Source organism: Achroia grisella, unplaced genomic scaffold, assembly GCF_030625045.1.
Source record: "Achroia grisella isolate CSIRO2021 unplaced genomic scaffold, CSIRO_AGI_Agris_v1 utg900, whole genome shotgun sequence".
Lineage (NCBI taxonomy): Eukaryota > Metazoa > Arthropoda > Insecta > Lepidoptera > Pyralidae > Achroia > Achroia grisella.
The window spans coordinates 4,233,637-4,521,994 of record NW_026713059.1 but is presented as its reverse complement, the minus strand read 5'-3'; the positions used below and the strand labels follow the sequence as shown (position 1 = coordinate 4,521,994).

General features: G+C 32.5%; 19 protein-coding genes across 22 annotated transcripts; 10 read left to right on the top strand and 9 right to left on the bottom strand.

The window, feature by feature from the left end:
• Positions 1 to 20,579: 20,579 nt before the first annotated feature.
• LOC131853365 (protein krueppel-like) lies at positions 20,580 to 26,689 on the bottom strand. Its single transcript, XM_059204232.1, has 2 exons — positions 26,603 to 26,689; positions 20,580 to 21,442 (listed from the first exon to the last, which is right to left on the bottom strand). The coding sequence occupies exons 1-2, from the start codon at positions 26,637 to 26,639 to the stop codon at positions 20,580 to 20,582; spliced, it is 900 nt and encodes a 299-aa protein (XP_059060215.1). The 5' UTR covers positions 26,640 to 26,689.
• A 56,700-nt stretch (positions 26,690 to 83,389) lies between these two features.
• LOC131853380 (SUN domain-containing protein 3-like) lies at positions 83,390 to 86,939 on the bottom strand. Its single transcript, XM_059204247.1, has 4 exons — positions 86,670 to 86,939; positions 85,877 to 86,035; positions 85,004 to 85,290; positions 83,390 to 83,698 (listed from the first exon to the last, which is right to left on the bottom strand). The coding sequence occupies exons 1-4, from the start codon at positions 86,853 to 86,855 to the stop codon at positions 83,410 to 83,412; spliced, it is 921 nt and encodes a 306-aa protein (XP_059060230.1). The 5' UTR covers positions 86,856 to 86,939; the 3' UTR covers positions 83,390 to 83,409.
• A 656-nt stretch (positions 86,940 to 87,595) lies between these two features.
• LOC131853181 (eukaryotic translation initiation factor 3 subunit M) lies at positions 87,596 to 92,959 on the bottom strand. Its single transcript, XM_059204009.1, has 7 exons — positions 92,738 to 92,959; positions 92,164 to 92,343; positions 91,353 to 91,447; positions 90,520 to 90,735; positions 89,638 to 89,903; positions 88,905 to 89,048; positions 87,596 to 88,268 (listed from the first exon to the last, which is right to left on the bottom strand). The coding sequence occupies exons 1-7, from the start codon at positions 92,780 to 92,782 to the stop codon at positions 88,054 to 88,056; spliced, it is 1,161 nt and encodes a 386-aa protein (XP_059059992.1). The 5' UTR covers positions 92,783 to 92,959; the 3' UTR covers positions 87,596 to 88,053.
• A 172-nt stretch (positions 92,960 to 93,131) lies between these two features.
• Positions 93,132 to 98,696, top strand: LOC131853389 (elongator complex protein 4). Its single transcript, XM_059204258.1, has 6 exons — positions 93,132 to 93,408; positions 95,692 to 95,807; positions 96,308 to 96,551; positions 96,966 to 97,240; positions 98,083 to 98,317; positions 98,553 to 98,696. Exons 1-6 carry the CDS (start codon positions 93,297 to 93,299, stop codon positions 98,639 to 98,641), a joined length of 1,071 nt encoding a protein of 356 aa, XP_059060241.1. The 5' UTR covers positions 93,132 to 93,296; the 3' UTR covers positions 98,642 to 98,696.
• Positions 98,697 to 98,722: 26 nt separating this feature from the next.
• Positions 98,723 to 110,431, top strand: LOC131853391 (CD151 antigen). The gene is made up of 5 exons (XM_059204259.1): positions 98,723 to 99,144; positions 105,511 to 105,729; positions 106,854 to 107,036; positions 107,557 to 107,757; positions 107,907 to 110,431. The coding sequence occupies exons 1-5, from the start codon at positions 99,082 to 99,084 to the stop codon at positions 108,228 to 108,230; spliced, it is 990 nt and encodes a 329-aa protein (XP_059060242.1). The 5' UTR covers positions 98,723 to 99,081; the 3' UTR covers positions 108,231 to 110,431.
• Positions 110,432 to 110,433: 2 nt separating this feature from the next.
• Positions 110,434 to 149,804, bottom strand: LOC131853388 (neurogenic protein mastermind-like). Its single transcript, XM_059204255.1, has 9 exons — positions 149,089 to 149,804; positions 136,471 to 136,678; positions 123,717 to 124,457; positions 115,992 to 116,121; positions 113,412 to 113,540; positions 112,493 to 112,840; positions 111,960 to 112,065; positions 111,695 to 111,770; positions 110,434 to 111,415 (listed from the first exon to the last, which is right to left on the bottom strand). Exons 1-9 carry the CDS (start codon positions 149,151 to 149,153, stop codon positions 111,047 to 111,049), a joined length of 2,172 nt encoding a protein of 723 aa, XP_059060238.1. The 5' UTR covers positions 149,154 to 149,804; the 3' UTR covers positions 110,434 to 111,046.
• Positions 149,805 to 150,474: 670 nt separating this feature from the next.
• Positions 150,475 to 157,424, top strand: LOC131853164 (heat shock protein 75 kDa, mitochondrial). The gene is made up of 13 exons (XM_059203988.1): positions 150,475 to 150,734; positions 151,185 to 151,342; positions 151,740 to 151,901; positions 152,197 to 152,432; positions 152,638 to 152,747; positions 153,133 to 153,206; positions 153,755 to 154,031; positions 154,423 to 154,492; positions 154,660 to 154,807; positions 155,181 to 155,308; positions 155,963 to 156,153; positions 156,737 to 156,968; positions 157,207 to 157,424. Exons 1-13 carry the CDS (start codon positions 150,614 to 150,616, stop codon positions 157,379 to 157,381), a joined length of 2,082 nt encoding a protein of 693 aa, XP_059059971.1. The 5' UTR covers positions 150,475 to 150,613; the 3' UTR covers positions 157,382 to 157,424.
• An 882-nt stretch (positions 157,425 to 158,306) lies between these two features.
• On the top strand, positions 158,307 to 164,117 carry LOC131853176 (neurotactin). Its single transcript, XM_059204003.1, has 7 exons — positions 158,307 to 158,453; positions 158,556 to 158,832; positions 158,928 to 159,060; positions 160,095 to 160,258; positions 160,370 to 160,442; positions 160,882 to 161,032; positions 162,004 to 164,117. Exons 2-7 carry the CDS (start codon positions 158,560 to 158,562, stop codon positions 163,439 to 163,441), a joined length of 2,232 nt encoding a protein of 743 aa, XP_059059986.1. The 5' UTR covers positions 158,307 to 158,453; positions 158,556 to 158,559; the 3' UTR covers positions 163,442 to 164,117.
• Positions 164,118 to 166,406: 2,289 nt separating this feature from the next.
• LOC131853265 (repetitive organellar protein-like) lies at positions 166,407 to 170,011 on the bottom strand. Its single transcript, XM_059204110.1, has 6 exons — positions 169,819 to 170,011; positions 169,449 to 169,627; positions 168,730 to 168,863; positions 167,181 to 168,618; positions 166,923 to 167,069; positions 166,407 to 166,775 (listed from the first exon to the last, which is right to left on the bottom strand). Exons 1-6 carry the CDS (start codon positions 169,850 to 169,852, stop codon positions 166,548 to 166,550), a joined length of 2,160 nt encoding a protein of 719 aa, XP_059060093.1. The 5' UTR covers positions 169,853 to 170,011; the 3' UTR covers positions 166,407 to 166,547.
• A 568-nt stretch (positions 170,012 to 170,579) lies between these two features.
• LOC131853278 (splicing factor 3A subunit 2) lies at positions 170,580 to 172,570 on the bottom strand. Its single transcript, XM_059204130.1, has 3 exons — positions 172,255 to 172,570; positions 171,705 to 171,968; positions 170,580 to 170,995 (listed from the first exon to the last, which is right to left on the bottom strand). The coding sequence occupies exons 1-3, from the start codon at positions 172,406 to 172,408 to the stop codon at positions 170,628 to 170,630; spliced, it is 786 nt and encodes a 261-aa protein (XP_059060113.1). The 5' UTR covers positions 172,409 to 172,570; the 3' UTR covers positions 170,580 to 170,627.
• Positions 172,571 to 172,812: 242 nt separating this feature from the next.
• Positions 172,813 to 175,680, top strand: LOC131853205 (small ribosomal subunit protein eS10). Its single transcript, XM_059204038.1, has 4 exons — positions 172,813 to 172,916; positions 173,083 to 173,303; positions 174,881 to 175,130; positions 175,607 to 175,680. Exons 2-4 carry the CDS (start codon positions 173,104 to 173,106, stop codon positions 175,640 to 175,642), a joined length of 486 nt encoding a protein of 161 aa, XP_059060021.1. The 5' UTR covers positions 172,813 to 172,916; positions 173,083 to 173,103; the 3' UTR covers positions 175,643 to 175,680.
• Positions 175,681 to 176,462: 782 nt separating this feature from the next.
• LOC131853230 (NADH dehydrogenase [ubiquinone] 1 alpha subcomplex subunit 9, mitochondrial) lies at positions 176,463 to 182,826 on the bottom strand. Its single transcript, XM_059204069.1, has 7 exons — positions 182,657 to 182,826; positions 182,322 to 182,515; positions 179,473 to 179,696; positions 178,928 to 179,131; positions 178,513 to 178,674; positions 177,570 to 177,756; positions 176,463 to 176,820 (listed from the first exon to the last, which is right to left on the bottom strand). Exons 1-7 carry the CDS (start codon positions 182,700 to 182,702, stop codon positions 176,641 to 176,643), a joined length of 1,197 nt encoding a protein of 398 aa, XP_059060052.1. The 5' UTR covers positions 182,703 to 182,826; the 3' UTR covers positions 176,463 to 176,640.
• A 3,907-nt stretch (positions 182,827 to 186,733) lies between these two features.
• On the top strand, positions 186,734 to 191,696 carry LOC131853256 (synembryn). The gene is made up of 8 exons (XM_059204099.1): positions 186,734 to 187,212; positions 187,305 to 187,444; positions 187,559 to 188,036; positions 188,121 to 188,326; positions 188,739 to 188,877; positions 189,260 to 189,503; positions 190,040 to 190,254; positions 191,464 to 191,696. Exons 1-8 carry the CDS (start codon positions 187,129 to 187,131, stop codon positions 191,617 to 191,619), a joined length of 1,662 nt encoding a protein of 553 aa, XP_059060082.1. The 5' UTR covers positions 186,734 to 187,128; the 3' UTR covers positions 191,620 to 191,696.
• A 2,773-nt stretch (positions 191,697 to 194,469) lies between these two features.
• Positions 194,470 to 216,829, top strand: LOC131853398 (spondin-1-like). The gene is made up of 17 exons (XM_059204278.1): positions 194,470 to 194,645; positions 195,633 to 195,697; positions 196,347 to 196,517; positions 197,024 to 197,253; positions 197,983 to 198,177; positions 199,301 to 199,507; positions 200,080 to 200,346; positions 200,747 to 200,918; positions 201,541 to 201,754; positions 202,273 to 202,485; positions 202,987 to 203,035; positions 203,787 to 203,969; positions 213,156 to 213,303; positions 213,964 to 214,227; positions 215,087 to 215,182; positions 215,382 to 215,479; positions 216,597 to 216,829. Exons 2-17 carry the CDS (start codon positions 195,667 to 195,669, stop codon positions 216,726 to 216,728), a joined length of 2,670 nt encoding a protein of 889 aa, XP_059060261.1. The 5' UTR covers positions 194,470 to 194,645; positions 195,633 to 195,666; the 3' UTR covers positions 216,729 to 216,829.
• A 1,608-nt stretch (positions 216,830 to 218,437) lies between these two features.
• On the bottom strand, positions 218,438 to 232,775 carry LOC131853397 (proton-coupled zinc antiporter SLC30A1). The gene is made up of 8 exons (XM_059204277.1): positions 232,572 to 232,775; positions 227,289 to 227,494; positions 225,872 to 226,124; positions 224,235 to 224,345; positions 222,732 to 222,854; positions 220,857 to 221,032; positions 220,489 to 220,588; positions 218,438 to 219,861 (listed from the first exon to the last, which is right to left on the bottom strand). Exons 2-8 carry the CDS (start codon positions 227,475 to 227,477, stop codon positions 219,734 to 219,736), a joined length of 1,080 nt encoding a protein of 359 aa, XP_059060260.1. The 5' UTR covers positions 227,478 to 227,494; positions 232,572 to 232,775; the 3' UTR covers positions 218,438 to 219,733.
• Positions 232,776 to 247,615: 14,840 nt separating this feature from the next.
• Positions 247,616 to 262,044, top strand: LOC131853396 (uncharacterized). 4 transcript variants are annotated; one of them, XM_059204274.1, is made up of 19 exons: positions 247,616 to 247,767; positions 249,494 to 249,576; positions 250,112 to 250,174; positions 250,560 to 250,671; positions 251,524 to 251,630; positions 252,329 to 252,512; positions 255,811 to 255,959; positions 256,245 to 256,366; positions 256,453 to 256,606; positions 256,839 to 257,057; positions 257,440 to 257,555; positions 257,853 to 257,961; positions 258,355 to 258,505; positions 258,903 to 259,042; positions 259,624 to 259,742; positions 260,162 to 260,279; positions 260,597 to 260,803; positions 261,357 to 261,594; positions 261,967 to 262,044. In XM_059204274.1, the coding sequence occupies exons 1-19, from the start codon at positions 247,728 to 247,730 to the stop codon at positions 261,987 to 261,989; spliced, it is 2,454 nt and encodes an 817-aa protein (XP_059060257.1). In that variant the 5' UTR covers positions 247,616 to 247,727; the 3' UTR covers positions 261,990 to 262,044. The 4 variants fall into 4 exon arrangements, with proteins under 4 accessions (XP_059060257.1, XP_059060259.1, XP_059060258.1 ...); XM_059204276.1 differs by lacking the exon at positions 261,967 to 262,044 and having other exon boundaries at positions 256,839 to 257,021; positions 261,357 to 261,681; XM_059204275.1 differs by lacking the exon at positions 261,967 to 262,044 and having other exon boundaries at positions 257,853 to 257,949; positions 261,357 to 261,681.
• A 120-nt stretch (positions 262,045 to 262,164) lies between these two features.
• Positions 262,165 to 272,198, bottom strand: LOC131853357 (interaptin-like). Its single transcript, XM_059204225.1, has 18 exons — positions 272,097 to 272,198; positions 271,891 to 272,004; positions 271,679 to 271,765; positions 271,131 to 271,187; positions 269,596 to 269,683; positions 269,217 to 269,320; positions 268,811 to 268,979; positions 268,208 to 268,353; positions 267,119 to 267,249; positions 266,873 to 267,023; positions 266,084 to 266,266; positions 265,672 to 265,787; positions 264,854 to 265,101; positions 264,662 to 264,786; positions 264,336 to 264,457; positions 263,860 to 263,971; positions 263,150 to 263,380; positions 262,165 to 262,948 (listed from the first exon to the last, which is right to left on the bottom strand). The coding sequence occupies exons 1-18, from the start codon at positions 272,196 to 272,198 to the stop codon at positions 262,223 to 262,225; spliced, it is 3,012 nt and encodes a 1,003-aa protein (XP_059060208.1). The 3' UTR covers positions 262,165 to 262,222.
• Positions 272,199 to 273,376: 1,178 nt separating this feature from the next.
• Positions 273,377 to 280,813, top strand: LOC131853356 (centromere-associated protein E-like). The gene is made up of 20 exons (XM_059204224.1): positions 273,377 to 273,410; positions 273,927 to 274,072; positions 274,291 to 274,347; positions 274,587 to 274,634; positions 274,715 to 274,835; positions 274,918 to 274,974; positions 275,151 to 275,497; positions 275,685 to 275,901; positions 275,980 to 276,110; positions 276,200 to 276,330; positions 276,663 to 276,816; positions 277,161 to 277,343; positions 277,658 to 277,773; positions 277,984 to 278,219; positions 278,383 to 278,519; positions 279,338 to 279,456; positions 279,557 to 279,674; positions 279,893 to 280,024; positions 280,159 to 280,266; positions 280,592 to 280,813. The coding sequence occupies exons 1-20, from the start codon at positions 273,377 to 273,379 to the stop codon at positions 280,811 to 280,813; spliced, it is 2,814 nt and encodes a 937-aa protein (XP_059060207.1).
• A 670-nt stretch (positions 280,814 to 281,483) lies between these two features.
• On the top strand, positions 281,484 to 286,070 carry LOC131853277 (splicing factor YJU2). The gene is made up of 5 exons (XM_059204129.1): positions 281,484 to 281,643; positions 281,779 to 281,991; positions 282,601 to 282,775; positions 283,599 to 283,776; positions 284,359 to 286,070. The coding sequence occupies exons 1-5, from the start codon at positions 281,620 to 281,622 to the stop codon at positions 284,720 to 284,722; spliced, it is 954 nt and encodes a 317-aa protein (XP_059060112.1). The 5' UTR covers positions 281,484 to 281,619; the 3' UTR covers positions 284,723 to 286,070.
• The last annotated feature ends 2,288 nt before the right edge of the window (positions 286,071 to 288,358 follow it).

Below are 288,358 nucleotides of genomic sequence, written 5' to 3'. Positions count from 1 at the left end.
AATTTATTCTTAGTTATAAGTATAATTATGTATAGAACATTTTTATACTTTAACTACAGTGGAGTAACACCTCCACAGTAATAATGTATCAAAGATTTTTTCAGCATATTAGTAGATGTTTTGTAATAAGGTATAATGATCGTAAACATTTTGTATTACAGGTACTGAGTTAGAGTCTTTCTTGTTTTCTCTATCAGGTAACTAATATTATACATATATTAAATTAAATAGTTAGATATAATTAATAAATATAATCTCACCTGCGCCGGCGCCTGCAAAGAACGCTCGCTCTACTCAACAAAAAACTGCCAACTGACAACCAAACTCTACCGTGACCCACAGTTTTTTAACCGCGCGTGCCCTCGCTTCCCGTCTGTTTTAAAACCCTTGCGTACTCATAACTTGCCAGTGTCCCTAAACTAACAACGTAATATATGCACCGAAACGAAGTCACATTTTTTTAATACACCAAAAAATTTTTCTTATTTAAAATTGTAACGATTTATATGTAATTCCTTGGATACCTACTATAAATGTTAAATTGAAATTAATAATAAGATTGTACCCGGCAGCTAAGTAAAGCAATTAATTCTTTGTTTCATATTTAATTAAATTCTTAATAGCCCTACAAGATGACTCGTTTTGTGAACAGAAAGAAAATATCTTATCGCGAGCTTTAAATTTGCGAACTGGAAATTCGTAATTAATTACTTAGTAGACACATTTTAAATTCTTAATTAAGCAATCCGTACTTTCTCCCGCCTATAAATTAGATCGAGCCGTTTCCATAGAGACTACTCATCCTTTAAAGCGGGCCAGGGGGCGAGGGGGGCTTTACAAAAAATATAACTTAGGGTGAGTAAAAAACCGTGGGGTGACTCAGCCGGCCGCTGCACCCCACGACGAGAAATCTACGATCAATATTAACTCTTTTTTTCAATGGGGAAACGCTGAATTTTTAAGTCGTTTTTATCATTATGACGTAACGAAGAAAATTATGCGTGAGCAAAATGTATTGGTTACGCTGAACTAAGCGGTCAGCGCGTTGCTTAATTCCCCGTGTCGCGCTGCACAACCGTTACACTAATATTGGCACTAGTGCAATACTGCACAGACTATAAATCACATACCACACATTCGTAAATTCTCGTAGACGTTCGCAATTGGTATTTTATAATTTGTCAAGGTTGAACAACAAAAATGCAAAATGTTCGTAACATTTGTTTGTATATAGATACTATTGTTAGTTCTATAAGGCTGTATATCATTGCTGTAAAAGTAAAAGCAGCTTGTTATTGCTTAAGAATGTCTGGGTTCTTAAGCAATAACAGGCTGCTTGTAGATGCAAAAAATATATATTTAAATGTTTTTTTTATTTAGATATTCTCTTCAGTAAATAAAATCGGTAAGTATTAAAAGTAAAGGTAAATTGTATATTATATTCGTAATATCTGCCTACTTTTTTTTTTTTAAATATATATTTACATAGAATCATTATTATAATAATCATAACAACCTATCCGTGGCGTCTTCTCATAAGAGTAGGTAGTAAGATAATGAAATATACTACCTAGATAGTGTCTTAATGTCTTTAACTGTAACATTATACAGAATAAAAAAAATACTCTGTGCATAGATAATTTGAAACAGAGCATTAAAAAAAGCCGTATCTAGGGCCCGGTGTTTGCTGCACGCGTGCGTTAAAAACATTCATTACAAAAAAGCTATTTATGACAGCGACCATTATCGTCCAATAAATCAGCTGCCCGCTCTTCTGTTTTCGATAATGATTCTATTATTATAGAAAAGCGTTATGTAACTGTAACATTTTTGTCTGGCTATGTTAATATGGAACATTACAAAAAAATCATCTGTGAATGAAAATTGATATCAAATGATATGTTGAGTTACTACAATATTCCATATATTCGCTTTTTAAAAACCTATTATTATACTTTTGGCGAACAAACCTCTACCCTTATAGAACATGCGACTATTCAGTTGCCTGTCTAGATTTATGTCTATATTAAGACGGTAAAGCGATTTGTTACAGAATTTTTTCTTGCATCGCACCGATATATGTACGCTTTATATACATAGTTGTATCTCAGGATATCACGGAAAAATAAAAAAGTTATGGTGACATATTAAAAAATAATTTATAAATTAGTGATTAATAAAAATATTAGTGTACTTAAATAGGAGAGAGTTTTTGCAAGTAAACTGAATTAAGTATTAGTTGTCTACGTTATACGACTCACCAATAATATAAATTTTGTATGAAATGGTAACTGTAATTTTAAATAGTTTTTAAATACGTTTTATAGAATAATTTCCATACATTCATAAATTAATCACTGCGTTTATCGGATATTTTTATAATAAAATGCTTACACGGCACTAACAATAATTTAATTAAGGTGTATTTTCTAGTATATTAAATTTGTCGTTTATTTTTAAAACAGAATATAAAGACTTTGTAATTTGTAAGAACATAATAAAAAAAGTATTCTCCATGATACTTAGCATGTCGTAAGTTTTTATGCGTGTCGGGCGGCTCAGCGCGGCGCCCACTGTACGGGTTACAAATTGTGGGGTGAAAGGGGTAGTTTTTTTCTAATCGACTTTCCTAACTGTAATAAACGATATTTATCTTTCTTAATTATAGTTTCACTCCACTATATAGTAGCTTTGTTCGTATTTTTGTTGCGCCTGTTTCTGTTATTATCGAATTACGTGCATTTTTGTAACTATGTTTGTTCTTATTGAGGAGTCGACTTTTTTTTATCAAAATTTGCATTTTACGTTTAAAGGTTATATTTATCGTTAATAACGCATTACTTTTATTTTTTATTACAAAGAAAATGACAATAATGTATAATAGGGAATAGGCTTCCTAACTAAAGATTTCTTTACATTTATTTCCTACTATTTAACTGATATTGAATTGTTGTTTTTAGCTATTCTTTAATTAATTATTTTTTGTTAATCTGCCATATGTTATTGATCAATGCATAGTCTCGGAATACAGGTAAGTAGTATCAGAGTTAAATTACACATCATTTATATTTTCTATTAAACTTAATGTTCCAGTTCTTATTTTCCATATTACTGGAACAATTACATTTAGCAGTGTATTTAATCTCTCAGGTTATAATTATGATTTGTTTTGAAAAATAATAGACGGTGCTATAGAGTTCGTACATATATTTAAAAATGTAAATTAAAATGATTGGAACGCTAGTAAATTTTAAAATGAGAATCGAGGGCACTGATCCCACGGCACGCATGCGTAATAATAACCCTTTTTTTCCCTTTCGTCTCCCTGGGTGTTTTTTGTAAGCGTTTGTAAAGGGTTGTGTGTGGGGTACCTGCCACGCGACGCTGCGGAAGGGTTGAATTTTTTCTCTATGCACTGGCTCATTTTTTGTTGGTGTAGTTTTTTTTCTATGGACCCACGGCGGTCCGAACAATAGAAAGTGCATTGAACTTCTCTCAAACATCAGCTGATCTCATAATAGTGCACTTGTAGCTTTTAGTAGTATCGATTTTTACTATTCAAGGTCAATAGAAAGTTTGCATAGGAACTCGCGACATTGTACTGTTATTTGTAATCGCTTTGATATAGAACTTGATTAATTTAGACTTTAGATATATTTACATTATCTATATGGATATAGGCATACCATATAGATAATGTAAATATATTATACATCACTTCCGCAAAAGCAAGAGTCAGTCTGATAGTTCTGAACTAATTTATACAAAATAATAGAGATAAATGTTTTAAAATACAATTATAAGCACATATAACCGAAGATGTTAGCTATATAATTTCTTATAAACTAAAATTACAACTAGGTATACAAAAAATAATAATAATGCTTACCTAAACTCTTTTTGCACCCGTTCGTTGAAATCATTTAAGAACAGTATCGCAACCGGATGGTGTCAGTTTTCACCAGTGCAACAATCGCTCGCATTTTTAGCAATCGAAGTAAAAAAGCGAGCAGTTTGCAGCAGTTGGCCACAGTTACCTTAATTCTAGTAACCCACATTGATCAAGGTGTTGAGGATGATCAAATTGCATACCCGTTATAACACGGTCGGGTTATCAAGCCTTTGTGGAATTTTTTGTTATAAAAAAATGTTTGCTTTTGTCATCACTGGAGTACCGGTGAAGCTTGTTTTTTGATAAAATTATGCCTTTATTAATTTTAGGTTCTACCAATGTTGAGAAGAATTATTTTAATTTTTTGGAAGAGATTTTTTTAATGATAATTATGTTGATTTTTTTATATTTATATTGTTAAATAAAGAAATTGTTAAACTACAATCTTTCTTTACAAATTCTTAAAAATATCACGCCTATATTCCTTTTCTAAGCTGCTGGACGCTAATGGTCCAAGGTTGGACGCAATTTGGATTTTGTGGACGCAAAGTGGGTAAAACGTCTAATTCTGAAGTTTATCTATTTATAATGAAAATACAAGATGTTTCTAGTAAAACTGAAAGTTAATCTTAAAATAAACTATATAATGATACACATTACACAAATTTGTCATAGAAACTTGCCAATTGCATTAAATGGACGCGAACAGGCGAAACGACCCTACCTACTTACGCTTACCTAGCGTACGCAGTAGGTATTTATGTAATTATTTTAACTTCATGGTGACAGTGTTGTTGTGTAGTTTTTTGGTAGGTACATATTATATGATATTATTAAACAAACTTATGAACAAAGATTTCATTTTCCATATACTTTAGGGTTAAAATCATATTGTTTGATAATACATCGTGTAAAATACATAAATTAGAAATGGTATTTGTACCTAATCAGTTAAGCTAACAAGCAATTTCTTATATATACTTTTTGCGTATGTACATCTAATAAATTTAGAAGACATGGACACAAAATATCTATCACCACGCAGTCATTGCTAATATACCTATACAAAAAAACACGTAATCTTTAATAGTTTACTAATATTATTCACTATTGTTATTCGTTTCATAATTTTGGTCAAAAAATATTTGAATGTCATATAAAAATAGTTTAATTAATGATTGAGGGGTACAGTAAATGCTAACGAAAATTAATATCTACCCATAGTACTATAGTCAAATTAAGAATATTTATTTAAATTAATTTCAAAGTTATAATCAAGAATTGTATGATAGGGACGTTATAATATAGGTGATTAAATAAATTGTAGGTATTTAATTTTATTGTGAATATAATTAAGTTGAGGAATATAATATATAGAAATGAAATGTATGTATATTTTGTTTAAAGACTAAAGAAGATTTAGGTAAAAGTAATTAATTAAAAATACTTGCTCTTCTTCACACCTAAGAAGCCACTTATATGATGAGAAGACAGGTATCAATGATTTAATATAAATTACAATTGCTGTCCATAGAGTACAGGATTCGCGACTCTAAAATTAGCAACAGCTGCCGTTAGTCGTTACGCCCGCGCCCCGCCATATTTATCTGCTTTACTTTTTACTGAGGAAAAGAACAAAAATTCATCGAGCTTTTATACATCGAGCGTCCGGGATCTGATTTCGCAAAGATAGAGTTTCATTAGTAGACAAGATATTTCTAAGACTTCTTTTTAATTATACCTACTTTATTCAATAGCTCTTGAAAAGGTCACGATACGTAATATTATTTGATTCGTTTCGTTTATTTGAGATTAATATTTTTTTAATTCTCTAAAGAAATTAATATGTCTTTGTGAATTTATAGAAAAATCTACTTTAATAGTAGAATATATAAATATGTACATTGTATTTTATATTGCTAAGCTAAAAATAAGGAAGAAATAGAATATATGTGTATATCATTTTGCTATGAACATGTTTATAGTCGTATTTAAAATAACTGTATTGGTCAAACCACAGATAATATTACATAGTGTAACTTAGACTATTTTATATTTAACTATCTATAACTTAGAATCATCACGATCATTCAAGCAAGTCATAGTATATTATATATGTACATAGTATTTATTTACCATTCCGAAACGAATGCAACTTTTGTATAGCTTTATGAAATATATATTATGTATTTCGTTATAATTGTACTGAGAAAATATTTCTATAAATGTTTCTAAGGTATTCGATAATAAGAAAATATTTTGTTGTTTATATCAATTTCACACTAATTATAATTCATAATATAGATTAGGAAACAAATTTATCGAATGTTATCGGATAACGTTTAGTTGTAGCTTCATCTAAAACCTAAGTAGGACTAAAATGAAAGCAGAGGAGCATTTTACTCGGAAAATAAACTACTTATATGAGTTGCCGCTGGTCGCCTTTGTTCCTATTATCAAAACATCAAGAAAGAAGATTACAAACGGATTAAATGCAAACAGAACCAGTAGTCACGGTGTTTTTACACAAACAACTAAATGCAAAGCAGACACAAACAAAGTCTTTTGTTGGGATCGTTTCGGTAGCGCGCGGTCGTCGACGGCGGCCATCATTGAATATTAACGTTCATTGGGCAGTGACAATTACGTATTGTTGAAGCAACGCCGCGCTACTGTACGGTAGTGATACTACAAAGATTAAAGGATTACATTTTTATAATATGCATCTTTAAAAATGGGTTTCAATGGGTTCGTTCTACTATTTCTCAGAGATTTCAGAAGAATCGCTATATATATAGATGCCAAAAGTGCCGACTACATTTTTTTTTACTTTTATTGAACGACAATACGTGTCTTCAAATTCGATACGAAATGCAAAGATATCTCGATATCAGTTAAATATAATTACGGGGAGGGCTGTTTGTAATATATTGTTTTACTTTGTACAGTACCTGCGTACAATAATAATTATTACGGAGAAACAGAAGAAAAAACGAATTGGCGCCACAGATTACAAAGTCCTGGTCATTTTTTTAGAACGCTCAAATGAAGAGAGAAGTCGAGACCACTACATTAATTTCAATTAATCAAATATCCATGAATTTATGTATGATGCAGATAGATATAAATACCTATGGAGTCTTACTGTAATAAATTTAACAATAGTTTATATTTTTTTCTTCCAAAATATATCACGTAAATAAGCTTGTATTGCAGTATTATTGCAGACGTGATTGAAGACTTAGTTATCTATCCCCGGATATCTTAAACTGAGAATGTCGTAACCATTGCATAGAAACACAAACAGCACTATGAAGACAATAAAATAAATAAATAACTCTAGGTAATTAACACAGCGCCATCTAGTCCCACGGTAAGCATAGCTTGTGTTATGGGTACAAGAAAACTAATATAAATACTTACATACTTTTTTTGTACATACATACATATTATACATAAAAAACACCTATACCGAAACAAACAATCATACTCAGGAATATAAATATTTGTACCGTGCGAAGAATCGAACCCATCGGAAGTAAAGCGGTATGCTAAACCGCTAGACCACTGAGGTCTTCGAAAAATACATGAGACTACCTCATTTGTTGTGATGCCTGTTGAAACGAATAACGTGTTACTGACTAAATAATATTACCGCTATATACTTACATATACCATAGGTATAAGTCTTATACTGGTCACTCTCAAACCAGCTTACTAAGTTGTTTTGCAGCAGAAATATTTTAATATATGAGTTAGGTGCCTTTTTGCCAGTTTCCCTTCTATTATACCAGATTTTCTGTGTAATTAGTGAGATAGGTAGCCTTTGTTAACAATTTTGTCATTTTCATGGACTTTTTCCTATGTCATGTATGATAAAAATAAAAATTACTAGACAACTCTTGCATGATGTAGGTAACGTATCTTATAATAAACATTTTGCAATATGGTATTATGTATCTGCTAACAAAAACCCGAATCGCGACAAGTTCTATACGGGTTATTAATGATATTGTGCATCATCTCTTTGTGTGAATTAAATACATCAAAATGTTAAAGGAAATCATGATTGCTATGAATGGGAATTTTGAAGAAGGGAATATTTAGCGTAAAAATCAATAATCAAACTGTGTCGCTCAATGGCCGGCGGTTGCTAGAAGCCACTATCAAAATAATGGCTGATGGGTGACGCGGCGCGGGTGGATTTTTTATTACAACATTTCATCACACTTGAAACCCGTGGGTGAGAAAAATTTTAAGAGTTTTATTTACCTTTAAATTCATTTAGTATTAGTTCCAATGACACTTTGTGTATTGTGCTGACTAAGCTCCATTGACTAAGACAAGAATTAATAAACTACGTAATAGCAAGGAGATAAAATATAAGTCAAACCTTATTTTTATTTATTATTAAGTACTCGTATCTATATAATTAAAATAATTAAAATTGGAAAAGGTATTTTAGTTACTAGCAGTAGTATCTACTGGGAAAATATTGTCGAAATATATAATAAAAACCAGTCATAAAAATACAAGGCAGTTGAAAACTGTTAATGTACTTGAGATTAAATATCTTTATTACACATAATGGCAACCTTGTGGATTTTTTTATCAGTCAACTATGGGTGATGAAGGAATAAGTTATTGGTCGTGAAAATATAATAAATACATATATATATATATATATACATAATGTACCTAAATATCGAATTAGTGACCTACCTATTACAAGTATGTTAGGTATAAGTATAGATATTTATGCGAACTATTTGTATGTAAAAACAGAACATAATATATAATAATATCACATGTAAGAGAATATACGTAGTCGAATACGTATTTCTCTTACTAAAAGTGTAAATGGAGCGCGAAAGTTAATTGTTACAATGCAAGCTTGCATGCTTGCAGTGAAATAATCATAAGAGTAGGTGTAACTACAGAGAAGCTCAGAGAATAACACGTGCAAATACGAGTATGAGCGAACACACAAATAGCAATATCACAATGTGTGTCCAATGCATTCATGTAGGTGCCTATTTGCTTACCTTTACTCCCAAAACCATTGAATCGTAAGATTGTGCTCCATTTTATTGAAAGTCTTTGTTATAAGTTTTTGTACAAGTGTTTTTTATAATAAAGTCAGTCACACTTACATTGTATTTCTTTTCTTAACGAGTTAGAATATACACTCATATATCTACTTTTAGAATGTGTGCATGTTCTAAGGGTGTGTAAATAAATGTATATTAAGAGAAATATTTTTCTAAACGATATTATTATTACAACAAATACATTAATTAAAATTCGAATGCTTTTCAGAAACGATTTAATATCATACTATTTATTTTCCAATTGGTCTAAAATGCATAGATAAACGGGAGTCACAATCAACGGGGCAAACAATTATTTTGCACACTATTTTAGTGTGAAAAATAATTGTTTATGGAATAATCCATTATTATTTAACAAAAAAAAACACTATTTTTATACACAAATCTCTATAAGGTGGGTATTGTTATATTTTATGTTACGAAAGTAAATAATATAAGAAATTATAATCGTTCTGATATTTGTAATTGATAGAAAACTGTTTTAAATAACTAGATTTAAATTAAGCGATGATAAACTTGGATTTCTATAATTACAGATTTATTTTTGTACTTAAAATGACAGTAAGTTTGTTATTAGTTATCTTTTGCGACCCTTGTTTTTGACTTTTGATCTTAAGTAATCAATATAATATCGCGGATGAAATCGTTAGAAAAATAAGGGAAATATTTATTTAAGCGAATTGTTAAATCGGTATTTCTAGTAACGATCATGTTACTAGAGTCTTTATTTAAAGAGAAATATCCCGACCTAATTTAATCATAATTAACGTAACCTTACATATGTATAAAATTAGTGACCGGTCTACCGAATGTCATGTGGACTAGAACATCTATTGTTTCAAGAAACTACAAAAAAATAGGTAAGATAAGAATTTCAAATTAAAATAAATTTAATTGTACTCTAATGAGTAAATCTAATAATTATGATTTATTTAACTGAGTTAATTGTAATAGGCGTATGAATGTACTTAAGTAAATGAACACTAATAAACATTTAGGCTTCTAACAGTAGGACTCTACATACGAATGTCAAGAAACAGACAATTGAAATTAGTGAAAATAATTTAAATCTACCTGTCTTATTTCATTGACTGTATGTTAAAAATTAATGAAATACAATAAAAATCATCTAATATTTTTTATAGTGGTTAGGTTTGTAAAATAGTAGATAACTGAATTACTTACTTGTTCGGAATTACGAATTAAAATTACGTTAATCAAATCGTCTTCATACTATACAGATAGTGAATAAAATAATGAAATGGACCGCACGGTAGAAATATTTTTAGACGTTAATGTTGATTTGATAATAGTATTTAAGAGATGGCGGCGCATTTGTCTCTCGGGACGGGACTCGGGATATTCGTAACAGTTGCGAGCTACTTCAGAATGTGGACAAAAACTCGCTTATATGCTCGTATACATTACTAGTTTTGAGCACATTTGCTTCCTGCTAATCTCCCTATGTCTAAGAAAATGTAGAGTTAAATTAAACTTTTTGCACAAAGGCAACGTATGTAGAACAAAGTTTATAGATATAGATTTGTATTGTTTAATTACGAAATTTTAAAATCGTGAAAAGTTATTTCTTTTAGATATATATTTCATTGTAATCATCAATTACATCTTTTACAATAGCCAAAGCTATGAAAAATGTAAACCATGAGGACGAAATGACGTAACCTCAGTATATAAAATATGATCTATTGAAGTACACTATATTTATTGCAGTCAACTACGTGTCTGAAAATAAGTAGTTACTACAGCAAGTAGAAATGTTTATTGTATGTAAATAGTAATAGTAAATAACACCTGTTATCTCAGCAAGGCACGGAGGCTACTTGGCGGACGTAATCAATAACCCTATTGCATGACTGCATTTCCGCCATTAAATTACAACACAAAAACAAATGAACTACGGCAAGAGAAAAAATAACAAAGCCATTCAAAGAAAGTGTTTCAAGCAGCAGATTATGAGCACGTTCAGTTATTAATTTATACGTAGCATCGCGGTAAAAAACTCAACCCTCACTTAGATAAAAGAAAAAAACGTAGCGCGCGTCGCATCGCAAAAGGGAAAGGGTGTCTCGGTTGGCTCGCGTGCTGCGTTTTGTTTTTTAACCGTATTCTGCGGTTTGTTTTTTCGTGTGATGCGTTCTTGTTTTTTAACAACACAATACCGTTGTTAAGAACTGTTTTTAAGAGCGTCATATTGCCGCAAGTCGCGAGCTGTAGGCGCGATCGCTCGTGTTTTTGTGATGGATCTTATTTTTAAATCTCCACACTTGGGTAAATGGGATATATAGAAACTTTTTGGGCGTTTAGTCACGGATTGGTAAAGGGGAAGATTGTTTTTGTATAACACACTTTATGTAGGTATATTTTTATCGTATAGGGCGGAGAAAGTGGGTAAAGCACGAGCGGACTCGAAACATATGGTTCGTTAAACAAAGACGTTGATGTTTTTCACGGAAGGCAGGTGTTGTGCTCGCTGGTGCCGAGGCAATGTTGTGTGTCTGTCAATTGATTAACACAACTACTTATATGTATCTGTAAACTTGTTACTACTTGTTAGTCCTACAGCAGCTGATTTGCGATATCGTTATTTACTAACTTGAAAAAACAACAACATTAAATCAAAATAAAATTAAGGATGTTTTTTAGTAATATACGACTTATTAAAAAATCATTGGGATATTAATGCCATTCAATTATGAGTACCTAGTAATAGGGAGACGTCCGAAAACAACAACGCCGATAAAAAACGTCAATAATTTTAGGAATTCGTAAGTGCGCTATAAAACACGAGCCATGAAAATGCCATTAAATATTAAAAGTGGAGAAACGGAGAGCTTAACAAGAAATAAAACATCGTTATAAGAGGCTAGGAGAAGACGAAGTCGCCCCCGGCCGGGCCAGCTATCGGCGCGCCTCAGTTAATGCCTACTTATACCTTATTATATAGCAGAGTTTGCGTTGAGGAACAAAATTAATTGGTTAAAACTCCTCTCAGTATCCAGGGCGGGCCACCCCCCGCCTCCCTCTTAATTCCGTCCTCCCCGCGGCCCGCCGCCGCGCCCGCACCCTGCCAGCTCCTTTGAACACAACCTACCTAGAGAAAAAACAGAAAAGTATAAAGTTCAGTACCAAAGCGTTGTAGCTTAATTAATCTATTATAAGTTATTAGATTTTTCAATATTAATTATATTTTTAATGTTCATTTCTACACAAACTGAACACATAAAATAAAAATTATATAGTTCATATTATCTACTACAATATTGTCTTGTCTGTGCTAATACTATTCCAACATATTTTTTTACGTTTTGTTAGAATTACTTCTGTTATATTTTAACACACTTTAAAAATGAAGAACAAATTGTTGTTGTTCATTTATTGTGCGTATGTTATGATAAAATACAGATTTAAAGTTCAGAGATAGAGTACAGATTTGCTAGGGGATAAATGTGACAACAATAATGTGTACTAGTGTATGGAATAGTAAGTTATAAGTCGTAATCAAGTACGTACTATACAGTATACGACATATTTACTGTATATTTACAGTTAATAAAGCTCAAATAAAAACTTATACTTCGTATTAAGAAGTAAATTAGTATATTATTATTTAATGAAGTTGTGAAAATATACAAAATTGAGAGACAAAACCCTGACTAGAAATTTCAATCAATAAGAAAGAAAGAAAGAAAGAAAGAAAGAAAGAAAGAAAGAAAGAAAGAAAGAAAGAAAGAAAAATATTTTATTCAGTGCAATGTAAAAAATACAATATAAACAACAAACGGAAAAAAAGAGCAAATAAAATGTACATATAATTAAACTTAATTTACCATAATTAAAAAATAAACATAAAATGAATAAAATAAACAATAATGAAGCTTATGTAACATTTTCAGTAAAAGCTTCTTAAATATACATATTATTAATTTTAAATGATTCATTAATGCTCAATCATTTTGTAGAAATGACGCACCCAAAGTAAACAAAAGTATAACAGTATTAAAGAATTTTAATGTTAATACATAGTATAACTCTATGTTTTTAGATAAATCCATGTTTTATTAATATGTTAATTAAGCATAATAATATTAATAAAATAATTAATATAGGTATTCAAGTTTTATTACTGACCGCTGCTGATTAATAAAATATTAATTGTTTTTGTTGTGACATACTTTATTCCACCATATATATATCTCGAGTATAAAAAAATATTATTTTAACCAGTTGACCAACATATTGTTAGTTACAACGCTTGGGGAGTGTGTCCGTAACGAAGGGCGAAAGCAAAGGGTAGGTCGGGCGGCAGCGCGAAGCGGCGCGGGAGCGGGCGCGGGCGCGGAGGGCTCGTTGCCACTTCTCCAAATAAATTATAATTCGCCCGTTCTTCCTCGATCGCTACCGAGAGGTGGCACGGCGGTCCTTCGTCCGACCCGAAGCGGGCCGCGACTACTGTTTCTAAGATGCCCATTACCCCGCTATTAGTCTTGATTTAGTTTGAAGATAGGTGGTAAGGTTATGTTTTGATTTAAATGCTCAGTTCGTATAGATAAATAATTTATTGTCAATCTTGTCTTTGTCTTTTTATAACAGAATATAAGTACCTACTCAATCCAAATGAATATGCCTACCTAACACAGGTTTTACTTGTTAGAAAGAGCACTTTTGTGTTAGAGCTATACAATAACAGCCTGCAGGATTTATGACGGTATCCACTTGCCATCAAATCTAAATTTTATGGAACATATGTCATGACCGCACTAGATTAATTTATACTTTTATGTGAATAATTACAATACAGGCCTATTAATATTAGCTATATATTAAATGAATTTTTATTGATGTATATATTACAGATTAGCACTTTCCGCCGAGAACATCTGTGGGCTAATTATGTAACTTCGTTCGCAACGATTTTCGTATGTAACGTAGTGAAATTGACGTCATCTGTCAATAATGCGATCATATAGACGCCATTTGACGCTGTCAACTAGCATTGCAACGTAAACGCAACTTTACATATCGATAAAAATTATTTCTATCGAATGTCGATTTAGTAACCTCGTTGCAACGTCACGTAATCGCTATTTTGCCGAAATGACAGCGTGGAATTGAAACGGTCATAATGTAAAAACCGTTTCAATTCCACGCTGTTAAATGAGAAACAATTTAGAAGGTGTTTCTTTGGTTACAATCTTTAAAATATCAGCATTAGCAGCATTATTTATCTTGTTTTGGTAATTTTCAGTATTACATATATTTTTATTATATTAAATATTACGTAGAAAGTCGTGAAAAGGTTTTAAATTTATTAAAATGGGAAAATTGTCACGACTCACAACACGACATCAGTGTTGCCAATTCGATATTTTATTTTCGTCCCAAATCACATAGAATGTTGTATTAACTAGAGTAAATGTTTAATATAAAATTAGGGTTGATTATGATATTAATATAATTAAAAAACTATTTCAATGAATACGGTGCTCTGTGAACGGAATACAACGTTTATGATGCTCTGTGATTTGTTTAAAGTAAATAAATTTATTTGTTTAAAGTTTTAACAATTATGTACAAATTTAAAAAGATGTGCCCATATCATTTTAAATTTATATGGATACCTACGTACTTACCTAGGTATCTATAGCAGAAAAGAAAATTTAATTTGTAGGTTAGATTAATATTATTAATGATTATAAATAGTTTGTATAAAATATGCTTTTATATTCAAAATTATTAACCTTATTTTTTCATTAGAATAGAATAGACTTTCTTTATTTTATTTTATTAAATGTCTATTAATAAAATTAAAATAAAAGAACAAGTGAACGCTGCAGTATATTTTGTAATTTTTGAACGCAATAAAAATTGTTTCAAATCAACCAACTAGTGTAACAACCCAATAAATTAAAATGTATCCCTCTAAAGGTATAAGCTATCTATTGTACTGACTTTTTAAATTGGTCGGATTAACAATATTCCGCTGCAACTTCATAGTAGTGTTTTATCGATAGAAATGATTTATGTTGCGGTCATTCGACCTTACTTGATCGCATTTTTTAAATTGAAATGATTTCATATTGCATCACATCTTCAACAGAAACAATTTCATATCGTGTTACATAATTAGCCCACTGATAATAATTTTGGATGTCAATGGAAATATGTAGGTACTTTATTATAACAATTACAAATTATTTACACTGACAACTAGCAAATACTCTAGTGACGATTTAAATGAACTAAATATTTAAATTAAAATTGTTAATTTAAATATTTAATGTATTTAAACTAACGCTACTCTATTTCATTCATATCGAATTTAATTATACCTACACAAAGACATGACGAAAATTTTGTTTTGAGATTTTACTTCGGTAGCCTAAAGAATGGTTGTTTATACTCTGTCTTGAAATATACGAACAGACGATTCTATTTTGTTTCTTATTCCCCTTCTTACACAATATAAAGCTAATGTTATTCCGAATGCTACGATCAAAACAAAGCCATAACACTTAGAAAAGGGTTGCGCTGATTAATTAAATCGCCATCATTTATACGGTACACATAGAGGAATTAATCAATGAGAGGGCGTCGGATGGCGGATCTTAGGAGCGAGCGATTAATTTAATAAATACCAACCGGATTCCTGTGCGTTTGTCTCTTCAGCTATGTGATGTCGTGCGCTGCTTCTACAATTACGCCCGTATCGGCACTTGCGTACTTTTGACGTCACCGTATCCACAGGTATTAAGGCAAGTTCCCGACCCATCGCCGTACAAAACATCCTACTTTACTATTCTATAATAATTAATTAGATTAATTTTACTACTACGAGATTGGATGAAATTTTGGTTAATGTTTTACACTAGTCAGATTTTCTTTATACAAGTTTATTTTAGAATTACATGAAATTAAAAAAATCAAACTTCACGAAAAAAATGGATCTATCATTAGCCCATTCATGTTACAGGACAAAGTAAAAATTTGAAAAAATGTGCTACATATTGTTGTCATGGAATGAAATTTGCTTTGTTTTGTCTAACGTGACACTGTAATGATAGAGTAACCCGAGCAGAGCAGAATGTAAATATCTAAAGTAAACTTTCAATTGCAAGTATTGCTATCATGCTTGAGATACGCAAGGTCTCTGAATAGAGAACTAAGAATATTGAAGAATACCTACATCGTAATTTTATTGCGTGGACAAACATCTTTTAACTATAGTGTACACGTTCACTCTAATGTATTAGTCAGTAACGTTATTTTTGTGTTTAAACTTATTCTAACATGTATTTTTAACATTGATAACATTTTAAAAATATACTTCTCTTTAAAACAAGTATAATTTTCTTTTAACAAAGGGTACATCTGATAAGTCAGAACGATAACATGACTAACTTTTAGAAATTTAAAATAGAAATTCTTGCTCAAAGGCATACAAATAATTGTGTTACTTTTTCGTGTCGGTTTATTTTAAACAAGGGTCTATGACCATACGAAATTTAAAAGGCCGCTGATAATTTATACATTTAACGGTAATGAATAAAATATTTTCTGTTTATATATTACGTACTATGTAGTTCCAGCGGAGTATATAGCTGCACTACGGAATTTATCTAACTTAGGTATCACACTAAATCCAAGTCACAAACTGAAACATTTGAAATGTTACTACATTATGCAATTTCAGCTTTTAGAGACTGTGTAGTAGTATCATACCCGTGTTGTATCTATTACATTGCTATACAGGTATATTGCACTGTACACCAGTACGCTTCTATTGTTAATATTCTAAATATTCGTTATGTTATGTTCTCATAACATATTGTCTATGATTTTCAAGACTCTAAAATTACATATGGTTGCGCTTATTTATTAATTTACTTAATTAATTAGCAGCGGTCCTTAAAATAGCCTTTGATTTTGTATCCTTTGGCATTTCTATAATTTGATTTACGACTGCGACACGCTTTGTGCGCATGTACCTAATTACATACATACTCATAGCTACCATGCATCAGTATGTGGTGTTACAACTCATTACTTAGTGCCGATTTTAGATAAATTACTATCTTCTATCTATGGCATTAGGGTTTTTTTTGTAAGATGTACGAATCTTTGGATATTTATTATATGTAGGTATATTTATGTGTATTTAATTAACTGGTGCGGTACTTTAATATTTTTCAGACATATGAATGTTTATGGTCAACGACTTGAAAAACGTTGAGGTTAAATAATATATGAAATGTCATTGTGTGGTCATTTCATACGAAATCATGTCAGTATTAATAAAGTTGTTAGCGTTTAAACTTTCAGTTTAACAAAAATTATTGAAACTCTATTAAATACTTATTGCGAAGTATCTTATAATTATTTAGATCGCCTTTTTATATAAGAAAAGCTACACGTCCTTATTATGCTTAATATGAAAATAAAAATTTATTTATGGCAGTTAAAAAATATAAATGTAGAAGCCAATACAAATATTTCTAAAAGCCAGTAATTATCTTTTAAGATACTTATATTAACTTCTCTAGGTTTTATTAATAGTTGTGAGAGATTCACATGATTTTTTTTTATTTGAGATCCAAATAAAAAATAATCATGTGAATCAATCAATGAATCAATGAAAACACTTAGAGAAAAAGTACTGTTGAGAAATTTTTACTTTATGTAATATAAACTAAAAATTTCTCAAAAGTATTTTCAATTACCAAAAAGAATTTAGGAGAAACCTACAACATAATAATTATTACAAATCCTATTATAATTTAAGTGAAATATTTGTACCTAAAAAATCACTTTACTTGTCTGTTAAAATAATAAAGGATTTTTAGCAATTTGTAAATAAAAGAAATAAAATATTTTAAATAACAAACATCTCTTTATTTTAATATTTATGTACTGGACATTGATAAAGAAATACATATATTCATCGTATCATAATTATGTCACATTTATATCTTATTTATGTATTATAATTTGTAGAAGTTAAACAGTTTTATTTAAGAAATTACATTCTCGTAAGTGAAGACAACACCTGTATTCCGAGCATGAGGTAGATAGGTTCAATGGCAAATCTTTATAATGAGAATATTTAAGATTGGAATACGCTTTATATTATATACATAAAACATCGTACTAATTAATCTAGGAAATAGTCATTGTCAAGTTTACAAAAAAAAAATAAACAACTATGTAAGAAAACAATAAATTTACAAATCTATAATTTATATAGGAACTCAAGTGAATTGCAAACCATGTAGAACTAAATGTGACTTCACAACTGCGCCTGCGATTTTTATTTAGCGCTGTTACGACGATATTCGCCGATTTCAATACTGCAGTCAGCACTTTTGGTATACATATAACCAAGTTAGGTAATTAAATAAAATTAATTAAAAATCAGTCTCGTACAGTAATTGTTATGACTTCATGAGATCCTTGCTTATTAGCTGTCAGGGTCAGGTATAACCCTGCTATTTTGTACGTTATCTCAGCGAAGATAAACAATAGAAAATATTCCAAGAACTTTGGCTCTTTACCCTGGCGCAGTAAACCGTAATCGGATGAGGTAGATAATGGCACCGTTCGTCTTACATTAACTTTACTTTTCTAACTACTATAATTTTACAACATTGCAACATGGAATTACGACTCCTAATTAATAAGTATCATTAAATTTGTACACATTAACTTTTGTACCAATAATTTCTTTGGAAAAAAATATTTCGTATTTTTACTTATCTTTCGTATAATAGAGAGACCCTACACGCCGTCAACTTACATCTAAGAAAAAATAAAATAATAATAATCAACAATCAGTATGTACTGCTTAAATACTTAGATACAATCATCATAAATCATGTGCGCTAAACATTCAGAACAACTATCAAGTTTTTAAATTAGAGATTAAACGAAGAAAATAAACACATTACAACTAGTAGGAAACTAATACCCGTAGAACAAATTGCAGCGATACGCGGCCAGCCTGCGCGCACCGAGTGACCAAGTGGGTCCCGGTGGCGGGATGCCGCGCCGCGTCGCGCACACGTTCGCCTCACACTTAATTTTCCATTAATATTACATACATATAGTTACATAACACTTGGGCAGTGTACAATCAGAAGAGAACTAAGTCAAACTACATATATAATTATATACATTTATCCATATTACTATAAATATTCTGACTGTTTCCTTAAAAACTACAAAGAATATCTACTTAACATATCAATCCTAAGTGTACAAAGCCCGTATTTAAAATAAGTATCAATTACTCATGTCATCTTGACTTCTTTCAAAACTGCACAGCCTGCTGTGATGAAGATGTTTTAATGTCTCCTCATTCTATTCCACTCAATTGATTACATTGGTCTGACATGATCACTAAAAATATATATATACATGTAATATTTAACATTATTAACCGTTTTCTATGTATAGACGCGGTAAACATACCTTCACATCTAGGATACTACTACTTCTAAGTAATAAATAATTTTGTAAGGACAGCATTATATACAGAAGCATGTTGCGCGCGATCGCCAGTCGGCCAGTCCGCCGCCGCTGTTCCATCTCACTTATTTATTTATATCAGATCGGTTTATTATAATCACATCTAATGCCTATAGATTCCAAACAACCATCCCCTATAGGAGTATTAACCCATACTGAATAAGTATCGGTTACGCGTCGGTTGACATTACGAGTACATTGAAATAAGTACAAATCAGTGATATTTTCAAAGGTCTTTGTATAAAAACTTCAGAATTGTGTATTATAAAAAGAACGATAATAAACCGGTTGCGCGAAGGAGCGACGGATCAGGGTGAACACAATGGAGATTGCTTTGTCCATAACGCGGAACTCGTTGCCAAATCAATACTTAATAATTACGGATTGTGAACTAGCTTTTATAAGAAGAATAATAAGTCAATGTCGCGACCTTCTACGTCTCAGCCATAATATTCCGGTTCCCGTTCATCAAGCACGATAGGAGGACGACTACGAACGTGGATCAATAATAACCGTCGGACCTAAGTAAAACATTTTAGTTTGTGTCAAGAGACAATAGACTACGCCAATAAATCAAAAAAATCCTTTTGTGCAATATATTCTCTCTGTTTTGCAAGTTGCAAGACAAAAGAACAAACGGTTACGTTTTTGCGTTACCTAGCATTGCGATTATGCAAATGGTATGACAATAAGTTCTAAACTGTAACACGAATGAAAAAAGTGTTTTTTATGATGAAAATTGCCAATGCGCAATGATAAAAAAGAATAGACGACTACCTAACGAGACTTCGTCAGTAGTTTACTAAGAATATAAAAAAATGCAAGAAAAAATGTCTTTGCAATCTTTAGTAGAGCAAAAATAATTATTGTTAGTTTCAATAAAATACGTCTTTAGAATAAACTGTAAAGGCGAAGGTTCTGGAATCATTACAAAAAGTGAACAAGTGAACATCGGCGACGTCGGCCCGGCAGCAGCGCAGGGTCTACGCGGGAGGAACTCGTATACCGGCTCAGCGGCGCATAGCGCGCAACGACTACGCAGAATGAACGCGCAAGTCGGTGGGCGAGTCCGGCGTGGCCGGTCTCCTAGGTAGCGACAGGTCCTCGGGCTCCGTTTGTTCGGGCCACTCATCCCAACGCCAATCCGGCGCTGATGCCGCCGGTGGACTAGGCATATCAGGTTCACAGCCGGTACCTGAGCATCTGTGTAATGCTGCAGCTTGCCGGCGTCTAAACCTAGCTCCACAGCGGCACGCGAATGGGGCATCTCCTTCATGTACTAAAGCATGAGCTTTCAGCTGGTTTGAATCAGAAAAGCGAGCCGGACATCGCGCACATGCATATGGCCGCTCTCCAGTGTGGACACGTAGATGCCGTCGTAAGTTTGCAACTTGCACGAAGTGACGTGGACAATGTGGGCAACTGTAAGGTTTTTCTCCTGTATGAAGACGTAAATGCGTTTTCAGATGATGATCGCGGGTAAACCTTTTGTGACATTCGCCACATTCAAATGGTTTTTCACCTGTGTGCGTGCGCTCATGATTTTGTAGGACATGTTTGTAGCCGAAAGAGCGGGAGCAAACTTTGCAAGTAAATAATTTATCCCGTGGCGGATCAGTCGCACCTGGAGAGGAGCCCGAAGAAGGTGGAGAAGGTGGAGCTGTAGACGTGGTGTCTTCAAGCTTGGGTGTTCGCCGTCGTTTCCTAGTTCTTTCAAACTCTGGGGGTGGCAACAGTGGTGCCGGTGGTGACGGAGGCCATGCTGCTAGTAATGCGCCAGAGTACAACTCGGCGGGTAATCCTGCGACAAGAGCTGCGGCGCGGGTAGCCAAGAGCCGCTCTGCTAACATCGGCAACGACTCCTGACGCATAGTTGATAGGGGCCTCACTGACACACCTAAACAAAAGAAATAAATATCGTTACTTGTTTTATTTATTACTGATAATTATTATATGAGCATCATAACAATATTATGTAACTTCATTATGTATTGGTATTTCAAATTCGATATGACAAATAAATAGATCAATACAAAAGTAATAAATTTGTTAAGTGTAAAAATAAAATAGAACTTGGTGTTCGTCGCGATCACTTCCGTCATGGGTTAGTTTCGGCCTAAATAAACAACGAAGTCGATGCTATCGATAGCATACTTATCAGCGAGAGAGGGCAAAAAAACACAGCAAAAACCATAAGCCAGACGCTGCGGAGGAAACATTTGGTCGCAATCACGACGCTGCAGGTCGCTTCCGCCCCGACCTGTTGCGCAAATCGCTGTTACGAACCTCCTCTAAACCCATTTCTACCAATTTGACTCGCGTTCATACATAGTTCATACTTCATAGTACGTTAAAATAACAAATTATTCCCTGTAATTGTTAGTTTACACACCAGTGAGCAATCAATCCATTGAGAATTAGGAAGATGAGTTTGTGAAAAGTGTCATACACCGCGAAGGGGTGGCGGGGCAGGGGACGAACGGTCCACTTACCTATATAATGGAATTAATTATTCCTCGAGCGGCAAACTCCGCCCGCCCGCTCCGCCCAAATTATATTCAAATATTAATTTCGACGAAGAAAAGCCTTTTTGAGAGCACTTAATTAAAATTAGACAAAATTATAATTGAAAGTTCTCCTCGAGGCGTGAAGAGGTGGCACGAGGAGGGGGGGTTTTTACATTATCTACTTAGCCCTGGAATTAATTTCGGGACATTCTTTGTTCTGCTTTTAATTGAAAATAGTTTACCTATTGTACTTTCGATGTAATTCATAGGGAATCACAGACGCATTATGACATAAGAATATATGTCATAATGTGTCTGTAAGCAACACGATTTAGAACTTCAGTCTAATACAACAGAAATTATATAGAATAAGTAATAAACTAAACATTACACAGAACCAAAAATTAGGAATCATTACTATAATCGTTTAATGTATAACAAAATTCCCACAAAAAAATGTGTATACATGCAAATAAATATAGCAGATTTCGTTGTCGGACTGAATAAATAATTTTCGCTGGAGTGGATATTATTCAGAGTACGCAACGCAAGATAATTTTAAAGTTTGTGATTAGACGGGGAACGGAGACGTCGGGTTGGTAGAGTCGGGCTCCAAGCTCACAGCCGGCACGTACCACCGGCTTATCCCATAACTTTTTAATAACATTCCTCTCGCTGTTTTGAGAACGAACAATGAACCGCAATCGTGATGTACCAAGAATTATAATGGCCTACTGTACAAGTTGAAACAAGTAAATAAATACATAATGCCCTCATTGTTAAACATAAATTAATGTCAAACAACAGAAAATGCTTTCCTACATAATAGCGCCTTTAGTACATGAAATATAATTTTAAATAACGTGATATATTTATAGCATAATAATTTAATTTGTTAATGTGTAAATGAGTTGTATTCCTTTATGTCGAGTGCGGCGTTAAAGTTATCCTTTTTATTGGTAGGTCGCCCCGTCGGGTGACAATGTTGGTGATAAATTTTTACAGCGTGGCGCACCCTTCCGCGCAACGCTTTTTATGTGCTAAAGAGTTGTAATTATCCCCTCTTTATACGCCATAAATATTTGTCAATAACCCATATTCAATACTTTTATGGACTTGCCTGCGGCTGCCACTCCATAACTCATTATTGCGCAAGGGTTTGCTGATAACCAAAGTGTCAATGACTCACTTATTCTTTTGTAGCTGCTAGTTAATGTTTTATATTATTGAAATATCGATTAAAATTATACTGTATAGATTTTTTTAATTTTTAAATTAAAGTATATCTAACTTTTATGAATTTTATCTAATTATATATAGCAAGCATTAATTATACTTATTTTAAATAATTAAATAATATTAAATCGTTCGCTAATAATGTAGCTTTTCCATAAGTGGCAGAATTATTTAAATACGGTTAATTTTTTTTCTGTTTATCTTTATTTGTGTTAGCATCGGTGATCTATCGATTTAACACACCATCTTACTTGTTTTATTATATTTATGAGTTCAACACACATTATAAAATACAAATTTTATAATATACTATCTTATTTAACAGAAATGACAATAGTAAGGATTATAAAAATAATATAAGGACTCGGTCTATGAAGCCCTATATTGTAACCACCGTGCTTAACCCTAAACCGCCGAAACCGTAGGAGCTCAGTAATCTGAGCGAGTTCGTGCTTACGTTGGCGTCGGTACCATACCTATGCGGCAGGTTAATCCCATTATAATAACGATTATTGAAATTAGGTCATCGTTTGGCAATGTTGCTTGTCCGTAATAGAACTTCTTCGATTATATTGCAAATCAATCTTACCAACGGCTACTACTTACCCATAGCATATGATTAATAAATAATTAAAAGTATAATAAGAATAACTCAGGACTATCTATACGTCGCCATTGTCTCAATCTAAGCAGATCTTGTGCTTTAAATAACCGAGAGAAATATATATTTTTTGTAAATACAAAAACAATACTTATAAAAATTGTATGTATGAAGCCCTATATTATTATATGACCATCGTGCTATCAAATTTAGATCTGTAATAAAAAAAAGTACGCTCCATTACCTAAGTTGAGTTTGATGAGGTTCCTTACAAATTGCTATTTTTTAATTGAATGCATACATTTTTTTAAAACTAACGTAATGTTTTCTAAATATAATATTCTAATTAATTTGTAATTAAAAAACAAAATGTTTTGGAGTTGAAATTTTGGAGGAGTGAGCAGTTTTTTGAACTAACGTAAGTTCAAAAAACTGCTCACTCCTCCAAAATTGCCTATGCTTTGCGAAATCTAAATATAATCAATATCCGAATTACTGAGTACAAGATATAAATAAATTAATATACCTTTTTTAAATGTTAGTAAACAATCTTGGAATGTGAGAGGAAAATATTTTGAATTTAATAAACTGTGTAATTACATACACATTCTCACGATTGTAATCACAGATAGGCTAGTCAGAAACGATGTTAATTGTGGTGAATGTAACATTTGGCAATCCGACGGCGGATATTTAAATCAAATCCGTAGTGGCAGGGGCGAATCTACCGTTATCTCTTGGAGAAATTTGATTTGCAAAAAAACCGAATATTGCCATAGTTAAAAATTGAAACCATAATACTTTTATTTACATATTATATAAATATTTTGGCGTCAATATTGAACGACATATATTTTATTGGAAGATTTAAATTAGTACTTCATTTTAGTATTACTTACACTATAATATGATGTTTTATAGTGAAAATATTTCTATTGGTTTACGTAAACGTAAATGTAAATTTATAAATAGTCTCTTTGAATATTTTCTTGCCGTTAAATAACTTAAAAGTATTTATACATACATACTTGTGTATATTTATCCTTTTTTTATGTGAATTCTTCAATCTAAAAACTTCTCTTTAACGTATTCATTGTTACTTTCAAAACATATTTGAGAACAAATTTAAATACATATACCTATATGTATCATTATTTTCTATTATTCGTATTCAGTTCAAAGTTTTCGTTATAAATTCGGTATTACAAAAGCTATTAAATATTAAAATGAATGTAAATGTTTCTTTTAAAGAAAATATGACTCATTCCTTTTGCGTATCTATACTAGTCGCTAAATTAGGATTCAATAGAAGTAATTAAGTACGTTTTCCTGTGAAGTGATTAATCGAAATAAATTCTTCTGAGTAAAAACTTTCACATTACGTTTATATAAATAACATTAAAATTAAATATAGAAAAAAATCAAATACGCTTTATCCGTTTACCTTGGAATTATTTTTGTGAATATCAAAATGTTTTACTTAAATTTTTAGATATATTTAATATGAGTATATTATTTATCAACAATGGTCTAACGGTTTAGCACACTGCTTTACTTTTGATAGTCGCGGATTCGAATTCACGATGAAAGCATTTGTATTCATGAATATGAGTCTTTGTATCTGTCTGGATGTTTTCTTTGTATATTGTGTATGTATTTGCAAAAAAAGGTATCTATGTATTTATATCAGTTGTCTAGGACACAAACTCTACTTAACATGGGACTCTACCTAACTGATGAGGCTGCGTAAATTGTCCAGGGTTGTTATTATTATTATTATACTAGGAATTGTAAACTGACCACTCAGTTAAAATGTGCTTAGAGTCGCAGAGATTGCATAATAAAATAAAAAGTGAATTAAGTTAATAATTTTAACGAAAACTCATTGATTTGAATATTTATGAAAGCAAATCGAGGTGTATTATTGATATTTATGTATATCAATAATTATAATTAATACATGAAAATGTCCGGTACACCTACGATTCTTAAATTATCATAGGGCATTTCATATGATTCTATAACGTCACACCGTCTATATACAGACTAATTATGTACAAAAATAAACTACATTTAATAAAGTACAATATTTGTAATTACTAGGTATACTAAGTAACTTGATCATAATAAAAATAGATCACAATAGATCACATAGAAATAGTAAAATCAAACTTAGAATAAAACATAATGTGGAAAAAATATTAAGGAATCTATTTAAATCAATTATGTCAACATAAGAGGTAAAGTTTGATAAGAATTATAAAAACAATACTTACTGTATGAAAAAAACAGTGAATTCAAAGGGGCCTAAAATTATTTTCACTATAAAATAACAAACTACAACGTGAACTAGTTCATATTTTCAGTATGTAATTAATACTCTATCATATGTAAATGAATATAATTTGAATTGTCTACGAAAATTATAACAAACGCCGTAGCTTCGTGCTACGGATCAAGTAATATGACATCAGAGCCGTAGCGGGCCGCTACGCTCTCGCTGCCGCCTACGGTTCACTGAATCTGTAAAAGCTCGGTTCAAATGCAAATAAACATGTGTGCTACGCGAGCGGCGCGGTGGCGGCCAATCGCCGCGCTCGTTACACGCATGTCGCGTGCCGCTAACTTTCGAAACTTTTTGCACACATGCACTTCCTTCAGATTCAGCAGATCGAGGAGACAACGAGGCGCACTATATTAAATCTTCACCAACCTCTCGAATTCTGCGTCGACTGCAGCGACAGGGCCATCTCACATCAATTCACGGAAAATGCATTTATTCGCGCCACTCGTTGTTATATTGGGAGATGTCTGGCGATTATTTAATTGTAAACTTTTTTTTCAAATTTTATTATAATAAATTAATGAACGATGCTTTTTGGAAGCCGATGACATGTTATGTCGGCGCGAAGTCGCGATTGTGAATGATCAGAGAGCGTGGTACGAGCACGCTCCGTGTGACCTACCACAACACTGACGGCTAGCGGTGGCGGCGAGCGTGCGGCAGCCGCCCCTCCGCGCTATAAACACACCCCATTGCCCCTCCCCGCGCGGCCACAGCACCCGCACCCCTCGCCGCCCCCGATGCACTCCACGTGTGCACGCAATGCATTCACTTTTTATGGCCGCTACTACATTATGTTCCTTCCTGGCGCAGTTTTTTAGTGCTGCCGCCGCACGGTACAAATGCCACATAAGCGCTTTTTATGTTCATGAGCTCCCGTTTGGGGCGGGCGGTACACTCTCCTACAAGAACTAATTTGAGAACATACTAAGATTTACTATCTGCTGTCGTATCATTACTTATTATTAGTGTAATAGATAATGTTTTGTGTATTATATGTATCAGGCATAAAACTTTAAGCACTTAGGAATTAGATTGCTTTTAAAATAAGTTTGTTTTATTGATTATTATATTTGCAGTACAGAAATAATTGAATAAATCTCATAATTTATTATTTGAAATTAAAGACTCAAGAATCAAAATTGATCCTAGATATCGTATTGAAATTCTAGAACTTGGTTTGTAATTGTGACTTACGTACTGGACCTTATTATTTAAGAACACTCTTGTATCATGTGCAACGTTATAATAATTTAATTAATATGTATGATGCTTAAGTTAAAGGACAAAATTTCCCTCGAAAATGTCAGAAGTCAGTTTGTCATAACAGAAAAAATATCTCATCCACATTACTGACTATGAATAGCTACTTATGAGAATATATGTATGTTATTAGTATATATTAAAATTACAATCACGGATGATGTGCATATTATATTTTCGAGTTAAGTTATAGTTTTCCAAGGGTAAATTGGGAATTAAAATTAATTAAATACGCACTAATGTTGATATACCTACAGGTGAATAGTTAATTGACAAACACATTTTAAACGATTATTTTAGAAGTTGCACTAGATTTTTTAATGGGCTGTTTGTAACTCGATTAGATAAATAGGTCTGCTCTGAAGTCTAATCGATTTTAATCTAATTCAGTTTTATACTGTTTTGAAACGTATTAATCAAGATTAAACCGAACAAATGTATAACAGTGTTAGTTAGTTCTTTCATTGACCACAAAAAAATGTAATTAACACGTTGCTAGTGTATAATTCAAGATTATGATAACGTACGAAACGGCTTAATCTGTGTTGTAATTAGTTTCCAGAGAAACCGACAGGTTCCAATAATTACAAATACAATAATAGAAAAAAAATTGCCGTCAACGAGCGCAGTCAATCGGATGACATGCATACGTTAATTAACTTTTATTTGTTAAGTGACAGCAGCAAATACGCCAATTCAATTATAATGTGATTGATTTGTGAAGGTAAATTTACGATTGTGAATGTAGTAGACAAAGCAACTCTAAGTTCGTAGGCAATACTTGAGCCAACAAGCTGGAGGCAATTACTGGTTCAAAGACAACAAGCATAAAGAGCATAAGTGTCGGAACGCGGCATCGCTTCGCGTAAATTAAGCGTTTTTATTGTGCCCGCTACTGCTACCTATTTTTACCACTTTAACTATTTTTATCATTTTTAGTGGGCACGCGCCGCCCCGAACAACTCGCTTTTTATCCCTCTTTACGTAAAGTAAACGTGTATCTATATGATACTAATAATAGATTCAACATACACTTTTGTGTCTTCTTGTTTTTAATTACATATAAATTACATATGATTTTCATTAATTTTTAATGTAAATTAAGTACTCATACATATTCTATATTACATTTGAATAATATTAGGTTACACACTAGATACTGTTATTATTAGTAGTTATTTTTCTGACTAACTAGATTTAATATTATTTAACACTCACAGTTTTAAATAAGTATGTAATACCTAAGTAAATAATAGTACTGATGCAATTCGAACACTCTTAAATATTTGCGTAGGTATATAGCTAAGTATACAATACGTTAAGTTTACAACAGCCTCTAATGTTTAAAATAATAAATCAAACAAGTGAGGAGCTTATTAAAGATAAAAACATCGCTGTTCTTTACACAATGCACGGTGCAAAAGATTGTTAGTTTTTTAAGAGCATTGCTCCCACCTGCTGCTGTCGCGTGCCTCTTGTATCAACATATAACTTTATACTAAAATACGTAAAGAATAAGGTTCAAAATGGCACTGCAGGATACCAATGCAAGGAAGTGTTTTAGATAAAAAAGTGCGTCGTTGTCTCATTCTGTTATAGTGCATCATCTCTGTTCAGCAGGATGTTTAAGTTCTTTTATCTCGCACACGCCGTCGCACCTTGCCTCAGTTTCGGGAGCAGACCCTCGCAATGTTTCACCGCGATATCTATAAATTAGGCAACAACGAGATATCTGTACCTGTAACATTTGCAGATACACAAGCCAGTTTGGCATTGGAGCAGGTGTCGCTCTATCTAATCTAAAATCAATATTATGACGTTAATTAAGGAAAATAAGTATCGACAAAAGACGCATCGAAACTGCATAGTTGATTTATGTTAGTGTCGAACTAATTAAATTTACAGTAAATTGGGTAGTTATAACTCAAATACGTACTTAAATTATATAGTTGAATAGATATAATTAAAAAAGAAAACACTACATTTTATTGTTCTTTTTATTATTTTCTTGGGTACATTACAAATTAATTAATTAAAGTAAAATGTAACAAATATTTTCGTAATTCGAATTCGTATTTTTATGTAAAGTAATATTGTAAAATAATTAAACTGTATTTTATATCAAACTATGATATAAAATACAGTTTTAGTATGAATACTAATACAGAAGTTTAATATTATAATACTTGTCAGCGAATGCGAGAATTTAGACCCATAGTTCAGTGATAACTATTAAATAAAACCATCCCTGTAGAACGATAATTGGACACATATTTAATGATATAAAATATTATGCCTGATGGGGTCAAACATATACGGCAATGAGTATTTTGATAAAAGGAGTGCTATTAGGAGTGCTGTACTGGAACATCAAAAGTCATCGGCGTGGGTACCTCAGTCTCACCTATTTCAGCCGTCAAGTAACTTGCTTTAGAAGCTGTGTTTCGGCTGAAGGATGGTGTAATATATACTATAGAGAAATAAGATCTTAGTCCTCCTGAATGGCAATCATTAGCATCACATGATAACTGATGGTATTCAGTGATCAAGCGGGTTAACACACCCCTCATTGCCGATGGTTGCGAGTTCGATTCCTCGCATGATGCAAACATTTGTATTCATGAGTACGATTGCGTGTTGTGTGTAATGATCTTTGTATTTTCTATGTATATTATGTATATTTACAAAAATATATCACATCATTTATTCATGTAGGACATTTTAGCCGCTTATGAACTTCAGAACCTTAGTATTTTTTTTTTGTTATGTATTCTTAATTAATAATGTTGCATTTACGTATTTAAATATTTCTATGAGTTGTTTAGTATACAAAATCTTACTTAACTTGTAACTAAACAGCTCAACTAAATTGCCCAGATTATTATTACAACGACGTCATATGATTCTGGTCATGTGTATAAGCAACAGTCACTACTTATCATCAGGATTGCTGTCAACTTCTTTACTTGTTTTAGTTAAATTAAATAAAACTGTTATGTTGCAACTTTGCTTTGTATTATTATTAAAAATTTGAAGCAGAGTTTATAATAGAAATTGTCACATCACCCATTTGTCTCCTTGAATAAGAGCTTAATAATAATATGTAATATTATGTTATCTGTGATAATAATAAATAATTCCTTTTACATAAATCAGTCGCTTAATTTAACAGCGCAAAAGTAACAATTAACCAAATCTAGTAATTTTATGACACTCTATATAAATATTACAGTAGTAGGTAAGTATGTAAGTGCTTATATATATTAGATAACATCTTAAACATAAACTCATATCTCAGAAAGTTGTCTTATAATAAAATCAACCGCCTACGTCTAATGAAAGTGAAAGCTGTATATTTCTTTGTTTTGTGGAGAATGCTCCCCCTGCGTCCCACCCTCCGGCCAACATCTCAAAGGAACCAACTCTTTGAAGACGTGAAACCACAATTAAGCCTTGCCGAAGAGAATTCAAGGACACATCACATTACTTCTCGACTTGAAATGAAAAGAATTCGTAGACTCTATACCATACAACTCTCACTTTCTTTTGCTAGCTCGTGTATTATTTGCAAATGTACTATTGTTTGTTGCTTATTCAGATTTAAGTAGGGAATCCTTTCGCAACGTCATCAATTGTTGTGTTATCATAAAAAAAAACTATGGCTCAGCAGTCAAAATATTAAACCAATCCCAACATATGTATTTTATAAGGTACAGTTTTACCTTAAATCAGTATAAAATATTATACGAATTTCTGGTAACTTCTAAAGTATAATATTCTAATCTTTTTCTTTACAAATTCATAGTGTGGTTTTAGTCTATTATTAACAGGGACTTTGTTATACTTTGGGAATTTGATATTTTTATTTATATTAAATTAACTGAAAAATTATTTATTCGATTTTATAAATACTTTCCTCTTTAAATAGCTATATATAAACGAGTAACATTTTCAAATAATAATATTTACGATACCTTATAATAAAAAAAATATTATTATAATTATTATTATATACTACTTTTGTAATCACGCCAATTTTGTTGTCGAAGTGTCATAAAACTAGAGTCAAAAGCGAAAGTGAACAATGAAAACAAAGTGCGCCGACATGCGCAAGTTATTTTACCTAAAATTGCGTTTTTATCTGAAACAAAGCAAATCTTAGACTATTTTGCAAATTGGGACACAACCCGATTTTACGACCCAGCGTCTAACGTATTGTTTGATAATAGATAGGGCCTTGTTAATGTTTTTGCCAATGTAGTTTACAATAGGTAGCAAATGCTAAGAAAAATCACTAAGGCTGCAGTAAAAAGACAAGGCCATATGGACTCTTATAGCTATCAATGTAGCGCTAAACAAATGGTATATGGCTATATTTTATTTTATGTTTACTGCGAATTGGATCTTCGGACAAGACGTTGCAGCAAGCTACTTGTTAAAGGTATGTAATTCTGGATTGATCCCTTAATCTTGATTAACACCGTCAAACAGAAAATGATAAACCGACGCATATTACATACTTTTTTACATAATGTATAAGTATATATTTAATCGAATTAGGTGTTATTTTGCGGAAATCTAATTTATTTCTTGACAAAAAAATTAAGTGAGTAGTTGGTAAATCAGCAATACCTAATTATTTTGTATAATAGAACTCCGTCCCTTCTGTGTGAGCGACAGATGTGCGTTAGCGCCACCCAAAATCATAAAAATTGTGAATATTTCATTCATATAATCACGCATTTGGCCGTTACAAATCAATCGTACACAAACACAATGAACTTGCTCTTCAGCCAGTTTTTTTATTTGTGTGTAATTTTAATGTAAATTTTGGGTAAACTTGGCACAAATTCTAGTTTTGCTTTGTTATACGGGAAGGGCGGTTATCAAGAATCAATAATAACGTTATTACAATCTTGTGATTGATTACAAACTAGTTTACGCAGATTGACGTTTCTATAATTCGATATAAGTGGCAGTTTTTGTAATTATAACATGTTTTTATCAAAAATTGCAATAGTTATAATTACTGAGACTACAATTAGTTGAATGACGATCGAATGAATTGTGCAATTACCGCTTCAACATAATATTTTTAGAAAGGGATATTTTGTGTCGAATATTCTTTTATAGCGATCAGTTAGTGGAAATAATGTTATGGGGCAATATTTAACAGGTTTTAATGCAAGTTAACAAAATTTGTTATGAAACAAACAATAATTTATTCTCTTAGAATCCGTTACTTTTATAACGGTATATTCATATAAAATTCTTCTACTTTTGGGCGTCTATCGTTCCGCTATATCGAGCAGGTGAGAACTGGCGACAATTGAAGGAGAATAAAGTATAAAATATCGCCTCCAAAGGATTCGCATTGAATATTTATCCCTAGCCGCGTAGCACTGTCCGAACGGCCTTTGTTCTCAGCGGCCGTTTAAACTTTTGATTCTGCAACTGGCAACAGTCAACTGGACCCTAAGAATCGATCAAAGTGTTCAACATGGGTATAAGTACATTACAAAGTAAACTCTACGTAGATAGTAATAAGATACTGTACTGTATCCAAAACTGATGGTAGTTACATCATTCGTGCCGTGATAGATGGCCATTCTATGCTTGCGTCACGGACTCTCCCCTTCCGGGTGTGATGAATAATTCCCTTTTTCTCCGGGAAAGAATTGTCCTTACGAACTATTCCGGCGACTCGATACGCACCGTCGGCGGCCGCTCCGCATAAATGTGAATTATATCCTACACTATCCCACTTACAAAACTCCTCTTTTTATTTCAACGCTAAAGCTAGATTTATGTTTTTCCTCAAGTGAACATTATGACCGGTTATATGTTTATATCCCATAAACTAAACATTTCATTTTACATACAATATTGCAATTATTTGAATTCTTAAAAAAATTAACTTAAATTTTGCCTGCATGTTTTATATTCATTTAATAATATTTTCTACCTTTCTGCAATTATCATTTCAACTCTTGCTTAATTATAACTTTATTAAGTAATCTATACATATAAATAAAATTGGAATGTCTGTTTGTAATATTGAAATAACCGTTTTTTACTACATGCATATGAATATATATACGGTACATATACCAAAATAACATTTTTTATCATTTTTGTCTGTCTGTCTGTCGATCTGTTTGTTCCAGCTAATCTCTGAAATGGCTGACCGATTTTGAAGGGACTTTTTCTGGCAAGTAGCTGATATAATAAGGAGTAACTTAGGAGTAACTTTTATTTTAGATTTTTTTTTATTTTAGAAAAAAAAAGTATAAAAATAAATTCCTCGCAAATGAATACAGAGTAGCTTTTCTATATTCAGTCTTCATAAAGGATTAATGTGTTCGCGTATTATATGTGTATGTAGCTAGGTCCGGCGAACGCGGCGACGACGGGCGAACGGCGAGGCAACGGAACATCAGCTACGGACACAGCTCGATCACTCCTTCTTTCTATTCCCATTCATAACGTCTTTCAAATGTCTAGCGGTCTTTGTGTCACTCCTTCCAGGATCACCGGAGCTGTCATCTATTGTCCGACTACGCGACTCGTCTCGTCCGCTGTCATACGTCTTGCACAAATTCAAAAATAACATCGACATATTACATTTTTTTGTACGGGCCTGTGCAAACTATAGATAGGTAAGTTTAACGTGTTGGACTCTTTGTATGATGCAAACAAGGGACGTGTCCTAGTCCCTTATCTGTTCTATTGATTATCTATGAATGAAAAGGATAAATGTACAAAACAAACAGTACAGTTTTTCTATTCCACTTATCATTTAACCAGATAGATATGGTGCTTATTATATGTATACCAAACTGATCATCAATAACATACACATATGTACCAATGGGATATCAATCAGTGATCCATTTTAGCTAAAGTCACCATTGTTGTACTGTTTATCTCTACTTTTTATCGGCGTAACATGCCTTAGGTACCAGAATTTTCAATCAAAATATACCAAAATATCAAATTGCATACATATCTAATCCAGGCTAAGACTATTTTTGTTTGTTATTTTTATTTTTAGTTTTATTGTTCTCTTTTCTTTAGGTACATTTTAATTCAACATTTTTGTAGACTGACATAATATTGTATAAGTACCGTTATAATATATATATATATAAACTCGAAGGAGGGCGTCGATATTTGCACATCTGTGAATGTCATCGTTCTTCTGTAACTAATAATTACTGAAGAACGATTAATAATTACTAACAATGTACACATGTTTCTATTTTGAATTAAAACAAAAATATAATCAGTAAGTATAACATACTGATGATCCAAATTTGGATAGGTACTAAATTAACTAATAATTCCTCATTTGAACCAATGACTTTTCCTTTTATATATAAATTATAGTTTCATATAATTCTTGTTGTATGGTGACAACAAAGTAACGATGTCTTACAATACAATGAATATCTATCTATGTTTTTAACTTGTTACAATTTTTTAATATATACACTCGTGCCACGTCGCGTTTCCGCGCACCGTGGGTGCCATTGGGATGCAACCAAATGCATAATTTGTCGAGCACGGATTTTTTACTAAAAAAATTATAATAAAAAATGACCTACGGACTCGGATCGACTAAATAACTGCAACCCAAGGGGCGATATGTATAGAGAATTTTTTGACCCATGGACATTGAACAACAAATAATGTCGCGTCCAGGTGTGTCCTCACATAAAAGATATTAAACATAACATGTAGTGGCTACGTATTGTTAAAAGGTTTTAATGCTATTTTTAAGCGAATTCATTTTTAACATTCGTTTTTACCGTGCTTTTTACAGTGCATCCACAATAATATCATTTATGTTTTCATGACTATATCTCTAAACAGATCTTAGCTGTTTGAAAAGAAAATCTACTTCCTTTTATCTAAAAAAATGTAGACGAAGTTGTAGGACATAGCTAGTCGTCTAGAAAAGTTAGGTATATATACCGTTGGCATATTTTTTTGTTCGTTTATATGTGTTACGTCTACGTTACGAATAGCGTCAAGTTATGCCACATCACCATCTTGCCTTCTATTTTTGTGAAGCATAGTTTGATTTTGACATGTAACAGTAAAGGATCTATTTTTTCACTCGTGTAGAACCAATTTGCACCCTGCGGCGCTAAGGTCGCAGTCACACAACTTAATAGAATTATTATCCACAACTAAATAATCATCTTGTTCTTAAAAAGGGCCTTTTAAGATAATTTATATGTGTATAAGACTAGGTATTACTCGTGACCTCGTCTGCTTTTTTAAGGTAAAAGATAGCCTAATTCCGTCCACGTGAGATTGTTATTAGAATTTTGACATTAAATATTGAGATGAGATCTATCTATTCTATATACGGATTACATTCATCCCTGAACTAATCCATTTTAATTAATATATTTTATTTATGACAAGCTTTTTTTTCAAACTATTTAGTCTGTTGCCTATTGTGTTAGCGGTGAAGCTGTAACGAGCTTCACCGGACGAAACTAAAAGTTGCAATAGGACGCCAATTACAATGATGAGCAATGGTAGTCTTCGATGTCTACTCACAAAATTCTATACAGTTGTTACTTATAACAACTTATAGAATAAATAAGAAGACTAGGACCACGGTTCTCGTTAAAATCTGGTCATTTTTGTCCTAACCACATAACCAGTTTTTAACTACTTGCTTAATTGTGACGATTAACCACCTTGATGAGACGATTAAATAATTGCTATTGTACTCTCTACTTATCTTTACATAGTAATTAGAGATATGATTACATAAATGAAAGTATGACATTAATTTAGGTATTATATTTACGTGATTGATTGCGGTTTCATTTTTTACATCCGCAATAATAAACGGATAATTATAGTCATTGAATGTTTATCATATTTTCAAGCTGAGGACCAATTTGATGGTAAGTAATAACTGTCACCTATATACACAACAGTTCATCGAATATCATATATACCTAGATGGATACCTAATATCCTGTAATTTAATTGCCTAAACATAGCTTACATAACAAATTACTTCGCGACTAAAATAGTAAGACAGGACCGACGGACGACTTTTTATAAAATCAGTAATAACAAGAAGTAAGTACATTAAACTTTTTATAGTTCGATTTATTTTAGCATCGCTATGAACACAAGTTAAACTGCTGGACACAGCAAATCCTTTCCGATATGTTGACGCGGCGTGAGTGGCGGGCGGCGCTAGGCGCTTGGACGCCGGCCCGCCTGCCCGCCTGCCCGCCGACCTTTGTAGCCCTCGCCTTCTGCCTCTGACAACACCTTTGACGCAATCTACAGAACAGCCCTTGCGTAACCTCTTACTTCGAACAAACCCTCTTCTGACTTGACGTCGAATTTCGTACACAAATCATTGTACAATCAACTGTTATCGACGGCTCTATTTGCAATTTCTTCAAAGGTTTCTTCAGAAACTTAATATTTATCGATATTTGGCTCGTTCTATTTTTTACATTTTTATATGACATTGTAACAGGAAGATAAAATTGATCTTTATCGAAATGCAGATATCTAAATATGACAAAATCTAGAACGTCAATTCTGATAAACTTTTATAATGTCACAAAACTTAGCATTACTTATGCCAAATATCTTTAAGATATTTCAATCAGTAAGACACCAAGAGATAACAACTGAACGAGGAAAAAATCTTATTACCGTAGACGATAGATAGTTATCTTATACTTCGAAGACAAAAACGCTATTTAAAGTTATTTTTAAATTGATCTTATGTTATGTTCGTATTCCTATTCCGAATTGCATTAAAATAGTGTATAGACGTAAAAAAATGTTTATCGGATTACCGAACTATCATTTGGCAGAGGGACCAGCTGTGGGACAGTCCGCGGACGGCACACTTTTTTGCTCTACTTGCAACAATCTATCACAAATTGCACTATTCAGAAGACTCGCCACACTTCCGATTCTAAAGTGCAAATTCAATACAATTCGGACGTATCTAATTCAAAATTCATTAATCTTACGCCGCTATAGCTACAGGAGATCACATCCCAATATGTACACTTGTATGGTCAGTTGTCGACAGGAAATTGATTACGTTTTTTGTTAATGATAATTTTATGTTATCCTGTGAACTTTTGCACCACCACCACAACCACTTCTATTTCTGTTAGCCTTTCATTGCCACTACAATATTGCTGTATACAGGATAAAATTTGACTACTAGAAATATTACCAGTGTTAGAGCCATTTAGTTGAGGTAATTATTATTAATAATCACCTTTAGTAACTACTTATAACATTAAACTTATTAGGAACTAATATTACAAGAACCGAATTACCAATGATGGTATGTTTTAATTTTATTTCATTTTTTACTTTATATTCTGAAATATTTTATGATGATGTTATTTTTGATAATTATTATTGCAATACATGGAGATGTACTTGTAAATGTCGAGCAATAACTAAATTATTTAGCACACTGTTTTGGAGAACAGTGTTCTAAATAGTAAATAAATTACTGATTGCTAAGCACAATATAAAACTATAACAACAGACAAAAAACGTAAACACTAAATATGTATTGAAAAGCAAACAATAAGAATAATACAAAATTATACATTTTTTTAATTCATCTCGATAAAATCATAAGTATAAGTAAATCGTAACAGTATATAAGTAATCTGATAAACCTATTACACACATGATGACGATGATGTCCTCATTGTCGTAAATGACACACATAATACGTACCTTATAAAAGTGACTATCAGACAAATTCATCGTTTAGGATATAAAAATTTACTATCGCCTTCCATACATTCGTAAGCAGAAACTAAACTCTGAGCTAAATAAATAAATAGTTTTAATGGACTTAGACACAAAATCTGAGATTACACAACTACTAGAATTTAGAGACGCTTAGAGCAATTAGATGCTAACTTTTTTCACAAACAAAGCATTATATATAGTCTAAACAGTATTTTGGAATAAGAATTTATGAAAAAACTAACGCAAAGCGTACAATACTAAGCGTAAAATTGACATCTCGAAACTTTTGGGGTTTTTAATAATACTGTATCCTGTTCAAAGTGACACTAAACCGAAACTTTAGAAAATATTTGTTGAAAAAGAGCATTTAATACAGAATTACATTGTGTGGGCGTACGTCACTCAAATTTATATCAATGCTACATTTTTATAACAAGAAAATATTAAGTAGGACGAATAGGTACATACAAGAAATAAAATTAAGCATGCCTTAAATTGCTCCTTTTTTCTTTGAATATATCTGTTCTCATTCACAATGAGAATAGAGTAATTTGATGGAGTACATGACTATGTTTTACACGCGACATACAAAACCAGACCAATAACCAATTACCATTTTGGGTGTTTCTTATGTATATTACTTACTACATCCTTATACATGTTACAAAATATACCTTCATTTTTAAATAATAATTAGCGAGATTGTAGTGAGTACCAGTATATGCTATTGTATGAAAAAATTATAATAGAAACTAAATGCTGAAACAAAGAGTACTCCGAACTGTAGATAAATATCTATACATTTGAGATATCATGACATATATAATATATTTTAATTATTTAACTTTCAAAATTCATTAATTGGCATTATCACATTTTAAAATGTTGTATTAACTATTTCTTATTATTTTTATAATAATTTCCTATTCTATTATTGGTATTTATTTGAATCTACTTATACCGTAAAAGGTTGTTTTCCATTGGTGTGTGCCAAATTGTACAATTTCATTAAAGTATTGAAACTTTTTACATTGGGTCAACATAAAGCCGCCGAATATTATATTTCTTCGAAAGAAAATATCCCATTTCCGCATCTTCCCACAACAATGAGTGCGCCATCCAACTATTCAAATATAGCATAGGCGTTGGTAAACCCAAACTTTTTTTGCACATCGAGCGAATTAATGGATAACCAAAACCAATGCAAAATAAAAAACGGGCTTATTAAATGTTGGATTCGCGTAATAATATGTTGGTGGTTTTTTCTTTGTTTCCAAGAGCGACGCCGAGATATCCGGTTACGGCCGTTAAATATTTTGCCTCACGATGAAAGGGAAACTTATGGTAGTTTTTTCTGGGAGATTTCGTTTTTGCTCTTGAAATGCGGAAGTCGTGTACGTTTATGCAAAAGCTGGAATATAGGAATCGTTTTCGCTTTTATATTCGAAAACCACGAGTCGCAAATAACATACAATTAAGTGCCAACCAATGTACTTATACAATTTAATTTCGACAATAACTACTTTGAACAATATTGCGCATAAGTAGTGAAACTTTTTTGTCCTTTATGGAAGTTATTAAGTCACCATTTTATTTTATAGTCGCGCAATTATTTTATAGAATGCCAAATTCACATAGAAACTCACTCATAAATTAGCGTATTAACTCAAATATCAACATTTTCGCTGAATTCAAAGAAATTTTGCAAAGGAACATTTATCAAGCCCACAAAGAGAGTGAAACCTCTCTCAAAAGATGCCTGCTCCGGACAGATTTAATTTGTTGCGAAGGCCTTTATAATTGGAACATAAAGATTGCGAGTAATTAATTTTCGCAGCGAGTCAGAAGCAAAGAGCGGCGCATTGAGCCCGAGCGGCAGCACCACCGAGCCTAATTAATATTAATGACCCCGGGAGGCGCCCGCCGCCGCACCGCCACCAACCTGGACGCCTCTCATGATCTCCCTTTATCTAACACCTATTAACTACCTTCTCTATGAAAGTTTTACACATGTTTTCATGTATTTTACATTGTACTCGCTTTATTTCTTTGGTTTGTTGTACGAGCAAATACGAGTACATAATTCGAGAGTAATAGTTTTAGCATTTCCTATGTGAGTATGATGTATGAGTTGAGTCAGTATTACTAAATAAAATCAGTATATAGTTTTATTAAACCGTGAAGAGTAAATGACTGATCAAAGACACCTCTTAGTCATCCTCGTAAACGTAATACGTTACGGGCGTATATACTTATCATTGTGACGTCAGTAATATAGCGACCATATAAACGAAATATGTTATATAAAGTAAAATAAAAATTATTAACATTATAATAATTATATATATTATATTTAAAAACTACATTTAAGAGTCTAAAACTAAACACATTAAAAAGTTGAATTAATGCTGTCATAGGCAAAGATACAGATTAAATTAGAATAATATTCTTCTTTGTAGACATTAATATATCGTACATTTCTACATCGGAGCCCTATAGTGATAGTAGTGGTCATTATATTAAATCAGATCTCTCATAGGTGAAATATATTTAATACATGACAATAATATTTTAGGCTATAATTTATATAATCTATAGGTAGGTACTTACGTGTTAGGATGGCAGGATGAATACATAGCGCAAGGCGTGGGGGTTGGTGGTGACCGATGAGACGGCGCTAAAAGCCGGACGGAAGCGGCGGACACCCGGCTCCGGTTACAGCAACCGTGGGATCTCCAGCAAACATAGCCAGGGCTGATATTACTATATTGGATTTACGGCAATAAATTTTATTTTAAGTTATACAAGAGAAATTAGTTATTAGTTTAAGTTACACTATCCTGAATTACATCCGAGAGGTCGTGACATCAAATCTGGGCGTCACAGAAAAAACCTGTACGTCAAATCCATCTTTAGGTCACCAGTCATAAACGTATGTTTATATATGTTTAAGATATGAAATCATGAGATAACACTGTGCATTATGTTGTACGTATTATCACTAAGAAACTATTTTTATATTTATTCTAGCGTTATAAATATGAAAGTACTTAAATTCGTTCGTTTATTTTCTATTATGTTAGATCTTTTCAACAAATTACAATTAAATTTGCATATGTGTTTAATGTGTTAACTATAGTATGAAGAATTTGTCCTAGTCAATGAATCTGTCCTCATCATGCATGCATAGTTGCAGCTGATAGTCTATGTTAGTGTTATAAGTATAGAATAGGAAATTTATGAGTTTGTTTATTATATAATCTAATTAAAAATGTAATCATTTTAAAAGTATATATTCGAGTAAATGTTTATCTATATATTGTTAGGTAAAGGTAGTTATGATCAAGCCCCTGATAGATAAGCCCCACGGTGAAGTAATATAGAATAGTAAATTTATTCAATAAAATGAAACATTAGCGGCAACCCTGATAGTATTGCACAAAAATGAGTGTGATATTCTGCGAGGCCGAGAGACATCCATATGCGAGACATCTCACTGCTCAGTTCACCCATACCTAGATGGATGTTGGAAATGTAATCATAAACAAAAACCATTTCTCACACTACTTCACATTTTTTGTACGCACTGTTGATTCCGTTCGGTCTGCCGATTTCACGGCGATGCTCAGTAAGATTCTGCCGAGTGATTTTATGAAATAGAATTTACTACATTATTTATATGCATTACATAATCGATATATAATATAAAAAATCATATCGATGTACAACATTAACATTTTTTAACTAATGCTGCATTTAGCATATTATTCCAACAATATTAACCAACAAAAGTTTCCAGACACAAAGTTTGGGTACTAAATATATTTAATGTCTTCATTTGCTTATAACACAGTACAAAAATGACAATTTAAAGATAAGAACATGTATTTTGCCCTGGCAATGAGATATAAAATAGTACAATGGATTATTACATAAATCAATATCCACCATTACACAATTCCATAAAAAAATTGCGAAATAAGTTCTCTCCAGTCGATAATTACACGAGTCTAGTATTATTATTACGGAACTTTTTCACAGCATAAAAATTTTCATTGTTTTAAGAAAATTTTCTCTAAATAAATAACCTTTATTATACACACAACCTATATTCAGGCTCAAATGACATATTTAATCTAATTATGTTGTATAATATATAGTAAATACCTAATTTAAAAAATAAATTTTTAAGCATTGTAATTTAATTAAGTAAATTTAAACATTGAAGAAGTGTAAAAACTGAAATCCTTTCAATACATAAGACATAGGTATTTTATGTCTTCTAAGCCATTAAAAATGTGACCTTATGATTATATCACATGCATCTCTTTTCCTGTGCTCATAGCTATAATTGGTCCGTGCTGTTACTAATTACTAGTCTTATTTATCATATTCTCTTCATTGATAGAAATATATATAGCTATATGATTTCCTATTTGCATACCCAGTAATACAATATTAAGTTAAGTTAATAAAAAACGCTATTGCTGAATAGTTTTGAAATACATGAAACCATTCCGGCGGCTTCACTTGCACAAAGAGCGAAGCAAATGTAGGTAAGAAGGTTATAATCGAGTCTAAAGTGGGTTAAGCAAAAAGCGGCATATGTTTTATTATAAAAAATCCTTTGAAAGACATAATCTGCACGTGTGTTGGCTCTCGAGTGCAGGCGAGCGAAAGTCTTCGCGTGCGGTGCTTGTATGAGCCAGACGTCATGTCTTTTTGCTTTGTTTGCCTTATATTATTAAAGAAAAACTTTTATAGACTATTCTCATACCTACGAAGATTGTTTGATGAATATCAATTAAAACTATTAATATAGTTAAATGGGTTTTGACACGAATAATTTATGGCAAATTTACTTCTCTCGATGTTTCTAGTACCTACTAGGCTATACTAGCCGTGGTCACGAGCGAACAATCTTAAAACTACGAACGGTAGTTGATTAAACTGCTGGCACCTATCTACATTGACATTCATTGTTACTCCAGTCAGCTCGTGATCACGGCAACTAATAATAGTGCACAGCTAGTTAATAATAAAACAATAATAATCCTTAAGAGATAATGTAGCTAAGTGTATTAGCTACATTTTCGTTCGTAGCAACACTAATGTGCTTCTACGACACTGTATCATAGTCCAATATTTGTATAGGGTTTTCAATATTTCAGGTACATATTACTGCGTCCAATTCTCTGCGGTCTCCTAATGCAGTGAAGCGATGGCTTGCTTGCGTTACTCGAAACCACTCGAGTGCAAAATCACCCGTTCATATAATTGTGAAGATTTACTACACGAGTGCCGACAAACGAATACTTATGTAGTTTTAAAGTCGGAGATCGTTGCAGCATTATTGCAGTCAGTATTACATGTAACTACGAATGATTTATCCACTTCAAATCAAACATCAATTAAGTACTTACTTTCAAATATGATCAATAGTAAGATTATAAACAGCGGTAGTGTTTGCGGCTGGACTTTTAAATGTTGTGTTATAGCCTGCAAGTTTACTTGACAATAGACCACCATTAAGAGATGAAACTTAACAATATCACAGTAAGCTAAATAATATTTCTTGCTGACGTAGGTACTGGCCATATAGTTTTATATATAATATTTGCATTGTATTTTCTATTAAGAATTTTATTATATATTTTTGTATACTAACCGATTTTGTCTAATAAAATAATTGTGACAGACAACAACAACAACAACAATAATAATGACAACATCAACTTAGATGAAACGAATGTATAATAATAAAATATAATTTCAATGAAGAAAATATTGTCTGAAAAATCATCATACACCTAAATATCTGTGGTTACAGTGAGAAGGGCATGTCACCAATGACACCTAATCTTATATTATAAACGCGGAAGTTCGGATGAGTATGGATAGGTGGATGTTTGTTATACTTTCACGCAAAAACTACTGAACGGATTTTGATTAAATTTTACAGCAATATAGCTTATACATCATAATAACCCTAAGGCTATGATTTAAAAAGTAATTATGTAAAAATATAATGATAAATATCAAGTAAGTGTAATGCAGACGAAGTTTCGCAGGTCAACTAGTATGAATATTAATCTTGAATACAAACTTAATAAAAATCTTTTCATAAATAATAGAGAAGTAACTAGATCTATAATATAAGACGACATGGACGTTGTTTATATTCTACTGAATACTAATTAATTACTTATCTTTCTACCACTACCTTATAAGTTACAATCTGAAATTAATAACACTAACATGTGGGAGCACTACGCAAGAAAGAAACCGGAGCTAGTGCAATCTGATTCGCGAAGGTCTCGTTGAAAGTGCAAGTGTTACAAAAATGCTTCATTTCCACTCTTCCCGTTTCGCATTCCGATATTTTTTCTATCACTCTGTTTTGTTAGCCCGTCACATGCGAGTTATAAATGATCGAAACTACAGATATCGATTTTCATTACAAAATCGAACTCATAATATTCTCAATTCGTAAATTTAAATTTAGAACGTATTCTCGTAACATTACGATGCATTTTATGTGAGTCAGTAGGTAAATAGTATTCGCCAAATGACAACAAAAAACTTTTCTTACCTGAATACAATAAAATCTTGATTCGAATTTGGTTGCAATAGTACAGTAGGTATGTATTTGAACAATAATAATGATTGAAGTACCTACATCTAGGTATGTGTAGTTTTATGCAATATACTTTATTGCTATAGACAAGAGACCTACTAACCTGTCATTTGTATTTTTAGTAGATATATCTAGAGTATGTGACAATTTTCAATATAATAAAGAAATTGTTTATTACAACTAGTTTCATTTTTATTTATATTTAAGTAATATATATAATTTCCACTTTAAGTCCTGATTTATCGAATATATGTAGTTATGAAGAAAATACAAAGAGCATCAATTTCGACTGACATGTCATCCTTGTACTAGTATAAACAAACGGACAACATTAGTTCTGTCACTACGGAATGATTAAAACGTGAGTTCAATTGTTAATATTGATTTATTTTAGATAGATAGATTTGTAACAATGTATTTATTTGCTATATTTATTCCATAAGATGTTTACTGTTATGCTATAAACAATTTCATCAAAATTTTTTTTGTAAATTTAATCTAGGCAAAGAAATGTCGTTTACTACAGATCAGAATGGAAATTCTTTCTTTATTTCTATTACCAATATACCTAATTTATACAAGCCGTCACTTAGTTTACTTGTACCACCTATTTTATTCATATATATAGCCAATGCCTGTCCTTGTAATACTATGTACCTCTATTTACAAAGTTTAGTTGTGAAACGTAACCAACAGATAAACACTATTTCACATATTAGGTAATTTATATATTTTACGTTTGTTGTTAGTCATTCCAGTTTTATGCAATGTATCAGATTACATAATGTCTTCTAGGCCATTCAACCAAATCGATAGTAACACATTTAAAAATTATCCATCCTTTCATGGAAGCGCTCCAAACAGTAATTAACCCGCTTTTTTGTGACTATCCCATATACGTTTGATTTATTTTAAGGTCCTTTCGTAAAAGAAAAATTTGCGAAATATTGCGGCCCTTTGGTGCAACAGTCAGTGAACCTCAAACTCTAATATGTAAGTCTTAATATGTAATAAACATTCTTAATCAAATTTTTAATACTCTTTCTACTTTTATAAATATAATTCACTATAACGAAATTACAAATAGTAAAACAATAATAACTATACATTTTATAAGACATCAGACATATGAAAACGATGCCTCTCTGATGATTATATTTTATATGTGTCGTAAAATTTTAATTACTTAACGAAATATGCAAATTATAGACTAGCAAATCATATTTTATTTTGTACACTAATAAAAAAAATCTTATTGCTCCGCCTATATAGATATGTATAGGTTCATAACTTTATCTACGTTGAAGTTTGAGAATCTCTGCAAACATTCCCATCCCGAATGGCGATTCTAAGAATAGAGAAAAAGCGCAGGTATACGTCGAGAGTGAAAGGGTCCATGCAATTCGAGAACTAGCCCAGTTTCATTTGGAATCATTTAGTGACCTTCCCTTGAGGTTTTTGTGTATCGGATCAGATGCGCCACTGATTGCCGCGCGGATCCAATAGCTGAATTTAAAGCAGCACCACGTGGGAATTTGCCCTTTCATGACAGATCGACTGCATTATTTGCATTTACAATACAAAATCCATGCCCGTATTGTATTACTTCAATATCTTAAAATGTACAGTCACAATAGGTAAGTTTTATTTACGTATTGATTATAAAGACTTTATTATTAGGTACATGTTTTTATTTTTCAAAAATTACTAAACGGTAATTTATATTTGATAGAACAAATAAAAAGTAATGAATTACATTTTAAATTGTGCATCAAACATAGTATAAAAATAAGTTTCCTTTAATATCAATTGGCATACAAATCCAAAAATATAAGTAAAAGTAGTAAAATAGGTAGTACGAACAATTTGAAATTAGTGCAGAAGATAATTGCTATCTTTAAAAACCAAGGAAATATCTTCTACATTCATAACGTTTCATCTCATGTTACACGGTTGATCAGTGTCGATTCTTTTCAATATGTTGTGATCGTTATCTAAAATCACTTCGAAGAAGCATCCGTGTTTTGTACAAGGCTTTAATTTAATCTCATCTTTTCACATACTGACTATATAAAGCCCTTTAGTTATATGTAGATGTGATGAACCGGAATGTTCTGTTTACAAAGATAAATAAATAGGCTAGTATGTAACATCAATTTATCCAAATTTAATACTAATCGTTATGTATCAACGTATTAAATGCAATCGAATATGATTGATAATGTACTTTTAATTAAATATTACCTATTGGATTACAATTGTCCTGAGCCTTAAAACATGCTAAGAGTATCTAATGTTTATAAAAATATTTTCTTGATCTTTTCTTCATCTATCATCTACATGACAATAGTAATAATCATAAAAAAAATTTAAACGAACTCGTCAACATTTCACTAGGAGTTGCATTCCCACGCAACGTTACGCTTTTATTCAAATCATCATTGATCCCTTTTGAGTGAAATTTTAATGTTTGACAGCAATTTCTATTTGCGCAAACTTTTTTCCACATACACGATGCGTGGTTACACTTTCTACATGGGCGAGGCTATCGTGGGAACGCAGGTGGAGAAGGGTTCAGTCATTCTACCTAAAGCGGTTGCAGCGCCAACCTTTGTCCGAGGCCCAATCGCTCGGATTGCACAAAAGTTAACATTAGCCTTTTGTGGAGACGTCAAGTGATGTTCGACTAATAGATAATTTATGGAGCCGCCGCAAAATATATTAGACATACACCAGACAGACGTTTAAAATATTAGGGTTGTTTGGGACTCTAGATACTACACTGTACGCATGTAGTCGGTCTTTTAGATTTGGCAAGATAATTTGCTTCGGCGCCTTTGTAATTTAGGTAAGCTTGAAAGAAAGAAGCGTCGAGTGACTTTTTGATCTTTATCTTTTAGAAATATTATATTTATTAATATCTACTTTACCTATTATATATGTATATATATCTATTTAACTTATTACTACTTATCTACTACATATTATACCTACTTCATTAATGTAACTTTAATAAGAGCTTTATTGAAATTTACGATATTCATAAAGTGTAAACATAAAACGTCAATGGAGAACTTCTACTTATAATTTCCATATTATCAGCCGTAATCAATTCATATATTATCTATATATTTCGTGGATAACATTCGTCATTATTGTCTACAAATGGATAAACCTTTTCTACTGTACTTATTAGGTGACAGAGAAAATAGTTTTAAAAAATATCTTATTTTAATTTCCATCTTAATTAATATGCATCTAATATTAAAATAATCCTGTGTTACAACTTAACGCCATAACATGGTAAAAATCTCATTATCTCATGTAAATAGGCAACACACTTTGTAGTTTTGGGTGAAAATAGGCAACCACTAAATGTCAACAGTCATGTGATATGTTTACTTTGCAATACCATTGCATTTGTGATACAGTACTAATCCGATGAGATGTAGATGTGTAAAACAGCATTATGATCGCGTTGACAAGCCTTTTAAACCGTAAATTAAACGAGCAAGGTGTCGCCCTGTAATCCCCACATCGTCACTGCAGTCACGCCAGCCAGCGCAGCGCGTTCCTCGCTTTATTACTCGTACAAACCTAAAGCAACAAAAGTTAATTTTAAAAGCCATCAGATTAAAGGATAACTCTCAAATGCATTGTCCAATATTGCATAAATTCGCCATGCACGTATTCGTATAATATAATACCTACATAGTGATGTCACAGAATTATTTATAATTATTTAATATATAATGTTTTTAATTATTGATTAATTTTACATAGTATTTACAGTACTATAGTAAGTATTATGCTAACATCATTAAAATATAGGTACTTCGAATTTTATAACTCAATGCATACTTAGTTTGTATTCAGTATTACTTTACCCATTTTCTTAAAATTAATAGGTGTCTGTGTTACCTGACTAGATCTGAGAGGAACATGTTACCTTGAATTTCCAACCGTAATTTCTGACTGAAGAAATTAATTCCATCCAAGGTTGAGCTTTGGTTTCTGTAACTTACATATGTATGGAGCTCTAAAAAGTAACAGAAGGAGTACCTCATAATTTGAAGGTATAATGAAAATGAAGGAAATCGGAGAAATGAGATGAAAGATACTTATAACAACTGTAGCAAGTGAAACTTAGGCTTAAAAGATCTCTAAATATGATCCTATGAAATATTATAAATTTTCTTTTTATCGATACATTCTTTCAGTATAAGAGCAAATCTCTCAATAAGGTTATAGCTTTTATATTACCAAAGAGACTTACTTATATATTATATTATACTTACTTACTTATATATATTACTAGCTGTTGCCTGCGACTTCGTCTGCGTTTCAGTCCTCACGGTTCAGTGGTTTTGATGTGTTTTCATAAAATTTCCCTTCACTGCTCTGCTCCTATTGATCGTAGCGTGATGAAAAGTATACTATAACCTGCCCAGGAGTATGAAGAATAATTGTACTAAGTTTCGTTAAAATCTGTCCAGTAGTTTTTGTTTCTATAACGAACATACAGACAGAGAAACAAAAATTTTACTGATTGCATTTTTGGCATCAGTATTGATCACCCTCTGATAGTTATTTTGGAAATATATTTAATGTACAGAATTGACCTCTGTACAGATTTATAATAAGTATAGATTATTATACTTATTATTTATACTTACTATGAGATATTTTCAACTTCTATGAAACGGGAAAGAATATCTTAAAATAAAAATTATTTGTTCCAAAAGTTCATATAACCAGAATTATTCAAAAAGCATTGTTTAAGAATTCATATCGCTTGAAATTACTAGCTATTTATAGTTACAAGTACTTAATAAAAAAATATGTAAATAAGATAAACTAGGAAAGTAAGATAGACATATGATATTGATTGATATGACATAATCATTCATAGAAATAATATCGCTCATACCTATATACAATGTAAGTACATACAAATATCTATCTGACCCCAATATTAACCCCTGCCTAAAAAGTATCTAAGCTAACAATTAACCCAACCCTTTCACTCTCGAAAGGGTACCGCCTATTTGGCGCCCGCTTTGATGATGCGACAGATTTTTTTATACGACTAACCCTTTCATCCAATCAAAACTCGCAGTGTGTGTAAGAAAATAAATAAGTGGTAGTAGTAAAAAACGTAAAAAACGTTGAACGAGGCGCGGCGCGATTTTTTTATACGCCGCTCCAATCAAAACTCGCAGTGGTAGTAGTAAAAAACGTAAAAAACGTTGAACGAGGCGCGGCGCGAGCGCCGCTGGTAGGGGCCTAATAATAACCCTTTCTCTGTAGAAGGGTTGACTCAACCAATCCTAAACGAGGCGTGGCTCGTTATTAATAAGAAAGAGATTCTGTATTAATTATGCAAATAAAAAATATGGCCGATAGTCAATGTATGACATTTTCTTCTATAAGATTCTACTCGTATATGTTTTGACTTGTTTACAATTTTATAAGTAATGCCTTGGTTTTTCAAATGTAAATATATAAATATATAAAATATTTTAAAAATTAATATAAAATGTATTAATTTTGAAAAATTATTCAAACCATTTACTTTCAATATATAATAGAAATAGGACTAGTATTAGGTAATTGGATTTTGGGTTATATTTAAAGGGTCTACGTATTCAGTCTACCGTAACAGAATTTTATTATCTAAAGTGAAATAGCAAGCCATTTGGTCTAACGTACTGCCACACCCACTCGTCGTTGTTAAATTATAAAAACGCCACTAGGATTCATTCGTTGTAATGCAACCGTTGCAATACTGAAGTACTGTGGAATAAATATGGTCAGAGATAAAATGGTCCCGCATACGGCCGTCCACTACAAATGAATTAAGTGCAGTCACCCTCTTCTAGTTCAATTGAAGACAACTGCCTATATAAGTATAGTGATATAGAAAAGTTCTTTGAAAAACCTTTGTACAGAGTACCTAATTATTCATTAGATTATCCGATATATTAAAATTACAGATGAGTATACAAATAAACTCAAAGTAATTTCTTTGCTTATATCGAGCTAGACATTGATTGTGCCAATTATTTTTTGCCAACGTTAAATTACATTATAATTACCGATTTTTATTAGTATGGAGCCAATACTAGTTCTTGATATCCTAAGGTATATTTACTTAAAATATATTAATTGTATTTTATATTGTAAGTATTTATAGAGCTCTGCTCTGAACTTACTACATATCAGTTAGTTTTGTCTAGATTTCCATATTGTTTTAGATATTGATAGGTGTAGAATTATTTATGAAACTTGCCTATTAATGTAGTGCTTCAGTAACCGTGCTTATTTTTACTCTATCATTTATGTGAAGAATAAAGAATTAACATAAAGCTAGTGGACTCATATGTACTATCATGTTAACCATAATATATTTACAAATTATCACATTAAACCACTGTTAGCGACCGTGTATGTACCTATTTACGACGTATAGACATGTCAGTTGATATATATTTGTAATAGTCTTTCGGATATTTTAAATTATTTCAATAATATAACAGTAATATTAAGTAGATATTGCTGGCATCATTATTTTTATAATTCTATAAGTAATTTTGGTATCGTTTTAATACTGCATATTTGATTTATTGTGAGCCCATTTGAGACTAAAAAGTACTTATATTTTTTTCTTATTTTTCTTATATAATAATAGCAACTACTTGGTGGTATAAATTCTGGGTTCTAGTCGATTATTTATTAATAATTCAATACATGAATTACATAATCATCACGTGTGATTCTGTAAGTATGAGTATTACAGAGACAACCGTATATTATTACGAAGAGGCTATACCTTCAAATTATTTTAATTCGTTCGAAATTACTAAATTGATTGAAGTAAACTGTTACCGAAAGCTTCACTAACAACGCTAACAATACATTAAATAAGTAACGTAGGAACGACACGTCACGTGGTTCCCAAAACAACAATAACACATTGGCTATGGGAGACATAAAATTGTCCCCTATGAGTGTGGACGAATTACTGCGGACTTTTCCTTTTTTGTAAATAATCGAGACGATAATGAGGTGCCTTTTAAAATATCGTAAAGTGGTGTACAAAAAGCGCGAGTTGTGTTCTGTGATAGGGGCGTATTCACGCGGTGGTCACGACACGATGGGGGCGATTGTTTCACATCTAATTGGTTAAGTAGCGCGACCTAATTGCCTTTGGACACGACACCTCTGTTCCACAGATACACTCTCGCGATAAATACGGATGTCCTTCGTAAAATATATTGACTACACCGCACTCTGTACTTCAATTTATTTCACATAAATAACTCATGCTATGCTGGTGTTAATTTGTCAATTTAAATGAGATACATATACTTTTGAACATTATTATTGAGTAACTATTGGCATGTTGCTAATTTAGAATACGAACGACTCTATATTTCCCTATATAATATTATTAATAGTTACCAGATATATTTTATACATATAATATATTATAAATATATTTCTTCTACTAAAATTTTAAAATTATTTAAGATATGTTAGAGTGACTTAGGGTATATGTTTAAATATGTTTAAGTAAGTTGAATATGTTCAACCCAATTATGATTCTGTAGCAAACATGTGTACCTACATTTATAGGAATTTTTAAATATATAGTAATTAGTGAGATATTTTTTCTTTTTACAAGCTCGAATTATACATATAACAAAATGAGCTTATAGCTAATATGCTTTTCCATACTAAAATATAACGAATTTTTTTTATTATTTGCAATAGAGCAAAACTATTGAATACTCGTAGGTACTCCTTCATTTTACTATGACGTTTTCGTTTTTAAAGATTACTAACTAATACATTGTTTACAAATATAATGATTTCGTTGATGTGATAATCATAATAACCACCGAAGGATTTTATCTTTTTTATGTAGGTACATAAGTACTTGCAGTACGTGTCCTTTCGCGTAAACAAACCAAATTAAGCATAAATGAATGATGGATACATTCGCCGGTTTATGCTCGTGTCGGGCCCGACAGGCCAGTTTATCACGGTGTAATCCGAGACGCATTAGTCAAATTAACACGGCATAAAGTTTGGCGTGCCCACTGATTAGTGGCGGACAGTGGCTCGCTCGCGGGGCGTGGACCAGTGCCTAATTGACCTAAAAGTGCTCAACACGAATCGGTCGAAATTATATTTTACAAGAACCGAGGGCTGTCAGAGCTATTTTTTTATTTTTATTTTTGAGACCCTTTACAGCAGATCGTTAGCGAACCCAAACCGAATTAAAACTAATGCCTACTCTACTAGGTATTGTCACTTACTACCTACGAGGAAGTAACACATAAAAGCAAGTAAACATTATTGTTTCCCATAAAAAAGGGAAGCATTTAATATTATCGTTACGCTTAAAGCGAACAAGTCCTGTCGCTGTGCTATAAAGCTATAAAAATAATCTTATCGGCGAACAACACTTGGAAGGCGTAACCCTGCTATTCCGGTGCAAACTGGACATGGTAATGTGTTGGATTGATAGACCCGCGCCCACTAACCCTAATCAAATTAATGGCGACTGAACTCTGATTAACGCCAGCTCGCAATACATTTCCATAGCGCGGCGCGGGAATCGCGGGTGTGCCCCGATTTATTGCACCTTTTAGCCCATTCGCCTTGCCATCGTTTGTAGTTAGTAGCGCTTTACAGCCGTTGATATTCTATGGTACCTACATATATACAATCCATATTACTGAAATTCAAATTAGTAGATATAATGGTGAAAATATAATAGTTCATTATAATAAATTCGTATATAATGCATGACATTCGTGAGTTCCACATTGAATTATTAGAGCGCAGTAACCACGTGATTTAAAAACAACAATTAAGTCCCTTTAGAGGTAGGTAATTCATGGACTAGCTAATCTAGGAAAGTTTACTAAAATGCTCACATAGGTTTTTTTTAACTGGCTGTAGTTCTTTAGCATAATTTCAATATTAAAATGTGGACATACCTTAACAGTTAAATAATCCTGATAATAGTATTTCTTGCGAATTGTAAACGAGACATCATAAACTCTATATTTTATCGATTCTGATGGACATCCTAAAAAGGCAATATTAAACATTAAGTCCGTACAGCACAGACTTAATGTTCTTCCTTTACTGAGTCAGTCATTAGCGAGTTGTAGTACATAATAAATTTAATTAACATATAATTCTTACATATACGAGTATTATTCTGAGATTTCCCATCGCTGCTCCACGCCCGGCGCCCGGGCCATATGATGAGCGTCGTGCGCCGCGGCGCCGGCTCCAGCCTCTTGCCAACTTTTGCGCTCTCACAACTTTGTTTGACGTAATTAAAATCCATCTCCCCTGAAAGGCACGCAGGCACATCCGACGTGTAATTTTCCTTTCAAAGAGAACTTCCGTTTTAGCTCCTCCCCCCCTAATGAAAGATTACTTTTCTCCGCCTAAAAAGGCTTTTAAGCAACGCCGGCGAAATGACCGAAGTTTTATACTTTAATGACTTAGTGCAAAATTTGCCGATTTTCGAAGAAATTTTAAACTTAGATTAAGATTTCGATGTTTGAAACTGCGAGATGTTTTCGAGAGTTGCCTTACTTTGACTAAAAGTAAGTATGAATTTTAAGCAATCAAGTCTAATTGCTTTTTAATTACTTTTCATGAATAAGAATTTTGTGAAGTATATTCAGAAATGTTTTTATTGTCGGCTAATGGATAGTCACTTAAATGTGACGACGATTTAAATGTAGCTTTACCTAATATTTATATATCGAAAATAATTTGTGTCATTGATATGACATTTTAAATATATTTAAGTACATGGTACAATGACGGTTGCTACTTGTGTTTACGCATACTCTTCTTTTTTGAATTGTATCGGCAAGTTGTGAGAAGTGTAAACGTGGCGCTGCAGTGCCTCACCGCCGCGTCACCGAGCGCACTTATTAATTGCTCTCTCCCTTCTCGTGTATACTGCATAGAGGGCGCAAAAACGTGTCCTCCCAAACCCTGTCAGCGAGGGAAAAAATCAGTGAGCGATCGTCCCCTCGCGGCCGAGTCCATCATATTGATTGAGGGAGGGGCTGCCATTGGTCAGCTTCCCCCGCGCCTGTTCATTTATTATAGACACTACGATGCTGCCCGTGCCGCACTATACTAACCATGAACGTATTTAAAATCTTAAATCCTTAAAATTCTCATACATTATTTTTTTATTGATATTTATGTAGCAAAATTAAATAATTTTGATACGCAGTGGTCATTTTTAATCGTTAAGTTACGTCTCTATATCCTAAACTAAATCATATTACATACATGCATAATTAACAAGGAAACATATCTACTATATATATATATATAGTACAAAAGTAAATTAAAAAAGTAGTGTTATTATTGGCAACACAAATATTTTTTGGAAAACAAATTATGTTAAAATTTGATTGAATTTCAATTGACGTGAATTTTTTAATCTCGTGAAAGGAATTATCTATGGTATAAAAAAGTAAAATTAAAACTGTAGTGTTATTATTAACAGCACAAATATTTTTTTAAGAACAAATTATGTTAAATATTGATTAAATTTAAATTAACGTGATTTAATCTCGTGAAAGGGATTATCTACTTACATGTCAACCAGTATTATTTATTAGAAAAAAAACAGCTGTAAACATAACACAGTGCCATTAAATAGGTACGTACTATTAAAAGTTCGGCAACGTTTCATTTAGATAAGTAAAAGATAAAACAAGAGGTTGCGAGCGTCTGTCGAAAAGTTGACTCCCAGTGGAATTACGATCTTTAAGATAAAAGAAATTTGCATTAGTTCTGTCCAACATTCGAAGTGAGGTCGTCATTGTGAGCGATAACGAGACAACTAAGAATCTGAAAGTGTCTAAAATGTCTTCTAGCGGACAAACTGCGACCGACTCTATTACAACTCCGGCGAGAAAATAAAAGCGATGGGGGCTAAGGGAAAGTTTTATTCTTCTTAAAATATGTAGAGAAAGTGAAAAGTAAGAGAGGGGGGTAGTGTGGGGGCAGCGGTCAGCGGAGGGATGATGGATCACCGTGCGCTCTGTGCCAGGACCTCGCTTTTCTTCTTTTTACAATTATAGCTACAAATATAAAGACTGGTTTTGGTATAAATATAATATTTTTCAGAAGCTTTATAATAACGCACTTTAGTAAACCATTGATTTAGAATTAAACTCGGTTAAACACCAAATTAATTAGGTGAGTCTAATTTTCTTCAGAGTTATTGTAATACGGACTCGTGTATAATTTATTAGATAGGCAATGAAATAACAAAATATTATGAAAATTAGAACAATATTTATTTGAGGACTCAATTATATTATTTATAAGAAATATAAGATTGCGTAAATATTTTGTTATAAAGCGTTTAACTACCTACCCATGTAAACCTGAACCTGAACGAGACATTTGTTTACAGTGTAAAGATTTCATGTTGTTAATAAAAATTATGAAATTGAAAATATAATAATATAAGTTAACTAGTGTAAGTTAGGTGCTTGCATCGCGTTTATCTCGCGCCTCGTGGCTCGTGGCAGACTCGTAGTGTCCCACTCGTGTGTGGGGTTCAGTGATGCGATGCGGTAGCCGGGCGTGTGTGGGCGCCCCCGGCAGCCGCCTCCGCACGTTGCCTGGCAACCGTTTGTTTTCGCCAGCCGGCCGACACTGGGCGGGATAGAAGGGGTAGGCTCCATGATTGATCAGCCTATCCCAAATGCCTACAGCTACGGACAACGCTCTTACAGATAACAAGCTTCTATGTTTATAACTTTGTTATTACAGTAGGTCATTTGAATCTTGAATACAAAATTATTATCAAAACCAACGGTCCTGGTCGTGGTATAGATAAACTTTTTCAATATGTAAGGTACAACTTACATATTGAAAAACTCCATCTGTATGATACCTGTAGAAAGTACTACGACTATAAATAATTATAATTTATGAATCAAATTACTCCAAAAAAATATATTTATCTACGCAACCATGTATTCAACCTTAATTAGTTTTTGCTCAATCGCAAAATTGTATTGCTTCTATAGTGATAATTAAAATTTGCTCGAATGCAGACGAGATCTGTAGATAGTTCTATGAACGTCCGGTAAACGATACTAAGTCAGTTAGATTTATATTTATACTAGCAATAAGTTACGTCAAAATATAAAAATGCATACAAAAGATCTCGTGAATAAAAAAATTGCAACAAATTTATCATTTTAGTTTATCTGGCCTGCTGCTAGACTTCTTAGTAATTTATTTGTGTACAAAACGTCATTGTATATTGTTGCTGTATAAGTTAATGTTACACTTTCGACCACAGTCCATTGTATAAACGAAACCGTACCATTTCCTTATTAGTTTATGACTCTGGCTTTTTATATTTTATGGCAATGACAATTTGTTTATTATTTAATATTTGCTAAAAATATGTAACCTGGCTGTAACACACTTTTTTTTAAGCAAAAGAGCTATTGCTACATTTAATTTTGTGTAAAAACATATTAAATTTTAATACAGTATATAAACAGGATACAAACGAGTAGAAACAAATGCTAGTACCTATATATAGTATATTACTTTTTACTAACATATTTATGGAAATAAAAAAATAGTAATACCTTACCGCATTTTTTTAAACATCAAGAACTGTTGCTACTTTTTAATTATAAATACCAATCAAATTACTATTATTTTGTTTTAAAATATAATGTTATAATAAGTATGCCTATCACGTGTATGATAGCATATTCTATCAACATATTATATCTTAAGCCTAACTTTTATTTAATAAAAGGGATACGAATTGAGGAGCCAACCGTATTAATCAGAGCAAACGAAATAAGTGTTTCAGAACTGTGACTTTAAACTGAAACTTTTTAATCAATTAATACAATCATAAAATTCGAATCACAAATCATTTAAGTGTAAATATCAAATATTTCTTCCCTACAGTACAGTTTAGTATACCGATTTTTATTGAGAAGAATTGGCAACATGCTGAATGTTGTGCCAACTTTTCTCAATGATCTTTTAAAATGTATACATCTCTTGGTTTTTTTAATATTTACTTTCTTAATTAGGTACTTAATAAATGACATGGACTTTTTTACAAAGTTTTGGTAAACTTATTTTTACCCATGTACGTGGGTAAAAATAAACATAAATTCTGAATACATAATTTGGGACAGCTTTTTATATTTTATTTTTTAGTAAGAACCCCAAAAATGGCTACTTTATAATCAATTGCATTGTTTAAAAATTAAAAAGAATAACACAATAATAGAAAATTTGCAAGTGCAATTGTCATAAAGTTTGCAATATAAGTAAATATTATTTGCTCCATTTTCAATGTGTTTTATTTTATTGTGCCCACTGTTTTCAAATTTTATTGGTGCTACAATGGCATTGAATATTTACGCACCTAAGCGTCAATATTCAAATACGGAGAAGGAACGTAATGAGCGTTAATAATAATTTACGTAACCATTTGCGAAACTCATTGTTATTGATTCTAGTATTTTTGTACCTAAATGCTCCCATGGGTCTTTCATATATTTAAATAAATAGATAGATGTAGACATGACGTAAGTTATGGAAAAATATCCTTTAAAACACAGTTGGAAAATTAGATACTGTGTTAATTACGTAGCGTTGAAAAAAATCATGTTATAATATGTAATTATTTTTAAAAGTCAAATTAGAAAATGAGGCTGAAATTAATTTACATTACTCGTCGGACCGCTATAATGCTCAAAAAAGAAGGGAAAACTAACAAGCTATAATTACAAGCTACCTAATTGCGGCAGTTGACATCCTTTCACCGAAAAAAATTACTTCCATAATCGAATTTAATGATAGGGTTAGCTTTAGACAAAAAACACTATCAGGGATCTGACGTAGTTATAAACTTTTTAGGGTTCTTATTTTTTTATATATTTAATCCGTACCCATATGAAATCTACAACTACTTACATTGCTTGTTTGTATATTATAATCCGATGTAAAAATTGTGATATAATAGCTTCATTCCACATTTAATATTGAATTAATTATTTTGTAACATACCGATCTAAAATTATTTAATAATGTGAACCTCCATTGTTCTATTCCAGAAAAAGCATACACCGTCGTTAAAGGTACAAGGGTCAAATATGGGTATTATAATCTAAAATAGAGTCACTTCAAAAAATGTAATAAAGAAGACATATTTCCATGCATATCTTATCAAGAAATTCCTGCGAGATCGGCAGGCCGGGTCGGGCCGGGCGGCGACGCTAAGGACGCGTGCCGGCCCAAATTACTGCTATTATTTTATAATCCCTCCTAGTTACGTTTTGAATATTAATGACATTCCACGGGTATTTCTTGACGGCGATCCATTTCGTGGAGCGAATTTCCGTTACGCTCACATATTTCTAAATCTTTAAAAATTACATACTTAATATGTACTTATTAATTATTTTGTTTCTTGTTTATTCTGTACTTTATGAGTGATAATTATGTTTGAGGCCGATTTTTTTTTCTTCAATATTTCTTTGTTATTGTTTTCTTCTAACTAAATTATTTTAATTGCTATCTATTACTCAAGGCTACATCAACGTGGATTTAACTTTTAATTATTAGATAAAATAAATTTTCTAAAATAACAGTTATGCCTTATAAACTATTAACTACCTAAGAGCGAAAGTCGCTTTTTTTTTTTATACCACTTAGGTGGCAAACAAGCATACGGCCCATCTGATGGTAAACGGCTACCGTAGCCTATGGACGCCTGAAACACCAGGGGTGTCACATGCGCGTTGCCGACTCTTAAGAAACCTTAATATACCCTTCTTGAAAACCCCCATGCTGTAGTTTCTCGAGAAAACCTCGGCAGGTAGTTCATTCCACAATCTAAGTGTACGCGGGAGGAAGCTCCTCTGAAACCGCACTGTACGAGACCACTTAGGTTCCAGCGTGTGGGGATGAATTCCCTGTCGATGGCGAGCGGTGCGATGGTAAAAGGTAGCCGTAGGCATCATGTCAAACAATTCATCAGAACACAGTCCATTGTATATTCGGTAGAACACACAAAGCGATGCGAAGTCTCGCCTCAAGCTAAGTGGTTCGATACCGTTAGAGAGATTGGGATCATCGACAATTCTCATAGCACGTCTCTGAACCGAGTCAAAAGGACCGAGCTGGTATCCAGGTGCTCCTGCCCAAAGATGAGAGCAGTACTCCATGTGCGGCCGAACTTGCGACTTATACAATAGAAGTCTCTGGTTCGCAGTGAAGTACCGCCTCGCTCTATTCAGCACACCGAGCTTCTTGGACGCCAGCTTGACCTTTTCTTCGAGATGACTACGGAACTCAACTGTGCTAGAGATGTCGACACCGAGAATCCCAATGCTCTTAGAGATGGTAATGGACGTGTTCTGGAATTGCGGAGCCACAGCAAAAGGTGTATTCTTAGCTGTGAACGCGCAGGCTTGTGTCTTGGTAGGGTTGAATTGAACTAAGTTCAATCGCCCCCAATCGGAGACTCTGGTGAGAGTACTCTCGATTTCAGACACAAGCTGTTCGCGCTTTGACTCCACAACGGAAAGAGGGATGTTCGCACGGCCCATGTAAGACGCGTCCCCAGTACTGTCATCCGCATAGCAATGAATGTCAACCGTAGTTAACAAATCATTAATATGCAGCAAAAACAGTGTCGGGGAGAGAACAGAGCCTTGCGGGACGCCAGCGTTAATGTCCATGCTATTGGAGCAACTACCGTCGACCACGGTTTTGATGCATCTGCCAGACAAAAAACTAGCGACCCATTTGCATAATCCCTCTGGTATTCCGTATGAGGGCAATTTCGATAGGAGACCTTGATGCCAAACCCGATCGAATGCCTTCGCCATATCAAGGCTGACTGCCAACGCCTCACCCTTGCTCTCGATGGCAAGAGCCCAGCGGTGTGTGAGATACACTAAAAGATCACCAGTTGAGCGATTATGGCGAAAGCCATATTGACGATCGCTCAATAAATCGTAATCTTCTAGGTATCTGAGGAGCTGTGTATTAATTACACCTTGGAGAGCAAAGATGCGATAGGCCTGTAGTTCGATGGGTTTGACCTGTCGCCCTTTTTTGGCACAGGGTGCACAAGGGTGGTCTTCCATGACGACGGAAATTGCCCAGAGGAGTATGAAAGCGCGAAGAGGCGCGTGAGTACGGGACACAACTCAGGAGCACACTTCTTTAGCACCAAAGCCGGTATGCCGTCTGGCCCGTTCGACTTGTTGACGTCGAGAGACAGCAACTCTCGCCGGACACTCCGTTGTGTTACGGATATTTCCGGCATAGAGTTACCACACCATGGGATGGTAGTAGGTATGGTGTTCCCAGCGTCTAAAGTCGAATTTGAGACAAAAAGAGCGCACAACAAATCGGCCTTCTCTTTTGCACTATGTGCCAAGTTATCATCCGGCTTCCGTAGTGGTGGTAAGGACGACTGACTAAAGTTACCTTCGGCAGCCTTAGCAAGGGACCAAAAGGCTCGACTTCCAGAAGGATGACGGGCTAATAACTTTAAAAATGGTAGGCGATTCAGAGATTAGTAAGATAAAACAGACAGATAGACATACAATAATATTTATTATTTTTTTATACCTATATATCTAAGTACTGTATATACTTTTATATCCTGTTAGTGAAAAACTGTTAATTTAAAATTACAAACAGAAACTTCAATTTTATTTATTTGTATAGATAGCTAGCAATAAATAGCTAGGTAACTAATAATTTAAAATACTTATTACACATATATTTGACATTACAAGTGACTTTAAAAAAGAAGGAAAACAGTTCTGCTTTTTGCCAGTTCTGCACTACTAGGGTCGTCTGGACGGATTGGAGTAGAAAATAGTAATATAGATATATAAAAGAACATGTAGAATGTGAATTGGACTTGTACACAGGGAGTTCCAAGCAAATATCGATAGGTTCGAGAGAAGAATGAGTAAATTTATTTATATACAACATTATTATTATCTACGTTACAAGGACATCGCGGTCCTTACGTTAGACATAAATGTAAATTGATAACTAAAAAAATAACTACATAACTAAATTTGTAAAAAGTTGTTGAAGATTTGTCATTTTTTTGTGTCTATACAATTTGCTCACTAGTATATAACTTTCAAATTTTTAATTGAATAGTAAAGTACGGCGCTGTAATAAACAGATAAATTCGCAGCGTATTCTCTTTTACTTTTATGGTTTCTATTCCTAAAATTAATTGATATATTGAGAATCTATAAATATTTTTATAGTGTGAAAATATTTTATAAAATTTCTACTAGAAGAACAGATATCGGTTTCTACACGGGCACCGTCATATCCTTAGAGTATTTGCATAACAAATATAATTAATTATTGCATAACATAAAAAATTACAAGACTTTAAACATCATGATAGTTAATTTAAATTTTTTTTGAGTTATTATTAAAAAAATATTACTTCATATACGTTATTATTCGCTAGATACAGGAAACTAGTCACAACTAGGTTAGTAGTTACATAGAAAAAGAATTATTTAAACTGGAGTGAATAATTTTAAGCAAAGTCATTAGTTAGGCTTCGGTGAATGATCACTCTAAAAATAATGAATGTAAAGCCCTTACGAATGCATTCGATGCAACGATATTATCTACACACCGGCCTCTGTTAAATTATGCTAACAAAGTTATAAATGAACATTCACAATTACTACGCCCTAGAGGTACTACGGGAGGAGAACGATCTAATTAATACATTCACCTACCGCGGTTGGACGGAAACTTATAAAAACGTGACCCCGCAACGGCTGCAATAAGGTGGATTTAACTTTTTATTGAAATGCATAAAAAACTGGGCACACGCGCCTTAGAAATCCGATTAAAAAAGGGGTAGACGCGACTTAAGAAAAAACTTTTAGATATCGTATAACCCTAATTCGATGGGATACTGATAGAGCTATTTGTGTGCTGTTAAGTTTGGGAGATCAGATTGTTTCCCTATCGATTAATTGGATCATACGGTAATCGATAACCATTCCTCGTTTTTGCATCTGCCGTTCGAAAACTTGTTATTTTGAAATATTTTAGGTTATTAATACAAATTACAGTTTGTATATAATATAATTAGATAATTATCAAGGATAAGAAAAATGTCATAATTGGACAAAGATCCAAGATTAAATTTTCCCAAAGTCAAATAATTCAAAATGTGTGAAATACTCAATGCCCGTAATATAAATATGGAAAATACAGAAACATACATATATAATAGGTAGGTATGAATTGAATACATTCAACACTATAAATGTATGTTTATTGAGTTGCATTTAATTTTATTACCTACCTATATACCTACTAATAGCTGATACTTAATTAAAAACTCAGGTACCGAAACATCCGTTCCTCTAACATGATCTTTTGGCTTTGAGCAGGATATTGCGAAATAGTTATACGTTTATTTTAAAATGTCAAATTAATCGGATAAAAGTTTATTTATTTTTTATCAGTGATTACACTGATACATTATAAATTATTAATTTGATTACATGTGTATGGAATAACTAGTAGTTATGTTCGAATTGAAGTCTAAAAATAATAAATGTATAATTTTAATTTACAATATGTCGCCTTTAAAAATTCAATAATCCTGTATTATAAATTCGACAGGTGGTATTTTATAAAAAACAAGCCGTATCCATAGAAAGTTGTTTTGGTACCTCAACTGTCATAGTTATCAGATATTTTTTTATATCTACCATAAAAAACGGACCCTTTCCGATATTCATAAGCATTATTAATATCTATTATTCTACAGCAACTCTTTTTGAGCAACGCGTGTCTCAGGAAAAAAGGGTTAATAATGAAAATAGTTTAAAAAGTGAAACTGGACTCACACCTGAAACTTTATAACGAATAAAGTGAAGTCATTTGCGTCACACTGTTATAAAATTAGTTTTATCTGTTAGTATTGTGTTAGTAAAGATTTTGCGGCAGAAAAGAGCCACAATCTACTAAGGAAATAAAACAGTTAATAACTATTAATTGAGTACGAATTGTTTGTTTTGTAACCTGTTACAACTTATTACAGTTATATGTATGTATATACCTATGAAGATCAACCTTCACACTTGACAGCCCGTTCATAGCTCCATTTACGTCACGTCCGGTGCACAAGTGCTGCGCAGGAGTGTAAAAAACTCATAATAGAAGGGTTGGGGAAGAGTTGTATGGGCATAATACGCGTGTAAACATCGTGTAATTGCACATAACAGGTAAAAGGGTTCGTATAAACGTGTCTCAATACGTTTTTCATTTGTTGTTAATCACACTATATAGTAAAGCTCTTTTTTGCTGTTTTAGACCTATTTTATCTGTTACCCTTTTTATTAAGAATATACCTAGTTAATTTTTAAGTTTTAAATATATATTGCTTTATTGACAGAACTATAAAATAGTGGAGTGACTTATAGCATAGAAGAAAAGACTACTAGATAATCACATTGTGGTGATGAAGTAATATACACTTGTCACCACTTCTTATCATTCCACATCTAGATCACATTACTCATGCAAAAGAAGAAAAACGCGAAATAAAACCTTATATCATTTAACTTACACGGTGTGGTAATAGTAAATAAACCATTCCTGTTTAAGATAAGAATTGTCCTCATTCATTACCATCTCATAAAACAGGAATGGTTAGTTGTAACAGTTATGTACAAAATTATCTCAGAAACCTAATTAATAGTATGCAACCGCAGCTGCCAATTAGTTTTGTCTAGCAAAAATCCCTTTTATTAGCGGTTTCAAGGACTATTATACTAATATGATTTGTCTATAGTTTTTATAGAAAAGGACCATAAATCGTTCAATGACAACACATAAAAAAGTATAAAAACTGACAATCAACTGGTACCCTTTTATTGCGGCCGATTGTATACCTGATAAAGGGATGAATAGTAGAGTTGTCCGCGAAACTAATTTAGAATTGATAGTGATATAGTGCTTTTACCCTATTTTTTAAAATTATTCACTACATAAAATTTAATTATAATACCGCATTTCTTCTCATCAAGGTTATAACACCAGATCACTTGTCAAGCGTTGTAAATAATGGGTCAAATTTTGCACTTTGAAGAAAGACTACAAGATAAATGGCACCGTACTACAATATTTCTATTTCTAAGTAGGTACGTATTACATACGTATGTATGTAATGCCCCAAATTATTAAATACTGATCACTTAGAAAATTACCGCAAAACATTACTGCATAAGTAAAGAAATTGTTAGATGCTTACGACTTTATACCACAGCGATAGCAGCGGGAAGCTTCTTTACTCAATTGACATTCGATCAAATCATGGTCCGGTCAAACTGGAACATCTTTTTGCTAAATTACTTTTATCCTAGTTATTATAATAGAAAACTAATACAAACAAGAATTAACTTAATACCTACTTTTAAAACATTTGAAAAATATCACCCAAGTTTAAAATGTAGCTATTGCAATTCAAAGCAGCCACACCCTTTAGTGATTTCCTTGTGAATAGTTTCGCTTATTATTTTATCCGTTATAATAAAGGATCTTAATTCACAACTGTCGATTTCAAAAAAGGATTTTTTTCACATAATAACGGCAATCGATAGACGCGAGGTAGTGATTACTAGTTTCAAAGCACCCCTTTCTGACCCACTTTTTACCAGTTTTAACAATTTTCTGTTCCCTCTTCAAAGAGCTCCCTTTGAAAAGCCGGGCGTGAACGAGTTGATGATATTACATTTTTTTGCAAAGAAAGGAAATTTACGAACAATCTGCTGTATTAACAACAAAAACATCGATGTTGTGAGCATTGTTCAAGTTTTTTTCAAGTTCGCGTGCGCTTGCGCGTCGGCGGGCGTCCGTGCGAACCCTTCCCAGCTCACGGATTGAACCCAGAGCAGAACCCTTCCCGCTCTGCTGAGCTATATACGCGAGGGTGACCCTATATCACGTGAGCGGGTACGTGACTCACAGAAGATCGCAAGCTGTAGCCGACGGTGCATCACTTACGTCGTTTAGTCCCTGCACCGTATCCGCTACAATTCGCATGTGTGCCGGCCTGACAGCTGCATCAGTTTTTATATAAGCTCTCATACTTTTTCACAATGAACAGGCGCAACGCACCCTTGAAACAGTTTGCGTAATCGATGACAAAACTAAATATTCCGCCTGATGATTTCCGTATTTTTGAAGAATGTTGAAACGGTTTTGTTTAAGTGAATAAAAACTCAATCGAGTAACTCTGTATAATGAAGCAAGGATACATATTACTACCACACACCATACACATATAACACACAAAAAATTGAGATTTTTAATTATTGCCGTAAATTAGCATTCTGTCAATAGTAGTGGTACCTATATGGATCATATCTGTTTAGAAATATATTTTTGCCACAATGCAGTGTTGTGTCTATTTTCAGCTATATTATAAAATTATAAAAATGAATATGGCTTGTTGATCTGTCACTCGTATATTTATTCTATTTATAATATATTTCGATTCTACTAACTGACGGTGACTGATTTGACATATCATTAGAGTCTGTAATAGACCTACAGGAATAAAAATATTTTGATTTGAGTTAGGTATTAAACATCATATACTACTCATTTAAAAGAATGACTAACATAAGACATTGCCCTTGAGAATTATCCGAAAATACAGACAGACAAATAATAATCTATAGTAAATACGATCTAAATGAAAAACAGTAATTGAATAGAACGGCAAATAAAATTCCAAAACGATATCAGAATATCTGATCGTGTTTCCAAGAATGTTTTCTTTATTTATATACTGTAAACAGGTACCTTCAGGTAATGCACAATTTATTGATTTATTCCGGGTAGCAAAGACAAAATTAATCTGCGCTGCCATTTAGTAGAATAAATAAGTTCATTCAACGACATAGGCAACGCTCTGTTATTGCATTTTAAATGTAATTTATACAATGGGATAAATAAATCAGCGTCCGTAATCTTTACGTCACACACCTATCTACCAATTTATTATTACGTCGTTTTGTAACCTACATACATAAATGACAAATACATTAGTACTTTAGCGTTTTTGTTTTATTCAGCTGAAAGACTAGTAAGTATTTGTTATTTTAGATTTATTTCAAGTGCTTGTAAGAAAGTTTTACTAGTAGTGGAAATTATACCGCATAAATGACCTCCTGTATATGTTTATATACAAAAGCGTATCTTGTTGTGAAAATAAAATTATCATGACGTAGAGCATTGCCTTAGTTCTAGTGCGCATTGCAAAAAAATCTAACGTTTCTATTTTATTATTATATTATTTACTTCACCCCAACAGTAGTATTCCTTACAATGGTGACTGGTGCTATTGATTATGCAAAGTAACGGACGAGGATGCAATTGTCCGCTTTTTGCAGAAAGGGACGAAGGGTGGCCGGACTGCGGACGGGATGCATGGGGACGCGTCCACATGTCCGTATGTGAAAACACTACACATAAACATTAGACTTTTCCTTGTGTGGGTATACGAATTATTTTTATTTATTAGCTTTTCACCCTGTATTGTTTGTTTGCGTCATTTTAGTTTCATATGATAGCGGGTAATATTGTGAGTCTAAGGTTTATATAAATTGTTTTAAACTCGACTCAAACTTAATAAGTTATTTAAAATCTTATCTATATAACTATTGAATCAGAGTACTGCACTAGTACTTCCAATATTAAACAAATATTAATGTATATAACTAATATGGAGTAAAACTTTACGTATTGTATATGTAATGAATTGGGTTTTTAATGTTTGATTGGCTTATCATCTATAATTTTTAATATTATAATATTTGAAAATAAGCACCCACAGAAAGAATATATAATATTTAAAAGAATATGTCTTTTAGAAATGAAATAATAATAATAATAAAATCTAGTGTTGCCACCGTAACGCCGATAATTGACAACACCTTTATTACCATCTGGTACAACAGTCATAAAGATAAATTACCACAATATATTGCAAAAATAATAATATTATCAGTAGAATTGTAATACTTGTGTATTAAAAAAGACTAGGTTCCAAAATTTAAAATATTTGTAAGAGCATAATCTTTTCTTATAGTTTTACAATACAATATATAATTATGTCGTCAAATTAAGTATATTAGGTAAATACTACAATAACTACTGTCGCTGCTGTCCTCTACGGAAAGTAATAACATCTACTTCTAATAAAACACAAGAATGTAAAGGTAGAGTCCAATATTTTATATGTATTTATTCTACTCATATTACTATTGAAATATCCAGTAAAGTAGTAATGTGAACTTCATTAAAATACAAAATGCTGAATAATAAATGATTATTCGGCCAATAGTACCACTAGAATGTAGAAATTCGTTCTTGCTAGAGATCAATGGATATAGTTATAGGTCACAGTTAGGAATTAGTCTAATTAGAAAATCTATCAGATTAAAATATTGTACGACATGTTTTTTTAAACAAAATCGATAGTTTATTTCTATTATTATATAAACATGAATGTGGAATTTGAAAAACAACATTAAAAAAAAATATCAAACTACAAAGACAGATAAGTATTATAGTTTTATGGATTATGTAAGGCCAAATTTGGAAAATTAATTCGTAGAGCTCTTAGTTCCCTTTGTGACCAGATGAGAAAGTATCGATTGAAAAGACACAATTAAAGTTAGGTAACTACGCCGTTTGTTGTCTCACGCGTCTGTGTGTTGGTCCTTTAACCCCACGAAACTTTCATCTTTGGAGGGCGAGTGCGAATGTGTGCGCCGCGCCAGGGAGGGACGGCCAACCCTCCCCGCGAAGGGAGTAAAAAGTAGTTGTGACTTGTTCACCTCTTTCGGTGTCGCCCTTCGCTAAGCTTTACTCGTGCGCTTTGGCTGTATGTTACATCACTGTATGTATATACCTACTCATAATTTAACCAATGCAACCATTCATAACTCATAGATATATGTACTTTAATAATATAACTAATGTATTAATGTGTGGTACTTGTATGGTGTGGTACTTTTGTAGAAGAATTTATTATGTACATGATTTATCGTAGTTTCATGAATAAGCTTATGTTTAGGACATGGGTGTTACTATAATAATAATAATCTCAGCACAATTTGCATAATGCCAACTAGACCCAAGTTAAGCTAGCTAATTCTTGTGTTATGGGTTAAAACTATGTATTTATACCAGATAACTGATACAAATACATAGTTTTTTTTTCGTAAATATATACATATTATAGAAAAGACCCAGATCGATACAAACAATCTATATTAATTAAGCACTTATAATCTTTAGAATTATTCGAAAATATAATGGTATTTATTTAAAGTGAATTAAAATTCATATTTTACATTACTGATATCACAGAACCATACTGGTATTATAAATGGTTAGTCTAATTGTTAAGTATATTATTACTAGTAGGCTGAACAGATTTATCTTGACGACAAATTGGATCATAGAGACGTACATATACTTGTTTTATCTAGATATAAGAATATATATATCCATTTATATATATAGAATTACATATAAATGGATATTGAAATTCCTTTACAAATGTTGCTAAAATACTATTTTCAATCATTATTCTAATATTAATATTTTGTGTTGATAATAAGATACATTTTCTTATTCTTTTCAAGCTAAATAAAAATAGAACATGAATGTAATAAAACTCAAATAGAACTTTTTATGATACTGAGTATAATTGGGTAAAAGAAAAGGGACATTTGTACGCAAACGACACAACTTCACGTTATTTATTTTTAGTATTATATCTAGAATGGCGATCAACATTGACGTTAAGCTTCTATATAAACATAAATGGTTACTCGTCGAAAACAACCCTTGCTGAAGTAAAGAGCGATTCAATATCTAGTTGATAGTCCCTCACGCCCGCGGCATGTTGTGTGACAGAAAGCTGTAACCAGGTAAAGAGTTTGTTCGTCAATACTTGTCGATTGGAAGACGATGCCTATATATCAGTCCCCTATCCTGAGCCCACCGCGTGGCACACACCACGCAATAAAAAATCCCTTCCAAACATAAAATCGAACTCGTGCTCATCCGACACGCAACAATTGAACTCGACTGCGGGGACACGTTTTTGACTTAAAAAGTGAATTTATTTTTAAAAAACCATCGTCCCCGTGCTACTGTCGGTTTAAAAAAGCCATAATGCGTCCCTGAACGACGAGCGCGCGCCGGCTGAAGATTTGACGCGCTCGCGCATGTGTTTATAATCGTCCCCTCGTAATTTTACATTTTTTAACAAAAATTTCAACTATCCAGTACAACGGATACAGGCGGTCGATGCAATGTGCAAAAAAATTTCATTCGTATCGGTTGGACATCAAAGATACAAAAAAATACATAGAAGGTTGGCAGTGCTTTTTTCTACACTATCACGGTCGAACGACTGGACGTTATGGGTCCGGTAAGGGCTCAACGGTTTTTGCGTGACCCCCAATTTACAACATAAGAAGGGACATAACATCCTTCCCCTGCCGTACCTTGACATCTCCGTCTTGTGTGGAGTATAATGCAAATTTGTTAGAAAAACGGGAATTTAAATAACTGTAGTGCCACTGGAAAGAGCCCTTCGCATAAAACAGACGTTATTAATACACCGACCCTCTGACGACAAAAACATTGAGCAATAGCTACTCACAAGGGCTACTGACGTTAAAGTATCTGATATAGATATAAATATACATTTGTATACATTTCATGTAGGTAAACACTTCCCGTATACGTAACTTTGATATGTTATTTTTTATAAATAACAATTAAATCTTGAAAATTTATGAAGTATACTGATAGATAGTCGATATTTGTATTAATAAAATTATATATACATAAATACATGTAAATAACATATATATTTTTGTGTGAACCCGGTCAAGTTATGGATGGTCTGTTATTAATATTTTAATGCGTATATTGATCGGTTCGCAGCCTCCCTAAGAAATACAGTGTGGTAGAGGTCGCACAGGAAATTAACATGATGCGAGTTTTCCTTAGGCCGGACTGGATGTCGGCAATAAATAAGATTGCCAAAAAGCAGCGGCGGTGGGTGGCAGACGATGGGTGGAAATGTGGAAACAAAGTAAAAAAATCATCCATCGAAGTAGCCAGCACCGATCTACTGTATCTTGCCGAGTATGTAGTACCGCTTGACCACTTGTCGATATCGATGTTATTAAGTATTTTAATTGACAATTACACGTATGCAATTTTAAATGATCTTTAAAAACATTCAAGAAGAGGTGTGTTATAGTTATATTGTTTAAAGTTAATATTCGAATACCACCTAAACTCCCTAGACCTGGTAAATATAATATATTTATAGAAAATCTCGCACGAAGTAATTTGGGTTTCTACTCACCTTTAAACAGGCTAATGAGAACTTATAACACATATTCAAAGAAACATTCATCAGTTGACATATTTAGTATTAGTTATTGCAAATTTCGCAGATGTCTCAATAGTATTATAAGTTCTAGTTGAATCAGTACAGGTTTTATATAGGTAGAATTTTAAGTTTTTTTATGTTTTGTTAATTGTTAATTGTAAGCACAAATTTGTCACATAAATGTCGTAGTTGCCTATAATTAAGGTTGCGCTTAGTATAAATAGATTGTAATGTAATTATATATAATGTAACAGTGTTGGTGTAAACCTTGTTGGTGACCTAAATAAAATAAATAAAAAAATATTTCATACCAAGATAGGTAATTGAATATATTTATTGAATACGGATTGTGTTAGAGCTACAGCCATGTTTTTGTGAATTATTCTGCATTCCAAATATGCGATATAGTAAAAAATTACTAGGTAATTAAAAGTCAAAATATTTTTTTATTTTATTAAGCATTAGGTACCTATTTATAACTGGTTATTTAACATTGAAAATATTTTATTTTTCAAATCTTCGTTTACCATCTATTTCTATGCCTAATGTAATACATTTTTATAATGATTTATAAGTATGTAGAATATCGTACTACAAGACTCAGAATTTGTGTACAGATAATTACAAAATTTTATGGATAAGGTAAAAATCAATTCAGACTAATTGTCAATCAAAATAAATATAAAACCTATAACATATTGTGAATTGCTACATAACAGTTCAAGCATTAAATTTTTGCATCCATCGTAATACATAGCCATAGTGTATACATAGCCATAGAGTAAGAATATATATACCTATATATATTCTTACTCTATGGCTATGCTGTAGGGTCTGAGCGACAGAGATTACCGGCGACTTTTTGCACATATCGACAAGCCCACTCTCTAGAGAAAAGTCCAAACTTAACTACGTATTTGTATGTGGTTGTTTAGTGTGTGGAGGGCGCGGGTGATGCAGGGCAGGATGCGAGGGGGTGCGGCGACCGGCGACTCGAGACGTATCGCCGCCTCGCCGCGCCGCGCGGGGTGACCACCGCGTGAGTTGCACGACTGCCCAGGGACCACATTTACATCAAACTCTCGTTACGTGGAGCCTCCGCGACCGACGCGCCATCAACACCAACTATTCACCGAATATCGGCCCCTACCTCCAGTCACCAGTGTATCTCCAGGGATCATAGCTTTTTATGTCGCACTACGATCATGGTGTACGATTATGTGCAGTTCAACTCTACTTTTGATGCACACTTAAAATACATAGATAATAACCATCAATTAAACTTAACTTTATATAACTACCTATATAGTACTGCATGTACTTCTTGTGTGAATATTTAAAAAAAAAAGCCTGATTTACTCCAATTAGATTTCAATTCGACGTTCCTACAAGACATTTAAATCGTTACACAACATTGTTTCTATAAGATATAGTTTTCAGTTGATATATGTATTTACACCTCCCTTCTGTATCATCAACTATAAAAATAATAGTAAGTTAGGTACGTAAATAAAACACTAAATATGATGATGCTCAATATAGCTATATATTGGGGGGAAGGGGATTGTTAGCAATGGGAACTAGTAACTCCCATTGCTAACAATGTACCATGTTAGGTCGACCTCCAAGTGGTTCCTCCTGGAAACCATCGTGATGAATTCTTGGTGAATTTGTCACGATGGGCTAACTGACCTCATGCTCATCTTGCATCATCATACAGAAAAAAAAAATCATCCATTATCATACACAAAAAAATATGTATATATCTATGTAATGCACTAGAAAACTATCGTTAAACACCTAAAATAATAACAAACATCCCAATACTCATCCATAACTTCACTGGTACACTTATATTTAGAACCATAGTGTGTACATAGGTTTGCGAGGTGCGGGGCGAGGGTTAGTCGCCCTAACCCTTTATCGTGATGGGTGTGAGGGCAGGGCGGCGGAGGGCGGGCAACGGAAGGGTTACCGCCCGCGGGTGACGCGGCGCGACGCACGGTGCGCCCGGGAGGCAGGGCGCCCCGCACCGCTCGCACTTTTACGACGAGCTTTTTATCGTGCGTGCTGTCGTTTTTCCTTTTCTATTTTTTATGTTTATTTCCCCGAGACCATAAATTATGTTTGAAAGAAGGGAACTCTCGGACGTTCACGTCGACAGGAACCGGGGTGATGTCGAGTGAGTTTTCTTTTTTGTTCTTTATGGTTCTCGTCATACCGCGCGTAGGGCGGCTGCAACGTCGCTATAGCAACTGCATCACATTAGGTAGAGGCGGGGGTGCCGCGCTCTGTAACCGTCTGATTAACGATGCTATACAAATAAAACGTTGTTGTGGTAACGTGATATGCAGCCGCAAACATACTCTTATGTCCTCTGTATTCATTCGAGCCGTGTTTACTGTTTGTGAACAAACTGGCGAGATGGATGCCCCGCCACTGTTTACGCAAGCTAACTCGACTCGACCGTGTAATTTCATACTGTACTATTATACAATGTAGTTGTTGAATATAATTTAGTCTTTACATACGAGTACGTATAAATTCAATCTAAACTACATAAACTTGAATCCCAATTCTAAGTAGTAATAGTAAGAAGATCTGAGAATGTATTAAAGAAATAACTATTATAAATGACAAAAAATACTAAGTACGTTTCTTTTAGTATTATTTGTAGTCTTGGATTGGATTCGATGTACTTTTATATTAAGATTAAATTAATGATTAAAAACTTAAAAGATGCATATTTACTAATAACTCCAGAATTTAACTAGTTGTATAGTTATATATGTGGGTATAGTTTGAAATTACTTATATCTAAATATCTTTGCAGTAACTTACTTTCTTCATTACTTTCAATTATTGTAAAATGTAATTGTAAATCAACCGCAAAAACTCAACAAAGGCAATATTGTACCACTTAATTGCTTGCCTTTGGCTGTCAAATAAAAAAACCGCGCCATATTGCGTCCAGCGAACTAACCACCGCGAAAGAGAAATTTAGGAATAAAGGGTAGAATAGTTACACGCTGCATTTAAAATTAGAACCCTTTAGGGCGCCATGCCGCGCGCCGCCAGACAAAGGGCCGAATGGCAAATTGTCGGCAGGTAGCGAATATGTTGGAATGGACTACCAATAATTACTAAGGGCTCTAGTTTAATAAATGGCTGTTTTTCTAAATTATGAAGGGCTGATCGCGCCATACGGACGTACCTGCCGCGAACCCTTCGCCAGTCACATAATGAGTTACATCTCGCAGCAGTTTTTATTAGCAGAAATTTTGAAATGTATCGATAAATAATTAAAGTCGACTGTTCATGTGAAATTTTATGAGTTCTTACATCGATGAGCGTGGTTATGTACTAATTTAGATTATTGTGTTAATATTATTAAATATATATTTATTATTGTATTAATTTAGATTACTATAATTAAGTTGCCTTATTAGCATAAAAAATAAATGTCTGATAATGTATAGACCGTAATATACTAAGACTAGCTATTATTTATACGACAACAAGATAAATTATAGACGATCCATTAAAATGTAAACATGAAATACCCACTTATTGTGGAAACTATAATATATAATTAAGCAAATATTGTTTGCATGAATCTAGCAAATACTTTACAAAAGATTTTTTATCCAAATTTTTGTTGTATAAACAGTATAAGATGAAAGGGTAAGGAAGGAATGACAACACCCTTTTGCCTGGAGGCAGTGAAGTGAATCGTGATGACTTGTAATTCCGATGTTTACGCTGTTAAAATCGCATTTCCTGAAAGCGACATTAAGTAAAACCACCGAAGCGAGTACGAGAGTATTCCAGATATATTGGGACAAAGCCTGTCTCCCAAACAATGCCTTTAGAGGCTATTTAAAACGAATCCCTTAACGACACCTACGCATATAGATAGTTCGTACTAACGATTATGTTTTGTGCTTTAAGTTATAGACTTAAGCCTTTACTATATCGCAACAGTAGAGAATGACTATTTTTAAACAAGTTCACATATTTACACAACACAATGTAATAAGTTGTTCTACTCAGTCGGTCAGTAGATATACTCTGGACTCTACAATTATCCTCTCAATGTCCATTGTTACAAGAAATTGAAAATTCAGCACAAAGAACAGGATCTCCCACGTAATAACATCCGTCAGAGGACACAAAAATGCTATCTTCGTATAACAACTTTTTATAAGACCATGGCAACAACTCTTCTGGTAAGAAGACTTAGCCTACTACTACTTCTATACCACGCGGTCAGACGACTAGAAATAGGATGAATTTATTTCCAAGAATTCCGCACTTACGCCGCTACGTGCCTATTTGTGCTTTGTCGACAACTTAGGCAAATCAGAAACAAATATCTAAAATATACTTCTTATATATAAAAATATATTATTATATTTTTTAATCGCTACAGCTTTTAAATAAGGGCATATACCTATAGCGGAAGCCTGCCGAACGCTTTGTGGACAACGAGAGAGCGTCGAGCCGCCTATACACAGGGACATTCAACCATGAAACTATTACCCGTAATCCTTTACCAGCAAGCCTTTCATGAGCGACAGACCACAAATATCATATTAATATGTCTCAAATATTTTGGCGGTTGCGGATTGTGCACCCACAATTTCTACATTGTTACACAATATTACAGTTATTCTTTTTCGTAGTCTATAAAAAAGTGTCTGTTTGTAATTAAAAATTGTTTTCACTAAATGCATAGGAATAAATATACTATTGACGTCAAAAAATAAAATTTAAAAACTGTTATCTGTCCGTCTGTATGTTTTTAGTAAACTCTAAAATGACTGGACCTTAACTATTTTGACGGGACTTTCACTCGCAGATAGCTAATGTCATAATGAGTAAATTAGACTACCTTAGTTTAGAAACATCATATAGTTCAATTCCATGCGATTGAAGTCGCGGGTAGCGTAAAGCTATTGTGAATAAAATTATACAAGAAATTAAATAGAAATACTTATAATGTACGCATCAAAATATATTTAACAAAAATATACAGATTGTATTATACGTTGATCTATGTAATACAACAAGTGTAGTATCTAACAGTTTAACCATTAACGAAATTGATAAACAATGAAACAAAACTTCGTCATTTCTAATAGAAATAGAAATAATCTTTATTCAAATAAACTCATTACAAGCACTTTTGAATAGTCATATTTTGATTCTACCACTCATTCGGAATGCAGATTCATCACAAGAAGAATGAGCAAGAAACTTGTGTGTTGCTCTTTTTAATAGATGTTTTTTTTATATAAATAATTACAGTTTAACAAGTAAGAGGCATGCGATAATCAACATAGAAATCGCTACGCACTCATAATTAGTGTAATCAGATAATATTGTCAGGTCTATGTATTTAAAATTTTTCTACAAAAACATTATTATCGTTAACGAATTCTTCAATTTTATAGTAAGCTTTATTGCAAAGGAAGTGTTTAATTTGACATTTAAATCTTTTTTCTGGCAGATTTATAACAGACTCTGGTATTTTATTGTAAAACCTTAGGCAATTGCCATAAAACGATTTACTAACTTTAGCCAAACGACATTTAGGTAAAATCAGTTTGTTATTGTTACGTAAGCTTTTATTAGTGCAATCACTAACTCTTTTGAAACTGTCTATATTCTTCTTGGCATACATGATATTTTCATAAATATATTGAGAAGCAACGGTGAGGATATTTGATTCCTTAAAGCACTCTCGCAAAGACTCCCTGGAACCCATGCTATAAATGGAGCGAATGGCCCTCTTTTGTAAAATAAATATTGTATTTATATCAGCTGCTTTGCCCCATAACAAAATACCATACGACATAATGCTATGGAAATAGCTAAAGTACACAAATTTAGCCGTTGCCACGTCTGTTAATTGTCTAATTCTTCTTACCGCATAAGCGGCAGAACTAAGTCGATTCGCCAATTTAGTAATATGAGCACCCCATTGCAACTTGGAATCTAATGTGATACCTAGAAATACAGTATCGTCCACAAAATTAATAGGTTTATTGTCCAACATGATTTTTGAATCTACCGGTAAATTTGATACATTTATTTTTATTTACATTTAGTAACATATTATTAGCCGTAAACCATTTTAAAACATAAGAGAGAGCACCGTTTGCTATGTCCAAATCATCAATATGTCGATTGACTTTGAATACTAATGAAGTATCATTAGCAGACAGGACTATGTCAGCTATCTTTTCTACCATATAAGGAAGATCATTTATGTAAACTAAAAATAAGAAAGGACCTAAAATAGAGCCTTGAGGCTTTACACCATTTATTTCAACAACTTGCATTCTATTATTTAGATAGGATTTCATCATGCTTTGTGCTTCATATCTAATACCGTAATGTTCAAGTTTGAGCAAAAGTGTTTCATGTTCAACGCAATCAAATGCTTTTGAAAGATCACAAAATACACCGACTGCATCCTGAGACCTCTCCCAAGAATCAAATGTATATTTAATGAGAGCTACATCGGCATCAGTAGTTGATTTACCGGCCGTGAAACCAAATTGTCGACTGTGAAGCAGTTTATTTACTTTAAAGTGTTGCAGCATTTGATTGAGCATAATTTTTTCAAACACTTTACTCAATACTGGTAAGATAGATATAGGCCTATAATTACCTACCACAGTTATTTCTCCTGACTTAAAGAGTGGAGTTATTTTGCTATGTTTCATTAAATTGGGTAAAACACCGTCAGAAATACATTTATTGAAAATAATTACTAAATATGGAGCAATAACATCTATAGCGGTGTTAATAACTTTAACAGACATGCCCCAATGGTCTTCAGTATTTTTTAAATTTAATTGTTTAAATGTTTTAGTAATTGTAGCAATGTCAATAAATGTAAATTTAAATGTAGCCGGACAAGAAACAACATTGTCAATAAGGAATGATTTAGCTGTACTAGGAGAAGAGTCCAAAGAGGAAATAATATCAGTTGGAATATAAGCGAAAAATTTTTCAAAAATATTGACAATTTCTTTTGTGGACATTACTAGTTTATCATTATAATTTAACGCAAAATCATTATATGGACTTTTAACTTTGCCAGTTTCTTTGTTAATAATATTCCACACTGTCTTTATCTTATACTTGGACTCTTTAATTTTTTAATTTAGATAATTAGACTTTGCTACATTACATACCTTTTTAAAAGTTTTTGAGTATCTTTTTACATAATTTACGAATGTACGATCGAAACGGTATTTTTTTGAGCATATAAATCAAATAATATATTTCTACTTTTAAGAATTCCCTTTGTAACCCATTCTGAAAATTTTGTTTTGTTAATAATACTGATAATATTTGTAGGATATCGATTTTTTGTTGTTGTTTACTTTTCACAATAAGATTATATACGTATAAATAAATAATACAGTTAGCTAATGTCCATCCTAGCTTTATGTAAGTTAGTTATTTTATAAATTAGTATTTGAAATACAATTTATTCTTTCTCTTATTTCAGAAGCCTTCAGGGAAATTAGTGGAATACTACATCAAGCATAGAACACCAAACTCCTACCATTCAGCAATAGAAACATTGTTTAATTTAATTTTAGTCTTAGGTATTTCTCTCGTATGTAGGTACAACCTCACCTGTGGCCCCTAAGTACCTAACTTATTCACGATTCAGGTACCTGCTATGTTAACTTTTACATATTATATGACACGAACAAACTAATCTGGACACAAAATGCTGGTCATTAATACAAGTCGGACAAAGACTGCGAGAGACGTTTGAACTAAGATCACATCATTAATATTAAGTAGTACACGTGGGCGGCGACGGTACAAAAGGATACTTTTCATGGAGAAATGCTTTCACCCTTTATGACTTCTATTTGTCAAATGAAAGGGCCCTCCAGAATGGACTTGGAAAAAATCACACTGTATACAAATCATTGATTGTACAGTCAGGTACATATAGGTTGACTGTATTGTCCAGCGGCAGTATGCATATTATTTTAAGAGGCATGATGACATTATATCCGTGGCGCTCTACCATTCAGATAATCCATGCTGTTTATAGTCGACGGTTGCCACTTACCAGCAGGAGCACTGTTAGCTTGTTTGCCATGTCAGCTCTATTAAAACCACATAATTATTTTTATAAACATTATATATTTATATTCGTTGCAAAAGAAGTCATTACAATCCCGCGGACTCTACGCTCGCGGGATTGTGTTCTTTACAATAATTAAAAAATTACCTAAAATAGATATATTTAACATTTTGAAATTACTGTATTGTATACTTTCAAGTCTAATAATCTTATAAAACTTCATACATATCTTGGTACTATACGTACAGTCAACTGATGTTGTACATATAGTAAAGGTATGGTATTACATTATATGTCAATAAGATTTTACGGTTGCCTGTACAACTAGAGGCTGCATACATAATAATATATATAGTTTGTAGTGCTGAACCATCTTTATAAATAATATAGCATAGACTAATATAGAAAAAATATTCAAAATTTTATTTCGGATTTATCTAAAATCCCGATTTGAATATATACTACTACCACAGATAAAATAATATTCTAATACACTCCATAGTCCTTTATAGAATGGAACTGTTTTTGAAGCCAAACGCTTAGGACATAACATACATAGCTACTGGGTAAATTATAAGAATGGCTTGTGTGAACAGGTCGTGAAATACTTTTATTAAAAATTTTCTAAATCTGACAAATATATAATTTTCAAAAATGGCACTGAAAAAAGAATTTAACATAAAACCTAAACAGCTTAAGTTATTTTCCAAAGTAGGGAGAACTTGAAAGATATGGACTTTCCACTAAATGATGTTTCAGTCAAGTCTCTATCTGTGTTTAAATAGAAATAGAAATATTATCTATTCAAATAAACTCATTACAAGCACTTTTGAATAGTCATATTTTGATTCTACCACTTTTTTTTTTATATAAATAAATACAAGTAAGGGCATGCGATAATCAACATAGAAATCGCTACGTACTCATGTACGTAGCAATATCGATTTCTGTTTCACTTCGTATAAATATGTTGTGTATACATTTATCTGTCATTATTGCATTGCATCCATGCAATACCGCAAATCTTTTATTTTCCCATTAGGAATTCCAGATTTATAGCCGAATATCGGAATTCCATACCAATTCCACAGTACATGAAATAAATCTCTAGCCGATATATATTTCGGTGAACACACTTATTATCTCTTATTTATACTTTTATATATTATTAAATGCCTTTGCACACGGATCATATCTAAGGCGTAATCACATAGAATGAACGTAGTAAACAAACATCAACTTAGTATATGCATTTTGTGGGATAAAGTTTATACGAACACGTGTGTGTTGTAATTTAATAATATGTGTTTTACTATGATATAGTGTCAGTTCCAATTTTATAATATTTTATACATCATTGCTGTTTGCAGATACTGTTTTTGGCATAAAATACAATTTTTATAGAGTAAAAAATATATATAGGCTCTGCTCAGTTGCAGCAGTTGGGAGGAGATTAGTAGACCAGTGGCTCTAATGTTGGCATTTATGTACCATGATAGGTCGAACTCTGCATGGTCCCTTCTGAAACATACTCATTCCTGGACAATTCTCCACGATAGGTTGACTGACCTGACTTAATGAAAGAAAGAAAGAAAGAAAATTGTTTATTTGGTACATAGCAACAATACAAATAATTTTTAAATTTTAAGTTACATTATATAGGTTTATATTAATTTCATAGTACCAAATAGGTCTCCGCTCAGCATATATCGTGACGGGGTGCCACGACGCTGGTATTCTGCGGATACCTTCATAGATATAATAAATATAATAAAATAATAATACACATACATACATAGATCTAGGCGGATAACACAGAGTAAACATTTACGACATACTACCATATATAACTAAATATCAAACATAACTCCACACTGAAACATAAAATAAACATAATGCTCATCCTATGTTCATCACTGATGCCCAGCCAGCGTATACCGCTAGTGCAGACAGATCCACTAATGCAATAGTGCATCTCGTAATCACCCGTACAAAAAAAGTATGGTAAGTATTTATTCAACTTTTTTTTAATTCGATAAAATGACTAGTTACATAGACGTAAGTGTAACCATCACATAGTGCCTATAGACTGTTGCAGAGAGTCAGCAACAATAAAATCTCTTCGAATAGTACTAATAGGTAAGTATTTAAAAAAATAGTAACCACTTATACATATTCTATACGGTTTACACACAAACACTTACGAATTTTACTTAGACAGTTTCATATTCGTACATATATCTATTTATTTTCTGAATCAGACAGTTTGTGCACACGGAGGCAGGGTTAGTTGAGCCAACCCATTTGCAACCCATTGGCATGAGGCGCACTCAGCGGGAGCTCATGATCACTTTGCTCATGTTAATTTATGTGTTTTGTCGCTTTGTCCACTACACAATGCAAGCATTTTATAGCGTTCGGCTGCCGGACACCCAGATTAACATCTACTGTTGGTTTTGGCTTTCTCTCGTTTTGTGCAAAGACACAATGGACTAGCCGGGCACCTGGCATTAATGGCTTAAAAGTAATGGATATCATACATAAAAACTTGCTAATAATATTTTTTGTGGCAAAGGGGTTTCATTTCATACTCTCTATCAACGTAGGTAGTAGTTATATGCAAAGTAATGAGAACTGGCCAAGTTAGACCTTAGGCTACAGTATATTATCCTAAGTTATAAGAAGAAATGATATTTTATATTGTTATAAATACATTTCAGGACAGACCATTGAACTTGGCACCCATTTAAATCTCACCTCTTTTGTCGTAGAAGTCAACAATCAAGGCATATATCATAATATTAAACTCGGCTATCATTTCACATTTATGTTTTTGATGGGATACAGTTTTACAATAATAGAGTCAAATTAAGAATAAGTTAACTTGTAAAATATTTTACAAATCTAATGTCAGTAAAAAACTGTTAGGTATCGACAAATCTCTTAAGCCGTCTATGCATATTTAGCGGCTATGTTGGGGCCGCTATTATTTGTGTTTGTAATGTTCTCTGTAGCAGCAGCAGAAAAGAAAGAGGTGAATAGAAACCAGTCGTGACTATTTACCTATTTATAATATATAGAAGTAGTACAAGAAGGCGATTCGGTCTCGAATGACAGGCCTGTTATTTTATTGCTCTGTCGTAGCTAGGCAACGGTGTTGCCGCGCGATAATAGTAAATTCGCTACACATACCTATCCATAAATATGGTCAATATGGTCGTTGTCGTCATTTAAGTCATCGGAGTGGTGACACAATATTTTACTACTTTTCAGGTTGTACTACTGCAAAAGCTTACGCTCCGTACTTAAAATGTGTACATATGTAGAGATTAAAACCTGTTTACAAAATTGGCACTTAAACGATTTTTACTGGGCTGTTTTGTACATTCAAAGTTCGGTTTCACATATAAGATACTCCCATATTACGTATTGTATGTCATGATATAGAATACCTAATATGCTATGTCTGTTAAATGCGAGTATAATAGACACAGCATATAGCAGTTCTCTTAAAACTGGCGTCGCAACTGAAGCTCGTAGCTAGAATTCTTTCTTGCGCAAAACCGCATCCCCTATGCGGGGAAAAACAAAAACAGAAGTAAACATTTCTTGTTCTTACACTACAAAAAATATATAATTAATAATGATACTTTTTTTTAAAACGCAAAATCACATAGTAGATTTAGGAAGGTAAAATAATTTAGAAAAAAGTTGGTAGTGTAGGTTGAAATAATTAGCACTGTCAAATAAAACTCACAGCTATTTCAACTATGGCACTGTATGTATTAATGATATTAAAGTTATTCGTTCTCAATTCGCAAATCAGGCTCCTCAGTTACTGAGATCCGAGTCGCCAAGTCTCCATGAACTCTTATTCGATACACACAAGTATAAACAGGGTGACCCCAATTGCTGAGTACCCGTAATCTTACTATACTGTGTCCCTTCGGCGAGGGGTACAAGACTTGGAAATACTGGATAGGTTTTCCATCTTTATCGTACTCGAAACTGCCAAAGTCGTGTGGAAATGGATCTTTTCGAAACTCCAAGCCCTCGATTTGAAGTAAACGCGGTGCTGATGATATTTCTCTGTAATTTTTCATTGTCTATTATGAAAATAAAAATGTACAAGAACAATAACGAAATCTCAACTACCCTATTAATTCCTCTACACTTCTTAAAATTTGACCGAAAAATCCATAAGTATGACAAGTTAAGTACCTACTAATTTTCATATTATGTACAATAATAAATATTATAATAGAAATAGAAATAATCTTTATTCAAATAAACTCATTACAAGCACTTTTGAATAGTCATATTTTGATTCTACCACTCATTCGGAATACAGATTCATCACAAGAAGAATGAGCAAGAAACTTGTGTGTTGCTCTTTTTAATAGATGTTTTTTTATATAAATAATTACAGTACAACAAGTAAGAGGCGTGCGATAATCAACATAGAAATCACTACGCACTCATTATTAGTGTAATTAGATAATATTGTCAGTGCTATGGATTTAAAGTTTTTCTATAAAAACATTTTTATCGTTAACGAATTATTCAATTTTATAGTAAACTTTTTTGTAAAGTAAATATTGTATTATTGTATAAAATGAAATACAATATCTAGACACGCGGTAGCGTGTCAAGCCGAGTTTCAATATAAGTATTTACATAAATAGTAGGTAAATAATACTACATAATTAGATAATGGTGCTGTAATTATAATTGGAGTTGTAACAATGACCTCTCTGAAATGATACTATGAACATTCCTGGAACGCCCATAGTATCGTTTCATGTTATTTATTGGCAATTTATTAACAGAGCCAAAAATATATTCAGTCTTTCTTGCAACAGTTTCAAAATACTTGTTTAATTATGTAACTACATAGCTCTGACTGATAAAAAATTGAAGTACTAAGTATGAATCCCTATCGCGATAAGTACCTACTCTGTGAAAAGGCTTTGGGTTTCTAAAGACGTAAATAAGTAAACGTTTTTGAATTAAAATACAAGTACTTTTTCTTTCACTAGTAGGATACATTAATAAATACGTATTTATGATAAGTAGGTGTCTCATTTCCTCAAATAAACAAAAATAATAATAATATTCCACTTCAATATAGTATATATACTCGATTTGTTACATACTTAATTTATTAATGCTTCTACTATTACATATTATAAAAGATTTTGATTTGTATATTCGCTACTCAGTAATAATCAAATGACTAAACAAATTTCCATTATATTTAGTGTAAAGATAAGACAGGGCAATCCCTCGATACTGTATCTCCTAATAATATTAATAATAATAATAACTCAAATATAACTGCATAAACATAAAAGTTGCGTTCTAAACTATGAAATGTAGACATATATTATTTACCTCGTGGGTGCTATATGGGGTGATATATGTTCAACGCTAATGCCCGTTATTCGTACAATGCCTAACAGGCGAATAGTAACTTCACCTCTACTCCCTTTGAATGCCCAGCATTCGCCAGGCAAGGACTCGGGGCGTATTATAGCTCGAGCACCAAGACATTCACTGCACAGCATGCCTACGAGATTATGAAGAACCCAACCCACAGGAGACTCGTATATGACATGATCCATCGTGTCACCGGTGTCTAAGATTCGGGCACCGGCCGATTCGAGTGCGTAGTCCACCATCTATTACACATATTTGATACATAAAAGTGTTTGTCATTTGAATATAGTGTAATTATCTACTCGAATTGTTATAAGTTAAAGAATAACGAATTTGTTTATTTACATATATATCTATATTTATACTGGCACTCAAACTGAGTTGTATCCATTAGGCGGGAGTTGGCCTTCATCCTTTCGCTGGTTTGGAGTGCTATCTGCATTCGCTCCCTATGTCCGGTAAAGCTGTAAAGGCCAACTGCGGCCAATAGCATTAGGGTGGCCCTAAAAATACTGGGAGTTCCAAAATCAAAAAAGCTGATACTGATGACCTATATAATAATTGGAGGGCCGTTCATGAATAGCCTAAACTTTACAAAACTGTCTAGGTTTAGTAAAGTCTTAGACTTAGACATAATGTATATTCCGGACAATGAATATCTTTCCAGACGTATCTTGTGTGAGAAATAGAGATGAGCTATAATATCCTATCCTAATGCTAACCTTCAAACCAAAACACTAAATTGCGCATTTTTGTATAGATTTGCTCAGGTTGAGTGAAAAACTTCAAAGTCGCCAGTTATCAAATAATTCTTGAATAAATCTTTACCTGTCTATCATAGTCCTGTATATCAAGAGTATTTCTACCGTTGCGACGCAAAGATGGTTGTAAAGCATCTCTGGCTCGGTCTGCAGCGGCCGCCACCACCGGCAGCGCGGATGATATCCGCTCCATTTCGCCATGGAGGCGCTCATGCTTACGGTTCACCTTCAATGAGCCAATACACTATCACTATTCACATTAAGCTGTTTATATTTTTTATATTATTTTCTGACGGCCTCTAGTCTAGCGGTTTTACACACCACTTTGCTTCCGATAGAAATACATATACAAAACACAAACTGATACAAACAATCATACTCATGAATATAAATGTTTATGCCGTGTGAGGAATCGAACCCGCGATCATCGGAAGTAAGGCTGTGTGTTAAACCATTAGACCACCGAGGCCGTCAATTTTCTTTTATTTGTATTTAATTTGAATTTATCAAATCAAATCGTATTTAATTGTACCTACTTGTGTTCACATTGAATCACATTGAAAATTAACTAACCTATTGTTATTAAACCTCGTAAAAATGATATGTGATGTGTTGTCACCGACATCCTTTATCACTTAAGTGATAGACACGGTTAAGAACCCGGGGTACAGTCGATGGTACCACCCACAAGCGTAATAACTATATATCATCATGCAGACGAATATTTTTTAAAACTAATGTTGTCGTATAAAACAAACCATGCTCTACTAAATTTCGATCCTTACTGTTGATTTAGAATGCTTAATATCGATAAGTAGTACCGATAACTATACTTAACTAAATTTGAGAACGGGCAGTACCTCAGTTAGACCCTGAGTAAGTTGCATCACGACATATCGGATGTCGGAAAAGTCCCCTTCTAGAGCATCTTGCGATGGCCCCCAAAAGTACGCGTATACTTGTAGGCCGAGAAGTAAACTGAGCGTCACACACACAAATGAACGAAAAATATTCCTGAAACATCCGTTTTCGTATTCATAGTCCATATCTATCTTAAAACTGATATTATATTATTTGTTTATTTAATTTTAAAGTAGATTCTAACGATTTCTAAGAAATAAACAATAAGACATCTGTCAAAACAGAACTTTGCTGGAAATAGAATGCAAATATTCTCTATAGTTGTTATTATTTCTTCACATTTTTTATTTCATATTTGCCTGCGATGTTTGCATTCCCATTAACAGAATTCTACATAAGGGTCAAGTTAGATTTTATTTTGCTTCAAATCTAGAAATTCCATAATTTTTATTTGTAATCGATTATTTACAAACAAGTAAAGTACATAATATTAACATCTAAACTATTTTAATTATATTGGAATATTTAAGGCCCTTTGTTCATTAAATAAAACTCCAACTATTTTAGTACAACATATATTATAGATATAGGAATTGACAAATGCACTTATCGGCACTGGTTTGTAACGAAAGAACATTTGCCATACGGAGCGCTGATGTGTACAAAAAGTTAGAGAATTACAGGAGTAAGATATAGTACAAATATTTGAATCACTTGGCTTTATGGAGCTGTACAAAGTTTGTACCCTGTAGTGTTCAACCAAAATAATTCATAATTGTAAACGAATTTAATTATTTCTTACAATTTAGTCAGTTTCAGAGCAAACAACTAAATAAATAAATACAACAACGTACAATAAAAATGTAGACCTTAAAAGTTCTTTCTTCAAAGAATAATTCACTCACATACGGACTCACACTCTGGCCGAACGATGAACATTCTATAAAATTATTATAATGACGTGTTTCTGGATTATTTTTTAGCAAATGTGGCTACTACACACTTGTAGTTTTGAAATTACTCACTAATAATAATAATTAATTAATTTGAGAAAAAAAATAGTCATTTCTATATACCAGCTGTTTAATGTGGAGTTTAATAATTTGACATAATTCAGTTAAATAATCCATATTATCTGTATTATCTAAAAAATATTAAACACATTTCTAACTCACATATACATAGAAAAATGACTTCACTTTTGTTGTAATCATAGTGTTCACTATTTTTTTAACTTCAGCGCATACAAAAGGTAGTACATACTTTTTATTTAATTTGGCGGAATTAACACCATTCGGCATTTTTATGAGACAACCATAGACAGCGCAGAGAATAATTGTATTGATTTTATTTTTGCTCTAAAGTGATAGTGGTGTAGAAACACTAGGCTTTCGGTTGCTGGCTCGCGTACTCGATCTGCGCGGAGGCGACGGACTTCATGGACTCGTGCGCCTGGTGTACGTTGGCACGCCACGCCTGCAGCACGCTACGTAGGGCGAGCCACTGCGCTCGCCCGAACGTGCGGTGCATTGTGCTCGCTACACGCACCGTCCGCGAAGCCTGGTCCATACGCGCGCGAACCAACTTTGTTTTCAACACTGTAAAGTACCATCCTCTTTAATGAATCAAATCAAAAATCATTTATTTATATGGGATATTTTTGCTTACTTATGAATATCAAGTTTCTTGTATTAATATTTTATCCCTATCGTCCAGTTCCACAGACAGATTCAAGTCAGGAGAACTTGAACATAATAAAACCAATTTTTTCGAATAGGATATTTTAAGCTACCACTGTATTGTTTTAATTAATAGCTAAAAGCATATCGTCTAGTTCAGCTAACAGTTACAATAATAATATCTTTCTTTGTCTCAAATAATGAACTGTTATGATTACTGCTTATAATAAAATTAAAACGTTTTAATTTCTACAAAATACAACTCAGAAGAGACAGTGAGTTCACCCTCTTTGCTATATTCTGTTATAACCTTTATCGGTAAATTATTACAATAAAAAACCAAGATAATGAAAAACGACGATAATGAGTATATAATGTAAGTTAAAAACTGTAATCTACTTACAAAGTAATTAATAACAAAAAATCGACAATAACAAAATAGTTAATGAACTGGCAATCTTAACTAACAACGCATTTTTTGTCTTTTAAAACCATATATACCGAATATGTCTGTCTAATATTATCTTACTACTAGTATACTCAATTTATACATACCTTCTATTATAAACGCTTCCACATCTTTCTCTTCTATCTGAAGTTCCGAAATTATATCATCGAATGAAATTTCAGGATTAGATTCTGCCATTTGCATGAATGATAATATTCTCATCTTTTTAATATTTTGTTCGTGATTTAAACCTGAAACAATTATTCAATCTATCTACTATATCCTATCTTCTATACTAGTCATATTTACATATCTCAATTTATTTTAATTCCTCTGATCAATCCCCTGTCCCATTCAGAGGGATCGGAATTACAATGGCAGGAGCAGAGTTTCGAATTCCTAGTTGTGCCCTCATTCCAAAGTAGTACCTGTCAGGCAGGAGTTGGTTTGAGATGCTCCATTATGATTTCGTCTAATTTGGAGAGCCAACTATACTCAACCCCATATAGTTAGGTGAAGCCTTAAAGGCCAGTTGTGACCAACAATATTTAAATAGTTAAATAAAATGTAGTATGTTTTTCTTATAGTCCAAGAAGAACAATATATGTGACAAAACAAAATGTTATTTTATGAAATTATGTTGCAAAACTTATTACACTTATGTAATTCTATAATGCAATTCACTTATAACATTCTATTCACTTCTTTGACTCCTTTGATATACAAGTACTTAACAATTGATTTAATAATATTAGACATGTATTATATCAAACATTTACGACAAGTAAACCAACTCCATACATTCATAGTAGTCTACCATAAATTAAGAAATCTCTGTACCTTGAGAATGTACGAATTCCTTGTGATTTTTGTAAAAGGCTTGATAACTTGACAATTTCTCAGATACAAAAATATTAAGGAGGTCATGGATAAGTTCTCCCTCAAGGAATCTAACAGGCTTCAGTGATAGCAGAGGATCCAGCAGGAATGTGTTGGGATCCGCCAGTGCAGTCACTATACACTTAATTGCATCCTCTCTGGCGTATGATGCATTCTCATCAGTGTATGTTCCCAAAAGCTCAATCATTACTTTTGCAGCTAATTCACTGAAATAAAATAAGTTCTACTTACACATCTGATAACATTTACATAATATTTAATGCTTTATTGAACATTCATTTACTTCTAAACATATTTTCAAGTTACAATTGGTATTTGGCATTCCAAATTGTTGATAAAATCTAAAGTCCACAAATGGTCCTTACAGCAGTGATGTACACTGTTCAGTTGGTAACTATGTAATACTTAAATGTCACCTCTTTTTCAATGGGAAAAAAATCATCAGAGCAGGGAAAAAGACATAACTCTACACAAAACCCTATAGTAATGACATGTCAGATCTGTAACCACATGGTCGGCTCAGTAACCTCACGGTCAGCTCCGTAACCACAAATTCGGCTCAGTATCCACATGGTCAGTTCAGTAATCACGCGGCCGGCTCAGTAACCACACATCTACTCAGTAATCAGAAGTCTATTGCATCAATTTAATGCTGTATTACCTTTTAAAATATAAATAATGCTATTATATAATGCATTGTGTACCTTATACCCACTTTTATTATATAATTGTAAACTAAAGGATTTTCTTGACATATTCACCTATAACAAGGTTAAAACATTGTAAATATCTTAATTTTGCCAAAAAAATGAAATATCAAACCTGTTCTGGTCTTTTAATACTTGATGTAGCAATCGGTACAACTTTTGCATCTGTTCATTGGAAGGTGGGCAGTTGGCAAATTCTTTTCTCAGTTGTTCAACACCTGTGAACACTTCTCTCACAGAGCCTACACGAGCTGCTAACTCAATCACATGGTAGTACACATGGTATCGTAATGGAGAATTTGCTTCCAAATTATTATACAATCGCCATAACCTGAAAGGACAGAGAATGACATATTTAAATAATGTGAACACAAGCGAAATATGTTCAGAGAGAAGCACATCCAAGGGTAAAGTTGTTGTTCTTACACAACAATAATAATTTAAAAAATAATATCAATTGTGTCAAACCACCATTAGTCCACAACCACCATTATCAGAATCTACCAAAGTAATCAGAGTTTGTTCTGAGATCTATACTAGAGAAACACAAACTTTCCATTTTCTTATGAAATACTGTTTAAGGTCTTTAGGTACAATGTATACTATATATATACTACTATATAATTAGAAATTTATTTTCATTCAAACCCATTGATATTAATTGAATGAATAGAAAGAAGAAATTACAGTTTACGGTTGAACATTAGATACACCATAGTATCAAGAAAAGACAAATACATAGTAGTATTATTTAAAGCAGACTGCTAATAACAAAACATGAAAATAAAAAACTTCAAATGGGAAACCCATTTGCAAAATTTTTTATTTTCATGTTTTGTCATGGATATAAATGGTTATAAATATGTTTATTTTTTTATCCTTAAAAGCCATTGTAATATTCTTAAAAATAGGTATGTATAATGTATATGTACAACTTTTAAAACTTACGATTGTAAAGCCACCATTCCTAGTTTAGGGCCTGGAGATTTTGTAAGTCTTTGACTAAAAGCCAAGATTAAATTCTCCCCTCTTTCCAAAGGTATCTGAGAATAAGAAAATTTTGAATTATAATATTATTTATTTTACATCAACTCTTTATTACTTTTTAACCTGATGATCAGAATTCTCTCTCACTCATAATAAGAAGTATTATAAAATGAGAGAGAATCCTGATCCTTTTATCTATTTGATTTGTTTTTTTTTTATTTTAGATTTATCTCAATGTATATAAAAAATATTACCCTCAATAGTATATTTGTGTTTTATTTACATTTGTATTTATATTGTTTCATCAGCACTGTAAATATCATTCAAGTACATTATAAAGATTTTTTTACATATCACTCAATCATTTAAATGTTATTCAAAAAACTTTTAGGCTAGATATATGTGACTTTAGGCAAATTAACTTACACATAGCCCCTAAATGGCATATATACTCAATCAAAATAACTTGAACCTTATATTAAACAGAATTGTTTTAAAACTAATGTGTTGTTGAATATAAATTTTGACACAGCTACTTAAAATTATGACAAGAGGATTATTATGAATATGGACTATTATTCTCATTTTATTTAATGGATGACAAGGGTATGTTGCATTTACCTGTGCTAACTGTTTATGCTAGAAAGGCAACGGCTGAAGTTGAAATAATGAGCATGAGGTCAGTTAGCCCATCTTGGCAATTTACTTTGATGGTTTTCAGTCAGAATTGCATGGAGGGTAACTTGATATAATAATAATTAATAATACTTACAGACACCATTATAGAAACAATGCTATTCAGAATAGCTTCTATTTCTGCTTCGTTTGGCTCTTTAAAGCAAACATCACAAACTCCAACAATTTTGTGTAAATCATCCTCTATCCCTTTTGCAGATTTCTCCTCTGATATCTCAGCTCCTAGGCTTTTAAAATACTTCCGGAGTTCTTGAGCCTGAATTGTAAAATGTCTTTATAATAACTTTCATAAATCCCATAAAACTGTAAATAGTTTGGAATGATCCTTAATAACTAAGTATACACTAGGAAAGTAGTAAAGCAGTAAAGACACATTTATTATTTAGATTGATCTTTTTTTTACATTATTTATAGCAATATTCTTCAACTTATGGAAGATCAGCGGCGAAAAGCTATAGGCATTTAGTTAGACATGTCATTAATTTAATTTGTGTAATTGAATAATCTTTATTTCAAGAAATAAGCATATAAATTTCAATCAATTATAAATGAGATTATGACCATAGAAAACACTACTTTAACAATATCTTATAAAATATAAATCCAGTAACGTATGTTATTGAAACTTAGGTTATGTACATGAAACTTACTTGATCCTCAAGCGATATATCCATAAAAACTGCTGGGCCCTGCATTGTAACCACTATTAGTCTCTGTTATTTACTTAATTAATTAATTGATATTATAAATAACAATATTCCCGTTAACAAAAATAGAAACGAAATAATACACGTTGAAATTTCTACCACAGATTACTGAGTCGAATGAAATGAACTGCATATTGAGTTTCTCCACACTCCACAGAACAAAATATCACATAAATGTAATCTGTGAAATAATCATAAATTTAACTACTCTGTGTATTATATATTTTGACATTTGACATGACATTTATTATATTTGTTTTCACTCGATCTATCTATTGATTTTAATTGAGATGGACGAATATGGCAAAAAAGATGATTTATTTTGTACCATGCTTTTTTGATTTGGTTGATTGATTGGTTATATTTTTATTTTATTTAAGTCGTGCATAAATAGTAATTGTGATTTCTTGGTGTAATATTAGTTTATATTCACTATCTAAACATATGTTATAACTATTTATACGTAATGAAAGTATTTTAGAAGTTTCTACGCTCTTTTACGATGAATAGTTTTCACAAAGCAAATGATTTCCGTGTTTCTATAAATGGGACCAAATTAAAAAATAACCTGCCTTTCGTATCTTCTGGAATACCATCATTGGATTATGTTATTGGTAAGGTCTTCCATTAATACAAACATTTAAATTTAATTGTTGTTAAAGACTTATTTTCGTACCTACTACTACTACTAGTAATTATATTAAATAAATTTAATTACTTCTGGTACCTTTTTTAGAAATATAAAAGTGGTATAGTACTTTCGCATCTGCAAATGAATACTCAAATACTCAAGCAAAGAACTAGTTACAAACAACACTTTGAAAATTAAGTTACTTCAGTTACATGAAACATTACTTAAATGAATATTAAAGCAGTAATTTATATTAACATTATGTTTCTACATCAATGTTTTGTCAAGTTTAATGTTCTATTATATATGTTATATAAATTCTTTCTTTATTTTTCTTCAAGGTGGTGGTCTGCCTGCAGGCAGTATATTTGCAGTTGGTTAGTATCACATTGATGTTAATTAAACTGGTAGAAACTATACATAAGAATACTGATATTCTTATTTGTTAGAACGAGGTTTGTAATCCATGTCTAGACTGGCTGGTATGGCAGATGAAGTATGTTTGAATATTTGAAAAGAGAGTGTATTTTGTCATCTTGTCTGTCGTCGTATTGATGTATCCATAACTTATCTGTATATTGTATTAATAGAATAGATTAGAAATATATTTTGTTTATCTTATTCTACATTATTTACTTGAACACCACTATAGTTACTCTGTTAATGTGAGAAGTTCAGAGGTAGGGGAATAAAACTCAATACAAGGCTCACTTAGTTACCCGAGGCTTCAGTCAGAGGAAAGGCATTGATTATGATGAGACATTCTCCCCTGTAGTGCGACATAGCTCACTGAGACTTTTGATAGCTTTGGCTGCGCAAAATGGTCTACAGATAGACCACATGGATGTCAAAACAGCTTTCTTAAATGGTAATCTCAATGAAGTTGTTTATATGAGGCAACCACCAGGATTTGAAGAAAAAGGTAAAGAGGATTATGTATGTCTATTAAAGAAATCTTTGTATGGTTTGAAGCAGGCACCACATTCCTGGAACCTGAAGTTACATACCGAGCTAGAGAGCTTAAACTTCAAGCGCTGCAAGAATGTACCCTGTGTATATACAAGGAAAACAGAGATCCTGTATAATAATTCACAAGAAATGCAAAAAGTTAAAAGAGACTTGATGTCAAAATTTGAAATGAAGGATTTAGGAAAGGTGCAGTTTTTCTTGGGCAGGAGGCTAGGGATAGGGGATAGGGAACTTATAGGTTCACTCATTATTACCGATATTGCACACGCAGTGAATTTTATGAGTCAATTTTGCAGTTGTTTTGAGGAAGTTCACTGGACAGCAACGAAGAGGATCCTGAGATACATTAAAGGTACGAAAAGTTTGGGACTGGTATATTACAGGGATGAACGAGGAACAGTTCAAGGTTTCTGTGATGCTGATCAAGCACATGATCTAGTCAACAGAAAGTCCTATTCCAGAAATGTATTTAAGATGGCAAAAGGAGCCATTTCATGGCAAAGCACTAAACAAAGAAATGTTGCCATATCAACCGCTGAGGCTGAATATGTCAGTCTGTCAGAAGCTTCCAAGGAAGCTGTCTTTTTAAACCGTTTCCTAGAGGAACTCTTGGGTAAGGAAGAGCCACCCTTAACAATCCACTCAGATAGTCAATCTGCTATAGCGATAGCAAATAATCCAGTACACCATCAACAAACCAAACATGTGGATGTACGTTATCACTATGTGCGAGAGACTCTAGAGAATGGAGTAATAGATTTGAAATATTTGGAGACAAAGTTAATGGTTGCTGATATTATGACAAAGGCAGTGCATAGAGGCAAGCATGAGTTCTGTCGTAGTGAGATGGGTGTTGTGGATTAGTTTGTGTGTGAGAGGATTGTGAGGAGTATGCTACTGAGAGAAAGTCTGAAGGCAACGATTGAGGAAGAGTGTTAGAACGAGGTTTGCAATCGATGTCTAGACTGGCTGGTATGGCAGATGAAGTATGTTTGTATATTTGAAAAGAGAATGTATTGTCTGTCAATTTGTCATCTTGTCTGTCGTCGTATTGATGTATCTATAACTTATCTGTATATTGTATTAAATGTGTTTTTATATTATTTTATTTTGATTAGAAGTATATTTTGTTTATCTTATTCTACGTTATTTACTTGAACACCACTATAGTTACTCTGTTAACGTGAGAAGTTCGGAAGTAACACCACTAACATTATTAAACCTATTATATTTACTTAATTAGCAAAGCAAATTGATGAAAAATATGATCATTGAATGTTTTGTTATAACTTTTCAGAGGAGGATATTTTGGGTAACTACAGCAGAGTCCTTACAAAATATTTCCTTGCTGAAGGTGTCACATGCAAACATGGTTTATTAGTAGTCTCAGCTGATGAAAATCCTACAGAAATTGTTAGTATTTTAAAATAATAATAAAATTTCCAAAACCATCATATTAATACATTTTGTTACTGACTCAAATTTTAATTTGTACTGTACTTAGTATATACTATGCCAATATATAATTATGTGAAACTAATAACTTTCATGAGTTTAATGATTAAAAATGGCCAACCTATCAAATACTGATTTTATATTGATTATAATATTTATATTGTTGATACACCAACAATGTTCTACAGCAAACTAAGAAATGAATATCTAATGGTAATCTTGTACACAGACTTCCATATTTATTTTAATATTATACAACTGCACAACTATTAACCCAAACGAGATAGTCAGAGGCACTGTCAAATGCAGACATTGTTCTGAAATCAACACTTGACATATTTGCACATATGTTAGAAGGCACTGCACCTGTCACTGTCTCATAAATTAATTTGATTTTCATTTGTGATTCCATTACCAGTTTATTTCTTACTCTTTTTCACATTACTGTTTTTTGCAAGGTGCATGAATTACCACAGCCATGCACAGCATCGTCTGATGATGAAATTCATACAGCATCTCGTGGAGTGGACAAGATGAAAATAGCCTGGAGATATGAGGGCCTTAGTCAAGTGGAGTCATCATTTGGTAGTAACACAAACTTCGGACATCATTTTGACCTGAGCAAACACATAGATGCCGATACAATTAAAAATAGTAATATCAGATACTGTGACCCGAATATTGATAAACATGATATAACAGGTAATTACATGTGTGAGGTAAAATTAAGTCTGTGTGAAACATTATTAACTTTCACCATGAAACTACTATAGAGAGTGGAAACCCTCACATAAGAATATATGAAATTATACATACATTTCCTTATGAGTAATATTATGTTTACATCCACAACATATCCATAAGTTGCTAAGTAAACAATGAGCATCAAGTTTATTTTGAGTATTGAAAATTGCGTAACACCATTGGTTGGTATTTAATTGATGAAAATAATATTTATTGTATTGAGTATTAAAATTAACTATTAAAATATATTTATTACTAAACTAGTGCTAGTCTGTGGATGACCAACGAATGAAGGGGGCATTTAATATATGTTTGCAACCTTAGTACATTCAGTAATCTACAACTTTCATGTTTTGTTATGCCATTTTTCAGGTTTCCAAAATAATTTATATAGCAACCTAATAAATGTTATAAAAGATACTATATCACAAGAAGAATATCAACAGAGAGCCAAACAAAACAAAAACATGCTTCGAATTAGTATACAATCTTTGGGGTCGCCTATTTGGATGGCAATGGACTGTGACGAGACTGGAGTTGGGATGCGATATGGACATGATTTAATAAAATTCATATACTGCCTTAGAGTACTGCTTCGAGATACAAATGCTGTGGCATTTGTCACATTACCGTCACATTTATTTGATGTAAGTACAGTTGCAATATATTAGCATAAGTAAAAAAATAAAAATTTAATATTTTGTTGACTTGACTAACCATAAAAATGTAAAAGATAATTGAGGAATTGTCAGAATGTTCAAAACAATAGAAGATGGTGAAATATAAATTATTTACTCAATGTCATACAGTGATGTATCATTATGAGCTTTCTTATGTAATTTCAATGGCAAACAATATTACATCACACCTGATAGTAAGTGGTAAGCATAGCCTATATTCATAAACAAAAGCATTATGATTATCACATAATCATGTGAACCCTGTGATCGAGTTATATGCAATGGCTCATGCATAGCGATTGGGTATAACTAAGACTCCATACTTTTTATCCTGTAATCACGTTTTCGACTCTACAAGCCATACACAACTTACAAAGCAAGCTGCTTGGCTTCTAAAATAACAGACTGAAATACCCATGCAGACAAGCAATTCACCTTCTTTAAAGTAAGAACAAAAACATTTTATATTAAATATAAGAAAACATGACTTAGACTGTCAACTAACAATAATAACCACCATGTTATATTGTTATACTTCCGAAATTATTCTATTACATACTATATTTCCGATAAAAATAAATTTCTGTGCGAAGTCCGGTGTACAACCACAAATTCATAACAAAAATAACATTCAATGAAGAGGTGCATCATTGAAAGTTGAATGTGGTTTAATACTAGGTAGATTTCAAAACTTATTTTGTTATTTGTGTACAGTTTTGGACTTATAACAGATAAACAAAAAAAAACGTTTATTTTTCAATGTAAACAAGTATCTAGTAACTCTACAGGTAGCTATGTTATTTTCACAGGATGACAATATAATGAAAAGAATACTCTACACAGTCCATAATGCTGTGAAAATTGAATCTTTCGCTGGATCAAGTCGTGAAACAAACCCTTTATATAAGGATTACCATGGTCTATTTCACATTACAAAATTATCAACACCCTTCTCATTAGTGCCTTTTATACCGCCAAGTTTGGATCTTGCGTTTAAATTGAAAAGAAAAAAGTTCCTCATAGAAAAGTTACATTTGCCTCCAGGTAAGAAAAGTTACTGCTTTCAACCTTAGCAATGTCGGGCATGAGCCAATCCAAGATAAAGTTCGTAAATATCGATATAAAAAGTCCACAATATCTTTATCCCAAATGTTTATATATTTTATGGATGATTAGTTTAGCCGTGAAAGAATAAGAAACAAATAAACTCACTTCCGCATTTAATAATAATAATAATAATAGGAAATAGAATGTATCATACACATTTTTAAATTTGCAGAACTACAAGAATCGAGCGAAAGAGAACAAGATGACATCACTGCAATACCAACTTGTGGAGGGTTCAAGAAAAAAGATATAGATTTTTAGTTAAAAACATATATATATAATTATATGCATTTATTTGAAATAAATTGTTATCAAATATATATTATGTTAAAAATGTTATTTAATTTTATTACATTTCTATTTATAGCAGAGTGCGAACATATTGAAGCACTCGTAAGTACTAAATTAGTATAACCGACCAACGAAATGAACCGGTCTCCCACATTCACACGTCCGCATGTTGGAGTAACTCATGCATTAATTTTAAACAAAACTACCTTAATTATTAGTCACCCCACCTGCTCATCAGAGCGCATCTCCCTAAAACCGGCGAATCTATTCAGTATACGATGGTGTATTCATAGCTTGCCATAGTTGCGTGATCACACCGCATTCCTCGTGTTGTTTATATAGTTTTTACACAAAAATTCAAACATTGCACACGTGACAAAATACTGTATCGAATACATAAATTTTTGGCAATGAAGTGTACTAATATCGCGCGTGCCAGTGTTCTATTTGGATTTTTCAATACCACATTTTTCGTGAGTAACTTTATATATTATAACTATTTAAAATATTACTCGACGAGTAATATTTTAATATTTTAGTAGGTTTTTAAAAATAATAATTACTCGGATGATGAAACTTTATTTATTTGTTGATATGTATTTTTTTTAAATTATACTTTTGTTATTTTATAAACAATATCTATAGACAATTATTTAAAGAGAAAAACATGCTTAGTACAGATAACAAAATCATTGTAATGATGATGATAGCTGTTGGTTATGTCACATGGTTCTGGATACTTACATTAAACAACTAATTAGAGATACACATAAAACATTACTGGTCCTATTAAATGTCTCCCTTTTTAAGACTCTGCTTACATGCTGCAAGTATGCAACACGTAAAAACGGTGACATAAATGTGTTGGATAATATATTAATAAAATAATAAATTATAAAATCATATATTTTCTTATGTCATTAAATTTAACTTTTTTTTATTTGTGGCCAGCAATAATTATCATAGTCCACAACATACTCGCCGCCTTTGCAATTGCTTATGTATATTGCAAAACACAAACACACAAAATTGAATATAAACTTAAAGATCTAATTTTTGTGGTATTTTAATAGAACGACCACATCGAGTCTGCTGTGTTTCTAATTGAGGTGAAACAGGATCAGTCTGTATAGGGTTAGGCATTGCAGAATTTAAGGGTACCTCCAATGGAAATAAACGTTGTAGTGGTCGAATCTTTTCTCCCATTGCAGTTTTAACTCGTGCTACTCGAATAATGCCGTCTGCTCCTGGAAATACAGCCGTAACTACAGCAAGTGGCCAATCTACACGTTTAGATTCTAGCTCTACTAATACTATATCGCCTACTTTAATAATTCGTGATTTATTGGACGCAAGTTGCTTTAACAATGAAAGATATTCGCTGCGGAATCTAGATTTAAAATCTTTGCGTAATTTTTGTAAATATGTAACTTTCGTATTTAATGTATGAGCGTCAGCTTGATCTATATCCACAGTATCATACTGTTTTAAATCCTGTAGAAACATTGCGGGCGTAAGTGGTTTCAGATTTTCAGTATCATCTGCAATGTACGTCAATGGTCTGTTATTGATGATACATTCTACCTCGCACAAAATGGTTAAGAGAGATGTGAAGTCTAGACAAGCTTTACCTAAGATTCTTCGTAACATTTCTTTTATTGTCTTAATCATGCGCTCCCAAAACCCTCCCCACCACGGAGCTTGAGGGGGATTGAACCGCCATTCTATTTTATGAGATGTCGTCTGTAGTGAAACCCTTTCCCAATCAATACTATTCAGAAGGTTACTTGTACCACGAAAGTTCGTACCATTATCGGAGTAGACAGTCTTAGGCTTGCCTCTACGTGCAATAAATCTACGAAAAGCCAGCATAAAATATTCCGTAGATAATGACTTACATAATTCCAAATGAATGGCGCGATAAGATGCACAAGTAAAGACTACGATCCAGTGTTTCTCATTATCTCGGAGATATAATGGACCAGCAAAATCTACCCCAGTAACATCAAAGGCAGCACCGCAATTTGTACGACCAATTGGTAACGGAGCTGGTGGTACAGAACATCGACGAGCATTATAACGCTTACAAAGAACACATTCACGCACAATCCTTTTACATATTTGTCTGATTCCCATGACCCAATAAAATTCTCTAATATTACTAATTAATAATTGTGAACCAGCGTGACACAACTCAATATGTTTATGACGAATCAGATTTTGAACTAATTTATTTGATCCAGGAAGTAAAATTGGAAATATAAAAGTATCTGTGTCGTCTCGTAGTGTAAGTCTTGTTTTGACACGTAAGATTCCATCTTCGTTCGATTTAACTAATTCCATATTCAAACATTTCATAGTCGATTGTATGTCATTGAAATGTTCATTTTGAATTAAAGCAAATAACCTTTTTTCAGCCTTTTCAAATTCACAACTCGATAAGTTTCCTTTCGTTCTTGTACTAGACTGTTTTAAACAATTTTCTTTAAAACGTATACACCAACCTATCATACGAACCGTTTTTATATACTTAGAAAAATAGGTAAGTCTATCCGAAAACATTACCACTTCTTCTGTAACTAAACAATTAACATTTATTTCTTTAATATATTCTTCTTCGTTTAGTTCTGGTACAGAGCATGGCCATTCATCTATATTATTTCGTAACCAAGAAGGTCCTTCCCACCATCTACTATTAAGTAGGACTTGAGCATTACAACCACGAGAGGGCAAGTCTGCTGGATTAAGGTGACCTGGAATATGACGCCAGTCTTCAACATTCGTCTTATCTAAAATTTCTTTAACTCGGTTATGTACAAAAATATTTAGTCCAGATTTCCTTTTAATCCATAAAACAATACTGGAATCTGTCCAATAATATTCCTTCAAACGTTCCAAATTAATCGATTTTTTTGCTTCAACTGCCAATCTAGTAGCCAAAACAGCAGCTATTAACTCAGATCGAGGCACAGTCACTGCCTTAGAAGGTGTAACTCTGCTTTTTGCTATGACTAGTTGTACATACACGCTGCGATCAAATTCTGTTCGTAAAAAGACACAACCTGAATAAGCTGATAGACTGGAATCTGAAAATATATGTAAAGATACTGAACAAAATTCAATACTAGTCGGAAACAAATGACGAGGAATCCGACATTCCGTTAAAAGATTTAAATATTTTATCCAATTTTTCAAATCATGTTGAATTTCCATAGGAAGCGGTTTATCCCATTCCAAACCTATTTTCCAACATTGTTGTATGAGTATTTTGGGAACTATAGTGCATGGACTAATAAAGCCTATAGGGTCGAAAATGCTCTGAGCGATAGATAATAAAGTTCTTTTCGTCATAATATTATTCTCATTCATAGAAGGAACCTTGCAAAATAGTTCATCGCTCCGTGGGTCCCAGTTGAGTCCTAAAACAGACGTCACTGAAATAGTATCATCTGTTATTACTGGTCCCGTTACCCAGCATCTTAGTTCAAATTTACCCTTATGCATAATTTCCTTTGCCTCATTTATAAATTTATTCATACTTTCTTCATCTTCCACACTTACTATACAATTATCACAATAAAAGTTAGATTTAAGTTTATTAGCAGTATCTGACTCATATTTTTCTAAATGATGATTAATTGTAGCCATTAATAAAAAAGGACTTGTAGTTACGCCGAATACAACCCTTCTATGGCGATAAGTGACTACAGTCTTCTTTTCCTGATGTATATCACGCCACCATAAAAACTTCAAAAAATTGCGATCTTCTTTATTAATTGATATTTGGAGAAAGGCCTTTTTAATATCAGCTACTATTCCTATAGAACCATGCCTAAATTTGATAAGCAACGATGGAATTAATTCAATATAATTAGAACCTTTTTCTAAACACTCATTCAATGACAAACTTTCTTTATTAATACATGCAGAAGCATCGAACACGGGCCGAATTTTTGTAGTGAGACTAGACTCGCGAACTACAGCATGGTGAGCAAGATAGTGTCCTGAGTTATGATCTGGTTCATCAACGACTTCTATAATAGATGAATCTAACCACTCCTTAAACTGTTCATTATACTCTTTCATAATACCTAAACGAGATAAACGTATAGTGGTAGATTTTAATCGTTTTAGAGCTAGGTCGTAATTTGTGGGTAAATTTATAGATATATCCTTCCAGGGCAACTTTACCTCATACCTATTTTCCTCATTAATGGATATCGTATCTTTAAAGAATTGTAATACTTCTTTTTCTCTCTCTGTCTGTTTTCTAACTTCCGGTTCATCTTTAATACCTATAGTTTCTAAACTCCATAGATCCTCTAAGTTAAATGTACAAGATAAACTAACAAGACTTTCTTCAGCAACATGAAACATATTAGATATTGGGCCTTGTATTGTCCAACCTAGCTTAGTTTCCATAGCAACAAGATTACCATCTACATTTATCATACGCCCAGTAAACAAACTACCTAAAATATCGGCTCCTATCAAAATGCTCACTTCATTTATATCATCAACTATATCATTTAATACAACACCCTGTCTTTTTAATTTAGACAACAAAATAGGTTGTTTTAATTTAGGTAAATCATTGCAAATATTCATTTTCTCTATTGCTTTAATGTTACATTCGTATGTATTAGTAGGATCTTTAATAATAAATTGAAATACATTATGTGGTTCCCGTTTCGTAACTACACCGCCGAATAAACTGTGTGAAATATGTACCTGACCACATGGTTTCATTTTCAAATTATTTACCACACTACTTTTTATATAAGAGTGTTGAGCACCCGAATCTAACAGAGCTCGTACTATCATGGTTTTATTATTGTACCACAAATTAATTTTCAAAGTTTGTAATAAAACAGTTGTATTAGTAGGGGATCAAAGAAGACTGATTAGATAGAACTTGTGTTTCAGAGCTATTACTGCATTGAATTTGCGAATTAACTATTTTATTATTATCGCACATTAAAGTATAATGCCACTTTGTACAAATAATACATCTCGGGAATTTCCTACAAGTTTTAGTTGTATGTCCCGATTTTAAACAAATAAAACAAGCACGCTTACCTTTTAAAAACTCCTTGCGTTGATCTAAATTCATTTTCATAGCATTCGTACACTCGGAGCTCACATGCGATGGCTTGTCACAGAAAATACAAGGCTTCACGATGCTAGGCTTAGAAATATCATAAGTATTATTGTTACTACTACTAGAACTATCTACACGTGTCGTTAAGCAAGAGGCGGTAAATTTTGAAGAACTACTCTGACTATAAGCTAAATGAGATATTTTAATACGTTCCTCGCTCTCTACTTCTTGCTTAATGAAATTAAGAAGGTCATTTAAAGTGTCAGACTGATCCTTTTTACTAGATTGAGTTCGTTCCCAAATACGAAGCAGTTCTATGGGCATAGCGGACTCGACTAAAGGACGTAACATAGACGCGTAATTATCTGTAGTGACATTCAAACTATCTAAAGCATGCAATTGAGTTTTAAGTTTATCATATAATACTCCAATTGGCGTAGCACTCCCTCTTGATTGATCCAGAACTAGGGACAACAGCTCACGAACATATATTTCAATTAAAAGATCGTCACGACCATATATTTCTTTTAGTTGTTTTATAGCTTTCTGATAATTAGCACTTGAAGGCGGAAAGCTTTCTACTAGTATTGCGGCAGGAGATCCTGGTTCCATCGATTGCAGTAGGTACTGGAACTTCATATTATTATCTATGCTGGAATCTTCATGGATCTTTTGGAACATCCCCCAGAAGCCTATCCACTTCTTCACATCACCATCATAACGAGGAAGCTGAAGCTTAGGAAGCCGCAAGATATTTTTTACAACGGCATCCTGGGCGCAACTCTCTTGAATTTCACTTCCAATATTACTTTTGCAACTGTTCGTAATATCAAATGCATTTTTATATTTCTTTTGCATCAAAAACCATTTATCATCATACTTCTCAATTGATATAATATCCTCTTCATATTCGCTTTCGTCTCTGTCTACCAAATCTATCCATATATCTAATACTTTATTGTTAATAGCAGACAACTTTTCATATTTGGCGGTAAGATTAGCGAAATTGATTTCGAGGCATCTTTATCCTTTTTGACTAAAGATTCTTCTAATTTACTTACTGCGCTACTAAAGAATCTTCGGGCCAATTTTCTCTCCTCTATAGCTCTCTGCATATTGTATTATACTGCACGGTCGCCAGTTTATGTGTTGGATAATATATTAATAAAATAATAAATTATAAAATCATATATTTTCTTATGTCATTAAATTTTAACTTTTTTTTATTTATTTATTTGTGGCCAGCAATAATTATCATAGTCCACAACATAAATATATCTGTCACCACTCATTTTCATCTCATTGAAGTGCGGTTTGTTTACATTAATGACATATATTGATATATGTACGGAAATTAATAAATAACCAATAAGAGAATATCTACAAAAATTCCCACGGCATCGAGAGAAATGACAGTATGATGTATGACAACGTCCCAAGCAAAACTGCGTTATACTTGAAATTGAAACAACATACTTTATTATAACACTTTTCTGATGCTTGAAGTGTAGAAGGGCTAGTTTAGTATAATTCCTGATTTAGACCTCAAAGGTTATGAGTACGAATCTCAAAAACGACACTTAAATAATTTTCACATTCTATATATTTGGCTGTGTCTCGCGGTGATAGAAACATCAATAACAGACGAAACCTAACCGAAAATTTGACGCGAAATTTGGGTATGTCAAGTTGCGCCTCAAAGTACATTATTTACATGTAATTCATTATGATGTTTTAGGCGTGTGGTTTTGTGGAAGTCGTATGCGGTTTTTTGCTATTATGTGACTCACAAAGGATTCTTCTCTCGCGTTTGTTGGCATCGCCCGAGGGAGACCTTGATCAACCACCCTTCTACTACCTAGCTTTGGGGCTTCTGGCTGCAGGACTCGTCGTATGCGCAACTGCCGCTTTGGGATGTTGGGCTACGTATTTACCAGGATACCTCATACTGACATTGGTAAGCATAATATTATTTGTCTATGGAATTGATATTTGTTTGTAGTTATGTTATCTTTGGTTTGTAGTTTCTATTGCATTGTTAAGGAGTTGCGCCATAATGTTAATTCCTCCAGGTTTCTTTTACGTATACATTATTATTAGGCAACATTCTTAATTTTAGCTCATTCTATTGTTTTAATTAAAATATCATATAGCTAGCCTTATGGTAATATGACAGATGACCAAAAAAATTATGACACTCCTGGTACCTCTGATGCATTACCTTTCTTGAAGAATAAGTTAATATGCTTCTATAATTTTAGATGTTGCGTTTCTTTTCATAAAATGGATATTTTTATTACATTGCAAGAGTTCAGCTTACGTAATTTTGTTTGTGAAGCATGTTCTTTATTTAAAACAAATTATATAAAAAATGTACAATAGTTTAAAAGCTGACGACCACCCTGATGGGAAGTTGCAACAAGAGGGATATTGGCACGACCCATGTAGTATATACAATACATCGCTAATACCGTCATCAGTAGGACAATGATTGTTAACCGTGGTTAACAAATCATTGATAAGCAGCAGAAACAGCATCGTGGAGAGAACAGGCAGGTGCTGTTCATAGACAAGGGTCTATGAACAGCACCAAGGACATCAAGTTGTGATGTCAAGCCCCTGATACCGCCTAAAAGTAGCCATTTCGGAGTACTAAGTTGCCATACATCCGTACTCTATGATTTCATAGAAGACCCTATCTCAGCTTCATTCAAACAAAGCTCTAAAGCAAAATGCTTGGCGGTTGAAGTAGACGGTAGAGATCGTGGTACACGGATTACTTTATAATAATAGCGACATCTAGTGCCAAGCACCATAATGTACATAGAAAACATCCAGAACCGATAAAAACAATCACTCATTAATACAAATATTTGTAACGTGCGAGGTTCGATACAAACAATCGTACTTATGAATACAAATATTTGTACTATGCGAGGAATCGAACTCGCGATTATCGTAAGTAAGATGATGTACTAAATCACTATTCCACTGAGACTGTTGAGGACTTTGTATAATGTCTGTTTCTGTAAAAATAAACTTATGAAGTAAGCTACAACTGTATGGTTGTTATATTTTCAGTACTTTCTAATAGTGTTAACACTATTGTTATGTGAGTGTGCGAGTGGAGTTTTGGTGGCGTTATGGCCGCGCTGCTTGGGACTTCAGAGCAGTCGGGGCGGCGCGGTGGGCGCACTACAGTCGTATTATGCACTCCCCGACTATGAACATTTCACGGCTGCCGTCGACCTCGCCCAGACTGAAGTATGTACATACAACATTTATGATAGGTATCTATATTAATAATTGTTTTTGGGTGATTTTTATCCAAAATTTTCGTTACTGCCGGAACATTGTATGTGATGACCGCAGTGTTAAAACCGTAAGCGTGTCTACAGTACAATACTAGTTGAGGAAATTGCAGACGTAGAAGGCACGTTTCATAATAGCTGATTAACAGCTAACATTAATGGTTGTTTTAAACTTTAGCTGACATTTAATTGCTAGCAAAAAGGCTTAAGTACTGTATTAAAAACAAAAGTTCTTTAAACTGTGTATGCAGAAATAACAAACTAATTGAGAAACTCCTTCTTTGAACACTGTAAACACCTAAACTAAAAGCAAATTATACATTAATGGAATATAAAGCCCAGAAACACTAGTGGAGGATGTTAAGAGGAGCATGAGGTCAGGTCAGTGACCCCATCGTGGTAAATTCGCCATGAATTTAATACGGTTTAGTTCACATTACTAACAATCCCTTCCCCCGTCATAACTATTCCAGTTGGGATGCTGCGGCATGACAAGCGCCCGCAACTACGACATGTCGGTGTGGCAGCTGCGACGTTTAGGCCCCCGCGGGATGTCGGTGCCCCTCACATGCTGCGTGCAATACGAAAACAGCGCCTCTTATCTCAACCCGACACCAGTGAACCAGTCACGCTGCCAGGAAATACAACCCAATCCACAATTTAGGTATCTTCCGGTAAGTTTTTTTAGCTATTCATCTATCCATGATGTGAAAGGAGCTTATGGTACCCCAGTATTAGACAGGTTAAAAATTTAACCACAAATTTAAATACTTGTTGGCTTAAACAACATTATATTTAAATATTATTTTTTGATTCTTTACAGGGATGTCTAGATAGACTTGATGAATGGTATCAGGATCAGTATCTTATTTTCATGTTGGGCCTTTTTGTGGTGGCCGTATTCAAACTGGGTATACTGCTAAGCACCGTGTTCTCCTGTATACGGCTTAGGAAACGAAGACAAGATATTCGTTCGTTTGTGACGAAATCTCTTGACAACAAGAGGAATGAAAATATTTACGAAAGCAAAATGAACAGTATGCACGAAGAACCGATAACAGCTAAGTATATCCAGCCGAACAACTTTTACAGCCCACGGGTTCGTAATCCGAGGATTTTTCAAAATAAACCCAATGAGGTTGTATGAGAATTAGCAGCGGAGATAAATTCTTTAGAGAGGAAACTGGAAAAATTCTCAGATTATTTGTATAAACATCAAGCAGACTCTATTATGTGGTAAAAATAGTGATATTATAGTATACCATTAATTATACCTTATCCATAGAAACTAAACTTTAAGTACTAGATTGTTTTGTCACTTTGTACACTTTCTGTTAAATCAAGAAAATAACTCGAAAACAAAGGACGAAAGTTGAAATAGTTTTTAATTTACTATGAATAAGGAGATTACAACAATAAATGATTACTCATAAAATGTTTATAAGAATTACTGAAGGAAAAATGAAAGGTAATGTGCCATATCAAATAATAGGAGGATAGACAGAAAACAGAAATTCTTTCAGTGAAACCGATTAAGTAACTGAAATTACAATGGAAAGTTAAAATTGTGATTAATCAGTATTTTGATCGATTTCATATTTGCACAGCAAATAATATTATTGTTTCCAAAGACTGCTTAGCTGCTATGTTTATTATTCTCTAAAGTATTTACTCCGTTATTTCTGTATTGTGTTCAATAACATAGAAATATAAATTAGATATTTTTGTATTTGTTAGATAAAAATATCGCCATTTGAATTCTAATCATAAGATTTTTTTATATAGCTTCACTTTTCAAAGTTTATATAATTATCATTTATTTAGAATTAATTTCACAATAGTATATTTCAGGAGATATTTAATTTGGGTACTTAGGCGACACATAAGTTTCGGTCGAATTGAGATATATATATAGTACTGGCATACACTAACATACCTGACCTAATACTGACATTTTACGTTGATCGAAACCATTAGCGACACCCCATGACTGAAGAGCGTATAACATCTCAGACTGCCAAACACATATGGAGCATTTGTGCATCCAACTATTTTTAAGTCACCGGCTTGTAATTTATATACGTCAATATATAATATAATATAAGTACCTAAAATCCGAGCGCGTTAATAATTGCGAAAATAATTTTAAATATAATGTAGAAAACGATAATGTTCAAAACTAATCAATATTTAATTTCACTTATCTTGTAAATATAAAAATGAAATAAAACTTCAAATTTTCAATATGCAATATTATTTCAAAAGAATGATCAAAAATTGGTCCTAAAGTTAAAACATTGTTAACAATGGCTCTGGAATGTTACTTTCATTCAGAATTGGTTTTTATATCTGATTTTCAAGAAAGTGGATACTCATTTAATTGCGACGGTTCTGAGGCATTATTAAATATACATTTTTTTCTAGACTGTATTTAAATATTTGTTATATCTGATTTAACATTCCTATAAAAGGATGTTTTAAAGCTTCAGAATCGTCACCAACATATTATATACCTACATCTTTATATCTCATAATATATTACAATTTAAAACAAACCCTTTCAAGGTTTCCTTTACAAGATTTGAAGCAACAAAGAAGAAGATTTAATAACATCGATAACCGGTTTAACAATAGTTGTAAATATTAAAATGAACATTTATTATTTGCATACGCAAATGCTCATATATAGTTATATAACTTTGAGAAATATTAGCTGCCACCATACCATTACAAATAATTTCGCTTTGAAATAAAGTTTCAATACATTAAACAATGTATTAATGATTTCTTGTAACATATGACTCAGTTATAATTATTACAATTGACCGTTTTCTATTATTTGTATCATAAATGAATCCTTAGATTTACAACATATTGTGTCCATAATTGCAATGAAAATTGTGTAAATAAACTTTAGTAAAATGTAGACAATAAATCTTGGAATTAAATACTATCATAACTCGTTGATCAAATAAAAAAAACCAACGTCCTACAATTCCAGAATCTCTGAAACCTCATCCTAAGTGATACATGAGATCCTTAACAATAACAATAATCTATTTTAATAATTGATTCTATTTAACCTATTGACCATTGAGACCGACATCACAGTATAATCTACTATTTATCTTAGGTACAGGAATGATATTACAATAAATCATAAAATTTATATTTGCACTATAATAAAATATAGTTATTAATACAAAATATTGGCCGCTGCCAGGCGGAAAGTAAACTTTACATGCAACTTATCATTTGGTACTGAAAGTTAACATATAAAATATTAAGGGACGGCCGGAGGAAAGAAATAAATAAGTAACTCAAATTTATACTATATATATATATATATATATATATATACATATAACTATTGCCCCAATAGTGACACTTATCTTGCATAAAATTGAACAGTGTTTCAATTCAATATTGTTAAAATAGTGGATTATATTGTTTTTGTGCTTTATATCTTACCACTACAGTAATTTATCTGTATTAAAATGCGATAATCTACTGTCGGCGAACTAAAATATTGCATTCCAATCGCGTCAATGGCGTGGGAATACCTTGACTACACTGACGTTATGTTTTCACTGATATCATAATATTAAACAAACATCTTAAAATTACTATAAAATATTTACAAAAGAAATATTAACAATCTTAAGTATAAATACTATGAAATGGATATTTTCACAATAAATACTCTATAAAACAATGCATTTGCCAATACTAAAAGAAGTCGGAAGAGTTTATCATAGCTTATTCTATAATTTAGCCACACTAAAATCTGATGTTAAATTCCTGTTTGAAAACTTTGGTCATACATGTTACAGATTGGTCATATATTTCTTTTTGAATGCTTTAAACCATTTCAGAATATAAACATATCCAATAGGATACTTAATACCAATTGACTATAAATAGATTAAATTTTTAGGATAACTTTGTTAACATCTAACGTGTTTAAAGAATGCCATTCAAAAAGGAGTTGTCAAGAGAATTCAATAATTCCTGTGCGGTGAGATTGCTGGCGTCCGTGGAAGGCATGTTATCAAGGAAGTCCAGGTTGAATTCGGCTGTTTGTCCCGTAAAGGAAGACGTGTTATGGAGGGAAGGGAATGAGTGTTGACCATTCTGGGTCTGCATGGGTCCATTTTGTGACATCATGGAGTTCTGTTGTTGCATGGGGCTGTTTTGCGCGTGCATTGGTCCAGCTTGCCCCTGCATAGGTCCATTTTGCATGGGACTACCCTGATGCGCACTACCCATACCGGCGATGCCACCCTGCTGCATCGACATGTTCTGAGATTGACTCATATTAATATTTGGCATCTATAAAATAATAATATATATATGAGTATACCAAACTTAATATCATACCTAATTTAACATCGAATATATCAACATTATCAAAAGTTTGCAATCTTATATTACATTTAATATATAAATAGAACATATTTTTTAATTTTTATCTTGAACTACGAATACAGATACAGTTAACAATGTTTTAAATATAATTCAATTTAAATATTTAATCTACCTATAGACTACTTATATATTTAGAGCTACTTTCACACGTAGTCATATACAATAAAGAAAAGGGAATCTCACCTGTCCTTGAACATTCATCATTTGGTTCTGTTGCATAATTAAATGTGACATTGGAGACTGCTGCTGGCTGGAGGTCCTGTAAATAAAATATGTGTTGATTTTAGGTCTAAGACTTTGAGTAAATACTTTGATATGTAATCGTACATACTCGCGAAACTGTAAGTTAAAACAAAAAATAACGTAAATGAATATAAAAAAGTAATGGCTAACTTTTCTATCTACGTCAACGACGTCTAAAGTCAACAGTTAATTGCCAATGTCTCACCTCTGTTGTTGATGTTGCATCAATTGTTGTTGTTGTAAACGAACTTGCTGTAACTGTATTTGCTGTTGTTGGGTCATACCACCACCCATGGCTCCCATACCAAAACCTGTATTAAACAAATATCAATATTACATATTCCGTTATAATTATTATATACATTTTCGTACTTGGTAACATACTCAGAATGACACATTATTTTGGTGTGATTTTTTATCGGTTTCAGTACTTCCTGTATTGATTTTAGATTATTGAGTTCGGCCAATATATCTTTCTAATATATGTATGTATATTGTGATAATAACCTATAGAGCAAACATTTTTGTAGGAGTTTTAGTGATTTCCAGTTATTATATGTGATTCTTTTAAATGTTTTTCTAACAACAAAACAGTTGTAAACAGTAACACAGGCACGAACTTGCGTTTGCTGTTTACTAGACTACTGACTATTGCGTTTTCAGTTCTATAGAAAGATATACTGATATTATTACAGTCTTCCTAACATGGTAGACATAATACGACTTATTTTGTTATACCTTGATGATGGTGAGGAAATTGCTGCCTAGCCGCGGCTTGCTGTTGCATGAGGACGTGTCGCCACTCGGGTGAGTACTGGCGCGAGTGCGGTGGGAAGGGTCGCGGCGCGGCCGCCGCCCGACGAGGGCCCACGCCGCCCACGCCGACCCCCCCGCCGACCCCCACGCCGACCCCCACGCCGACCCCCACACCGCCCACCGCGCCCCCCGCCGCGCCGCCCACGAACCGCGCCTTGTACTCCGGCGGCGGTGGTCGCATCTGCTGCTGCTGCGCTCGCAGCATTTGCTGTTGCTGTTGTTGTAGCATCTTCGCTTGTTGTTCACGAGAGAGACCCGCCGCTGCGACACCTAGAATTCATATCGTCAGGATTAAATAAAACTGGTCTTGTAATGATACTATATGGAACTGACGAGTTTGACTTGTATAATGTTCTGCAATGGCCATCTATAGACAGCCCTAATATAATTCATGTGTTGTCGTGTTATATATATATATATATATATATCCATATAGATAATCCCATTAGTATCGATTATATTTAACATTCAATCCACAACACCCTATAAAAACTGTACAGCAACATAATAGAACTCTACTCCCACTCTTTTTATACCACGATGGTAGCAAACAAGCGTAAGGCCCATCTGAGAGTAAACGGTTACCGTAACCTGTGGACGCGCTACGTGCGCATTGCTGACCCTTAAGAAACCTTAAACAACCCTTCTTGAAAAGCACCAACTATAGTCACACGAGAAAATCTCGGTAGGTAGTTAATTCCACAATCTACGTCTAAGCGGGAGTAAGCTCTGAAACCGCACTACCCGAGACCATTTAAGTTGTGGCTTATGAGGATGTATTTGCTGGCAGGCAGAAGCTAACAATAACATCAGAGACCAAATATTATGTCTGTTGATTTACCAAGTGGCGGTGGAGGACCAGGGCCGGGCGTGTTGGTCTGCTGTGCGGTCCCTGCCGCTCGATTGCGCATTCCTTGAGAAAAATTGATACTCTGCGACTGTGACATGGAGTATGATTCACATCCGCTACCTATGGAATACAAAATAAAAATTACTCGTAATTATTATATACCTACATTTATACAACTTTCATTATCTTTCTCAAACGACTTCAAGAAGAAAGAGGATCTTAGTTTGACTGAAATTTTAAACAAGTTCTATAACCAACCAACTGCTACTATATTATACACATATAATAACGTTATCATGACTTCTAAAGGGATTTTGCTTGTTTATTCATAGCCGTGAGGTTTTCCCATGTTGGTCACATAGCTACTAATTTATTGCGTTGGAAATTTGTTTTTTGTTAACAAAATAATATCCTTGTTTTGCTATATGTACGTATACTTGAGAAGTTTTTTTTCATTTAAGTAATATGTCAATGTAGAGAAGAATCCTAAATCCAGCCAAAGTATGTAATTGTATGAAAGTACACTGACAAAGAAATCCTACACGGATTCATTTGACACAGGTCGAAATATAAAATAAAAATGTCTTTCCCACAAATGGCGCAATCACTAAAAGATTAAAACTTGTTTTCATATTTCGACTGAGAAATGTCATAGGTACATATTTAATGGAGAAAGTTGTGCAGTTTTACGGAGAATACTGCTTTACTTCCGCCTGTTTTATTAATCCTTACCATTAATTACACTATACCTATAAGTAGGTAATTGATGTAAAGATATTATTACATGACCCATTTATAGTATTTAGGCTAATTAAGTAAGTATATATTTAATATTTTTTATACGAATAATAGTTATTCAAATAAACTGATAATAAGCACTTTTAGAATAGTGATATTGTTTTTATTTTACCACTTATTCGGAACACAACCTCATCACAGAAAGAATAAGTCTGCATGTTGCTCTTTTAAATAAATGCTATTCAGCATTACATTTTTAATCCTGTGCCAATACAATTGGTAAAATTGAAATTTGAAAATGTTACATACATACTTAGAATTGTCGAAGATAATAATATATTCGTTTATTTTTCTGAAATTTGGAGTATTCTTGATTGGCTGGATGCAATCTCTTTTATTAATGATAACAATGTAAATTTTATTGAAACAACAATGTTATATTAGAATATAATATATATATATAAATACAATATACATAAAGCGAGGTATATATTATGAGTGATTTAATTTGTTTTCATCCGTGTTTATTTGGTCCGTGATAAGATTTACTTATCGGTTAGCTCAGCGGTGTGTCTTCTCAACACCCGCAATAAATAACAACACATATATAATCCAAGTTTAGAGAAACTTTCACTAATATCCGCATGTGAAAACTCGTATTTAACGAATTATATTTTAAAATTGTATGTATAATTTTATAAACACTGTCAATGATGTAATAATGAAAATGGCAAACAAGTCGATGTGCAACTTGATAAAAATTGATGATGGTTTATTTTACCACCTACCTAAATACATCATACTCTCTGTCTTATGGAATATTATTATGGGGTAAAGCGGCAGATATTAAAAATATATTCATATTACAAAAACGATTACTTGAATGACGAGTGTGCAGGGCAATAATTGTTCATGCACTGAATTTTCATTTAATGTTAGACATAGACACCTATATAAATATCCATTGTAAATAAACTGGCTTAAAAAAAAGTAATTCAATTGAGTTTCTTGCCAGTTCTTCTCAATTGGATCTATATACCGAACTGGACGGTAGGGAAAAAATTAAAATTAGTATGTAAAAATTTGACGTTAAGCGGCTATAATGTCCTACATGAATAAATAATTTTTGAATTTGAATTTGAATACATTTTGGGTACACAATATTGCTTCCCTAGAGTTGTCTGTCTGTCTTTATACTAATAGCATTTATAAATGACTTTTGTGAAGTTGTGATTTAACAAATTGCCTCACATATCAATAATAGCGTAGGTATAGCTTTGTAAGAAAACAAAAAGACGATCTATCTGATGAACAGTGATTATTGCCTATGATGTCTACAGTATTGTAGACACACCTCAAACACTGGCATTATCCCTTCGGTGGTTCAATGTTCGGTTGTTCATTTTATAACATATACACCTACCATACTAATAAACCGTATACACTTCGAAAAAGAATAACGCAAGGAAGACGAGTGAGATATAGGTATCTATATCTCATTCGTCTTCCTTGCGTTATAATACATACGAGTTAGAATAATCGCCTATTCCTATATTTTAGATTGTTGTACGTCTTGTTATGCGCGTGTGCGCTATACCCTGAGGTTACCTTGATACCCAACCTTGCGTTCCTTGTTGAAAACAGGTATACTTGCCTTCATCATCTCAACTTCTCACCCGCAAAGGGAAGAGATGGGGGCGAACCTCTCTGTTACGGCTTTATCTTCGAAGGATCTTTACCTTCGGGTCATTGAAGTTCACATTTTGATGGTTGGTTCTTGAATTATTTAAAGCACTAAAAAGTATGTTAGGAATAGAACTAAATAATGTTAACCTTGATGATGTTGCGGCGAGGGCGTCCCCTGGTGCTGGAAACTTGCGTACATGCCCTGCTGCGCCGCCACCGACACGTGCCCGCCGCCGCCCCCCGCGCCGCTCACTTGCATGTGCTGTGCTGCCGACACCTGATCAACACATATACACATTAAATCTATAGGTACATAAAAACAACACAGGCTATAAATCTCACGCAGGTAAAACTCCAGGCACAGCTAGTTATCTATGTCTGGTAATAATACTATGTACGTTTTGCATTTAAACATTACAATTTTTTACACAACCTGATGACCAACTTAATAATATGAAGGGAAAGGGTTAGTAATGGTGATTGTGATTACAAACCTTATTACTTAAAATGTAATGTACATTATTATAACAATTAGTAATTTTGAAGTTCATGACGTTATAAGTATAGGTTATCTCCGAAGCCACCAGTACTTGAAATTTTCTTTCAATATTTGTACGGTACATTATTCCAGATTGATCTACTCTATATACCTTTTATGAATTTGTGCAACCAGTACAAATTTCAGATTGGTCGCTATTTCATAGCAATATTGTTTTCGCCTGCCTTTTTGTTACCATTTCAGTTTACATCTCAAAAAATGCAGACAAACTGTACGCAAAACTACTAACTGTAGTAATTTACAATACCATAGGCATATTAAAATTTCAATACTTGATGATTTCATTCAGTTCAAAAGTACGAGTAGAATGTCACAGAATACCTAATATGTTAACAAACGTGCATAAAACGTTCATTATTTCATTAAAGACTCACAAATACTTGTCAGACGAAAAACCTGTTTCGCAGATCCAGTAATTAAAACATGCCTACTTAATTTGAATACTTTTGTGTTCTCGTGTAGCATGACGAGTGTCGAAAATAACAATGCCTGAATATATACAAATATGAGTAAAATTGCGATTGGTTTACAGCCACTTTCGTTTTTTATTAGGAAACTGCCAAACTGGTATTATACACAATTTACGTACGTACTATTAGGTGGTATTATTCTGTGGTATTACAGATTATTACCTCTAATATTACAAAGTGGTATAAGTAGAAATTAACTGACGAATAATCACTGAAATTGCAAAACTAAAATAGAATAAGCAGATTCGTTTTTACCAAAGAATGAGAAATGAAAATTGTTATATTTCGTTAAAGTTTTTTAATATAAAAGGCCGTATTACAGAAAATGTACAATATCAAAAGATTTAATTGTACTACAGTAGGGACGTTCCGCCAGGATATTCATTAGGTACGATATCGGGTAACATCCCGTCAGTTAGAACATTACGATATTTTTGTTACCTTTTCACAAGCAGTCCATGAAATAGAACAACAGTATTTTTATTAAAATTTTCTGATCTTAGTCCTAAAATAACCGAACACAACTCTAGTAAACTAAATTATGTAATTATCGACTAAGAAGTCATACAGATGTGATTATTTTAGTATCGGATCATATTTTATAAGATGATAAACTTGGGATCTCCTGAATATATAAATTTCTGATCATCTGGATAAAAATGTATTGTGATTAATTTGAAATCTCTATTAAGCTATTACAGTTTCCTGTATATGCAACAGACCTTGACGATATCAATATCAATTATGAATGAACGAAGTAATCCACAAAAGATTTCTTTATTGTTTGTTAATCAAATATTTTACTCAAAAAGTTGCTTAGATAAGTTAGTTACTATGTAACTATGTAATCAACATCAGAACTATCCCAGTCGGCATACCATACGAACAATTTTGATGAATCATATCGCCGGTGACAGCTGCCAGTTGCCATAGATGTGAGCGCCCGTAACTCCCGGCGAGCTAAACCTGTTCCAAGCAGCGCACCGCCTCCCGTCCGGTGCACCCGCGATTTTTGTTGTTCTCTGTCAATACGGGTGTAATATGCGTGCCGAAGCCGCTAAGCTGCATTGTAAAGCCAGACGGACTAACGGGACCAGTGTTATCTGGTCGCACATCAGATACTCAAACGACCCAAGGATGTTATACTATTTTAATATAGATTCTAAGCAACTTATGAATGAAACTATGACCAAAATATTGATTCCTATAAAGCTTAAACAAATACGAACATTTAGAAATTGACGAATGTTATTTATTCATAAGGAATGATTTCGTATCCACAGGAGATTTAACGACGTTGTTATGGATAAAAGCTGTACTTGGCTAACACATCATTTACGAGATTGTATGTCAATGATCTCACTACAACGGGACATAGATATATCTAAACGTATCTATGTTGTTAGGAAGACTATATACGAAAATAATCTTACATTGTTGAAACAACATAAAAATAACATATATATATATACATGTAACTTCATTTCATATTATTCATATAATATCTAGAATATTTATTAGAGTAAATTGTCCAAAAACGCTCGTAGTTGCAGCATACCAATGGCTATCTCATTTAACGCATGAAAGAGAAGTTACGTTGCGGCATGGTTACCATACGTAATAAGGTACACATAGACAAGACAATATAGACGGGAAACGACCGTGGGCACGCGCCAGCTATTCATTGATTCAGAATGTCTACAAAAGTAAGAAGTCGTATAAGAACTATATTCTATAACTAAGTAAGAAATCAAAGGTTCCATTTACAATCTGTGGATCAAAAGCGTGGCACTTAAGAACCTCGACGTTGGTTCGTCCCTTGAAAACAGATAAAAATAGCGCTTCCCACGTACTGACGTCATAAACGCCCACTTTGCATTTCAAGTGCTAGTGTCAAAGGTAAATTGTATTAGAAATAAAACTTGATACATTTCTCGTGATAGGAAATTACTTTGGATTTATTTAGCTACTTTTTTAAGCAGAAAAAATCTGTATTTTTAATTAAACGTTAATAAAAGCTTCAATGGTAGTAACATTAAGCCTAATCAGAATTATAAAATAAAGCACTTTGGGTAACAATTTGTATAGATAATCGCAACATCATGTATAGCGACATAGTGATTTTCATAAAGGTTAATGTAATGTAAAGATCAATAAGTTTAAAATATATCTATTCAAATCGCATTCAAAGTAGCGAAAGTATTGTAACAATAATTAGACGAGCATAAATGCTGCTCCTAAAGTTGGTAAAGCGAAGAAATATATTCATTATATTCATTCGTAATATATTGACGAACTCATTCCAATTTAAATAAAATATGTGTTGTTACTGAAACAAATGTTTTATTTTTTTCGTATAAAATAATAATTGTGGTCCACACTATGATTTATATGAAGCTAACAGCTAAGTACAAACAATATTATATTATAATATTACACCGTAGTTCATATAGAGCGGTACGGGTAGAGTTCAATCCTAATGACTTTCTACAACGAACCTACTTTATTATATTGTCAACGTTACTTTTCTTCCACAAGTATAATTGGATGGATTTTGCATAAAACGAGTAATACTCACAAATCTTTAATAAGTTTTTAGCTTTAGTTTTCATAAAAAATGAGCATATTATAAGTTATAGGTTTTTTAAGTTATTTAGACGTGTTGTCCTCTCTATTTGATACGAGGGACGACATTTCTCCACACTGATATTTCTGGAGAATTTGTTAATATCACTTAATGAGAGCAGCATGGGCAAAGGAATACAGGAAAGTATGGGTATGTATGGAACAATAGACTTTTTAATTACTAGAATATCGAGGCAACTCAAGCGGGCTACGAGTCGTCGGCGTCGGGTGGGTGAGTGGGACACGTGGTCCTGATACAGGAAGTAATCTGCCCGGGAGCTAACATACTTTTTACTCGATACTACATACTCCTAATGTCATCGGCCGTTTCACCCTGCCGTCAACTACTCGCTACACCGAGATTAGAATCCGGTGTGGAATGATTTATTCTCATTTTGAAAATAGTACATACTGGTAGAGGTTTACATTTTAAGTTAAAACAAATTGAGTTTATTTTAATTTTGATTGCATTTATTCATAGATTTCATTATTTACTGCCATCCGTCCCTACGCTCTATTTTTACAATGGGCAATAAGTGTCAAAATTAATCGAAACCCATATAAACCCATATAGAATTAACACAATTTCTTTTAGTGGACTATAGTCCTTTAGCAATGTTAATGAGACTTGTTTTTCTATAATTCTTTGTATTTTGACTTGTTCATAAATATGACTAATTGCTTTTGCAATAGCATATGTTGGTGGTCACGTTATTCTCCCGAGTTTATTTATTTAAAAATTAATGTGTATTATTGTAAACACGTATATAGTATATAGTAATTTGAAAAGAAACGAGCTGAGTTTTTGTCAATTCTTCTCATCTCGAAATCTTTCCGGACTGACGGTAGATTTGACATATCATAAGAGTCAGTAATAGACCTACATGAATAAAGATATCTTAAATTTTGATTTCGTATAAAATAAAATCTAAATTTTTAAATAATTTATACCCAAAGTGTTAGGGCTGGCGTAATCGAGTTGTATTTTACCTATAACTTACATATGAAGATCTGTTCAGGCGCTTGAAACTATTAACTAATTTTCCAGTTGATGAACAGATTCAAGCAAAATTTTATATTGGGATTTTTCAATAGTAATAATAGTCTTCAGAATATTTTCAACAGCGAATTCAGAACATTTGTTCTTGAAAGCACAATCAAAATCGCTCGATATTGTAACTTACATTTTTACAGCCTTATCAACTTTGTTTAAAAGTACACAAACACGTCATTGGATATGCCCTTGTTAGGCATTAGTTTAGCTTTAATATATTCACACATATGGTATCGACATGTGGCCCCGCAAATCGGAGAGTACTCACGTGTTTAAATACAGTATACTCAATGACGTATGCCGGGAATAGGGGGGACGGGGAGCAGCCCCAAGCAACACAATAAATAAATACAACAATTTGATCAGCAAAGCACTGAGAAAATCGTGTCCCTCAAATTATCTTTTATTTCAGTTGTGCTCTTAAATACGTTCCATCACCTTGGAGAGAAAAGAGACAATAAAATGAGACTCTAAATCAATGGATCTTTGCAATCAACGATCACCCTTATAGGGGTAATGAGATCAAGGGAGGTTTTGGGTGAAGAAATATATTATTCCAAAACACAAGAGTACGAAAAGACGTGTCATACAGCTTAATTTCAGTACTACTGCATGAGTAGCATCGCGCCTAAGGGGATACACCAGTGAGCGAAATATACAAAACTAATTTTAGAACAATTTTCAATATGAAACAAAATATTGAAATTTCTATTATACGTTGTAATGAACAGTTAAGATTAATATTATAAGTCAACGTTACATTGTAAAGTCCATAAAGTATACCTACCTGTTTTTTTTTTAACCAAAAAAATAAGGGCATCCTGGAAGGTTGCTGTTATTATTGAATTGTAAACTAATTTTAATTCGTTGCCACATCTGATTTACTAGATCTTGATATCAATCAATACGATAGGTTTGAGATACTAGATACTGTGGACGATCACCTATACAATGGTCCGACCAAGTCTAAGCGTAAGGCGGTTTAAAGAATATATGTTACACTATATCGGCCTTATTACAAAAAGATAAACCTGGTTTAGCACTAGTAATAAACCATTCACCAATGTATTCCTTATTACAAAATGAAGTTTATCTCTAAATCGTGATTCGTCTATGGTCTAAAGTTAGACCTGCGATGCCCCTAGTTTAACAGTGGTCTAAATGCAAAAATACAAACTCCATTTTAAAAATTCTATTGTAAGTTGTAGTTTTTGGAAAAATATTTTAACTAAATTAAAAATATATTAACTAAAAATATTTAAAGCAAATTTTACGACAATAAAAATATATAAAAGACGTTATTTGTTATTTTTTCACTCATTTGACTTTGAAATAGTCACCATTCGAACGATCCAATAAAAATATCTCGCCGTTCCTTTCCTCTGTATAGGACTCCTACTTGTAATTTAAAACTGATTTTCAAATAAATATTATATATTAATGAAATAGTTATAATGAAGACCTAGATAAATAGAAATAAATTTATTTTTAGTTTATACATTTTTCTTTGAACTAATATTATTTTTGATCTTTTCAGTTTTCTGGTAAAATGGAACGTAATTGTACGGTGACAGACATGAGTGACTGATTTCTGTATGGAATACATAATGAACGATTTAACTGTAGTACTAAGTAGTCCTCTATTAGATCTGGATTCGTAATAATGTTAGGTTTATTCCAAGTATTAACATTAGGAATGGTTTAAACCACGACCATTTAGACCACGTTTCGTCCGAGTTTTAACAGATTTTTTGTAATAATACCGATTGAGTTTACAAGAATGGCAGTCAGTAAAGACAAATGGCGAGCTGTGTTACGGCGAACGATATCAGCCTCTTATCCCACAACATAACGACTACGACCGTTCTGTCAAGAACGTATTAAATCAATCAAAAGAAATCTATGAATATACAACCGAAATGACAAACTTTGAATTTTATACACTATGGCATCGCTTTATGAAGTGGGATCTACTAAGATTTATTTTCCAGAAAATGAAAACAGATGGTTTTGGTTAAAATTACATTGTATTGGTATAGATCTACACAATTAATTATCTGTAGAAAATAGTATAATACTATGAATCTATTTAATTGCTTGTAACCTATGCTACGGGTAATAAAATACTCATTAGATTCGGCCTGTCGTTTCATTTGTGCATATCTCTTTAAAAAGGCCTTGAGCCGGTCGCTCATTATCTCGACTTGTTATGCTGATTATATTAGTTCATTCTTTGTATGTATTAGCCTGTAGACACTCGTACATAATAAATCATCGGAATCATGTACCTATCTGCAATATGCATCGCAGTATGTGCATTATATTAGTGGTAATTTATATCATTAGATAGGATTGCTTACTATCACATACTATTAAAATATATACAAGAATTTTATCGAGGGCCGTACTCGGTGTCTCTGCCTTTTCGGAATTCTAGAGAAAGACAGCAGACAGTCGTATCGCATTCACCTCGAAACCCTTCATGATAGACCCTCGGTGGGCGGCAGCGCGCGCACACAGCCCCGGTCGATACTACAGCAGACTCCCATGTTTTTTTTTATGTCCTTTCGCGTCACGAATTACCCAATAAAGAAGAATTCCAATTACTAAACGCAATTTATCGAGTAATTTTTATAGCGAGGCAAGAAATTGATGATTACTTAGATTGTTATTTTCCATAATTAAATCTTATATAAGTAATTCACACTTTATTCACCTTGACTTTCTTATAATACGTAGTTTGTTTTCTAAGAAGGAATAGAAATAGTTGTAGAGGCTTAAGTAATTGATATTAATATAAAAATACAGAGTTAGAAATGGATAAGGACATAATAAACTAGTTTTTATTTCAGTTAGTTCAGTTATTGCGGTTTCGTGAACAAAGTCGTGGGTTAAAACTAGAGAATTATTAAATATAAAAGACTAAGAAGTTACTTAGCAGAAAATTAGATGCACCAAGCGAGAAATTATAAATGTTTCGAAGGGACGTATTATGTAAAGAGTTAAATACAAATATTAGGACTCATTTTTTTTGCTACTACTATAAGAAGTACAAAATTGGTTCAAACATTCCGTCAACTCAGTATCTGTAGTACCATATTGTCTGTGTTTAATTAATTTTTGATGGTGAATATATAGTGAGTATTTTTATACTAAGTACATACCTGGAGATTATGGTGTGGTTGCGATAAATGTAACTGCTGCTGCTGCGACATGTGTAAGTGGTCGATGGGCGGCGGCGCTGGTCGTGGGCGATAGCCACCGTATCCTCGATAACGGGCCCAGTCACCACCTGCTGCTTGCTGATGCTGCTCAGCCATATGTTTGAGTGTTTGCGCGGCGGGCGACATTTCACCACCGCCATACGGCCGCGGCGCTGGCTCTCCTTCTGATGGTTCCAAGCCGATACCAACACCATTTAGCTTGCTGCCATCGAGATCGAAATCCTTCATAAACTCTGAATACCCCGATATATCCGTAATGAGATCTTCAAAGGTATCGTCACCATCTTCTTCGCCGATGAGATCAGCTAAGACGGGGAAGGCAGACGCGGCATCACGTTCTAGGGCGGCCGCGCATTCGTCGAGTCCAACGAATTCATCATCTGCTACTTCAGATTTGCATTCAGCCTTGCATTCACGCTCGCAGTCCAGAGGTGTAGGCGCTCTGGGAGGAGGCTGCTGCGGTGGTGGTGAATTGGAAGTTTTCACTGCGTTCGCTAACGCTTTCACCGTAACATTGGTAGAGATTTGTTGCGGGTGCGAGTCCGCTGCGGAAGTCGTAAACTCTAATTGTTGCACTATTTCTACAGAGAATTTAGTGAGTGCCTCGCCTGCTCCACCCCCTCCCCCGACGCACTGCAATTTCGCTGGTGGCTCGTAATCACCGCATCCAAACTTTTGTTGCTGTAACAAAAATATACAGTTATATTTACAATTCCCATTTAGGAGTGCCTACTAATGATAAACTAGTTAAGTATACATAAATAATACTCATTGATAACTAATTAATAAAAAAATATTATAATATTGATGTTAAAAAAAACACTTGAAGAAGATAGATATTTTAATAATAACTACACCCTATACGCTAATAGATCTACTATCTATTTGAAAAGTCAAAATTTCTACAAGGAAAATATAAATATTTAGTTGAAATCAAAATTTACACATCCAGTAATATTTAGTTAATAATGTCAAAATTTATTACAAATTGTATTAGGTATGTACGACATACGAACAGAGTCGCAACATAAGGGTTAAAACTTTTGGTAATAGCCAATTACATTATAGTTGAGTTTCTGAAATGATTATGTAGTTGAATTTGTAATGGGTTTTGTACACTGGCTTCTTATGCTTTACAGTAGCAGTATGCTTTCGTCAGAAGCGGTCCCTAAATATACTCTAGTATTACTTTCTAGCATCAAGCGATTTTCGACATCATGGGGATGCGATATCACATTGCACCTGTACATAAGTATGTTAGAGATCGTAGTATATATGTAGATATATTGTACTATCAATAATACAGCCATTGGTTGCATGGTGTAATATGTTATGGATCAGGTATTACATAACGTATTTCCACCAAAGTTACGTATAATTTTAATTAAAATTATTTAGTAGACATAAGACACTTTCAAACGAATACTATCTAGGAAAACTCGTAATTCAATAATTGTTTTCATGTATGTTACTCGTTACGAATACAAAACTAAATGTTTCGTGACACCGCGGCACACAATAAAGAAAACAAAGAAAAAAAGAAACATATATGAGGATTTTTGTTTTGGCAATTGATTCATATTATTATACTCCCATGTTCATCATAGTGTAGGTACAATTGAAACCAAATTATAGTAGTCAGATACTCGTATTTATAGAACAATATATCTATATGTATTGTTGTTATTATTGCAGAGGAATGTAAGAAGTATAATTTTATTAACTCGCTGTACCGTAATTCGAAGCCTGTAAATGAGAGTAGCGATGCTATTTTTCGGTACTGAGGCGGATGTTACGTCACTTTTTGCCGGAAGTACACCTGCATTTTGTTAGTTCAACTTTCCTCCACCAGGTGGTGTTAGTTTACTTGTGTTGTGCAAAGTCCCAATTTAGGTCATTGGCGGTTTATTTTTCGTGCTGAGCGGACCGTTCTTATGTACGCTGAGGCCACGTAAGAATAAAAATTGTTGCATCACTGTATTTTTTAAAATTATTTTTTCAAGATAACGGTGTTACCGTTCGATGTTACTTACCTTCAATATATATTTTAATAACAATAATTCATTCATTAATTTAAAGTTTATTGCAAGGGTTTTTATTTTCAACAATTATTTTTTTTCAAAACTAGATTATATTTTAGTATGAGTGATACAAGTAGTGATAGTAGTTCTTCAAATTCGTCCGGAAGTATCCAGAATGTACCTGCAGCAGAACCTGCCGAAAATGGTGAAGGTTCTCAACGGAAACGACATGGCACTCCGCAGAAGAAGAAAGACAACAAACGACGTAGAAAATCAAAGGAGCTGCGCAGGCTCAGTAACGAGGTTAGTTATTTAAAACAATACTTGTCTCATAACCAATTTAATTCGGCCCCACATATTGCACCATTTGGTAACTATACGACACAACCTCTGTACGAAGATGATAGCATTAGCTTAAATCACAGTGGTGAATTGTTTTCCGAAGGCGAAAATGTTTCAACCTTGGATAACTCTGTCAGTCTATCAACAACAAACTTCAACTTACCAATTAATACTGTTTTGAAAGAACCCACCATTACCAAGTCAACGGACGAACACATCAATTTATTGAATTCGTTGCAACATTTTAACAGTTCTCAATGGTGTGACGTGAGGTTTTCTGAAGTACAAAAGAATTATACATCGTCCCCAGGCTTCATTGATCTGGAATGTAATGACGAAATAAAATCTTACGATAAATATCCTAATCTATGTACAATAGAAAAAAGTTTCGCCGCTATTACCCAAGCGTTACTTAAACAGAGAGAGGCCGCGCAGGCCGGTTTTGAGTCTTTACTCTCATGGGCATCTAGTTCTAATGACCTATCACCATCAACGATTAGACAGAAATTAAACGAAATATTTAGTGAGGGTACTTTTAACAAAATATCTAGTGACCTTCTCCAATTATCTTGTGGTCATCGAGCAGATATAATTGAGCAAAGGCGAGATAGTATACTACGATCCGTGAAAGATAAGTATGTACGTGCTAAATTACGAAAGATCCCTCCGACACATGAGTTCCTTTTTAATAAAGAATCTTTTTCATCTTATATTGAAAAATCTGGTGGTGTCGGTAAAATTTTTTGGCCAGTTCGTAATTCAAACCAGAGAGCCAACTGGTCCACTACGCAAGCAGGACCATCAAATATGAAAGCGCCCGCGCAGGGCCTTCAAGATTTGACATTCAAAGGACATCCTAACAGAACATTCAATAATAGTTTTAATTCTTTCATGCCACACATGCATTCCTCTGCTTACGTACCCTATCATATACCTACATTTCCTACGCAGGGAAGTAGCTTTATACAAAACTATAATGACAGAAAACGGTTCGCGCAGAACCATGATAAAACAAACAGACCTGACTCGCACAAAAGATACAGATCCCGACCGGACGAAGTATCTTATAAGGGCCAGTCAAAGAACTCGCGGCCAAGTCCTGGTAATTTTCGTTCGAAACGAAAATTCTGACTCTGTGAGTTTTGTGGGAGGTTGTTTAAAAAATTATGCTCATGTATGGTTAAAAATGGGTGCCCCAGAACCAATTTTAAAAATTATTCAAGGATACAGAATTCCATTCGGACAAAAACCTCCACTTTACATGCCCAATTTCAAGAATCACAAAATTCATACTCGTTTCTCTCTCCATATGAAGCAAGCCATCCAGAACATGATCGATTCGGGTATCGCGCAGCTCTCTCCGAGTTTCATCTCCAATATAAAGACAGACGGATATGCGTCCTATATTCAACCTCAGAAACTTAAACGAATACTTAATAATAACGAAATTTCGATTGATAAATACGCAAAAAGTTCCCGAATTTTTACAACCCTTCGACTGGATGGTCAAAATAGACCTATCCAATGCTTATTTTCACGTACCAATTCTAGAATCGCACAGAAGATTTCTGAGATTGATTTTCAATCAAAAACTATTACAAATGACCTGCCTCCCATTCGGATTAGCAACGGCACCAAAGACGTTTGCCATTCTTACAAATTGGGTTGCGCAAACCCTGAGAGATCGAGGCATATGTTACATACCTAGACGACTTCTTGCTAGTAAACCAGAACAAACACCAACTTTCAATCCAGGTCCGAGACACTGTTTCACTTTTGAAACGGCTGGGATGGCAAATAAATTACGAGAAGTCGATTCTAACCCCCCAATCTCGTTTGGAGTTTTTGGGGATATGCTGGGACCCTTGGTCAGATCTGAAGTCATTGCCTCTGCTGAAATGTCAGTCCCTCGTAACAAAGATAAATCCTATATTGAGGAAAAGAACTGTGAAGTTGAAAGAATTGCAAAGTCTGATTGGTCTTATAAATTTTGCCAGTTTCGTAATACCTCGAGGAAGATTAAATCATCGCAAACTTCTCCATTTTTGCAAAATAATCTCCCAATCAAATTCTTCCCGCCGCTGGGTAGTCCCCGAAGGTGTCCTGAAGGAGATACAATGGTGGATGAGAAATCACAAAGAGTCATCTCTCCTTCATATACCACCTGCCAGCCATTTTTTAACAACAGACGCATCCGATGTAGGTTGGGGAGCTCGCCTGGACAATATAGAGATTGCAGGTCGTTGGTCCTCTCAAGATATGAATTTACACTCCAATCTAAAAGAAATGTTAGCTGTATTTTACGTCCTAAAAGAGCAGCATCGGTTCCTGTCGAAATCTTCACTAATGCTGCAGAGCGACAACAAGACGGTTATTTCCTATTTAAAGAAAGAGGGAGGCTCGAAATCTATAAGGCTCCTGAACACCACAAGAAAAATCTGCAATCTCTTAGACAGACATCAAATCCATCTTATTGCTCATCACATACCAGGCATATTCAACAGCGAGGCCGATCGCCTATCTCGTTGTCAAATGACTCCCGAGTGGCACCTGCTACCGAAGGCCACTGCCAGGATCTTCAACAAATGGGGAGAACCCGTAATCGATCTTATGGCATCGAAAACGGCTCACGTGGTACCACGATATGCCAGCTTAGATCCAACAGATCAAAAAGCATGTCTTTGCGATGCCTTCAGCCAGGAATGGAACTTTACACTGGCATGGATATTTCCACCACCCTTCTTAATACCCAGAGTACTGTCACACCTAAATACAGCGAAAGGAATTTATCTAATCGTAGCCCCGGTATGGGACAAGGTATTTTGGAGACCGGACATCAAGAACCGGGCATTATGCCCCCCATTTACACTATATCACCTAGATCAGGTTCTAGTGGACACGGCAACCGGCCTGCCACCACCAAGAGCCCTCGAGATGACTCTCGAGGTCTGGAGATGTGGGGGTGGACGCCGTGCCTAAAGGACTGGTCGTCGGATCAGATGGAGTTACTCAAGTCAGGTTGGCGAAACTCTTCTGCTAAAACCTATCAGAATGCATGGCGTAGATGGCTACATTGGTGTAAAGATAACCAAATTGCGTCCCCATGCGACCCTACAGGCTCACAACTAGCGAGATTCTTAGCGGACCTATTTCAAATATATAAACTTTCTTATAATACAATTTTGGTACATAAATCTGCTATTTCTACACTTTGCAATCCAAATGTCACCGACAGGCTAAGCTCTCATATACTTGTAAAGAAAATCTTAAAGTCCATATCCCTTCGAAAACCTAAAAATATAGTAAAACCACCTATCTGGGATACTGATGTATTATCTAACTGGCTCCAAAATAATGGCAGTGATATTAACAATTTATACCAGTGTTCAAAGCGAGCAGCCACTTTGTTACTACTTTGTTCAGGAAGGCGTGTACATGATCTGACATTACTAGCTATTGATAATAACCACTGTATTATTTCTGATAATTACATAATATTTTGGCCTATGTTTGGTTCTAAAACTGATAATTGTGACACCAGGCAGTCAGGGTGGCGTTTACTTTCTAACAAAGATAATAATTTGATTGATCCCACGTTTTGGATAAAGAGAGTAATTGAATTGTCGTCCACTAGGCGTAAGATCTGTAAAACTAATAGTTTATTCATTACAGCTTGTGGTTCACCCAAACTTGCATCACGTACAGTAATAGCTGGTTGGGTGAGGAAGTTACTTGAAGAAGCAGGAGTTAAGGCCAGTCCCGGTAGCATTCGATCTGCAGTTGCCTCTAAGAACTGGGTACTCAATTACCCAATCGACGAAATACTTGCAAAGGGAAATTGGCGATGTCTTAATACATTTACACAATATTATTGCCGGGAAATCAAACCCGTGCAATCTAATCCTCTACCTGATATGTTCTCACCCATACAGTAGTGACATACTCTCCTCGTTTCATTATGAGTGTTATATTATCGATTCTCGCTTCACTTTTATTAATATATTAACTGTATTGTGTTTTTGTCTTGATGATTGACACATATATATATTGTTTCTACTTAATATAACTAATTAATGGCAAATTAATGGATTTCATAATATCCGTGATTATCAGAATGGTATTATATGATATATAATTTTTTTTTCTTTATTTTTATTAAATATTGAATAATTACAACATTTGGATTTTAGTTAAACCTGTTTTCCTCACATAATACTTGATACGAAATTCCATGCTTCATTGCCACAAATACTATAGTATATATTTTTATTTTACATCACATTGGCGTTAAATCATCCTCCACCAGGCGACACCAAACACGTCTCATTTACAGGCTTCGAATTACGGTACAGCGAGTTAATAACAGCGTTTTACCTTACAATAAAACGCTTATTAACTGCTACCTAATTCGAAGCCTACTTCTAACTCTGCCTGGTGTAAATTCGAACGCAATGACCTAAATTGGGACTTTGCACAACACAAGTAAACTAACACCACCTGGTGGAGGAAAGTTGAACTAACAAAATGCAGGTGTACTTCCGGCAAAAAGTGACGTAACATCCGCCTCAGTACCGAAAAATAGCATCGCTACTCTCATTTACAGGCTTCGAATTAGGTAAGCAGTTAATAAGCGTTTTATTGTAAGGTAAAACGCTGTTATTACTATTTCTGGTACAAACGTAATACAAATTATCGTCATGAAATACCTAACAATGTTTAATATGTTGTTAAAATCCGGCGTGGAGTCACAAGCGGGTAACTAATGTACTAATGACAAGTAAACGTTTGATATCTGACTATGCCTTAATCAAGACGTCTTGGTATAAAAAACATAACATCTACTGTAAAAAATAAGACTTACAAAAACACAAGGAATATTCTCATTTGAAATTTTTAGCCGTGTTATCTTCTAATATTCTTGTGTCACAATGTCAGTTACCATACTCCTCTGAAACGGCTTGACCGATTTTTATGAAATTTTATATGCATATTAAGTAGGTCTGAGAATCAGCTACTATTTTTCATACCCCTAAGTGATAAGGGTTGTCGACCCCTAACATTTTTTTTATTTGTTGGGCAAAATTTTTTATTTATAATGTGGCATTAAAAAGTAAATTTACGGTTGTATGTAACCCTAAATTTTCACCCTTCTACCTTCAACCCCTATTTTTTAATAGCGATTTTAATGTATATAGCAAAACAAAGTTTGCCGGGACTAGTTACTAATGTATATGTATATAATAAAGCGGGTAATACACCTGAATACTACTAATCTAAAATCTTAAAATCGTTATAAATTTATAGGAAGGGGATAGCCCCTTACGATATAACGATAATTCAATAATAAATAATACTTTAAAATATACTAGTCAGATCAACATTCTTTTATGGTCCATAGTTGTGACTCTAACATATTTTACAAGTATATTTAACAATGTAAGTGAGAATGGGCATCCGACTCAGTAGGTTGTAGTATAAACGTGACTAAAATAAGATATTATCATAGTAGGTACATTTTTCAATTCAAATTCATATAAAGTAAGTAATAATCTTTCGCAATTCAACTCCGATAAATTTCTTGTTGGCAAATCATGCGACAATATGTTGTAACATGATTATGATTCGATAACGTCTTGCAAATCAACACATTGTATAAATAGTAGGTATGTACAAGCTATATTACATATGTATATATATGAATCATTAAAATGCTCGTAGACGGAGACTACATACTTTGCTAAAATATAGAATATGCCACTAGATATTTATAAAAAACAAATCAATATGTAGTTACTCTGCGATTTGTAAAGAGGGTCGAGGAGCACAATGAGTTTTCTGGTGACTAGAGTTTACCAAATAACAGTGGAACTTCATAAAAGCAGCAGTTTTTGGTACGTAACTGATTAGTCAAAGATGGTAATTTGTCAGTAGATTTTCAATCCTGTGTAAGAAAATGTTTCTAATTCTATCTCCAAACACTGACGGAACATGGTAACAGAACCGAGTATCAACGACATAATTATCTTTATCCAACCCTATTTAATTACTATACTTCATTAATTGTCTCATAAAATCTATGTTATTGTAGTCAAATAGAATATAGTAAGTAAAACAGTTCGAAAGTAAATAAACAATTACTATCAGCGATTTTATTTACTACGATTATAAAATAAGTCAGAAATCGGCGCGGGCACACGGAGGTCGTCGCGGTGAACGGCGTGAGACAATGCGAGGCGTTTGTTGTGAAACTTGCGCAGTTTGCACAACATCTCAAGTCTCAATATGCTCTAGCCCTAGCCTCTTCTACTCAACGAACTTACCGAGTACTATTACAGTAGTAACAATTATGCTGGCCATAACCGACATTAATGTGGTTTAATTTAAGACCTTACATAAAGAGGGGAGAGGGTATGACCCCAACGAAGAGGTTTGAATTGTGTAACAAGAGATGAGAGGAGTCCTACTTTTAGCAAATGTCACATTCTAAACTCTCGCATCTAAGGAAAACACGGAATTTAGTAATATTAACCATAAACTTTTAAAAATATAACCATAACACTTTTGCAAAATAATACATATTTAGCACTCACGTCACACTAGAAAATATAGTTTTATAAATAAGACCAGCTGTGACAACTCCATGCCCAATTTTTGGCCATAGGATAACCTAATTTGTAAATGCCCTCTTACCAATATAAGTTTAGGTATCACAAATCTACTAAATAGTTTATCTAGCTAATATTAAAGACAACATTAGAGGTGCAATCAAAGTGCTGTAGAGACACGAAACTATTCTTCGATTATGTAATAACTCTACAGAGTAGTACGTATGTACTATGTGGTAGTTGAGAGGCTTAATTATATAGCTGACAATTATTACTTCAAATAGATTAAAATCTATTACTATTTGAAATCATGTACGACCCATTTCACAGTTCCACATGATAACCGGGTAACTTAGCTTGCATCTGCAAATCACAAAATATGTTCTATAGAAAATTCCAAACTCAACTTCATAAATTAGATTAGATGATTTTTGCATGTACCGCATATTCTATCACTAATTGTATAAGGACATATAATATATATTACGAATAAATGGCTCTTACACAACTTAGAATAAGAATTGTTATCATTGACATTACCCTCGTAATAGTGTTTGGTCGTGTACTTTAAAAGCTGCAATTTTATTAAGGGAGTTACCAATGTTATCGCTAAAACAATGTTTTAGTGGTAACAAAGCGGTGCCGCGGTGTACTAGACCACTAGACCACCGAGGTCGTCATAAGGGCTATTTGGGGTGCCCCATGCACTCGCCCCCCCCCCCCCCTTTTTTCTTTCGGTGCAGCTGTAAAGGCTACGGCCAACAGTATTACAATAACTCGCAAAGAAGTCGCTGGAATAGCAAGAAAGTTCTTTATATTGGTTAAGATCGAAGGCTACGTACAGCAACTGATAAATAATGGTTAGATGATATGACAATCTGCAGGATCCACGTGTGTAATGTTTATCTTTTTAAATTAAACTATAGTACAGTAGTAAATAACAATGTAAATGACGCGTGCGGGCTGTAATCTGTAGTGAGCATGAGGCACGGGATACCAGCGTTGCGGCGTGCGGTGCCAGAGGGTCAAGTCAATTGAAGTCGAGCTGCATCCGGTATGGCGACTGGCGCGTACGCAGTACACACCACGTGTAGAATACTAATTACATTAATAAATAAATTAATTGCGTGTTACATTTTTAATTCTATTGAGATCAATGTAAAGTACTCAAATCTTATTTCGGGAGATGAATTAATTTACATAGAATTGATAAGTTTAGTACCTACACAGTAATTAAATAATACGCATTAGTAGTAATAAAATGACACCTCTAATATACCCATTATAACTATTACTTTGTATTGTTAAATGTTCTATCGTATTTAGCCAAAACCGGATTTCTTTATGACGTAATAGTATTATGATGAGAATGATTCTAATTCGAACGATCGTAGCACACGTAGAATTGCACTTAAAATTAATGAATATCTTTTCAACAAGTAACATACCGTTGTAAACAGAACAATGTTACCCACGTGCATTAACAACTTATATACGAGTATATCAAGCAAACACGTGATGTAAAACAAGGATGTTTTGTTACAACTTGCGATTGCATACACTCAATATCGACATAATCGAAGATCAGGCCAAAGTTCTAAGGCTGTCTGTTTAAGATAGGTTGTTATTCTTATGAACTTAAATTAACAATATCAGTCACTTTTTAGCCAGGAATTTAAAATTAGTAGTTACAAAAACTAGCATTTTCCTGGATTTACTTTATCGATGGAGACTTCACACAAATTTGTCTGCATAGGTATCTCTGTCTCTCCTATTTGGACCAATAAGCTACTTAGTTTCTAAAATGTATTCTGGAGGTGAATAAAATACAAGTGACATTTAAGGGAATATTACTTCTTAATTCTCATGAAATATAACCCAAGAGGACCACGAAGGTTGATTGATTTTTATACGTCCGTGATGCTGTCCAGCGAATTTGACTCTCTATTAGATGGACCTCCAGCTTGTTTTCATTTCTAATTACATAAAACTATGTTGCTACATTTATCTGAAAAATTGCTCAAGTCTTAATTGGTAACACTATACGTGATGTCATATACATATGTGTTCTTATTCTTATAGCTGCGCTTGAAAGTAGGCGCTATTACGTTTTGATTGCAAATTTAGTATGACATAAGGACTTGATTTATGCAATATTAACATAGAAAAATTTTGGGTCTTATAAATTTATTTTATACTAGTAGCTGTTCCCGCTACTACGTCTGTGTGGAATTTAATTTTAATTTTCAAAAATAAAAGTAGCCTAAGTTACACCTTGTTACATCAGCTACCTGCCAAGAAAAATCCCATAAAAAGCGGTCCAGCCATTTCAGAGATTAAGTGGAACAAACAGACAGACAAACAAAAATTGTAAAAAATGCTATTTTGATGTATGTACAGTATTTATATTCATATGCATGAAGTAAAAAACGATTATATCAATACTACAAACAGATAATCCAATTTAGATTAAATAGTTTTGTTAGTGCGATTTAAATAAAATAGAAACAAAAAAGTAAAATAGGAATAAATGCTCGATGTAAATCCGATAAAAATTACCTTCATATGTCATTGGAGTGTTTTTCACGATTTCTTAAATCTAGTTAGTGACATCTTATGATGTTTCCTTATTTGATAAATATTTCACATCAACAACTTACGAATAAGTAAGAGAATAATATTATTTTTTATTCATAGACCATTACAAACCAAATAGTAACTACAGTATAGTTATGTATAGATTTACAATACGAAACATTATTGTTACGAGTTACCTTTATTATTCCACCTAAAATGCAGCACGTCTGTCAAACGAGGCTATAGGTATAGGTGTATAATATTATCTCTTGTTTAGTTTAGATAAAGATAAAAAAACAACCTGTGGCGACAAGCGGCCACCAATGACTCTTCTATCTGTGACTAAACAAGATAATAAAATTATCAACGAATTGCTTGAAACATACCTTGTGGTAGCACTTTACATACATATACTTTATATAGTCAATTCAGAGATTCCAGGCAATAACGATAATTAGAAAATATTTCTTTTTATTTTGATCAAACCAGATCATCTAAATGTAAAACAACAAGTTGGAAATGGGATCGACAGACAAGGTCATCTGCTAAGTCGAGTGTTTGATCAATGCACGTCGAGGCGACTGGCGTAATGCGTTGTATAAAGACACTTTCTGCTCTACCTACTGCGATTACATCCAGCGCGTATTACTTGCTTTGCCACACTCTGCACGCTTTCACCTTTATAAGCCCAAATAAATCTATTGGAACAATATGTTTTAAAAAGTAAAAGGCAAAAATGTTATTACTTACTATTAAAATTGATAAACTAGTAAATAGGAAAGCGCATATAATAGAGAATATAATAATTGCTTTAAATATATTACGATAAAGAATCAATTTGCAAAACTTATTGCCATTAAAAAAATACTTAAATAATAATCTTAATATAACTTGTTACGTTATTATAATACTAAAGCGGTAAATCTGCGAATAAATGGTAAAACCAAATATTACTCGTTGATTTATTGTAAGATAAATATTTAAAATTTGATGCATGGACAATCAATATGAATGATTAAGACGTGAGTCATTGTAACCACGAGAATACAACGATAACATTAAAAAGACTTCAAGAATTACACATCAGTTTTGTTTATGTAGACTTTTCTTATCGAGTAATTTTGAATAAGCAGTGAGTATCCTACTCACCACATGTACACTGCTGTGAACACCACTGAGGGCCGGCAAGTCAGGTTTGCGATCGCTCTTCTTCGCTTGCCGCTTCGCTTTACCCTCCAGAAAACGTTTCTGCAATGCGCTTGTTTCCAAATTCTGTTGTTCGCATGCACCGGTAAAGGACTGGTCAAATCTGGGCACGCACTCTGATTGCCTCCTTCTATACGTTTCAATTCTGCGTCTGTAACAATGCGTAAAATATTTCATTCTGTGTCTAGCTCTTACAATGATGATGTGCAGCAATGCAATCATAATATAGAAACTATACTCGGTATAACATAGTAATACATGGCAATATAAAACAAGCCGAAGACAGGTAGATACAACAAACAATGTTTCGACCAATGTTCAGTCAGCCGCAACACCCGAGCGCGGTCACCTTGAGCAAATGTTAATGCGAACACTGTCTACTACATAAAAAAAATCATTACTACAGCTTTTCATTTATTCAAGAGTATCGTTCACAGGCGATGAAATAGTCAAGGTTACCGACAAGTGTACTTAGAATACATCAATGCACCATTTTGTAACTGCACATAAATAAATTAGTTATTATTATACGTACTCATAATTAACACTATAAGCAATAATGGATATCTGAAAATAAAGGAACACTGAGACCTACTAAAGTAAATAGAAAGAAAGGAAAGTTTTAAGAGAAATAGGTCACATATATAATGTATGTAACAACTTTTTGTACAACTAGGATGGCAATTATGGATATGGTCTACGTGATGGTGAGCGGTCAACGCAGCCCATGAACGCTTGCAACATCATCAGTCATACGTTACCGATCCTTGTGACAAGGTCTTAAGTCATAGTAATTTTATTACCAACTCGCCTTTCAAACCAGAAAACAGTATACAAGCAAACTGAATATTTATCCACTCACTCTGGTTCCATACAAACATTAAAATAAGGATTTCTATACAAAAATCTATATTAATAATATTAAAAGTTATTTCATTCTTCCGAATGCTACATAGTAAATGATGTTGTTCATAAACAATGTTGTCTATTTTAATGATGTAAATGACAATTAACTACGTTCGTCTCCTATCTGCAGAATTTCCGCTTGACAAAGCCGATAATACAATGGAATAATTCGCAACACACATATTTGCTTTGATGAGGATATAAATTAGCCAATTAATGATGATATAACTCAGCTACGTCAACCAAATTTCGTAATTATTTGACTGCTTAAACGTAATGGGATAGAAGAACATGAGATACAAAATTATGCAGCTCAGCAAATGCAATTGAATTCACCTATATACATAACAATTACTTTGTTGTTATAGCAGCACTTAGGTAACGAAATCGGTATGGTATACTAACTACTATTACATAATACACTGCACATACCAGAAGCATACGAATTACGAGCATCAATCGGCATTCCGATATAGTTATATCAGTGTAGACGTACATATCTATTGTTATCTACATAATATAATATATACAATCTGCCACTAACATGCCATATGATTCAACTACATACATAATAATATGTAAGTACAGTCAGTCGTCAAGTTGTTAGGTGAGTGAATGGTCAATATGTTGTGTTCAAAATCTACCCTGTAGTTTCCCGAACATGTTGAGATAAAGATTAAATTTTATCTTAGCATTGCAATTAAAGTTATCAAAATATTGTAAACAACTAGTCCAAATTAGTCGTAAACGGATATTTCAATATACAACATTTTATTTCAATCTAGATGGTACGACCTATAGTGTACATCTTTTAAATAATTATCAGTATGTGTTTGGATTGTGTATGTATCCACGCAACGCCATTATACTTAGTTCCTTGTGGTTACTTTCTTTAGAAGTGCAAGTGCAATGGTACTTAATACAAGTGCGACACTCAGCCCGCACAGCCTACGCTATCCAATATAATTATGCGCTACCTTAGCTCTGTGGACAGTCTATAGTCCACTTTCACCATAGCAGACAGTAAGAGTATAAATACATTAATTACAGTGATATTGATACAAGACTTAAACATGAAAGCACTTGCTGTCGACTAATTACAACTACGCTGTTCTAATTCTTAGATATTGAAAATTCTTGGAAGGATTAAGATGTTAATGGATATGAATAAAATATGTTGTTTTAATTGAAATATTTAGATAAATGGTTGTCCTGGAAAGTGTAAATAATCCTTATTGACAATAAATTGACCAGACCGTGCAGTTGTACAGTAATCTTTTCATTATTAGCTGATTACCTGTTCATAAAACGCTAATGAACAGAAGTGATTTTATATTTTATTATTACTGTGAGTAGTTACTACTACAGTATTACATATACATATGCCTCAATAAGAGCCGTGCAAGGCACTGTAAAATTTTCTTAAGCGAGAGTATATAAGAAGCGAGGTATATTAAACATTGAAAACTAATATCTAATAATTATAAAATAAAGAAAATATCAAATTTACTAAATCATCAAATGAAAAATATACTACATTCCCTTGTGGAACGAAACGCAATATTAAGAACAAAATTAAATGTTATGTATGTTCCATACAAGGGTACATCGATACATTTTGACCTTACGTTGAAAGTGAGGGTCGAGGTGTACATAATAAATAATGAATAAATTTCTCAACAGCATAATTCAAAATCCAATTTAACGAAGAAACATTTGTGCTATTATCAAATAGCGAAAAATATTTCCAACTTCATATGATTTAACTTTAAAATTCTTTTGTTAACACTTGGTCTACTATCTACTAGCTTAAATGTAAGACAATCTTAATTTATTTAATTATCATTCAATATTACTTTTATCTTAAAATACATTTTATTCTGTCTGTATAATCATTGATTTTCCTATATTAAAAATTATATAAAATAAAAAAATACAAATAAAGAATTTGTAAAAGCAAATTAATACGATAAACTATAAATAGTTCGCCCCCTACAAATATAACGTATATTCTAATGTGTTACGGTTCATACAGCCAAGTCAAGTGTTACGGTTCAACATAACGGCAAATCATATAATTTCAGTATTCTATTTAGTTCCTGATTAAAATGGCTCTTATTAATTTGACTTCTGGTTTATAACAAATCGTAACCTATAACTGTAACTGTAACTGGACGGTAGGGAAAAATAAAATTATAATGTAAAAATTTGACGTTCATAAGCGGCTAAAATGTCTAAATGCTAGAATATATATTATTTAGATATTTAAATATAAAACTCAACTCGCCTTATGGCAGGACGACTTATCTTTTGCGTTAAATATTCATGATGTCACCGATCATTGTTTTCTGGGCTTTTACCGTTGTAAATCCTGCAATCACTGTGGTGAGAATGTATGGCGGAATTATCCCTATGTCTAATGTGCCTACATAGATATTCATTAATTTAAATAAAGCACAATACTTCACTCGATATGTCTTATTGAAGACTTTAAATTATGTTATCTAGTGTTTTCGGTCATTGATCACGACCTAACGTACAAAACATACGACCTAATTCAAATCCGGGTAAATCCAAACGGATCTGCACCACAATCTTGTTTTTTTTGTTTTAAAGTCGTTTCTTGTTATTTAAGTATTTAGTTTGAATTCCTGAACTATTAGCTTTTTGGGTGTTTACCTCACTTACTAATGTTTAGATCCTAGTAATATTATAAAAGAGGTTTGTTAGGATATAAGGAGGATATATATAAGATCTAGATGCTTAGATGTTTTTTTATGGAGGATTATAGTAAAATGGTGCACTCATCTGCACCGACGTTTTATCCTGGCGGGACATCAGTAGTGCTGTGGTAGACATTATAGGATGTGTATGAGGTCTGGTCAGTTAGCCAGTTAATTCACTAGTAATTATAACAATGGTTTCCAGGGGGAGCCGCGTGGAGTTCAACCTGATATGGGTGTGTGGTTAATAGTTAGCAGCCCAGAGGAAAGCCTCGCCGGCAGTTTAATGATGTGATACTGCCTACTGATTAAACATCAGCAAATAGAAACCTTACAAATTTTTGTGATAATTTACATTTCATGAAACTAAAAAAATCTATACTCTGACATGTATAGGGTCAAGACTCTAAGAAATTTAGCTATGTGCGGCCACGCTGAGCAAACATTCACTGCACAAGGACAGTTTCCGGCATATTTTCATCCTGAAATTTTGTTTATTTATTATACACAGTACGCTCTCCTTTAATCGAATTAATATAAGCAGAAAAATATTTAACCTGATTTTGATTAATATTTGCAATCGATAAATTGCATCTAGGTACATACATAATCTGTATCCCTACATTTTAACCACGTTAATTATAATAATCATGTTCTATTATATTATATTAATAGAAGATACGGTCAATCTGTGCCTACATTCAAATCAAATCCAAAATACAGTTACGCTAGTTAACAAACACACATTAGTTAGCTATCCATTATATAGATATCATAACAAATTGTAGCACGCGGCTTTATAAGCTTATTATAGTAGGATAAATTTAAGTAAAATATCTAACACACTTTCAAAAAAATTATGTTCATAAAATAACCACAAGTAATGTTGAAAACCATTGTGTAAATATGCTTGTAAGGAATTTTTCATTGATATATAAAGTGAAGCACGGATATGGATCCGTGCTTCACTTTAACTATAATTACATTAACATACAAGTATAGAAATGTACCTTCTGTTCTGTAACTACGTATGTGTGTAAAGACTACTCATAATACACGAATAAAAGAAACTTGTTTTATAGACTACGATACTCTAAGTAAACACCTGTTAAATAATTGATACTTACTAAGTAAATAAAATATTTGTTTATAATATGTAAAAAATGTTTACAAATTGGTAAACTAATTGAGGTAAATTAATTATAATCATATCCCTGGCCCCGTTTAATCATGACACTTCATTCCGTTTAAATATAATTATTTTAGCTCTACACATACACAATTTATTAGCATACAAGTAAAAATTGTGTACATATACCCCGTACGTCTAGAATATTACAAGTTAGCACGTGACGATGAGCACATAACTTTAACAAACGTGATGACGACTGCTGACACAAGTAAGGTTAAAGACAACGACATAATATATTACTGTCTGTTATAAATCTGCCAGAAAAAAGATTTAAATGTCAAATAAAACAGTTCCTTTGCAAAAAAGCTTACTATAAAATTGAAGAAGTCGTTAACGATAATAATGTTTTTATAGAAAAACTTTAAATCTATAGCACTGATAATATTATCTGATTACATTAATAATGAGTGCGTAGCGACTTCTATGTTGATTATCGCATGCCTCTTACTTGTTTTACTGTAATTATTTATATAAAAAAAACATCTATTAAAAAGAGCAACACACAGGTTTCTTGCTCATTCTTCTTGTGATGAATCGGCATTCCGAATGAGTGGTAGAATCAAAATATGACTATTCAAAAGTGCTTGTAATGAGTTTATTTGAATAAAGATTATTTCTATTCTATTCTATTCTATTGTGTAACGTAATGACGTACTGTAATTATAATTGAAAGGATAAAAATGGGATAACTATTTATTTCATTAAATCATTGCTTAGCACAGAGCAATTACAATAGATTATAAATAATATATTAATAAATAATTATATAATACATATTACGCAACGTATAGCAATATAATATGCTATGATGACTGATAGACATATTTATATACGTTTTATGTAAAAACTTACTTACTTATAATTATAGATAACGTTAATCATGAATACATACAAATATTTGTATTGTGAGCGGATGGTCTTTAGAAGAAAAATAATGCAATATGCCTATACATGGCCAGCAGACAGCCTCTCAGATACTTTCTTTCCATGCTCGAAAGTAAACTAACAAAAGGAAATGCGTCACCAAGGCCTGTACAGCTTATTACACTATAAACATATAAGTACTATAGTATTATATAACCTTATGTACCTTGATTCTCAAGTTTTGCAAAGTGACAATATAGCTACGAAAAAGTGTACTATAAAGATACGTACAGTTTCTAATAAAATTATTCTGATTAAATAAGTAAGTACGTCACAGATAAGGTAGCTATTGATAAAGCTTCGAAATGGATCGAAATATCACTTATAAAAAATATTTTACAATCGTGTAATAATCAAATACACCATGAAGGTTTGGCAACTGGGTGTATATTCTATTTGAAACATTTAAATATACTTACATTTTATAAATATATATCTTTTGGTACAGTATTACGTTCTGTAAAGACAAGTAATGTTACTATTTGAATTCTGAACCATAAAAGGACAACGTATACCATGTGTGATGATGACCAATGCGTGACCATTACGGTGTAAACGTAGATTAAAACAATAATTACAATACATAAGCATCATAATTTATTTAACTTATATCACAGTTCGGTCGGGCGCCTGGTGATCTGTATTACAATACATAATATATAATATAGTGTGTTATTAACAGTAAAGAGTGTTGGTTGTCAAATAGTAACGAAGACATGACAATGCAATGCGTGACTGAAGTGACCAGAACGATTTTGGAACAGGGACAGATAAAAAAGAGCATATTATAATAAGCTTAAACTTATGTTTATTTATCTATAGTACAGTAGTTTAACTTTCAAACCAATATTTCTTCGATAATTGAACATTTTGACAAAAAAAAATAAACTTTGAATTTTAATCATTTATAATCTCCTATATATCATGAAATATATTATAACATGAAATTCTTATGACATATTTTTTTAATACATGTCACTAATATTTCACCTGTATTTGCGTAGATGACACAATTATCGTTTTTTTTTTGCGAGATAACAACCGTCAGCTTATTTGCTCTTCCTAGTAGGTAGTATGTATAAAAATAAACAAATCGCACAGGTACAGTATATCTGGACAGTACCGATGTAATATTACTTATTCCTGCTGTTAAAAATTCATTTCACAACCCATGGTTTTACATATTAGCTAGAATTGCAAACAAATTAACTTATGACCTGATAAAAGTTTGCTTGTACTCATGAAACCACGGTCATAACAAAATAAAAGTAGCCTAAGTTACTCCTTATTACATCAGCTACCTGCCAATAAGTCTCGTTAAAATAGGTCCAGCCAGACGAACATTGTAAAAAATGTTATTTTGGTGTATTACCGTATTTATATTCATATGCAAGTAGAAAAAAACGATTATTTCAATGTTATAAACAGACACTGCAATTTTATTTATATGTATAGATTAAATTAGAATGTAGGTCGTTTTAGCGGTTTATGAACGTCAAATTTTTTTTGTACTAATAATTTTTCAGTATATAGATTCAATTCATTGAATTGCTATATTAGTCTAGTATAATGGTATTATAGTAGAATTAATGTTTATTCAGATAAACTTAATCTTAAGCAATTTGCTGAGTGAGAGTTTGTACAAACTCGTCTGCGTCGATGTACCCCTCTGTCTCACCTATTTCCGTTGCCAAGCAGTTTTATGCCGTGTTTCGCTGAAAAGGTTAGGATATAATCCGGCATATCTCAATATGGCAGTAAAGTTACAGGGTATGAAGTCATTACATCTTAGTCCCTCAGAATGGCAACGCTCGAGTTTTAACAAGGGCGTCTCATGACGTGGAGTACATAGTACTGATCATGTAAGTATACGACATGAGGAGACAAAAGAAAACGAGTAATAGGTACTTACAATGTGTAAAGTGATTAGTTAGATTATGTCCTTAATAGTAATGCGGTTTACATTATGAACTGTACGTCTGCATTGCATACAATTAACAGAGTATAAATAGACCTTACGGTGACCAGGAACGGGCCCCGCGGAAGGAATCAGTAGGAAACGATGACTCCCGCCGCGCTCGATGCACTGTAAACTCGCACGTAGGTGTTTTTGTTTAGTTCATTGACCAGCCGGTTGTCGTAACGCAAACAACGCCTTCGATAAGTCCCGATTGTGTGTCACGCTATGTCGCTGACACCGCTACACTCCTTCAGATCATATCTATTTACTAACTATAAATTACTATAGGAGAAAAAGATTGCTTACACTATAAAAGTTGCATATATCGGATACCTGTCATCAATAATAACTCGTCAACCTGGTACAACACACGCTACTCTAACAGGTGCTATTTTGGCTAGTGAACACAGCATAGCACAGCAATAATAGACCGCCTGCTCGAGTCATCGAACACTCTATAGGAGATTATTCATCATGACTAATATTTTGTATAGTATTATTAATTTTTATTAAAATAATAACGTATATTTTCGTCCTTCAAATATGGGGTAATAGTTTTTAGTACAGTCATGGAGGTAAAGTAAGGTCTTACGCAGATGTGATTCAATTCTATGACAATACACGCGTTCATAAATATTACATGTAAATTAAATACAAATGTTTATTATTACAACTGGTATACCTTTTGGCCACATTTTACACGGTTATCATAACAATTACTATCAAAATGCATCTAAAATAATTCAGACAGAACTTATTCGCATAGAACAACATAGATTTACAATTACTTCTATAAATTTTAATTATTACTGCGAATTAGGTATATATACAGGAAAACAGACATCCTATGATTACTAGACTTATTGTACTTAGAATAATAAAAAGATTTAAATAAGCCCGCTTACACGGAACGGTAAATTATTGTGCAAGATTAGCATCGCCGTTTACCGGTTTCTGCTACATAAGCTACACAATACGATGAAAACCATGATCTTATCACTCCACATTTAACTGCTTTCTCCAAAATATCGTTGGAACAGCTAACATTCAAGCATATACAGACATCTCAACGCACTTGACAGTTTAATTACATTACGGATAACAAAATAAGACAAAAATAAGTTATATGGATATTTTTTTATTACTTTAAGACAAGAGAAGCATTAATGAAGCTAACTAAATCGTTGGAAGTAAACACAGCATATTTTTATAAATAGTAAATAAATAAATTTATACAATGGCTGATCGGATTGGAATTAAAGTTGGAAGTGAAGATAGAAGATTATATTAGGAATACTTTCTGCGTTCTAATACAACATAATACTGTATTTGGTGACTTATATAAAGTAAATAGTTGTTAGTGCACAAAGAAGTTACGAGATATCCAGGCACATAATTATTGCCCACAACCGCCGTGAAATACACAAGGTCGCAGCGATCAGGGTGTATCCCTACATATAATCCCATCATTAGTAAAAGGGATCGTCCCTCAAGTTACGTTAGCAATATTGATCGGTAGTTCAGTTAGTACAACGAAGCAATTAAGTTATAGGCACGTCTGGCATGTAACAGTATATTTTGTACGATTGTATAGTCAAGGAGTCAAATATATATTTCTACAATGTTGGCATACAAATAAAATGACACGGCCCGTCTAGTGAAAATAAATACAGTTGCCCATAGAAATCCTAAACATCAGGAATATTACTAAGGCCTTGCCGACCCTGAAGAAATCTTATTACGCCCTCATATAAAAACTTCTTAACTTCTTATATATAGTGTCTAAGAAAGTCAGACAAACAGAAGTATTTATTCCATTATATCTAATTGTAAGAATTAAAAAAATCATATTCTACTGAGTTCAAAATAAATGCAAATTACTTATTACATTTCATTTTAGAGCTATAAGTATCCTTCGAAATGTGTCGTTTCAAGCGGGCATTGCCTATGCCTATAGTTATACTTTTTATAGAGTAAAAATACTTCCAGTTTACTTTGACTGACAGTTTACTTCCTGTCCCCTTCGTACCCCGAGACGCACGACTTTTTGACTGTGACGTCCAATATTCACAATATAAATTTTATCTAACAAATCTGTAATATAGTAAAGAATACATTCCTTCAGGTAGGCCAATAACTTTACGTAACGTGTTTATTTTAATTGAAAGAATCTTTATAACTTTTTATTAGTTTTTTTCAATCTGAATATTAAAGCATTATGTAACTAAACCGTACTGCAAACAAAACGGTGTGTATCTAATATTTGTGGACCGCCAACACTTCGATACCGTTACTTTTAGCGCTGCACACTGATGTTCCGACATAATTCCACTAACTGCACTTGGCTGCAGTCTGCAATGTTATAAGGGGGCATCCATAAATTACGTCACTATTTAAGAAGGGGTTGTGACATATGACACTGTATAAAGTTAATATAAGTTCACTACTAGTCTCGTAGTCTTCAATTTTGTAACATCATATTTAAATGTTAGTAATAAAACACGAAATTTTAACTATTAAAATATGAAATAGCATCAGAACAGCGTGTTAGGAAAATGGGGGTGGCAAAAATACAGAAAAAATAATATACGTGTGTAAATACAGAAAAAATAACATGTAAAGAAACGCGTGATCTACACAGTATAAAACAATGTTGCCGGCGCCGCTGTCTGTTCGTACGAGACAGATTTTAATGCAGTTTCCAACGATAGATAAAGTGATTTAATAGGAACGTTTATTTATATAATACACACGTGTTATAGTATAGAATAAGCCGAGAAATTCAAAGATTTGTAATACATGCGAAGCCTAGTAACTTATAAATTGTGGATGGTCCCTAAATACGATGTATACTTACATATGGCCGGTCGTGTATGACTATGGCGTAACTTTGGTCAATAGGACAATAAACAGAACAGAAAAGATAATAGAAACCGTACACCACTTAAATAGCTATAAAAGGCGGTTTTGAATATTAATTTTTTTAGACGAAATTATATCAAGTAATTCACTCTGTTATTCGATTTTATACTATATACTATATATGATTATGGTTTTTTACATGTTTGGAAACAAAAATAACCACAATATATTCAGTTTAGATATAAAATAAAAATTGTTTAATTTTTTCACATCGTCTTTGTAGCATATACACATCACAATTTTTTCCACAGCACTCAATATTATCCAAAGGAATTTGATTCTGATGAATGTAAGAATTATGTGAAGTTGGACATATGGAATTCACTTACTCACACTAAGTTCTAATAGAAGAGATCCAGACTGGAAATTACGACACTTATAAATTAATAAGCGACGAAAGCAGTGGAGGTCAACAAAGTGCGACAATGTGTGACAAATATTTTTATTGTACAAAATTAATTTTGAAAATAGTGTTTACTTGTTAATTTAACAATTACTAACTTTTTTTAATATGCGACCCATGAATGAATTTTGAGAACCAGAAGGTCACCATTAAATTTTTATTTAATTATACAAGAGTGAATTTTAGAGATAAAGATGGAAATAGTCGGAGGAGCCTTTCTTTATTAGCTTATAATATGAAATACTCTGAGTAAAGGCTATATATTACATTATATTATATATCATTGTAAGCTCCATCAGAAGTGAACATGTTTTAATAATGACCAATAGATAAGCATCCTAAACTTATATAAGCTTATACAGGCTTGCTTATTCCAACCCCTTTAAATTCATGTAAAGTGAAAACATGGTGGTTGACATTCAGGTTTTCCTTTTCATTCCTTGTTTTGTATTGAGTGTGGAAGTGGGAAGGAGACCTCACTGTAAACCATGTAACTAGCAAACATTTACAAATCTTTACAAACAGTCTTTTTTGTTAGTACAATTGTTAAAGACTCTCTACACTAAATTGGCATTAAATAAAAAAAAATTGCTGAATTTGCATATCTGATGGGACCCATTCCCATAAAAAAGAAAATATTTTTTTTACTTCCCTCCCCCTTTTCTTTATGCTTATTCATTGCGCTACAAAAAGAATAAAATTGTCTTAGGATGCTATTATACCTAAGAGTGTAGAGTAAATTAGGATCATATAGGTATGACAGAATAAATATTATAATGAGAGATGCAATCCCATGAGATCAGAATAAAAAGTTAATAGTCAGTGTGACTAGTCTAACTAAGTTATGAATTACAAATATTTTATTTATTATTAAATTATAGTATGAATGCTTCTGTAAATTACATTACACTACTGACTCAGCTTCACATGAATGCATGCAAATCTTTTAATTTCTCTGCTTATTCTATACAATGACATGCATATTAAATACATACAAACTTGACTCTTGAATAACTCTATTTATTACTGAAAACTGCATTAAAAACATAATAATTGATTGATTTAAAAGATATAATCAAACAGACTGTTTTATACTATGCTAATGCTTAAAGATAAGTTGTATTGTGTAAGTACATTGTATTGTATTTTGAAACAAGTATTGAGTACTAGTAAATACCCTATTTGCTTTGTTTGAGTATGAAACAAGTTGAATATTTTAGATGTCAAGACAGCAAGTAAATATGCACTAATTATGAAGTACAAAATATTTTAGATCTGTTAATTTGTATCCAACGAACTTGTTGACACTTGGCTATTCTTATTCTCACAGTGGTGACAAACAAAACATAAATTCAAATAACAACATTCAATTCTCAGTTTATATTTAAATGTTCACAAGTAGTAAAACCTTTATTAATATATCTGTAAAATGTTAGGCCCATACTTACAGCACAAGAATAAATATAAGTAGTCAAAAAGAGTAAATTTTTGAAAAGTATCGTAACATAATCATTGGTTAAATGCAACTCACCGCAAACGATCCACAACAGCCTGGCGTTTTGGAGGGATAATCATTTCTTCCATGGGCTGTAGCATATTAGAGGGATGCTGGGCGGGCGAGGCGCCGGGCAGCAAGCCACCCGCACCACCGCCTCCCACCAGATGCTCCACGGTTGATGATTTAACACTTTACCTAAACTTCCTCATCTTGCACTAGTCTCTATACCACCACAGCACAAATATTCAAGTACTGCACCGCAAATGCGATAGTAGCACTATTATGAAATAGTTGCAACTCGTCCTAAATGCTCTAAACACAACACTCATGGTGTCTCCGACAGTTTCCAGCAGATACTTTTCCTCTAGGTTGAGTTTTATAAACAATTCGTGTCTTCTAATAAAAATAAATTACAATAGTCTAGTTTCACTTTTACAATAGAATTTCAATTAATTAGATGTTAAAAAGTTTTTTTTATAGAGAAACAAGTCAATGTTTTGAACAACTTATAAAGTAGCTCTTCCACATCACAAAATTATCATAACAAAATTACACAAAACTATTAAGATCACGCTTCAATACTTTAACAGCAGTTTTAAATTACAGAGTTTCTATAGTCAAACTAATAAGGAAGAGAAATATTTCAAATAAACGTTGTTTTACTCTAGTAATAGAAAATAGCCAAACATGATGTGACGGACGCTTTCTCGTTTATCGTTTGCTTGAAATTGCTTGCTTTGACGCTTTGGTCACAGATTATAGAGACTGACGGTTAGTTTCTCAGAGGTTTGGCTTAATTTGACAGTTCTGGTAGGATGACACTTTAACGGTCAAAATTAAATGCATTGTCTGTATTGAAAATTTAAGGACAAGGACTGACTTAATTTACATATGTATTTAAAACAAGATAAATTGCGGTTGTTCTTACAAAGTATTTCCATGAATATTTATTAAACAATTATTTACAAACAATGCGGTTTTAAATTTTCTTTTTCTATTTATATGTATTTTACGGCTCTGGATACAAATCCTGTTTAGCCCGACCAAAATTACTAAAACTTAAAAACAATGTTGGGCTTAGGATACTGTGTTGTCATTTCAATGTTTTTTATTCCAGTTTAAAGATAAAACTAATATTATTAGTGAGAAAATTATTTATCTAAAATAAATGTAGATAGACACGTAACAGTACACATTTTAATCAACATAAACTGCAGAGCAGGGATACAGAGTGGGTAATGGCAAAAAATGGCATTTTCTATATTGAAAGATTTTTCCTCCATACATGAATTTTATGGAAATATCAACAACATTTGTGGGGAAACCACGCAAATTATTTAGTAACACTTACTTCATTATTTTTCAATTTTGTCATCTGTATTCTTTAATTTGTATAGATTGATCTGTGCTTTGCTTTACTTTACTGTATAATCTGTGCTGAAAATAATAAAAAATAATTTTTAATTGCTATTTTCACTATTTTGTATTTTAATTGAAAATTGTTTTAAATTTATTAAATAATTATTGTTACATAACACATAAATAAACAAGCTTCATTATGTTGTCTTTGCGCACAAAACTTCGGCCCCGGATATTTACTACACAATCATTATTTCATAATTGTAAAAAATCAAGACAACTGACTATCAGTAGTTTTCATTTAACAGGTTATGGAACCGGTTAGTAATTACTTCATTATTAAAGTAAAGCTTAAAAAAAACAATCTTTTTGCATATTATTAACATCGCTTCAACATGTTTTAGAGAAGAGACTAAATTGCCAAACAGATTAGACAATGCTTGGTTAGGTAGATCTACCAGCATGTGTGCTTTATCTAGAAACTTCAGAAGCAAATACTTGAATATTTCTCACAGTGGTGTACCGTCAGATAAGCTAATGACCAGCAAAGATCTTTGATGATCTTATTTCTAAAAAATGTAAATTAATCTCAGTTATTAAAATTAGTGCAAAAATTTATAATATAACAATTGTATTATACGTAAATACATCATTGCTAGATTCATAAATTTAGAATATATTCTAGTGATGGGTCTATATATATAATAATATAATGTTATATTGATAAGCTTTATATTATCACATACTATAACCTTATGCTATTTTTTTAGAGAACACTTTATCATTTACAAAATATAGAAGATTCAGTACTGCAACAGAACAAAAGCAAACTGACCAACTAAAAGGTGAATCAGAAAAGAGGGAATTTCAGGCTGAGACACGCATGTTATTGGATATTGTGGCCAGATCATTATATTCAGACAAAGAAGTAATCATAATAATATTAATATCGTCATGACTGATTTCAGACAAGATAAGTTCTGGTTAGGGCCCATTCCTAAGCAGTGTTTACAGCGAGAGCTCAAATGGTGTGATGTAGATTCTTACCAGAACCTAAAAACTTTGTGTGTTAATTTATGTAAAAGAAACAGAATATAAATAAAATCAAAGGTTTTTGTTAGAATATGTACATATTTTAATAATTCTTTATGCTGTAATAAATATAATGTCTCTTACAAATTATGGGCTTTCTTCTTTTATTATTAAAATAACTTCATTGAAGGGCTGAATGTAATATTTGAACAATAACTGTTAACTCATATTAGTATTTATGTTCTGTGTATTAAAACAGTAATTTGAACAATAAACTTGTTTTTGTGTTTTAGGTATTCATCAGAGAATTAATTTCAAATGCCAGTGATGCTTTGGAAAAGTTCCGTTACCTAAGTGTCAGTGTGGCTGCAGATTCTCCCCAACTGGTGGAAACAGACAGGGCTCTAGAGATTAGGATAACAACAGATAAACAAAATAGAACTATTACATTCCAGGTATTTATAAATTTATTATTGTGACATATTAATTAAAAAAAATATTGGTATCCTCTTGCACAGTGTAAAATTATATAATGTACTATTGTGTAATAATGTCCTTATTTTCTGTGTTGTAGAATAGAAAGTAAAAACTAATTGTTGCTTGCAGTATATAAGTTGTTGATAATAGTAATTATAAAATACTGGAATAAAAACATTACTTATAGCCATGATCTTTTCATTGACAGATTTATTATGATATGTTTTGAATCTATCTTATCTTGGTTCATATCCTTACTTTATTATATTTTAGGACTCTGGTATTGGTATGACAAAAGAGGAACTCACTCAAAATTTGGGAACCATTGCCCGTTCTGGATCCAAGTCATTCATTGAAGAGATTAAAAAGCAAGGTGCAGAACAGGCTAGTTCAATTATAGGCCAATTTGGAGTAGGTTTCTATTCTGCTTTTATGGTCGCTGAAAAAATAGAGGTATACACTAGAAGCAGTAAATCAGGATCTCCAGGATACAAATGGCTATCAGATGGGTATATTTCATTTACTCCTATGTTCTTTCTACCTTATTGATTAAAACATTAGTATTAGTTTTTGAACTGTTTCATACTCTTCTCTTACTTGTCACTTTCAAAATAGTTTAAAATTAAAATATAGTTATGTTATGTTACAAACTAAATAGATTGGACATTCCACAAACTTCTAAATTACCCTGTAAATCTAATTTCTTTTGTTTAGGTCAGGAATGTATGAAATTCAAGAAGCAGAGGGTGTCTCTATAGGAACTAAAATTGTGGTACATCTTAAAACAGATTGCAGAGAGTTTGCAGATGATGATACAGTAAAAAGTATGTTGATGTTTTATAATTAAGTTTTTCTGTTTATCCAACAAACATGCCAAATTGTAATATGTTTGTTGCAGTTCTAATTAGGAGAGTAGAATATTAGTATAATAATAATAGTTGTCCTTACAAAAATTTAAATATTTTTGTAACAATAACTTTAAATATTCCTATGGGCATAATTTTTTTAACTTATAACTGGAATGGCAACCTGATAGAAAGCGATAGTAGTCACCCATAAACAGAACCACAGATGTTGTCATGTGAACAGCCTCATTCTTTAAATCTTAAGAAATAAGAGGTCATAATCTCATACAGACAATACTAATGTAAATAAGCATCTATTAACAGAACGAAATAATTCTATAACTAAAATTATACATGTTGACAGATATAATAAAGAAATATAGCAACTTTATTGGCAGTCCAATCTTCCTGAATAATGAGCAAACCAATTCTATCAAGGTAATGTAGTATAAAATACTTTTTTTTACTGATATAGACCCTCTTTTAATTACTTTCAATTTCTAGAATTGTTTTTCGTAATTCTTTAATAAGCTGGTATGCTTATTAATTAATATGCCTCATGATTTATAAAAGATTTTTTAAAAGTACAAAACATAAATGACTATTATTCTGGATGATTCTCAATTACCGTCATCATGATGATCGCAATGTCAGTTGAACATGCTAATATTAATATTACCTATAATATATGCGGGACATTCAGTTTTTTAAATTACTGGAATTGCGAACAAGCTGACATATAGACATCTGATGATATCATGTTTGAGAATCCTCGGTATTCTAGTCATTGTCATCTTACTACTACTTGCAAAGGACTAAATCATCATGCATCTGTACACTGTTCACTGCCAAAACTTTGAGTTGCTAAGCATCATACAAAGCAAACTTCCTAGCAGCTGAAATAACTGAGGCTGATGCAGGGCCCATGCATTTTACTTGCGTAAAAAATCAACACTCAAAATACTTAGTTTGATGTTATATTTCAGCCACTGTGGCTAATGGATCCAAAGGAAGTAACTCAAGAGCAGCATATAGAATTTTACAAATTCATTAGCAATTCCTATGATAAGCCACGTTTTACACTGCACTATAAGACAGATGCTCCACTGAGCATAAGATCTATATTATATGTTCCTGAAGGAAAGCCAGGCTTATTTGAGCTATCTCGAGATTCTGATGTTGGTGTAGCTTTATATTCTAGAAAGATTTTAATCAAAAGCAAAGCAGAGAATATTTTGCCAAAATGGTTAAGATTTGTTAAAGGTAAGGATCAATTAAATCATTCTTGTAATGTATTAAATAAATTGTACCCAATTTCAGTGAGTTCCCTTGGTTCTCCAAACCTAGGGGAAAAGTATTTGGTGAGGCATCTGCAGACATCATAATGCGACCAACTGGCCACAGCGCTGGCCTTTAAAGCTTCAATGGAAGAAATAGTCGACATTTATCTTTTACATAGTTGACTATTGGATATAAGTGAAATATAGTTAGAATGATCATATCATTACTCTCTGTTCAGTGGAATCTGTTAGAACCTTCCTGTTGCATGGTACCAACTGTTGAAGGACGGATTTTCTCCACTCTTGGTTGTTTGTTTTCTATTCTGTGTCGACGTTTGCTTAGGATTTCTTAACAATACAATTTTATATTTCAGGTGTTGTTGACTCGGAAGATATTCCTCTAAATCTTAGTCGAGAACTATTGCAAAATAGTGCATTGATAACGTAAGTATAAAAATATTTATTATTATTTCATTAATTTATATTGACCAATTATTGACAAAATATCGGGAACTCGATAAATATAAAACGTGGTAAAATATTACTATATAAATAATGACCGCGTCAAATTTAAAACAGTATACAATTATTAACAATACACATTGTTACAGAAAACTAAGGACGGTCCTAACAAATCGATTTCTTAAATTTATGGTTGAGATGTCACAGAAGGATCCTGTTGGATATGACGCATTCTATAGAGAGTACTCCATATTCTTGAAGGAAGCCATCGTAACTAGTCAAAGTCCTCTTGAAAAGGTATATACATGTAATACATATACTACAATATAATAACATTATTTTATAGGTAACTAGCTACTCGCCCGGGCTTCGCACGGGTGTACATGTATTATATGTATATATAAACCTTTTTCTAGAATCACTATCTACGAGTATTTAAAAAAAACCGCTTCAAAATCGGTTTAAAGATTTAAGCATACATAGGGACAGACAGCGACAGCTACTTTAATTTATACTATGTAATAATTTTATAAGTAAAGAATTGATGATTTTGTTTAATGTGCAAAATTTTCATGTTTGCTTCTGGTTTATTTTATACCTTTTAATATTTTCTATATGTATAGTATAGAATATGTATTATGTGTATTTTAATTATATACTTTGCTTTTAGGAAGAAATAGCAAAGCTGCTTAGGTTTGAATCATCAAAACTTGAAAACGGCGTAAGGACCTCCCTATCAGATTACAGCAAACGTCAGAAAGATGATCAGAAATCTATTTATTATCTAGCTGCTCCTAGGTAAACATTTTTTATACCAACGCACAAGCTGCTGGCTTAACAAATTCTATTTTTAGTTAGTTTATGTTAGGTAATATATATATCATACACTATATACAAAACTATAATAATATGACAATCTCTATGGTTTAGCAAAACTCTTATATTGTGACGTCAAGGATGTTTATTAATGTGCTAAAGGTTTTTTATTGGCTTGTTGGAATTGAAGATGACCAATATACCTGTTGATTAAACATATTCCTTCTCTAGGCTGCTATCACTAAAGAATTAAAATAAATAATTAAACTAATACAAAATGATTACAATAACATGTACAACGTAAGCAACTACATTAGTTTGTTAAAAAAAAACCTGCCTGTAAGTAGCAATGCCTTATTTGATAAAAATAAGCCGAAAATAAACCTGGCAAAATTAAATACAAAATTATAAACTATTATATTTTGTGTACTCTTAACATACCACCGTATTTGCAACAAAGACGTCGTAAGAGACTAATTTGGAAAGGCATGTTTGTGAGGCAAGCGGTTTGTTGTAATGTAGTCGTTTTTGTACAACTTGTGGTATTACAGTTATATTATATAGAAATTAAATTTCGCTAGAAAAGGCATGTAATAATTATGTTTCCTGTATTGAGTATTATGACATTAATTTCAGCCGAGAATTAGCTCAGACGTCGCCATATTATGAATCGCTCAAAAAACGGGACCTCGAAGTATTGTTCTGTTATGAAATGTATGACGAATTAGTTTTACTGGAGTTAAAGGATTTTGGCGGCAGATCATTGGTTTCTGTTGAAAATGATATTATGCAAAAGGACTCTGCAGATACAACTGAATCAATCATAGGTAACCCTTATTTTTTACTTCGTTAGGGTTGGTTTTGGTATATTTTAAGTATATATTTAATTACTTACAAAATGTTAAATTCGCGTTTCACTTTTTCACACAAACAGATCTAAACAAATAATAAAGCTTATTTTATATAAAATTCAATTTGCATATGATTACGTGTCTGATTTTGTCTGATAAAAATCTTTAGAGAATGCACGAAAATTTGCAATCTGATGATAAATTATTTTTTTTCTTTTCTTAAATGGTCAATGCTAACTAGCTATCTTAAATTTCTATATATATACATAGTCTTAATATATAAGAAAATATTACCGGATATAATTTGTAATATTCAAAACCGGTTGACTTTATATCTAATACAAAAAATATTTATCAGAAACTATGTTATTCAGAATGATTTGATACTTTTGGTAAGTATGAACATATATATATTTGTATGAACCATTTAATAGTTGGCAAAACGAACCGAGTTGTATGATAACTTGATAACAAACTGGAACAAGTTGATAATACAGGTTGAATATTAGTTGGAAAATTATTATAAGCATTTTTCTTAGAGATACATTCTTATTAACAGGAAGTGAAACCCTACAGAAGACAGAAGTAGATGAAACAATCTCGTTCTTAAAATCCAACTTAACTGGCAAAGTGTTTGAAGTTCGCACTACGCAAAAGCTGGATTCTCACCCGTGTGTCATCATTGTCCCCGAAATGGCAGCCGCGCGACACTTTATTAGAACACAGGCTCAAAACCTAAGTGAAGAAAATCGATATGCCATGTTGAGACCACAGCTAGAAATTAATGCTAGGTAATAGAAAATATAAACTTGTAATACAACATTATTTTCAACAAATACAGTGTTTAAAGAAAATCTGACTAGTATGAAATGTTGATATTAGTAGCATGTATTGAATAGAGAGAGGTAAGGGAGATGCAACCTTATTAAGTAACACCCAGATGGGCGATCTAACTGTAGTCCGCATTAGTAACAAACGCTTTCCCTCGAATTTATGTACTTAAGTTATTAATTTATACTTCCTTTTCAGGCATCCAATAATCATAAAGCTGCACAAACTTATTTCAAATGACAAAGAATTGGCCAACATGGTGGCGCAACAATTGTTCTCCAATGCTATGGTTACAGCTGGACTTATTGTGGATCCTAGAAATTTGATAACACATATAAATGATTTACTGGCTAAAGCGTTAGAAAAGCATTAATTGTTAATAATATTTAATATATAATTGTTACTATTAATTTAATAAAGATATTAGTTTAATAAATGTGTGTGGTCTTTATTGCGATATACCCTGTGTGACATTTCTAATCATGGTAAAAGTAATAATAAGGCTACGGTAACCGCTTACCATCAGATGGGCCGTATGCTTGTTTGCCACCATCATAGTATAAAGAATATGACATTTATTTTTTACCCCTCATCTGTACAATATATCATAAGAACAAGTTATACATATTTATATTACACCTCAAAGGAATACATAATTGTCATAATATGAAACATAGTTTCGGTCAGGAAATATGTATTCAATAGTGGTTTTGATCTTTTCATTACATCCTGGTCATTCGAGCCGGATCTAAAGCAACCGCAAGTGGCAAAGAGCAACTACATTTTTTTTGACTGCATTTATTATTACATTATGTTTATTTTATATTTATGTTACGAACTGACGTAATTTTAGTGTCGCAAACAGACTAGCAATATTTCACATGGAGTAAATGACCGTGGTATAGGTTTACAGTCGTAAAAGCGGTGACAAAGTCACTATGTCTCAACCGACATAACTTGTATGCTTTAAACTATTATTTTTCTCATATTATTATAGTGTTTCCAATATTGTGCATCACACTCGGTTAATTTTTTGTTCTACCACGTACAGTTTAATACCATATCTTACTTGTGACTACTCTTTCTAAGGATCAAAGAAATATTTTAGTATGGGTGTATATTAAATTGTGTTATATTTAAATTCCTATTTAACAATAATTAATTTATGCATTTTATTCCGAATTATATTTTTGTTGGTTGGTTTTAAATGTTTTAGTAGAATATAAAATAAATCATTTTTTTGTCTTCCACCTAGTGCGCTTGCTCAAATTTTGTTGGCAACACAGATGAGCCGCGAAGCGAAGCCGTTTTGCATATTTACGATGGCTGTTGCTCGATTTTACCGGCATCTTCTTTGAATCTATAGAGAGCATAAACCATTTTACTCACAATCTAAGTACAAAATAAAAAAAAATTATTTTATTAAACGGATAAATTAATATCTAGTAAGTTTTATTACTGTTATTTTCCTAACGTATTGTTGAGCATTCTTTTGTTTTGCATGAGTAGAAATCAATGAATAATACATTTAACTTTTATACCACTAGCACAATGGATATTAATAAAATGGAGAATGACGACGAAAAGGGGACGCCGGATAAGAAACAGATTGAAGCCGAAGAAAAAGAAATAATGTTAAAGGCTGACAATGAAAACATGGACGCGAGCGCTGAACTAAATGTAGATGTCGAAGGTCCCGTAAAAGCTGCTTTATCAGGTGACGTTACGGAGCAAGGCAGAGAGGTGAAACCAAAGTTTATTCCCATAGGAGCTATTAAAATGCCAGGTTTCTTTACAAAAAATTTGGATAAAGAAAAGTCTAAGGTAACTGCTCATGTCGATTACTTACATTGAAAAAGCGTTACTATTTTTTGAACTTATAATATCTTACAATTTTATTTGTGTCTTGTAATCAACAGGAAGATGAATCGGCAATCGAGAAAGATATTGAAAATGAAAAGACTGATGACATTTCTAAGCCAAAGCATAATCGTTTGCAGTTTCTTCATACTTGTCCATTTACTCAATTCTTGCACCGACCAAAAAGTAATGGTATGTTATTTTATACACAACCTTATTTACCATAATTGGTGACATTCTAATAGTTGCAAATCTGTAATCCCTGAACAGGTTCTGTTGATATTTTACCACTAAATGTGAGCAAGTGTAACCACTTGTACACCTTTTAATTGGCTAATTCTTCTCAATCTTGAATATATTAAGAAGAATTAGCCAATTAAAAGATTAGAATTTGGAATTATAGGAGTCCAATTACAACATGAAGTTCATTGTGGAATCTAGCAGTATTGTTAATTACAAAATGAAGATGTTTCTTACATATATATTCTTATTTTATAAATCTGATTACTTTAGATATTAAATCTGCTTAGTAAATATTTCTGTGTCTGACTTATTAAAATATAATAGCAAACTGTTGAGAGTCAACTAGTTTAAGACTGAATCATCAAAATCTTGGAGACCTAACATTTAAATTGATTATATGAGATTGGCAATTGGGAATGTCTATATTATCTTTTACTTGATTACAAGATATACTTTCATGTTCGTTTTATTAGATATATTATTTATTAAATTATATATATTTAAACTTTTCTAAACATCATATTAAATTTTGAACTAAGAAGCTATACAATATCATAAAAATTAATGTAAAGTATGTAACAATTTTTTTTTTGTATTATTTTTGATTGTATGATTTCCATTTATGGTTAGTAAATTTCTATTCAAATGGACCTTTTAGTATATTGTCCTGAAAACAGTAATTCAAAATGTACATTGACCAAAATATTTTGCCATAGATAAAAAGTTAATCCCACTCATAATTCCTAATAGAAAGAATAGAGAATCTACAGCAATTACATTATTTTATATAATGTCTATTTGAATTGAGGAAATCTTGTATATCTAAAAATTGTATTTTAATTTATTACCTATTGTAGAATATTTTTTTATTAATTAAAACTTCCTTCCTATCCTTATAATCTAAAAAAAGTCACATTGATTTTTTATAAAAGATATAAATTTAAAGAAAAGGTATACCCATATATTATATTTATTTATTACAGAAGGAAATACACCAAACAAAAGAAACTTTTTCAATGTTAAATATCCAAAGGTATTCCAAAGAAATACGGCCAATGCAGAGGCTACTCTTGCTTCTATGGAAACATTAGAAGACAAACTGGATTCACCAAATGATGGCATGGAAAATGTTAAATTAGATGTGGCTGTAAGTATTTTTCATTGAGTAAACAATTTATTAATTGGGTATTTATAAATGTCGTATTTTAGAGTCAAAATATTTGTGTGTTAAAAATCCATAACTATTTTTATGTTTCAGGATACAGAGGAAGGGAAAGTTGCTACCAAACTCCCGTTAAAAGAAAGGATTCGCCAGAAAAAGTTCATTATAGGTAACTTTATAAAATTTTGTTATAATACTATGTAATAATAGCTATTATTATAAAGGCGAAAGTATGACTGTATGGATGAAAGTTTGTTGCTCATGTAACATGAAAAGTTCCTAACACTGATAACAGGGTTATAATAATTTTCATGCACAGCTTATGATACTAGGATGTTATGTATCTTGTGTCACAAATTGCTAGTTAAGATGATGTAAATGGAGAATTTAATCTAATACAGTTTCATATTTAATATATAAAATACTAACTGTGCTCATCCGCCTTAAATTTCAATAATAAATATTATATATTGTCAATTCATTTTCCTTATCCCATATCATTATCATTTCAGATCTGCATAACTTGATTTTCTCTTCCATTCAACTGTATTCATATTACCTTTATTTTGAAGTTCATTAAAAAATAAGAATGCATTTACTTTTTATAGATGACATTGTGGTATGTGCTCTGGTGTTGCTGGTGCTGTTAGCCGTCATCATTGGCATCATCATAGGGGCACAAGCAGGTCCGCCAACTGAGCGCCCTTTGCGTCTCGGACGTTATATGACCACGCTGACTGCATGTGGACCAGTAGAAGGGTGAGTTACTGATATTTACTCGTTTATTTTGCTGAATACAAGTTTATCCTACTACTACATTTTAGGTTTCATATCTCTTTATTAATTACCTTTTTATGTATTTACTAGAAACTTTGTACAAAGTTGTCTTTGTTTAGTTCTGCCTTACCCGGTGCCAGTTTAACATAGTAGGAAGAGTAGCAAATGCTACTGAACCAGCTTATTAAGGAATCCTGCACTTCACTCCTGTCTGAACATAATAAAAACTTTTTGGACAATATTTTTTGTTGCACAAAAAATATTGTCCAAAAAGTTTTTATTCTTTAATTTTTTTAGTTTGTGATTTGTTCCGCGCTAGCTTAATATGGCTCTGTTCTTACCTGTAAGCTCCCAAGCAGGTTGCATCCTAAGATGTGTTTCGGTTGAAGGGCTAGTAACGGTGTTTAAATTACACGGCATGGAGATATGACATTTTAGTCCTCCAGTATCACATCTCATGAGTAGTATAAATGCTATATCATGATGTAGGATTACTTACCATAAGGTAGTCTGATCACTTATTTACCATTTCAAGGACCTCAAAGAAAAAGTTACTTGCAATGCTATTTGGATCTTTCGCTAAAATGTGGTAGAGCGCAGTGATGGCTGGCTCATACCTCATACTCGTGAATGAGTGCTACTTGTGGGGAGTGGTCTGCTCTAGTCACTAGGACTGTTTTAATCCTATTGTGTACTTAATATCTAAATAAATTAGTACCAGTGGGTGGTTTGTATTCACACCTTTCGAACTGGAAATGTAAAGTTACAATGATTATTTAAAAGAGCAACACGTAAGTTTCTTGCTCATTCTTCTTGTGATGAGACAACTTTCCGAATGAGCGGTAGATTAAAAGAATGATAACTATACCTATTCAAAAATGCTTAAATTAAGTTTATTTGAATAAAAGATTTTCTATTCTATTCTATTTACTGTTGTTTCAATTTTATTTCAGAACTCTTGATGAGGGTGTTTATAATTTCTACAATATCCCCTATGCTGTACCACCAATTAAGGAAAAAAGATTCACATATGCCCAACCTCTTAACAATATAAGCATGTGTTGGAATGGTACTCGAGAAGCACATGAACGTGGACCACTTTGCATACAGTTTCTAGAAAATGGAACCATCACAGGTGAAGAAGATTGTTTAACTTTAGATATTGTCACACCTCATGTTCGTTACGACTCTCCATTGCCAGTGGTAGTATTGATCGGAGCTAATACTTTAGCTGGTGGCATAAGTCCAACACAGCCTTCTGCTTTATATGCTCGTACCAAAGAAGTAGTATTTGTAAGGCCCAACTTCAGACTAGGTCCATTTGGATTCTTGGCTCTAGATGTTATATCTAAGACTAAATACCCTGAAACCTCAGGAAATTATGCAATTAGTGATTTGTTGGTTGCATTACAATGGGTTAAGCATAATATAAAACACTTTGGAGGAGATCCGGAGTCTGTTACTTTATTAGGCCATCGAGCTGGAGCAACTCTGACGGCAGCTTTGACTACTGTTACCAAAGCTCATAAATTATATTCTAGAGTATGGTTATCGTCACCTTCGGTTATCTTTCCCGGTGAACCTCTGGAACAAGCTCATAAAAGTAATGATCAGTTTAAACAAATAAGCAAGTGCAATGATATAGATTGCTTGCGAAATATTTCTGCAATGGAAATCTTGACAGCCACTCCAGATATTTGGTTGGGTAGTAATGGCGGTACCCTACCTGTAGCTGGTGAATTTAAACATTCCTGGCTAGTACTAGATGGAGATTTGCTTAGAGTACATGCTTATGAGAGTTGGGATGCTCAAAAAGAAGCTAAAGAGTCTGGTAAAGATAAAGTGTTCAGACCAATGATATTTGGAACGACACAGCATTCAGATCACTCCGATCTGTTGCGAAACAAGCACTTGAATTGGACTATTGAAATGGTAGAAAAAATGGTAAATTCTAGTATTATTGGTGAGAAAAATTTGACATCTTCCATATTCAAGCATTTCAATAAATCATATGAAGGCCTTGTTGGATTGATATCTTCAATACGTACCATTTGTCCCCTTGTGAGCTTGGCTCGATTGCGTCTTTCTGCTCCTATGTATGTGGTGATGGGTGCCGGAGCGGGTGGCGGTGCTGTAGGCTCTGGAATAGCTGGAATTAACTCGGATGTGGAAGCCATTCTTGGTACTTTCGACTCAGAAGGACCTGAACAGCGGCGTTTTATGGCAGCCATGCAACAGCTTTTCTATTATTACGTTTGGCATGGTAGATTATCTGGACCGGAAACTGGATTAATCGCAGTGGCACAAGATTTACTGCCTCTGCATGGACTTCCTGTTTGCGACTTATTAATTCAAGAAGATATAGTGCCAAGGTATGCACATGTTGACTAAAAGGAGTTGTATAATCAGTGTATGTATATTTGTGTGTAGGTTATGGAAATTATATTGGAGTACCAAAGTAACATTTTGACAGTTAAGTTTTCGTTTAGAAGAACTTAACGGTGATTACATTCATACTAACATTATAAATTATTCATATTAGATCGGCCTAAATTTTATTCCGTCTCGTTTGTCGAATTGGCACTGGAATTCAAGACTATAGGAAATGGAAGAAATGTCTTGATTAAGTATTATGTAAACAATTGGCTCTTATGGCAATGTTATAATCGGTTATAAATGTGATGTAAACAAAATTATTACCTTCATAAGATAATAATTTTGTTTACAACTTTTTTATAAAATTGATTATTAAAACAGTTCATTCATTATTCATCATATGTCTGTATGAAATACTGTCACATACCTATACGCTAGGTATAAACAGTGTAGACTTTTTTTTATAAATGTATTCAAATAATGTGTGGTGATAAAATTTCTATTACTCCATTATTGTACTGTATTTGTGTTTGTTTCATGTGTATGCTGAAGCAGACCACGTTTGTTTTTTTTGTTTTGCACAGTTACTGCTTCAATTTGTGTATTTGCTTTTCTTAAAATATAAATGCATATCAACCAATGATACTCATAGTTTAGGCTAAATGGATTAGGTTAGTTTGTTTTATTTTTTATGGTTAATAATACTTATTTTTGTGAAGACTGATATACTTAACAATTTTTGATACATAGTTTATGGCAGTTTATATAATTTACCCCACTAAACTACATAAGTAAATAACAAAGAAATTGTTTTGAAATGTATTAAAGACTGAACATAAAAAATAAAATTGAAAGTTACCAAAAATTTAATGATAATATTAATATAGTTAATCTGATCTTAACACGAATAATTTGTGGTAGAAAGAGATTACCTACAGTTAAGTATATCTCTAGTATTTCTATTTTCATTATGTGGTTGTAAGGAACCTTAGTTGAAATAATGTTACCTGTATTTATTACTGTAATAGACATCCCTTTGTACTTCAGACGAATGTTTGTTAAAAATTTACATTTAGTCCAATAAGATAAAATGCACTCTTAATGATTCAAATAGTTATGTAAGGATTGGTAGTAGTAAATCGATGTCCGTATCTCAATAAATGTGATTATTTTAAGTCTATTAGGCTGATTAAAAAAATTGATGTATGTAAACTTTTCTCATATTTATAAGATGTAGGAATAGTTTTGTCGTTCGTGTTTAAATGTTATTTGTGGACACATTAGTGTTAAATACGATATTTATTGTGTTAAAAACGAAAGATCTCTAAAGTTTTGAAGGAATGAAGATAGTTACACTTGACTTAGACGCTACTGTCGCAGTTTGTGTACCGTAATATATTTCAGCGAAAAATTTTGTGTTAACTAACTTGAAATAACTGACCGCGTTAAGGTTTAGTTTCATCGCTCACGTTGCTAAAAATAATATTTTTTTAACAACGTGAGTGATATTCTTTCTTAATATTTTATAGTTTTCAGACTTATAAATAGGTAATTTACAAGACGGAGAAAATAATAACTTAGGTAGGTCGTAGGTAGACGTACGTCGTAGGAGTAACTTATATCTCTTAATTTGAATTTCGGAAACAATTATGAGGAGCAAGTTTTATGCCCAAAAAGATGTTACCTTTTCCTAACCCCAGTAAAGTAGTTAGATCATCGAATTTTGTAATATCTTTATTAAAATAACTGAATGTGTCCACACTGTCTTGCCAAAAATGCTTTATGTATTTAAGTTATTGCACTACTAAATATAGCTTTGCATCGTTTTGTAAATTAATCTAAATAAATAAATGTGAGACTGATAACTTGTATTTATAACAAAAACATTCCAGAACTGTCTATCACTATCAAAGTGTGGAGACAGCGAGCAAATAATAATAGACTGGACAATTCACACAGTGCACTAGATGACACTAAAGGCAAATACCCAAGCTAAGCAGAGCTTGTGGTATGCGTACAAAACAACTTATATAAATACACACGTAATCATCCTGACCAATACAAACACTTATACTCATGAATCATATATATTATACCGTGTGAATTGTAAATTATACCGTTGTGTATCGAGCCCTCGACTATCGGAAGTACTGGTATGCTAACCGCTAGTCCATCGATCAATGATTTGTAATTCGTACTAGTATCGGTATCATCTATCCAACCACGTAGACCAAGTAGACCTCCATGTGATACATATTATCTAGTTTCTGGTGTGATGTTCTCTAGAAATAATTTGCTTAAGTGGAGTATTTACTCTGACTCTATCCTTATCGCTTCTAATGGTGTGGACCATAAAATATCATCCAACGTAAATCGTTAGAAAGATAAATTTCGTCTTTGATATACGAACGTAATATATTATTCTCCACTCTACTTTTTCTTGTGTTATTCTCTTTTGTTTCACTATTCCATAATCCAAAAAAACACTAAACTTGGTAATGCCTTAGGGGTATATCAGATAACTATATATTTTGAATGTCTATAAGCCATAGTTACACAATAAATGCCGAACATGTTATTTCTTACGTAAGATGGGTGTTACGTTATAAATAACATTGTCGTATCAATGTATCAAACCCATCTAAATGCAGACCGAATATTGTGTGAGTAAAGCTGAACGGTAGCAGAAAATAGAATAGTGAGCTGACAACTAAATACGAATTTAAATCTATACTAATATTATAAACAAATTTTGAGTGGGGGACTGCAGTTCTGCTGATCCGATTTTTTAAATTCTTTCACTGTTTAATGGTATTATATCCCTGAGTGCTATAGACTATATAACATGACGCTATAACCAATAGAATTGGAGTAGCAATAATAATGGAGCAGATACGAAGACGGGTCGGTTGCTAGTTGGGTATATAGGTAATGCGCAAGTAACAAAAAATGTAGAAAATACAAAGAATTTATTATTCATACACAACGATCACTAACATAAAAAATTCACAATTTTGTTTGTCAATAACATTAAAAGATTAATAAATTAAACAATAAATTAAATGTTACGTTTATGTATAACAGTGAAAATAACCCGATTATAAGCTTAGCAATTCTTAAATTAGTGATTACGTTCTCTCAAAGGCGAGAGAATAGACTGCATATTCTCTTTGCCCACTTTATTTGTTTTTCTTATTACTGACGGCGACTTTGGTTGTGGCTGATTTTGTTCCATATCTTTCTTCATTTTATCGAATAATGAAGACTGTTTCGCCATACTCATGGTAAGTTCTTCATTTTCCTGACGTAGCAGAGACAACTCAACTACTAGCGATTGTTGGTCTTGAATCTGAAAAATAAATGGATCATAAAATAAACAAATCATTAAAATGGGTAAATATGATGCATTTACGAGTACCTCCTTGTAAATACTACGTCCATCGAGTAACAGTGATTAAAAAACTTCAGTTATATACCAACACAAGTTTTAAGTTACCTGTTGCTGATAGCGTTGGTTTTCAGTTTCTAGCCGGGTAATCTCTGCAGCAGCTTGACCTAATAAAGAACGAGATTGTTCTGCCGCTGTTGTAGCTTGATCTGCATGCTCTTGTGCCAATCTACATAGTTCTCGCTTCTTCTCCACCTAAATAAAATAATGTAAATAAAGTATATACATAAAACAATACATGTCAGTAGGAAACAAGTTTAATTATATAATAAGTAAGAAAGAAGTTATAATTTTTAAAAAACTTACTTCATCACGAAGCATTTGGATTTGAGAATTGGATTCTTTTTTTAACAATTCCACATCTTCTATAAGTTCATTTTTTATAGAACCAAGTTCTCTGTAAGCCTCTATTTCAACATTTTGCAAACTTTCTATTAAAGATACATTGTGTTCCATAATACGATTATGTTCCTTGGCAAGTGCAGCTTTAGATTTCAATATGTTTACTAATGCCTCTTTGTACTCACTGCATTCTAAAATTGTGTTGTTAAGTTTAGTTTTGTACTTAGTAAGTTCATTATCAAGCAATTCCTTAGAACTTGACAAAGTCTGAACTTTGCCCTCCAACAGTTCCAATTCATTATCAGTATCTCTTAAGCGCATTGTTAAAACTTGTACTATATCTCTTGTGACTGACAAAGACATTTCATATTTCTTTTTTTCTTTAGCTGCTCTGTCAACTTCCACTGTAAGCCTATTTATTTCATTTTCAAAATTAATAACTTTCTTCTTAGTTTCTTCTTTAAGTTCATCAGCTTCTTTCATTATGTTTATTTTATCCACTTTTAACAAATCATTTTCATTTTTCAAATTGGTGATTTCCTTCTGTAAAATTTCACTTTGGTCTTCAGCATGATTTAAATTATACTTTAGATCTTTTATTTCCTTTTCCAAATAAATTACTTTGGATTTTTGTTGTAACCACTCTTCTTGTATGTTTCTGGTACGTTCTTCAAATTGAATCTCACATAATCTTAGTTTTTCATGTGTAGCTTCATTGATTTGTTCAAGTTTAGCTTTCATTTCACGATCACTTGTGGTAAGTTTTTGTTGAAGTTCAAAAACTGCTTCGTCTTTCTCTTTCATCAATTGATTTTTGATAGATTCAATCCATTCATTATATTTTGATTTAATACTTTCTTGTTCTGACTTGCTTTTACTTATAATTGACTGTTTTTCCTCTTCTGCTTTACTCTTTAGAGTCTCAAGTTCTGCTTTATATTCCCTTCTGATACTTTCATTTGCTTCCAAAGCTAGAGCATGATGCCCCTTAACCATTTCAAGTCTCTGACGATTTTCATCTAAGGAATTCTCCATATTAGTCAATTTCTCTTGCAAATCTTTACACAAACTATCCCTGATGGCAATGACTTCTTCGAGAGATGATAATTCTACTTGCTTACTACTAACTTCTTGATCTAGTCTGTCACACTGAAGTTCCAATTCATATATTTTCTGTTTTAAGTCAATAATTAAACTGTTATAATCAGTTGTATCAAATTTACTCTTTTCACTTCTCGAACTTCCTTCTTCATACAAAGTTATCTGAGAGAATTTTATGTCCAAATTATCAAAAGCTTTAGAGTATTTTGATAGTTCTTTAGATTGTTTTTGTAAGATACCAATTTTATTTTTTAAGTCTTCAATTTGTTTATTATATTCGGCTATAGTGTGATCCTTGTTTCTGTGCACAAAAAGATTTATATTATAATTTTAAATTACAGTAAAATTTTCCTTAATTTGATACTGATATGAGTTTTCATTTCAAAATTATTTATGCAAGAATAAAACATACCTGATTTCAACCTCCTGTGTCTTAATAATCTCATCTTTTGCTTTATAATCATTTTTGTTGCAGTTACTCTTTGTAGAAGATCCAAAAGGTTTTCTATTATTATTTGGTACTAAAACTGATGACTTTGGCTTTGGCTGTAAATAAATAAACACATGTACAAACAATAGACAATAGAACAATAAAATTTATGTGACAATCTAAATATGCATTACCTGAATCAGAATGATTTCTTAATAATGTATGAAAACAAATTTATTGCAAAAGTTTAATTTTGTTCTTTAATAAGTTAACAAGTGATGAATTTTATTTAACTTAACAAAAGAAACTATAAACAAATTAAACACTGTTAAATTTGAACTCATTTAAATTGAATAACTAGAACTTTGCAGATTGTTTTCAGGATAATGGTGTTGAGTATATGCTTTTTACATAAAATTAACTAATACATTGAATAGTAAAGTACTCTATTGCATAATAATATGTACTTCATTGTCCTTTTTATTTTTTTTATTACCGTTCTTAATAAAATAACACAAAACATGTTAAGATTATAAAGGAAACAGAATATTAGTACTGATGTCCTGTTACAGGTATAGATAAAATCATTCATGCTTTATCTACCCAATTCAAGAAAACAATTGTGAAAATGAATAGATTTTTATGTATTAAGTTTACCATTTCCATTCCATATTACCGTTAAGTTAATATATAATTCTTACTGTGACAAATGATGTAACACTTCGCGTTGAGCTGCATTGGGATTGTGAATCTGGTGCTTTTACAGAGGTAGAGCTTTTTGGCTTGACAGGAACAGTGTGTACAGGCGTTTTAACTGGTTTGAGTTTCTCATTATCATGCTTTTTTTGTGCATTTGCAGTCGACTGACTTTTTTGAAGTGCTAAGAAATAAAAAGGATTACTTAGATTAAATAAAACAGGTATACTACAGTGATGTGACAAGTATGGGAGTGAATAACGAGATGACTGCTAGCAGGGATGAATGAAAGAGAAAAACGACGCCCCCAAATGATATGGTAAATGCAAAATCAGATGATAATTCCACAAAATGTATAATAAAATTTAAACTTACCAGGTGGTTCAAAACGTTTTGCTTTCGAGAACATAATTATACTACGTAAGTGCAAAATTAAGAATATTCCTTATAATTATATTATTAATAATAAACGAAATACAGTAGGTGTAAAAGGTAATTTGAAAAATTAGAGGTAGGTAAACAATAGGGTTAACGGTTTTATAGTTTGTTTTGTATTAATGTGTGACGGTTGACGAAATGCGCGCGCGAAAATGAGTTTATTTTTTAATTATTGTGTATTACGGATTTGGATAAACAGAACAAATCAGAAGCAGTGTTGTCATATAATAATCAAATTTTCCCCACATATCGCAGTGATTATCTGCTTATTTACTTTTGTTTGGGGTTTTCAAAGAATTAGTATGTAATTCTGTTACATTTACATATTAAATCAAAATAATCTTTGTGAAATATAAGGAATTCAAGATACATTATATTTGTAGTAGTACACTTTTTAATAAGTAAAGAAATTAAAAGTATTAGAAATTGACAATGCAAAGTTAAAAATAATTAGTGATTACTTACTAGCTCAGTGAAAAATTAAAATAATCGTGTATTCCAAAATAATAACAGTAAAAACAACTAAGAAGAACACAATTTATGACTATTACCTCGCTTTGACTAAGCTGTATTGCTATGTTTTATTAATTTAAGAATAACACATGTGCTGTTATATTTATAGATTAAACATAATATTCGAGTTTAGTTAGATGCACTATGTATTATTAACAGGAAAAAGATTGGAAATTGATCATAAAATAAAAACAAGGAGACATCTAAATATTGTTTATTTTCTGCAATTAAAACTACATCGATGGTGGTGGTGGGGGCACAGGCAACAATGGAGGTGGGGGTGGTACACCCATCATTGGAGTTCCGGGTGGTGGAGGTAACCGCATTCCATGGTTTTCCCACATTTTTGGAGGTGGAGGTGGCATACGCAATGGCTCCATTTTAAAAGCAAATTGCAAAAAGAACTGCTTGGTGTCTTTGTTCCAATGAGTCCAAAATTTGGAATCATGTTTCTCTACCTCTCTACTAGGTACTTTGAATGCAATGGTCTCATATGGCTCTGCAGCAAATAATAAATATTGCCATCTACGATCTGGAGGTTCTATCTTTTGTTCATAGGCCGACATGAAACGATGTCTAGGTTGCACACTTTCAGCAATCTCTGAAAAATTACAAATTATTGTGTAATTAGAAGTGTTCAGTACAATTAAAAAAAATATTCTACTCATAGTATAATATATATATTTTTAATCTATGTCCATCAGATATTCAATGATTACAGTAACAAATTTTGTGTTTACAATTTGAGTAGTTAATTTTTTATGTCTGGCTGGCATAAGTTATACTTACTAGTCAGTAAACATGCGATGGAAAGAAGTATTTTGAAACCTAAATGAATACAAAAAACTAGAAACACAGACATCCAAAAGAAGACCAAAATGACAGATGCTCTTCAGTTTGAAATAAAAATGGAACTGGGCGGGGCATTCTGCACAATAAAAAGACAGGTGGTGGACTAATGTAACAACAAAATGGCGGGGCCTGCCAGCCAAAAGAAAAGTAGGATGGCAAAAAAGATGAGCAGACGACATAAAAAACAGAAGGAATAGACTGGATGCGAAATACCATGGATAGAGAGGGTTTTAACCGAAGGGGCCACATAATAAAAAATAAACCAAAAAATGTTATGTAATGAAAAATATTATATAAACTATATTAAAAAATAAAAAAAAATTTTTTTATACATACAATATGTACCTTAAAATTTTAGTAATAGATAATTCTATCAAATAAACATGCAAAATTGATTTTTAATATATGCCAGGAAAAGAAATTATCAAAATTTTTAGACTTTATGCTGTGACATTTACCTGGATAATCCACCTGAAATAGTAAACTTTGTTGTGCATTTTCAGGATCCTTTTGCTTAGTAACTCTGTAACCAGGACGTCCAATTTTAACAAACTTTTTTGGTTCTATCCTTGGCTTTTCTGGTGCCAATAGTTGTGGTGCTTCCTTGGCTTCCTTTGCAGCTCGACGAGCTAAATTTGCCTGATGCTTCTTTCCTTGAGTATGAGCCAAGTAGCTACCCTCGTTGTTGTGTAAAGTTAAACACAACTTGCATTCATAAGATCCTAAAAATTAAGTTCACATAAACTATGTAATATTAAATTAATAGAATTCATGTTAATATGCCATAATGCATACTAAAAAAATATTAGTTTCTTAAAACCTAGAAATGTTGAAACTTGTCTGTACAATATGTTTCAGGGTTACAAAACTGTTATACTTAATGACAGCTAGTGAGATTCATCATCATTCATTCATCATTGTGAGTAGCGGTCACACTCAAAATTCTGCAATTAACATCAAAATATTTAATAATACATATATCCTATAAACACACATAAGATTACCAACCTAAATGGTTTTTCATAAAATAAGGGTCCTTGTTTAAATCAATTGTTTCCAGTGCGAGCTGACGAAGTCTTTCGCGACGATCTCTATTGCTTTCAGACCAAGATGCAACGCCTCCTCCACCTGTTTTACCGCCGGGGCGGTTTTGGAAATCCATTTTGTACGCCTGTAGTTATTGATTAAGAAGTGAATAACGAAATAACTATGTATCGTTATTCCAGAATTAAAATATAAATCGTAGTTTTCGTTTTTCATAAAATTAAATTAAGAAAGACAACATAAATTTGACATAGCGGAAACTAAATAGCACAGACTACTAAGAAACAATATGACAGGTTGTGACATAGAGCACAGATATTATGACTATAGTTTATGCAAATAATAGGGTTTAAAAAAAAATTAAGAGATTTATTGTAATAATGACACTGGATTGAAATTTCAGTATCAATTTATATATTATACTATTTTGATATATAAATCTATATACCTATTCGCTATTTGATAAAAGTAATGTAAACATATAAAATTCTGTGTGTACTACATTTTTTTGTACTCTCTAGTCTCTGTGATCTATGCTAGCGAAGCACTTTATAAAGGTGTCACTGTCATTTAATGTGTCTTGTCAAGAAAATATAATTTCTTTTGGATTCTGAAATTAACCTAAGGTACATGTTTAAATATAAATCTTTTATTTTTTCAGAAATCCTTTGTTAATTATTTAATTTAATGGAGTGTTAGATATATATAATAATGATATATTTGTGTTGTTATTTTATTTTATGTTTACAGTTTTCCTAAATTGTTACTAACGTATGTTTATAAAATTTGCAGTTTTTCAGAAAGTGGCTCAAGATGTTGATGCCAAAACAGAATCGTGTTGCTATTTATGAATACCTTTTTAAAGAAGGTGTTATGGTAGCTAAAAAAGATTACCATGCACCCAAACACCCAGATTTGGAGAAGATACCTAACCTCCAAGTTATTAAAGCTATGCAGTCCCTCAAATCACGAGGTTATGTGAAGGAACAATTTGCGTGGAGACATTTCTACTGGTAAATAGTATTATTTGTTTTTCCTAATTACTACGCTTACTTAATATTATACGTAATTCTTATACTTGTAAGTGTTTACCATTTTTGACATACTTCATAGTGTACGTAGTAATACACATAATTTTATTATTCGCCACTGGTCCCTAGCCCATAGCTCAGCGCAGGCGGGTGCCGGTATACACTACATTATGCTGCGTACAACATTCATTCAACCAACAAACAACTGTCAACATGTATTTAAGAATATGTCTATAATGGTCAGGATAACCAATAATATTTTTTTACACATTTATATCCATATTTTGTATCCATTGCCAAAAATAATGCTTTGTTTACTGTAGCATGAGTTATCTAAGGTTATTATTTTTAATTTAAACTGCTGCAATTTGTATTATGGATGGACAAGATTTACACAAGAGTGTTGTTCTTAAAAGGTAAATAAATGTATTGTGGGATTTGCATGCATGTAAGAAATACTAGGGTAAAACAAAATTTAAAATTTTTCTAATCTTAACTTACACCAGGCAGACATGGGTTTACATGCAAAGTAAATATCAATATTTTATCCTGACAACATTCAGTGAAGAGAAATATCTTTAAATTGTTAATAAATTAGAAATACAGACATACCAATATAATACTCACCTGTTGAATTTAAAATAGAAATTATTGTATAGAGCACCTGGCATAATAGTAAAATGTGAGATGAAATCTTAGAACAACAAAATGGCAAATGAGTAGTAGAAGGCAGTATGAAAGTTGGTCTATGATGTATTGTGGGTTAAATCAACATAGAATAATGGTAGATATTATGGAATGCCATTATATGGTAGGGACCATTGATATTAACACAATCACGTCGACATAATTTAATACCATTGTATTTACATAACTAATTAGGTAGAACATACCAGAAATACTTTCGTGGCGAGAACCCAAGTCAAATTCCAAATAGACTTAAATGCATCCATCTAGTTGGATCATACTGAAATTTGATGTAAAAATGTATGATCTAACAAAGATGGGTTATCTATATAATAAATATAGACTATCTTCTTTCTCATCTAAAAAGATATCTAACAATATACCAGTTGAAATTGGCTGTAATAACTAGTTAAATGTGTTCATTAAAAAATGTGTTTAAGTATATCTATAAGTCATTATTATTAACATAAACAATATAGAAATATAATTAGGCTACTGGTAGGAAGTATTAATACAATTTTACTACAAAATTTTATTATTACAAAGGTAAAAAATGTATCTTTATAATTTTAGATAACTTAAAAATGTATATTTAATATTATAATATAAGTAAATAGAAGTATACAGTTACAGTAGCATTTATTTAATTTTATATTACTTAATTAAGCAAATTTTAAATTAGGAATAATGACACATTCATTAGTGTTGCTTCAAATATATTGTAAATGTAAATAAAAATGGAATAAGTCCATTTTTATTTACATTTACAATATATTTGAAGCAACACTAATGAATGTGTCATTCTTTAATTATATTAATTCATTGTTAATATCAGATATTTTCTTATATATTTATGAATATTTTATTTCCAGGTACCTTACAAATGAAGGTATTGAATACCTCCGTATTTTCCTCCACTTACCTCCCGAAATTGTACCCGCTACCCTGAAGCGGTCAGTGAGGACAGAAACAGTGCGACGTGGTGCAGTGGGCGGACGCTCAGAGGCGCCAGCGCGTTCTGCAGAGGATCGCTCGGCCTACAGACGGGCACCCACTGCGTCTGCACCGGCTGGTCATGATAAGAAAGCAGAAGTCGGGCCTGGTAATGCTGATCTGGAATTCGTAAGTGTTTTCTCTTTCTGTTCATTTATAGTAATTTCATTTGCTATTAAAAGTTTATAAATATACTTGTTTATGAAAAAATGTTCTGAGTAGAGACCTTTAAAGAAAAGATAGCAGATCTGTTTTTACACCCTAAGCAATGATCTCTATGTAACGAATTCCAAATGGCCCATTTTGGAAGAGGACTAACCAAAGTTAGATAGATTGATTGGTAGTGGAGTTTATCACTTTAGAACATAACAAAATACCTTGTTTTTGTAATTGTATATTTCGAGCCTATTTTAAAAAAGTCATAGTAATAGGGTAAATAATCTAAATTACAAATATTCTGCCTCTTATTATATAATTCTCTTATATTATTTGCTACTCTTCTCAACCCTTTATTTAAAATGATTTTATTGTAGCCTATATTTATTTTAATGGTATTTTATACTGGTATACTAGTTTAAATTTACATGAAATATTTATTGTTACAGCGAGGTGGTTTCGGAAGAGGCAGGCCAAACAATTAATTAAGTTTTAATAAAAAATAAAGTAAATAACACTTTAATAGTTGTATTATTATTTCTTATACAGCCTACACTTTTAGCCATCCTTTAAATATGCAAGTATTTAAAGATACTATATTGTATTGTATATTGACTAAAAGAAATTATATAGTATTTCCAGGTAGTGTTGGTACATAATTCTGTTAAAAATTTTAAACAAGCCACATTCAATATTGTGATGAAGTGCAAAATAATAATAATGTGTTCTACAATGTACTGTTTTTTTTAATAATTTATTATACATTTACAGATTTTCCGTTTTCGTGCAGCATTATAAAAAAAGAATATAAATAGGAAATTTATATTCATAAAAGGCAAAATACATTATATGAGAATGTACATGTCTTAGTGCTTCACTAGGGAAATCAATTTCAAAATATGGTACATGCATACTCCTACGGTTACCTACAGAAATTATATTAAAATTTAATATAATTATTACTTAATCTCACTACCCCATCTGGCATATCGGTCGTAAAGGTACATTATTGCTTTGTTAATAATTAAGAACAATAACTGTTTTTCTTAGTTACGTACCGTTACTATAAAAACAATTAACAAAGAAAAATATGTCTAGTTTTCTGTACAGATTATATGTGTCTATTGACTAATGGCTATTGACAGCATCATCTGCTTCTTCCTTATCCCATTCATTTGGGGTCGGCATAATATGTTTTTCTCTTCCATCCATCCCTATTCGCACATCCCAGACTATGAATTCCTACATAATACTATGAATAAGGATGATACATTAGGTACATAAAAATACGAAATGAAAAAAAAATAACGATGAAAATAATTTATTTAAATTGTCTACACAACTACTATTACGCGTACTCAAATAATTTATGTCTGAATTGAATCTTATTGAAAAATGTTTCAATATTACAATAGGATAATTACAAGGTTTGATAAATAGTTATTATTGTTTGGATACCATAGTTAAGATACTAAGTACTCAATTAGCTGTTGTAAACTTTAGGAGGGTCTGGTTTTGGGAATTCTCCAATTTGATCGATGTAATATTGGTAGGCACGGTAAGGTTTTAACTCCCATGGTGCTTGGTCTTCTATTTGCGTCAAGTTCACACCTAGGTCTTCCAATGTCGGTAGGCCGGGTTCCACGACGTCGGTTGTCGCTTCCTGTAAATGTGTACAAAATCATATTATTAATATAATTAACGATTTAAGCAGTAGTCCTGTAATAAATCAAATTGACCATATTATAGACATAAACATTACTGCAATAACTACTGTAAGCATCTGTCGGCTGTTTTTGATTAAATACCAAAGAATAGGGTAGCCGACATTTCGTAATTAATATTTATTTATAATAATAAGACATGTTTATTTTTACATGAATAAATGAAAAGAAAAGAGAAATAACATTACAGGGGATCTATTACTTAGTAATATGTTACAGTTCCAGCGGCTTAGTTATAACCCTTACTACTCAGAGTAGTTTTAGTTACACGTACTATGAAATATAGATTTATAAAAAAATCTATTCAAAAGAGCAACACACAAGTATCTAGCTCATTCTTCTTGTGATGAATCTGCATTCCGAATCAGTGGTGAATCAAAATATGACTATTCAAAAGTGCTTGTAATGAGTTTATTTGCATAAACATTATTTTTATTTCTATTGAAAATTGTTCGAATGATTTTCTGAATTAAGAGATAACCAGTGAGTCAGTCAGTATCATAAATAGATTCAAAGAGATGCCCGCTAGATAAGAACTCACGTACTTTTGGGTAAGCTGAAATTTAAATCACAGAGCCAAGACGTTGATTTCAATACAAATAGTTTATGATATAACAATATTATCCCACTTTTTAATATATGCAGGCAAAGACGGCGGTTTAAGCGCTATGAGACGTAACATATTTACCCTTTCAAGGGATTCCCAATGCAGATTTCCAAAAGGATATGCTGGAGAAATCAAATTCACCAGAGCCACCTTTAATGGAAGAATGGGGTCATATTTCATATCATAGCGGAAATAACCCCATTTTTCATCTTTGCGCATAAGTTTGTAGAACCAATCTACCAAGTCCGCCAAGAGATACCGCTTTGGTCTGAAATGAAGGAAGAATTATTTTCGTTAAACAAATGTTTCATTGTTTTCGTTATATGTTAAAATGATTGAGATATATATATAATAGGATAAGTCGATATAGGTTTAAGTATGTCGGAAGTGCTTAAATACTTTGTGAAACGCCTATTATTTGCATTGATATTTTTGGATAATGTTTATTGCAACGCATTAGATACCGCGGTATTATATATCTGTAAGAGATCTGATATGGTATACACGTCATATCAGATCTCTTAGATAGTAGATAGAACCAAGAGTTTAATAAAGCCCGAGTAAGTTAGTATTTAGGATGATTATGGAATAGAGCTTGTGCCTGCGCTAATATGCTTACATTGAGTGTGAAGTCAGGTCAGTACAGCCATCATAGTAACTATATATGAATTAACCACAATGGTTTTCAGGAGACCGTGTGGAGGTCAACTAAACATGGTACAATATGGAGCCTACTAGAACCCATTTTTAGTAATCCTTTATTGTTTTTGTCTTAGTGAAATAAATGTCAATTAAAAAAAACTATTATTATACCAACCCAACCCTATAATACTTTATTAATTGTGTTAATGTATTTTTTAATTAATACCCAAACATTATTACTGAGTAACCTCTAAAATTAATAAGTAATAAGTAGGTAATATAAATATCCAATAGTCCCCCAACCCTATATAAAATTGCAAAAGGCTATAGGGAATGTCAAATTAGTTGCAGAAGTACAAAAAGAAACTACATATATACTAACCCAATAGCCTGATACACCTGGCACCTTGTGTCTGGATCTCTTATAGCATTTATAATGCCTTGGGCCACATCTGACACAAATACAGGCTGTTTGACTGTCTTCAATCCATTTTTATACAAAGGCATGAGCTGGCCATGAGTTCGCAACGGTGTTGCAAAACTCCTGCAATTTAAATGTTACAATTTTAATTAACTCTTTTATGAAGTTATTCCCTTAATAAATGTACTGTTATTTTTGTAGTACATGTAATTTTATTTCGCATATTTAAAAATATTACCATAAACTGTTATCGGTATAGTAAATAATTTTAAAACTTTTCTTTTTCTTTGTGTGCCACAAAATTAGGAAATCGTTAAGTGAGCCGCAAAAAAAAAAGGTTCAGATGTACTCTTCTAGAGAATAGTTAGTTAACTACCTTATGAATCGGTCTTCAGATCCGTAAATATCAGAAGCACGCAATATGGTAGCTGTGGGGAACTCCTCCCTTACTGCATTCTCTCCAAGATATTTACTGATTTTATATAAAGATGGTTTCTTCAATACCAAAGGTGTCGGATTTTCTTCAGCATTAAGATAAGACAAATGAATCAATCTTTCCACTCCCACTTCTCGGCAGATTCTGAAATATATTGATACCATATTTTAATATTTTATGTATGATTTGTGTTAAGCAGTGTTATTTTTTTATTCTGATCCCATCAGTATAGACAGATACTCTTATAAAATATTTATAATCAGGACTCAATTTCAAATAGAACTGAGTCTCTGCTTCCAACATTTTTGATACACCCTCTGAGATACCTGTTATGAATGTATATTATTAGCTTTTTATAATGTTAGGTTTTACCTATTTTGACACTCCTTAGCAGATTATCAGAATAAACTTTATAAAGGATGGATGGTTGACTCATCACAGAAATTTCAATAGTTGGTGGAGCCTCTCTCAGGTTAATTACTGACCTTGCAATGCGACGAGGTCCTTCAACATGAACATCTGTATATGTGAAATTTTTAGTTTCATAATCTCTACCAATCAAGTTGATGACCACATTGGAGTAACGGACTGCCTTTGCAATAGACTCCTCATCTCTTATATCAAAAGGAGTGAACAACACTTGTCCTAAATCTCCTGCAACTTTAAGCCTTTGGGCATCATAGAAGTCACTCCTGTATGGCAGAATCATCTGAAGCAATAACATTTATGAGTAGAGACCGGATTATATGCAACATAAAAAAGCTTGTTATATGCATGCAAATATGCACGAAAATTGGCAAAATATGCAAAATTAAATGATAAATTTTAGGAATCCCCAAAAGAAAAGTATTGTTTTTTTTATTTCAAAATCAGCATAAAATTAGTAAATTATTTTTTGATAGGTGATATTTTTTATATTATGTTATGTGTGAGGTGATTAATATCACCTAATACATAATAAAACCCTAATGGGCTTTTGATATGTACAGTAACATTACATGACATTAATTTTTTTTTGTAAATCTAAGCATGTAACTATTTATATGTGTAATAGGTGGAATGACTTTGTAGTAGGCGTGTGCGACGTTATTCTGTCTCTTTAAATTTATTATCGTAAAAAAAAAACTTGCACGCGGCTACTGACTGCGTTCCAAAATTCAGTAAAAAGTCACAATTATTACTCAATAGCCCTTATATTTTGTGACTGTTATTATATTAAATTTGGTCGCATTTCGGAATGCAGGATGAGTGAAAATATTGTAAATGTATAGATAAAATGCATCATAACTAGATCTTAGGTAAAATATGCTATTACCTGTGAGAATGGCTAAAATATGCAAATGCATATGCGAATATGCAAATGCATATAATCCAGTCTCTATTTATGAGTATATTATATAGGATTCACTGTTAAAATAGCATACACAATTTTCAGTTTCTGCAGAAATAAGAAACTCACATTAAACTAACTTTCTTTAAAGTAATTTAGTCATATGAAGTACAATATATATATAATATAATTTCAGTTTATTTCTTAATTTTACATACTCATCTTAAATAAACAAATTATATTGTTACATTACTCTAACTAGTTTCATTCTTTAAAAATAATGAACAATGGCTACTTAGGTATATTCTGATATAACTAATAAACAAAATCCACTTGGAGTTTTGTAAACAATAAAATTAAAGCACCAGAATACATTTGGAATACAAAATATGGCCTGCTCATTTTAATAAAGGTTGGCAGAATTGAGTTTTTTCAATACAAATATGTAACCATGCTTTGCTTATTCTTATTACTTTATTTTATAAAGGAGGTATTTATTTTATAAATCACTAAAATATATACTGTTTTAAACTTGACGCGGTCATTATTTATACGTATAATTAGTAAAAATCATATATTTATTTACTGATTATCGAAGAGCAGCGGGTAGATGGAAAATGAAATCTTTTTATGGGCAGACATATGCGTCTACGTTTGCATATGCGACGTTCACACGTCTTCGTTTGTTGCTACTACGGGAACTCGCTCGATATTCATCTCGGCAAACTGTACGTACATTTAATACATTTTTTGATCGCGTATTTTGTTTTTGTTTAATTAAACCAATCAGATTCCAGGCATTAGAGAGCCTATAGCCGTCTTCTCGATTGAAATTTTTATATTTCTGTATTTCAATGGCCTCTCTAACCATTCTTGGGATATAATGCCGTTCTGATGTTAATACTTTTGGTTGGTGTAGTTCAATCCAGTGATTCGGTCCCGATCCGTTTACATATGTAGTGTTCCGCTATGGCTGATTTACGTGGATCGTTGTTGTTGTTTTAATAGCTTTTATATGTTCAGCAATGCGACGGGCTATTGTTCTTTTTGTCTGTCCGATGTATGAGCTCCCACAACTACAGTCCACCTTATAGACTCCAGGATGTTGTAGAGGAAAGTTGTCCTTAGGTGAACGTAACATTTGCCTTATATTAAAGGAGTGACTGATAAGATAAGCAGACTATTGAGTAAATACTCTGTAGATACTGTTTTTACTCCGCATCACCTAAGGACAACTGTCTACAACATCCTGGAGTCTATAAGACGTAGTTGTGGGAGCTCACATCGGACAGACAAAAAGAACAATAGCCCGTCGCATTGCTGAACATATAAAAGCTATTAAAACAACAACAACGATCCACGTAAATCAGCCATAGTTGTTTGTCACTGATTGAACTGGAAAAGGCGTTATACGAATAGAGAGGCCATTGAAATACAGAAATATAAAAATTTCAATCGAGACCCCTGAATCCAGTGATTTTTTAATTAAACAAAAACAAAATACGCGATCAAAAAATGTATTAAATGTACGCTTGAAAGTTTGCCGAGATGAATATCGAGGAGTTCCAGTGAAGTATGTGGAGCCCATTTTCATTTTCCATCTACGTGCTCTTCAGTCTACCCGTGATCATGGTGGTTGAAACACTACAAATATCCTCGTAAATAAATATAAAACGGTAAGATCCGTGATTTTTACTAATTATACACTAAAATATAATTACAATTATTCTTATTTGATCAGGATAAAATTAATAATTATGGCATTATGTATATATATTATATTTAGTTACTTAGCTTATGTTTCTAGGTTGTATGTATATGTATATAAAATATACATACAATAGGTATGTAAATTTGCAGATGAAAATGATTATAATAGCATTATAAATATTAAAGTGATTTCTTTAAGAATGTATTTGGTTGCTTTAATTTTATTAGCATATGATTTATATAATATAGGAACATTGAGTGTTTTATGTATGAATAAAATTGAATAAAGTTTACCTGAGTGCCAATTTTACCGAGCTTGTTGCAAACATATCTGCCCACAAATCCAGTACAACCGAACACAGTAGCCACTATGCCATTGAAACTACTACGACCACCAGTGCCTCGTTTGTACGCCGCTAAGTTAGGTCTCCCATCTCCACTGTATTGCGCAGTCTTGATATAAACAACACTCATAAAACCATTTTTGGCTGAAATAGATATGTTTTTTTTTTTATAATAATATGTATTAAATTACTACATTGCTTATCGGATTACTGTCAAATGTATTTTGCTTTGTGGTTATAATAATATTATGTAAGTGTAGTATTTCTTGTGGGATAATAACTTACGTATGATTTTAGTAGCAAAATGGCCAGTGAGAGCCATTGTGGCCATGTTTAATTGATTGTTTCTTCTATCGAAATATAAAATAGTTTTAATGTTAGTAAGATAAATGATTATTAAATATAACAAATATTTTTGTATGACTAAACTGGGCCTTCTAGCCACAGCTTCTGCCAATCTGGCCGAATACTGACTTCTTGAATGACTTTATGTACTTGACTGACATCAAAGAGTGACAATCAAATTGACGTCTTGGAAAGCGCGGGAACGCTTGAAAGGAAGTGCGCTATTTTAAAAATTTTATTATATTTTATTTGGTTTATTCAATTGTATATCGTATATATTGTGGTTAAAATAAAATCCTAACCAAAGCAATGGGGAATTAGAAGAAAGCCATAAAAAGCCTGTATCTCCAGATGATCCAGATAGTGACTGCAAATCTTCAACTTCATCCGAATCTGACGGATGAATTAGATCGAAAGAACTGTATAAAACTTATTTTGTCACGGATTATCATAGACGTTATCCAGAGGATTCCGAACTGAATTCGTTGTATTCGTTGAGTTCCTAAAACTATAATAGGCTCTAGAGACCTTCTATCTCTTTCATCTTGTTTAAAAAGGTTTAATAAAGGAGTTTCTCACAAATAAGATAAAATGATCCTGGCCTTGCTGCTCTTGTTTTACCTTTCTTAAAGAATACCAATTTAAAGCGAGTATACCAGCTGGATCCACAGAAGTTACAGGAGTCATTAGGACTGTCCCATTAAACCTATCCAATAAGAATATATACTGATATCAAGTTATAAAAAAATTATATGTTTCGGCGGTTTCTACGGTTAAAAATGTGTGGTTTTTTCTACAGTGACATAGCAATCACTTTTGCAGATAAGATAAGGATGGCGACACGATATATCACCATACATCGCTCCTGTGAAGCAGTGCTTCCGTTGTTTGAGGTATGGACATCTAGCTAAATATTGTAAAAATGCAGAGACATGCTCCATATGCAAAGGAAGTCATAATTTTAAAATATGCGATACACCAGTAGAAAATGCCAAATGTTTCCATTGCGATGGTAATCATGAAAGTGGCACATGTTAGTATTTCCTCCAAATGTCCAATCAAACAAAAAAAATTATAGAAAACAGAAACAAAGCTCAAACATCTTCATATGCAGATGTATTTAAATCTTTCCCATCACTAGGTACTAGACAGAATAAATATAATAATGATTTGATTTCTTTTCTTAAAAATGATGATAAATCTCTTGGTCTCTTAGTAGAGTCCATAGAAAATTGATTACATTAAATAAAACTCAAAATAATTTGCACAAAAAATTTATTAGACATTCTTACTGAAAATTTCAGTAACAAAAACATTATGAAAATTCACCTTAAATAATTTAAATATAGATCAGTGGAACGCTCAAATTCTGCTGAGAAATCGACATTTACTCACACATTTTCTTTATGGTTATATTGCACTTTTATGTGAAACTTGGCTTCGGCCACATCATAAATTAAAAATAAAGGGTTATAAAATAGAGCAATGACTCAGGTAATTACCACAACGGTGTTGCTATTATCATACATGAAAACCTTCATTATAATAGAATTAATATGTTTTCTGACGATTCAATACAAACTTTAGTCATTCAGATCATTATAAACAATGAAAAAATATCATTAGCTACTATTTATTGCCCCACCAATTGTTCAGACTGTTAACTTTGTGAAATAATGATATTGGTAATTTTAATGAAACACCATTTGGGGTTGTGATTCAATTAAACGAGATATTTTAGAAACTTTAGATGAATGTAACCTAGTTTTATTAAACGATGGTCATGTCACTACTGTAGGTAGTCATATTTGGAAGCCAAATGGCTTGGATTTAACCATAGTTAGTCCTTCTTTATCCCTTTCATGTAACTGGTATGTTTACGAAGATCCGTTAAATCATTTGCCAAAAAACACAATTAAATTTACAACATTCCAATTTTTCTTGTAAAGGAGCCAGTTCCAAATAAATGGGACTTGTAAACTGGGACAATTACAGAAAATTGTTAATTCAAATTATGATTTTCTGATGAGAGCTATCTGTTCAACATATGACACTTTTTGTATATTTTAAATTCTATTGATATTGTTCTAAATAATAAACAAAAACAATACAATTGTAATTCTTCTACAATTCTAAACTATCAAAATATAAGCATCCTCCAGTACCATGGTGGAATGACACTTTGTGTTCGTAAAAGTAAACAAGCATATATAGATTAAAGCACCAGAATACATTTGGAATACAAAAAAAACTATTAAAACTGTGCCAAAGTGCTGAATTTTCTAATAAACAGAACCACTTCTATATCTAATGTTTGGACAAAAGTTCGAAAATTTAATAAGAAATATATAAATAAACCTCGGCGATGATATGTGGTTAAATGAATTTTTTCACATACAAATATGTTTTACAACAGTTCCTAACAATTCTGATAAAGCTAAAGATATTTTCTTTGATAAACCTTTCAAATTACTTTATTTTATAAAGGAGTTGGGTATAATATTTGTTGATAAATCAACAAAAATATAATTATTATATTTATTATGGTATAACTTATTTGAATGGAAAACAGATTATAAAATTAATAATTATATGTTGCTGATTATGTATATATATTATATTTTTGAACAATTACTTAAACAAAGCTAGAGTATTTCGTTTCTAGGTTGAATATATATATGTATATATATTAATATACAACATTTGGTAGCAATTTTTCTGGTATGTATTCAATTTGTAAATCAGAAGATTTTGGCAGAAAATTATTATAATAGCATTATATAATATTATGAATGGTGATTTCTTTAAGAATGTTTCATTTGGTTGCTTTAATTTTATTGGCAAGGTATACTCATTTATTATATATTATTTAGTTCATAGAACATTGCTTTAGTGTTTTATGTGATGAATAAAATTGAATAAAAATCAATATTGCTTTACTTTCTGAAATTTGTGCCAATTTTTTAGTAATAACAATTTAAATATAGACTCATCTAGTCAGGTGAAATATATGAGCATTATTCTGCCCACAAATTTTTAGTGTAATATTTCAAAATAATTTAAGAACACAGTAGCCACTATGCCATTATTCTCAAACTTTGGTCGGCACTACTTGGGGAGCAGACCAAAATTCTGTTAATTCTTTACAAGTCGCTGGTTCGAACGCATTTTGAATATGCGTTCTTCTGTTTTTGTAACCATCAAAAAAAAAATATGTTGATAAATTAGAAAAACTCCAAAATATAAATTTAAGATTAATTTTGGGAGCCGCTCAAGTTAAGTTGAATCTCCCATCTCGTTTTGAATTGCTAAAACTGTATTGCTGAAACATTCTTGATATAACCAATTATTACATAAATTAAAAAATCCACTCTCCTAAAACCATCTTTTGGCTGAAATAGATATGATTTTTTTTTTATAATAATATGTATTAAATATGATGTCTACATATCTCAATGGAACAATTATAGGATATGTACTGTCAAAAATAAAGTATTTTGCTGTTTATGATGCCAAGGAAAAAATATCATTCGGTTATCGAATAAATATTATGTAAGTGTAGTATTTCTTGACTATATTGGGATAATAACTATTAACGTATGATTTTAGTAGCAAAATGGCCAGTGAGAGCCATTGTGGCCATGTTTAATTGATTGTTTCTTCTATCGAAATATAAAATAGTTTTAATGTTAGTAAGATAAATGATTATTAAATATAACAAATATTTTTCTATGAAAATGGTTTCGTCTCCTAAATTATTGTTCTGCCGACGAAGATCAATCATTAGATCACTAATGTCAACATTTCGCAGCGATTAATATTTATTGATAAATTGATCAATATATATGATCTGGCCAGAATACAAACCCATTTTCGAGACTTCTTCAACATTTCAAGATATATACTTTATGTACTATGACTGACATCAAAGAGTGACAACATTTCAAGATATATTACTACTGAAGCAAGTATGGGCTAGATCAAATTGACGTCTTGTAAAGCAGTTTATTCATTGTTCAATGACAGTCATTGAATTCGATTTTGTTTTGTTTTTTAATATACATTATTGATATCAAAACATATATCAAGCAAAGCTTATAGAATTCAAGGAAATTATAGAAGTATAGTATATTATCTATAATTATAGGAATTATTTATAGGTATACGGAGATTGTGTTTCGTTTTGTGGTTTGGTTAATTCTTGTGGTTACCTGATTAAAATTATCTTGGTGTCTACACAACTATATTAATATATTACATGCAGCATTTAGTTGTACTCGTTTAGATTGATGTAAATTATGAGATTAGTATAGTAGCATTGCTGAACTAGAACACTAGTTTCGTCATATAAATAAAAAAAATATTGAAATTAAATATTGTTCTTGAATAGTCATTAACTACAGATTTTTGCAATGGACGAAGACGACATATCTATCTTATGTACTAGTAATAACATTGATGAAATAAACAACATTTTACAGCAGTTTTTGAAAAGTGTAAGTGTATATATTTTAATAACTATTTATAACTTTACTATCATCATAAATTTATGCATAGGTAATGGTTGGTTGGTGCATATTTTTTTCAGAATGAAAATGTGTTTACATTTCCATCATTATGTGAGAACAACCGAAGATTGCTACTGTGGACAGCTTTATTTCAGCATCTTCAGAATAAGTCATTGGAGGCTGTCCATGCATTGTGTCTCGCTACTATAAGGGTTCTCAGGTACCTCATTACTTTATGTATACTTTTAATAATAGACATAAATAGATGTTAAATATACATTATCTATATTTATATTTAATGTGGTAACTACATAATTAATAATATAATTTTCAGTCGAGATAAATTGGATTTGGAGGCATTACTATGTGAAAAGTGGATTACAGTACTGATTGAAAGGGCTGGTTACTATAATATTATGTCAGCAGGGGATGAATCTGCAATATCTATAGATGTGGCCCAAAAAGAGGTTATAGTTGAAGCATTAAAGTGTCTCTGTAATCTGGCTTTCAACAGTGAAGTGGCACGTGCACTGTGTGCTCACACCAATATTGCTCAGGTTCTGGTTTCTAGAGTACGCCTCTATAGAGACATACCATTCAAAGATGATATTATGTTGTTTGATATGAAATTGCTCTTTATACTAACAGCCTTGAGGCATGATATTAAAACAAAAATTAAAGATGAATTACATGGTATGGATTACCTGATAAGTTGCATCAATGAAATCATAATAGAGGCATCACCTAATATAACAGAAATAAATCCTTCAGATGGCATTGACATGGTGGAAAGTGCCCATTGCATCTTTCATGTAAGCAAATAAAATTCAAATTTATACTACTTTAATTCTCCATTCCTCCATTAACATATTATTTAAGAGAATTTTCTGTTTTAGGATTACCAGCAAGCTATAATTTGTGAGATACTGAAAGCTCAGTTCAATTTGATTATTCATTCGGGTTCGGAGGAAGCTATTAATGAAGTTGAGGAAGCCATGTTCTTGAAATTGATGGTTGTTCTTACTACACTGTTGCATGTTGGAACTTCCAATGAGAGTAAACTTGTGGAGTTAAAGAGTAATATTGCTAACTTGTTGACAAGGTGATTATATATTTCTCTAAAATTATATTATTAGTAGGTATGATATAAGGAAGATTAAATTGAGTCTTAACAAGAATGATTTAGATTAAATAAAGGTACTTCCTTCCACTAGCCATGATCACACACTGATTGGCTAATTTTTCTATATTTTTATTTGCTATATGTATATAATTATGGTCAAACAAATTAATATAAAATAATAGTCTAATTTTTACCTATAATGGCAAATCAATTACGAATGTATAAAAAGTGTTGTATGCTATGTAATTTTAATATTATATACAAAATACTTTATAAAGAATAGTTTATGTTTAACAGTAGAATGAGGACAAAATTAAATAAGATATTTATTATCTCTTTATCTATCAATATTCATTCAGGTTATTTTAACGTATTATGTGATTTATTGCAGTGTACCTCTGCTGTTTTATCCTTACCTAACTCCACAACTGAATACTGGAGAAATATGTCAATATGCCTATGAGGGAAGAAACATGGATGCCTTACATTCACTTGTACTTTTGTTCCAGAATAAATTATCAAACACAACGGTATTATTCAAATTATATTGATTATATTTTAGTACTGTTATCTAATTCATGACCTAATAAAATATATTTCCGCACAGTAATACCTAATTAAGTAAAAAAAAATATTTTTTGAATCACATCAATTTTATTATAAATATGTCTTGAGTAAATATTTGTTCAGACCATAAATTAGACATGGGAAAACGTTAGGGCACTTTATATGACAAACTTATGACTATTATTCTCGATGAAAAATTGTAGGAAATAGTAAGAATTTCACCGATAAGAGTGTCGCTCTTAAATTACGAATAAATGAAGAATCTTTTAAAAAATATATATTCTTTTATAAGATTCCTATTATTACATTAATGTATACGTTACTAATTATATTCCATATTTGCAGAACACTAAAAATCAGTATGAGAGTTTATCTCCTATACTGACAGTAATGGTAAAGTGTGCGCGCAGTTGTCGTGCACAACGCAAGTACTTGCGGCAGGTGGTACTACCGCCGTTACGTGACGTCTCGAGCCCGCCCGAAAAAGGAACCACTCTTCGCAATCAGTTGTGTAGGCTCCTCACCACACCTGTAACCTCAGTCAGAGATTTGGTGGCGGAATTTTTGTTTGTGCTATGCAAAGAGAAGGGTGAGTTTCATTGTTCAACATTTGATGAATCTATATGCTGCGACAAAGGCCTGGATTTGATGATTTAATGCAATGGCTCATCTGGCATACTTATGAATAAGAGCTGCTTGTAGGAACTGGTCTGTTCTATGACTGATTTTCTTTAATATATTAACTCAACCAGTTTGTTGTGTATTCAATATTTTAAGTCTAATAAAGTAGTACTAGTTAGTAGTTTGTATTCACACGTTTCAATTTAAAAATATAAAGATAGAACTAAATTATTTAAAAGACAAACATGCAAGTTTCTCACTCGATCTTCTTGGCATGATACAACTTTCCGACTGAGCGATACATTAAAAAAAATAAGTGAAGACTATTCAAAAGTGCTTCAGTGTAAGTTTTTTAATTAATGATTTTGTATTGGAAACATCTTGCCCAGTGGTTTATTACCCAGTGAGTTCTAAGTGGTTGATCAACACCTTGTCATTAAATTACATACATTTAAATAAGAAATCATTAAGTATTAAATTATTTTTGTTTCATACACTTAATAGTTGGCCGCATGGTGAAGTACACGGGATTCGGCAACGCTGCGGGTCATCTCGCCCAAAAGGGACTACTGAGTGGTGGGCGCACCGGGCAGTACTCATCTAGTAGCGACGACTCCGACACCGAGGAATACTTGGAGGCGCAGCCTCACATCGATCCTGTCGTGGGTTGCACGCGGCCTCCTCGCGTAGATCCCTTTGAGGGGATGTCAGAGGAACAGGTACTTTTTAATGATTTGATTTGTTTATCTGATATTTGCATTTCTTTCGTTTCCATTGGAGTTTATAAGTATTTCCCTAACTTATATGGTATTTGTTGTTATTTTATAGATTTATTAATACAATAATAATAGTGGTTGATTTATTTCACAAAAATAGTGATCTTAATAACCATAATACTGGATACAAATGTCAAGTTGGAATTGAGGATTAAATTTTACAATATAAATACCGAAAGATTGATGAATCTTCTATTTAATAAATGATTTCTTTACTTACTCTGTAAAGTAATTTGGGTGACGGCCTTATATGAAGGTTGAAATCAAGTTACTTAACAATCGTTGCGATTTTACTATAATACAAATTAAGATAATGGCTTTCAGGCACTTATACAATGCCCTTCCACTTTAGCTGGCGTTGTATCCGTTGTTAACGCTAGCTTTATAAATATAACAGCTCAGCACTCTTGTAAATTAGTATGCACAATATAAAATACCTCTAAAGACATTTGAAACCACTGTAACTAAATATAAAACCACAGCACTGTAGCTGTAATTCATACCACTGTAATAAAATCTGGTTGATGTGGCTTCGCATACATGAAAAACCTCATATTATACAACTTGAAATTAGATAAGTTGCAAAACTTATATGTATAGCGTACCAAATAAACCATAACTGGCGATGTTCGTTATCAATATTCCATCTTTTATTAGCTCTTTATTCATACTGTGATTAGGAAGGTCTGTACAGAATGATGTAATAAAATAATAATGTACAAAAATGTGTCTTACATAACACAGTTCTAATATTATTTCAAAATACACATCCGAAGGAATAATGATCCTAGGAGAGTATGAAAATTCTGTCAGGTCGACATCCACCAGGTTCCTCTGGAAACCATCGCTTTTAAGTCTTGGTGAATTCTCCATGATAGGTGATCTGACTTCATGCCCATTCAAACAAATGGTGCATTGCCAGCGAACACTATTTACATAGGCAAATGTACCATTCCATAATCACCCAAAAAAAAAAATTTATTTAATTATTACAACATATGTAACTTTTTATTAAGGATTTCTCTTTAACTCAGTAATTTACGGATTATGTAAATGACATACATATTATATTTTGATTTATTTCCAACTTTTATATCATTTACGATACATTAAAAAGTTGTTACCACTCATTTAAATTGTGTTTTTTTACAGAAAGAGTATGAGGCTATGAAACTAGTGAACCTGTTCGATAAAATGGTGACTGATGGAGTAATGAAGCCCGCACGAATTGGTCCGGACGGACGACCACAGGCTGTCGATCATGTATTAGAACTCAGAGAACAACCACCAAATAGACCACAGTCATAAAACGGCGCATAACATTGAAATAAATTGAACAATATGAAATCTCTTATATTTCTAACAGATAAGAACAAAAAAGAATTAATTGTATGGTACGTTTTGGGTCAAATTGGTAACGCTTACATAGATATTACTGCCTGTAATATCTATATTTATTTTATTTATACACTTTATTGCACCTGATAAAAAAAGTATTAATTTAAACCTTTCTGTAATCATTTACTATATTGTAATTTTAACATATTTAGATATTACACGAAGTCATATTATATTTGTAATGAAATGCATACTGCTTGTATTATTGTTGTAGGATCCATATTGAAATCTATCTGTGCATAGCAATAAGAAACAGACGGCTACGTCACTTAAAATAAGTCTACCTGCATCATATGAAATACGTCTGTACTTCTTATTTGATATTGGGGACTCTCGCTCTAATACCTTTCACAAACCAATGTTTGCGAAAATGACGTTCACACTTTGTGTACAAATATTTAGGTAAACTAGTTAGTTCTGTTTGTTATATAGGTATACTTACTACACTTACAATACCTTCAGTTCCATAATATATAATATGTACGACTACATATAGGCCTTAAATGTAAGTTAGAGGAACTCGATTCATTATCAAAACGACAAAATAGTTGTACGGAAGTAATATTATCTGGCGTATCTACATAATTCGTAAATTATTTGTCATGAGTGACGTGGAACACGTGCCAATTTGTATTAAATTATCATTGTCTAATTTAAAAGCAAAATGTGATAATACATTATAATTTGATACATATTTTTAAATTGTGTGTATTGGAAAAATTAGGCACTAGTGTCATAAATATTTATGTTTATTTATTATTCAATTTTACTGGGCTATGTCAATCTAATATTTTTTGTATATCATAAGAATTGTCTAGTACATATATAATTATATATAGATAATAAGTAACGTATAACTTATTAGAAACATTATCATTCTATTTGATTCTATATAGAAGTTTGTGCTGTAAAAATATGTTTATGTAGATTTGACCTTCAAATAATTTCATAAATAAATCGCCTCATATAAACACAGACTAGGTAGTAGTCAATAACTAGATAGTAAATAAGTATATTTTTATTATTATTACTTTCAGAAATATAAACAAATTATAATTCGATGAAGTGGCAGAACTGTAAATACACTTTTGGATTATTATCTTTTTTTATTTGGACCTTGTGTAGGCATTATTTATTGTTATTATTAAGATGTTATTCAAATATACAGAGCTAAATGTGGCCATGACATGACTTGCGTTGTGTTGCGTTCACCATGATGATTATTGTACAGTTGGCATAGCCTCTGAATTTACCCCTTTTTGGGATAACACTCGTGTATGTATTTTTATCAAAATGCAATGACTATTGACCCAAAGAAACCCACGACGGATAAAAACCAAATAATACAAACTCTATCATTACATTTTAAGTGATTGTTTAGGTACCTATTGAAATTACTTATTCTACACATTTCGAAATTGTTAGATTCTATAAATTGCGACTAATTTATTATACCTATTATATTAGTAATAATTTTCAACATTATTCAATAAATATTACATAAGATTTTATAAATGCATTTTTTTTTGTAGCTGACTATAAATTCTCATCCTCATAATACTCCCTATCAATTCCCTAACACTTAGTTTGGCTTGGATCTTAAAGAATTCAGAATTGTTGTATGTTTAGTTTTTCTATCGTGAAATGCTAACAGGCACAATAGTACAATATCTTTTCTACAGTAGAGCAACGCCTTTGATGTTAGGTGAGTATACATAAAAAGTCGCGTCCTTTGTATATAAATTTACGCCTTCACTCGGCACCATTACTACCGCAGACGCCTTTTGTTTGGGGTAAAGGAGCGTAAAACGACCCTTAACTTCTTGCTCTTTTCTCACTAAGTAGAAGTGTATGTAGAGGCGTATCGTATAACCGTGCAATAGTATGATTTATATTAGCCCACTATGCATTAAGTGTATGTACATAATTTTGGTCAAAATTAGGTACTAATATCTAACTACATCGATATTTAAACATCTAGAGGTTAAATGCTTAAATGATTGTGGTAATACACTGATATACAACGTAATGTAAATTTATTAATAACCGTATTTGAATCAGAGAGTACGATTATTGAATAAAAAAACTTAAATAACCTAGAACCCTCAATAAGTGTAGATATGAGTAAAGTAATATGTATCCAAAAGATTATCTGAAATAATATCTATTTAGAATATCTACTAATTACAAACTCTGTATGGAAGTAGAACTCGCACCTAATCTGTCTTGTTTTAAGTTTTTTGTAACCGCACATATACCTTAAGATAAATAGGTATATCTACTAAATTCCATCACGTGTAATTTTTCCTAATACTCAATAATCTCGATCTTCAGAAAACAAAATTCTAACATCCTTTCTTAACGTAATACTTAAACGGTTTCGAATCCCGACTTAAACAAAATGGAATGTTTCATCATGATTGCAGAATTCTCGGATAGGTATCTGTTTTTCAGTACTTTATTATGATGTTTATTAATATAACTTTTCTAGTTTTTAAACTAAATATATTATTCCATTACGTATGTAATACATTATAAATACTAATCGTTTGCTAAAGGCTATAAGCGCATATGTATAAAATACAGATGGCTACATGCGTCAGCATCCAGGTCAGAGGAGCACAATCAATGTAATGTTGATCGATATATAGTGCATCTACCTAGGTAACCTACAGTATTGAGCGCGTTTACAATATTTTAAAGGGACGCGGACGTGCAAAATCAAATCCTGTCTCGCTTAGTTCCGTAGAAGCGCGCGTAGCTTTCGAACGCGTAGGGCGGGCGCGCGTCATACGCTTGTCACCGCCTTACGCAAACTCATTGAAAATTTAATTGAATTTAGTATCCACTTATTAATTTAACAAAATAATAATATGAATCTGTAAAATTATATATAATAATAAGTTCGCAGATATTTGCCGGCGACCTATATATAGGTCAGTGACATTCCTTTGTTTATGAATTCCCAATCAGTTCACATAAATTACATTACAGCTAGTGAAACCTATGTTACTAGATAAATTTGTTTTTTATATGTTTATGTTAAAGCCATAAATTGATATTTTATTTTGTGTAAAATTTAAAGTAATTTTATGTTATACAATATTTTAGAACATTAATACTGTTTCCATAATTTAAAATTAAACTAAAGGAACAGTTGGTATCTTGTCTAAAATATTTTTTTTAATCATTACAGAATTTGTTATATTTGCAACTATATGTATGAGAGTTGAATAACTTTATATTATTATATATTTGATGTATTATCTAACTTTTTTTCCATTCAATAATCAATCTGTATTGTATATTAATTGGTTCGTGCTTGATCAGAATAGACTCTCCTTTATCAAGTGCCGGGGTGCGCCAATTGAAACCTCCCTGCTCAGTTCAGCAACCCCACCCACCTCCTCCTATGTTAGTGACGTAAATGGTGGCGATTGATATGTAAAAATACATAACTTTTTTATACGAATAAAAACAAAGAATATAATTTTGCGATAGCTAAAATAATTTCTCTGCTCTATTTGCTTTTGTTGACTCTATACTTGGGTTGCGCTTCTTCTTACAACTTAACGAAGACACGGTCCTGAAAATATGATGATTCATCATTGTTTGATAAATTTATTTTAAACTGCCTGAGCCTGCCACTTTGTATAGTTGTTTAGTATTCACAATGATAAATAATATATACTTTTTCTTTTATAATCAGTTTGAAACAAACACCAAATGTTACGAGAAGTATAACTTTAAATTTGTTTCTGATATTGTTATGTAAACATTCGCTGATAAACATAAAATTTCTAAAACCTTTTTGTTAAACTCAAGAAATTGTTTTTTTTTTGTAATATATATTTTTTGGAATTATATGTACATATATATATAAATATGATGGCAACAGGCATGCGTCTCTCCGGTTGTTTCAGGGGTCCATAAACTGCAGTAACCGTTTACCATCAGATGGGCCGTATGCTTCATTTCCACCATCATGGTATTAAAGAAATGTACAGAGTGGTCATTTATTTAAGATTACAAAATGTACTAGTTTTACTCGCGGCGTGATCAGTATAACTTTTTTGTTTGTGAACCGATTCGAATGAAACAAACAAAAAATTGCACACAAATCGGTAAACCGTTTCTGAGATTAGCGCGCTCAAACAGACAAAAATTCTATCAATCATTATCTTGGATTCTTTTACATTGTTAAAGTCCCCCAATAATAGTCTTCCCATAGATCTATCATGTATTTGTATAGGTATAAAGTTATTAGTTTTTGTTATATCTATAAATTATTATGATAAATATTATTTTTTCTCCTTTGTTGAGAAGTTTGTCTTTCACTACCCTGTGAAAGAAAAACTAAAACTTGATTAGCATGCCAATCAAACTTAGGCAAAAATGCCTTGTTGTAATAGGACAAATGTAGTTTAAATAAATCGCGGTTCAATTTCACTAGCCTTTACGGTGGGCGTTAAACAACTAACAACAGCTTTCCCAAGGAGGGTTGGTGCCAAGCAGGCGGCCGGCCGTAAAAACTTATGCAGGAAAATACGAATCAGTGGAGAACAACGACATACTGCGACGACCCCATATAATGGGATAAAGGCAAGGCAATGAGGATAGTTTTTTCTTCTTATCAGGCAATATGGATATCTTCATGACAATATATGCAGTATGCATCGCAGCTGTTGCGAGTGATACTATGCAACAGTGCGAGCGCCCGCTGTCGCACGCGCAGCCCGCCGATTCACATTATCGAATAGGAATTGCCGGCGAACCAGACCTGTTCTTACCAGGGGAGCTATATACAGGTGAATTTACAGTAATTGTGTTTAGAAGAATAACATTCTTTATAACTTTGTTTAATACATACTTATTCACACTAAATTCTTAATAATGTAATTCTGATCATTTATTTAAAAGAGCAACACGCAAGTTTCTTACTCGTTCTTATTGTGATGAGATTGCTTTCTGAATGAGAGGTAGAATAAAAAAATATGACTATTCCAAAGTTTATATATTCGATTAAGTTTATTATTTCTATTTACGAGTATATAAATTAAACGATACTATGAACCCCAAGCTCATTTGTTCAATAATATAAAAAAACCTGTCTTAATTAGTGTAAGTATATACAAAATTTCATAACATGAAGGAAATGTAAGCATGCGTTACGCAATTTCTGCACCTGTTCTAAATTTTGATTATTAATTTGTTTGTGCATATTCGTCTGATATTTCTTTTATTGTTGTATTTAATACTAGTGTGTGTGTACATAAATACTTGTGTGTTAATAACAAATTATCATTCATTTTAGTTTCTTTACAAGGCTTAGACAATGGACAGGGTCCGGCACCATTCATAGAGTTCACTATATGGGTGCAAAATGAAGATTCTGTAAATACTGAACCTAATGATAGTTCTAGCTCTAATGGGCCTGTGTTACCTCTGGGAGTTTTCCAACAATATGATGCTCAAACTAAGCCGCACCCGTTTTGTAGGCCGGCTGTTAATAACGCTACCGCACACCCCAAGACTGAGATACGAGTAAGTTAAATTCAAAAATTTAATTCATTCATGCCCACCTTTCGCAGAGGCAAGTTTATCGGATTTATTGTTTTTTTATCTGCATTTCCTTCGTCGCAGAGTCAGACAAAACAAGAGAGTCAAACAAATATAAGTTATTTTTGGTGTCGGCCAAATTTGAATCCACGACTTTTTCGGGATAGTGAATAACTAGATCACGATGCTCTAAAAATATAATAGATTTTATATGAAGTAATACTTATTGATATACGTAATTAATTTTATATTTCTTTATTTTGTTATTAATATTAGGTACCTACTTTTGTTGGTAATTTGGAATAAGTGAAAATTTTTTAAAAGTACTCTACTTCTCGTTAATAATATTTCCTGAATTAATTGTACATATAAATAATTCGAATCGTGGTAAAACAACTGTCAACTATTACTAAGTGTATATAGTATTCATTCCTTATCATTTCGTCACACTAAAAATAATTGAAATCTGGCTATCAAACTTTAGTATTAATAGAATATTGAATACCTTTGCAATAGTGTATTTGGTGATTTGGTGGTTATACAATAAAAAATATAAAAGACGTAAGGTATAAACATTTGTTTATAAGAGCAACAGGCAATTGTTTTGCTAATTCTTTACGTTGTAATATACGTCGAGGATACTATTAAAAACATATTTCCAAAAGTTATGAATGTTGTTTGAATATCTAAGACTAATGACTTTTTGTAATCTAGGTATTATGGAATGCGCCATCGAATGCTACGAACTCTTGCATCTTGTTATGTGCTCACGCAAATCCAGCTGTGGGCTCCGGTAATTGGTCAGTATTAGCTCGGAAGATATGCCCTGCAACCACCGTTTCTAGTAGCTTTTCACGGCAACCGCACATCGTGGAGCCTTGTTGTGCTTGCGACGAGGCTAAATATGAAGTAAGATATTTTTAGGCACAAATCACTTAAATGATATATGAGTAATATATTAATTTGATGATATTTCACAGTAGTAAACTTTGTACAAAGTCGGCTTTATGGGCATTGTAATTACAGTATATGAAGGCATGATCACTTAATCGAATATTGGCGTATCATAAAGAGAGCATTATGGCAATGAAATCACACGTCACAAACAAAAATGATAGCAAAGAAAAGTGTACACTTAGTAAATGTTGAGAAGACATCCGAAGCACGGAAAAATATTTTGTATTTTTTTTGAGATCTTGCTCTTTATGTAATTGGAAATTATTGGAAAAAGATATAAATCTATTAAAACGTAACAGTTAATACAATTGGTGACTAGACAACACGAGGGATCGTGCGAAATATAACAGCCAACAGAATATAAAGTAAAGTGTATTCTATAGAAATCTCACATTTTACGTTAATAAAAATTAACTACATTTTTAGTTTAATTAGGTAGCAACATATTAGTTGCAAATCGAGATAAATAAAATTAATTTCTATGTTCGTGAATGGCAACAGAGTACACTGTAACGCGATCATTTTGCATAAAACATGCACAAATTATATATATGTTACTATGTATAATAGTTATGTATGGCACAATTGAACAGATAAAGAAATGTGTAATGTATGTTTGTCACATTTGTACTAAAATACAATTGTTTTACTAGTTTATGGAGAAAAATTCTAGTTACGGTTTTGAAAATTAAAAATCCGTCTTTTTGACACGATATCATATTGTTTGTGACGTGCGAAATATTGCACCATTAAATACCAGGAATGCTTTCCATTCTTCATTTACGACACTGCCTGCTCAGGTAAACTTGAAACACAAACATCTTATGCAGTATCGTTATGCTTTCATATGTCTTGTCCTAATAATATCTGTTATGTTGTTTTCCATTACACGTTATTAGGGTATTTAGAAGATGACATAGTATAATATTGACATTTTATAAGTAGGTATTTATTCTCGCTTTAACAGCAATGTAAATTTATTAGTTTTCTTTTTTATTTTATTATAGTTAATTAAACCTTTTTAACTAGCTATATGCTCGTCAACTTTCGGTATAATTTTTAATGTCTGTCACAGGTAGTATTTGAGGGTCTTTGGTCTCGCAATACACACCCACGAGATTTTCCACCTGAGGTAGCTCAAGCGCACTTCGGAGATATTATAGGTGCTTCACATACCGGCCAATTTAGAGTATGGCAAGAAGGCAGGGTAGCCAGTAATGGGCTCCGAAAATTGGCTGAAGATGGAGTCACCACTTCGTTAGAGAAGGAACTGAAAGCTGAGGTAAGAGCAATTTTTTAAGAAAATGAAATAGCAAATATACTTATCTGCCTGATGGTAAGTGGTAACCATCGTCTATATAAATGAATAGCAACTACGGATATTACGTTATTATGTGACACCATGTGATATCATTAATGCATTGTTATTCTATAGGACTAAGACTTATTACTTTGTAATTTCATGGTCTTGTTTGCACTCTACAAACACAGCTTACAAGTAAGCTGCTTGGCGGCTAAAATGGAGGCATTCAGACAGACGATTTTGAAAAGTCTATATCTGTGGACTATTCTGGTGATTATTCTAGTCTATCTACATTCCCGCTTTATTTTGCTTTTTGATTTTATTTGTATCCAATCTGTATACATTCTAAAGGTGGCGTAAAAAGCGATTGTACCACAATCTCTCGGACCGTAATCTGTGAAAGCACCACAAAAATTGTGTCACTATAACATTATACAGCTGAACAGACTATAACTATAACATATTATGTTCTTTGTTCAACCCTGGCTGAATAGGGCTAGTATGGTATTGTTTTGTGCTATTGAAATATTGTGTTATGCCATTTTTTGCAGAGCGACCATATTAGAACAATAATCAAAGCTCGTGGCATATCTTGGCAACAAGTCGCCAGAGGTGTCAACCCTAACACGTTTGCAGTATTTCGTGTGGACGCCAAACATCATTTAATCTCTCTAGCATCGAAATTAGCCCCGTCACCGGATTGGATTGTTGGTGTATCGGCATTGGAGCTATGCAATTCTAACTGTACCTGGAGCACTTCTGCAACTCTTCCTCTATATCCTTATGATGCGGGCACTGATGATGGACTTACTTATACTGTTAGTATACTTAACATATTACTTAATATATTACTGTACGTAAGTACTGTAAGTAATATTATGTTATCTGTGATATTATCAAATTATATTCTGTTAAGTTTCAGTTAAATGTTTTCTGTGTTTGCATATTACCACCAAAACATATTGTTAATTTTAAAACGAGGTAACCTATACCGTTCTTAATATTTCCGATAATTCTAGGCAGATTTCTAGGTACTATTATAGCCAAATTTTTCAATGTATCATACATACATTGTACAACTAAATTGAAGTAAGTAGTGCATTAAACTTTTTATAAATGAAGGAGTTGGTTGGTGAACTAGATATCTCTAGATTAATTTGTCAGTTCATTAGTTCAATATGTCAGCTGCAAAGTATTTGAATAATGTTTGTTGTTTAGGCCCGTCGCCATCCCACGGTGCCGGCCGCGCCGGTACGTGCTCTGAGACCAGATTGGCCTCGTGATGTGCGCTCACCGTTCTTCAGTAGCAGCAATGAAATGCGACCCTTCGCTAGATTACGTCTTACTCGGCTTCGGCTTTATGAGAAAATCTGCGGTGTTGCTGCCGCCGGTAAGTTTGGCAATTTTAATATGTATTCTTGTATGTTTTACTATTAACTGTAATTATTTTGTAATTGACTTCATTGGAGTGCCTCGAACCTATAAGGCGCATGCATCGCGATGTCGACAATTGGTAGTGCCTCTGACTACTTCATTAAACCTGCATGTAACCGACATTCTTGATATATGGACTATATGCGGAATAACAAAGATAAAGTTTTAAAGAAGACATTAAATGTGAATGTGATTGGGCATAAAAGTAAACAACGGTTGACGAAAATATGGATTGAAAATTAAAAACTTTATATGTCTAAAAGCGGAGTAAGCTCATATATAATGCTGCCGATAGAAATTGAAGAACGACATACTACGCTTTTTAAGAAGACTATATTAAGGTTTCTTAAGTGTCGGCAACGCGCAGGTTACACCCCGGGTGTTTCAGGCGTCCATAGGCTACGATAACATTTTACCATCAGATGGACTGTATGCTTGTTTGCCACCTACGTGGTATAAAAAAAACTCTGACTCCAAACAATGGGTTAAAGATAATTCAATAATGAAAAATTCATGAATTTTCTAATTTAAAAAGTACTCGATTTGGTGGTAGTAAATACGGTACTGGTGTACGACAGAGATGAACAACGAGCATGGCCAGGAGTCGCCTGCTAGCGGTAGCGCCTGCATCACGCACGCTTGGGGCCAGTGGGGCCCGTGTAGCGTCACGTGCGGCCAGGGTTACGCCTCACGACAACGAAATTACGTATGGCCGGCTCGCGCGTACGCCGAGGCATGCCGCGTACCACTCACCGATCACAAACCATGTATCGGACCCAGAATGCATTGCAGGTATTATTTACTTTGACATCTCATGACACTTCATCATTATAACAATCTATTGTCATCTGCAGCGCTCGGTCTCTCCTCATAACATGATGTTTTAGTCTCTTAATACAAACATGCTGGTCAGGTGTCGTAGTATAGGATTAGCTCGATTTTTTTTATTTTGTATAGATATATTTGTACTTAGTTTCTCTACAATTTCTTTATATCCTTTAATAACTCCGTGTCCCTTATAAAACCTCATCTACCGCGCGTTTTTCCAGATATTTTTTTGCCACGCACAGCCACATTGTGGAATTACTTATTTACGAACCAATAATTAAACCTTTAAGAAAAGACCTTATTCCTTCTCAAAAGGACGGCAACCCACTTGCAATTCCCCTGGTGTTGCGGGTGCTCTTGGGCGGCCGGTTATAAAATTATAGATGAATTAGACGAAAACCATAATAATTTGGATAAACATATTATGCCGATCTCATAATTATGAGGATAAGGGTAGAAAAATAATGGAAATAATCTTTTAGAGCTATATCAGACTACGAGGCGGACCCAGCTGAGTCGACAGGACCATGTGCGGTGTCGTCGTGGTCGGAGTGGTCGCCGTGCGAGGGCTGCGGTGTGCGATCACGCACGCGCCACTACCTGCTGCCGCGCGCGTTCAAACACTGCAACGTTGGATTCCGCGCATCTACCGTTATGAGTCAGGCTTTGCCTTGCGAGATTGGTCCTTGTGAGAAGTAAGTACTATCTGCTATATGTTAATCGGGTATATATGTGGGTGAAAACCATTGACCGGTTACTTTATAAGTACCGAGAGTGATGTCTATTATCTATTATTACCGGCTTGAGCAACACCGTCTAACTCATTCAAAAATCGCTTGTACTAGTTGCACTAGTAACATATTAAAATTTTCATTCAAGTATAATTAAGCAAAAGTGGAAAAATTGTATGTACTATAAAAAAATTCCACTTTTGCTTAATTATACTTTAATGAAAATTTATTTTGATGAAATTTAATTTGATGGCTTTTTGATAAAGATAAGAAGGGGTAATTATCAAGACTCGGGGCTAATCCTAAAATGTGTGGGTGCACTTATAAACAATACTGTATGAAAGTTTTTTTTATTTTTGTGGAAATTTGAAGTAGACTATGTGTCTCTTAGTCATTAATATTTTCGTTACAATAAATGTGGTATTTAAAAGCAAATGAATAAATTGTCTGAATTTCTGTTTGTAGACGGACTGCAACTTATGTCAACGCTTCGGTCCTGGATTGGTTCTTTAGGGTAAGAATAATATTTTGAAGTTTCATAATCTTTGATCTCACTTCTTATTAGGAAGGAGACGATTCGTTACGATGATTGAAGACAGGTGGAAGAACTGTGTGGAAGATATAGCTAAATAGAAATATATAAAAACATTTATTGTAAGACACGTTTAGCCAAACGGAACAGGGAATATGTCTCATTCCGATGTTGGGCCTTCTTTTAGCCTTATAAGACTATAAGTTATTAAAAAAAGTAAGCAGAGCTTGTGGTATGGGTCTAGTACCATTAACACAAGCTCTGGTTACCTTTTTTAACATATATAAATACTCAGATACATTGTTTTGTAAATACATATATGTATAATATACATAGAAAAGATGTAGGACTGTACAAACAATCATACACATAAATACAAATGTATGAACCGTGCGAGGAATCGAACTCGCAACCTTGGGAAGTAAACACCGATATACCACTGAGGCAGTCAATACTATAGATTTTTATATATGATTTATTGTCTTTATCTATTTGGTATTTGAGAATGTTACCTCATGCAATAATCTTACTGATATTTCTATAACATTATAAACACATAAATTTGTGAATGTGGATGAATGTTTGTTACTCTTTCACGCAAAAACTACTAAATATGTTTAATGAAACTTTACAATAATATAGCTTATACCTACATTACTATAACAAATAGATTATATTCACGCGGATGAAACCGTGGGCTCAGCTAGTTGTTTATAGTCTAAAAAAACACAAGGACGAGACGCGTGGCGCGTGCAAGGTGACGCAGTGGGGTAACTGGTCACCGTGCTCGGAGCGCTGCGGCCGCGGGCGGCGCGTGCGGAACCGACTCTACCTGGTGCAGGCGCGTCTACAGCCACTCCTCACGCGCATACTGATAGCGCGCTGGCGGGGCACATTCGCCTTTCTACAGAATGTCGTATGTAACCATCCATTCAATTTTTTCGAACTATTATACTTAATGCTTTTGGCCGCGACTCTACCTGGTGCAGGAACGCTTACAGCCATTTCTCACGCGCATACTGATTGCACTTTGGCGGGGCATTTTCGCCTTTCTATAGAATGTCGTATGTCACCAACCATTCTATTTTTTCGAACTTTAATACTTCATTATTTTGGCCACAGCTGACTTTTACAGCTTCATCGATAGGGGGCGAGTGGCAGATGGTAGGGTAAGGTTGCTTATGTCGTACCCCCTAAGGAAATAATACTATAATATTCACTGCAATTGAAATAAAACAAAATATTATGCATTTTGTGAATCTTTATTTATTTGGCTTTTAATCAACAATCACAGAAACTTGGATTTTTTTTAACAAAGTAGGTATTTTAACGTTTTTAAAAAACATACCTTCGGTACGATTAAAGCGCTTAGTCGCCTAATTCGTAACACCTATAGCCTTAGTCGTACTTAGAAAATAAACTTCAATGAACACATAATAAACTATATAGAAAAATACTTAATAACATGAGATCATATGAAAAACTAAAAAAATAGAAACAATTCAGTCTGAGTTCAACTTAAAACACTTATTGTTACAAAATCAAACCTAATTACTAAGTAAATAACACACAGAAAATAAAATTATAGGTAACATCTTGAAAAAAAAGTAATGCTTAGATAATTATTGAGATTGGACACAGATATCACAAATATATTTCTTTACTTTACTCTCAACGCCTGCACATAGATCATGTATCCAACCTTTACATTTTATACACTGGATCATGTTTTCTTCTCGATCTTCCCTACATAGTTTGCATAACCACGTTTCTTTAGCTTTTATTTTTTTGTTCTTTTTGCATATTTCATTAGTATTTCTTCCTTTTAGACTTTTATTTATTCGTTTTTCTATTTTAATTTTTTTCCTATCTAGTACAGGTTTCTTCCTTTTAATTATGTTTTCCTTTTCTTCGATTTCATTTTTATATGGACTTGAAGTTAATTCCATTGTTGGCTTAGTACCTTTCTTCATTTTTTTAATGACTGTTTTTATGCAAGGTATAGGAGATAAAATATTCAAGTGAGACTTTATTTGTTGATTATCTACTGTTAAATTATCGTCATTGTGTGAAGTATCTTGTGATATTGTAGAAGGTTCCGGTTGAATGTTGGGTGGTGTTGATTCTCTAGTTGCTAAAGGCGGCGTTATAATTTTTGGTGATGATGGTGATGAAAAGATTGGTGGAGATACAGCCCTTATTGGAGGCGATGCAACTATTGATGATGTTAAAATCGATGGCGATGTGGCTCTAGCGGGTGATTCCCTAGTTGGTTCAGTTGAATCACCAAGTTCTTGATTTGATGGATCAGAGATGTATACAGAGGCTACGAAATCCTCTTCTTTAATGACATTTCTATCACACGGCCACAACCCTGTTGCTTTAAAACCATTAAGCGCTATATCCATACGAACCGACCTAGGGTATGCTTTTCCAAGCAGCTCTGCAACGTTTGCTTGTTTTATGACACTACCAGGATTTGAACGTAGCCATGAAGATGCTGCTTCATTGTAACAGCTTTTCAATGATTTAAAAAACGATCTGTCCAACGGTTGTAGACGATGTGTTGTGTGAGCAGGAAATGAAAGCATTACTATGCCATAATCGCGAGCCATCTGGATTGCTTCTAAATTTTTTGTATGTGTACTATGACCATCTAGTAAAAGCAATATTTGTTTTTGGTCGATTTTTTCTAATCTTGTACACTTAATAAAATGTTGAAGCCATTTAACAAAAAGTTCTGATGTTATCCATCCATTCTTCGAAGTACCAAATGCTGTGTTTGGTGGAGCTCCTTTTTTTAAAGCATCATTCAGCCTGCTACGTTTAAATATTAACATTGGTGGTATAAATTCGCCTGCTGAATTCATCGCGCATATGCAAGTTGTGGTCAGACCCCTTTCTCCACTTGTAATTGCACCCACTTGGTGTTTTCCTTTTTGAGCAATAACTTTGGAAGGTTTGTGAACGGTGGATAACGCAGTTTCATCCATGTTATATATTTGATGTGCAGCAAACTTGTATTTATCTAGAATTTCTTCATACTTATCAAAAAACTCATTAACCCGCTCTTTATTAAACCCTTTACTTCTGGCCATCGATGTTGGTTCAGGAACACGTAAGGATAAACCAGGATGCTCTTTCATAAACCTGTAATACCATTTTTTTCCTGCTATTTTTTTCTCCCTGTTAAAGCGATGAGGTAGTTGACATTTTTCAGCAAGATCGAAGGCAAGTTTCCTGAATTCAGTGGTAGTTAATCCGAAAAAACAAGACTCTAAATTTATCAAATGTTGTGCTAATATCTTTTCCATGTCTGGTGGTATATCATTAGGTCGTCCAAATTTTGTTTTTTTGTTCAATCCTTTCAAATGTCGTCGTAGTGTAGGTTTTGGTATTTTAAATCTTCTACAAGCTTCATTGAACCCTATTTCTCCATTTCGATGTTTCTCTAAAGCTTCGTCCATATCCTCCTGCTTCCAAGTATTGTATTTTCTCTTCATCATATTTATTACCTAATAAAAAGTAAAGTAAATTACAAAAAAAAACAAAAAAACATTTTCTTAATACCTAAGTTGTACCGGTACGAGTAAGGAAACTTGTACAGGTACGACTTAAGCGGCGGGATAGCCTAACTTTAAAACTAAAATCACTAACATAACCTATAAAACTTCTACACTTTGTATATGCCTAAACGATTGTCAGATAAGTATTAAAAATAGATTTTAACAAAGAATAAAAGTAAGCATCATATTCCTGCCTTAAAAAGCTTAGAAATGAGCCAAAAATTTTAATGAAAACTGTTAAAAAAACTTACTATTTAATTATTTTTGCTTCACGAAGCCGCCCAGCGATCCACTTGTTTGCGTTTGTTCGCTCGACTAAATAGTTCAGGTAAACGACACCAGATGGTGCAATTTATATGTATCAGACGAAATATTGCCAGGGTACGATTTAGGCCATGGTACGACTTGAGCAACCTTACCCTACTCTATACTCGCGGAAGGATTTACAGCAGCTGAAGGTAGATTCCTGCGTATATACTTTAGACTTTAGTCTGAGAGTACCACTAGGGGTTCCATCTCCGTTTACATTAAACGAGAGATCGACCCGAGGGTTGTTATTGTTAACTCGGATAATTTTATATATATAATATAAATAATATTTGTCGGGAATAATTCTGTGTTTTTTCGCTAGATGGCGCTAATTGTACTTTTGTTAAATACAGTTTCCTAGATTCAGCGGTGTTTCATATATAAGAAAAATCAGTAATTTAGGTAATCATAGTGGTCCTTCGAGAAGGATGTTCTTATGTGATTAATTAAAAAAATCTCCTATACTCAAGCAAGTGTCAGTCATAATTAGTGTCAAAGAAAAAAAACAATATCGAACTAAGTTGACATGCGTTTTTCCTAACCTAAAAACTATAGTGAAAAAAGATTACGAAAAATAAACAATTTGGACATTGAACATTTCTGTGATTTAATAGTGTATTCATATTAAAACATTTAAAACCGTTTACTATAAAAACAAATTACAATTTAGTGTAACTGGGACTTGTGAACAATTTGTGTTGTTAATATTGAACTTAGTAAATTTATCGAAAACTTTAACTTGTGTACTTAGTGCTACTTATCATTTCCGTCTCATTTATTTGATAACAATGGAGAAAATATTACAATTACTTAACGTACAAGAAGAAAGATGTGAACAAATTTCTAAGGGACAACGAAATTATCACAAAAGTCCAAAACAAAGAATTACATTGAGCTACTTAGAAACGCGTTTGGAAAGTTTAGACAAGACATGGCAATCATTTAAAACCGATCATGATCAACTAATTGCAGAAATTAAAAGGGAAAAACGTAAAGAAATTGAATACTTTAAGAATGATATTTACAACCAATGTGAAGAAATATATATCGAATACAAGGGAGATTTACGAAATGAAATACAAAAATTGTCACCGTAAGAATGAAAAACAACCAGCAGAAAAACAACTTAAAACTACCGAAATTACCTTACCGACTATCAAAATTCCTATATTTTCAAGCAAATACACGGATTGGCAATCCTTCCATGATTTATTCAATACATTAATCCATTCAAATAAGAACCTAGACAATGTTCAAAAACTTCATTATCTCAAAACATCTGTGACGGGTGAAGCCGAACAGTTACTTAGAAGTATACCTATAACAAGTCAAAACTATGAACAAGCTTGGACTACATTGAAAAATAGATATAATAACAAGAAGTATTTATCAAATTGTATTTTCAAGAAACTCTTTAATTTAAAAAATATATCATTTGAATCTGCATTTAATATAAAACAACTGATTGATACAACCATTGAATGTTTAAACTCATTGAAACATCTCGGTTTGCCTACCGAGTCATGGGATAGCATTATGGTCTATATGACAGTCACTAAATTAGATCCTGAAAGTCGTCGGCTATGGGAGCAACATACTTCACCAGACCAAGAGTTTACAACATTTAACCAATTGCAATTATTTCTTGAAACAAGATTCAGATCATTAGAAATGTTAGAACAATCAAATAAAATATTGAAACCAAGGACATTTTATTCAACAATAGATAACAAAACAATAATTTGTTCATATTGTAAAGGTGATCACTACATATATATGTGTAAACAGTTTGCAAAATTATGTTACAAAGAGAGAACAGACTTTGTACAAACTAACAAACTTTGCTTCAATTGTTTGATTCCAAATCATTCTGTAAATAAATGTTTACGGAAAACATCATGTCGTGTTTGCCAGAAGAAACATCATTCATTGTTACACCCTGAAAGAAAGGAACCTGTAAGAGGTGAAAGTCATGAAGATCAGACAAACATAGTGTCACATTTTGTAAAACAACCTGGTCAAATCTTATTAGCAACTGCACTGGTGGATGTGACTTCAAGTCATAGTAATATACACACCTACCGTGCTCTCATTGATCAAGGCTCTCAAGCCACGTTTGTGTCAGAAGATCTTGTTCAGACCTTGGGTTTGAAAAGAGAGAAAACCAGCGGCGTGGTATCAGGATTGAGTGGAGGAATAAAATTACAAACCAAATATACAGTACAGCTTGAACTTCGATCAAGACTGAAAACAAACTTCACTATCCTTATTAGAGCGTATGTATTACGCAATATCACAAACTACTTACCTACACAGCAAGTTACGATGTCTAATTGGCCTGCCCTTGAAAACATAACACTAGCAGATCCAGGGTTTAATATTCCGAACAAAATACACCTACTGCTAGGAGCTGAAGTCTATAGCAAAATCATAGATGTCGGATTGCTGAAAAGTCCATCTGGGTCCATTATAGCACAATCTACACATCTGGGCTGGATTCTATCTGGTGATACTAGCAACACACAACCTAAAACACAAAAACAATTAACTAATTTACATGTATGTATATGTGATAATGATATACTGAAAAAATTTTGGGAGATTGAAAACGAAGTACTTACCTCTGAAAGAAAAATTACCCAAGAAGAAAAGAAATGTGAGGAGTTATACAAACAAACTACAATAAGAACGGAATCTGGTAGATATAAGGTGCATTTACCTTTTAGAGAAGATGTAGAGCCAGCAGAAAAGTGTGGTAAAACTAAAGAAATAGCTACTTCTAGATTTTTACAACTGGAAAGACGATTCAAATACAACAATAAATTAAAACAAGAATATAGTACTGTGATCAATGAGTATCTCAAACTAGGACATATGATAGAAGCTTCCGAAGATATTGATGATGCAATTTACCTACCGCATCACGCTGTACTTAGAGAAGACAAAGATACTACAAAACTGCGTGTCGTCTTCGACGCGTCGGCTAAGGGATCCAAGGGATACTCACTTAATGATACCATGATGACTGGTCCTGTAATTCAAAGAGACTTACGAACACTATTAATGGAGTGGAGAACATTTAAAATAGTACTCATAAGTGATATTGTGAAGATGTACCGTCAAGTGCTGGTGACAGACAAACATACAGATTATCAAAGAATATTGTGGCGGGAAAGCCCTCATAAAGATATAGCCTCATACAAACTACTTACTGTAACCTTTGGTACAGCTGCAGCACCATTTTTGGCAGTCCGTACTCTCATACAAATAGCAGAAGATGAAGGACATCGATTTCCTTTAGCCGCTGAAATTGTAAAAAAAAAATCATTTTATATGGATGACCTGATGAGTGGAGCTAATGATATACATCAAGCGATGGAAATTTATAGACAACTGGATGAGTTGCTGAAATGTGCTGGATTTGAATTACAAAAGTGGTCCAGTAACTCTGACAAATTATTAGATAAAATCATACAAAATAAAGAAAGAAATATAAAACCATTGGAGATTAAATTTGATAAAATTATTAAAATACTGGGACTTTCTTGGGACAGATTAGATGACAAATTCAAAGTTTACATTAACTTACCTCATGTACCAGATACAATAACAAAACGAAGCATTCTGTCTGAGGTGGCACGCCTATTTGATCCCTTCGGGTGGCTATCTCCAATTATAGTAAAGGTTAAGATATTAATTCAAAAATTATGGCTCTGTACATGTGGGTGGGATGAAGATATACCAACAAACCTGAAAGAAGAATGGTTATGTTTCAGAAAACAACTCCCAGAATTAGAAGTGATACACATAGAAAGATGGATTCATACTTACCAAGAAAATGAAAGAGTTGAACTACATGGATTTGCAGATGCTTCCACAGTTGCATATGCAGCTGTGGTCTATGTAAGGGTAGTTAGCAGAGATAATATTTTTGTAACTATACTAGAAAGTAAAACTAAAGTGGCACCACTAAAACAGATTTCCATTGCTCGTCTGGAGTTGTGTGCAGCCGTTCTACTTTCAAAACTACTGGCAGAAGCCGCAAATACTTTAAAAATATCCAGTAGTAACATATTTGCTTATACTGACTCGATGGTAGTATTAGCTTGGATTGCATCTCAGCCAACAAAGTGGCAAACATTTGTAGGTAATAGGGTTACAGAAATTCAAACCAGATTAAACAATAAATGTTGGAGTCACGTAAATTCTATGGAGAACCCTGCTGATATCGCGTCACGTGGTGTCAATCCATCTGAATTAAAAGAAAAACAAACCTGGTGGAAGGGTCCCACTTGGTTAAGCCAAGAAATTTCACAGAAGTCAATGACAACAATACCTGAAACAAAGTTAGAAGAAAGAAAACAACATACAAAGGTTTTCATATGTGAAAAAGATGAACCGATCTGGAACAGATTTTCAACACTTACCAGAATGATTCGGGTACTCAGCTATTGTCGTCGTTTACTGCACCTGAAAACAAAAAAAGATATTAGAATGAAATTAAACACTTATTTAACTAGTGAAGAGTTAAGAATAACTTTAGATACATTAATAAAAATGGTACAACAAGAAGAATTTTTAGAAGAAATTAATGATTTAAAACAAAATAGAAAAATCAAAAAACGAAGTAAACTCTATTTCTTATCACCTTACCTTGATACTGATGGTCTTCTACGAGTAGGTGGAAGAATACAAGCTTCTCAGTTATCACAACAACACAAACATCCAATTATTATACCCAATAATACTCACCTTACAATTTTAATTATACGAGATGCTCACTTAAAATTATTACATGGTGGTGTTGCCCTTACCATAAATTATTTGAGAAGTCGCTACTGGATTATTAGTTTAAAACAATTAGTAAAAAAATGTTACCGAGAATGCACAGTTTGTTTAAGATATAGAGGCAAGACAATACAACCTAAGATGGGTCAACTACCTGCCGTTCGCGTTCAACCAGGACGCGCCTTTAAGACCAGCGGAGTAGATTTTGCTGGACCAATACAAATGAGAGCATCCAAGGGTAGAGGCCAAAAGGCTTACAAGGGATATTTGTGTCTCTTTATTTGCATGAAAACAAAAGCAGTCCACATTGAAGCTGTAAGTGACCTTACTTCACAGGGTTTTATCGCTGCCTTTAGAAGATTTGTGTCACGTCGAGGTCACTGTTCCGATTTATACAGTGACAATGGCTTGAATTTCGTTGGAGCTGCAAGAGAACTTACACAGATGTTGAACCAAGCCATGATTGGCGTATTAAAAGAGGTTGCCGAATTACTCAGTAATGATGGCACTACGTGGCATTTTATACCCCCGAGAGCACCAAATTTCGGTGGGCTTTGGGAAGCAGGAATTAAAATACTTAAGACAAATATTATTAAAATAATCGGCGATTCAAAACTGACCTTCGAGGAAATGACAACCTTGTTACATCAAATCGAAGCTTGTCTCAATTCGCGACCTATTTGTTTGCTCAACGATTATCCTGATGATCTTGCACCACTTACACCTGGACATTTTCTTGTTGGTGAACCATTAATTAGCATACCTGAGAAGAATGATGAGGATGAAAAATGTATTAGTCCTTTGAATAGATGGAGATTAACACAAAGATTAATGTTACAATTCTGGCGCAGATGGTCCAGAGAATATTTACACACCATGCAACAACGTCATAAATGGCAAAATTCGAACCAAATTCCGGAGATAGATGATGTCGTCATTATAAAGGATGACTTGCCCCCAACTAAGTGGCTACTGGGGCGTATATTACACAAGCACACTGGTCCAGATGGACATGTGAGAGTTGTGACACTCAAATGTAAAAATTCAACGCTAAAACGCCCTATTTCAAAACTTATTCCGTTCCCAAAATTCCAATAAATAACTCTGCTATGGTGGGCGGCCCACATATGAAGAACAGAGTTCTTGGTGGGCGGAATGTCGGGAATAATTCTGTGTTTTTTCGCTAGATGGCGCTAATTGTACTTTTGTTAAATACAGTTTCCTAGATTCAGCGGTGTTTCATTTTATAATAAGAAAAATCAGTAATTTAGGTAATCATATTAATAAAATAGTTTTTAGTAAAAATTATTTAGCTTACCGCACCGTACTATAAGGAGCGTCGAGATACTACTCTTAAAGTGTGATTTAGGATAATACTACGTCAAGATGATTTACAACTACAATGACATCTGACTATAATATTATTTGTATTTCAAAAGAGTGCCCCACGGGAGAATGTCACAGCTGAGGATCTGGAGGTAGAGAGACTAGTTCATGAACACTTAGAAAAATGCCAGTTCACGTTGACTCAACAGGAATCTCTCTGTGATGGAGAAGACATCACCTGTAATCAGACTATTACATCGGGTATGATTTGTTTATAATAATAATAATCTAGGACAATTCATACAGAACTATCTAGTACAAAACTAAGCAGAAATAGAAATAATCTTTATTCAAATAAACTTAATATAAGCATTTTTGAATAGTTACATTTTTATATTCTACCATTCATTCGTAATGCAGACTCATCACAAGAAGAACGAGCATGAAACTTGCGTGTTGCTCATACTGAATACAGAGCCTATGGGTATTAAACATCTAATAAAAATACTTAGTATATTTTTTGTAAATACTTAGATCATATATACATTATCTGTGACCATTTTCAATTGATTATTATAAACTTAATCTTCTTAATTTAGGATTAAGTTTATTTAAATAGGAAGTATTTACCTTTTGTGTATTCCATAATATTTTTTAAATTAAAAAAAAATTAAAAACATTTGAAATAATATTGTAATAAATAACAAAAATAAGAATACTAATTATTGATATTTTGCTCCTCGTTATAATTATTTAATATTAAACAAAAATATTTAATATATTAAATAATTAAAATTAGCAGCAAAATATGACGAATTAGTCTTCTTATTTTCTTATGATCATTGATGACATTTATACACTGTTACCCTAAAATGACTTAACAAAGTATGTATTTGTACAATATAATTATTATTACTTTAGCGGTGTGCTATTTGCCGTTGTCGGTGGGACCATGCCGCAGTTACAGCGAGCGCTGGTTCTACGACATAGAGACCCACACCTGCGAGCCATTCGGATTCACCGGATGTGGTGGCAACGCTAACAATTTCCGTACCAGAGAACTCTGCCTGCGCGTCTGCGGGAACATTACCAAAACTTACATGACCCGAACTAACGTCATCCAAATTACTGCTACACAATCTCCTGTTACTCAATCTACTGTCACCCAAGCAACCCCAACTACTAGTAAGTATCAATACGATGTTTACAGTCGTCACCTTACTGGCTCATTGTGTTTTGTTTTTGTACATAATCTACATGTACATATATGTAATTACATGAGAATTTCCCAATTGTTTCGTTTTGGTATCACCAGTCTCTACATGTGTAGTACAAAATGAAGTCGCTGCCGCTGTCTGTTTGCTTTGATCTTTGAAATTACGCAACGGATTTTAATGTCGTTTATAGCAATAAATAGAGTGATTTAAGAGGGATGCTTATATGTATATTACATATATACCCGTGTGAAGCCTGGGCGGGTAGCTATTTATGATATGAAATGCATATTTACACGCGTAGATACAGTAAAAAGAAAACGCAGCAATCTGCAGGTCGACTCTGGATTCTCATCTTAAAATTGATGTCAATCCAATAATTGGATTAGGTTTCAAAAGAACAGTACAAAGATGGTGTACAGGTCTTTTAAAACGTAATGAAGACTAAAATGAATAAAACGATAACAACTTCAATTAGGTCTTTAATTATGAACGGTATACTAAATATAATTTAGGAGTGTAAATAATATAATATAATATACGAACATGAGGTCAGACCTCATGTTCATATGATGGTGATAATGATCAGCTGGTGATTTGTCATGATGGAAGGAATATACCATGATGGCTTCCAGAGGGAACCGCGTGGAGGTCAAGCTGACATGGTACAACAGTCCACATTTTTTACTTTTACCTTTGACTCAAAAAATGCCTTAACTTTAGGTTGACTTTGCTTTGAAAGCGGAATTCGAGTTTCAAAAAGAAAATAGAATATCAAACATATGATAAACACATTTACATAATTATTCATGACGATTTTTTATCTTCAGCTGCGAGTTCTCACACAGAATTGAGCACAAAAAAGAATAAAATGCCATCGTACGAAGATAATGAAGTGATACAGAATGATGTGCCTACCCCTGAAGGTACGTTACAATAGCATACATTATCTGTATCTACTTATTATGTGTCGTAACGTTTATGTAAAACTTCTTCTGTAAGTAAAATAAGTATATTTCTTTATTTGGACGCATGACTATACTTTAAATGATTTTATAACTATCTTTATTTCTAATATTTCGTATTATTTTTTATGTGACCTTTTTTTTTCAATTATTCATTAAGTAGAGGACGCGAATTGCGAGACGGGTCCATGGCTCGGTTGGAGCGACTGTATCGGGGATTGTGGCTTCGCTGTCGAACTCAACTATCGATTGGTTTTGGTGAGTTTAGTATACATTAGTGCAGTGAAGGCTGTGCGAAGTTTAAAGGTGTTTAACTCATAGGCAGCACCTATAACAGAATTCACAAAAGGTTATGGATTTTTATGTGACTGGAGAGTAATTGTGTATAGAATAGACAAATTAGTAGAATTACAGATACAATATATATTACTCATATTATGACTTTTATGTTACCTTTGGTTGTTAATTATTTTTATTATTCCCCGGTAATTTTACTGTCCTTCACCTACAGACGTTTTTATATCACAAATATGACAATTTATATATTACATGAACTATTAATGCTTTCCCATATTTTAACCGTATAATAAACATATTTAGATTTAATTAATAAAAACATTTTATAAATACGTGAATTCTCAATCCAAAGTGAAGTTTTCAATTTGAAAATCTTGAATTTAATATTTTATTAAAACTTATTTAATTGTTTATTAATTTATGCATTAATTAATGTTTATTTTACTTAATCATCTGAGTATGATTTGTAAAATGGCTAATGGTAACACAAATTGCCGTATCTAGAAGAAGAAAATAAGCTGTCGATTAAAAGAAAAAATCTTTTTCTTAATTTGATTTAAGATGATCTGAAATTTAGATTTTTTTTTCTCTTACCAGAAAGAAATATTGTAATTCCAAGCATTCTATACGTCTTATATTGTAAAGACTTCTTCAAAATGTACCTAAAATGTAGATGACCAAAGACCAAAATGCTAAACTTATTTCATCTTAACCGTAAATTTTTTAAACTTACGGACTTTGGCACCGTCTATAATGGGCAAATTAATTTTATCCATAAAACATACCAAAAATATATATAGGAGTGGTGGTGGAGCCCACCCAGGGTATCTACATTATTTATCCTCTTTGCAATGTGAATTGAAATGTTATATCAGTAGTTTTTTAAATAAAACAAAATTGTATATATAAATAAGTTCAAGCATACCCTATCCAACAACAAATAATTTTGAAATACTGTAAATTAAGTTTTTTTTATTATCCGAGTATGTCTTGATAATTTTATTGCAAGGATATCTTAAACAAAATCCCGTAATAACTAAATTCAATTCTTCTATTCTATTGGTTAATTGTTTTTTAGCGCCGGGCTTCTGGAAATGGAAAAGCTTGTCATAAACTAATGAAAAGCCGCGTCTGTCGTCCAGCGAAATGTCAGAAGGACAACACCACCGACGACTCCACATCTGTTCATCTGAATTATGAAGATGATTAATGTTTAATCTTTAAGATTTTGTGTCTATATTACCAAAACATATGTAAGTACATTGTTAGAGGTTTTTCTTGTAGGTATCGAATTTATCAGTACAAAGAATTGGAAGAACGTTTATATAAAAAATGCATTTCTATAAGTCTGTAATAGGAGTCAAGATTAAAAGTATTTGTATTTATTGTTCCGGCTCGAAGGACCAATGTTATTTTTATTGTAGATTAATAGAAATATCTCATTTTTTGTATCGACACATCGAAGCATCACCGGTTTTGTACTGGTAAATGAGTCTAATTATTAATCGATCAGGATATAAATTCCAATAATAATAACTTCAAATTTTTCATAGTTTTAACACTAATAAGAATTTATCTCAAGAATTTCTCTGAATGTTTACATTATTGTTAGACAATAATTAATGGTAACTTACCAGCGACTACATCAATGATTTGATGACTAAACATACAATGTTTAGTCATGAAATCATTGATGATATTAATGTGTAGCGTATTTATTAATAATATTTGTCATTCTCATATTCATAAGCACTTATTATAGTTCATAGCTGAAATAAATTACATTATACCATCATAGTGGTGTTTGCTTTATATCATTGCACTTCGGTAGATAGTAAAACTATGTTTGTTAAAATATTGTTATTCTGTTTATTACGGTTGACTAGTTTATAGAATCACTTTTAATATTATACTCGTATAATGTTAGGAGCATAAATATTTTAAAAACAACGTATTGAATATCTTGATAAAATATTATTAAATTTCCATTTACAATAGGACTATGTTTTACTTAGGACTATGTCAAACTAGCGGCATTTTACTAATGCAAAACGATGAACTTATATAGGACAGAAAATAATATGCGTGTATTATTTAAATACTTTATTTTCATATATTTATTAAAATAACTTTGTACAGATAACACTTAGCCTATATCCTTATATATGTCATTAATTATTAGCCTATGTTAAATCAATAATCATATATCTAGCTGTCCTCGAATACCTAATACTGTCTAGGAACATCACAGTCGCTTTGTATACCATATATAAAATATCTACGACATGAAAATATTAACAGGTTATTATGCCGTCTATAAACAATTATGATATAATTACACATACCAATAGATTTAATTGTTGTTTTGATCCGTAATGGATATATACAGTGAGCTGACCTACCTAGATTAAATGTAGGTAAATTTAATGTTTAATCGTAACCATTTCGTTATAAGAGGTCGTCCATTACTTAACATTAAGGTTATCTTTATTAACATCTTTTTGACCGTCTCTATTATTGAGCCATTTAGGGTCTTAACACCAATAATGTTATCGTAAATATAATTATTTACCTCCCCCGATGTTACGACTCGTGGTCACGAGCTGACTCTGGAATGTAGGTAGTTAAAAATAGGTAAATACGTATGTTTACCATAAAATTATTCGTGTTAAGGCCCAGTTAACAATATGAATATTATTCATCTTTTTTGTTTAGAAATACACGATCAATGATAAAATAATTAACTAAAACAATTATAGTCAAGATTTTTCTGAACCTCTCTGGGAAGTTTAGAAGGTTTCAAAAGTACACGTTTTAAACGTATAATTCACAGGATCCTACCACGTTTTATATTTATTTACTGAGCTCCCGATATTTCGGCAGTGTTACTGAACTCAGTAAATAAAAGTGTGTGATTGAACTCAGTAAATAAATATAAAACGTGGTAAGATCCCGTGATTTTTACTAATTATACGTATAAATAATGACCGCGTCAAATTTAAAACACACGTTTAAAGTCTCATGTGATGATTGGACTATTCTTAATTTTAATGTAGGTACAATGTACCTACAATTTTAGAGGTTACGATACCCCTCTTTTATGTACTTACATCCAGAAGTGACATAGATTATTTTAAATTTTATATTCCATACAACATTTGTTCTAATCTAAGCATAGATTATGCATCGCCTTTCAAATATTCTTAAAACATTATCATTTTTGAGATTAAGGTAACAGGAGTTATGGTGTTAATAGGGAGTAATAAGAGGAAAAAATACTCGTATAAACCGGTTTCATTCTGAATATCTGTACATATGACTGCTCTGGTGATTATATATCAGTTGTCAAGACAACAATATGTCCGAAGTTACAAAAGTGAATCTCTATCAATGTCATATTGTATTCGTTTTCATGTCACACTACCTTCAGCCACGTGAGGTGCACCGGAGTGACATAATGAGGCAACGTAAACCATGCCTATTCATTGCACTTTCACTTGTTACTGGCTTTGTCATTATCAGGCTCGATTAGAAAACCGTTTGTAGCGGTACACGAACACAGTCCGTTCAACGTTTTTGTTAAATCAGTTGAATTTTTTGGACACTGACTAGTATCTTTGGACGCATCTATATCTACTGATAGATGCTGCATTAATCTTTGATAATAAACGCTATAAATAAAAAACTTGCCCCAATGTTTATAAGGACGGTGTTCGCGATCTTACCGCATTCTTAAAGAAGGGAGCTTCACGTAATATCTTTCCCATCTATCCCATCTAGTTTACGATTCTAAATCATATCACAAATAATTCCCAATCTATAGATATGCTTGCTTAAAGTTTTAATTATCTTATTTCTCTATAGGTATAATATAATGAATTAATAACTAAGTTAAATGGTTCATCCATTCATTCATAATGTTTGAGCCACGCTTTTGTTTGTCGAGCTCTTGCCACTTCCCATAACCTTTCATCATTGAAGATCGTGGGATGTGCCAAGAGCTCGGTTATGAAAATAGTTACGACACGATTTAGGAATATAAAATTGATGGGAACATAAGATATGGGACGTAATACACATCCAAATCACGCAGTGAATTAGTCAGAGTGCAGACTTCTTGACTGCTTTTGGTAGGTCAGTCGCAAACTGTTTTATGCCAGATATTGTATCCAAAGCGAAGAACACATAGAGGTGGAATATCTAGTTATAATTCGTCTATATTCGTGTAACGGTTGGTCTTAACAGTGGGTCACAGCAGCGGCGCCCGGTGCACTCTTTAGCACAAGGGCTTGCACACGCCTGGTTTGCAAACTCGATGTAAGCTTTCTTTTCCTCGTCCGAACCTGTATAGAGTACGAGTTGATTAGTATTATGTAAGTAGTTACATTTAATTTGCTCTACTTGCAATGCTGACATTATCTTAGAGAAATCAAACACAGGACTTGTGGCGATATAATAATGAGCAGAGTTTTTTTATGAGGAAGTTTGCAAATAAAATTAGCTATGAACATACTATTACATATAACATGACTGTTTCACTGCTTGTAAAATATTGGTATATATTTTGTTTCCCTGAGCGCTTCTTATGATATCCGATGATAATCACTATTCCGCCATATGTAACATACAGAAATACCTTCAAACTATGATATTAGCAACGAAATAGCTTTCTAAACCTAAGTCCTAATAATTAAGTAATTTACTTCGTACATGCTGGCGGCAATAAACAAAACATTTAGAAATTTTGTAATAAAAAGTACCTGTTTTTATTAGTTCAATTACAGGGTACAGAGAGTCATAACTTCTTAGTCCTCCAGAATGGCAAACAGTTATGAAGGAAATGACGAGATATCCGTTGTGCTCGTATATATAACTGACGGTGGACACTTAGAGTTAGATAGTCCGATAATTTGAGGTTCATTTTATTCTAATTTAGGTACATTAGAAAAGAAACTCATTGTAACTCTTACCTATAATAGAATTAGGTGGGAATTCCGGTTGTAATGTGACTAGATTAATGCCGTGACTTTTGAAGAGATTGCACACTAATTCCGAACTTTGTTGATAATCCTGGAAAATGAAAAAGAAAATAGATTTTAAATTATTGCACAAGTAATGTAATTACAAATTTAAAGTATAACACAAAAAAAACTTTAAAAAGTAAATGACCAAATTTCAAACAATTGAGCCAGCATTCAAACAAAAAAACGCATATAAGTCGGTTCATTTGTTTATTAACTACACTGGCACTTAGATACGTCAGCTTGACTAGATAGTATCTGAATTGTCCATAGTTATTTAAAAAAACATTATTATTAACAGCACACAATTTCCTTACCCTATGTGAGCCGTATGCGACGTGAGCTGTAGCTACGACTTTGTCACGATGCAGTTGCCACACATGGAGCTCATGAATCGCCAGCACGCCGGGCAGCTGGAGAGCCGCCGCGCGTAGTTCACAAGCGCCCAGACCTTCGGGAACAGTCTGCAGAAGTACTAGGCCCGCCGAACGCACTGTAATAATAATAATAATAATAATTTATTTGCTCAAAATTGTAGAAAGTATATTTGATTATTAAATGATCATTCATTAATCTTTGAAACTTTTATAACAATATAAACTTTCAGGACTGTTATCCGAGATGGGATATCTGATTTTAATTTATACAACATGGAAACTTTTGGCTAACAACAGTTTCTCATGCCTACATTTCGCTGGGTAATTTTTGTAACGTGGCGTTGAACGAGTTACGGAGAACAATATATTGGATAACTATTTTTTATATATATAAAAATTAGTCGAAACGTTTTTTTTTATAAATATGGAATGGTATAACCTACTTAATTCAACGATATACGGTACCTGGGCACTAGTGGAGAGTGACACAATATCCTTGCTTATTCTTCTTGTGATGAGACAGCTTTCCGAATAAGCGGTTGATAGAGATATTGAGTGGATTACATATATAGTAGTAAATATAATTTATTTCGTTCCGATTGCAGTTGCACGTTACATACAAACTGTTACTTAGCAACAATACTTATTTTAAATGTGATGGATTATACTTTTTCTACTTCAATCAATGTGCCTAATACGGTCCCTTAATCCATTACATTTAAGACATTCTACATCTCTACATTTAAATAACATACATAATATAAAACAATATACAGAAGAGTAAACAATAGAACTACTAGCAAAAAACATATCCAAAATTAAATATGTTAAATAATTTCTGTTGGACCTATACTGGCACGCGGAATGTTGGTGGCACTCTGTGATTGAGTGAACCAGTTCTCTTTGTTCTCAAAATTATAATTATGAGATATCTTAGAAGAGTCCCTGTAAATACTTATTTCACATATTTTCTGCAATACAATACGACCCGAAATGACAATTAGCTTTAATAAGCCATATGGGTCATATAGTTTTAAGGCATTGAAATATAAGTATTTTGTCCAATGCATGCTATCTTTGCGGCAATAAAGCTCATGGGTAGCTAGCTCTGACAGTACTGTGAGACTTAATAAGGTAATCTTGTACAACATTATAAAGTAGTTGCTTGTTTTCATTTAGTAATGAAAGTTGAGATAGCAACTTTATTTTTGTCACAGATTGAAAATTACGTGATTCAGGAGAACTTAACTCAGGGGTTTTGCGTAACTTCCCGATCACGCGGGTGGTGATATCTTCTGATCGGACGTATGCCTGCTCCAGTGCGCTCATGACGACCCAAGGCTACATATATAGTAGTAAATATAATTTATTTCGTTCCGATTGCAGTTGCACGTTACATACAAACTGTTACTTAGCAACAATACTTATTTTAAATGGGATGGATTATATTTTTTCTACTTCAATCAATGTGCCTAATAGCGGTAGATTTAAAAAAATGTTGACTATTCAAAAGTGCTTAAATTAAGTTTATTTGAATAAATGTTTTTCTATTCTATTCTATTCTATTCCTTGTGGTCAGATCGGATAGCCTATCATTATAAATTCGCAAGCAAGTCAAATCATGATGAACTGTGTGGAGATCAACTAGATAGTGCACTCATTGCTAGTAATGGGCCTTCCACTTCCTAATCGTATTCCCCCACTCCCATCATTCCCCTCACCGGTCATATATATAAATTGAGTAATAATTTAATATATATATATAATAAGTGGACATAGAAAAATAATAATTTAGTGTGTTTTCTTGTTACTTACTGAAAGGGTAGTTGAAGATGACGAGTACTATAGCAGCGAGTGCTGAAAGCGCAGGGTCAGCGATTCGAGCTGCTTCTGGTTCCCATTCCAAGGTGAGGCCTGCTCCAATAACAAACAGGCTACCTGGTAGATAATATATACTATCTATATCACATTTCATTACATCATATCGATACAAAAAATCTGTTTATTATTGCAATTACCTCTACAGTCTATCTAATGTCCTACCGATTCAATTGGGTTTTTTCCCATTAAATCCTTGGTAAATTACATGCTCATTATTATCATGTAGAAAAAGCAAGTTCTCTATGTACTGTAATACATCATAGTGTTTGAGGTATACGTACATTCTCATATAAGATAAACATAATTTCTTTGAGACAAGCTTCTATACACAATACTAGCTGTGTTTTGTACAATGATTTGATCGCCAAGTGAAAGAAATTTAGTTTTTTTGTCATACGTTTTAATTCAAGTCATAATGTTTTCGATATTTGATGTTTATTATTGTTCATTGAGTAACCAACATCGAAACGTCTTTACACACTCTCATTAATTTCACCAACATACTTTATTTTAAATTCGGGTGACTTTTTTATTACTCTTTTTGGATAAATTTATTGTGAGAATAATATAAGACAGCATAATATTATATACAAATAGATTGTATAGAATAATAGGCTACATAGATATAATAATATTATTACATGGAATAATAAGATAAACGCAACCATTGTTTAAACACCAATAAGCTTTATTTAAATATAGTAGAATGATAATAATGAATTGTAGAATAAATCCCATATCCCACTAAGCACAACCACACCTACTAGAATTTGATATTTAAAATATCTAATTAGGTACGTATAACATATGTACTTTTCATGTTCCCAATCTTAGAAATCATTATATTACATTTCTGCAGTTTTCAGATTCTCAATTAAATGATTATTTCTTTCATGTTTTAATATATATTGGTATGTACCTGGCTGCCTACTTGCATTATTTATTTAATATTAAAGTCACGCGTGTATTACGTATGAAGGTTTAATCATAAATAGGTTCTCACTTTGGTACGGACAGTGTTAAATAAATATTTGTAATTGGGTTACAGGTATTTATTATGTAAGTGTTGACGAGAATTCTTACACTCCGCGCGTAATAGCAGGGTGCTGCTGACTGGAATACAAATCACTAAAATGTAGTTGATTTATCAACGTTTATTGTATTAGACAAATCAATCATCATAAAATGTAGCAAAATAGGACAGAGAAAAGAACATGGCAGCCTCCAACCTTTAACAAAAATCCATAGAAACCTTAATGCTTACTTTTTAATTTAAGATGAAAATAATAATAATTCTAATTTGAGAATATATAACGTAGAGTTGAAGAGTGTATTTGTAGAGAAGAAGTAATGAGAATTTCTTTTGTTGATAAGACTCAAAGTGATGGAGGGGCCTAGTCTTGCAGGTCAGCGAAATATTAAAATGTTTCTACTTACTGGCGATATCTATGGGTGCATGCGCAAGTATAGGCTCGCCTGTTCCAGTCTTCAAAACAACACCTCCACCTTCGGTCATGCTAAGCCGACGGCTGTAGCTGAGTTCACGGCCTAAAATGAATAAAAAGGCATTTTAGCTAATGAAATGGGGTCTGTAGATATACAAAACATGATTTTGATATGTGAAAATGTCACCAGTATTTCCAAAATGGCAGTTACATAGAAAACTTGTTACGAATTTCTGTTTTGTGACAAAACATAAAACAAATGTCACATTGTATATATGTTTCATAACACGTTTTATAGTTTAGATTGTGACTCAGTTTAAGCAATAAAACGTTCAATTACGAAAAGTAACTTAAACTTCAATTTGATGGATTCCTGGAGGAACTTTGTGAAGTTGACCTGACGAGGTATTTAGCTAGCAGTAAGAGCTAACAAAAGAGGCTTTTGCAGGTTATTACTATAAAAAACCTCTTTTGTTCTGTAGTTACGTTACAGGTTCTCACTCATCGTCGCTTTGAATTCTACGGTTTTTAGTCATAATTATAACTGAAATATAGCAAATACTAATCACATTTAATAACTATCGGCTATACATGTTTGAACGATAATGACGATAAAAATGATAAGTATTCAACGATAATATAAAATGTTAGCATAGATTTATTTTACAGAACCTCGGCTTTCAAGCGCGATTTACACTTGACATGTTTTTATCAAAATATTGCCTACTATATGAATGTAGCGAAAATAATATAAAATTAGCCTATTGATAACGGTATTGTTTGTTAATGCATTTAATACTATGCAATGCATAGTATTAAATTGCCATAATGTTCTTGTAATGCTTTGTTTCACACAGTTAACTTTCATAAACTTGAAAGGTTTGTTTGAAAATAACCGTGACTTACGCTTGTAATTGATGATATCAATTACAAGCATAAGTCGCGGTTAATAGCATAAACAAATTTCTATTACACTCATAGGTAAATTTTAGTCCATTTCCATCAGAAGTGTTAAGACTTTTTAATTTATTCCTCCATTACATATTATGGAATTAAGATGGTGCTACAGGAACATATAAATATTTATATTTCTACAAATTACAAAATTTTAATCTTAATTAATATTTTGTATACACCTTAGAGTATGATTAAAAATATAGAAAAAACAAGTTAATTACTAAGTACAAGTAGTAAATTACTTGTACTTAGTAATTAAGAAGAAAAGGCGTAACTAACATAACGTATTAGATCATTCTGACCAGTATTTATAAAAATATAAAGTTTCCTTTAAGTGCTTTAAGTAAGTACTTATATTCAAAATATAATATACTTCTCGTTTTCGTTACATGTTGTGTAGATTTATGAATATGAAATATTACACCCGTCAACGCTAACTGTATGTGCTGGTGGGGTATTACTGAAGGTTGAGACCGAAGAAGTGAAATCAGTTAACCATCAGTTAGTTAATTCACCAAAAATTATTCATACAGGATAGTGTTTGCAGCGGACGCCATTGCTAGCAAGAGAAGCATTAGTCCCCTGTACTAGCAAATCCCTTCGTTTTTTTTGTATGCGTGGTTTGATTTGGTATTCATTATAGTTACAATATAGAATACTAACTGTACTAACCAGCGAGCAGCATGTAGTTGATGACGTAGAGTAGCAATCCTATCACTGCGCAGCCCACTATGACCTTCGGGTACCGTGGAGGCTGTCCATGCGAGGAGTGAACTCCAAGCTGAAGCGCGTTGACCACCAGCGCCAGTGCAAAGGACGCAAACAACACGTGTACGGACAATCGGCCGACCACCTCGATGCGCGCCCAACCGAATGTGTTACGGAGACGACCCTCTCTTCCGGCGACTTCGTCAGCTCTTTCATACTGTTATGGAAAAATTAAGTACCTACTTCAATAATAATAATTTTAATTGATCCAGGTACACTTTGTTCTTTTTCGGTTTTCAAGTTTCTTGCTTATTCTTCTTGTAGATTTTTTGAATGAATGAATGAAATGTTGATGAGTCTGCATTTCGAATGAATGGTAGAATAAAAAAATATGACTATCATACGACGAGAATACATGCTTGTATTGAGTTTAATTGAATATTTCTGTTTGTATAAAGTCGTGTGTTAAAACCTATTCCGATATTGCAAAGTGCTTAAATTTAAGTTTTTTTTATAAAGAATTTGCTATTTTATTCTATTTCAGCAGATTGCTTTGTTCCTGTTCAATGAGTGAATTATGTTAGTCAAATTAGGGTACAGACGCACCCTGGTTCCTAGAAATAGTAAAGCGTAATATACAATTAGTCCTTTGACGATGAGATACCCGTGGTGCTTCTCAATCTTATGCAAGGTTACAGCTTTCCATCAGGTCAGCTGTCAGTTCGTGTGCTATTTCAAGTAAGTATATTCAAGTAAGTATATTGTATAATTCAAGTAAGTATATTGTATAATTATTATTGTAATAATATACTTACTTGAAGTCAAAAGGATATTTTTCTTCGAAATGTGTATGGCAAAGGTCACGCAGAAGGTAATAAAATGAATGTAGATATCTTTTAAGTTTTATAGAAATTATTATTACACGATTATAAATTTGTAACAAGGAGTTTTTATGTCAATAGTGTGCGAAAATGTTAATTTTAGGTAAAAAGTAATACTATAATGTATGTACAAAGTCTACCTCGCTATAATCTCCTATCATGACGAGAGACAGAGAGAGAGAAGCTCGTGCCCAATAATGAGACGATATAGAATATCAATAGACGATAATGGGCTGTCATGATGATGATGCGTGTTTATCTGTATCTTATCTCATTTCTCAGCAGTGGGATATACGAAACAAATAAGTACTCATTTTATTATACATTGTATATTATAATTATTGTACACAGTGCTCCGTCTTGAATTATTTGTAGCTCTGTGTTGTATGTTAAATCTATTTAGTTATCTTCAATATGTATGTGTTACTATAGTATTAATATTAAATCATAAAATTTTGTCGTTGTAGGACACATAGCTCAGAACGGTGTGTGTTAGTTACCTTATACGCTAGCAGTGTGGTCACCAGTCCTACTAGTCGACAAAGCGAGTGACAGGTGTCGACAAGTAACGTCGGCGAGTGTGTGAAGTGGGAAGCGAACAGTCGGCCGCTGAATCCAGCAATAGCCAACAACAACGCCAGTAGAGAACGTGGTGGTGGCAACCATTGCAGCCACTCTTTCATTGCCATATTTATTTGTTGTCCACCTGGTAAAACCAATGGGTGTGTGAGTTTGTATCACAGAAGTGACAAATTTTTATGGTGACAAATTATGGGATCAAGACCTAGTGTCTGTATAAACTTTACCGGTATTTGTCACTTTGTGTTTGACATAAAAAATACATCGTATGATAAACTTTTTAAAATAAATGTAAATATAACGAAATATAAAACAGGGTTATAATAATTAAAACTGTAGTTATTGTTCTTACCTAAGAACTCGTCTACAAAAATACTATAAGTCTTTTGTCCAGTCTAAGATTGATCTATGTTATTTAGTCTATGGTTTGATCTACCGGCTGTTCGTAAATGTCGGCGACGAGGCGTGTGTGGGAGCATCGACTGGTTTACTTAGTTTGAACTGCCTGCACTGTTAACTACGGGGAACAATATTTATACGCCATAAAACCTGTTTGTATTTGAAGATATCACTAGTTGACATATTACAAAACTATATAGGTCGAACAGTGTTTGTGCTTAAAGTGGATTTACGATCGTGATAAATTTAAATATTATTTTTTATTTGTTATTTGCGTTACGTCTAAATAGAGTTTTGTGATAAGCAACTAAATTATACAAATAACATAGGTAATTACTACGATAATGTTGCATTGCAGTTAGCATATTTGCTAAAACTTATGTACTTAACTTTTAAAACTACTTTATATAATGCTCTCAAATATTTTAAGTCAACCTATTCTGGATTAATTTTAAAAATTGTTCCTGAAATGCCAATACCTACATAACAATATTATAACAATGGAAAACAAATTTCACTGTTAATTTTTCTTTTAAGTTTTACATTGATATGAATAGGTATTTTTTTGGGTAGATATTCAGAAAAAATAAAAGAGTTTCTGAACAGTTATAGTTATAGTTAGTAGGCCGTGGAATTATTATATGTGATAATACACGGATTTTTCCGATTTTTACATTGGAAAAATACATGTAAACAAATCTAATATGGAATAATTTTTATATCCACACAAAAAATTTCCTTATTGACAAAATTAGAAAACCGGTTCAGTATTATTATCTGTTCGACGTGAATGTGATATATTAAACAAAAATATAGACTGCATTAAACTGTTTTGACTTGATTATAACTTTTTGAAATATGATTAAAATACTGGTCTTGTGCATTTGAACTTACTTTCAATATATATATAATCGTAATTAGGTGAAAGTTGTCTGTATATCTGTTTGTGAGTTTAAGATTTACTTAAAAATGGCTGGAAGAATTATGATAAAATCTTAGAAAATTACCCCTCATTAATAATAAAAAGTACTAATGTACTCTAAATTTGTATATTTTGTTATTAATTTTTAATACGCCGTTTACTATTGTGAATTCATATTAATTCCTATAAATGTTTATTTCCTATATAATAAGTTAGTATATAACATTATTAGTTTACCATAAGTACATATAAGACAATATAACATGCCATAAGGAATTCTTTCCCGAAATTTTTGACGAGATATTAATCGTGATTGTATATATGCGAATATTGTAAAATTATTATATCTATCGATAGGTAAATTATATTGCGTAATTTTCGATAAGTTTCGATAGCAACAACACATAGATTAGAACAATTTAATGTCAAAGCGACATACATACTGATAACTATCACATTAACACGTCACATAGAAAATGCACCTTCTATAATAATTTAGAAAGAAAAAATACACAATATAAAGCACAAATAATACAAATCTCGATTAACTAATAGTAAATGTGATTAATTAAACATATATTAACAATATTTGCTTTTCATACGGAATATAATGCGTTCCGGGTGGATTGCACGATTGATGGATTGATCCGGCCATAAAAATATCTACTTTGGATTTACCTAATATTAACGATTAGGTTATTTAAGAATTAATGCGATGGCCATCTTGATTCTTTATGTAGATTGATGTAGGTACATAAGTCGCCTTTATTCGAGGAAGATGACGCTCAGCCTTATAATCGGTTGTCTCCGACAGTTAAATTGAAACGACCGTCTATTACATACTAACGTAATGTGGTTGCATTCATGCCCATGCCTTTATGAATAAGTGGTCAATCTTTTCACTTTATTATTTTGTAAAACGGTAAGAGTATTCATAAATCGTCCAGTATTCCTGATTCTTCTTTTTTTAAGTTAATATCTAGTCATTAATATAGTGAATTATAAAAAGAGTAAATGTTAAAAGGGTAAAATTTTAGCATTTTTCGAAGTTAATTATTTTACCTATTTCAATTATACGTACCTACCTAACCAAAATAGAAATTAACCTGCACATTAAAAGAACACTGTTGTTTGAATTTGAAATTATACGTCGATTGTTGAAATTTTCGTATTAAAATAATTTTTTGTATTTATAAACATAATAATAATGTAAGAAAGCGAGTAAATAACGAGATGACTGCGAACAGGGATGAATGGAAGAGAAAAACATATTACGCCGACACCAAATAAACGGGGTAAAGAAGCAGATGATGAAACATATATAATACAGAATTAGAGAAAGGTTATTAGTTATTAGTAGACTTATTTTGATTTTCATACGCATATAAGTATATACTACATACCAATACTTGAAGATGCGCTTCAAAAAAGTTAGAAAATTTGAGATAAAACAAATCATTGCGTCATAAAATCTGGATCAATTATTTTTCTATTTAAGGAAGGCATTAGGCAAATAATAGCAACAAGGCTATAGGTGCTGTAAACAGAATGTGGTTACTTAATGCCTTTTTTATATTGTAATATCTTTCTAATGTTTAATACTGAGAATAACTGGATTCCCTAGTGGTATCCTCTATATACTCATAGAACCTGTCTTTTCATCTTCACATTTTGTTGCAAGCCCAGTTACATAGTATTCTTTTGATTGGTTGACAGTTATGCAGCCTATACTTGTAATGGACAGTCAAAAGTAAAAGAATGATAGACTTGGCTTTACAACTTTTTACTGCAAAAGATCCGTTGCTATAGTAGTTGATGGAAATAAATAACGGTAAATGATCAATAAAACCTTTATATAATGGCAGGTAGGTCGATTTTTTTGCAATATCTTAGCTCTATTAACTACGTGAGATGCTGAGCTTTTGTAGTTATCTAGCGCGTAATCTGATTTATGTATGTCAATACCCAGATATAAGAGGTTAATTCAAAAAGGAATTCAAGTTATATTTTATGGTTGTGTTGTGATACTGATAATAAAGTTCTAAGTGACCTATGTGTTACTGTTATTATTTTTTTGTGGAAGATCAATATCCTCTATATCCAATGATTATAGTTGCTACTCCGTCTCTCTACTTGTATCTAGGTAGAAAAATGATAGGGCTTGACTAAATCTAAGCTGAAAACACTGCTCAGTATTCAGCTCATGAATATGTTTTTGTTTAAGTTAACCATAATTTAGGAGCTAGCTATTCTCTTTCTTCTTCCATAGAATCCATCTATTTACTACAATGTCTACCATTTAACTAAATTCTATAACATTAAAACAGTTTCTCTTATGTTATTCATATCCATATTTTACCCTAAGTGCCTAGGCAGATTATAATTGTGAGTGGATTATTCGATAATCAATATTTTTTGTATAATGAAATAGGAACAATAACATCTTCTTTACAATCTGATAGTTTTTGAGGCATGGAAGACATGCTTATTTTATTTATAAAGAACTCAATATAAAAATGGAGTGAATTCAATATATCAAAGCAGTTTTTACATTGACCTGAATTTATTTTCGTCACCGCACTTAATGTAGAGAGCACACAATAAGACATTCTTCCCATTGTGCGACGAGGACATTATTCAAATAAAAAATATAATAATACTTACGTATTGATATATTTTTATCTCGATCTGTATACATGTACACAGTATTACATACAGTATCACTGTAATAATGATACGTTACTCTGACCACAGATGGATATCTAAACGGATCCCGTGATGGACCACAGGTTTAAAAATTTGTGATTACAAATTTGGTTATTTGAGTATTAGAGAAATATTCTGATATATCTATCTGCTTAATTACGTATTATTTCTGTAAACTAAACTACTGATCGAAGTCAAAATTTTGATGCAGAGCCCATAAGTAAATTTTACAATCTAACCTAGTGTACAAACCTCGTTAATACGCTATTATTACTATGTTTTGATAATAATTAATTAGTTAACTACTTTGTTTAGGAGTATGTAATGGTAAATCATTATATATGTAGAATTTACAATTAAAAATAAACAAATAAAAAGCAAAATACTGTGAATACACTAGACCATCATAATAGGTAAATTACTTATAAATATATAAAATTTTCAGTAGAGTCTGTGGTAGAATATAAAAAATGTATTTTATGTACACTGTTATTTTCTACGTAATCATGCAATATGAGGAAATTTTTATGTTTTTTTTATTAACAATTTATTTTATCATTACGAAAATTATTTATAATAACAAAGGATTTTTTTATTATATTGGAGGCGTAATAATTTTAATTTCCTCTGACATAAATATATGAACACTGTTTAAATTAATAGTTACAAATACATTTTATAATTTGTTATGGCATAAGTTTGATTTTAATTTAAACTAACTTTAGATATTCCGATATTTATTTATTTGCAACTGTTTTTATTTTACTACATAGCTAGAAGTATCATAGTTTGTAGGTAAGGATTACTAAAAATCTAATCTAATTGATTATATTATACTTCTGTCGGTTCTTGTATTAGGTACATTGTAACGGAGGTGAGAGAAATTAGAAAGGTCAGAGTAAATAAACTGAGGTTTGCTCCGGCCCAGTGCACCGCACCGCACATGCCTTTTGGTGCTAGCTGGCACCGTATTCTCATCCACATCAGAGGCTACTGTGACGTCTTACGATTTGTCAACAAACAAATTAGACTGGTAACGGTCGCTGAACTGTGTTATTTTTATTTTGTTACAGCTGCTCCGCGTAATCGGTTAAAAGTAGTATAATCGCAAATTGATATTCGCGTTGACATTGTACTTTCAGCGTCTGCTTTAACAAATGTTATTTAGTTATCTTACCTTTATTCCGCTTTGCTTCTCTTCAATAGCACAAGTTGAAGTAAAAGCAACCTTTGTCACAACACCGAAGTTTACTAAACACAAGCCGGTTGTCGCGGTTTAGGTTCATAGCAGTTGTATAATATTGTTTATAGTCGCAAAACGTGTGCGAATCTAGTGTGAAGCGCCGGGAGCGCGTGTGGCGGTGGGTTGGTGGATCGACGTCGTTCGCGGCACTGGCGGGCAGCGCGAGCGCACCTCGCCTTATCGACAACTTCTCAGCCGATAAGCGAGCTGACCGTCACATCGTGAACCGGGCCACCGCCGGAACCTTACATCTCGTGCACCTACTGCTAGTCACTGATGCACAGCATTTCATTACCATATGACTTATGTCAATGAAACATTACATTACACTAGTTATCAATTGGATTGATTTCTTTGTTATTGTTTTGTACCGAACGTGATAATTATTTTTTCCTAATCCCTAATAAGATACAGGTTAATTCTATTTGAATCCTAGTCCATATTTAATCACGGATGAAGAGTGTTTGTCGGTTAAATTTTAAAAAATATCAAACACTTTATGTAACTTTAAATTCTAGCAGTATTAATACTGCTAGAATTTTACCTATTACTTAATTTAAAGTTATCACATATTTAACCTACTTTAAATATCTATTAGAGATTATGTCCTATAACAAATATACTATTCATAATAAAACATCCAATAGATGGACATACACAAGACAGTATTACCATAAAAGTGTATTTGACATTTTATAATGGAAGGAGTTTACTAAAGTTTGCAAAGTAATGCTTTCTTCATAACATTCGAGGTCATGGCCTCGTATAGATATTTACGGAGCGAGTGTCTTAAAATATATTTTATTTCACCCACGAGCGCCTAGCTGGCCGGCGGCGGGCGGGTAAATAGAAACAAGTAGAGATAGATAGAGTCGTTAACTGTAAAATGTTTTGGCAGGCTTATATGTCTTTATTATCAGATATAATAAAAATTCTATAAATTTAATCAACGTCGTAACAGTTGCGATGTCACAATATCGTTATACTTTATAAAATTATATTACAAATAAGTAGGTACCTGTCGGTGGTAGATCTCAGTCCTGGTATGGCGGATCCTGTAGATCGGCGTCTCGCCATAAGCAGGAATGCTTCCGTGCCTGGATTGCAGCTGTGAAGTCGAGTGATCTAGATACCAGTGCCCATAAAAGGAAGTATAACTCCGCTTCCAGGTCCTTCAAAAGAGTTATAGTCACAGCAAAGTCGGAGCACATCAGCAGAATTGGTAGGAGACTGAACAGTCTTCCATCTGGATCCCGGGCTTTTTGGTCTCTTGCCAAGGCTGCTCAGGGAAAATTCTGTCAGCCATCTTTTCCACCACTGCGCAGAGAGGATAACTCGTTGGCCCAACATGCTAAAGAGAAGGCCGATCTCCTTGGGTCTCTTTTTGCATCCAACTCGACACTGGACGATACGGAGCAATCACCGCCGGTCATCTCGCGGTGTGAGACTTCTATGCCAGAGGTAAAATTTACCCAAAAGCTGGTACGTAAGTCTCTTTTCTCCCTAGATATCCACAAGTCGAGTGGGCCCGACGGTATTCCTGCTATTGTGCTCAGGACTTGTGCACCTGAGTTGGCTCCGGTACTAACGCGACTTTTCCGGTACTGCTACTCTACAGGTGTAGTCCCGAAACTTTGGAAGACGGCTTTGGTTCATCCGATCCCTAAGAAGGGAGAACGCTCAGATCCAGCTAACTATAGGCCCATAGCCATCACCTCCTTATTCTCAAAGATTATGGAGTCGATTGTCAACCGTCAACTCCTACGATACCTAGAAGTGAACCAGTTGATTTCTGATCGTCAATATGGCTTTCGCCAGGGTCGGTCGGCTGGTGATCTTCTAGCGTATTTGACACATCGATGGGCAGAGGCTATTGAGAGTAAGGGGGAGGCCCTATCTGTTAGTCTGGATATTGCGAAGGCCTTTGATCGGGTTTGGCACAAGGCTCTTCTTTCAAAGCTACCATCCTTTGGGTTGCCTGCGAAGTTATGCAAATGGGTCGCCAGCTTTCTCGCTGATCGGAGCATCAAGATCGTTGTCGATGGTGCTTGCTCCGACCCACACTCTGTGAATGCTGGTGTTCCACAAGGCTGTGTGCTATCTCCGACTCTGTTCCTTCTGCATATCAATGACATGTTACAAATCAACAACATTCATTGCTATGCGGATGACAGTACCGGAGATGCCTTGTACAGCGGCCATGCTAATATGTCGCAGGCAAAAGTTATAGAGTACCGGAACAAACTTGTGTCCGAAATCGAAACTTCACTCCATCAAGTTTCGGTCTGGGGTCAGGAAAATTGTGTTCAATTCAACCCCATGAAGACACAAGTTTGCGCGTTTACCGCTAAGAAGAATCCATTTATCGTATCTTCTCAGTTTCAAGACACTCTCCTTGATGTGAAGCCAAATCTCGAGGTCCTTGGCGTTGATATATCCAGTGACGTTCAGTTTTGCGGTCATTTGGAGGACAAGGCTAAAATAGCCTCAAAGAAGCTTGGTGTGCTCAGTAGAGTGAGACGGTATTTCACGGCGACCCATCGCTTGCAATTATATAAGGCGCAGATCCGGCCGCATATGGAATACTGTTCTCATCTCTGGGCCGGAGCACCACAATACCAGCTACTTCCATTTGACCGCATTCAGAACCGAGCAGCCAGAATCATTGGTAATCAACGTCTATGTGACAGACTCGACCCATTGGCTTTGCGGCGAGATATTGCATCTCTGTGCATTTTCTACCGCATATATCACGGGGAGTGTTCTGAGGAATTGTTCGGATTAATACCAGCTGCTGAGTTTCACCACCGTACCACCCGCCAGAAACTGAAATACCATCCTGATCATCTGGATGAATGGCGGTCTTCCACAGTACGGTTTTCTAGAAACTTTTTGCCTCGCGCAACCACATTGTAGAATCACCTTCCAGCAATGGTATTTCCGAACCGATACGATATTGAAACCTTCAAGAAAAGAGCTTATTCCTTTTTAAAAGGCCGACAACGTACTTGCAATTCCCCTGGTGTTGCGGGTGCTCATGGGCGGCGGTAATCACTTACCATCAGATGAGCCGCATGCTCGTTTGTCCCCTGTGTTATAAAAAAAAAAAAAGGTAATCTAAATTTTGTTATTTACAAATTGCAAAATTCTCTAATCCTGCATACCTTATATTAGACGATCCCAAGACAAGAGAGTAAGATTTAGATTTTTTTTTATGAAACCCAGTCTGGATAGATATTTTGTACTAAAGTCTAATGCTGGACACAGAAAAAAATTATTCATAGAACTTACATACATGTACATATTATTCACACTATAAAAAAACTATTTTTTTATTCACATATGGTCACATATTCCGCTTAGTGTAAATTCATTTTAAAATAAAACTTAGTAAACTCTAAAGTTTTCCCACTTTAATACATAATTTCCATAATTAACAAATTGTAATCATAATTATTGTATTGTTAATGTTCCGAACTTATTCACAGAGTCATGACTAGTCTCTATATAACTAGTGACCAATTGTGATTGATATTAATTAATATCCGCATTTTATTTGTTAACTATTATTTAGTTGTTGTATGTTGGAGTTAATGTTATATTAAAAATAATTCATAATTTAGTTTAATTTGATTGTGGGATGCTAATATGTTGTTGGTAACAAAAACTATGCTCTGTTGTACTACATTCAATAATGAACCGATACATGTCAACATATCAATTAATTATTCCTATCTATTAGGATTCCAATTAATAATATAATTCCAATAAATAGGGTTTACCTGGGAAAACATCTAAAAATATTATTGTTATTTTAATGAATTTAAAATTAAATGTAGTAAGATGCTATTGTTGTGCTGGTAATGTTATCAACATGATATTTATCACGTTTTACGTCTATGCCAATATATTACTTATATTTTTACTTAGATTGGTACCTTACAATGGACTTGGTAAAATATACGTAAGTTGATAGATAATTAATATTATAAATCTCTAATAACTCATGTTATGTAGAGAGGACCAGCCAAATGAGACCCAAACTCGCTATCAAGAATGGTAGCGAGTTTGGTTGGACGTCAGTCTTTTATTTTGTACAAAACGGAATAAATTTTAATATAATACTTATAATATTATTCATATAATTATTACAATAAACAACTTTATTGTTTCAGGTGAATGAGATAACTCAAATATATTTTTCAAAACAGTTGTGTATTATTTGTCAGGTGTCTGTCTAAATGAACTAGAAAACAATAAGGATTCCTCAATCATTTGGTATGGTATTCATGCGAGTCTGATGAGAAAATAGTCGTGAAAAATAATTCTTCACAGTTCATGACAAATTTTTTAATTTAAACTAAAATTGCTACTTATATTTTAAATTAAGATTTGCCCTTATTTTGAATAAAAAATATTTGTTTACTTCAGGCTTGAAACCATAAAATTTATATTATTGGGCTTGTCATTTTAAACGATTTATAGTGAAATTATGATTTTAGATTTTCCTACTGGCTGTAAAACTAGGTTTGGTTAAACTTAACATTATAGAACTGGGGTACTATGAATGTCATGTGATGACGTGATATCATTATATACTTAGGCGATAGTTCCAATTTACCACCAGGCGGGACTTCAGCTTGTTTACAATCCAGTTGCATACAAAATAAATATTAATAAATAACAAAATATCATAGGAAACCATGTTACGGTTTCTGCTTGAAATAATATCTATTATTTACGACAAATAAAGAGGTTAATCGTCACGGTATTTACGATTGAAACTTCCCACTTGTACCAATTGCATTGGTTTTTTTGGACGGATATTATCCGAGACGACAAGCATTAGGTGCGGCTATAGAGCGAGACCAGCGGGACCAAAGTAGATATTGCACGCTTATGTACCTATTAATGCTGTTACCACATATCAAAATATTACTATTAGTTATTAAATGTTAATAGTTACGGGATTAATATGCTCTTTAATAACTTCTAGCGGAACTTCCTTAATGGAAACCAGTTCGGTACGAATGCGAACATTGAACATAATCTTTTGTTCAAATTCATCCAGAGACCGGGGCGTTGAGACATCTTAGCCAGGCCGTTCAACATCTGTTATAGAGAGTACTGCAGTTAGGTGGAACGACGGTAAACGTAGGTTTGTAGGTAATAACTGGACGAGAAGGGCTGAAGATCGTGCTTAGTGGCGTGCTTTGTGAGAGACCTATATCCAGCAGTGGACTACAATAGGCTGATGATGATGATAACAATACTATATATATATATATATATATATATATATATATATATATATATAAACACCTCTTTGGGCACTTTGTTGATCACGCCACAACCTAAACACTTGCTGATTCCACCTTTCGCACTGAATAACTTGACTCCTATCGCGTATATCTCAGGCGGTATGGCAACGTCGCATTCTATTTTGCGATGCGGCCATATATATTCGTCGATAGTACGATATACTCGACACTTTTTTTACTAATAATTCGTGACTGAATGGCTCCGAACGGCTAAATTTTTGGTATACACAAAGACTTTTTGGCTCTGAATATATTCCAAAAATCAATTAATTATGTTGATCACTTTATATACTCGTCCTTACTGCGATACTTACTTTCATCCGAATATATATAGATACCGTAACGGTCTATCAATTATGACTTTATTAATTTACTAATGTAGATATTTTATATTCGCAATGCTCCATACATGCAAGCTCCAGCAACGGTGGAGGCAGGGTCCCCCCTGCACCGTACACCGCACCCGCGCACACAAACAAATTAGATATTTTTTGAATACACAAAGACTTTTTGGCTCTGTATATATATTTCAAAAATCAGTTAATTGTGTTGATCACTTTATATACTGGTCCTTACTGCGATACTTATTTTAATCCGAATATATATAGATACCGTAACGGTCTATCAATTATGAATTTACTAATCTAGATATTTTATATTCGCAATGCTCCATACATGCAAGCTCCAGCAACGGTGGAGGCAGGGGGAGCACCGTACACCGCACCCCGCGCACATAAACAAATTAGAATAAATTAAATTCATAAGATTATTTATATATTTCGACTGCCTCGGTGGTCACACAGCTTTACATCCGATGGTCGCGGGTTCGATTTCTCGCACGATGCAAACATTTGTACTCATCGGTCATCGATTGTTTTCATCGGTCTGGGTGTTTTATATGTATATTATATATGTATTTACAAAATAAAAATATCTATTTATATCAGTTCAGTATCAGTCTGTGTTAATTGTCCAGGGTTATTTATTATATTTTTATAAACGGTTATCTTTTTCCATCGCACCGCTCGCTATCGACAGTGAATTCATAGAAATGTCACTCTAAAAACAAAAATAGTTTTGTGTTTTGTATTTCAAATACTAAATGCAAAATAGGTATTTTCAAAATACTTTTTAAAAATTAAGTACCTTTTGAATTTTTGTCCAAACCTCAGATATTTTATTTATTTTAGGTATATCAATCATTACATAGTAATATAAAAACAAAGTCGCTGTCGCATCTAACAGTACATAAACAAAGAAAGAAGACTTTGGCTCTGATACCGTAACGGCCTATGAATTATGAATTTATTATACCTAATCTAGATATTTTATATTCGCAATGCTACGTACATTGTAATATCCGCCTCCATTCATTGTAACGGTGGAGGGACTAAATAGTTGAATAAAACTGAATAAGCAGTTGCTCCACTCTATAGGTACTGCGTCGTCGTCGTATGCTGTTCATTTTTTCACTCGTTTTGGCGCCAAGAGAGGGTCACATAGTCGTGGTCAAGTTAAGAACTTATAATTTAATTTTGATAACAATAGATACAAGTAAAAAGTAGGTATTATATTAATGTACGTAAGTACTGTACTTAAAAATATTTATTCTTTACTGTATGTACATTTGAAAAACTTAACACTTAAGGACTTGTACATATACACGTACATACTGCCATTTTCTCTTAAAGACATCCAGAGAAGCACTATTTATCAAATACGCGGGGTGCACCGACCTTTGACCTTATAACAGCTGATTCGCGCGTAACGAATTACATTGCTATTTTGTGGTATTTTATAGTGGATATTTCACTATAAAATATTATTATTTCTTTAGATTATGACATAATAGCATAGTTTACATGATTTTAAGGGAAACATACGATAAAAAAAATTCCCGTAAAATGTAAAAGATAAAAAATGGTTATTGTTGGTTATCCTTGAGAGATAGACATATACCATCACGGACTTTTTTGTTGACCTTATTTTGATACATCCCAAAGCACTAGACAATACGCATTTTCATTAAACAGTATTGTATTTTTTTTATTTATTTAACTTTAATGCACAAAAAAATTTGTACATGTGGCGGACTTAATATCTTGCCGCGTTATTTACCAGGCAACCATGAGTGGTGCAGCGAAAGATTATTGGTGGTGCACTAATATAAATAAGAAATGTCAAAAAAAGATTTATAAAGATAATAAAGATAAGCAAAATATACATTTCTATAAAAAAATAACAATATACATACATAAATATATAACCCATAAATGTATAAATAAATACATAATGATCCGATAATCAAATTATAAGTACAGTCTCAAATTGAAAGTAAGAAAAACAGAAAATATAGAGAGAACTATAGGGATATAACAGAAAGATGTGAAAAAAGCAGAAGGACAGTAAAAAAGTTACAAATTTAAATAATGTTCCCGCAATTTCTGTTTAAATGAATTTATTACATTATTATATATATTAGGCATACGACTAGCCTTATGACTGTTACTTTTTTTTTAATCTATACATCTATACATGTAAATAAAATTGGAGTGTCTGTTTGTAATATTGAAATAACCGTTTTTTACTACTTGCATATGAATATAAATACGGTACATACACCAAAATAACATATTTTACAAGTTTTGTCTGTCTGTCTGTCTGTTTGTTCCGGCTAATCTCTGAAATAGCTGGACCGATTTTGACGGGACTTTTTTTGGCAAGTAGCTGATGTAATAAAGAGTAACTTACGCTACTGTTATTTTAGAAAAATAAAATAAAATTTCACGCGGACGAAGTCGCTGGGGCCAGCTAGTCTATAGATATACCGAGATTTAATGTTTAAGTTGCTATTATGTTGTTGACAAAATTTTACTGTAATGTTACTATTACGTTATCCTACACAATTTGTATTATTTTGGATGAATAAATAAATAAATATATAATAATCTATACATCTATACATTTAATAAAAATTGGAGTGTCTGTTTGTAATATAGAAAAAACCGTTTTTTACTACATCTATATGTATATATATAAGGTACATATACCAAAATAACAATTTTTATAATTTTTGTCTGTCTGTCTGTCGGTCTGTTTGTTCCGGCTAATCTCTGAAATGGCTGGACCGATTTTGACGGTACTTTTTTTGGCAGGTAGCTGATTTATAAGGAGTAACTTAGGTTACTTTTATTTTAGAAAAATAAAGTTAATTCCACGCGGTCGAAGTCGCGGGGACAGCTTGTTTTTAATAAAAACTGTTTATTTGATAAAAAAACATCTTTTTTGTGGTACTTGAGAATGTTGAAGCCTGTTGTTTGTAATATTGAAATAACCGTTTTTTACTACTTGCATATGAATATAAATACGGTACATACACCAAAATAACATATTTTACAATTTTTGTCTGTCTGTCTGTTTGTTCCGGCTAATCTCTGAAATGGCTGGACCGATTTTGACGGGACTTTTTTTGGCAGGTAGCTGATGTAATAAGGAGTAACTTAGGCTACTTTTATTTTAGAAAAATAAAGTTAAAAACCACGTGGACGAAGTCGCGGGAACAGCTAGTGTATAATATATTAGAGATACCTACGTGTTTTTTTATTGATGACTAGCTGTACACGGGATTTCGTCCGTGTTGAATTTAACTTTATTTTTCTAAAATATAAGAAGTTAAATTCCACGCGGACGAAGTCGCGTGTACAGCTAGTTGTCGGTAGTCTAGCGATTTAGCTAGCACACTGCTTTGATTCCTGCTTGGTGGTCGAGGGTTCGATTCCTCGCACGCTGCAAACATTTGTATTCATGAGTATGATTGTTTGTAACGGTCTGGGTGTTTTCTATGTATAGATAATATATATGTATTTACGAAAAAAAATCTTTGTATTTATATCAGTACCCATAACATAATCTTCAGCTAGCTTAACTTTGGTCTAGATGAAGCTGTGTGAATTGTCCTGAGATTACTATTATTACTATAATAAATCTTTTCAAATCAGCCGATGTTTATTTTTGCCATAATACGTGCTGTTACCATGTGATAATATTACGTACGTACTTATTAAACTATTAACTTATTATTAAATTGTTTGTAACGGTCTGGGTGTTTTCTATGTATAGATAATATATATGTATTTACGAAAAAATCTTTGTATTTATATCAGTACCCATAACATAATCTTCAGCTAGCTTAACTTGGGTCTAGATGAAGCTGTATGAATTGTCCTGAGATTACTATTATTATTAATTGGTACACAGGTAAACTACTAACTAGGCCATATTGGTGTTGTTTGTTATGGTGAAAAAACTAGTAGGTATATATATAAGTTACACGTACAATTTCAAAGACTTATTTCTTGAAAACTACTGGCTATTCTGAAATAAAACTTTAGTGTTTGTATATGTAATGTTTGCATATAAAATATGATTAAAGGTTACCAGTGTATTTACACTTTTACTGAACAAACAGAGTTGTTTAATACTGAAAATATTGTGTGGAAGGCATCAATTACTTTCAGTGCATGTATAGCTTTTCTCTTTTCCTAATTATTATTATTATTAAGTTTAAAGTGGTTGAATTTTACGTAAGGGGTTTTTATACATTATTTCTAATGTACCATTTATTTTAAGTTTTTTAAACTCTATTCATCGAGACCTATCTAATGAGTCCAAACACGATATTTCTGCTGTAAGTTTTCGAAGAATATGTTCATCATCTGATAATACTGGTGCCAGCATGAAGTCAAGGTTAACAGATAACTAATTACTTTTATTTCGTCAAAATCTTTAGATTACGTATAATAAATTCATAATATCGCTACCTATTCAAATCAAAACAAGTATTAGGTACTTCATGTACTAGTATATAAATTCATCAACACACAAGTAAATGATTTTTAAATATATTCAGAGCCAAAAAATCTTTGTGCATTTAAAAAAAATGCCGATACGGATTCACTATTGCAGGAAATTGTTGAAAAAATATATATCGAGTATAAGTATCTACTACTATCGACGAATACATTTGGCAACAACGCATGGTCTCGGCCGGAACGGCAACATCGCATATTAGAATACAAAGATAGTGATAGAAAGAGAGAGACAGTGGATCAGCAATATCTACGGATCGTGGCTGGATCAACTAAGTGTGCAAGTGTATATAAATATATATATATATATATATACATTTGTCTTTAATTCAAAGGAAATATAAATAATGAACGCATCACATTTAAAACAGTATAAATAGTTAATAATTTAATAATAAGTTAATAGTTTAATAAGTACGTACGTAATATTATCACATGGTAACAGCACGTATTATGGCAAAAATAAACATCGGCTGATTTGAAAAGATTTATTATAGTAATAATAGTAATCTCAGGACAATTCACACAGCTTCATCTAGACCAAAGTTAAGCTAGCTGAAGATTATGTTATGGGTACTGATATAAATACAAAGATTTTTTTTTCGTAAATACATATATATTATCTATACATAGAAAACACCCAGACCGTTACAAACAATCATACTCATGAATACAAATGTTTGCAGCGTGCGAGGAATCGAACCCTCGACCACCAAGCAGGAATCAAAGCAGTGTGCTAGCTAAATCGCTAGACTACCGACAACTAGCTGTACACGCGACTTCGTCCGCGTGGAATTTAACTTATTATATTTTAGAAAAATAAAGTTAAATTCAACACGGACGAAATCCCGTGTACAGCTAGTCATCAATAAAAAAACACGTAGGTATCTCTAATATATTATACACTAGCTGTTCCCGCGACTTCGTCCACGTGGTTTTTAACTTTATTTTTCTAAAATAAAAGTAGCCTAAGTTACTCCTTATTACATCAGCTACCTTCCAAAAAAAGTCCCGTCAAAATCGGTCCAGCCATTTCAGAGATTAGCCGGAACAAACAGACAGACAGACAAAAATTGTAAAATATGTTATTTTTGTATGTACCGTATTTATATTCATATGCAAGTAGTAAAAAACGGTTATTTCAATATTACAAACAACAGGCTTCAACATTCTCAAGTACCACAAAAAAGATGTTTTTATTAAAAACAAGGTGTTCCCGCGACTTCGTCCGCGTGGAATTTAACTTTATTTTTCTAAAATAAAAGTAACCTAAGTTACTCCTTATAAATCAGCTACCTGCCAAAAAAAGTACCGTCAAAATCGGTCCAGCCATTTCAGAGATTAGCCGGAACAAACAGACAGACAGACAGACAGACTAAAATTATAAAAATAGTTATTTTGGTATATGTACCTTATATATATTCATATGCATGTAGTAAAAAACGGTTTTTTCAATATTACAAACAGACACTCCAATTTTTATTAAATGTATAGATGTATAGATTATTATTTATTTATTTATTTATTTATTCATCCAAAATAATACAAATTGTGTAGGATAACGTAATAGTAACATTACAGTAAAATTTTGTCAATAACATAATAGCAACTTAAACATTAAATCTCGGTATATCTATAGACTATCTGGCCCCAGCGACTTCGTCCGCGTGAAATTTTATTTTATTTTTCTAAAATAACAGTAGCGTAAGTTACTCCTTATTACATCAGCTACTTGCCAAAAAAAGTCCCGTCAAAATCGGTCCAGCTATTTCAGAGATTAGCCGCAACAAACAGACAGACAGACAGACTGTACTATGCTATACTATGTATTGATTGATATACCTAAAATAAATATAATATCTGAGGTTTGAACAAAAACTCAAAGGGTAATTTATTTTGAAAAAGTATTTTGAAAATACCTATTTTGCTTTTAGTGTTATAGTACTTTAACTGTTATGTTTTAAGTAACAATGTTTAATTATAATTAATACTACTGCACCAACACTCCGATCGTGCAAAAAATTTAGCTGTTTCATTATTTTTTAGTTCAATTAGTGGTCTACCTAAGTCCTGGGCTAAGGGGGGGAGAGTCATGACCCCCCATGACTCCCAAGACCTCCATGACGCTCCCCCTGGATCCGCCGTTACGTCTTCTTTCATTCGCTCAGTAACGTTGTTACAAAATAAAAGATTCCCATCCAAAAAATAACAAGTATTGAGGTTTGATCTGGAGTCACGTTACTCCAGACTGATTTCTATAAATATTTAGATTAGGTAGACTATTATTTGTGAAATACTAGCTAGACATTATTAAGTTACTGTAGCCATAATGTAGTAGCCCAAACGTGCCAATGAGGAAGCCCTTGGCAAATGCTGCACCCTGATTGGCCCGTTTGAATTGGATCAAGAACTGCTCGTATGCCAAAAAGGTGGATTTGTATAAAATCGTGTATAAATCGCTTAATTATTATTATTACTCGTCGTGACAGTTGTGGCTCAAAACGGATCAACATTTATATATGGTCATCTGGCATTAGATCAACAAAAGGCCTCCGGATCAACAAGTGAAAAAGGATCAACAAAAAACTACCTATACGGCACGTCTGAGCCACAAAGTGCCCAAGGGGATATTTATATATATATATATATATATATATATATATATATACTACTATTTCTTGTAGAATAACAGTCGTAAAGTAGTATATACAATTACATTATATTAAAAAAACTAAGTTATATTTTAATATAATGTCTAGCCACATCGCCGAACTTCTCTCTTGAATTAATCTTGATATTGGTGTTTCTATCATGTTTTTGTTGTGTGTTGTTTAATTATAGTAAGTATAGGTTACATACATGATACATATATAGATAAAACTATTTATCTACTGATCTACTGTACATGTCTGTTGTCGTAAATTTCATGCATTATTAAGCATAAGATGTCCAATTGTTTACCTTCTATGCTAGTAGTATTATTTCAAGTACGGCTTTTGTATTTAGGACACAGATAACTAGTGTGTTATTGAAGTCTAAGGAATATTGTTTTAATAATCCTGTCATTATGTTATGGTACTTATAGTGGAATACTTGAGCGATAATTATAATAACCGTATGTACCAAATTATTAACGATAATAATAAATACAAACAGTTTCCAATGTAACAACCTCTGTGCGCGACGATACAAAATAAGCCTTAAACATCTGTCGTCAGAAATTATAATAGAATAAGGTCGAAGTAATAGAGATTTATACAATACATTAATGTAAACAATATCCATTAGGAGTTTTGTTATTATTTTTTGTTATTTTTTTAATAGTTTGTGTATGTACCCCTAAGACTTGTAACACGCAACCCTTTTACCATCCGGTTTACAACAACCCCAGTATTGGAACGTTATAGTTTTAAATAAGAAATCACTGAAAAAGCGTTTTAATTAGTACATGTTTGCAGAATCTTCATCAAAGTGGTTTTGGTAACACCTTTATTTCAACTATTTCAACCTTCAAGCAGCTTGCTTTGCAGGTATGTTATAGGTTGAATGGCATATGGCAGTGAAATCCTAAGGTACGGGATATTACTCTTTAATCATTAGAAATAGGTGTTTTTTAACAGATGCTAATGAAATGGTGCATCAATCTGCGCTTACGGCATACGATTGCTGGGAACCAATGGAGGATGACATGCTGTATGATGGGCACGAATTTAGGTTAGGTAATCCATGCGGTAAAATGACGAGTAATATTGAAGGTTTTCAAGGGAACTGCTTGGAGGTCTGACATGGCACCTACATTGCTAGCGGTCATGCTATTAATCCAAATTATTAACAATACCTAAACATACCTAGAGGTACAATGAGCATCACAAGGCGACGTGATACTGTTCATGTACTGATTACTTGTGGTATTGTATTTGTTACGGAAGGAAGGAAGGACTGTATTAGGGCTGGTTAAAAATGAGACACGTTCCTAGGTGAGGTATAATAGATGTAATCAGCTCGCTAGCAAAATTATAAAGACCATGTGGCATAAGAAAACAAACGGTATATAAAAACAGAACGTCAAAATATAAAATTCAAATATATATAAAAAACATAAAAACTATCAAAAAGGTTGCCATCGGCAACAGTATTTGCCGCTATACCTATTTAGACGATTGTTAACGCTTTTTTATATGCGTTGTCACTTTGTCAATTTATTAACATAAATAAAAAATATAATGAGATGAATGTGTTGTGGTCTACCCTAAATTTGTCAATTGCATGATATCATACGAATGTGTCTCTTAAAAATGATGAAGGTCGAGTCGAACGAGAGGTTGTAAGTACTGGCACAGTCCAGTGGCTTACAGAAAACTAACGAGATACACAAACTGGCATTCTTCTTCATGGAAAACGTCCTGCCTGTATTGTGTATAAATAATTCTTAGTATTATATGTGGAAAATAACACAACATAAAGTATAATCATGTCAAGGGCGACATGTAATCCCATTTAATGTAAGATTTTTTAAATTAACCTTAACAGTATCTTATCAAATTACGAGTATAATACATATTATTTTTATTGAGTACGAGTGAGTGAGTTTATATCTATTTCAGTATCTTAAATCAGAGTACATTATATAAATAATTATTTTTGAGACACCCTCAGACTTGCCAATGCTCCAAGTACTCTGAAAGCTTACATTGTGATAAGAAATATGAAATATTTGCTAATATCTCGCTCTTCAGACTTACAGATAGTCATTAGGTTAAAACCTTATTTAATTTTGAATATTTTAAGAAACTTTCAGATATTTCATTAGAATCAAAATGTCTGATCTTAGATTGATCAAGATTTAAATTTAGCAGTATTTGTAATAAAATGTTATAAAAATTACATAAAAATACTACACTATGCTGAAAACGACATCACCACCCTCTTCGCCGGTCGTTGGTAAGTAAATGCATTATTAAAATTTTATCCCTATTGCTGTACACTAATAATTTTATTTATATTGGGTAACCATTCTAACGGAATTATAACAGGTATTACTGTTTGTTATAGATAAGTGGTATGTTATCTGTATACATATTCAATCGATATAAACCTTGAATTTGTCCTTCTGTAATGGTCTTAATCATAATATTTATGGAAATGTTGTTATTATATAACGTTTTATATATGTTATCGGATATACGTCGGATATACTGAATTTATTTTTTATATTTTTATTTATTCATTCGAAGGTCTAGCGGTTTAGCACACCGCCATACTTTCGATGGTCGCGGCTTTAATTCCTACTGCTGTATCATGCGAGGAATTAAACCCACATTTACATAGCAATATACATTGCTATGTAAATGTGGTAAATGTATGCAACTATTTAGTTAATAATCAAAGCGCGCTTCGCCGTGCATTACTCTCAGTAATAAATCATATTCTATACAGTGCAGTCATTTAATCTATCGTCTTAAGTATCTTACCGTACCCAGCCGTAGGATATCACAGATACACACATTTGTGTTCAAGTGTATGATTGTTTGTATTAGCCTGAGTGTTTTCTAACGTATTTTATTTTACGTATATAACAAAAAAAGTATTTAAGTGATTCTATTCTATGAAATGTTTAGTATCCATATCCACTCAAGCTCTGCTTAGCTTGGGACTAGAAGGCGCTGCATCAATTGTTTAAACTGAAATAAAAATGTATATTATTAAACAAAATATTGCCATGTCAATTGCAAACAGCTTTTTAGACGTTAGGTGACAGGGTTAATGTGAAATAAATAAATAAAAATTGAATAGTCTTGACACATTATTTATTACTATGGGTCGTTATGACTATATGGTAATTCTAACAGGATATATAAAATCGATGTTGTGTCCACTAACATTATTTTGACCTTTATAACTTCCTTAACACAGTATGTTCATTATGAAGCTGACCGTACAAGAAAAAATCTGATTAAAAAAGAATCTGGTATTACTAGAATTTATATTACAATAGTTTAGCCCGACATTAATAGTACTCCCTGGGTCTCTCCGTGGGCATCGTCGCGCTCGCTGTTTATGGCTTGACCAATACCATCTAAGATGATTTAGATAACATATAAATGTTTAATTGGCCCGGATTTTTGTGAAGAGAGTCTAATTTGAAGTTATAGAATTTTACTCAATAAACATACATTTATATAAATTCCGGCAATAGGCAGGCAATATCGTTTGTTTGCTTCCAATCGTTTTACAAACAAAATAGAATTTAATTTAAAATACAAAACAACTATGCAATGATTTGTTTCGGATATTTATTAATTAGTGTACCTATTGTTGTCGCCATAGTCGTGGTAAAACGCTTACATACTTCTTGACTCTGGTATGACACCTTGAGATAGGTGCATCGCGTGGGGATTAGTGGATAAAAATCAAATGATTTTTAGAAATTTATTAAGATTATGTAATGACGGTTAGATGTTTTCTTTTTTACTGGCATCCCGTTATAGTTAAACGATCTTGGAAAAGATTGAATAACAGTTTCAAAAGTAATGTTAATCTAATAATGATTTAATATTTTTTCTTTAAAATACTCAAGTACTGATGTATTTACTATGTTTGTATTGTGTGTCCGACAAGACATTCCATACAGAAGTCAATGTTGATAATGTTTATCATGTGTGTCTAGATATTGGCACAAAGAAACGGGCACTGCGTTCGCCTGCCAACAAGCGAGCACACTCCTCCAGCCCTACGGGACCTCGTCCTCGAGTACGATTTACTATAATAATTTATTATACATGTGATATCTATTAGCCCATAAAGTATATTTCATGAAATTAGGTATAAAAAACACAGTATCCAAGAACCAAAACCATAGTTATTTATCAGAAGTCCTAATGTATTTTATTCAGTGTATATCCCGATTATGTGCACTTCGTACTCAATTGTAAGATATATGAGTTCTCTTATGCATATAATTTAAAGCAGTAACCTGGACTTCTGAGAATCTTGATAACATATTTTATTGTTTATTTATGTTGTCTGGTTTTGACATGTTATTTATGTTCGGAATGCGAGAATGTAAAGTTTTTTTTTATCAAAATTATTTGTTGTGAACGATTTGTTTCGAGCCAGCACCGGACTGGAAAAGTATAGAGATAGATCGAAAAATAATTATCAGAACTGACTCAGGATTGGTGAACTTAACTGATCAGATAAAAATGCTACAAATTTTGGAACGCCGTTTGTTTTTAGGTCAATTCATTCTTACTTTTGATTTATTGTAATATTTGAAACATTACAGGGAACAATATTTCCAAAGAAACCTCTTTTAGAAAGAAGATGTCAAAGTTTATCACCCTCCCGTGTAAGTAGACTTAGTGAATAAATGAATAATGAATAGACTAATATTTTATTGAACTCTACTTACAATAATAATTTTTAACTAATTTAATATAATTCGACTAACAAACATTTTAAACTACATAACTTAATAATGGCCTTAATGTTTTTTTTACGAAATATGGTCTAGGTTCTGTACTAATTTATGAGATTTTTTTTTCTAAATTGGATCAGATTTGTGAATTTTCACATGTGCACCATGATATCCGTTGTCCGATTTTACATAACTAGGTACATTAATACAGAATAAAAAATAGTGATACTTTATTTAAGCAAAATGCCGGAAGTGGGTGCTATGGAATCGAATTTCTGTATATTTTTTTATTAACACCTGTGGTTTTTATTTTAAGGAAATCCAAAGAAAATCCCAGGAGTCGCCGACATTCGCACCAGTTAGCGCATCGGCTCCGGAATCGACTACTATACCGAAAACTCATAGTAACCTATCAAATTCTGATCAAGGTATTATAGAGTAAAAAGTATTTTAAAGGTAAATTATAGAATATGGAAAATGTTCTGATAAAAAAACAGGAAAGTAAATAATTGGGTAATATGTATAAATGTAGCTACATCAAATCGATGAGATGTGTGTGTATTTCGATTATTAATCAAATTAGTTTAGACAAGCCGAGGTTTGCTTTGTATGTTAATTTTTAATTGTGTTGATATAATATGTAGTTGCTTCATGGGTTTCTATGCCTCACCTCTTTCAATCGCCAAACGGCATATACTACCAAGGCATGATAGCTCTTAGTCCTATCACGTCGTTATATGCGGACGTGATGATCGTGCTACTATATGTTCTTGTTTATATATGAACATATAAACGACGGTTACCATATACTATTAATTAAATGATCCTTCACCACGTCTGTCATTCCAGTTATGTGAAATGCAAAACAATTATTCTATGTGCCTAAAGTCTTCTCTACTGATCGTCACTGTTATCCACAAATGTGACGGGTGACGACGGAAATAAAAAGAAGCCCAATTTTAACCAGATGGTTCAAAGTTATCACTTGTGTGGAGTCCAGTGATAAATAAATTTAAAAAAAGTTTGGTAGCAGCTTGTACATAAGCTGCTGTAATCTATCAATATTAACATCTTATCAGAAATATATACGTGTGAAGACCCGACTAACTATTTTATTATAATAAATACTCGTACTAACGAGTATTTAATAGTTTAATAGTTATACCTATTTTTAATAAGGGTTATCATGTAAACGCAGTTTTTATTCAATAGTCTCTAGTGTATTTTTATGAGATATATTGGTCTTTGTCAAGCTTTATCAACATATTTATTTTTTTTAGACAAAGAACCCGTGTTACCTCAATGTGTCTTAAACAAAATGTTGAGGAACTTGTCGACTAAAAAAAGGGAGTTCGTCAAATTAAAGAAATCTGTGATATCACAACAGGTATACATATACATATGTACAGCCGATTTCGACATTTATATATTATCTATTAGATCCGTATTAAATTCGGTATTAAAAATTAGCAATATGTACGTAGTATTATAATATTTTACTCTAAATATTACTTACGTTATTATTAATAGTCTATAAATTTCTTTTAATAGCTGATAAGGAGATGTAGCTCAGGTCTGCGCTATGTGTATGTAGTTATATACATACATATATGTCGGCGGAGTAGAATTCAAATATGACAGCAAATATGAGTATAAAGTCAATTAGGTCAGTAGGACGACGAATTAACCACGATGCTTTTCAGAAGGATGGAAAGTTAAAACTTACAGATGTCAGTGTTGGCCACTATAGTTTAGAAAATAATATATGTAAGATCATTATATATTAGAATATTTTATCAATACGTAACTGCCTAGGCTTTGATTTGAGTAGGTGTTATTTGTCATTTTTGTGTGATAATCAGTTACGAGAATAATATAATATATAAAGAAAAATTCCTATTTCCAACAAGTTAAAGTGTTACAACGTCTCTTAGAAAATGTGACATATTATATTATATGTTATAGCTTCAAAATGCAGAATGATGTCTATCTATTTGATACTGTAGTATGGAAATATACATTACTTAATATTACTTATTGATGTATATTTAATATAACAACATATGGATTACGTATATTTTATAGAATGCGCTGTTGGAGCAATATGCGTCTCTGAAAGAGATGGAGTATCGTGCTGGTGCCACTAACGAGGAATCTTTGGGGGAGGTGCGGGTGCTGTCGGTGACCGGATGGCCAGCACACGATCTTCTACTGCTCGTACGTGACGACCTTGAATTGCCATTGACCTCGGATATTAGCGGTCTCTTTGGTACGTTGGTGTTATAATTTCCTTATCATTTAGATTATTTAGTATAACTTAACAAATTAGGCATTTGGAATTAACAGTGAAAGAAATATTTGTACTTACGAGCTTTTCCTGTGGTTTTTGGCGCGGCGTATTTTTTTACATTCATGTTCCCGTGGGAAGTTCGATTATATTACCTATTGCAGAAAATTTAGAATATTGAAATGCCATGTGCTCATATTAATATTTCTAGAAACATAGCTAAATGACTTGCGTTGTAATATTGTGTTACCTATTTATACGTAAGTGTACATAAAATATGCATTACCTCAAAGATCAACATAGAATTATGTTATTTACATAGACTGCAATAAATTGAATTACGTATATTATACACACGCAAATCAGTTGACACGACTTAAATTAATTCTGCGCAAACAGAAAGTGCGCCGTCTATGCATGTTAGGTATATGTAACATGAAAAATATGTTACAATTATTTATTTATTTATAATTGCACATGTACAATACAATAAATTAAAACACATGGACTCCATTTAAAGAGTGTAGCAATTTGGTAGATAACTCTTTCCATATTTTAGTCTGTCAGTTTGTTAAAACGAAATGAAATTTAAAATTTCAGTCTGCTTGACTTTATAGTATAATAACTTAAAATACGATTAATTTTTTAAATTAAAAAAATTAAACGACGATAAAAAATTACAATATTAATAAATTTATACCAATATTGTTGACTATACAGTCAACTGCCAGGGTACCTCTCTCTCCTATTTAAGTTACGAAACATTTGTATCGTAAATTGTATTTTAATTAATAGACTGAAAGTATAGAAAACTTAAGTATATGAAAATACATAAATATGTACTATCGTACTCATATATGTATATCCGCCTATACATAATAAAATGCAATATTTTAGATAATTCATATTATAGATTAGATTCGTATATACAGATTATATTTCGTATTAGGTATAGATAGATTGTACTAAGCTTTAATAATATGTATATTATTACTATTGCCGTGGCAGATCATACAAAGTCTGCGTATATACCAATCACTGACTCACGTAATTCTGGCGTCAAACAGCCTGCTTTTTATGTCTATGGTTTGACACTTTAGTCCTCAGAAAAAGCAACATATAAAGAGTAATCACGGGCGTCACGTGAACATAATGTTTATGTCGCTGTTCATTTACTGTATGGTACACAATCTTTATTTTTGATAATTTTGTGATTTGACTTCCGAGCTTAATAAAAAAGTAAAATGAAACGGCAGTTACAGCTGCTGAAATAAATGACGTATTCGATACTGCCTGAAATTAGATTTTAAGAATTTTGTACTTATACTAGGATAATTAATCTGTGATATATATTTTTTATATTTTCTAAATAGGCGTCGATACAATAAACAATTAGCATTAGGTGAACCGTCAGCCTGGTTGTCGTTTCAGTTACATAAAAACTAATTTGTGCAGAAATTTAATTAATAATTTAAGAAATATTATGAAAGTGATATTTCATAGAGGTCCTATAATTTTTTCTATGTAAATTTAATATTACAGTAAATGTTTGGTTGAATGATTATTTTATCTAATACTAGCTACCCACCCCGGCTTCGCACGGGTATATGTATTATACATATAAACCTTCCTCTTGAATCACTCGTATCTATTAAAAAAAACCGCTTCAAAATCCGTTATGTAGTTTTAAAGATTTAAGCATACATAGGGACTGACAGACAGCGACTTTGTTTTGTACTATGTAGTGATTTTTATTAACCGATAACTAATTACAGGTATTTGCTACTATCTGCATTACTTAGTAAATAATCTACTACTACATAATTACACATTGTTTTCACGATATCATATCAAATCATATTCTTATTGTTGTCTTAAGACAACAAATGTAATGGGTTTAATATTTTAGAACAGAATGACGAGTTACTATCTTATTTGCTAATTTCATGATACAAATCAAACTACTAAATATTTTACATTAGGAAGGGTGGGAATTGTTATTAATGGAAATTACTGAGCCTATAACTAACAATATACTATGTTAGGTTTACCTCTAGGTCTACAACCATGGAAACCAGTGTGGTCAATACATTCGCCGTATAAGTCAACCTGACTTCATACTCATTCTATCCTCATCCTGGTGTCCTGCCAGCATACATATGTATAGTATAACGTTAGCGCAGGCAGGACCAATATTTCATCGTCACACATTAAAAGAAATACTCAAATAGATACTGTGTGGGGGGAAAGGGATTGTTAGTAATGTGGACTAATGATCCCATTGCTAGCAATGTACCATGTCAGATCGACCTCCACGCGGTTCCCCCTGGAAACCATCGTGATACTTTCCCGGTGAATTTGTCACGTTGGGCTAACTGATCTGACTTCATGTTCATCCTATCATCCTCCACTGGTACTCCGCCAGCGTAAACCGTTAGCGCAGGCACCGTTCCATTATCATCCTTTAAAAAAAAACGATACTGTGTAGTAGTATTTGTGGTTATTTCAAATTGTACAATGTAGCCGATAGTTTGTGCCGCTTCTGGCAAACTAGATTAATGACAATTTAAGCTTCTTTATTATGTACCTTCTTCACATACATAAAATAAAGTCACTGCCTCTTCAGATAGATCATTTAAACTACGCTAAGGATTTTAATGTAGTTTTTTGCAATAGGAAGAGTGGATTTATGAGTAAGATTTATATGTATAATACATGTACACCCGTGCTAAGCCAGGGCGGGTAGCTAGTATAAATAGGTTTATTACTATTTTTATTTCAAAACGGCAATATTTGGTATATCAAATTATAGAAGGACAGAACTAGAGTTGTTTTCGAGAGTTTTTTATATAATTTGAATGGCACACAAGCTGTAATTGGTAACCGTCGTGACTAAGATGGCATTCGTCTTATAATTTCACTGCCTAATTTGCACCCTGTAAACTAAACACAGATTACAATGCATGCTGCTAGGCGGCTGATATAGCCGAGATCCACGGATACGATTTTTTACAGTCTACCTAGTACAATATATATTTTTTTTATTTGTGAAGCGACATGTATTGTTACGTTTGTTTGTAAGATGCATAACTAACTCAAAACAAGAATATGATAAGTACGTACTTATCATACGTTCTTTCTTACTATTCCGTCTTGATAGGTATCAAGACGGAATAGTAAGAAAGAAGTTGATCTTAGTGTGCTTTCGTTCTTTCTGTCTACGGTTAATACATTTAGTACGAATTTTGGGCAGAATAAAAAAGGCAATTTATTCATACAGGCCCTCAAATAATGCAACAGTTGCATGCACAATTGAATAGTATTCCAGAAGAAATACTCGGAGTTGGCGCCGAACTTATGGCGCGCCGTATTGACCTTTTGAACCTCTTACGATGCAATCACCGCAATGATCGCTCTACCTACCTTACTGTTAGTATCGTATAAAAATACTTTTTGCATGGGTATACTGAAGAAAATAAGACCAAATGTTATCTGTACAATATATTTTTATATGTATGTGTGAAATTTCATTAATATTTTATTTTTATTTTACAAATTTTTTTTAATATTCGAAATATTGTTTAGACTATTAAAAACACAATTAGCAAAAGTAATAGATTTACAAGTTCTAAAGTACACTTACATTCATTTGGCAATAGGTTTTTCTATATAGATTAATTGTATAAATAGATATTTCTAATAAATTATTTACAGAATTTGGAATGGAAAACAAAAAATACCGAATTTGATCATGATACGGAGAAATTGCATAGAATGGTGGCGGGGCTGGCAGAAAATTTAAAAGCCAAGATCAACTATGCGCTAGAGCTGGCTAAGTATGTGCAATCTGAGAATTTGTTTTTAAAAAATATTTATTTTAACTTAAGTATAGTATAACTTATATATATATGGTGTTATATAGGATTCCATGGCTTGATCGCGATGCTATGACGAAAAGGATAGATCGTGTACATAAAGAAAATATTATTCTTCAACATAAAATAGAGAACATTTCAAAGAAAGAGAACGAGGAAGGCAAAGAATTTGGAATTTTTGACACTACGCCTGCAAATCAGGTTAGTAATATAGGATAAAAGTTGAAGAAACTAATTAATAATAATAATAAAAATGAGAATCCTTTTAAAAGGTTAAAAAATTATAAAAAAATATTATTTTATTTCATAAATTGATGTTTAGTTGGTATGGTTGGTTATGAGCGCTATCTTTATGCAATGCAACTATAAATTATCTGTAGACACTCCTACGTGTGTTGTTCATTGTAACATATTTTTTTAAAATATGTTCCAGGCATTATCTGAGGAGTTATCTAAGGAGCGAGCAGCAGGTGAAGCATTAAAAGAAGTGGTAGCGGCAGCAGAGAGCATGCTTCGGGTCGCACGCGCACGTATATCTACGCTAGAGCGGCAGTTGAAAGAGTCCCGTGCAGAGCTGGAGACGGCGCGGCGCAAGCACAAAGACCTCGAGCAACTCGTAAACAGACTCGCACTCGAACATTCACAGAAGACAGTGAAGTTGTGACACTCTACATTGCACCCCGATAAGTTGGATAATATCCGACATCTTTGCCGTTAGGAAAATTATTCTGCCATGATGTTAAAAGCCCAAACTACATTTTATAATTGTTTATGAATTTATAGTTGACACTGGGCCATACCGAATATTATTAGTTTACCTAACAATGCACATAATGGCATGTGTGGATCGGGAATTAATTAATATAGGCAAATGGGAAAATTTCTGTAATATGTTTATTTAATATCGTTACGTTATTAACCTGGTACATTATAAATTGAATCTAATTCACAAGTACTAACTGTCAATATCGACAATGTTTTATTGTGTTCTTTAATGTTAGTATTGATTAAAACTGGCTATATTGACTTTGCAGTATCGTCATCGAGAGACGAGTTACGACGCCAGATCGAAGAAGTTACTTGAAGTGTCCAAAACTGGAGAAATTACTATTGAAGCATTATCTCGACAACGTGATGCTCTTGAACTTAGGTAGACTAAGCTGTATGATATGCTCTCAACCAACTAAAAGTAGATGAGTAGTTTTTGAGATTACAAGACATAATCTCAATAACCTTCTAGGCAGGGTTTATTCAATTCCACTAAAAGTGTATAAATTGCAGTTGAAAAAAATGTATCAACGGTCATACATAGTATAGGGGTTATGACGTTTACAACTTCCCGTGCCCTTGTGATATTTTCCGAAACCCTTCTTCTGAACTCCCGTGAGACATACATCCTACCGAGATAGGGATCTCGGTAGGATGTATATTATGGTTACCTCACCAGAGTGAAGGAGCTACGGGAACAAGCAGAAATGGCTGAACGTGCCGCTGAGGTACGGGAAGCAGAGCAACGTGCACGCGGTGATTCACTTCAGGCGAAGGTAGCAGAACAGGTGCCATGATGTTGTCTCAATTATATGTAGTATATAGCTGCTGAAGAGTTTGTTGAAATGCGTTAATTTCTGAATCTGTCAGTTATATGTAAAAAAAAAATACTTTTTACATTCTATGATATTTTCAATAATAATAATAATCACAGGACAATTCACACAGCGCCATCTAGATCTAAGTTAAGCTAGTTAAAGCTTGTGTTATGGGTACTAGACAACTGAAACAAATACATGATATTTTTTTCGTAAATACATACATATCATACATAGAAAACACCCAGACCGATACAAACAATCATACTCATGACTACAAATGTTTGTACGGTGCTAGAAACCGAACCCGCGACCATCGGTAATAAGGCTTAAAACTTGAATGATTAAACTTTATGATCTTAGGAGAAAAATAGAGCCGCAGCAGAAATTAAAGTGGTAGAATTGGGCGGACGTGTCAAGGAATTAGAGGAACATATACAAACTTTACGTGAACGTTCAGTGAAACTGGTTGACATGGAACGGCGACGTTGTCTCGAATTCATACCTTCAAAAGGTAATTGTAATATAGTTATTAATAATAATATAATATCTTAGAACAACGTACACAGCGCCTTTTAAGCTAAACAGAGCTAATGTTATGGGTATTTGACAACTGATATGAATACAAAATACATTTTTTGTAAATACATGTAGGTATAATGTACATATAAAACGACGAGACTAATGCAAATGATCATACTCATGAATACTTGTACCATGCGAGGAATAGAACCCGCGACCATCAGTACATAGGTAGAAAATAAGTTGAATATGTAGTAAATTAATTAGTAGAAATACGTCGAGCCTTCTATACCATATTTTATAATATGGTTATATATATATGTTCTAAATAACAATTTACACTTGTTAGGTAATAAAACAAACATTTTTAGTTTCGCATAATTTTATAGAAAATGATCCATCGGATAGGGAAACTGAAATCTGGAAGGAATTGCAAGCTACAAGGGCAGCGCTATCTCGAGCCGAGGAGGAATTACGGCAGAGCAGAGCGGATAAAGATAGTTTCCTAAATTCTTTATCTCGGATTGCAGTAAGTTATTATTCACTATTTCAGCTATTTATTTAATGATCATGCTGTTACGGAAGCTTTTAGTTCCGCGAGAGCTTATTACTTACATTATTTAATCACCTACTGTGCAAATGTGCTTATATAGCTATGTGTTAAAAAATAAATCAGATTTCATCAGTATGATATATATATTTATATTCTCATTTATAGTGTCTTCGTTTCATGTTATATCATAGAGATGGATTGTTGTGTTTTGTGATTAGCTCCATCGTTTCTAATAATTCTGCTTTAAGTTTTAAGATTGACTAAATTACTGTAATATAATTTCATTGATATTCATTCAGCGACAGACTTTCGACTGTTATGATTTTCATGCACATGATCAGGACACATTGATTGATGGCGACAAATAGTAGTCAATGTGTTCTTCGCAATTTAAATTTCAAGGCGTCAAGAGGTAACGATAAAATTGACTATCACATAATAACAGTCAAGATACTGCAATATCCATAGTGTTGCATATTCTCTTATCTGTTATATAGCTAATAATTATACTGTATCATAATATAAATTTTATTAAGGAACTCAAAATTTATTTACAGCAAGGCGAAGGAACTCAAAACGTACAAGATAAGATGGCAACTGAGTTATTAGATAGTGAACAAAAGATAATAAAACTGCAACATGTTATTGAAGAGCAAAGAGAAAATGAAAAATTAATGTGTGTATTATCTTTGTGTCTATAATTTCATCTGAGTACTAAGATATTGTTTTTAGTGTTACAAATGACAAAAAAACCGATGGGTCCTCCTGAATGAAAGTCATTATATAAAAACTTGCACAGCAACACCAGATATAAAAAAATATTTTATGTAAATCATCTCTTTCTGGAAAACTACTAGTTTACAACAGACGATTTACATAAAATATTTTTTACATACATTACTTACAGTTAGTGTTCTGGTTTGAATTATATGGCAGTAATATTGTGTGATATACAGGCACCACACCTTTCATTTTAGGTACTTATGTCAATCGTAGACGGTCAGTATTATCTATCACGTAGATTATCGAAGATACTATTTTATGATAATATTAATATTATTATTTTAATGACGAATAAAAAAAAATTATCTACAGGGAGCAAAGTATGACGCAATATGAAAATCAGTTAGCATCGTTAAGACTTGAAGTGAAAAGATTACGCAATTACGACTGTTACGCCAAAGAGGTTCCATATCAAGAATTGCAAACGGAGGTAAAATTTCAGCACTATATCTTGTATTAACTGTTGCTCGCAGCAGATAGCGTTGTTCACCTTGACATTTTAAAAAAGACTTTATTTGTATAATAATTAAATCTGTTCTAAATTTTAGTTTCGTGGACTTAGTAGTTTAAATAAGCGCTGATAGTAATAGATATTTTATAAGTGATAGATGAACTTTATCAACAGGTATAAAAAACGTATAGGTTCTCAATTCTATTCATTTGAAATTATACATTATGCTATATTTTTACTAATCAGCATGTGAGTATTCTTCAAGAACAATCAACAACGATTTTTTGTTCTGTCAGTTATTGGAGCTACATATGCAAGTGGAAACACTTTCACACGAAAGAACTGCGTTGATAACGGCTGCCGCTTCAAGGGCTTTGATGCTTGAACGACACGAAAGAGCCGCAGACCTTTTCACACGAACAGTACGGGCACGTAGAGACCTCGCAGCTGTCCTTGATGGTAATGGAGAACCGCAGCTAGGGGACCAGATAGCTCATGCAGAAGTAAGAACAATTAATTATAATGTAGATACACTAAATAAGAATAATCTATTATTATAATACCATATCATTCAAATTTAATGTTAGTGAACATTTCAGGAATACTTAAATGTATTCCTAAAGTTAAGTTATAGTACAAAGTGTTTGAATTAAATATTTATTTTTCTAAATTAGCTTTTTCTTTTATAACAAAAAATCACAACTCTGTAAACTATTGTTTCACAACACTACTTTTAAAGTAGATTTTAATGAGCACATTTTGCTTAAAATAGCATGGCAATATCAGAGTATCAGTATGATTGGATGATAATTATATTGGATACTCATAATTAAAATTTATTTGTTCGTAGATCGTTATTCAGTTATACTTACCTCTGACATCAATGGCCACTGTTGCTTAATATTGCTTCCATCAATTAAGGTGTAGGTAAATAGTTGTAAAATAATTTTATTATAAAGAAACATGAAATTGGTCAAAGTTATAAAATGCTGTTTTGACGCACGCCTCCATTTGTAATATTATATTTTTATTAGAATTCTATTTTGATTGGTTTAGGTATCAAGGTCATTGTCATCTGTGTGTGCAAGTGCTGCGGATACGTGGACAGCATTAAGAGCTGAAAGAGCACGAGTGCTGCGACTAGAGAGTGCCGTGCTGGAGCAAAGTTTACAATTAGAGCGGGAGGGACGAGTACGGACACAACTTGAACGACGCCGAGCTGTACTCGAGCGCCAAATTGTGCGATCGCACCACTCGGCATCTACGGAGCATTGGGTTATGGGAAAGAATCCAAGTTTAGTATTTAAATATACCCTATAGGATGATCGCATATGGTGAAACAATCACACCACAGCCGAGCCGATGGTATTTGCAAATATTAGTTAGTATTGCAGTATGTGGATATATTCATCATTTTTCTTACTAAAGTTGCAATATTTATCTGTACATAGTTGTACTATATACATATATATCCATATTACGAGTACATGGCATACATTGACTATCTAACTTAACACAGTCTATTCTGATTCTGTTATAGTGAGAAATTGGTAGGAAATATAGGGTCGGGACTCCCGTCTGCGGTCATCTATATTCAAGTTAACAATTCAAAACACTCATGACTAGTATCATATTACTTTCTTAACCTTTTTATTAATATTTTCAGATTCAGGACATTTTTTGGAATAAATAAACAGAGGTGACAGCGGAAAAAAAAAATTTAAGATATGTTTGTAAATAAAAATAGGGTCGGGACTCAGTTAAGTTTTCAAAACACTCATGGTATCATATTACTTTCTTAACCTTTTTATTAATATTTTCAGATTCAGGACATTTTTTGGTAAATAAACAGAGGTAATTTATAACAAAAGACATTAAATTTTACATTGACAGTCGAAACAGCAGATGCGACATAGTACAGTTTACAGTTTATGACCAGCCAACTTAAACATTTTACATTTTTTGTCATCTCGTGGTTGATTAGGTATTAAGTAACGCAAATTTGGCGAGTAATTGGCAATTCGTTGTCCAGTTGGTGATATTACTCCTCTTAATTGCTGGAAGTTTACTTTATTAATTCCGGGATCAGGTCCTAAAACCCATCCTTGCGTATTCATATTTGTAATGGCCTTCTTATGGTCAAGATTATCGCTTTTGAATATTTCATCTTTTGTAGGTATGTACGTTTTCTTAACGAAATTGCCCATTACAATCTTTGTTGGTACAGAATCTGGACCTGAATGATAGATAGTATTACCTTCACGGTAATCAAAGTCTTTAGGTTTATCGCGCCTATGTTCTCCACCATATTTCCCACCTGATGGGTACTCTTGTTCTTCAATATTTGGTTGAGATTCTAAAGGCATTCCTAATTCATTTTCCAGAATTTTAATTAAGTTATCCAGGTTATTATTTGGAGTTTCTATACCATTTTTAGTTTCCATATTTAGTAATTCGTATTGTTGAAGTTTATTTTCTAATTCAGTTATTTTATCTTGATATTTTATACTTTGAACATTCAATTTCCTACTTTGATCTTTTAGAGTTAATATTATGTTCTCTAAATCAGATATTTCATTTTTATTAGAATCTAAGTTGTTAATAAGTGATTCTATTTGAGAATTTTTCTCGAAAATTTGCTGGTTAAGCTGAAAATGAATAAATACAACTAAATTTAATATCATATTGCGATGTGTCAAATACAAAATCGGAAGTGGTTATTATGAACTTATTTGCCATTCCCTTAAAAACCCAAAAAAACTTGTTCAACGTCACTTCGTAAACTAAAATGTACAATATTGTGTTCTCATTTTTTCCATTTACTATTATAAAATCTAAAAACAACTTACATCAGTATCCGCCTGTACTCTCATTTCTAAATTATTGCGCAACAATTTTATAATATTTGTCTGTTCTTCATCTTTCTTGGACAGTACTTTTATAATATCATCTCTTTGTTCTGTTATAAGTTGCTCTTGTTCCATTAAATTTTCTAATTCTACATCTTTATTTTGCAAAGCTTTTGTCAATTCTTCATTCTGTCGATTAGCTTCTAATAGTTCATTTCGTTGTTGATTTACCTTTTTTCAATACGGATGTAAATTTTGTACAAATTCATTAATATCATGTATTATAATTTAAAGGCACCGAGTCCATGGGAGCTTGGGACTAGAGATAAATAGTGAGCGAGGAAATATCATTATGTATTAAAATAATTCTTATCTCATCTATTATTTAGGCTGCACTGGCACTTGCTTACGTTGAATTTGCGATATAATTAATAATTATTATGTTTTTATTCCAAATTACATATACATTAACATCTGGGATGTTACATCTCATGATTTATTGTATATAATTATTTACACGGTACTTATACTATATATTTAACATAAGTACGTACCTTAGGCAAAAGAACACTAGAGAGAGGGTTGGGACAATTAAATTAACTGCTAGATTGTTTGCCATTATTGTTATTATAAGAATATATTTCTATGAATATTTTGCTTTGAATACTAATAATGATTATAAATGAATAACAGTTAACTAATTATTTTACCAAGTCATTAATTTCATTGCGATTTTCAAGTTCGCCGAAATCTGATTTGAGTTGTGATATATGTTTTTTTAATGATGTAAGTTGCTCTTCGTATGAACTCATTTTTGACTCGCTGTAACATTTAAAAATTTTTAAAATATAATTATAACAATGTACACTTTCAACATGTAAAAAATAATAACAAAGTTTGACGACCTCGGTGGTCTAGCGGTCTAGCATACCGCTTTACGACCGATGGTCGCGGGTTCGATTCCTCGCACGGCACAAACATTTGTATTCATGAGTATGATTGTTTGTATCGGTCTGGGTATTTTCTATGTATAATATGTATGTATTTAGGAAAAAAAATTATATATGTATTTGTATCAGTTGTCTAGGACCTATAACACAAGCTTTAGCTAGCTTAACTTGGGTCTAGATGGCGCTGTGTGAATTGTCCTGAGATTATTATTATTATTATTATTATTATAAAGTACCTTTCTTGTAATTGTTCTTCTAATAAAGACTGCTTTTTCTCTAGTTCAGAAATATATTCTTCTTTATTACTCAAATCGCGTTTAAAATTTTCCTGCATATTTACTGATTCTTTGAAATTATACTAAAAAATAAAACGCGATTTAATGACTCGTAATATAGATATCAGGTAGGAAATATGCGAACTTTGGAACTAGTGCCCTCGGAGTAGCCAACTCTTTAGGTGAAATGATATACAAGGTATGTTAACAATAGTTTATGTATAATTAATACAATGTACAAGGGTATCAAAATCGGTGTCTATGTAATTCTTTCAAATTGACTTTACCTCTATATCCTTTATTGCTTCACTTTGTAATATGAGCTGATTTCTATATTTCTCTACTTGGACATTAACATCATTTAATTCACGTTTAGTTTCCTCTAATTCTTTATGATTTTTCATGTATTCATCTTCAAAAAATATATAAAATTAAATGTTTTGCAAATATAAATAAAAAAATAATTTAAGAAAACTAACCCAGTTTTGTTTTTTTATCACGCAGTTCGCCATATAATTCCTTACTTCGCAATTCAGATTCAAGTAGCTGTGCACGTAAGGATTCATTCATTTCTTGTAATCTCTTTTTCTCTTCTATCTCTACTTGACATTTCTTATCAGTTTCAATAAATTTAACAACGTTTACATTAATTTCATGCTTCATATTTTTTAGCGATTCATTGTAGTGTTCAGATAATTCATTAAGACGTTTCTCCAAATCTTCTTTCCTATAAATTATTATTTTATGGTTTTGTGAACTGTTTGTGTCTAATAATTCGTCATATGTGTTGAAATAGAAGAAGGATTAATTACCAGCCTAATTACAATTTTAAAAATAAAAATTTTATGTCCATAGATTATATAAATGTGCAATAATGGAATAGCGATCTCGCTTCCACTAATGCTAATATACACTAGCGGAAAACTAGTGGAGGATTGTTGTACGAGCATGAAATTAAATCAGTTAGCCCATCTTAGCGAATTAACCAGAAATTAACGTTCCCAGGAAACACTATGACCAACCTTACATAGTACACTAATGCAATATAGACTGCCCTCACTGAGTTATAGACCGTTTTGTCTCATTCATTAGTTTTAAATTATATTATTGTATGGGCAACAGTTGTATTGTTTCAAAAGTTTTTGTTTGAGACAAATAAAGATTATTATTATTATTACTAATCCCCATAAGTAACAATACTATGCCCCTGTGCTCTCATATTTCAGAAATCGGTACTATTTTCACACAGCAATCACACACAGTAATCCTCGAATAAATATTAAAATTTAAAGCTTACTCTGTCTGCAATTTCCCTCGAGCATCGGCTATCTCTTCTAAATGGACAGTATTCTCTCTAATGGATTGCGTTAATTTATTAAGTTCCTTGTCAAAATCCACTTGTAACTTTTGATTCTGTTTCAAAATATACCAGATTAATTAATACATATGAATTCTATGTTTATACAAGAAATGTATAAGGTAATAAAGATACGTAAGTGAAGTTTACCATCAATTTTATATGTTTCACCGAGACGACATATAACAATTGAAACTATATAGTCTTATGTAATATATAACTACTTATTTAGAGGTACAAAAGTGTCAGCCTTAACTAATACAAATGATAAAATGTACGTTTTTTGATGTTATGTACGTATGTAAGTTATATATTGTGTATGTGGATTAGATTTTAAATTAATACATATTACTTGATCTTGCAATTGTTGCACGGTCCGCTCTAATGTCCATGTTTGGGTGCGAGCCTGCTCCAATGCAGCCTCTAATTGCGATGCTCGTTCAGTGCCTATTTTGATTTGTCCTTCAGCACGAGTTAATCGATCTTTAATCACAGTTTTCTTACATTTCTCCTCTTTGAGCTCTTTTTCAAGTTGCTAAAGTTTAATATTATTATGTCATAACCATAATTTGTGTTAATTGGACTAAACGTAGTTACATACATAACTGCCGATGTTGTAGTAAATATCTCCTCACCAGAGGTAGACTATAAAATGTCGCCAGCGTGGGTTACCTAGCCACTCAGTCTCTTATATCTCAGCTATAAACTTTGTAAACTATATATTGGTTGTAATATGCGGATTAGGCAGTGAAATTACAGAATAGGAGACATAATATTTTAGTTTTCTGGAATGAGAAGGCTATCCATAGTGCTGTTCCGTAGTTATTGCTTACTATATGGTGGACCGTCGTACTAAAGTGATGCGCAGTACACAGAGGTATGAGAAATTTGGCTTAAACAAAACTTTTGTTCGAGTATACTATGTTAATTTTAGTGATACTATTACTAGAGAAAGAAATAAATTGACGCCCAAGTTTTTAGTCTAGGTTTAATCTTATCCATGACGCTTATATAAATCAATATTTAAATATTATGTAATTTTTTTTACTACTACTTTTACTACTGCTGTAAACCAAGCATAAAAATATGTTTTGATGTTAACATATTATACAAAAGAAATAATAATACAATTTTATTATACCTCTAATCTGCCTCTGTTACTTTGTGATTTCAAGTGATCTGCATTGTACAGTTGCTTCCGGAGATCAATATTCTGCGAACTCAGTTCAGACAATTCATATGTTAATTCTTCTGTACGCAGTTGAAGTGCTATTGTCTCGTTGATACCTTTTCTGATAATGACAACAATATGGCATTGAAATTAAATGGTTTTAGTTTTGGCCTATAATTTATAGTATTATTTTAATAGCGTAATATCAACATTAACCTTATAAAGTCGGCAATTTTGTTTAATTCCGTGTAAAATTCTACTTTGACTTTATCTAGAGAACAAGTAAGCATTTCATTTTCAGCATTAAACTCGTTTATTTTTTTAGATAGTTTATGCATACTTATGCCCTGAAAAATGTGTTCATAATCAATTCTCACATAAAGAGACAATAGCCCTTGATAGTTTCTGTTTCACCTTTATTCTTTTTCCATAAAAAGCCTTAATATTGTTTTATGTGGACAATGAGGACCATACATGTCCAACGCATATTCAAACAAAATTTAAAATAATTTATTTTATTTTTAGTTATAGTTACTAGATAATTTATAGAATTCTATATTTTTTTTTATAAACATGTATATAATATACATAGAAAACACCCTGAAAAAAACAAACAATAATACCTATGAATACAAATGCTGTATATTCAAGGAACTAAATTATGAATTTATAAAGGCAGCTGCCACTTAGTTCTTATAGAAAATATTCATAAAATATAACTGTCGAATTGTAGACAACAAATGCTGATAAATGACAAAACAATAGCAAAACAGTACTCTCAAAGACTAGAAACAGATCAAGCTGGAAAACGTTAGATATACATAGATGTTAACTATGATACTTATCCATGAAACTTCTATAAAATATCCGATCGAAGTCTTGACCTTTAGTCTTAAATGTATTTGACAGTTAGCTAAAGTTAATGGTGTAAATTAAAAAAGAGGCATAAGTCATATCACACAACCTGCGACAGCCACTATTGACAGCTGATACTATTTAATATTTTGTATAATTTACACTCAATTATTACATTAGCACTCGATGTTACACTATATTAATATCACCATATAATAAAAAAGTATTTTATATGAAGTCGCGTACATTTGTTCTCGATGACATATGTGAATAAACCGTGATTATAATAATAAACGACAGTTATAACGTCGGCTTATAAATTATAAAAGCACCCATTAGTAGAAATTAACTTCTCTATAGGCCCAATTATAGTTATTTTGCCAAAAGGTCGTTGTGACCATATCTTCGGTCGGACATTAAATTAGAAAACTATCATCAAGTAATGCATGCCTTCTCTAATGTTTTTAATGTCTCAAACCAGTCGATGATTTCTTTCCTTTTAATCAATGTCTGTTCACATGTTGCTACCAATTTCGAAGGTATATTATATATTTTATTTGTATCAATGTTCAGACTCTTTTCAAATGTCTGGGAATCTGAAAAGTTTTTAGTTATTTTATTTATTATTATTAAAGTATCTTAATAATATCATTATATTTTCAGACTAAAGATATACTAAATATTTATGCTTGCAGTGCGGTGCTTGGGATAGATACGCGCTTTTTTTTAAATAACACATCACTTTTCCATGACACAAGTTTTGTCATGACTTCAACATAACAATTAGGGGGAAGGGGATTGTTAGTAATGTGGACTAATAACCCCATTGCTAGCAATGTACCATATCAAGGTGACCTCCATGTGGTTCCCGCTAAAAACTATCGTGATAAATTCATGGGGAACTTACCACGATGGGCTAACCGACCTGACTACATGCTCATCTTATCATCTTCCACTGGCCCGCCCAGCCAGCTTAAACCGTTAGCGCAGGCGGGTGCGTCATTCCATTATCATCCGTAACAATGAATGCAACTTAAAATATAAACTTTCAACCATCCCGTTGTTTTGAGGTGGCGCATAACTCTAATAGTTGTTCTGGTGTCAATTTGGCCACATTCATAATATTTAATTCATCGGCGGCCGGAAGGTTGACTTTTTGACCCAACGCGCACATCTTTTGGTGGGTTGACCGCAACGTTGCGTAAAGTTCCATTATCAGCCTCTGTAAATAAATAATTACAAAATACAAGTAAGCCTGAGGTACTTACGCAGACGAAATTTTGTAGTCTTTACATATTTAAATAACAAAAAAACATAAAACCGTGTATGTTTTTATGTTTTTTTGTTATTTAAATACTGAGTTAACTCCAAATGTTGTTTAATATTATATACTTCTTTCTAGTACGAGGATACCTGATACTGTGTCTAGTTTAAATTGGCAGAAAAAAGACAAAATCACCTGTCTATCTTTAAGCTCATTTCTCAATTTTTCAAATTGAACATTATTTTCTTGCCAACTTATTTTGAGTTGCATTAATTTGTCGCTCCGCGAAGTTATAGAATCTGAAAAATGTTTATACCATTATTAGGCCTATTAAACTCAATTCAAATTATATGGGTTGAATATTATTATTTATTAGATAAGATAATAATGCTTATTTTGACCGGTATCATAGAATTAACTATGAGACATAAGGAGCCCTGTTGATAACGACGTGTTACAAGTAGGTGCCTACGACTAATGAAGTCACACGAATAAGTTTTTATGAAGAATGGAATTGCAAACAAGCTGTCGATCTACTTGATAGAAAGTAGTTAATAGTTACACCAGTAAATACCTTTTTCATTCAAATCGCTAAATGGTTGTGTTGTATCCGATATGTTACTTTGTTGCACTTCTAGTTCCTCTCTTTTCTTTATTGTTTCCTAATTAAAGACAAAAGCATGTTATAAACATTTATTCTAATGGTCGCCCAGTCGAAATTTGCCCATAGTTAATATAAAATGTAACATAATTAAGGAACATATAGTAAATTAATTAATTTATTACGATTATGATTAAAATTCAGTACGATTATAGACAAATAATATTAAACTATTCTCAGTTTGACCACAGACTTTAACAATAAACAAAAGAGTATGCGAGTATATATATGTGAGTGTGTGTAAAGAAATCGTTCTATCCCAAATGATGAATACAATTCTACAAAACTGTTTTAAAAAAAATTAAAAAATGGACCGACTTATGAATTCCACTGCTGTGCTTACTTCTAATAATGTGCTCTTCAAACAAATGTTGGATATACAAACCACCGTTCATTAGCACTTTCAATTAACAAAAAGAAAAAATATTGAATACATAACCAACTGGTTAAACAATTAATAAGAGGAAATCAGTCATAGTGATTATAGCAGACCAGTCCCTACAAGCAGCACCCGTTCACGTATTTGTTATATTCTTGCAGTTTTTTGTTTCTTATTTTTAAGATGATATGCTTCAGAGCTTTGGCCTTGTTCATTATCAATATTTTACCTTCGTAACTGGTCCGGCCCACCACGCCGCCACAAGTCATATATTTTAGTGAGCATGACTACTCAAAACACCAGACCATGTCATAGGCTTTGATTTGTTTTAATTCCGTTATATAAACATTCAATAAAAAAGTATTTTTAAACATTTCATTTCTAAAGTTATAAAATAATAGATAACAATTTTGGATTTTTTAAAAATCTATCTCCTAAGCACCTTCTAAGGGTATAGATTTTAATGGGATTAGAAAATATATATAGGATATATATTTATAGATATATATTAAATATATACTGAAGCTAAAACAATTAAATTTTATATTAAAGCTATATAGCTAAAACAAATTTATATGATGAGTCACTTTTGCAAATTCAAACTCAATAAAATATATCCATCCAGCCGCTCCATAAGCCCTTCCGCGGGTTTGGAGTACCCTCTACACTCGTCCTCATTTCCGTCAAGTCATACTCTAGAGACAAACCGCGCCCAACAGCGTTAGGAAAGAAATGTTGACAATTACATATATTTATACTTATACAATTATACTTATACAATTACATATATTTTTTCATTTGTTACATATAATTTAAGCTAGAGAGGGATAAAATTTTAGTACACTTAGACACTTTTAATATAAGAAATAGTACATATAATTTCTTTTCCTGAACAATGTACTCATTACTTATGTATAAGTCTTTGTTCCGTTTGTTTTTCCAAGTACCATAATACCCTCTTCTCTTATTACGAATATGTATAGATACTTAAAAACTCTCTTTTATATATATAAATTCATTATAATAACAAAGTAACACTAACTATTAGTAGACAAGTTGATCAACCTACCTGATCAGGAAGTTCCAAGTCGTTTTTGTATAAATAAGAGTATCTACCCGGTTGTTTCTAAAAAAGAACATAAGCTTATCTATAAAAATTGTGTTTATATACTCGTATATTTAAGGTATGTAAATGAAATAGGTTTATAAACAAAATATTCTTATATTGATTTATTAAAATTTTAATATACGAATACATAATGATGATTAATATAATAATCACAGGACAATTCACACTGTGCCATCTAGACCCATGTTAACCTAGCTAAAGCTTGTGTTATGGGTACTAGACAACTTATATATTTTTAGTACGTACATATTATACATGGAAACAACCAGAGAAATACAAACAATCATATTCATGAATACAAATGTTTGTGCCATGCGAGGAATCGAACCCGCGACCAACGGAAGTAAGGCGGTGTGCTAAACCATTAGACCACCGAGGCCGTCGATATAAGAAAACTTGGTAATGGGAAATTATAACTAATATTATTTAAATCGAATATATATTTTTCTGATTGAGGAATTCTGATAGAAGTACTTAAGTTATACTACCTGTGTTACTGGTACCTTGATTACAGGTCTTGGAGTTTTATTCCCCAACAAAGCTTCGGGCCGTTTAGGTATTGGATTAGATTGTCTCTAAAAACAAAATGATATTACGTAGAGTAATGTCGTAAAACATTTGATATTAGTTACTCATTATTACCCGAATTTTAAATTTTAAAATAATAATAATAATTTGGAAATAAAAGGAAGAAACTGACCTTAGGTGCAGGCAATAATTTTTCTCTTTCCGGGCGGCCTGATTTTATTGGAGACATCTCTTTATTTGCGTTTAGCTCGTCTCTATTTCTGCCGGCCGACTTGGGTCTAAGTTGCTAGAAGTAAATAATTCTTAAGCTATTAAAGTTACAAGTTAAGATAAAAAAGTCAAACCTATTAGTTAGTCATAGCAACTGCTCATGTCCACCCTCTGCTTCTTTTGTATACAATGCGCTCTATTTGCTGTCGATGTATTTTGTAACTTATAACAATAATGGAATATAGAAAAATTTAAATATGTACGTACCATAAATTCGGAGGTATTACCAGATTTGGGTTTATTTGTCGTAGCCTTGAACCTTCCTGGGGGCAATCTTTGTGGTATACGACATTTAATTGGTGTTCGAACAGCATCAATCATGTCTATAATTTTTATTATTATGACATAAAGCTTCATAAATATTAAGAAATAGGTTTTGCAGAGATAATACTAAATATGTATATATTACATATATATGTATATATATAATATTAAATAGAAATAATATATGTCCTCGTGATCCGTCAAGCCATTGAGTCAGGAAAAGGTGAAAAGAGACATATGTACACACTTTTGTCCTTATAAAATTAGTATGGATATATTACTATTTGCTTACCCTGAATTCTTGTTTCATTACATTCGATAAAAGGCATTATTACTCGACTTAAAATTTGGTTATAAAGAAACCCTCATAAAAACGCTAAAAACTGTTAATCATAACCAACTTCTTGATTCTCAGCCACCAAAATTTCATTATTGATTTTTGAAATTCTAAAGATATTTGACACTTTACTTAAGTGCTTATTTTCTACATGGAAGAAGGTAAAGAAGGTAAATATACAACTGCTCGTATAAATTTTGCCAGTTCTCTTCCGTGCTAGGCAGAGAGGAACGAGTGATTAACTATTATCCCCATCCCAATGGCTATTCCCACAACTTCATAACTCATCTTATAGCGTGCTTAAGATTTCAGACGGCAAACGACGCACCTCTTAGCAAATAATCATTAGATTTTGGTCGTTATAACATACAAAAATTATTGTTTTTCAATTTTTATCAGTAATTTTTTCAAGTTGTTGTATTTAACATATAACTAGCAAAGTTTTCTTTTTTTTTTATAAAATTAAGTTTGAGACTTTTGATAATTAATTGAATATACTAGGTATATATCTATATATTAACTAGACTTTATATACTTTATATATACATTATTATGTATATAAAGTCTAGTTGAGTTTGAGTATAACTTTCGATTGGATGCCATTAATCAACGAACGACTAAAATTATTTTGAATTTGGAATCTCATTTAGACGTATCAAACAAATTGAACAATTATTAATTATATACATCAAAATTGTAAACGTTTCTTTTTTAACATCTTTACCATCTATAACATTTATCAATAAGAAATTTCTGATGATAAGTTACTATAGTGACTTTTAGTATAATGACTACAGTAAAACCACAGAAGGAAAAATCTTGTAAGTACCTGTGTTCCTAATTAGTACTTTAAGGGATACGGCATGACATTAGGTCGTGATAATGATCATATTAATATTTCATCGATATATAAACGATTTAAATCTTTTAGCCTATTTATAATTTTGTATTATTGTGTTTGTGCTTTGAAAAGTTATCAGTATTGCGGTTGAATGAAACGCAGAATACGAAGAAGTATATAAGAAATAACAATAGCTAATAGATACCCATACATGTATATTATGTCTAAATCTCATAATGGATATTTGCGGTAGATTGTGCTAATATCTGACCATTAATTACATATACACAACTTGACATGTCCTATGTTATTTCAATGATTATTCCATTAAATAATAAAGATTGATTTATAAAGCAACGAAATTAGTATACTGTACTCTAAATGTGGGTCAGTCTTGAGAAAATGGAGTTGATTCCGTTAATTTTGCTTTAATTGTAGTAAAATTTCTTTAAGAATAATCGTCCTCGTTCATGTCAATTAATGATAACTGTTTTAGGTAATGCAGCCCCTCGCTTGGCGCCCCGCCCGACGGCGGCGTCGGCTGCGCGCGCGGCTCGAAATGCAACAAACCGCAATCTCAATGTGCCACTCTCCCAAAGACAATCTCCGTCACGTGCTCCCTCTTTATCTACAATCGCAAAGGTTATTTATTATATATATACATATAAAAAAGGAAAAGGCAGGGGTTGTAAACATCCCCGAAAATATGCCCAGCGTTGTACATCTATAACATGTGCTTGTTATAAACGGTTTACATGTTTTATGATGCTTATACTTAGAAAATTGGTGTATCTTTAAGTATATTTTTTTGTTTGCCTAATTCTATTATTAATTAGATTTTTAACTAAGTATATTTACAGGCTAAAAGTCCAGTACAACGAAATAATCAGAAATCTGACTCCAAAACTGATATTCAGGTAAATATAACATGCTTCTTGCGTCTATCTTTTGTTCTAGAAAATAATACTTTTTTGAACTGATCAGTATTTTGGACACAACACAATTTTAAAAATAAATATAATACGTAGTGAGAACCTGCTTCAGTTTTGAATCTAATTATTAATAATCAGGATCCTGAAATTAGATTAAAGAATAGGTATATTCTAACATTATGGATGATGATATTAGAAAAACTAGACTATATATTTTTTTACAGATAAACAGAAACCTTGATAGCGACTTACCAACGTTTGATAGTTTTTCTGTAAGTTAAATACTTCTGTAAGCATAAAATGATTGTATCACAGTTTGAAGAGGTTGTTATTGTATTTTCATTGCTTACAGGTTCCATCTAAACCAGATCCTGATTCATATGTTACTGATAGCCCTTCTGGAGTTTTAATAAAAGTTTCTGATCCTAATAGACAAACTAGTACAGATAAAGACCAAGAAATCGATACTTTTGGTAAAAATACTTATATATAGATATCGATGTTCTATTGTCATAAAAAGTTTTATCAAACTTAACACATTTTAATTTCTTACAGAAGTTGAGCAAAAAGACGTTATCCCAAATGATATTGTAAATATGCACCAAATATCAGGTGATAATGAATTTAATCTTAATTTTATGCAGAGTGTATTTAATATTATAATATATGTTGGGTATCTATTAGTAATCGATGATTTTACTTTAAATTAATTTGTTAAGATACGGTTGTTGACTTTTGTTTACACTAAATTGCTTATATTAAAGTATTATCTTATTTGTGTTATTTAGATTGCATATCTACAACTCGACCACATACACCCGGAATAAGTAGTCGACCACAGACTCCAAAGAGCTTGCAGCCCAGCAGGCCGCGTACGCCCAGTCGACCAACAACTCCTGCACATTCTGTACAACGTAACTGCACTCCAGTCAGTCGCCCCAACACCCCAAGCTTAAGTAATACTAACAGACCGAAAACTCCAACATCCCTTCCGTCACCCACTTCAAGAGTTATAACACCAGCGTTACAGCTTCAAACCACCTCTTTTATAAAGAATGACAAAGATCTGAAAACAATTTACGATACAAAACAACAACAGTTTCATCGTATGAAAAAGGAGTTAGATATGAAGCAAGTAAGTATTATTTGATATTCTTACCTACCAGTATCATAATTATAGCATCTAGCAAAATATGTACCCAATAACTAACGCCCCTTTCTAGAATATTGCTGACTTTGCCACCCTAATGTCACGCCACTGATTCTATATTATATTAGTACTTTTTTTAATTTTTAATATGTGGTTATTTTATATGTTGTAGCAAGCATTATTAGAAGTTTTCGACTGCATACGTAGTTTAAGAGAACGTATGTCACATGAAGGTATATCGGGTGATGGAGAAAATTGTCCTCAAAATGTGGTGGTCTTTAATGTAGCAGACTGGGCAACACATGAAATCACGCAATTATGCCGCGATGCTGCTGCCTCTTCCACAACGGATGAAGCGATAGAACTTATCAGCACAATTGTTCCTATTGGTGATTAATATTTATTATTCCAAAAATTTTAATATAATTTATTATAAAAAAAAAATATATATACATTTATTATTTTAGATGAATGTGCTCTTGCCGAATTGGATGCAAAAGCATCAAACGTACCTACGAAGTTTGCAGATTTGTGTCTACAGGCGTTTACAGCACGCCAAGAACTTATTGACTGGGTTAAGGAACTTGTTGAGAAAAACGTATGGCTATGTTTCGTTAATTAAGTAAATATTTGTTAAATACGTCTTTTGTGGTATCCTCTTAATAATAAATTCTTCATTACATATAGGAAAATGGAAGCGGCGAGTCTTTAGAGCGTATTGCGCGATACAACGAGCAGGGTCTAGAGCTTTGTGAGTCATTACGTGAACTCAAGAGTTGTGCGGATGATGTCGTCGGCAGAGTGATACAAATTTATAAGTAAATTTATTACATGTTCATTATCCAAAGGTGTCGATTTAGATTTATTTTATGTATAAATGTCTGTAGGAGGACTAAGAAAACGTAAATTCTAGCAAGTCCTAATAGGAAATGAATTGTTTTCCAAATGGTATCTATAAACCCTTTATACCTTTATTAACTTTATATATCCTTAAATACAAATGACACACACAGACGCATCACACACGACACATACAGATCGCATTACTTTTCATACCTATTGAATTAAACGCACCATGCTATTTTAGCATAGAATCAATTTTAATTATCTGTATATGACGACACGACGAACGTTTAAATTATGCTTGTAGGAGGGCAAGTCGTGAACGAAGTGCGCTTATTGCTGTTGGGGAATCACTGTTACGGGAAACCGCTCGTCTTCGTGAAGATATCGACACACAAGCGAGTATAGTCAAAGAAATGCAGGACCGACGTACTGAAACTGAAGCTACTAAAGAATTCGAAGTTTGTATATTTACATTGATATAAGGATCTCTTAGAGATATTTTGATAATCTTTATGATGGTAGGCTCGGAGTCTTATACTTCGATTGTTGCACGTTGAACCCTAACGCAGTGTAAACGATTATATTATATATGTGGTGTTGTTGTGTTGGTGTGTTATATATGTATAATATATACAAATAAATATTTACCAAGTGTTTCTATGACTTTATTGTCTAGTACTTTACTAAAAGCACTATAGTTCATACAACACTACGATAACTATGTGAGTTGTTCAGATTCTATTTATATTCATTTATGACTTGCTATTATTTTGTTTAATATTAACTACAGTTTAATTTGAAGGAATTACGTCATGCATTAGAAGAAGAAATAGCTGCAAAATTGGCGGCAAAGGATAAGCTCTCCACCACAGAATCACAACTTCGCCAGGCGCGGATACGTGTCAATAAAATGGATCGGCAGTTACGTGAAGCTGAAGCCAGTATTGCTAGTCTCACAGGAACGGTGAAGTCTTTAGAAGATCAGGTATATTTTCTAAAAAAGGTCTATTTACTCACTTTAAACAAGAAATAACCGTTAAAATCAGTCATTTCATCAGTCCATTCTTAATATTTCATCAAAAAGCGGTTGCATTAGAAAAATCCTTTTGGTATATTTTTATACTCGGGGAGGAGAAAAATTCAAAATATAAAATCATAATAATCGGTCAAGCCATTGCTTTGTACTTTGTTTGTATTTATATAGCGGAGTTAAAATTATAAAATTAATATTTATATTAATTTTAAAAATATAAAATTAATATAATTTTACAATTTTAAAATTATAATTTAAAAATGTAGAGCCGACAGCGTGAAGTACAGTTGGAAGCACGTGCGAGAAAATTAAAAGAATCGCTTAAGACTGGTGAAGTGACTAGCGGGCAAATCGCTCATCAACGCGATGCGCTCCAAGCAGAGTGAGTTGTCGTATTAATAACTTAGCATTCAGTATTTTATATGGCCTGCACTTGTCATAATATAATAGCACAATAGCGTTGTCTAAATGTTTTAGTTATTTTTGTCGATCAATTCACTTTAATGAAATACAAATGTACACCCGACCAGCGTCGCGGGCCATTACAAATTTAAAATATTATATTAAATTAATACTAATCTTACCTCCGAAGGGTTTTAAATTTAAAAGAACAAATTGAAACGATGACAGTGCAACACAAATCTACCGTAGAAGATTTAACAAATCAATTGAAAGAATTAAAGAATTGTTTGGAAGAACATAAGCAAATGACAGAGAGGGAAATTGAAATAAAACAAGCTACTAAGGCATCACTAATAGAGAGTAATAGTACAATTGAAGAATTAAAAACGAAACTTATGGAGATAGAAAAGAATAGACCAAATCCAGGTAATCTTTACCTATTAATAAACTATATGTAGCAGTTTCTGTAACTTTTGTTCTTTTTTAGTATATACCTTAAAATTCACACAGACAGCATATATACCTATATACCTATATTCATATATACCTTATAATACGTACAGACATTGTGATATGTATAATATTTTAGAGTTGCCAACGGAAAGAGAGATGGATCTATGGGCCGATCTCCAAGCTACTAAAGATACATTGCGTTTTACAGAAGAGGAAGTGATTGCGTGTAAACGAGAAAAAGTTCGCTTTTTAGAAACCCTCACAAAGATAGCAGTAAGCAATTTAAATCACAGTGGTGCTTTTTAACTATTTATTAGGAATAACACGCAACTAGGCTTTATCTTTTTTTTCAGTTATATGTGCCTGATGTTTTTTATGCGTCGTCCCAAAAATGATTAATAAAACGACTGTTATTTTCAAGAAACCTGACCAAATAAGAGTATGACATCAATTAAATAATATTATATATCAGATCTTTATGACAGTGCATATTATATGAATAATATATTGATAGTGCACTTACCTCATTATGTACCTAGTGGACCTATTAGAGAACCATTTATATTCTGATTCCAAGTATACATAAATTGTTTTAAAATATTGATCGATATTAGCTTCATTTTTCTGTTGAAAACTCCGGCAAAAAATTAAAATTAGATATTCCTCCTCATAAATTTCTTCAAGTGTCTGACTGCAAAGTTACACACTTGATATATTTAAATATTCTAATACGGCGTCGGTGGTCTAGCGGCGTAGCACGCCCCTTTACTTCCGATGGTCGCGAGTTCGATTCCTCGTACGGCACAAACACTTTGTATTCATGAGTATAATTGTATCGGCCTGGATGCTTTCTATATTTGATGATTTTTGTATGAGTATGAAATGTATACATTGTGTCGATTATATACATTTATAATAAAATAAAAAAATCGTCTATCTAATCATTTATCAGTTATCTAGTACCCATAACACAAGCTCTGCTTACCTTAGGACTAGATGGCGCTGTGTGTGAATTGTCCTGTAATAATATAATATTTTTATTATTAATACGATTATTCATAAATTTTTCCTAAAAATCTACTATATTTTAGGAATCTGAGAACAAAGTAGGAATGCAACAGAAACTGGCAGCTGAACTACTAAGCAAAGAAGAAATTATAAGCAAGATGCAAACACAGATTAGAGAATTAACAAAAAATATTAAACTAAAGTTAGTACTGCGATATCAGTATGACATTAATTCATATTAAACAGTCAGTAGCTACAATTTTAAAGAAGGAATATAATATACATATGTATTATGGTTCTAGTGAACAGAAGGTTATACAATATGAGCAGTACGTGCGTGATCTACAGGCGCACAATCGCGCTGTGGCCGACTGTCAGGAGGCGCCTGATGGAATCAGATATGAGGATTTGCAGCAAGAGGTTAAGTGTGACTGACCTAGTTTTGTTTTAAATATTAGCAAAAGTTTTTTTGTTAATATACGTAAATGACTTTGATAGTTTTAGCCCAACAATGGGATAAAGGCAGAGGCAAATGAAGCTATAAAATCTATCTCAAATATATTTAGATAGAAAATCTCTACATACGTAGGTAGTAGACATTAATTAAACGAATAATAAACAGTATTTTGGTACTTTAGATATTTAACCTTAGAATGGGACTACTTGAAACAGTACATCGTAACGAAGAGTTATCGGAGATGTTAATGCAAAGGGAGCAACAACTGGAGCAGCAAGACAAGACTTCACGTGCCCAGGCAAGAGTCATAAAGGTCCTTCCTCATTGCTTTTCATGCTAAAATCAAATCGATATAGGATTTTCTTAGTATATCCATGTAGTTTATTTTCGTTAGTCACAGTACTATTAGGTATCTATCGACGTTTACTTAACTACTGAGTAATACAGGTTCGTGAGGAATTGATCAACATGTTAAAGAACAAGGAAACAGAGCAGAGCCGAGAACTTACCAACTTACAACAGGACCTTGAACATCGTATGAAAATTGTAGATGAAGTGAGAAAGTTAATTTTATTTTTTGTATTTTATTTTAATGCCAGACTTATTGACGTTATATGTGTAGTTACTACTATCACAACGAGTCTATCTACCTATATGTTGTTACTAGTGTTTTGGCTAAAATTGTAAGTTTCAAAGGCCAAAGATTTTTTTTTTTCTAAGAAAAAAAATCCTGTCAAAATATTAATATTATATATATTTACACCAAATTACGATTTTTAATCTAATATATAGTTTATTAATCTGAGATATATATAATATAATAATAATTATTAGATTGTTTTACATGTACCTGTTAATTCTTTTTTCTTGTCATTAAAAGGTAAACAAGCAGATAGCTGCGAAAGCAGATGAGATTCAGGAACTGTTCTCTACACTGGAAAATAAACAACAGCAAATACACCGACTCGAGAAGATTGTGTTGGCGCTGGAAGAGCAGCAGCGTCGAGCGCAAGCACAGCGTACACGACACGAAGAAAAAATTGCCGCATTGGAACACGAGCTCGCATCGGGTGGCAATAGACGAGAACGGTTAGTACTTTAGGAAGGCTTACGCACATTTGTATTTCTTATCATCAGTGAAACAGACTGTGGTCTACAAAGCATATTGCAAGCTCAAAATAAAAATCCAGAGTATGTTAACGCTTTAATGGCTGTGATTGTATATAAACTGAAATTTCTTTTTTTTGTTTCAGAAAATTTCTATTTTTCTGAACAAAACTGAGGACTGAAATTAAAAAAAATTTGTCTATTGCACGCGAGGTTGGATTTGATCGTTTAAATAAAACAAATAAAAGCTTCATGTTTTTAAGTATATCCTGGCTTGTCTTTATCTCATTATTATAAGTATAATTTAATATTGACATTAACTACCTTCATTGTTTAACTATATTTATCACCGAGATCAAATTCTCTACATATTGTAACGATTCTTAATCCGACTCTACAACAAAAGCGGGGTATAATTACGTACTTGCTGTGATAATGATTACCGGGGTTCTCAATACTCCACCAGTACCAAACGGTAAACAAACACTTGCTATATACGAGTTTGAAACCTTAATCATCTGGCTTCGCTGGGCTTAATAGCCAAAGCCGTAAAAGCTATTAATAAAAGGTGCTGTCAATAGTCTACTATGTAGTACCATAGTTATCAATCAATGTCAAAGTCAAATTCAAATTGTTACGAATCAGAATCTGTAGAAACAATGTATCGGCCTTTGCCTGTTTGTCATTTAATTTAGATATTTTTATTAAAAATATTGTACTTTTTATTATTAACATTAAAGTGTATTCTACTCTAACTTTATTTTATATCACTTTAATTGTAGCAATACATTACGGTTTAAAATGTCGGAAAGAAAAGTATTAAATGTAAGTATCTCGCATTATTTTGTTGTTTTGAACATTAAAACTTTCATATAAATGTTATAAATTAGCATTTAATTATCGTTTTCTTATTAATGTTATAAATTAACAGTTCTTAATGGACGTGATTGTTGATTTCAGAAATACTACCCCCCGGACTTCGATCCGTCGAAGATACCTCGTATGAAATTGGCGAAAAATCGCCAATACACAGTACGTCTGATGGCTCCATTCAACATGCGCTGTTGTACTTGTGGTGAATACATTTACAAAGGAAAAAAGTTTAATGCCAGGAAAGAAGATGTCGAGAATGAGGATTATCTTGGTATTAGGATCTACAGGTTCTATATTAAAGTAAATGAAACAGCATTTATCATCTGTGTTAAAATGTACTGTTAATTTCCAGCGATGTATTCAGATTCTTTAAATAGAAGTATATATTATATCTGTCCTTGTATAGCCTTCGTCATATCAGTTTTTATTAAAAAACATTTATCTATTTAATAGTATAAAACTCACATCCCCATAGACAGACACTTTTGCATTTATTTTTAATATGGATTTTGGTGTAACTCTACTTTCAGTGATCTTCAATTCCATATATTCAAACAGAATGTAAAAACTGTAATAGAACTATAATACAATTATAAACCATAACTTTGATTAAATAAAAATGTTGAATAGTTGAAGTAGGTACCAAATTGTATACAAATACAGTCAGTCATTACAGTTAAAATCTAGTCATAATCTCACTGAAGTTATGTAAACATAATTTTCATTTAATTTGATACTTATTCAAATTAAATGAAAATTTTTATAATGTAAAAATATATTAATTTCTATATTTTATAGTTAAACTTGCAATACTCATTTTGTAACCTTCATCTACTTTTAAATTAGTATAATTTGGTCACCAGGAGAAGGTAAGCAAATGCTTATCATATTACTCTCTCACAATTCCAGTGCACTCGATGTCTTCAAGAAATATCTTTCAAGACAGATCCTAAAAACACAGACTATGAAATCGAGGCAGGGGCAACACGAAACTTCATGGCATTAAAGTTGGCTGAGGAACAGGCCAAGCGAGAAGAGGAAGAGCAAAAGGAAGAGGAGGCCAATAATCCCATGAAATTATTAGGTACAAATAACATTGAGAAAATACTTTATATTGTCCAAACATATTCAAATTATATTATATGTTAATGTATGTCTAAAGTATAATTTTTGCTGTTTTATATCACTACACTTATTACATTGTTGTATGATGCTCATAATATCCGTCATGTCTTGCTATTCCTGAGTACTGGGTGTCATATTTCCTTACACTGTAAATTAACAGCTCACTCCTCTGGCCAAAACTTGGCATAAAAGGGAAAAATTTGGCAATAATAATAAAAACAATATAATATTGTGTGCAAAGATCTCATCTATTATTAAAATTTGTGTTTAGATCTCTTTTGTCATTTTCAATAGAGGATCTTCTAATAGGGCTATGGCCGTATATTGTAGTATGCTACAATCACCTTTCTAAGCATTTTCAACCTCAATATATAATATATGCTTTATCAGTTGTATGTGTACATAATAGGACTGTGAGTAATTTTGTCACATTGATGTTCTTAAATCTCCTGTTTTTACCTATATCTTTATGTTCTGCATACACTTGTGTGTGTTAGAATATTTAGGACAGAAAACATATATAGTAACATATACTTGTGATAAAAATTAAGAGACTGTAAGTAATTGTTGAAATTGAATTGAAATTGACCTACTTTCTCATTACAAAACTGTCGAAAACAGTAAAATATGTAATATATGTAATAAACATGTATAGTATAACTTCTTTAAGTAGCAGAGCCATTTGTTTTATTAAGATCTAATTTTGTAGGTTCTTATTTAATACTAGTTTAATGACCAAGCAAATAGTATGTTTTTAACATTTAACTCAAAATTATTTACAGAATATAGAACAGAGCAGTCTAGGCAAGAGATTGAGCTCCTAGAGAGTTTGGAAGAATTGAAAGAGTTGAACAGGCGACAGCGTGCTGTAGACTACGAAAGTATGCTTAAACAGTATCAGCCAGAGACTACAGAGGAGCGGAAAGTCAGGGAACAGAAGGAAGATGACGAGTTCATAAAGTAAGTGTGTTATCTGGTTTGTAAGTTATGAAGAACAATAATATTAATGTATACTAGAGAACAGAAAAATGATCTTCCTATAAATCAATCTATCATAAAAAACAGTAAATAGTTCTTATTTCAGAACTGTCCATACTTAAAATAGTTATAGAAGTACTTAAATTATTATATGTATGTAGAACAATTGTATAAATATTTGTGACTGGAGCGGGAACACAATAATTACTTTATTAAACATCAGAATAACTTTAATAAATGTGTATATTTCCCATAAAAACATATATCAAAGTAACATAAAATTTATAAAAAGAATGGTGGGCAAGCTACCATCAACAATATTTACAAAAAATAATAATTAAAATCATCCCCATCAATGAACTATTTTAAGTATATATAGTTCTGTTTTTATATTAGAATAACAACTACATATATAGAAAATATATAGTGCTGTTTATTTAATAAAATCTATCTTTTATTGAATACCCATAGTAAAAGTATTGTTTAAATTAGCACTAAATTGCGCTATGTTTATTAATTATTGTTATTGTTTTGTGGCAAATAATTTTATTTTTATTATTACAGGTCCATAAAGTTTAATAATACATCATCAAACAAAATAGTTGCTGAAGAAATAATTGAAGATGTAGATGAAGATGAGCCTCCAGCTAAAAGTTCGAAAATAGAACTAAAACCTAAAAAAACAGAATTAAATAAAGAAGCGAGTTGGAACAGAAGTATAGGAGTATTATCAAAACAACCATCATTGGCTAACCTTGTTAGAACTAAGAAGACGGAATCAGTCAATGACAGTAAAAGTACTGTAGTTAGTGATACATCCACTGAACCAGAAGTTACTGGAAATAAAGGAGATGCCAGTAGTAGTGGTTCTGCACCAACAGGTCTCGCGCTTTTAGCGAATTATTCAGACAGTGATAGTGATTCATAGTTAAGTGATTTTAATCCATTCTGCTGTAATTCTGTGCATATATTGCTTTGACATTATTTATCCTTACTAATATTATAAAAGCGAAAGTAACTCTGTCTGTCTGTCTCGCTTTCACGCCAAAACTACTGAACCGATTTAAATGAAATTTGGTACACAGATAGTGTAGACCCTGAGAAAGGACATAGGCTTACTTTTGAATGCGATAAAAGGGTTGTAGGGGTTAAAAGGGTACATGCAAGGTTGTACGTAAGAATCGTCATTTTTAAAGCTATAAGCTTGAAACTTATATTTTAGGTTGGTGATTAAATATGAATAAATATGACATTCATTAATAAATGTTGTAATAATTTTACCCTTATGGGTGTAAAATAAAACAGGGGATCAAAGTTTTAATGTAAATTCATGATTTTTTGAGCTAGAATGATTAAACTTTTTTCATTGGCTATTTTGGGTTTATTTTTTAAATACCTCACTAATATATTCATTATCATTACCTCACTAATGTTATAACGCCAAAAATTACTGAACCGATTTTAATGAAATTTGGAACACATAAGAATGGATAACCCTGAGAATGGATATACTATACTTTTTAATTTGGAAAAGGGTTATAAGGGGATTGAAAAGGTATTAAGGTTAAGGGTTTAAGGTAAATAAAGAAAAATGGGTTGTAAGGTATTTAAAGGAGAGTTAAATGTTTATATGGAAATATTGTCATTTTTGAAGCTAGAAGCTTGACGTTTAATTTTTAGCCTATTTATTAAATATATATTAAGAAAAACTATTTATAAAATAAGGGGTTGAAAGAGTTATGAAAGATTGTATGGAAGTGTCGTCATTTTTGAAGCTAAAACGATGAAACTTTTTCATTTGGCTTTTATTGGGTTAGGTTATTAAAGATTTTTTTCCTGATTTGGTCACTATTTTATGCGGACAAAGTCGCGGGTACAGCTAGTAAATAATGTACAAGGCTAGATATTTTGTATCTCTATTTGTAAATTTATAGAATCCTTATTAAAGTTCTTGTAACTTATCAGTTGCAATCTAAAAATCTTAATTAACTTCGTAACTGTCTGTAAATATAAAATTTATTACTAACGACATAGTGAAAATTATGGAGGAGTATGAAATTTTGTACACTTTAGTTTATATAGAAGAATGCAGAATGCTAATATTTTTTTAAATTATGGAATAGATCGCTTTTTAGCGATAAAGTCGCTCGTTGATACCTCTTTATCTTGTTTATTATTGTGTAATTCATCTTTTTATACAGAATTGTATATGTAACTGTATTTTCTGTAAGAGAAACATTCATTCATAAAAAATACATTAAATCAATAAAAGAACATTGCACACAATATACTGTTTTGTTAATTATATTAGAATTTCGACTATTAGTTTGTATAAATGTAAAAGTGTGTCTGTTACCTTTTCACAACTAAACAGCTAGTCGGATAACAAACAAAATTTCTAAAATAATAATATTATAATAATGATAATAGCCAAGTAACTACATATAACATTAGATATCTGCGAGTGAAAGTCCCGTAAAAAACTGTCCAATCGTTTCAGAGATTTTTAAGAACAAACAATGAGACCGACTATTTATAAATTAATATTTTAACGCTATATTTCATATGGGATATTGGATCTAATAGAAGTTGTATATCAATGTATCTACATTTTATTTTCAGTATCTACCTCGCACGTTCTTGTAAGTTCTAGTTAACACAATTAACTGTCTGAACTGAGTCCTTGAGACTAGATGGCGCTGTGTGAATTGTTCAGAGATATTATTATTATTAAAATAACAATTCCGTATCTACCTAGGTACTTAGAATGTACGTAGGTAGATACTGTATATTCAGTATCTATCTACATACTCTCTAAAATAATTTTAGAAAGTACCTAGATAGATATCATTTTTGGTTTGACCAAATTTCCGAACTTGCACATGTCTTATTTTTACAAATCCTAAAAATACAATTACGTAGGTACATATCAAATAAAGAAAAAAATAATCTGCAAACTGTAGGTTAAAAGATTATACAACCTAATCCTCTAATGACAATGAGCGGAGAAGTTGAATAGCCCATGACAATCGGCACTGAACGGACATAGTGGAAGCGCCGAAATTCCTCCGATAAGCCTTTGTGTTCGCTGACTTCCATTTATTATGGTGTCAAGTGCATTCATGGAGTGACTTTACGGGCGTTTTCTTGCTTAGATGAATGCTGTAGTTGTATACAGGTTGATGTCAATAAATATTTATTTTTACGTGAATACTAAAAACTTAATTTACTTATACTATCTATCTATACATATACGTATATTACATATCTTTCCTCAGTCATCCACCTAGTGCGAATTTTCTATTTTTTTAGCAACCAGTCTATTTTGTTCTTTTTATTATCCTGCTGCCACGCTGAATATTTTATTTGTCAAAACAGAAAATATCTTGCTATCTTAATCTCTTTCTGACCATAACAATATATAAGAGTGCTTCATAAGTACTTATATAATATATAAGCTTGTTGATACCTGAAATTCTACACCAAGTAATGTTGGATAGGAAACTAACGTTTCGACCTCACATCAAGCGTGTCCGCGACCGAGCCGCCTTTATACTAGGGCGACTCTATCTTTTTATTAACAAGCATAGTAAAATGTCGCTTTACAACAAGCTGACATTATACAACGCTTGCATCCGTCCCATCATGACATACGTCAGTCCCGTACACATACCCTACTATCTAATTAACAGACTACCGACTACAGATTATACAGAATAGGTTTCTGCGTAGAGCCACTGGTGCGCCGTGGTTCGATCGTAGCGTAGATCTCCACCGCGACCTTAATCTGCCCTTCATCAAGTAGTTTATAAAGGAAGATTTTCGACGCTACTTCGACTGGCCAATCCCAACTTAACCCGCTTATAATCAGTACGGTCAACTATGCACCGAGGAGCAATATCCGACATACGCGACAATGTCGCCCGAGGCACGTTCTCATTGATCCCGACGACCCCATAACGGCAGGAAACCTCCCCACGGGCCCACCCACTTCGTCCCGACCACACTTTTACATACAAACACGACACCGTCCTCGCCGGCGAAGACGACGACCTCAAACACATAACATCGCGCATTCAACCGTTAGCGCAGGGGGTGCACTATTCCATTATCATCCTCTAAAAAATCCCCCGTCCAACTCAAACGGGGATCGATATTACGACGGCCTGAGCCGAGGTTCGAACCCTTAGTGGTGCCCTCAGACTAAAGTCGTATCCGTCAGGCAGAAGTTGGCCTTCTGCCGCTCCATAAGTCCTTCAGCGGGTTTGGAGTGCCATCTGCACTCGCCCCCTAACGTCCAGTGAAGCTGTAAAGGCTAGCTGCGGCCAATAGCATTAGAGTAGTCCGAAAAAAAAACTAAGTAAAGTTTCGTTCTTAAAAATAATCAGCCTGTTAATGTTAAAAAAAAACTTTAAACTACCTGCTGTTGATGGTTGTTACTAAATTAATTGATTGGAAAAACTATTATATTGAAGGGATACTGTGTATTCCCAATGCTTCTTAATAGTATTGTAGGCACATATCTAATGTTGTGATGAGAGCAATTAGATTTTAAAAATAAACT

Coding starts and splice junctions, on each gene's coding strand:
- LOC131853365 (XM_059204232.1), bottom strand. CDS start 26,639: ATGGCCCTGTCGCTGCAGTCGACGCAGAATTCGAGAG. Junction 21,443..26,602: donor GTCGACGCAGAATTCGAGAG/GTTGGTGAAGAT, acceptor TCTTTTGTTTAG/GTGTGTCAGTGAGGCCCCTA.
- LOC131853380 (XM_059204247.1), bottom strand. CDS start 86,855: ATGGACTATGAATACGAAAACGGATGTTTCAGGAATATTTTTCGTTCA. Junction 85,291..85,876: donor TACAGGACTATGATAGACAG/GTAAAGATTTAT, acceptor TATGTGTAATAG/ATGGTGGACTACGCACTCGA. Junction 83,699..85,003: donor CCCCATATAGCACCCACGAG/GTAAATAATATA, acceptor GAAAAATTACAG/AGAAATATCATCAGCACCGC.
- LOC131853181 (XM_059204009.1), bottom strand. CDS start 92,782: ATGCAGGGCCCAGCAGTTTTTATGGATATATCGCTTGAGGATCAA. Junction 89,904..90,519: donor GTATTAAAAGACCAGAACAG/GTTTGATATTTC, acceptor ATTTTATTTCAG/TGAATTAGCTGCAAAAGTAA. Junction 88,269..88,904: donor GGAAGCGTTTATAATAGAAG/GTATGTATAAAT, acceptor GGTACTTTACAG/TGTTGAAAACAAAGTTGGTT.
- LOC131853389 (XM_059204258.1), top strand. CDS start 93,297: ATGAATAGTTTTCACAAAGCAAATGATTTCCGTGTTTCTATAAATGGG. Junction 93,409..95,691: donor ATCATTGGATTATGTTATTG/GTAAGGTCTTCC, acceptor ATAACTTTTCAG/AGGAGGATATTTTGGGTAAC. Junction 95,808..96,307: donor ATGAAAATCCTACAGAAATT/GTTAGTATTTTA, acceptor GTTTTTTGCAAG/GTGCATGAATTACCACAGCC.
- LOC131853391 (XM_059204259.1), top strand. CDS start 99,082: ATGAAGTGTACTAATATCGCGCGTGCCAGTGTTCTATTTGGATTTTTC. Junction 99,145..105,510: donor TTTTCAATACCACATTTTTC/GTGAGTAACTTT, acceptor ATGATGTTTTAG/GCGTGTGGTTTTGTGGAAGT. Junction 105,730..106,853: donor GATACCTCATACTGACATTG/GTAAGCATAATA, acceptor TTATATTTTCAG/TACTTTCTAATAGTGTTAAC.
- LOC131853388 (XM_059204255.1), bottom strand. CDS start 149,153: ATGCTACAGCCCATGGAAGAAATGATTATCCCTCCAAAACGCCAGGCT. Junction 113,541..115,991: donor CTCGCCGCAACATCATCAAG/GTTAACATTATT, acceptor TGTATTCCATAG/GTAGCGGATGTGAATCATAC. Junction 111,771..111,959: donor ATGCAACATCAACAACAGAG/GTGAGACATTGG, acceptor TTTTATTTACAG/GACCTCCAGCCAGCAGCAGT.
- LOC131853164 (XM_059203988.1), top strand. CDS start 150,614: ATGTTGTCTTTGCGCACAAAACTTCGGCCCCGGATATTTACTACACAA. Junction 152,748..153,132: donor AGATGATGATACAGTAAAAA/GTATGTTGATGT, acceptor ACATGTTGACAG/ATATAATAAAGAAATATAGC. Junction 156,154..156,736: donor TACAACTGAATCAATCATAG/GTAACCCTTATT, acceptor TCTTATTAACAG/GAAGTGAAACCCTACAGAAG.
- LOC131853176 (XM_059204003.1), top strand. CDS start 158,560: ATGGATATTAATAAAATGGAGAATGACGACGAAAAGGGGACGCCGGAT. Junction 159,061..160,094: donor GCACCGACCAAAAAGTAATG/GTATGTTATTTT, acceptor TATTTATTACAG/AAGGAAATACACCAAACAAA. Junction 160,259..160,369: donor ATGTTAAATTAGATGTGGCT/GTAAGTATTTTT, acceptor TTTATGTTTCAG/GATACAGAGGAAGGGAAAGT.
- LOC131853265 (XM_059204110.1), bottom strand. CDS start 169,852: ATGTTCTCGAAAGCAAAACGTTTTGAACCACCTG. Junction 169,628..169,818: donor AAAACGTTTTGAACCACCTG/GTAAGTTTAAAT, acceptor TTTATTTCTTAG/CACTTCAAAAAAGTCAGTCG. Junction 168,864..169,448: donor GTGTTACATCATTTGTCACA/GTAAGAATTATA, acceptor ATTTATTTACAG/CCAAAGCCAAAGTCATCAGT.
- LOC131853278 (XM_059204130.1), bottom strand. CDS start 172,408: ATGGATTTCCAAAACCGCCCCGGCGGTAAAACAGGTGGAGGAGGCGTT. Junction 171,969..172,254: donor TTTTATGAAAAACCATTTAG/GTTGGTAATCTT, acceptor CTTAATTTTTAG/GATCTTATGAATGCAAGTTG. Junction 170,996..171,704: donor ATTTCAGGTGGATTATCCAG/GTAAATGTCACA, acceptor GTAATTTTTCAG/AGATTGCTGAAAGTGTGCAA.
- LOC131853205 (XM_059204038.1), top strand. CDS start 173,104: ATGTTGATGCCAAAACAGAATCGTGTTGCTATTTATGAATACCTTTTT. Junction 173,304..174,880: donor GCGTGGAGACATTTCTACTG/GTAAATAGTATT, acceptor TTTTATTTCCAG/GTACCTTACAAATGAAGGTA. Junction 175,131..175,606: donor GTAATGCTGATCTGGAATTC/GTAAGTGTTTTC, acceptor TTATTGTTACAG/CGAGGTGGTTTCGGAAGAGG.
- LOC131853230 (XM_059204069.1), bottom strand. CDS start 182,702: ATGGCCACAATGGCTCTCACTGGCCATTTTGCTACTAAAATCATAC. Junction 182,516..182,656: donor TTTTGCTACTAAAATCATAC/GTAAGTTATTAT, acceptor TATCTATTTCAG/CCAAAAATGGTTTTATGAGT. Junction 179,132..179,472: donor GGACCTCGTCGCATTGCAAG/GTCAGTAATTAA, acceptor AATATATTTCAG/AATCTGCCGAGAAGTGGGAG.
- LOC131853256 (XM_059204099.1), top strand. CDS start 187,129: ATGGACGAAGACGACATATCTATCTTATGTACTAGTAATAACATTGAT. Junction 187,213..187,304: donor TACAGCAGTTTTTGAAAAGT/GTAAGTGTATAT, acceptor TATTTTTTTCAG/AATGAAAATGTGTTTACATT. Junction 188,037..188,120: donor GTGCCCATTGCATCTTTCAT/GTAAGCAAATAA, acceptor TTTCTGTTTTAG/GATTACCAGCAAGCTATAAT.
- LOC131853398 (XM_059204278.1), top strand. CDS start 195,667: ATGGGCCGTATGCTTCATTTCCACCATCATG. Junction 203,036..203,786: donor TCCTGGATTGGTTCTTTAGG/GTAAGAATAATA, acceptor AAAAAACACAAG/GACGAGACGCGTGGCGCGTG. Junction 213,304..213,963: donor TAATCAGACTATTACATCGG/GTATGATTTGTT, acceptor TTATTACTTTAG/CGGTGTGCTATTTGCCGTTG.
- LOC131853397 (XM_059204277.1), bottom strand. CDS start 227,477: ATGGCAATGAAAGAGTGGCTGCAATGGTTGCCACCACCACGTTCTCTA. Junction 224,346..225,871: donor CAACTACATGCTGCTCGCTG/GTTAGTACAGTT, acceptor TATTCATTTTAG/GCCGTGAACTCAGCTACAGC. Junction 222,855..224,234: donor TGCACCCATAGATATCGCCA/GTAAGTAGAAAC, acceptor ATTATCTACCAG/GTAGCCTGTTTGTTATTGGA.
- LOC131853396 (XM_059204273.1), top strand. CDS start 247,728: ATGCTGAAAACGACATCACCACCCTCTTCGCCGGTCGTTG. Junction 257,556..257,852: donor CGTGATGCTCTTGAACTTAG/GTAGACTAAGCT, acceptor TTACCTCACCAG/AGTGAAGGAGCTACGGGAAC. Junction 257,962..258,354: donor AGGCGAAGGTAGCAGAACAG/GTGCCATGATGT, acceptor TTATGATCTTAG/GAGAAAAATAGAGCCGCAGC.
- LOC131853357 (XM_059204225.1), bottom strand. CDS start 272,198: ATGGTACGTACATATTTAAATTTTTCTATATTCCATTATTGTTATAAG. Junction 272,005..272,096: donor GTATACAAAAGAAGCAGAGG/GTGGACATGAGC, acceptor ATTTACTTCTAG/CAACTTAGACCCAAGTCGGC. Junction 263,381..263,859: donor GCAATGAAATTAATGACTTG/GTAAAATAATTA, acceptor TATTGAAAAAAG/GTAAATCAACAACGAAATGA.
- LOC131853356 (XM_059204224.1), top strand. CDS start 273,377: ATGACTACAGTAAAACCACAGAAGGAAAAATCTT. Junction 277,344..277,657: donor TGAAGTCTTTAGAAGATCAG/GTATATTTTCTA, acceptor TTAAAAATGTAG/AGCCGACAGCGTGAAGTACA. Junction 278,520..279,337: donor AAACCCTCACAAAGATAGCA/GTAAGCAATTTA, acceptor ACTATATTTTAG/GAATCTGAGAACAAAGTAGG.
- LOC131853277 (XM_059204129.1), top strand. CDS start 281,620: ATGTCGGAAAGAAAAGTATTAAAT. Junction 281,644..281,778: donor CGGAAAGAAAAGTATTAAAT/GTAAGTATCTCG, acceptor TGTTGATTTCAG/AAATACTACCCCCCGGACTT. Junction 283,777..284,358: donor GAAGATGACGAGTTCATAAA/GTAAGTGTGTTA, acceptor TTATTATTACAG/GTCCATAAAGTTTAATAATA.